The 261,067-nt window shown below is 40.7% G+C and overlaps 3 protein-coding genes across 7 annotated transcripts in view; 1 reads left to right on the forward strand and 2 right to left on the reverse strand.

Moving 5' to 3' along the window:
• Positions 1–5,912: 5,912 nt before the first annotated feature.
• pdia5 (protein disulfide isomerase family A, member 5) lies at positions 5,913–57,173 on the reverse strand. The gene is made up of 17 exons (XM_067516100.1): positions 57,048–57,173; positions 48,104–48,230; positions 44,009–44,096; positions 39,581–39,664; positions 39,409–39,454; positions 38,186–38,278; positions 36,835–36,895; positions 35,919–35,986; positions 33,186–33,277; positions 29,617–29,688; positions 28,300–28,436; positions 21,242–21,312; positions 20,425–20,588; positions 19,709–19,839; positions 16,059–16,129; positions 10,133–10,267; positions 5,913–9,200 (listed from the first exon to the last, which is right to left on the reverse strand). The coding sequence occupies exons 1-17, from the start codon at positions 57,111–57,113 to the stop codon at positions 9,120–9,122; spliced, it is 1,587 nt and encodes a 528-aa protein (XP_067372201.1). The 5' UTR covers positions 57,114–57,173; the 3' UTR covers positions 5,913–9,119.
• Positions 57,174–58,242: 1,069 nt separating this feature from the next.
• On the forward strand, positions 58,243–211,115 carry sema5ba (sema domain, seven thrombospondin repeats (type 1 and type 1-like), transmembrane domain (TM) and short cytoplasmic domain, (semaphorin) 5Ba). 5 transcript variants are annotated; one of them, XR_010915189.1, is made up of 24 exons: positions 58,243–58,578; positions 86,076–86,140; positions 118,372–118,599; positions 133,671–133,770; positions 134,291–134,336; positions 156,519–156,581; positions 157,370–157,468; positions 157,586–157,799; positions 162,880–163,165; positions 175,141–175,276; positions 175,909–176,116; positions 176,207–176,414; positions 186,722–186,839; positions 187,450–187,634; positions 189,336–189,479; positions 190,169–190,316; positions 191,261–191,486; positions 194,077–194,289; positions 197,415–197,585; positions 200,555–200,692; positions 202,343–202,387; positions 203,634–203,839; positions 205,614–205,691; positions 208,452–208,588. XR_010915189.1 is itself a non-coding variant. In XM_067515980.1 (23 exons), exons 3-23 carry the CDS (start codon positions 118,419–118,421, stop codon positions 208,626–208,628), a joined length of 3,312 nt encoding a protein of 1,103 aa, XP_067372081.1. In that variant the 5' UTR covers positions 58,254–58,578; positions 86,076–86,140; positions 118,372–118,418; the 3' UTR covers positions 208,629–211,115. The 5 variants fall into 5 exon arrangements, 4 of the variants coding, with proteins under 4 accessions (XP_067372084.1, XP_067372082.1, XP_067372081.1 ...); XM_067515980.1 differs by lacking the exon at positions 205,614–205,691 and having other exon boundaries at positions 58,254–58,578; positions 208,452–211,115; XM_067515983.1 differs by lacking the exons at positions 202,343–202,387; positions 205,614–205,691 and having other exon boundaries at positions 58,251–58,578; positions 208,452–211,115.
• Positions 211,116–232,811: 21,696 nt separating this feature from the next.
• Positions 232,812–261,067, reverse strand: part of slc49a4 (solute carrier family 49 member 4) — a 37,031-nt gene continuing 8,775 nt past the window's right edge. The window contains exons 3-9 of the mRNA XM_067515245.1: positions 259,985–260,256; positions 259,167–259,296; positions 254,647–254,755; positions 250,410–250,477; positions 245,750–245,877; positions 242,708–242,890; positions 232,812–234,578 (exon numbers count right to left, since the gene is read on the reverse strand). Coding sequence (XP_067371346.1) covers positions 234,463–234,578; positions 242,708–242,890; positions 245,750–245,877; positions 250,410–250,477; positions 254,647–254,755; positions 259,167–259,296; positions 259,985–260,256 — 1,006 coding nt within the window. The 3' untranslated portion in view covers positions 232,812–234,462. The remainder of the gene's footprint in view (positions 234,579–242,707; positions 242,891–245,749; positions 245,878–250,409; positions 250,478–254,646; positions 254,756–259,166; positions 259,297–259,984; positions 260,257–261,067) is intronic.

Raw genomic sequence — 261,067 nt, forward strand, 5'->3', positions numbered from 1 at the left:
TCATTGGTTCAGGAAAAATGGTCGATGTTTTAAATTCACTTTTCATTTTCATTTAGCATTTAACTTATGCACTCATATTATCTCATTTAGCTCAGAATGTAACGTTTTTGTTTAGGCGGGGTTCTTTTTTTAGAGCAGTGAGCAGTTGCACCAAGCACAGTAATTTCCCTCTGCGATAAAAAGTTTTATTGAATCTTGAATCTATTTTTATCCAAAATATTGGTTTTAATATTGATACTGACCACATAAAAATCTATCTTTTGATCAAAGCATTGTGTTGCAATCACAGGAAAATCTGTTTTCAGTTAGGGAATATTCCACCGTATACAAAAGCTTTAGTGTAGATAATCCTGTGTATGCATGCAATAATATTTTTTATGTACTTGTCTCTAAATCCATTGATAACAACAACAACAATAATAATAATTTTAAAGGTTCAGCAACAACAAAAGTGGAAAGCAGAAATGGACAACATAAACCAAAACACAGGATCACCAGTTTTGTCCTGTAGATCAGTGGTTCCCAAACCTGGTCCTCAGAGATCCCCTGCTCTGCTCTTTTTCCAACTATCCCTGCCCAACTATTCCCCCAACCAGTGCAGATTACCTGATCACTTGTGTTCAGTCAATCAGAAGTTGGAAGATACCAATTTGGTTCACTTCCCTCACCCCAACATTATCTAAGATGGTATCTTCTAGTTTCTGATTGTCTGCACATCCATGATCCAGGTAATCAGCAGTGGGTGGGACACTAGTTGGGTTAGGATAATACATTTTAACAAAATACTATTAAATACAGTACATTTTTTTATCCAGAAGACTCAGACAATACTTAGACAATAAGGTATATGTACATATTTATACAGTACATACCACTTATATAGTGTAATAAAATATAAATAAAAAAAAATAAATAATAAAAAAATATAATAAAATTACAATTTGTTCCTTAACAAAGATTGTTAACATTCATGAGGTTATTAACTTTTTTTAGTTATTGATTTTAGTTAATTTTGGTCCATTTTTTTCTAATCTGTATTTGTCCCAGTTGCAACTTTACCATTAAAAGCCAACAATAAATTAGACCTACTCCCATGAATCTGATGTTGAGATTTATTTTTTATATATTAGAATGAAAATAACATGAAAAATGAATCATGTGTACCCAAAGCCTGCCAAGCCTTGATGCTCCACTCAGACTTGAAATAGGCCATTCACTAGCATCAGCATTTTCTTCTATTTTCATACATTTCGTGTTAACTTTATGGAGAAAAACATACCCATGCCTAGAGGAAATGAAAACAATACAGAGGTGGTTAGTGGCCTCATCCTTCACACATACCCGTACAATCTCCCCAGATCCCAGGCAATGTGACAGCCTGAAGGGACCTCTTCAGTGCCCTCGTGGCCTCTCTCTGTGTGTATGTGTGAGTTTGTGTGCGTAAGAGAGAGGAGAAAGTGCATGATGGATGTCTGCTGCTGCTGACAAGTTGATGAATAACCATAGGTCTGGTCCGGGCAAATGTTTAGTGCAATGAATGTCAGGTATGGGGAAGGCAGTGTCGTCATTCACAGTGACACAGTCTAAACATAGATGCAAACACATCAGCATTCAAATGCATCAGTGCCAAATTTCTCTTTCTCAGAGTGTCATCATTATACATTTCAATTTTGAGCACAGGAACCCTGAGAACTGTGACGCATCTAAAAATATACCTCCAGAATGTTCTCTAGCTCAGCAGCAGGATCTTGACAGTTTTTCCAGGAAATTCATGAAATGTATTTTTAAAGCAGTGTCTTGGGGTAGGAACCAATCACATTCATCCATTACACATCTAATAAAGACTGAGATTATACCCAATATGTGGATACCACAGTACATATGGTACTTTTAGACAGGTGCCGATTTGTCATGTTTAAACTAAATCTCTTACAGTTGGAATAATGGGAAATACAGCACTCAATTATATTACAGCCAGTGTGCTTCTCATTTGTGGTGACACTTTCCTGTTTATTTAAGACTTTATAAAGCCAAATCCACAAATGAATTTTTTTGCAGTTTGGTTTAGAACAACTTGATTGTCCTGCACAAAGCCCAAATTCTACCTCATCCGAAACCTGGATGAGGATGTACTAGAACACCAGCAGTGACCAAGTGTCAGAGTTGGACCTCAGTAATGCTCATTACTCTAATGGGAGCAAGTTCCTGCAACCAGGCTGTAAAATCTGCTAGAAAGCCTGAAATTGTGTGACATATAGGTATTCACATATAGGTGAAATGTATGTTTCCATATAATTTTTGAACTAAAGCTGAAAATTTAAATCAGCCTGTGGTATGGCTGCATGTCAGTGTCCTTGGACACTTAACCCCAAGTTGCCCCTGGTGGGTCACTCAAGCATTTTCCATGGCAGCTGCTGTCATCGACATGTGTAAGTATCAGTGGGTGAATGGCAACATTGTAAAGCGCTTTGGATAAAAAATTATATATATAGTAAGCAGATCATTTACAATTACAAAGCTGGGATATGAACTTTATGATGCAGTTTTTAAGTAAAAAAATAAATAAAACATATACATTATTATCCATTGTGATATTTCAATTTTGATGGTGACCTTCAGCATCAGGTAAAATCATGATCTCCCAAGACATGGATTACCAAAGGGCCTACCTAAACATTTAAGGGTCTATGTGCCCAGTATGATGTAAATGTGTTAATATTTCTTGCGTGAAAGTTGCAACGATCAGTTAAAAGACACAAAACGCTCAAGCTAAGTTGACAAATGAAAAAATGATAAAAGAAAAAGAACGAAATAAGACACAAAACCAGTATTAAAAGGTGATATTTCCATTTTGTTTCAGTCTAGAACTGTACAGCAGGAGTAAGAGGACTTTTACTTTGCTGTGCCCAGGGTCCCATTTTCCCATGATCTGTACCTGTTTGTATAGAAAGCAAGAAAAGCTTTTTAGTAAAAATGAACCTCTGGTGTTGAGTGGTGTGTTGAGGGAAAGTTCTCAATGGGACCTCATCCAGTATTTTCAGTATGGGAGAAGCAGAAATTATCATTAAAAATGACAATAAATGTCTCTGTTCAAACACTGGTGCAGCTATGGCTTTAAAATTCAAGTTGTACAGAAGTCATAGCTGTGACTGGTGACCATTAAGATCATAATATGAAGACAAGATCTGAGCTTTATGTACCTTAATTTTTCCTATAGATATACCAGTGAACTTAGATAAGGGACAACTATTTACCATGAAGTATAGATTTCCATGAATCTAGCTTACAGACACATCTACGCTTTTGCTTAATAAACATTCCAAAGATTCTTCATTCCAAAAGCGGTTCCTTTTCCAATGGTTCCACGATCACATTAACAGCACGCACTGGACAGTTTAGTGATGGATTTTCTAAAACTTAATATACCAATTTATATCAAGCATATTACAAAGGGGATTCGATTCCTGTCTGTGTTTACTGACAGCCCCACTGAATTGCAGAGAGAATGAACATATGGATCTTTCAGCAAAAGGATGTAAATCATTTTGATTACTGCCAAGTGAGAAACGAGCTAAAGAAAATCTTTATCTCTCCCAAGCAGATACTCAAAGGTCTATTTCTTTTTATTCATGGACTTCTGGTGTCCGTCCCAATATGTCTCAGCGTCAGCACGATGAAAAGAATAATGGGCGCAATTTAAGTGTGTACATATTGCATGAGTTACGCTTATTACTTTTTTTTTTTATTAAAGAGGAAAAAGTGAAATGTAAAAATGCTCTAAGCCTCACCAACCTGCCCAACACTGCTGCTGCTGATTATTGAGACCACAGACAGCCCACGGACGCTTTCTTAACCTGCACTGCTTCTTTTACAAGACTGGATCAACTTGACATAAAAGTACAGCTTCCCTAGTAAAACCCGAGCGAAATAGCGAACTAAAGTTAGCCTGATGAAGCATGGAAAATACAGGGGCAGTGCCACAACACATCTGCCCCCTCTGATTTGTCCGATTCAACCGCTGTACGGCATTTATTTTTAGATTCACAGTACCTAGTTATGTTAAGTCGTAATAGCAAACTTCAGAAGCCAGACACGCATTTATATATGTTTAAATTTAATTCCGGTACACACAGACACCCCTCACTCTTTCGACTATATGGTTCCTTCCAACGCTTCACGCGGAGCTGTCAGTAGTACAACAGCAGTGCAGCAGCGGACTGGAGGTCGTAAAGGTGGAGCCAATCTCTGCGTCAGCTTACCTGACTCAGGTATGAGTAACCCCTCCCAGCTATCAGTTTAATAAATTAGTAAATTAGTTCGCTTCAGACCCTTCCTGTTTTAAGTGACGTAGCATCAATATGTAACTTAACCAGCTCTAGCATTAACAGTAGCGTTAACTAGCTTGTTGTTCTCTGCTGTTATTAGCATCAAGTCAAAACATAAATAGTAATGAAGAAAAAAAAAAAAAACTGGACTCAAGGATCTTCTGCACAGAGATAAACAGTTGAATTAAAAACAAGCTACAAGCTCAAGGAACAACAAGCTCAAAAAGTTGACCTTCTATGGTGTGTTACCTTGAATATCTCAGGGGTACAAATGTTAGGAAATGAAAAACATGCTCTGTCAGTGGTGCAATAGAAAAAGAAAAAGGTATAAGAGACATTTTGTCTGTGTGGAAGACATTTCGTGTAGACTTTTATATTAATAGCTTGAAGTTAACTATTGTGTATCAATTGAATTGTAGTTTTGCTTCCAAATTGTCACTGGTGAAGCTATTAACTGGTAAGATGGGTGGACAATTGGCAATCATTCGTAAGAGAGGCACTTTTATCCACACTACAGCCAACTTGGGGTTTTCCCAAGTGTCTTTTCCAGTGACACTTGACATGTGGCGAAGTGGTACCGGGAGTCGACCACTGACTCTGTGGTTCTTTCCATCTTCAACTATATGACCCATCACACCTTTGAAAGGCTCAAACTAAAATTGGACCTCTGATACAGACAAAACCCCACAACAAGAAGTTTCTTTTTAACCACGCATTTGAAAGAACAAGGGGTTATGTGTTGGCTTCATTAAAAGGGGAACATAAGTGTGACAAACAGAAGCAAAGGTGATGTAGAGGACAGGAAGGTAAATTGCATCCCAGTGCAGCCTGACGTCACAGAGATAAAATTCTGAACAGCCCAAAACACAATTATCCATAAAGGGAAAATGGCTTCTGTTAAGGGTACTTGAATTCGAGCAGACCTTGACTTTGTAATAACAACCCCATGCCCTCCATTTCTAATGCTCATTTTGCACAGGTTAAAATGCTTGTCCTTCCCCTCCAGGAAAATTCAAAGAACCAATGAAGCAAAGCTACCAGGCATGGAAATTGCCCCACCCCTTTGAAAATCCTCTAAAGTGAAATTGGGATTGAGAGGGTATTTCTGCTTGTGCTCACAGGCATTAATCAGCCGGCTACAGCTCAACCCTGCATGCATCCTAAAAACAGTGTTTTTATCTAAGCAGACCTTCATGACCTGTAGACTGCAAACACTGAACACAAGAAACTTCAGCCTCAAAGTCACTCCTTGGCTTAGCCTCGAGGTGGAAGAAGTTGTGAGGACTTGACTGCAAACAGGGTTCTCAGGACCTTGATTCTAAAAGTAATTGTGGGCTACTTTACTTGCTTGACTTTGTGGAAATGCAGAAGTTCAGACTGTCAGAGCTCTGACAACTATTTTCTTACGAGTGGGGTCACTTTTGTGTCCAGGGCCATTTTCCAGCCATTTCTCATTATAAAGCCATCAGTGTCACATCTGCTGAGTGCTGCTTGTGGTCCATTTGCTTTCCTTCTGAGACGCAGAACTGAGAAGAATGCCAAGATAAATGGAAGCAAAAACTGCTTTCACTCAGCAACATAACAAGGTCAACTTCTATTAATTTTATTGTGACAACACTATATTCTAGCACTTTTGGTGTATTTTAAAACAATTTTAAACACATTCTCATACTCTGGGCATCATCTGTCTCCCTATTTACATAAACTATATTTACTATACTATTTAATTTAATTTTAACAAAAACACTTAACTCAAGAAGAGACTCATTATTCAGAAAACTGGTTATAGTATGGTATATGAATACAAGACTCACCAGTAGTAGTGACTTTTCTTTTTTAATATTTGGTTTTACTAGCGGTGGTTGAAGAAATAGTTGATAATGTTCATTGCCACTGTGTATAAATACTGTATTATAAGTAAAGATCCTGCATTAAAAGTGTTACTTAAGTAAAACTACTACCTCAAACAATATCTAAAATACCAAAAGTAATAGTAATTTTGTAGGTTTGCAAAATTTGCATAACTTATCAGAATAAGTATTGGGATATAATTAATTATGCCCACGTGTTTATCACTTTGAGGCTGACCTGGTAAAATGGAGCTTATTGTAATTACCTTACAGCATACACTGTTTCAAGGATCCATTTTTAATTTAACAATTGAAAGTTGACATCAGCATGGTAACAGAGAATAACGGCAAAGTGTTTAGCTGGTTATTTATTTTTCTTACCTTGAGCACCATTTAAATTGTTGTTCTTTGGTCCCATTTTATTCTAAAGTATGCCATGTATGTGTGCAGCAATCAGCATCGTAATCCAACAAAATGGAGGACGAAATAAAAATTGCTGTCCCTCTAATGCCACACCCATAATGTGGCATAAAACTGATTAAATGAAACACTTTGTTATAATTATAGAAGCACGGCAGGTGTAAAAACAATTGTTGTTCTGTAAAGGTTTGACTTTATTTAGTTTTTCTATCTCGCAAGGTCCTTATTGTGAGGGGCAGAACTATACATTCGGCTGGGCACAGAAAAATCAACGAAGGCAACAATGACTTCTTGGCATAAGTGTGACAAATTCCCACACAACATGGATACCTTTGGGATAGGACAGAGGTGGTCATTCTATTATTTATCAAATGTGTGATGTCACTATGGAGCTATCTAAAGAAAACAAATGGACATACTAATCAATGGTACATTTTCCCCTCAGGAGGAGAATAAACACTTAATTACAGCAATATGACAACAGTAACTGTGTAAAGCAAAATGCTCTTGCATACCATGAAATGTTAATAGTCACATTTAACACTGAACACAAAAAGTGTTTGGTGCCAGCCAGAACATCTAAGACCATTTCACTAGTAATTAGTCCATTAGGAATCACAATGTATTTGATAAGAAATGGTTCAGTAAGATCTACTGATAATACAGGATTTCATAATGTAGCAGAGGAAAATAACAATTCAATCTTCTTTTTCATGGGATACAAATGTAAACAATTAATTTGGTGACCTGTAAGGGCTCAAAAGTATTCAGCTGGAATGCAAAATTACAAACAAACAAGTTCCCTTTAATTGTGTTTCGCTATCCCTGAGAACTGTATTCATAATGAAATAAAGTGTTGAATAATAAAACACAAGTTCAGCTACAGATAAGCCTTTAAATATTTATAGTGGATGAAGCGTGGGAATGGAAAACACATTGCATAAAAAAAGAAATTGCCACAGAGGTAATGATGATGGCCCCGAATGGATGATGCTGTTATGCTGCTAGATGTGGGACGAACTTCACCTATTTAATACTTTATTACCCCTTGAATGTATTGTGAAGTCATCACTTAGAGTTTGATGCAAAGCATGGGAGAGCACTGCCCAAGCCAAGTTAAGCTGAGCATGGCAGGCAGATACAGTTGAAGACAAAACTGGTCAGAGTGCTTTCATTTTGTTCCTGGCTCCCTGGTGTTCACTATAGCACAAAGTGGCAGAAGCACATAGGCATTAAACAGACTGGGTACCCTTGAACAAAACCCTGAATGCCCACGGTATAAACCAGATGTCTGAATTATTACAGCATCTCCCTGAACAATGTGTGCATGCAGAGCAGTTGGTGGGGTATTGAGTGGAATCCATGATTACTTCAGTGAATGAAGGGAATATTAATGGTTTATACATTTTATGATCAACATGCAATATTTAGTCACTGTACTGTACGTGAGCATCTCCCATGCGTATGTAAATGAGCACTACCTTTTTAAATTATTGATAAAAACCCGTTCTGAAAGAACGCAGGAGGTACAAGACGTAAAACATCAGTATAGCTGTGAATATTGATAATATTTGGAACTTATGGAGCATGAAAATGTCAAGGGCAATGCGCAATAATATTTGGCATTTCATGTTTTTTGTTTTTTTATTCTTCCTTGACCTGCACTGGTCCATGATTTACTTGAGGGAACTGCAAATTGAACTTTTTTTTTTGTTTTTTTCCTTTTTACATCGTTAAGGCCACAGTTTTGAGCAAACAAAAATGTACAAGTTATTTCCAAAAGCAAAACTAATCACAAAAGTCTGGAACCATACAGAATATTGCCCCTTTGGTCATAACTTCACCTAGTTCACATTGCTACAGTAATTGATTACGTACAGTAGCACATCACATTTTTTGCTGTACAAGCTTTGGGCATTTTTTAAAAAGATAAAATTATATATCAAATCAGTGAGGATAATCCAGCAATATTCCAGATGGTTCTGGACTTGTGACATGAGGATTCAGTACAAAAATACTGGAACCAACAGCTGTATGTCAATAATGGGTGTCTTCTTGAGACAGAGCAGGTGTTTGAGATTGAATTGGGAAGCCCATGGACTGACGGAGAGTGCAGCCTCCATCTTTATCTAATTATGCTCACCAACACCATGGGTGTCAGGTAGCCACACAGACCCCACAGGGCTAAGCAGGGTTAAGTATTGCATAGATAGAGTATAGGGTGTAGCTGTTCACATATGCAGTCACAGTGTTTGGGGGGGAAAAAAAAAAAAAAAAAAAGTGTCCATGTATTTCCTGCCCATCAGAACATCCGTGAAAAAAGAAGTCTCAAGTGGTTGGTCTGACTGTAGGTACTCTGTTGGTATTATTACAAACATTATCACCACGTTATAAAAAATAGCCTTTTACTGAGGTCATCAAGTCCCCCTACCATCAGTGTTGATAGGGCCCTTCTCAGGGTCAAGGGTCACAGTGCAATGACAAACTGTGCAGTGCAACGCCCCCTCCCTGCTGCATGCTGCCCTCAGAGCTCCTCCTTCCTTTTCACTACTTTTTCCTGGTCACGTCCCCTTAGACTGCGCATGAAACCTGTGAAACCCGCCTCCTGTGGACAGAGGGACAGAGTCACTAAAGCACCAGTTTTAGTTAGAATTTATCAACTTCAACTAATTTGTGAATCTTAAAATGCCCTTTTCAAGACTTTATTTAATAAACCATATCTCAACTTGGGCCAACAACACTGAATGCAAATAATTTTGTCTGCTTTGCCCTTTCCAAAATTAACACCCACCGTCTTTAACTTAATGACACAATGTACAGTTCAATAATATGAAAAGAAAATCCAATAGTTCTAGAAAAAACATGTGCCTTTATGCACAGATAGTAAAATCATTAGTGTTAATATTTATGTTCATATCAAACTGACTCATTTCTGTACCAAATGAGTTCTCTTATTAGTTTAGGATGAAATGGTTTAGGGATTTTCTTGTTCTACAATGTACAACTCAATTTGAGAAATGAGCACAATGGTGCTTACATGCAAAAGTAAATTGGAGTAACTTATATATAATACAGTACCTGCTCCCTAAAACTGCGAGTACTTTGGCAGGTTCGTAAAGTAGAATATTGGGGTTCTTAAAAAAAATACCAGTGTGTATTAAAGCACACAATGTCAAATCCACATGGCTCAGGTATCGGTATTTGTTTTTAGGAAGGTTAACCAGACACACGAAACTGGTCTGTCTTTAAGCAGAATGAAGTGGAGTAGCTCATGTGACTTTTTGATAGAGTACCTAGTATACAAAAGAATCCATTAAGTGTTTTTGTGTGACAAAAAAATCCCTTCCATTATCCCTCAAATATTCCATTTCCTGTCCGATTCCCTACTCCAGCAGTGTGCATAGGCACTTTCATAATTATTGGAAATTTAAATTGTTTTGGTTTAATTGTAATTTTGTCCATTTTTAGCAAAACTGTACACTCTCCATGACATAAGTAAATACTATGAGAACGGGAGAGATGTGTGGCACAACTTACCCCTCGATCGCCGTTGTATTTTTCCACAAACTTGCCGTAGTTGTAGTAGTTGAACGTTGGGTAGCCCTCCACTCCTTCCTGCTTACAAAGCTCGTGGTTTTGTTCTTTGGTACAATCAACAGCTGCATACACAATCTGAAGGAGAACATAGACCAGGAAACAAAGTATAATGCAACACTATCAATGAAACTTTAAAAAGGTTCATTTGTCAATAATACAGTATAGTTAGCATATTAACATACTTCCCTACATGCACTATATGTGCTCTATACACAGCCTGCTTCAATTCATGTTTGTGAAAAAAGTTACCAGATGAAAACTTTCATGTGTTTAAAAACAGAGGTCATAGTATGATACAATACACTGAACATTTAATAAATTCTTTGATTAACCATAATTCCACAGAAAACGTTGACATAATCAAAATTTCCACCGAACACATTCCACAGAACACAGTAAGAAACCATGTACTTCCACAGCTACACACTCAACTTTCCACTACCACCCTCTGTACTTCATGACTAAGTCTGTTCGCTCCAATAGAAGAACTTAATTGTTAACAACCATCTTTCCTTAACAACACTTCAAAAGGCAACCATGTGATGCATATGATATCATCATTACACTTCCTAATCCAACCGACCCGTCCAGACACAGAACACACACAGAATACGTTTCTCAAAACATCCCCGTTTAAATAGGATTTGGCTCATGTTATATTACTATATTTGCCTGGTTTACTGTTCTATAAAAACATTTTTTAATTTACAACCAACATCTTTATTGTTTGGGTATTTTTAAACACACAGTGCTTATTTGCTCTCATAGTGAGAGCAAATAAACTTATATTGGTAAATCAATAGTATAAAAAGTACACACAGAATGTTACAAGACAACATAGAAAACCCATAATATACAGGCTTAAAATGGGCATTTATGATAATGCTTCTCATATAGGTTTATAACACTATTCCATTTTTAGATTTACAACACTTTTCTTATAACCAAAACTGTTTGAAATGGGTGGTGGCAAAAAAAAAAAAAAAAAAAAAAAAAAAAATAATAATAATAATAATAAAAAAAACCCACCACAATCACTCCTACATATAAACAACAAGGGAGATTTATGTTGCGAGGCTGCTGCAGCGATTTGTGACAAGCCGCCCCAATGAGGCGTAAATGCCGCCTCATGGATACACGGCTCACTCAGCGTGTCCTTTTGGACAGCTGAAATGTCACCCTCTTTCAGGGTGCTGAATGCTGCACATTGAACTTGTCACCATCAAATAATCGCTTCTCGTCCAACACGTCTGCCCATGCTGAATGTGGAAACAACAGATATGCTGCAAAAGGAAAACATATTAGACACTTTGCCCATTCTGCCATGACGTGACACTCCAAACTTCGTGTCCTAATTACAAAGTACAAGTGGCAATTATTTATGCTTTCTTATGCAAATGCAAATACTCAAATACTGTTGAAAATCAGTATATCGGCCAACATATTCTTACATGAACACAAAAGCAGAACAGGGAAGGAAAAGTGTCCTTCGCCCATCAGTGAGCGAGAAATGGCTTATGAAGGTATATTTATGTCCCAATAGTCTGTTATTCGGGCATCCTAAATAATGGCAGGATCTTTTTACTATGTGTTATGAGGAACACAGAACGCCAGATCATAAAGAGATACCGTTTCTAATCGAAAATTCTTTTTTTATTTAAACTCTTAGTTAGGACAGTGTGAGACACAAGTCCACTAAGGAACACTGAAGTTAACTTTTATCTGGAGTGTTTCTGAATGTCACAGGATATAATCTTCCTATTCTGTTCTAGGTTGAACCTGGGGTCTCCTGTCCTTTTGACACAAAGGAGCAGCGGTTGGCTCTACCCAGAGACCTGTCTGGATGTCTGAGCACTGAACCCCATCTCTGAGCACAGCCACCTTACAGAGGAACCACATTTCAGTTGTATCTGAACTACAACTGAACTTGAGGTAGCTACTTGTTGATCACAGTAGTGCAATGCACCATATTTCAGTAGATAACCATGCCCTCAGACTTGAAGTTGCTCTCATCATGCCTGCTGCTTCACACTCAGCTGCAAATCATCTTAGTATGATCTGCTTTCTGTGTGCACTGTGTAGTGGCATTCTGTTAAAAAAAACAACAAACTACAGGTATAAAGACCATATTGCTACATGCACAATATTAAATGCCTGAAACTGTGTTCTCATTATACAGTTCCTGCCAATGTTCACCTTTAATGCTGCCATTGAGTGGAATTTGGGGAAAAGACAAACAGCTCAGAACAAACCCTGTGCACAGCTCCCCTGGTGTCATACAGCACAGAAAGTGGAGTTTTAATTGTTTGCATCTTCAAAGCCAGAGCTAAGCTTGTGTTTGTCTTTGGTAAATGAGGCAAGGGCAGCTAATAGACTGTGATCAACACTGGCCTCGTGCGATACTCTGGGGCTCCGCTTAATAAATAGAAAGGATTGCCAAGTAAACACATGCGCAATTCTCAGATTTGCTCTTGTTCAAACAACTACACACTTTAACTGGAGGGACAGCGAGATGGTAGAGATCATAAAGTTGTGCATTAATATGACCTTCATAGATAAGAAGCTCCCCTGGTTAAGCAGCCTGTGGAGATTTCAGCTTGGGTCCAAGCACCACAGCTGAGAGGTGAAGTCATGCCAAAAGGCCTTCAGCTGTTGCGGCCACTAGGTACTGGATTAAAAAACAACTCTCCTAACTCTTCTCTTAAAAGACAAAGTCAATATTGTTCTTCCATTATGTGGTTGAGTCATAGTAGTTTGTTTTTCATTACACATATATTTAGTATCAAAGATTACATTTGTTCAACCAATCGGTGTCCCAGTGTGTGAGAGTTTTTATAGCCTGTGTTCCAACTATGTGTTCTTCCTATGCTGCAAAAAGAACACACTTTTTATATTGTGGAGGACATGCTGCAACTTTTCTACTGATTGTGGGTTGTATGCATTTTAGTATTTGGTCTAAGAATGAAGAAATCAACAACAGCATGTACATGTTGCTTAAGGTGTAGCTGAGGGGCAATACTTGTACAAAAATGTTTCCAGCTCATCTGCTTTGGTTTAATGTTAAGAGAAGTGTTGCAAAAGATTGCCTCAGAAAAATGGAGAAGTTGAGGACACGTCACTATCTCATACCATCTGACAATGATTGTGAAAAATTCCAAACAAATGATCGAAGTAGGCTGCTTAACACTATCGGAACAACGTGCATTTAAACAAGCGTCTCAGAGAGATTTTATAATCAAAAGGCAATTTCATGTATTTTTAAAGGTGACCTGTCACTCTGAGATGATAAATTGTAGCTCTGGGTATTGCTAAACACACACCCACAGAGTCTGTTTGAGAGAGACAGATCGGGAGACAATGTGAGTCACTCAGTTATGGAGGTTTGGAAATATCGAGCCCTGCAGTCAGAGGCTATTAACACGGAAAAGCAGGCGTAGGAGAGTGACCGGATACAAGTCCTAAGGGAAAAGGAAGGAGAAGGAGTAGAGATGATTATGTGTGTGTGTGTGTGTGTGTGTGTGTGTCATGTTGTGCCTGCAAGAACCCAGAAGTCCCAAGTCTAGCAAAGAATTGATGAGACTGTGTGGGCTTTAGCCAAGTGCTCAAATTTCTAACTGACATTGAGACAAACACTGGGGATGATGTGGACAGAATTCTTTGCTGCAAATACGGCTAATATGTGATGGTCTTATCATAGAGTTACTACAATACTGTGCTAAAGTTTTAAGCGCTTTGGAGGTTTCGATTCTTTTCCATCGCACCATGTCGTCAGGGGAAGTGTTTGGCCTGCAGCATGACAATGACACCAACCACACAACCGGTCGTAAAAACACATCTTTAGTGATAAGAGGAACAACATGTCCTGCAATAGATGGTATAGCCCCTAGGAGCCCTGCTCTCAACACTGGGAGACCATGAAGAGATAAAAGAAACTGAAACAGCCACAATTGGCGCGTTCTTCTGGACGCTTAGATCGACCTACGGGCCTAGTGTCCTATAAGTGTACGTTGGAGAACTGGTGCTATGCTTCTTTGCACCTTACTTGTATTATGTACTTACTTTGAATTTTGAGTTACGAATATTTGAAAAACATTGATTTTGTTTACTGTAGGTATCTTCTAGCAAAAATGATACAACATTTAACATTAGATAAGCCTTGATTGTCCAGTGGAGAGTTGTTTTCACAGCCTGCACACACTCCACACACACCTAATCAAACAACAACAGACACTCACATTCCTGTTCATGTCTTAGCATCATCCAGTCCAGACCCATGTGTGTATGTATGGGCTGTCATTGATGTTGTTTGTTCTTCCATAGGACGCCTAAACAAACGTGCCAAAGCAAGCTCTACCCCATTTACAATTCCTGTATCTGCGACCAGATGGAAATAATGTGAAGTGTGGATTCTGAGGGTGCCAAGTATCATTCACTACTCTTAGTACAAAGTGTGCGATGGCTCAGTCATTCATGCTTGAGAAATGGCAGGAGTTGGGAGGCAGATGATTTTGAAAGTGGTTCATCCTGATAAGAAATAGTTTTTGTTGGAGATGATTAACATGGTGAGGAAACAGAGGGACCAGTACAAACAAGTGGTTTGTGAAGCAGGCGAGGCCAACAGAAACGGCTCTGAGTGTCTTTGTGACTTGGTCTTTGCTGGAAGGGTCTATTGAGGTCACGCTGATAAAAGCTTAATTTGTCGCAATGCATCTAAGATATCTAATATTATAACTGATCAAGGTGGGGAACACCTCAGTGTGGGACATATCTAATGTGCTAATAACTAGTTGCTGCTTCTTCTGTTCTGTACACAAGTTAGAAAAGGAGTGCTGATTACATAACAGTCAATTTCACACATAACCTTTCTATAGATCTTCTTATACATGCAGTAATTTCCCTCGACCTCTTGCTTATCTTGGACCACTACTTTGGGGGTCATCACGCCATTCAATGGCCATTATCTGTTTTTATCAGCACCATAGTTATGGACCTGCTCCATATGCTAGTAGGCTCAGTAGGTCATGATTATGTCATATTATGTGCCATAATGTCAACTGGTTTTGGTACAGAAAAACCGTGTTTTGTCACCCATCCATCCATCCATCTACCTACAAATTCTGCCAATTGTAAATTCAATCAGCAAATGCATTTGCGGTGACTGTAATATTTACTGCAGCCACTAGATGTAAATTTTCCACATCTCACCCAAGAGAACTGTAGATAACTGTAACTATAGGCTGATAGTAACAGATTACTTTTCATAACACAAACCCAAAAAAACAGGCAAGCTGTGATGGATTATTTATACTAAACAGGCCAGTATAAAATTTTAAAATGGCCACGTGCTCTTATTAAAATAAAGATTAGAAACCTTCATTTTGTTGCATTTTCTGAGAGAAACATACACAAGGAAATCAGGGTTCTCTAATTATGGAAACCAGGTTCTACATGATTGTTAAGAAATCAGCTTTTTAAGAAAGCTGACTGTAACTGGATTACTTTTTTTAATTTTACTTTTTTTAATGCAATTAACACATGAATTGAATAGTGTGAGTATGGCAGTGTCATTAAGTGCATGAAGCAAGAAAAAAAAAACTGTTGCAAAGTGTTTTCTCACTTTTAACAAAGACTACACGTTTCTCATTTCTTACCGGCTTTGTGCTCTTAAAGCTACAGAGTGCTAAACAAATTCCATCACCAACATTGCACATTACATTAATGCTTATTACTAACTCTAACAGTGGGTAATGCTAGAAAACTTGCATTGTGGCTTTAAGAGTCAGATTGAGTTTGCCAGATGCAACGTCCCTGTTGCATGGTGTAACTGAAGGTGTGGGGGAAAAAGGAAAATAAAAAACATACTAACCTTGCGGTCCTCTCTGAAGAGCTCTGCTGCTGTGGTGAAGTGGGGGACAGCGTTTTTACAATGTGGACACCCTTGGAGAGCAGAACACACAGATGGGACATTATTACAGTTCAAGTCACATTTATACAACCACATCAAGCTTTATATCCTCAACTAAGCAGAGGCTTATACAACTAGCACTCACACTTTCACACATAAACAAAATGAGTACAATACATTATATAACCAACCTCAAACATGTTGATAAAGCACTTGGCCCTGTCGCTATCGTCCGGCTTTTTACAGGCTTACACCAAACAGTCAAGGTGGTTCAATCGTTTGTCAGAAGAGACTGTAAATCTCTTCATTGCTGTCATAAATACGAGCTCCCTGGAGTTTTCTTTCCTCCAGCAGCCGTCCATTTATTGCATGTCAATACTTACAAACACAGTACCACTTTATATTGTAGGCAACTCATATCACAATTACAGACAACAGGCCCACTTGTCACTAGATGCTCTAACTAAACATCAGACCTGTATGGAATCTACTACTTGTGAGAGAAAGTTTTTTTAGATTCTAGCTACACATTATTAAGAGGAAAAGATGTGTTTTCACAATCAAACTTTCCTTTTTCTATGCTGACATATTTTTCTTTTGAAACTTATTTTGAAATTGGACTTTCTGTAGGTGGTGTTTTTTTCCCCCTTTTCTTTTATTGCCAATGTCAAGTGCCGACTACTTGTCATTACAGTTAAACTGTCTTTACCACCGTTGGAAATTGAGTTCTTCGGTTACAAAGGGTAAAAGAGGCTATAACCCATATTGCGGTCACAAATACATTTTTCAAGAAGAAAGATACAGATTGTCATTGGCTGACTGGATAAAAGCTTTCATGGGCTGTGCTGGTGTTAAATGACTGGTCAGTCAGCCCTTGACCCGCATGTCACAAAAGAATATTATTTTTAAGAAAGTATATGAATTATTGGAGTGTATTTTTCTAACAAGCCACATGTAGCAGTTTTCCTATTTGCTTAGCTGTGCTAATTCTGACGCAAGAAACGCTGTTGGAAAACAGTGAGTGGGAAAGATAAAGCAGTGAGTGGATGGAAACATTAAAAATTAAGCTCTAAGAGCATTAATAAGGACCAACACTGAAGCTGGGCGAGGAGACCTGGATCTCGGATAACATTCCAGTTTATCAGAACGATTTTAAAAAGATTTGATGTGCTTTACTGCACAAAATTGACTAGTTGCCTTCTGTGCACAAGGATTGTATTTTGTAACACGGTGTAATATATTATACTATGTTGCAGCATTAAGACTTCCATTAAATGGTTAGATATAGTTACTGCTTTTTGTTTTAGACAGCATGGATTGCTTTCATTATTGAAAATTGCATATTTATAAATATTAAATCAAAACTGAAGTCTGAACACTTTTGAGCCACTGCACAGCAGTGTCTGTGTACTTGTTCTTTGATTAAAGCCTTTAAGTTGGCACAACATAATTAAACCTACATCTCATCTTATAAACGTAAGCATTGTCAAAAGGGAACTAAATATATTCACTAGCGCGTTGTTGACACTGGACTTGCTATAATCAAGATCACAGAAATTGTTTCCACGAATCATTAACAGCATTAACACAATGATCCCTCTGTAAATGGATTTTACAGGCTACAAGTGCACTGACCGGTGGTGGGCACAGTTATAATCAAGTGTTTCTATGCCCACAAGCGTAAGCATACACCTTCAAGTCAATTACAACTCTACAAGAGTCCTGTTACATTAGCATCCTTTTCAAAGCTACCTGCCTAAGCCTGTATTCAGCACAGCTCAGAAAACCATTTCCTGCTGAAGTACCCTTTAAGCCGCAATATTAAATGGCCTTTAAACCTTTAAAAAGGTACTGTTGCAATTTATGGTTTTTCCTTTACATAGGACAACGGACTGAGCAGAGAGGCCTTTGTTACTGCTCAGCCTGACAAACAGTGGAATGTGATAATGTATAATAATATTTCAGCTTTTGCATCTCACATGACTTCTGTCATCGATGCTGCTCAAACGCAGCTAAAAGGCAGGTCTGCTGTTGAAAATGTCGCCTTCCACTCACTTAACCCTCTATAGTGTTTCACTCATCTTTCTCATAACCACAGAGGCAGTGAGTGTTATTACTGGCAAGACCAAGAAAAAATATAAAAAAATATATATATATAATTTTAGTTTGTTTTGTTTCAGTTAAGCAGATTTGAAGCTAGAAACTAATAACCTCTGTCTAAACCATCTCTAGCTTCAATGTCATAGCAGGCAGCAGCATCACATTAAATGCTATTAGATGCACACTCCCTCACTGATAACACACCAGCAGGGTGCAGATGGGTTGGGAGGGTTGCAGGTTGTTACTGCCTGATGTGCATATGGAGCATCTCTTTGTAGAAGGAAGCACCAAAGAACCTGACAGACGCAACAGCCTGACTGCTGTACCCCGTCTGGCTTTGAAGCCCCCCATCAGACACAAGGGCCAAGAAAACAAGGACAGAGGTGCATGTGTATGTCTATGTGCATAGGGATAATCCAGCAAGTTAGGACGTCTATATTTTTTTCATCCGTGGTTTTTCAGAAATCATTTTCATAGACAAGTTAAGGGACAGAACCCTTTCTCTTTATATTAAAAAAACAAAACAAAACAAAACAAAAAAAACAAAAACAGTCTGTCTATGCCAAATGTGAGACTAGGGGGTAATTTGAAAAAAACTGTCCCAAGACATTCTGAAATTAAAACTGAAGTCTGACTTCTGTTTGCCATATGTGCCAAACAGATGGATTCAATTTAAAAACTAGTCTTCTGAATCTGTGAACTGCCTGTTTGTCTTGACCTTTAAAGCAGCTTTAATTGGCTTTTTGGATACTTAGCTCAAGCTCACGCACTACACATGAAGCTAAAAACAAACATTTGATGTATAAGGATTTCTGTAGTTTGCTATGTTTAATATGTTAACAGATATCATCTGTTTACTGACTGAGGATTTATTTGGAGTAGGTTTATATCTACCTGGTGAATGTAGCTCTATTTAGCTTTGCCTTTTTCTCCCTGAACTCCTGAACTCAATTTGGCGCTAGATTTCCCACTTAATTCTTTGTGCTATGCAGGTAATGTACAAATAAATATTAAACAGAGCAGCTACAATTGTACAATTGTGGGGCATTTCTGCTTTTTCTCAGAGCTTAACTACATAGCTTCATTATACTTTTGCATGTTTTCCGAGGACTCTGAGATATAAAGTGGAAAAGTTATGCGTTCTCTTTTTTGTAACTCGCATGAATCTATTCTCAGTTATCTGAATCATTACTCCGTCTCCCCATGGCTTAGGTGGGGTTTAAATGCTGTGAGGAGCTTGGCAGGAAGCTCTGAGTTATGTATGTGCACTGGTTTAAATCCAGGATATGATCACACCAATCCAACAGAGCAGGGTTATGATCCAACTTGGTTGCAACAACTTTGTCAACTTAACATTTTCATGAAAATAGCTATGCATATTACTTCAACAGTTTTTGGAAATTGGATTGTATGTGCCAAGTACAGATGAGTCAATCCGCACCATTGTGTGCCAGGCTGCTTTGTTCGGAGGTGTTAAGTAGAGTTTACGGTTTACAGAATTAAACTCTTACAGGGGGCATAGAACATGACCAGAGCGTGTTTCTTCTTCTTCAGTGCTTCTCGGAAATCCTCTAATCCAAGATGGCTGACGCTTGATGGCTTGTCCTCCCAAGACTGCTCAGGTGGAGGAGGTGCCTGGGGACTGGAGACAATAGAAACGGCACAGCCAGTGTTTATTTTTTATTTAAAAAAAAAAAAAAAAAAATATATATATATATATATATATATATATATATATATATATATATGTGTGTGTGTGTGTGTGTGTGTGTGTGTGTGTGTGTGTGTATATATATATGTGTGTGTGTGTGTGTGTGTGTGTGTGTGTGTGTGTGTGTGATAACATGTGAATACATGCTTTATAATGGGAAAAGACTTTGACTAAGACTTTATATCATCCTTATATAAACTGATGTCTGCTGACCTCTGGTCACAGACATTGCTTTTATGGAGCCTGTAATTGCCACAACTGAGCACATGTCCTTGGATGTCCATTATTTCTCACACAGACCCTTTCCAAAGATGAATTTATAATACAGGAATAAGGTTTAAAAAAAAAAAAAAAAAAAAAAAAAAGAGCAGCTAAAATGTTTAAGGTCAGGACTAAATTACTGTAATGTACATGAGTTTGCTTTTGTGTCTAAATGCAGTGACATTGCATAGGCAGCAACTGTTGGACATAAGTAAAGAAGTGATTAGGCTGCTGCTTGTAGAGTGGGTGACTCACTTGTGCATGAACTCGATAATCTTGTCCTTGCTTCGGAGCTGTGGCAGCGTGTACTTCTCCTCACCTTGCTCGAAATACTTAACGGTTGGGAAGCCAGAAATCTTGAAGCGATCCCCCACAGCCTTGTGCACTGTGGCATCCACTGCTGCCAACATACCTGGACTCTGTACAAACAACAATAATAAACTGTAAATCTTGTGGAAAATTGGTAAAATGCAAAATTTTGTCAATTTTAGAAACAATCCAAGTCTGCAAACAACTTCACTAGGTACTTTTTTTGTAAACAAATGTGCTGCATTAAAAACACTAGCAGAGAAGCAAGGAGGAGAAAAATAAATGATATGCTGGGCCATAGGAGCACAGTGTGAGAGAGGCTCGAGTCCATCCATATTAGATAATGGCCAGGATTCTCTCATTGACCTCCAATACTGGGCAGAGAGCCACAAGAAGAAGGTCCAGGCGTCAGGCCGGGGGGGACGCTCATGGATGAGATAATTGCTACAGTCACCAGGCTGAAGTTTTATAGGCCCTGCCCCTGGCTGGGGAGTGTTGGATTACCACAGAGGACAGAATGGCGGGGAAAAGAGGTGAGGAACACACCCGACTAATCAGAAACACATCGAGAGCTGAGCTTTTGCACAGAATTACCAGCGTGTCAGCTGCATTGGCGAACGGCCTTTAGGCCAAAAGGAGGGATTATTGTGATCTGCGCTGAACTCATATTTAGAGTGTTGCATATGAAAATGTACCCAAACACACAGGCCTGTAGAAAAGCATGCTGTGCACATGAGCACAAACAAAAGGTCATGAAACTTACATCTTCGCCCTTGTTGAGAATTTCAGCAGCTTCATCATACTCTGGCTTCATCTTCTTGCAGTGGCCACACCCTAAAGGATTCCAATCACATGTTTAAGTTAGACTCATGTCAGATTTCTAAGGCTTATTACATTTTTACAGCACTGTGCAAAGTCTTAGAACATCAGATTGGCTGTTTTAGTAATGTTTATTTCACTCTTACAACTCTCTTTACAACTAGAAAATGTAGTTACACCTGTTCAACTGCTTGTTAATGTAATCAGCCAATCACATGGCAGCAACTCAGACAGTGTAAGTCCAAGTGTTATAGTCTTAAACTAACCCTGCACTCAAAGGCAACAGATAGGTGCTTTTGTGACAAGTACAGAGGAATTGTCTGGGAGATTGTATAGAATTTGCAGGCATTAGGGAGCTGCTACTGATATGCAGGAGACTCCCTGAACTTGGGAGATGGGATGTCTGCAACAAACAGGATGGGAAAACATTTGTGCTGTGAATTCAGTTTCAGTTCAAAACCATAACAGCTGTATGAGGAAGGATATATTACTATAAACATGAAAAATAGGATATGAACATATTGCAGGCTTGCTGCAGTCTACCCGAACTGTCGCTGGGCAAAAAGGGAGGGTACAACCTGGACAGGTCGCCAGTTTATCCCAGGGCAAACATACACTGACAGACAACTCTTAACTATCATTCACATCTACGGTCAAGGTAGCACTGAGGGAACATGCAACTCCACCACCATGCTGCCCTAAAAAAAATAAATAAGTAAAACACACACCACACAAAAAAAAACATGGAAACTATAAAATGTATTTATTTAGGTCCAATATGTACATTAATAAGGATCTACAAATATCAGCCATCAGTGTGATCCTACAGTCAATAATTGGGAGACAGAAGAAAGAATCACATTTCAATGAGAAACAACATACCAGTTCTAAATAGCTGAAGAGAGATCAGCCACAATATTAACACCTCCTTGTGTGAAGTGACTGAGTGTTGTATATTCCCAAGGAAATGATTTAACCATCACAGCATTAAAGATGAAAGAGCTTTAATGATGTTATCTTTGCACAACATTACATCCACAGAGCTGTCTTGTCGAATCAGCGCATTAACAGCTGTAATTCTTTGGTGTCTTGCTGTTTGTCAGTGGGCTTACTGCTGGCATGCTGAGGGTGAAACTGTAAATGAGACAACATGAGTGTCTCCTGTTTACCAGGGGAGTTAAGTCACGTCTAATTACTTACTACATGTTTCACTCTGAGGCATAGTGTGTGTGTTTGTGTCTGTGTAAGCATGCTGGAGACAAACTTGAGTGGAGCATAAGTGCTAGGTGTGAGTGATGAGTACAGTAGTGGAAGAGAGAGCAAGACAAGGACAAAGGGCGAGAGAAAACAAACTAGGGGAAGTGGGGGTAGAACTGGGTGATAAGGATGAGATCAGTCGTCACCAGTGTGATATATCAAACTGTTCATGATGACACCATTGAAATTTTAAAAATGATCAAATGAATTATATCCCAGCTATAGAAAAGGTTGTGTCTTTGTCAACTTAAGGGTATAAATTCCATTGCATTGCCAAAGATCCCCATCAGCCAAATTATGTACTTCTTTATCTACTAATTAAAAAAAAAAAAAAAAAGAATACCATTTGTGTGTAGTGTTTTTGCTTTTTATAGCTCTAACATCTCTCTTGAGGTAGTGGTGTCTGTATGCGTGTGTGTGAACATGTGTTGACAATAAATCTGTTTGTGGATCGTGAATAAATTCCACGTTGGGTATGGAGGAGTGATAAATATTGCATGAGCAGCAAGCAAACATTTTATTTGTGGATCTACAATTGATTTAAAAAAATAAAATAAAAAAAGAAACAACAACTATGGGCCCACACGGTGTATTGGATGTTTTGTCTTAAGGTGCAGTGAATATGCTGTTTGATCTGGGATGAGGACAGATGCACTGACCAAGCTTGGTAAATTTCCAAACTTAGTAAATTGCCCTTGTCATAACAGTTCAGGAATCCCTTTCTTCAAGATACATTGCCGTGCTGGTGCAGGCTATAAATCAAGTTTGATCTGCCACGTGGAAAAAAAGCTACTTCTCTTTCAACTGAGTCACTGTGGTATGTGATCTTGCAGATTGTGTTTTCTTACCAGAAAAACGGTGACTAAAAAAGGACTTTGTCTGACCCTTCAAACTGATGAGTAAGAGAGAAATGTCCGTTCTGTGCTCTGCATCATCCCTGCTGAACATTCAGTACAAGTGGTGCATGAGGGCCATGGCCAGAGAGAGAGAGTGTGTGTGTGTGTGTGTGTGTGTGTGTGTCTGTCTCTGTGGGGGGTGGGGTCAGAAACAACCAAAATATTGCTGATTCAGACAGAGTGTGGGGGGAAAAGAGCTGAGAGTTGAGGGAACGCACAAACTGGCATCACACTGCTGTAGCTGTAATAAAAATCGATGCATGCCGAAAAGAAAAAAGCTTGGTGAGTCCCCTCTGCTTGACAGAAAACGTTTGGGTGCTGTAAGGTCATACTCTCTGCTTTTTCTGCAGCAGTAAGCTGAGACTGTGGCCGTTTGCTAAGTTGCCATTCAGATCTAATAATGTCCTGATGTGCCAGCTGTACCTCAAACTCAAAGATTTAAGAGTCCCGTCAGGAATTTGCGATGTTGTGATTGCAACAGTTAATCTAATTGCCCACGACCTTGCAATTAAAAAAACACAACATAAAAACATTGCAGCATGCATCACAAATTCCCCCCCCCCAAAAAATGAAAATTTTTAATCCCAAAATTATGAAATTCTTTGACATTACCACCTGCTGAATCTGTAAGCATTAAACACGTTCTGACGAGGTATCCAGCCTTGTTAAGGCTGGCATGAAGACATCTTTCTTATTTTTTGAAAACAGTATCGCAATATATCAACTTGTAACCCTTGTATTGTGATGGATATTGTATCGCAAGATTCTTGCCAATGCAAAGTCCTTTCTGGTTTAACGTGTGCTGTGGTTCCGTAAAACAACACTGGCAGAGAGGACTTTTGTTTTGGTCTGGGACTTAATTAAGTTCATTCTGCGAACCAGAGTGTGCAGTTAGCTCCGTAAGGAGCTGCACGCACATAACCCCCATGGAGGGCTGTACAGAGGACGGTGAAAATGGCCGCGTGGTGAGGTGGAATTCAAGCTGATGGTGGTAGTTGGAAGACCATTAATCTCACTCTGACAGAAGAGCCATTAAGAAACTGCATTGAAGCAGCAAGGCCAGGCATCTATGTGTGTGTGTGTGTGTGTGTGTGTGAGTGTGTGTGAGTGTGTGTGAGAGATATACAGAAACTTGCTGTGTAACTGTGTGCTATAAATGTTTGCACCATTGTGCAAAATGTGTCTTTGAAATGTTTAATGGATGTGCAGATATTTGTGTGTTTAAATGTGATCTGAAATGATTTGATGCAGCTGACCACTGAAGATCCACCCTGAAGGTAATGTTTGACCACAGTATGTTGTATGTAATACTACAAATTCATTTATTTTGGAAAACCTTATATAGAAGTTTTTTCTATTGATGATTTTATATACCATATACCAATATCTATAATATAGTTATTCATCTGTGTTGGTAAATTTCTTCAAGGAATAGTGCCTAGCATAGCAGGAAATTCAGATTCAGAGGGCAACATGAAGGATTCATAAGTTTTTACATCTTCAAAGCTGCATGATTTACATGTTTTATATATTTAAGAAACATGCAAAAGACATAACTGAAACTTAGTATGCACTTTGGCTACTTCTTGCCTGCATGCAGCATCCCTTTCTATCCTTGTCAGGGCATCTTGCATAACCATTTTTATATTTCAAATAGTCTAAATAGATAGAGGCAGGAATATAGGGTGACTTGTGTAGACGTAATCTGAAAGATCAGTGACACCGAATTATTGGTAGGGGAGAGTGTAGCCAAACAACACAGGATGGTGGTGTGTAAAATGACTCTGGTGGTGAGAAATGAAGAGGACTAAGGTGAGCAGAGGACATGAGACAGGGTCTGGGTGGTGCTTTCAGATGACTGGACTACTCCCCAATCACAGCAGTCCAGGGAGTAGTCCAATCACAGTTGTGATCAGGAAGTCAGGTAGGAGACAGGTAGGATGATACTCTGGATGTCATCAGTAAAGGTGAAAGTGGACAAGGAGACTTAGTGGTGGAACGAGGAAGTTCAGGAGTGGTCAGCTAAGAAGCAGTAGGACACAGAGGACTGAAGAGAGAAGACAGATGTACAGGGAGATGCAGTGTAAGGTGAAGGTAGAGGTAGCAAAGGCCAAACAGAGGCTTGTTTGCTAGGTTGGACACTAAGGAGGGAGAGTTTGTACAGGGTGGTGAGGCAGAGAGATAGAGATGGGAAGGAGGTTATTAAAGAACAGCATGGAAATGTAAATGTAAGACTGTGGTGAGGTGGGCTGTAGGTGTGACAGAGGAGTTCAAGGTGGAGGTGGGTCTGCATCAAGGATTGGCTCTAAGCCCCTTCTTGTTTGCTCTGGTGATGGACAGGCTGACAGGTGAGATTAGACAGGAATCTCCATGGACTATGATGTTTGTAGATGACTTTGTGATTTGTAGTGAGAGCAGGGAGAAGGTGGAGGAAAAGAAGGTGCAGGACTTTAAGTACTTGGGGTCAACGGTTCAGAGCAACAGACAGTGTGGAAAAGAGGTGAAGAGGCGAGTGCAAGCAGGTTGGCACAAGTGGAGGAAAGTGTCAGGTGTGTTGTGTGATAAAAGAGTATCAGCGAGAATGAAAGGAAAGGTTTTCAAGACGGTGGTGAGACCAGCGATGCTGTACAACTTAAAGACAGTGGCACTGAAGAAAAGACAAAGGCAGAGCTGGAGGAAACAGAGCTCAAGATGTTGAGGTTCTCTTTGGGAGTGACTAGGATGGACAGGATCAGGAATGAGGACATCAGAGGGACAGATCCTGTTAGATGCTTTGGAGATAAAGTCAGAGAAGCCAGATTGAGGTGGTTTGGACATGTTCAGAGGAGAGATTGTGAATATATTGGTAGAAGGATGCTGAGGTTGGAGCTGCCAGGCAGGACATCTAGAGGAAGACCAATGAGGAGATTTATGGATGTAGTGAGAGAGGACATGAAGTTAGTTTGGGTGAGAGAAGAGGATGCAGAGGACAGAGTTAGATGGAGGCACATGATTTGCTGTGGCGACTCCTGAAACGGAACAGCCCAAAGGAAAAGAAGAAATCTATATGGTTTAATTAAGTGATGCTATTTAGCTTTTCCTTTTCAGTGGATCATATTTATGGCTATTAAATGTCGGTACATTCTTTATACTACCCATCTAATATAACTAACACCAAGTTGTGTATATACACAGCGACACAAACATTCTGAGCAGTCTGCAGTTAAAGAACACAGCCCCATACACACTTAATACTGAAAATTTTTCAAGCAATATTCATTATGGTAATTATGGCAAAATATGTACAGTAGATAAAAAACAAGTCAAAGGTGGCACTTAACCACTTTATGTGCTGACAGGCACTTAACCCATAACAATACAGTACTTCACCATTTAGTACTTTTTAATATTTTTATATTAAAACCACAAAAAGAAAGAACCTATCATTAGGGAGTGAATAATGAGAAAGTTGCATCTAGCAGATCCCACTGCAGTGAGAGTGTAAATGATGTTTTTAATCACTTCAACAGCTGGAGAGTGTGTTTACCCTCTGGGAGGAGTGCAGTGCTTCCAGCAACCTGGAGGTATGAAAACTTTGCAGCAAAGGATGAGATGACATTTTGAAAACCATGAATCATCATTATGATGAAAGCTAGGGGAAAGGGTCCTACTTTTATTTATTCATTTATTTATGTATACAATGTGGAGACTGAGACTCCAGCAAAGAAAAGAGAGGTAGGGGAGGCAGAGAGAGAAGGCAGTCAGAAGCGGAGTAGCTGAAAGACAAGACGATAGGTTCAACAACTGGTTGCAGTACTACATTTTGCATTTATCAACATACAAAATCTCCTTTGGACAGCTTCCTTACATGTGGGGGATTTGGACCAAAGCAATGTGAAACTGAACAAAAAAAAAAAAGAAATAAATAAAAAATACTAACCCAATGACAGCAGCAGCTTGGTGCGTGAATATAACTGACAAGCAGGCTTATGTGAACCATATGGCAACAGCGAAGCATTCTGATGTGATGAGCTTGTGTGTGAGCGTGACACACAAAATGCTAGAGTTCCCGTTTTTCAGCTTTATTCACTAACTTTAGCTAAATGTTAAGATTAAACCTGACACCGCGAGCGTGATGTTATTTGTGTGACTAAATTCTACCCCAGAGAATTAGCAAGAACTTGTTTTACACAGCACGAAGGAATGTGAAAATCCTCGGACACACTGCTGCACATATTTTACAATCGAAAACATTATTTTCCTTTCTGAAAGCAATTTTATTTATATTTATATTTCTAGGGTTGGAAAAGGGCAAGTCTGACAATAGTTTCCAGACTTTATTGTGAAGTCTACATAGAGTTCCTTTGACTTTACACACACACACACACACACACAGTGAATTATGGGACTTAAAAAAAATAAATATAATAATAATAAATAAAAAATAAAAAGGGACAAGCAGGTGTGTCCCTTTGTAAACTACAGTACATATGTTCAATCACTTATACTTGTCATAGGTGGAATCTATTCAAGTACTGCTGAAAAACTATTTCTTAGTAAACTAACATTGCCAACAGTCCTGAGAAAATGATTTAGTAGGCACCACAGACACTTATGTTTTTTGTTCAAAAAGCCTAAAAAGGATAAATAATTAATAACTAATAGTTAACAATTCAGACAATTCATTATTAAATCTTCAGCAAAAAACGTCAGACATTTGCTGATGACCGTTTCTAAAATGTGAGAGTTTATGTTTTACTTAGTAATAAAAATGTAAATTGCAATTTCAGATGGTTAAAAAATATAAGTACAGTCTACATCAAATAATTTATTATACCTCTGCAGTTTTTCAGCTTGCTTTTTTACTCACAAGGGGCGTAGAACATGACCAGAACCGAGGGATGTTCCTCCAGGAAGCTGTCAAAAGACTCATCAGTCAGGTGGAAGACGGCAGAATCTGTCTCCGACCACAGCACCTCAGGGGTTTTTGGCTGGGGAGGCTGAGGGCTAAAACAGGAAGAGGGGAAAAAGAGAGAGCGAAAGAGGAAAGGGGCATTTAACAGGCAGACAAATTCCAGCTGGTGTTTAAATCTGTATGGAGGAAAATAATAATAATAATATTAATATTAATAATAACAGCTGTAACCTACACTCCACCCAACATGTCACACTTCCTGTCTGTCTCACACTCACCAAGCAGCCAGGCTTCGATTACGGAGCACAGGGCCGCAATGCCAGGAGTACGTGGACACAGACATACAGTAAACCTGTGCACACTCGCTGCACTTACGCACGCATACGCCACTTAAAGAGACACACACATACACACATTTCCCTTCTGCAATCTTTTGTCATCACACATTCTGGCGTGAGCAGAAGCCACGAGTCAGGACATCTTTTAAAAGAAAAGACTAGAACTGTGCTACTGGTATTGGAAGATCCTTTTATCCAGAATGTCAACTGTCTAATATACATCTCACTGATACAGGAAAAGGGTCAGGATCAGAGTTTACCAGACACTTTATCAGATGACATCTTTGATTGCTCTTCTGCAACATGAGATGCAGTTCTCTTCTGTGCTGCCTCTATAGAGCACATACCACACCACTTGTGCTGTCCCACATTATTGGTGTGAGAGCACAGATACATATATATCACTAAGGATACGGACTCTGCCCACTTCTGTCTATTTATGGGCTCGAAACTAGACTCGACACACTCAGGGATGTAGGAGGAGTTGTAGAGGCTATATCTGGAATAGATACTATGCCTATCCCACTGTCTCCTTTGAAAGCTCTGCTTTGTTGCTCTGGCTGTGGCCCAGTGGACAGCGGTGACTTTGCTGCCAGCCCCTCAACACCAGTGGGAAAAGGAGATGGAGAGGAGAGAAAAGCAGCAGAGCCAAGAGGGGGTGTGAGACTGGGAGTTATGGGCAGAGCGTGTGAGCCAAGGTGAGAAAGATAAATGAGACAAGAACAAGAATCCACAAGAAGTGTGGATTGATGATACTGTGGCAAGGTGAGTCGAGCCGAGAAAAGCTGCGATGAAGACCACAGTGATGGTCAAACAAAAAGTGATGCCAGACATTTAAGGTGAGATGCAAGAAGGTGAGATGCACTGACGGAGCTCTGCTCTGTATTTTAAGCAACTTGAATTAGTTCATGAAAGTGACCAGGACCATACTCACTTCTTCATCCAGTCTGCAATATCTTTGCTTGTGGCTCCGTAGTTTTCATAGTGGTGAAGAAACTTCCCCTTCCTAAAAGACAAAAGTAATAATGATGACACAAATCATTTAACGCATCTCTACATGGATCTGAGAAGGTTAAAGCTTTTTCATGTGTTTTCATTTTTTCACAACAGAAAGTGCAGCCAGCCCAAAGCGCAGGTAAAGTGCCAAAGCACTGCTGTAGAGGGATATACACTCCTGCACCGACACCTGTATGTTCAGTGCAGGTACGTTAAAGCAGTGTATACAATGATTTATTGGTAAAAAGACAACTGGTTTGTAGATGTGTTTTGACCATTAAAAGGAGTCAGAGTTGGAAAACTGTCGCTGATGTGAATCAAAGCTGATAACAGCTTCCATCCTCCACAAAGATGTTTCCATCCAAGCAGGGGACAAATACATTTAACTTCCAAAAAATCTTAAAGATCTAATTGACAATTTTTAATGTTTTTACTGTTGTTTAACAAAATAATGGTTTAAGACCAGAAAAACCTGAACACAAATAAACAAGAGTAAAAACAGAAAATGATTTTGGGGTCAACTTTCAGTGTGATGGGACAATTTATTTTTCCACATATGTTCAGAATTTCAGCGCATAACTGGAAATGGCTTTAGTGTGAAGTCTGATTTTCCATCATATCCAACACAACAGATGTAAAGACAGGATGGAAACACAATTATAAAAAGACATAACATAACGTAAAACAAAGCCCTGGGTCAGACCGTTGAGTAACACAACAAGTCAAAGCCAAAAGTAATTGTTTTAGGACAACTGACAAAAGCTCAACATGGGTGGATACTTGCTCTGTCTTGCGTTTTTTAAGTCTGGCCTAAAAGTGCATATAAGAAATAGCCTGTTGTAAAATGTTTGAAATTAGCCTCAAGCACATCTTAAGGTCTTCAGTCTGAAAGGAATCAAAACTAAAGCGGATTGTTTTCATAGGAATCAGTTTATCTACTCTTTCGGCTGTAACTTAATGAAGGCAGGAAAGATGTGGTGGCTTTCATCCCAAAGGATCAATGTCAGCAATGACTGGCTCTGGGCAGCGTTATCTGCAAACAGCGCAAGGGTGGTGATGACCGCATATTCAGGGCAGGCAAAATTAAAGGTGATACGTGATATTACACACACACACACACACACACACACACGATCTGCAGCTTAAAAACTTGCATTTTAAGTGACCTGAGTTCTGTGGCCGAGTGTTACTGCTTGGAATTCAATCAGTGAGATTTATGACCAAGTCTACATTTGCTTGCTTTATCTCTACACCAAAACCCTGTAAAAATCAAGTAGAGGTAATGTGAAATAAATGTCATTTGCCCTGCAGTCTCGTGTGTTTCTCTGCGTTAAAGGACACAGCAAGGACAAAGAAGCTGAAATTTTTTCACTTCTTTTTAATTAATAGAAAGTTGAGGTAGTAGAATAGTATTTTTCTCAATGAAAAGGTACAAGGCCTTAGACACTTGGTCTTAACAGGTGCAGCAGCGAGATAACTCCAGCTGTGTTGATGCCGATTTACCCTGTAGTGATTAGTTGCTGTTTATCAGCGAGGGGCTCATTACTGCAGCCAATGGGCTTGAATGGTCGTTAGGCAGTCCTGCGCTGACACTAATGTGCTCTCGGCTAACAGACTGGCCCTGGCTCAGCTACACAAGTGCATGTGCATGTGCATGCGTGTGCCCGTACAGGAACAGGGCACGCGCGCGCACACCCACACACACCCACACAGACTAACCACAGTGGCACTTAATCAGTCCTGGTCTAATTAAAAGGCCAGACTGGAATGAGAGAGTATTTAATGTGGAAATGCAGATGATAAAAAAGGGTGCAGGAAGAATAAGAAGCAGACAAGATTGTGAGCTACAGAGCACCAGCAGACATTTAACAACACTGTAAATATGAGGATGATGCAGGGATGCTCTGGCTGCGAGGGGGGGGGGGGGGGGGTCTGCTTTAACAAACACGATCAGTCACACTCTTCAGCCCTTAATGAGAATGTGGATACAAGCTTTGAGCCTGTATGCATACATTTAGATACCCAGACTGAACACTAAAATAAACAGTATATATTTCCCCTAACTACTCTAAAGTACTACATCAATGTCACATGTGGCCTTTAGGTGTTCAAGATATTTTAAAAATGTACAGTATATTCAAAGCCCTAATTTAGTTTTACTAGCTAACAATTAAAAATGCTGACTAGCTTCGAGTCTTCAGGCAGATAATGCTGCACTGTCAACAGCCAACAATGCGGCAACCAATGGCAGCTAACGAGAAGTTTGAACAAAACACTCCAGGCGACAAAGCCCAATTTTCACAAAAATAAGGATGTTGTGTAAAATGGAAAAAAAGAGAAACGTTTGAATTACACTGATGATTATAAAACATCTCAAGAAATCATATTAGATGCTGAAACTGAGAAGTTTGTTACTGCCTCCTCGAATGCAAGTTAAAGCGTTTGCATTAATGCACCAGAATGAGTAACTTCCACATATGTGAAATGCATCTACATCCACCTTTTTCAGAAAAGGTCCTGCTTATTTTACCAACACTATTCCAAACCACAATCTGCACAAATTACAGCACGGTGCAGTCCAGGTGCCAATCTCACCTGCCTGTCCAGTCCAGACATGTCACCCTTTGAAAACATTTGTGACATCATGAAGTAAAAAAATTAAACAAATATATACATTCACTGGCCACTTTATTAGGTACACCTGTTCAATCTAAAGCAATCCAATACAGCAGCTCTGCCATGAAGCATTTTTTCAACCTCCCAGACAAACCTAAATGAATGAGGGCGCCAAAACATTAGAACCACCTCATTCTATAATGCATTCCTGTACAACTTTACTACCCACCTGACCTCAATAATAAACAGAGTAGAATTATCACCTTTCTGACAGTTTCAACTTAAAAATGGACAAACACTGTAAAATTAGAATTGGCGAAAGAGCTGCTGTATTTTTTCAATTAGATTGTACAGGTGTACCTAATAAAGCGGTCAGTGAGTGCATCTCCTTAGCTGTTAAATGAAAATGGGATCCAACACCGTAATGAAAAGAAGTCCTTGTCCCAGCTTTTTTGAGATGCGTTGCATCCAATTTAAAATGCACATTTATTTTTCAAAAACTATTTCTCCGTTTCAACATCTGACACATTGTCTGTGTGTCATTAAGAATGTAAACAGTGTCTGTTAACCAATACTTCAAGCTGTGTGTCCATGCTTCTCTGACAATGGTACCCAGCTGGAGACAACACTCCTGTGAGTTTACTTTTCCCAAAAAAGGAGTACTAGACAATTTCAAAGCTTGTCAGAAACTCTCTCCTTTACACCTGCTAAAAAGCAAGTTCTGGACCCTGAAGATCACCTTTGCAAGGTGCAAGTCTGCCGCCATGATGTCCGTTAGTGTTTAAGAGACCTGGACTGCACTCTCTGTTTGAAGTGTCCCTACTCAGATGTTCTGAGCCCTGGAAGTGAGGGCTGAGCCTAAAGTGAGACAGATGAGAGGACTCGACTCACTCAAAGTAGCAGAAGGTCGGGTAGCCTTTGACGTTATACTCCTGCTTGAGGCTGTCAAACTCAGCCGGGTGCACATTCATCCCCGCCAGTACCTTAACAAAACAAAATAAAAGAGAAAAGTAGGCATGGGTTGTCAGGGAGGTGAAGGAAATTGAAGGCAGAGAGACGAGACAGAGAAAGGACATCAAACATCAAAACAGGTTAGTTGTCATCAAAGAGCTCCAAAATAAAAAAGATGGATTACTCCAAGTATGAAAAGAGACTCTACTGTGAATGAGCATGGAGAAAATGAATGTTGATGAGCAGGCTGTAATCAAACACTCACTTTTTCCTGATCAAATCTTTATTGACATTTTCATTTAAATAACTGACACAACATGACTTGAGTTTTGAGTTTTTCTTCTGCAATATGGAAATGGACTAAAATCTGGTTTTTAGATGTGTGTCAACAGTAAACTTGTAAACCAACATTTAATGGATTCGAAGAATTTGAGTGCTTTTGTTTTGCATCCGGACTAAAAGTTTACAAGCAAAGTAGCAGCAGTGGTCTACTTCCATTCTCATTTTACTGCAAATTATCAATAAATGGAGGAAAAGACTCTGCAAACTTGTGGGACAAGAAACAGAAATGGGTGGCATCAGAGAAACGGCTATGTTGTTATCAAAACTGAAAATCACATTTCTGCACGGATCACTTAAGAAGGGCTAATGCTAAGCTCGACATACACTGTAAGCTCAAATTTTATGGTAAAACATGAACCTGCTCTTTAGATGTTAGTAATACATTCTCCTAAAATTAACATTCTATTAGCAGGTTGCACGCTGCCAACAAGAAGGTGTTACTATGCATGAATGTAGCATTTAACATGTCCAAGTGTAGCGTTTGCAGCCAATGTAAGGCCTGTTGAAACTCTTTTTTTTTTTTTCAACCATATTGGCATTAGGTTGGTGCACAGTATACAATGCCAAGCATGTTTGCTGCATGTGTGCTTTGTCACCTTTAAATACACTGATAGATAAATAAACAGCCATTCATAAACCCTGAGGTAACTGTTAAATTATACCTGGCTATATGTGAAAGTGTTTGGACAAGACACTGAAACCCTAAGTAATGGAGCCTAAATGTAGCAGATGTCCTCAACCATTTCCCTATGGGGATCGATAAAAGTACCAGGGATTTGGACACGGAGAACCTTTGAAAACATTTGAAAATTCAACAGATGAAACAGCTCATTCTGCACCAAAGTGACTTGCTGATACAAAAGAATTGGTTCTGTGGTTTCCTAGTTCTACAATATTCTAGTTTGCAAGTTCAAAAACATGGCAGCACTCATTCTCATGTCTATGGCAGCTAGTAAGTCCCCGCCTACTACTAGTTGTTGGGAAATAAAGATAAAAAAAACTGAAACTGTTCTGCAACTGTAACCTGACAGATTCCAGGATGGAGGATTCACTGCAAAACACACTTATGACAGCAATTTCTGCAATAGAAGCAGATCCAGGAGTCAGGACATACTGTACCTTCTACAATATTTAAAGTCAAGTGTTTTTCATAACTATCACTGATATACAGCACAGGTATTAAAAAAAATAAAAATAAATAACACAATTAAACCGCCCCCACATTAATCTGAGAGTTTTTCCAGCCTGATGAGACGCAACACTTTAGACATCACCTTTACAGCTTCCTGAGTCCATGACACCGACAAGAGAAATGTGTTTACAACTTGGCTGACCACCACTTCAGTATTCAAACCTTTCACTTTGCAGCAGCACAATTACCTCACACTCGAAAATCTATTTCAGCATCACACACAAACACACACACTCCTCTGTGTTGTGTACTCAAATACATGAGGTTCATTTTAAGTGGAGAGGCTGAAATCCTCACTGCTCATGAGCATAATCAAACAAACATGTAGTTTATTATAGTTTCATTCATTTCCGGCTTCATGTGAGGCAAACACGACACACTACTCCTTCGCTCTCTCCTCTCTGCGCACATTATACAGGATGTTCTCAGATTCTTCTACTAGTTCTATGAGGTGGAAGTGTTTATGAACACAACTAATTTGTTTCCCTAGTTGATCACAGAGTTGCTTTACTGTGCATCGCTCTCCAATGCTATTAAAAACTATTTCAACAACCATCCACCCCTGACGGGGGAAAGGAAAAGTTGAGGAGTAAACACAAAGGCTGGACAGGCTAAACTGACAATAAATCTATACAGAGGTTGTTAACTTCAGCCGTAAGGACACTGGCTCTTGATTTTAGCTGCAGGTGTCAGGAAAAAAAAACAAGGAACAAACATTTATTGCAACAACTGATTACTAAAGAGCACTGAAATCATTACCCACACACACACACACACACACACCTACACCTAGTTACAATTGGTATGGAATCAACTATCTCTGGTGTTCAGTTGCAAATCAAACATAGATCAACTACAAATTAAATCCAGCAAAGGGCGATTGGGGCTCCTAGATTTCCATCTGGGGTATTATCGTGCAGAGTCAAAGCCTGTGGTGCAGAAATTTCTGAGGTTATCAGCTTGTGAGAACCGCAACTAACCCTAAGCCATTATGCTAAGCTAACCACCGAAACACTCACTGCTGACACATCTTGTCTAATCGGCAAACATCACAGAAGGGAAAGCTGCAAATCAGCGCCAGTTCATGCAAAAGGACAGCTTACTAAATGCACAGGGGGGGAAGGATTCAGCAGACTTACATATTTGCCCTTTGTCTCTGTGGCCGCTTGCTGAAAGATGGGCTGCATTCTCTTACACACGCCACACCCTGCAACCGTAACACAAAACACAACAGCACAAGCTATTACAGAGAAGTCAATGGGAAATGATGCTCTGACAGCGTCGATACAAATGTCAAAAGATTTCCCATCATCTGCTAGGGGAATGGTTTCAGTCAGCTTGCAGTGTGTCATCGGATGTGAAAGAGATGATACAGTGAAAACCGCTGACCATAACAAGTGAGCACATTTACTATTAAGAGACAAAACCATTAAGTCTTCAATGGTGAAACACGTCAGTTAACTTCAATTATCGAAACAGTTGCTTGGTCATTTCGAAAATCAACTGAATTGGTCAAAAATGTTTTTAACAAATGTACTGCTTTAAAGAAAAGAATGGGTTTGGCCTGCTGGTCACAGAAAAACAAGCATGACATTCAGTATGAGCTTTGGAGACAGATGATGTGCAATTTAACAGTTTACTGACAAACTAAATATATTATTGAGACGTTTATCAGTAAAGAAAAAACTCATTAGCTGTGGTCCTATTCTCGGTTATATTAAATAAAACCTGTACAGTATATTAAAAGATAAAGTGCGTTGCCAGGTATGATGAATGTCATACAACTCATCGCAGTTTTTACTGGGACAGTGTATCATTGCCAAGTACTATATGCCCAAGTGCATTAATCTAGTCCCGATACTTGGACAGCATACTCTGTCTTCAAATACAGCATCTTATATGCTAAGTTAATTTCATATGTTCTGGACAGTAATAGCTGCTGTCAGTTCCTCTTGGTACACTGTGTTCTGTCAGAGTATGTTCAGCCTAGCAAAAGAGAACCACTTGTCTTTGTTAGTGTGAGTGACTGAACACTGTAATAATAAAACAACTCACAGGGAGCATAGAACATCATGAGGATCGGCCTCTCCTCTTTCTTCAGCAGCTTTCTGAAGTCCTTAAAAGGGAGGAAACACATTTAAAAGGCAGTATATCCAGGAACTTTCAAAAGTATTCACTGCACTTTTCACATTTGTGTTGAACAAATATTTTAAAGGCTTAAAAGCTTCCATTTCTTCATTAATATGCTTTCAACAACCCATAATGCAAAAGAAATATGTTTTTAGAAACGATTACAAATGTGCACTTCTGAAAGTTAGTAATTAGACCCTTTGGTGAGGCACTCCAAAATACGCATCCTGACTGCTTTAATTAATATTGAGATGCATCTTGAACTTGGTTGGAGTTTACATGGCAAAATAAATCGTCTTCGCATAGTACATCCTAAAAGATCCCACAAATCAAACTGCATGTGAGGACAAAACCTGAGCCATGAAGTCCTCTCTGTTGTAGTCACTGATAGAATTGAGTCAAAGCATAAATCCGGGCACAGGTACTGCATAGCAAAACACTTATTATGTCCATGTAAACAAGGACAACCACAAAGAGCTCAATGGTCAACCTAACAGGGCTTCAGAAGTCTTGCAGAAGACACCGTAGGAGAACCTGTCAGAAGAAGAGCAACTCAGCAGATGCAGGTCTTTAGACACTTTGACAAACTGCAAGCCTGCTGCCATATGTCTCTTACATAAACAAAATTTAAAGTCTGGAAGCATGAGAAAAATCTCTGGCTTGATGAGACAAAAATTTAACTGTCTCGGTACGAAGCCAAGGACTTTCTTCTTTGGACGACGGGTAGATCAGCCCACACGGTAGTTGCTCTTTCTCATCATTAACTTCATGAGCTCAGCTGCTCCCTAAAAAACTGTATTCAGCATAACCTTTTGTTGAAATATTCAACAAGGCTCCAGGCACCAGAGGACAGGCAGGCAAAAACTGACAGGACTGATGTCTATTAAATGAAAGCACTTTTAAAAATGCAGTATACATCTATAGGTGTCTTAGGTTTTGTTTTTGTTTTTTTAATGAGTGCCGCCTGACCTGTGTGGATGACAACTGATTGGAAATGTTTTCTAAGCTGCAAAGACAGGACTGTTTTATTTGACTTCATGCACTACGCTGAGCAGGTCTTTTAAGTATACAGTCCTGGTTTTGTGCTAGAGAGGTGGAAATACTATCAACTTCTGAAATTGATTGAGCCCCACCGCAGGACAGGAGGGGGTCGCGCATGACTAACTTTTTTCGTGCCATCTTATACGTATCTGTCCTGTTTTGTAACATTAACTTTCTGTCAACTGGATGTCGCCAAGTAGTCATGCAAAACAGGCTTGTTTAGGTTACTACTTACTTTTTCTGACTCTATGTGAACAATGTCTTTTGCCTCAGGATTCTCCTCCCACAGCGGGGGTCCTGATGGGTCTTTCAAGAATGCTACCATGGACTGAATGAAGGAAAAACAAAATGACAGAAGTCAGAATAACATCTTTGGGAATTTTAAGAAATGCAACAACTTGTCGCAGGCATGAAATTGTCAAACAATTTACATGAGCATTGCAGAAGTCACTCTATAATTTAGTACAGGCAACACTGTAGGCTGTGCCAGATGGAGGCTCATATAGATCAACATGTTTGAGCATCTAAAAGGTTTCAAAGCTATTTCAGTATCTTTAAGTATCTGTTAATGGGCTTGGTAAAATTTCCTGTAATTATAATGAACCATATGTTTGCAGAGGCAACAGCAGAAAATATTTCATTCAGCAGCATCATAACAATACGAGTGTGGACATGGGTAGAATATTTAATGATTATGTTGCTGTTTTTGCAATGGTTTAAACTGAGAATTTTGTTGTTTTATTGTTTCAAAAATCCTTCGATCTGTCAGGAAAGAAATATGGGGGATCACTAACAAACACAATAATTAAATCATGTCAGTCAAAAAGAAAAAAGCACCAGATGTCGAATTTCCTTTGGAGGAATTTGTCCAAAACTTAGTCTTTTTTATATAAATCACTGTTACAATTTACAACCCAGTTCTGACATTTACACATGTTGAGTATGTTGAGCTGAAGGAGGAGAAACTTTTTGACCATTGCTTTCTATGTAATGCTAATTAAATTTAGAACAATTTTGAAAGTAACTATAATGAAACATAGCTACTGTGTGATTTATCGCTGTACATAAAAAATAAAAAAAAACAGCAATCAGAGGGGACCTATTAATCAAACACCACACTGTATCTGACTTAACATAAAAGATATGGGAATGCTCTGTATAGACGTTTCAAGACACATAACTACTGCTCTAAAATCATTTTCAAACTGCAAATGCAATGTTAGAAAGAAAAGAACCATTTATTTATTTTCATGCATAATCTTATCAAAACATGCAAATTACTCTTATCCAATAAATATAATCAAAAATTACAGATACTAGAGTGGGGTGCACAGGAAAGTATAATATCGTTAACAAGTTTGAAAAAATGTATAAATGTGAAGAGCCATTGGTAATAACAGACACAAAAAGAACAAATATAGTGCAGACAAGGATTATGAATAGTAGCTGAGCACTCACCTTGAACGTAACGGGCCTGTTGTACTCTGTATGGAAGGTCCCATCTCTGCAAGACACAGCAGGAGTAAAGGGTGAATAGCCTGCTTCTTAAGCTGCAAACATGGGAGTAGTTTCCAAAAAGCACTGAGGTGAGAAAAGGTGTCTGAAAGGCAGCGGAGTTCTGGTTACTCACTTGTAATGTAGCAGCTCTGCTCCTCCATGTTTGGAGCTCGGGTCCACCTTCACTTTCTTACAGAGCTTCCGACCTTCTGAATCTCTGTCAATGAGATTTGAAACAAACAAACAAAAGAACAGTCAATTTAAGCTTTAAGTGGCCCAGTGTTCAGTCAAAAGAAAAGTTAAACCAAAAAAAATAAGTAACCGCCAACAGAGCAAGGCTACTGATGTGACAGAATAAATATAGTGTGTGTATATATTTTTTTCTTTTTTTTCTCTGTATTATGTACTTAATTCTGTCTAAGACGCTGCACCAACGTGTTTTCGGTCACAATGACTCCGCATAAAGCTTCACTGAATTTAATTTAGAAAGGAAGAGAGATGATGAAGACAACTGCATTAACATTTCATCAATCTAATCTCATGTAGGGTGTTATATAAACAGAGCTCTCTGCCCCATTTATTAGTTTCTCCAGTATGCATACACAAACACAACTGCAATGGGAAAGCAATACTGATTACAACCTATACTGTGCAGCATGTCAGCATACAGAAGGTCTCTGTCGTATAAGGGCTTCTTTCTGTAATTGAAGTTGGAAAGGAAATAAATATGGTATCTTAGCCACCTACACACTTCTTACAATGAGTCAATTGGAGCAGCATGAAGTACTCTTCCTCGTCTGTAATAAAGAGCAGGGCAAATATGCATTGATTTAGATAGCGTGACGGAGACAAATCCAAGTTGTAGAGAAGACCCAGACTGAAAGAATTCTATTACAGCTCCAACACCCACAGTAGTCAAATAGGTGCTCAGAGTAGCACTGCTTTAAATGAAGAGGAGTAAAACTTCAACGCATTTACAAACAGTATTTCAGCTGAAGCCTGTGTGCTTATTGCTCAATGCCACATTTTGCTGACTCATGAAAGCAGATGGCACCACTCAGGGCACACCAGGAGCAGATGTGACCTTGACACGTACCTGCAGATGACACGCGGCCGACCGATTCTGAACCAGTTGGCTCAGTCTGACTTCCTAAAAAACCTGCCGCAAGTGACAAACGCAGTGAGGGCAACAATGTATTCAAAACCCCTTAGGGGACCATCATTCAAGTTGACTCCGTTTTAAGATTGTTTTGTTATATCCTTTTTCACTCTTAACTAATTTCAATAATTGAAAATGTTAACTTTAACACTAAGTAATAATGATCTTGAGCATAGTTTTGAAAACTAAACTATTCTGTTTACTGATGGCATTAAATATCACCAGGTATTGCTGATTAGCAATTCTGAGTAAAGTAGAAAGTATGTGATTAGGCAACACATAACCTGATCATGGGCCAGTAGAACAATGCCTGTGGGTTTTCAGCCACTTACTAATTTGGTCATAAATTAACAGTAGAACTGACTCACAGAACAAAAGAAACGTTTTCAAACATCAGTGACTGTGAACCAACCAGTGCAACAGCAGTAATCTTCAATCACAAGACAAAGCCTGCAGAAGTTAGAATGACTCACTAGTTAATGTTCAGTACACAAAGATCAAAGGCCGTGAATGGCAGCTCATCAGAGACCCATCCACCGGATGAGCACCACTGTGGTGCATTGTTCTCTGCAGTAATGTCAGTCAATGCGTCGGTGCCAAAGCGCCAACACTGCAGTGAGCAAGATGTGACTGGTGAAGTAAAGAGATAAGAAAAAAACAACAGAAGAAAGAAAATATCGTCTAAGCATCTACTGTATGTTTAGGATCAATTCAGATCCAAAACATCTATTTAGCCAATCATGAGTGAAACAGCATATATGTCATTTTGAAATAACAGCTTTATCAGACACAGAAGCTGCCCGATCCACAAACTGGAGACCCTGGTTAAAGTTTTTTTTTTTTAACCTAAACTGATATGATATGAATAACTGCAAGTGATATGACGGGATCCTGCTCTGCAGGGGTTTTCCAGAGCTATAGAAACAGTCCTATTGAAGTTGTACTGTGGGGTTAGAGGTTACAATATTTGAATCAGGGATTTAATGTATGATAGTGACTTTGGTCAATATACTGTAATTAGGTCCAGTTTTTAGTACTGGCTAAATATGACAAGCTGCTAGCTGTCAACTTCTAATGATAAATGAAAATGAATATATCACTCTTTGATAAGTTTTCACATGTGCATGTTAACCTTTGCCCTAATACAGTACGCAGCAGTGAAATGTAGAGCCACAGGAGAAGGTGAGCAGCGATGCAAAAGTGAACGTACAGGTTTCTTGTTGATCCTTTACAAATTAAAAATTAAATTAAGAAATACAAAATTTAAAAAAAGTTAAGATCACTGTTGATATCAATTATCCAGATGGGATTGAAGTACCTCTCACAGTAGCATGCCAAAGAGTCTCCGTGTGCTCTCCATGTACTGACTGCAAAAGCAAATACCTTGGGCTTGGACAGACTATTTTCAGAGAGAAATCCCCTTCTACTAACAAGGTGAGTGAGATGCACCTGATGATTACATAAATATATAGGAAAAACAAAAAAAAAAAAAAAAAAAAGTGAAATAAAAAAATGGAAGCCAAAACTCTGCATTAGGCCAAAGTCAACAAAGTCCCTTTTGTACAGGATTAATAATGGATTCACCGTGCAAAGAGGATGAAGCTCTGCGTGCCATTTAATAATTACTCTTCCAAAACACAAATCCTAATCCGTGATGGGATTGTCTGTACTCTCATTGATTCACACAAGACCATCTTTCATACCATGTTCTATGTCTGTGTTAAATCTTCAGAGGAATGAGAGCAGACAAGCCCAGTCCTGATCTCCCATCCTGTATGAGATCATCTATTCCCTCTGGTGGATCCCAGTTGGCCAACACTCAGGTCCCTATCATCTGTTCAAAGTGTGTCATTCTGCCCTTGGTGGCCTCTTCCTTGGCAGAGCTGACCATCCTCACACGCTGTGACATGAGCTCTACTCTCATTCTCCCTCTGTCCACCATGAGCACTCAGCTGGAGCTTCGATTGGGAGCTGGTCCATCTGAAATGGTGGAGAAATATGCCAAAAAGCACAATGTTTCTCTACAAAGCTTGGCGCCAGATCCATGTGTCCTGGAGTGATGAACCCGGCTCGCTCTAGCTCCGCTGCCAGGAATCTTGCCCAGTATGTGTAAATCTCTGCTTAGCATTAGTGCACACTCTAGAATGCTGTAGTCGTTGGCGAAACAAGAGAAATGATACCATACTCTGGAGACAAAAACAGTAATGACTGTAACCTTAAGGTGGCATGTGACACAAATGACTCGTCCCTTGAAGAAAACCATGCACACCAACACTCCTGACAGCTGTGGGTTTAGTTCCTCCTCCTTTCTGTCCACCTGGTGTCAGATCCTGGATAAGCTTGAGTGAAACTGTGAACGCTGCCCTGAGCACTAGGTGTCAAAGGGGAGTTTCTGACTTCCTCACACTTTCTTGTTTTATGCTGCATTGCTTCCGCTCTGGTCAAAAAGATGGTTCATGTAGTTGATGGGTTGGCAGGTACAAAAAAAAAAAAAAAAAAAACATTAAATGAAGTGGAAGTGAAGGTCGGGAAGGGCAGAAAGAACAACAAGGCAAGGTGAGATCACTGGGGAGCAAAGTAAGCTGTGCTTAGAGACAACAATTCTTGCCAGTATCATGGATAATGTGTGTATTGCACGTGATTAATGTAAACGATACAATGGGGGGGGCTGGAGATAGCTGTGCTCTAGAATTGTTCTGTGAAAAAGTGTGCATTCTAAATGTATCTAGTAAATTACTACTAATTATTTGTTGGTTATTTTGGTTTGGTTGATTATAGACAGGATATTTTTGTAATTATATGTTTGGGTCAATAAAAAAAAAACAAAAGATCCCTTATTTTCCTTACATATCTACAAACATACCTCATAATGAAAACATGAAAGAGGTTTGTTTGAAATCTTTGCAAATATAATTTTAAAAAAATGACATTCAACTCATTGAAAAAGAAAAAGAGAGGAAAAGATACAAAAAAACTAAAAAATGAATGACATGACGCAGTGTTTCTTCAGAAAAACCACTCATCATTAAAGTGTGTGCCTTCATTGTACCTTATCATTTTAGCATAAAATGTACACAAAAAACCCAGGGAGGACTGAAATGGTATAAAGACATGTAACACATTAGATCCAAAGCTTCAATAGCTCCAACAAGAGAGAGGCCTCCTGTCAAATTGTGGCCATACAAAAGAACCCGTGGAACTAGGCCATTTACACCCCAGTGAAAACGCCATAAATTGTGCAGATGGGTGGCAGTAGAGACATTCATAGGAGGAATAAATTGCTCTGCCTTTATAACTGCTGTCAGAAAATGCCTTGAACAAAAGAGGCCATATTTTCGATGTCAATGGGTGTGATTGCGAAAAGAAGTCCTAGAACGTGTGTGTGTTTTTTTGCCAACTTACCCACAGTTGACCCAGGCAATAGTCCCTTGCCCCTTTACTGTTTGCGCCACATCTGACAACAACTTCAGGTGGGAGTCCCCTGATGTAGCTACAGACACAGAATAAACCATGGTCAGCCTTGTTTCCCAAACCACTGAATAGCTCAGGATAACCCAGAGCCTAGAGACACAGAGGACACTGTCATGTCAAACACAGCATAGAGGATTTAAGTTACAGTGGAGCTCAGTGCCTTACTAAAGCACAAAGTGATGAAGAAAGAGATCGCTGATTTTGGGTTAGAGGGGTGATGGAAGAGGGTTGTCTAATGCCTTTCACTGGATGGGTTCAGTAGGGGGGCTTAAATTACATCAGCTTTCAACCTCTTACAATAGTGGGACTAAGCATGAGATGGGAGGATTATGTGCGGAGACAAAGACTCTGACTGCTGAAGCCGACCAACTTTTCAGCAAATGGCTTAAGCACAGCATGTATGTTTTGGCGAACTATAGCTTGTACCTGCTGCATGCTGCTGCTTACCATATTCGGAGCCATGATGAACATCAGGAGTGACCTCAGTCAAGGGCAACAATCAGAGTTCATAACCAGTGGAGACGCGCAGAATTTACCATTTCAGAGAGAAATGACAGCTAAACTGTGCAGTTTGCTTTCAGTGTTAGGAAATAGGATAAACTGTAATAAACTGCACCAGGTACAACAAAGCACAAAATCATATTAGATTTTGAACAGATTTGGCAAGCAAAGTAGATTCCTTCAAGTTAAGTAAACAAAGTAAAATCTCAGTCCCTGTGTAATGCAACAAATCATTTTTACAGTCCTCCCAAAACCAGATGTGTTTTCTTCACTGCATAAAAAGAACAATTGCTCTCAGCACTCCAGGCCAAGGCTATATTTAATGTTAGGGTCACTGCCATGACTCCCTCGGGTCCTGCCTCGGGTCGGTAGCATAACATCTGGCACTTTAGTGTCAGTTCAGATATGAGGCAGGAGATGAGCAGATCTTCTAAAAGGCTCATCGTTAAAGTTTGATGGGAACCAACCAAAATCAAAATCACCAGGGATGGGACTGAATGCAGAGTGTGCTGGATAAAAAACAGGAAGGACCATCTTTACTCCAACAGGGAATAGTAGTTTTTTTCCCCCTAATTTCTCATGCCAAAACATCTAGACCTTCCCAAAAGGGATTACAAGACACGACCACTTTACAGCATAGGCGCTCTTCTGGTTACACACACGGCAAACTTCAATATTTAAACAACCGGACTAGTCTTTGTGCACCAGTCACATTCACAAAATGACTTTCTGTTTTTATGCTACTAAACTAAGTTCAATGTACTAAAAAGCGCAATGGAAGACAAAATGGAACTAATCAGTTATAGAAAACACTGAACAAATGTACTTTTCTTCCTCTAAATTAAAATGCTGCCCAGGTCGAAAAGCAAAAGGGGAAATACCAATGAATAATGGACATGACTAGAAGGGGTGAGGTAATTGGCTGGTGGGAACATAAAACCAGTGTGGCAGAAAACCTGCATGAGGATTGGAAACTGCCACCTTCTTTAAAGAAGAGCTGTCTGTGTGATTCTAAAACCAGAGATCAATTAGAGCGAGGACTCAATATGTGGAATTGTTATCCAGTGATCTAATGCAGACTGATACAGGCCACACAAAAAATTAAACAAATCTGTGGCTGTGCAGCTTTGAGACTCCTTTAGTGCAATTTAAGGAGGAGGAGGATGGAAATGGAATGGGAAAAAATTGAAAGTTCAAGCAGATCCTTCTACGAGCTTGCTAAATGTATTGCTACACTTCTCAGAAACATGCAAATGAAAGTGGAATTAAAATGTAGTGGGGTGCATTAAGGGTCCCCTAATGGTCAGAGGACCACAGCGTTTTATAACTTGGTTTGATGCATAAAGTGTTTTAGTTTCTGTTTATCGACTACTCTCTAATTCCATAAGATAAGCATTTCCAAATTCATTACTGGAACATCACTGAGATCGTCCCTCTAGAGCAGCCTGCACACTAAAACTGCACAAAACATTAATTCTTAATAAAGTGGAACATACTGTCATTAAATGTTTTTAATTTGCTACATCAGATTTGGGGAAAGCTATGAAGCTCTTTTAAACTAGCTATGTGAATACGTTCATTTTCTTTATGCAAGACTTGTTAATACAGTATTTAAAGAAGTATTCATGCATATACTGCATTTACTCTCCCCCAGTGGAAGGAAATGGCAATTAATTTTACTTTAGTGTTTCAGTTCTATAGGTTAAGGATGTTTAATCAACACATAACACTGAGAGAGACCGTTTTAAGATTTCAGTCCTAAGTATTTTGTGAACCATCTCAACTTCTTATTTATGAGGTATAAAATATCTTCAGCAGTTTAGGGCATGAAGAAGTTCACTCGCTCATCTGTGCATGCTACAGTGGTCACCTGCATACATTCTGTTTTATTTCACTAAATGATGTTCAAATCTTGTTCAATTTTGAAGAAGAAAGGAAGAGAGAAAGAAAGGGAGCCTTAGAGTGATACATTGAATTGACTTGTCAAGCAGCACTATTTAGACAAATTAACAATAAATCAGGGGGTCCCATATGACTTGGCATCTCAAGACTGGATTATCTACTCACATAACCACACTTTGCCATTAACTTGTTTTTGGACTGAGTGAATAGACTTAAGAGTTTAAAAGTTTTGAATCCTTTGATGCTCATTTAAAAGTTTTGTTGTGTCTAGTTGCAACATTTCCCGAAAAAGTGAAAGCACAGTTGTCTTTGCAAAAGTAACCCCGCAGTGTTACGGTTTGCCTTTACAGTGTTTCCAAAAAACTAATTAGAAAGCTCAGGAATATCTGTAACCACGTACCTAAGATACCAGTGTTAAAGTTCTATCAGTTTACTGTGAATCCCTCCAGGATTTTGCTGACTTTATGTAGCAGCCTAAATTGCCTGATACTGTGTCTTAGCTTTTCTTAAAATAAATCAAAATAGTTATTCCCTCTGGTGGATCCCAGTTGGCCAGGTTAGTTAGAAAATTTGGAATTTTCTATTCCACCACATTTCAAAGGTGCTCTGTTGAATTAAGGTGTAGCGACTGCAGAGGGCATTTGAAACCACTGTTGTCCACAAACTATTAAAACACATCAGCCAGACACACTACTGCAGTGGGTGACGTGTTTCTTCATTCTAAAAACCAAGACCCTCATAATATAGTATCCAGGCTGAGAGTCTAATTCGTCCTCAAATGTTGCGCAAGGAAGTGCCGAACTGGAGGTGTGCGATGGGATGTTTGTTAAAAACAGTGCAGGTCTATGGCTCTAATCAACGAGTGAATCCAGGCTGCAAAAAATGTATTTAGAAAATGACTAAAGTTATCCTTTAAACTAGGCTCAGTTGGTGCTAAAGGGCGCAAAGTGTGCCAAAACATTTAAAAACATTACGTCACCATCACCAGCCTGAACCATGATACAAGGCTGGATGGATCTATGATGCCATGTTGTTTACGCTAAATTCTGATCACATGTCCAAAATCTCTTAAATCACCCGTCTTCCCCATTCTGAGGCTTGTTTTGACCATGTTTAGGTGCCTAAATGCCTTAAGTTGCTGCCATGTGATTGGCTCAGTAGATAATTGCATTAATAAGCAGCCTGACCCAATAAAGTGTATATTGCAGTTGACACCACAGAGAATTGAAAAATAAATTCTGACAATACACACAAACAGATCAGGACCGTTACAAACATTTCATCAAGAAAAGATATCAACCTTACATTCACTATAGGTCTAACACCAAATGATTTTTGGTTTTCCAGTGTTCCATTGACAAGCTATTTGAGAGTCATTGAGATCATACAAGCACCATCCATGATCCATTACTATAATTACTCAGCTGTCCCCACCTCCTCTCTTGCTAGAAACAATGGAGGCTCAACTAGAAATGTATGCTGCTTCATGAGACCACATATAGTTGCACAACATCACTGAGAGCAAATTTCAAACTCCCTTAACTACAATAGTGTTATTTTCTTTTATATTCTTATGAAATACACAGTGATAGAAAAAGCATTTTTTTAACTTTTTTTATCTACCCGTCTTTGTGTAGAGCACCAGAACGTTGGTTCTTGTCCTGAGCAGCTTCTTGAAGTCTTTGTGGTCGTTGACCTTCTCGATGAGAGGAGACACCTTCACTGCCTCAAGCACCGGCAGCAGCCATAGCTGGTGAAAAACATACAAACACAAATGTTACAAAATCCTTCAGTGTGAAAATGCACACACAGTAACAGGACTTTAGAACAACTCAGATACTTGGCTGGTGGGAACATGGATTACACCCTAAAAATATTATTGTAACTCTGCGACTTTTTCACTTTTAAGGGTAAAGAGCATACCTGTCAGGAGAGTCTACAGGAACCAGCAACCCGTTATGCCTTCTAAAGATTAACATTTATGGTCATGAAAATAAAAAGAACTTTGCTCGTCTATTGAAGCCCTTTGTAGAGTGAATGAGTTGAAATTACGTACTGCTGTAGTTTTATCTCTTGTACATTTTAATTATGTAATTTACAAATGTTAAGTTGTATGTATTTATTCAATTCTTTCTCTTGTACTATATACATTTGTGCTATGAGTTAAAAATTAACATTTAATAAAAGCTAAAATAAAATCAGGTAATGAGAGTGCATTTTATGCACGATTTATAAAAATACTGCTCATCGCCTACCAGTCTTGTGGCAAATTAACATCATTTTCAGTTTATGTTCAGGAAATGGGTTTGATTTCATTTTGTAACATCGCACCAGTTCATAACACTTTGAATCAGAACATCAATGTGGCAGTACAGTCCGAGGGCTGTGACTCATCGTTTCCAGAAATAAAAACTGTTTTAACTCGATATTTGCACCAAAGTGGAAAGCAATAGGAGAGCAGTAAGGAGGCATTTCCTGATTTTTTTTGTCACCTCCTGTGGCATAAATAAGGCAGAATTCTGCTTCCAAGCATGAAAGGCTCCTTTATCTTTTCAAACACTAGTAGTTGAGCTAATAGTTTGAAACACCTAATATGGGAAACAAAGCCGATACTAAGAGGCTTGCTCTTTAATCAGAGACAGCTTAGGAAAAGACAAGATGGAATACATTCAATCCATATGAAGTTATTTCATGCATGCTAATGGTCTCTGTGCAATCACCATTCATTAAGGGGCTGCTCCTTTCTGCCTACAGAGAACTAAATTAGACACCAAAACTGTCTGCTAAGTCAGCGCATCCTGCCTGATGAGTGATATCAAAAACTGGATGCTCTTCTGAGGGGAGTCTGATGGGAATTTTAAAGAGAATGTTTGGTACTTCAGGAATTTTCAAAATTATGGATGAACAGACAAAAGAGTACAGAGAGAACTTAAGTGCTTAGTTATACATATGTCGCCATTTTCACTCTTTCTGAATAGTATCTGTGTTCATTTTGTCACTTTAAGTCAGTGCAAGATCCTACTTTGGATGATGTGGTGAAAAGATAAACACTGATTGTATTAGTACTCTGTTAGGGACCCTTGGGAACCGCATTGCCAGGGGTGGCCTAATTAGAGGCTGGGTAGATGACACCTGTCACCATAGGTGGGCTTTCAGTGGATTAGATGGCATACTTATTTAAGTGAGACAGGAAATGTGGTACTTGATGGCATCCTAGATGGATTAAAAGGATGCAAATTGAACAGGACTGATGAGAACTGTCTTATTTAATTGCTCACTTTCTCCCTGAAGAATGAAACATTTGCTGCAATGTGGTACTAGTACTGCTGCAGACAGGTAACTTGCTAGTTTGCCAAAGTGTGCGATTGTTTTTGGTTATGTGGATATGTTGGCTTTGTGGATTCTGCATTAGCAGCTGTAATTCTGCTAACTGTGGGAGCTTTCATTCTCATATGGTCACAGCTGGCTTCGTGCTTATGCACTTCAGTTTGATAACAGCATTTCATGGGATAATGTAGCTAAATCAGCTGGTGACCAGCGGATTTAATGACATCACTGGTCTTTACCTTGTTGCATGACAATGTGAGTTCATGAATTCTGGGGATTGTGGTTACACAACACCAACTGAAAGGAGTGGTCGACTGCCTTTAGCGAAGTGCAAACGTCATCAAATTCACATCAGAATCTAAACCTTTAACCATTTCCCCCACGTGATTATTTAGTTTAATATAAAGAAAAATCTTTTTTGTAGAAGAACTTGTATATTATTGTAAAAAGCTGCTTTGTAAAGGCTGATAAGCAACTTGTGGCATAAGTACTACAACAATTTGGGACTGGTTAACATTTTCAAAACACCCACCACAGGTAGCTGCTTATTTACATAGTAAACAGACGAATTTCAAAGAATGTCCTGTAGCATGGGAGATATCTACACCTATAAACAAGGCGGCTGAAAACAACACCTTCCTCAACCTAACGCTGACGTTGGAGCCTTCCACCAACTAAAGCATACGTCATCGTCCGGTGATGGCATACAATAAAAGAAATAAGTAGATGTACAGTTATCCCACAAAGCTATGCAAGTGACAGACTCATTCAAAAGCAGCATTACTGCACTGTTGATGATTTAGCCTGGAGGTTTATTATAATAAAGCACACACACAAGCAACTAAAAAAAGAAAATATGAATAGAGCCGAGCAGAGTGCTTTCAGATAACACGAAGGGTGGAAGTAACAAATATTTAAGTGATAACAAAAATAGATGTGAATCTCATTAATATTTATGGTGTCAGATTTATCTGTCAAGTGCTGGTGTGCTCTTCTTTTCTGGGGCTGCTCATCTTCTACAATAAATGTCAATATTTCTACTCGAACACCAAATGATAAATGCACATATTACAGAGCACGACTCCATTTTTTATCAGATCACAGCAGCCTTAATTAAAATAAAATGCAAGTTCTCTCCCAATAGTTCACAAGCAAGTTTATCTTTTTTTGCACTCTTCAACTCCTAAGGTAACAAAGAAATTAAAACCGATCCCAGCACATAAACAACTCTGGTCCATGATTGATAACAATTGATTCTTTGCACTACACTTATGATGGGGTAAGTGGTGGAGTGTGATTAAATTTAACAAAATGCAAAAATAACTATTCAGACATTCTTCAAAACATTTGTCACAGATTAATATTTGTTCTGAACTTCAAATTCATTTGTGATATTTGTCGTCACAGCTGTGTGGTCTCGCTCCATATTGTCTACCTAAAGCTAGTCATCAGTGAAATTTGCACAACGGATCAAATTGTGAGTGAAGGGTGCACGATTGATTCAGTAGGAAATGAACATATTCCTGAATCCCTTGGTGATGGCAATGAAGGCCTGTGAAGTGGTAAGTAACCATGATAATGAAAGAAAGTGGTCATTGTGTCTCTCCATGAAAAGACATAAATGATATGCTTTGATGGAAGTTTCTCACATGTCATACTCCTACTGACTTACACAGAACAATCTGGGAATTTGGGTTAAATGAATATATGCAGCTATATTTGCAGCAGCTAATTTTCCTTGAATTTCGCATAATTGACTGTCATTTCCATCACAGAGTGAGTTGCCAGTCCCATTTACAGCATGTGTGCTTACTTCTGACTCTGAAATCAGAAATTAACTATAATGAAATGGAAATTTTTTTTCCCCAATGATTATGTTTAGGCCCTTTGCTTGAACCATCACTCAAGTCTTTGTACCCTAGACTTTTTTTTTTTGTTCCACAAGTGGATAGATGAGAACAATCAGTGTTACAGTAAAATAAGAACCACATTGATGAGATATTGTAATGAAAAGTTGATATAAAAATTATCAAACCACTAAATTGTCGTGATTAGTAATATGTTTAACATTATTATTTTTAGGGAGAAAAATTCCAATTTAAAAGATAAATGTAATTTATTTGTGTGTTAAATGTACAGGCTCAATCTTGGGTAATCTCCAAATAAATACATTGTCAATTGTGATATAAGGTTCAAACTCGACTGACTATTGTTTAGTTGGATTTACTGTAGGTACTTTGTTATATACTTAATGTGCCTTAAACATAGCGGCTTTCCAACAACAATTTCCACATGACGATACTGTAAATGTAAATCAAAAAAGATACGTACAACAACTTTGCCTGACTGACTTCTGCTCCTATATCAGCTTTCAAGTCACTGTTACAGAGAAACCCTATCAATGGCCACCAATCACTGAACACTATACAACAGCTCTTCACTCTCTTCACTCTGTCATCCATGTGAGAGGCATTATAATGGTTCTGCCTCAGTACTGTACCTTCTCTACGCTGTCTTTTCCTATTATCACCAACTCCTCCACACACACTGCAGGGAGACAAAGCCGATCAATGGAGATGAGACACAAGGAGAGCAGTATGGTTTGGCATAACAAACAAACAGGTTTCTCACACAGTTACACAGGTATTGAGCTTCATCAGGAATGCTAAGTGAGAACCAGGAACACAAAGACCAAAGAGAACACAAGCAATTTCTCATCTCGGTTTACTGAAGTTCTGAATCACCGGCTTGAGTTTCACTTCAAGACCAAAATAACTTTTCTGTTTCAAGTTCATTTTAGCAAAAAGAATATTATCCAGCTAATCCTCAGTAGTAGATGTGATTTATCGGTGGTTTTGGTGCCCACATGTGCACTGGTGAAAATATGTCTAATTAAGAAATGGCTGGGTTATAAAGGCACTTTCAAAAGCCACTGTGAAAGGCCAATATCAACTGATATCCGCCTGCAAATATATTAATCAGTCTCAAATGAATGAGTCAGTGACAAATTAGCCTGACAATTCCACAATATTGCAGCTGTGCTTAAAACCTGGCCTCTGTTCAAATGCCACAAAAGCTGCCAGCTCTACTTGCTGGCGGTCACAAAAAGACAACTGTTTAAATGTTAACTGGCACGTTCCAAGTGCGACCTCTCAGCAAAATCCATTATCATAATCGCGATCTACCTGAAATTCTATCATCATCAATCATGCGACAACTCTTAAACCGCATGCTGCGATTACGTGACTCAGTACCAGACTCAGTTCTCTGAAGAAAACTGTAAGTACCTTATACAGTAACCTTGTTTAAGGCATGTTCCGTCACGTTGCTGTGAAAAATGTGGCGCTTACTAAGCAGCAGGTGCCCAGCCCCTGCCTGTGAGCCCACACCCTCCATCTGCTATTACAAATCTGCTTAATAAACGGCATCCAGTTTTAGGGGCCGTACTGAATCAGCACAAATCTCACCAGTGTTTGTCAAGCACTTGCCTTGAGTTTCCTCTGACTAATGAGCCAGTCAGGTGTGTGTTGGTGTGTGTGGACTGCCTGATTGTAAAGGAAGCAACACAGAATCCAATAACACACACACACTCACAGAGCTGTAATTTTGAGGCTTCTTACCTCTCAAATGAGGAGAGGAACAATTAATTAGCGGCTTTAGCCACTGGTACATTTCAGCTCTTAACCATGGAAGGCAGAGTAGAGGTTTGCAACTTTTTAATCATATATATTCTCGATTTGAGGTAGTTTTTATATCCACAGTCCTAAGATTTCCCTTGCTCCCATGTAGGAACAGATATCCCACGATAGCCAGCCATTGGCTTTATGTTCAAATGCCACTTGTCGGCTCAGGCGAAGACGACATAAGGCAATGCAGCAGTTGGTTTTCATCACCGCTATGTCGTTGATGTCAGCTCGGTGTGCGTGGCCTGTATGATCTCTCAAGATGTACCTTTTGACTCTGAGGAATCTTGATCTAAATGTTTTGCTATCAAAATGTGTAACTCGATTATTAAGAGAAATTATGAATACCGAATTAATACCACTAATTATAACAATGATGCAAACCTTCATAGTGCGAAGACAGTATGCCGATCAGTTCCTAAGCAAAAGTGCCTATAATAAAAGGCTGTTAAGGTAGAGATATAGAGTTAGTTATAGTATATATTGTTTACTCAAGTATACGTGTAGACAACGGCAGGGTCTTTGGCCTCATTGTTCACATATTTCCTTGCATACTTTGTGTTTGTCTGGAGGATTTAAAAGGTTAACTCGGACAGAAAGACAGATTTGATCTTAATTATGCCTGACAATCAACATTATTTCTTCCTAATGAACTTCCACTTATCGACGTCAAACAGTTGCCATGGTAACACTAAAAGGGGTTAATGTTGAGATTGGGGCAGAGAAAATGGCAACAACAACACAAATGGCAGATGTGTAGTTGTGAGTAGTTGTGGACAGATTAGGTAAGTTTTTCCTCCCAAAACTTTCCACTGTTGTGAAAGAAGCAAAGATTGTTTCATACTGCCCCACCGGAAATAACATTCATCTCTGATGAGCACAAACCACGATGTAAATCGAAGCAGGCTACATCAGGGTGTTGTTTTACAGAAACATGTCATGGTTTAGGATGCAGCTAATAATTATTTAGCTTCATCACCAATCTGATGATTTTTTTTCAATTATTCTGTTAAATATTGGTCTTTAAAACATGCCAAAGGTGACATCTTCAAACTGCCTGTTTTGTCTGAGCAATAGAATAAAATTTCAAGCTCAGGACTAGTTCTGAGACCTCGCACTGGCCCTGACTGTAAAGAGTTAAATGGTAACTACACCCTAAATGATTTATTTGTACTGTACCCATTTTTACTTTTGTTGGCACAGGATATTAGTACAGGTGATTTTACCAAAAACAAATTCATATTATTTGGCTTATAATTTAGCAATTTTTGTAAGTTTAGAATTGAACATTTGGTTCAGCCAAATCCTCTGGGATCTATAAATTGTGTGACAGCAAGTAAAACAAAAAGCCAATTTTTGGTAGTAAGTTGATTTGAAAATAGCTACATTGTAGGGTTGTCTCATTACCAAAGGTTTGGTACCACTAAAAAAATCTAATTCGGTACCACTGTGAAAAAGTTTGCAATAGTATTATTTCAGCATGAACTTTTTATTCTATTTCAGCAACAACAGTGGGATGGAGACATCAAATAATAAAAGTCATTACTGCCACTGAAAAAGTGATATTGTGCAAAATATGAAAAAAAAATAATAATAAAAAAAATCAATCAACTTTTGGCTGTGCTCCAGAAATGCTTGTTTGTCCCAGGTGTGTTTTGTCTACTTTATACCCGTCTCTCCTGCTCTACATCCTGTCCTTCATCCTGATGCAGCAAAAAGCAAAAATAGAAAACAATTACAGTTGCACTTTCTTGTGAGGTCTCTTAGAAAATAGCCACTGTGACAAATTTCACAGATTACTTAAGTTAAATTAAAGAGAACCAACAATAGCTTTCTGCTGCTCTCCAACACCTTCTGTGTGCGCCACACCTCACCTCCACATGTCCCCAACTCCAACTATCCACTTAAAGCTGAGGGTGTCCAAATGCAAACAGAGTGCACTGTACATACACACCCAAGCACCACCTTTGTTTGCAAAGGTAACGGTCAACAGGAACCAGAGCAGGAAAAGATCTTAAACACAGATTTTGACAGGGAAATTGATAAGTGTGCAGATTTGATATATTAAACTACTATTTATGCATTTGAAATGTACATGTTTTTGGTCGTTGGCCGGTTGGCAACAGTCTTCCATTTATTTCTGTTCATAATGAAAGTCTACGCTGACATTGCTCACGACCACTGAATTACTTTTACTTGACCGACATTATTTACCAGAAATGAGAATTCTGCATTGTGTTGCAAGACAAAAACAAACAAACACAGACTGGGTGCTAACAGACTAGCATCACACACCAAATACATATGCAAATTTCTCAGTTACAGCAACACATTGAGTGAAATATTCAGGTGTGATATATAGATGTGCTGAAAAAATGCAAACACCATTGGCTGGCTTTAATGTTGTGGTGGACAGGGGACAGACGGCATGGGAAAAAAAAAAAACTGGTCACGATTGACAAAGTGCATCTTAGCTTGGGGCTGCAGATGGATCAGAGTGCCCATGCTGACCCCCGTCCAACCCTGCATTAAAACCACCAGGTGGTGACTGATTGATGCATTTCATAGCTAAGAAACGTTTTTACTATTAGAGTGTAATGGACTTAGAACATGAACTTCCAATATGCTTCCTGGATAAAAGCTGACAACTTGACTGGACCTTCCATTCACACTGTCTACTGTTGACATAGGTAGATGATTCATCCAGAAGAATTAACCGTGTGGGCTGGAGCAAACTAAAAGACGTCCCTTTTTCTAAGGTTTTAGTAAACGGAACCACAGCCGCAAACGTGCACAGGAAATTACATTCGATTCTAGGTAGAAAAGGTGCTGCAGCTCTACTCGCCAACCTGCTGTGGACGATTGGAATTGTCTGAGTGGTTTTGTGTGGCTCGTGTGGTCTAGAACCAGATCAGCTGTGACAATCACAAAGCAACTTATGAAACTGATACTTTTACTTCTGTTTTACACACATACATGGCAGCGCAGCGAGTGCACAGCCGCAAAGTGCAAGTGACAAAGTTAACTTTCAATTCCCGTCACTGAACAAAACGGGTTTCTGCACCGTGCTGATAAGCAAACCTGCAGTGTGCGATTTAAAAATATATTAAAGTGTAACTTTACGTGCGCGCTGTTTGACCTGTGTGGACAGTCTCCACTGGTTGCTGGCTGAACTCAGTCCTCTACTGAGACGCAGGGGAGGAACCCGGTACCCACAGGCGGCCGTTGGCCAAAAAAACACGGTGGAGGCAGTAATATGACCAAATCCCGTGATTTCACCGGCACCACGGACGCCGCGGCCCGTCCACTTCACTACTAGCTGGTCAAATTCGAGCGCCAAGTTCAGTCAGGGGCTGTCAACTTTACCTCCTGCACCGACAAGGCTACAAGACGCTTCGAGGAGCGAGTTGAATTTTTCTCACCTTCCTGAATCCCATAGCGGACACGCGCGCGAGCTCCTCAGCGGGCGTATATGTCACAGAAAACCACTGCAGTTCGCGACACGCTGCAAAAAAACAACAACCCCAAAACAAAACAAAAAGGCTCATTCAACTCACCAGCAACACCAACGTGAACATTATTGCCTCTCTCGTCCGACTCCCGTAGCTGGTCCAAGAAGCCATGATGCCGTTGCCACGTCTGGATACGCAGGCGCAATCGGTTTTCCACGGATTCTTGGGCACCGCGCAGGGGTACTTGGGAAATGTAGTTTTTGATGAAAAGTCGGGAGGGACGGGGGAGGGGGGGGGGGGGGGTGAAGAGTTGCACCTGCTCCTTCAAGGAGCCACACGCCCATTTCTTCCATGTGGCAGTAGGTTTAAGTAGTAGTCCACGAGATGTCGTTTTTTATTTTTTTCTGGCATTATGCAGCCACGTTGCGAGACAATTAATTACACAAGAAGGGTGACGAGTAAATTGGCTCGTGATTGAATGGCTCTTAATTAGCTCTCTACCAATTCGACATTTTTGGTTGCATTATGGCTCTGAATCGCGCTCCGCAGCATCCGGTTTGTGCAGCACACGGACCGCGAAACCCACACAAAGCAAACGCGAGGAGACCCATTGGTTGGTTGAATTCCAATTAAAAAGAAAAAGCATTTTCTCTTTACCATATTTTTAATATAGCTTATCAGGTTTAGCTCTAATATATCAAACACACACGTAGCCTATAATAAAAAAAACTTAATTCATATGTGGCTAATCTGTTTGTTTCCTCATCACAGTCTTCAGGCCTCAGTGTCACATGTTCAGCCTACATAGCCAGCCTTATAATTATTTGAATGTTTATATATATTCTGCAAACCAGTTTGGGAATAAGAAAGGAAAGTAAACAACAAATAATAATAATGTACAAGGCCAAGGTTAACATCATTGTGTACCACAGTAGAGCAGAACAGAAGGACAAGGGCCCATTTTATTATTCAGTTTAGGTTCTCATATTATTTAAGAGTCTGGACTAAAGAAATAAAACGGCACAAGTCTGACTGGAGTTTGGTTTCTATTGTTTTTTCCCCCCAGTCTACATCCGACTGGTCTGATAGAAAACAATAAAATCTGTTTTGGTCCAGAGCATCACCTTCAGTTGAAGGCTCTAGGTTTACTGTTGGGAAAACATCAGCGAAAACACCTCCAACACCCAGTGGACTTGTATTGCCGGGTTACTCCCACCCCCCCACAGCCCAAGACAACAACATGAAGGAAGAACCTTTCCCAGAAGCCCTCCTGTCTCTCTGTGATTCACCACCAAATACTGCCTGCTTTGGCTCTGTTGCGACACTCTTCCTGCTCCCCGGGGTGTCCATGCGTACTTCCTCCTTATTGCGCTTGCACATCGGCCCCATCTTTGCTGCCCCCCCGCCTCTCTCAACTCTTCTCCTCCCACCATCTCCCCTCAAGCCGGTGGTATCGTCCGACACTCAAGGAGAGACAGAGCGCAGTTGTCGGCTGCAGGTCGCTCAGAGAGGGACGCAAACAGCGGCTGAGGACACAGTACTAGAGCCCATCTCTACTGCTGGAGAGTGCGAGTCTTATTCTCTCTTCAATCACTTGTTATTGTCAGCAACTTGGGAAATACAAACATCTCTGAAGGTAAGAGGAGAGACACTTTTTCCTTTCTTTTCCATTGGAAAATACCAGAATTAGCTATTTTTATTAGTACAAAGGCACTTTTAGGTGTGTGTGCACCAGTAACCAGTATAGCTCTGTCTTTATTAGAGAAATGGACGTGGTGCGACTTTGATTGAAGTCCTGGATTATTATTTTTTTTTAAATTGGAGATCAAATCTTAATAGTACTCGCTTTGGCTTGAGTAACCTGCCTAGATAAATCACAAAACACTCCATCTCCAATGCTTCACGCAAACATGCTGTGGGGTCCGATTTTCTCCGGGCCATGTTCTTTGGTTGGTTCTATCAGGAGTCGACTAAACGTGAAGCACTTTCGCTGCTTTTGCCGACTTTTGGCCGTGTTGGGTGAGGTAATTCGTGTCCGTTGGTATAACATGTGTTGCTCGGAGCTGTTAGCAGAGCCTTTATGCCACAGCAGTTTTACTTTCCGCTCACGTTTCATCCCAGGATCGGAGGAGCATTTGCGTGTTGCACAAACTTATTTTGTGCTGCACGCTGGCCTGTCGTCCCTTATCATACTCACGAGATGTGAACTTGGAAATGACTCTAAACTTATTGTCATTATCATCACTAATATGAATATTGTCGCTTAAATGTTGTTAGTTTCCAGCGTACTTTCTCGTATTGCTTGTATTGAAGCGTGGCATCTGAATTGCCCCAACAAACTAGTGATGTTAAGACCACTGTTGACCGACTTAAAGACCGAATCGCTTATTAATTCCAATAATTGATCGGCTTTTACGCGCACAATGTGCAGCTTTGCGCACAAGCTTTGGCGTGTGTGTTACCCTTGTGGCTTATTCTTCCCACTTCCCATCAAACATATGCGGCAGTAATTCTGATTGGAAACACTTAAAATCATCTCTTATAGTCCTGCTTCATGCACCAGAGTGATTTGCCTTTCCAGATCTCCCCCATGTGCAGGCTACAGACACAGGTCGGTTTCATTTTAAATTCTAAAGAGGTTAGAGTGTCCAGCCGAAACATACCAGGCTGCAGATGTCGAACAAACGCAAACAATATCAGAAAAAGGGAGATTTGAGTTGATTATTATGAAAGACATTGTTGGAACGGGAGGCGGGCTGTGTTGCTGCAGAGCAACAGAGGGCAGTGTTGAGCAGCACTGTGCAGCTGTGATAACACCTTGCCAGGTGAAGCCTGCTGCATCACCGTCTGCTGTGCTCTCCACAAGTGAACGCAGACTCAGTGCTGCAGCAGTAGGAGCAAAGGTGAAGCTCTCTAAGCTCAGACAAATCGGAACATCTAGGGACATTGCTTTATTGCTTTTTTTCCCTTTTTTTTTTTTTTTTTTAATGATTTACTTTTTTGCTTTAAGTGATTAAATGTCAAGAACCTTCGAACAGCAGAAGGCTTAACAAGCTTTGATCCGCAGGCCGTTTTTCCCGGAAACAGCTTTCAGAGACATTTAGTCCATAGCTGTCATCTTTCAAGGCTAAACATGTGAAGTTCACTCGACTAACTTCATCCAACAACATATTCGCATGAAAGCTATTTTGCAGCACCAGCAACCACCACCTCTAGGGCCTTTTAGAGACTTTAAAAAAAAAAAAAAATATTGCTGTGGTCTTTTACATCTGTAGCATTTTATTGAGCGCCTTCAACAGCATCGATGAAGGACACTGTATTATTCATTAGCACTCAAATTGCTCTTAAATGCAACTGAGCATGGCTGGTTTGAGTTTTGGGACATGTGTCTGATGACAAAACAATTTTGTGTTGCAGTTCAGGTCTTTGAAATGCTTTGCTTTCCGTACCGTAGACAGAACATGTGTATATTGACCTGAAATCATGTAATAATTCCTCAAATTTTAGCAGTTTTACTGAGTTCTGTCTCATATAGTGTATAAACAGTTTAACTCTGATTTGATTCATGAGCTCATGTGAAAGTCCCACATCGCCCCGTCTTTTGGTTGATATTCATATATTCTTACAGGTTTTGTCAGGCCCACATGCTTGTCTTATGGATGATTAATGCTTTTGTCATTTGAAGAGCTGTTTTAGTATCCTGGGTCAGTCCTTTCAAATGGAAAATAGGTTTTCATCTTTGATGAACTTATGAGGGCTCTTGACAGGCCTGGTGGGGGGAACCAGAACAGCAGAGTAAAAGAGATCTGAAACAAAACCCAAACTGGATGGACCCAGGCCCCCCAACTTCTCTTAGACCACCTCTATGTTAACTTTCTCCCTTCTTTCTCTCTCCTTCATGTCCTTGTAGTTACAGAGTGTGAAAGTCTTTTGTTTTTGATTATGTGTAGGGGTCCGTATCATTGTGGCATCTGATGTCGACATGAATTATTCATTTTCATTAACAAATATGGTGTGGGGTAGATGAGCCGGCAGCCTCTTCATCAAATTTTTAATGATGCATATTTAAACTGTACCATGTGGATTATGTCTGTTGTCGGGCATCATTTGAGAGGGGACAAATGGATATGAAAGTTTATGTCTGTAAAACTTGATCTGCCTTGTCTTACTCCCAACATAACGTCTGTGAGAAAGAAAAGGGTGTGTGTGTGTGTGTGTGTGTGTGTGTGTGTGTGTGTGTGTGTGTGTGTGTGTGTGTAGAGATAACAGACAGATGCAGAGACCAAGTAGGATTCAGTATAGTCACAGGTTACACAGTTACCCTTCATGCATCCTCAGAGCTATAAAACTAGAAGATAACTTTGAAGGACAGCTAACCTGAAGGACAACCAACTGTCTCCTCCCAGTGTTAACAGATGGGTTTGTCACTTCAAGGTTCGGCTTTTCACCAACAAAACCATTATAGAAATTAATCACTTTCACAGCAGCTGTGTGACTTTTCATGCAGGTCAAACAAACTCTCAGGACACGTGTCACCGCTCATATGGATCAGACCTCCGTATATTTACGCACTGCCATGCATCTAGGTCTCCAATACTAACTTCTTGCAACAAAGGTGCATTTCCACACTTTTAAGCCCAGGAAGGACTCTCGAAGAACTGCTGCGAGGCAGTGAGTGGCTAGCTGAGACGTGCTCTGCTGCCTGTTGATCTTGATTTTTGTTTCTTTTTGCAAAGCCGGAGCCTGGTATGTGAAAGCGAGGCAGAGAGATCTTAGACTTTAAAAGTGGCCTTCTTGAGCAAGATTCACATGGTAATTAGGTCAGGGCACACTGAGGAAAAACAAAAGCTGTCCGCATGCAGACAGAGCAGAAAACATACTGTGTTTATAAAGAAAAAAAAAAAAAAAAGATATTTCAAGGAGAGAGAAGAGACGCAGGGGCAGATGCTTTCGTAAAGTAGTTCTATATATTCTGAAAACACCACGGCCACATTGGAGCGTCTGTTGCTCTCTGTTATGTAAATATAATGCCAAGTTTAAAATCACAGCTTCAGGCGCCGTGACTTGTGGTGGCAGCCCTCTCCTCAATATTCACTGTGGTCTTTATTCCCAGAATACAAAGCTCTGCTGCCTTGTCACCTGAATGTGATTATGTTGTCCCACAGTGCTGACATAAATGTTGCCATTTCCATTCACGCGCTCTCCAACACCTGATTGAGGTCCTGTGCCCGAGTACACTTCCTTTTTATTAAAAGTGAAATAATTCCACGGCTATTTGATGACTTGTCCACATTTTAGGTAAAGCTGGATTTTTTTTTTCCGTGTAGGTTGATGCGAGTATCCTGCAGCCAGTGTTACTGCAGGTTGACAATTTCACGTCAGCAGCACCTTGATAAGACGAGCTGCTTTTCACTTTAATTGAGTCTTTTTTTTTTTTTTTTCATGACAGAGTAGGTCGGTTGGAAAATATGCACTTGTAATAACCAGACAGTTTGAGCCGTCAGCAGGAGGAGGCCAGCGGTCTGCGTGGTGCAGTCTGAGCCAGTGGGTGGAAATGAATAATTTCAATGTCTGTCTGAGTCCCCTCATCCTCCCAAAATTTCATTGTGAAATGCAGAGTGCACTTGGCGTGGCCTTCACTTGCAGTGTCTGTCTGTCTTTCTGTAACCTGGCCTCTCTCTGCTTTGACACATTAACCTTGCCGTCTGCGTAATCCGATGCGGCCACAGCGTCTCTTCGCTCTGTCTGCAAACCTGCTGAATTAATGCCTGATGCGACCCAACTGTCTCTGAAACATTATCATTGTTGTTTGCCCTGTCTTTCCCCTTGTTGTTATGACTGTACCTTTGCAAAAATGAACAATAAAGAGTCAAAGGGCGAGCAGTCTGTCAGGCAGAAAAACAAGCTGCAGTGAAAGTTATTTTTTTTTAAATTTTATTTATGTGGTGCAATTTTAATGTTGTTTTAAAGTGGTTACCTAATTAATCGGTTGGTTGAGTTTGTTATTTAGGGTGTTTTTATTTTCTTTAAATGTGAGTTTGTAATGTTTTCTTTTTGATTTATATGATTGTAAACTGAATTGCTTCGCATTTGGCCTGTTGCTGTTTTCAGAGACGTTACAAACTAAAGCGATTGATCATTATTAAGATAATGCTTTTTGCCGCCTTGGCAAACTTGCACCTACTGCTTGAAAACCCTCCTCTGAAGATTTCTCTGCATTTCTCTCCTGTTGGTCATTTGAATCAGTTTTTAAACTGAAGGCTTTTTCCCTTACAGTGTTAGACTTTTCAGTTTCCCCCCCTTTATTGTTATCCCTCTCTCGGTGTTAGATGAGGTGTGTGAGAGTGCGTGTGCGCATGCGTGCATGTCTGAGCAATTTGATTTTTTTTTCTCTTTGTATGCATGTGAAGCGGACGTGAAGGCATGTGCCTTTTCTCTCCCGTCCCTCCTCTGTTCAGCCCCGGCAAGGTCTGAGCACAGCGAGAATAAAAGGGGCGCAAGAGGAGGAGAAAGTGCTCCCACAGTTGATTTGGCTATTGTGGGGGGAGGAACACTATTCCCATTGATGCTCTAGACGCATGGCTGAAACCCCTAGAACCTTTAGGAAGGGAGCTTATTCAAGGCTTGATGTGACCCGGAGGACTGGGTTGGAAGATGGGTGTTGAGGCTATTGTGGGGATGCTGGGAACATTGTCCCCGCTTCGTTGCTTTAATACCACTCTGAAGCACTGGCTCTGTGGGCTGGATGGCCTCTCAGGTTGTCTGCTTTTACTTTACAAGACACCAGAGAGGTCCCATGTTAGAGCTCTCATGAATTTTCAGGGTCCTCAACGAGAAACATTCCTGCGGGCTCCCATTAGACGGTCTATCATGTTTCTGAATCTAATTCACTAAATTCTAGAGTTAACAGTCAGACTGAACTTGTATTGATATGCAATCATGTCAATATCCTGTTATTAATTCTTATATATTTGCTTCATTTGGTTTTAAAGGCGGCATCATAGTTGGTGACAGTAAAACGGCACTATTGGTTGTTTATTGAGATTATTTCATTCTTTCTTACAATTACACATGCGTTTCCACAATTTGGAAGGAGAAACATAGTAGTTTTATGAATTAAATTATAGAGCAGGCTCTGGAAGATTCTGACGGCTTATGGACACTTGTTTTGAATTTCTTAGTTTATCCTGTATAGTTAGTGACTTACAAGTGTTGATGTCAAACATGAGAATAACCAGTAGTCATATTATTGTATCAAATCAATATACAGGCACTGACAAAGAGCATAAATTGTGTTAGTGAGGTTATTCTCTTGCCATGAGCCTCCTCATTAGCGTTATGAAACATAATATGCAAAACCTCGTTTTGTGACCTGATGGTCGTGTTTAAGACTGATATGTTGCTCCAAAAAGGTTGAGCTGTGATCTAGTGACTGTGATTAATAATTTTGTTTTTTTTGTAATTTCTTTTGTCTAATTGCTAACTTGTTGTATACATATTCAGGTATTTGGACAAAACTGCCACCACAGCAAATGCAAATCAATAAATGGCATCTCTTTCCTCCTTACTGTTAACACTGAAATGCAGGTAATGTGCACAAGTGCTTTGATTAAACCCCTACTCTGACTTTGACTCTTCAGCATTCCTCTCAGAGATCTCCGGGTTTCAGGTATTTTACTTTGAAAAGCCCCATTGTGCACTACTTAAGACACCCTCTTGCTGTATATCCTCTAAAATGGTTGTGTCTGTTCTAAATAGAGTTAGAGGGTGAGAGCTAAACTCCCTTCTTGGGTCTGTGCTCAGCGAAGTAATAGGTTTGCCGTAAGGCTCCTGAAGAAGAGTTGGATTAAGATGTATCGACTACTCGTGTTGTATTTATCTATTTACCACTAACGACAGGAAGGAGTCATAAATGGTATTGTTGTCATCTTAACTATACCAGCTGGTTTGGTGGCTTTTGGGAAGATCAGAGCTTGCAATGTGTTTACTTTAGGTTTTTATTAATTTTGGGTTTTGTCTTCCCAGTATTAGACTCTAATTAAGTGCCTCTTTATACTGTAGGCCGTATAACTCATTAGAGAAGGCACAATATGCACCACTGCTGGTCAGCAGTCTGGTGTGTGTGTGTGTGTGTGTGTGTGTGTGTGTGTGTGTGTGGATGTGCCTTTTTATTTGTTTGCACATCCATGTTTCTGTGTCCGTGTGCGTATCAGTGTCTGCTTGTTAAATTTGCTCTAATGGCCAGAGAATGAGTAGTTAAATGAGTAGTTAGCGAAAGCGGGCAGCTGGTATGGGTTACCCACAACCCTCCATCCCCGTAGCACATGTAATTGGACGACCACATGTCAAGCTGTGTTTTGCAGTATGAGCCTAATGGTTTTTGTACCACTAAATATGATGAGAGCAGTTGTTCCTTTGTCAGATGTTGGCCCGAGTTTACTAAATTTACTGGAGAGCAGATTCTGAATGGTTGTTCCCATCAACCAAAAGTGTTTTATCACGGTTTACCTGAATCACGAACAAAAACCTCTAAGACAATGCACCGCTCCATGATATTGCCCCCCTCTGTTGACTGTTGTGATTGGTTTGTCCTGATTGTACAGTTTTATGATGTTGTGGCTAGTAAAAGATTATGAGCCTCTTTGCTCAATTGTTTGCTTAATGGTTGGTTAAACCTCTGGTTATGTACATTGGATATAGTAGCTCCTCTCAGTTTAATTATTATAGAGTTAAATCCTTTTTTTCTTGAACATAAACTGTAGTTAACACATTCACAACGATGCAATATTCATAAATGTAATTTGAGGTCCTGTATTATCCTGTGGTGATTAAAGATCTTGGCCACAACTTTTCTACCGATTTCACTGCAAATTTAAAACTAACCTTTATTCCCACCCCCCGACACATGACGGTTGTTCCATTAAGGTGTCACCCTGCATTAAACAGCAGAGCACATTTTTATTTTGTTGGGGACTGCAGCACGGACCAGTCCAGTGACAGGTGTAGCAGATGAATAATGTAATGTAATGCAGTGCACTGTACGCATCATTGTTGGTGCAGGCTTCTGTAATATTTGAGTTTTTATTTTATTTTTTCATGTTGATTTCTTTATTTTTTTTGTTTTCCTTTTCTGTGTCAAGGTCATTGTTTCCCTGTTAGAATGCAGAGCGTCTAAATGTTATACACTGCACGTGACCTGCTTCTTGGATAATTATAATCATACTGTAGGCCGAGAAAGCTTTTGTTACCTTGGGCTCTATACTATCACACTGACTTGATAATATCATGCCATTCATACTATGTTCTTCACTCTTTCCTCTCCAAATCACCAATCTGGTTTCAGGGTCCATGGTCAATTTCTCTGGAAAATCAGCAATCACAGTGTGTATGTCCAAGTTGCAGCAAACTTCTGCAGGGAAGAATGACTGACAAAGGGATGCAATAACAGAGTATATATGTTTGTGTGTGTGTGTGTGTGTGTGTGTGTGTGTGTGTGTAGTGGCTATGGGGCTATTTCCCATCTCAGATGCCAAAACATCTTAACAATTCACCTAGAATCAGACCAGGCTGTTATTAAGTGTCTGCCTTTGATATCTTTTCCTGTCTCGCCGGGGTTTCAATGAGCACCTATAGCTCTACTGCAGCTCAACCTGCCAAATGTTCAGGAGAAATCATTCTACTGGACCTTGTGACCTTTTTCGTTTAGCTTTTGCCAGAAATCTCTTGGTCCTAATCCAACAGACAGACAGACTGGAGTTTTTCTCCACTAATGTAGCTGATTTGTGATTCATGTTGTGTGTGTCTGTGAGCTCTGCGCTCATGTCTGGAGTTGAGGTGCTGCAAGAGGAACGTTAATCAGGAGCTTATTGGTTCTCTGAACTGAACATGGGGAACCACATGGCTCTGAAATAAGCAGAACAAACAGTTTTGAACGTAGACCTTCAAGACCTTCTTCATTTAACCCCAGTGCCCCATACAAAGGTTATTCTGTCTGTCACCTGTGACGAGTGACGACATTTTTAAATCAGCAAAGTGGAACAAAAACTGTGATTCATATGCTGTAAGTTTTAATTCCCAAGCTCACAAGAATTCAACTGTAAATGCATCTTTTGTGCCCCAGTACCTCAGGAGCACTGCTGAGGTTGGTCCGTGGTTGGCTTTGGTTACTATGACGATAGAAGTGGCTCTCGGCGGGGGCAGAGGGGTCTGTTTCAGGCCGAAGCAGACAGAGAAAAAGAGGAGTGTGACAGTGATTAATGCCCTGGCAGAAACCGAGACACTCAACTCCGAGCCCCGTCGTTACCGTCAGAGTATTAAGGACGCCGTCCCCCAACGATCACTGCGTCTCACTAGCACAGGAATGAGAAGTTTAATCACAATCACGTGAATTATTTATAATACAAAAAAAGCTATTACTTTCTGACTTGGGGGATGAAAGCCAGAGTAAATTGAAATGTTGGATTAAGCCAAGAAGGAAATGAGATTCACCTGTGTGTCTTCTAAAGTCAGTCCTCGCTATCTGGCTGATTTGTGGCAAAAAGTATGTATGTCCACATCCACTACTTGCCTTTTGTTCCCAGATGTGGAACAAGTGCAGGTGGCCTTTCCCAGGTGGCGTGGGGACGGGGGCTCGTTTGAGAGGCACATGGCACTGCGATTTCACTGCAGCCTGTTAACAAGGAAGTGATGTGATGGAAGACTGGAGGCGAAAATGTCTGCACGATAGAGATAAGCAACCGACTGTGCTTCCCCGTTCCACTGTCCCCCACCCCCTCCCCCAACAAGAAACACTTCAGAAACACTCTGTCTGAATAGCTGACCAGCAGCGTTCGGATGATGAGAAGCACACATCCTGTGCCTCATGGACATCACCTACTGCATTATTTGGATAGTCTGCCTCTGTGCTTGCACATGCAACCATCTCCTCATATAGGACACACTTTTCATATAAAGAAACAACCTCAAAGCGTTTCCACAGTGTGGCTGTTCCTCTTTCATGTCCCCCACCTGCATGTCAAGGTCCATTAGAGCTCCTTTTGAGGGTCTTGGTCCCTGCCTGGGTTTTTGCACTTCATGGCACTGTCCCTCCCCTGTTCCTTTAGTCCATCGCTCTTTCCTAACACTGCAGCTGAAAGGAGCCTCTGTTGGGTTTCTATAGTGCATAATATGCGTGTGAGCACAATGCACTGCAGTTAAAGCTGCTTTTCCTTCTTCGTCTTCAGTGACCACTACACCTGGTGCCCCACACTTCATTTTCAAACACTCTGTGCTGTCCGTGGCTTGACCCCCCCCGGGCCTCACATCCTATGAGGACGAGCTTAGACGCACAGTCTGGGATGGCAGTGTAAAATTTGGAAAGGACATGATGAATGATCTCTAGATGTACACACATTCTATAGTGCATTCAATCAACTACAGCAGGTAACATTACCTTGTCATTTTCCACACCCAACCTCCACGGAGTAAATGTGTGGGACAGTTTTTATGGTTCTGTTTAGAGACTGTATGTTTGTCCAGTTCAGAAATGAAAGCTCACCAATTTTCCTGAACTCAGACTTAATAGTTGTTACAAAGTGAGTTCAAAAACGGAAAACTTAGTTGTCTGAATTCGAGAAAGTTAACTGAACTCATAAAATATTGATATTATGCTGACTCATCTACTGAGTCACGTTGTGAGTCAATGGATATAAATATCTTTCTTCTTGTACTGTATAATTTAAAGTCAGTTGCTTCCAGCTGCTGAAGTAATTTTGTATGAAAATCAATATAAAGACAACATATCATGCATCTGAGGTTTGTTAAATCATGAATGTCTGCAGGTAGGTGACTGAATTCAACACGAACACTGGTTATCACAGGTGCATAGTTTTTATAATGATTGCTTTTTCTTTTTAAAACCCATGTAGAGTTTTAAAACTCTCAGCAGTTCCTTCATTCCCCTAATTATTACAAGTTGAAAAACCTCAAGTCAGAACAAGTCATTTTGAGTAGAATAAATGTGAAATTAACAAAACGTGCTGCAGCGTAGTTCAAACAAGCAGGAAGTGGAGCTCTTTGAGGGGAGGTTTAAATCGGGTGCCGGATGTTTGATGGCAGAGTAAATCTCTGCCCCTGCTCACAGCAGATTGCACCTGCTAGTGTTGGCCAGCAGCCCCATTCATCACACTCTTTAGTCAAGCCCTTTTTTTTTTAAACCGTGTCCGAGGTCCAATAGCAATCTTGAATCAACAGCGTCCCTCTAAGTGACAAATTTATTGTTCAAAACATCTGGACAGAGCACAGGGTGTGTGGAGGACAACCCACTGTAATTACATTTCCAAGTGGGCATAATTCTTGATTTGTTAATTTAACAAGACAGTTACCAAACCCTGTTCACGACCGGTTGTGTTGTTCTCACCTTTTGCCATGTAGGGAGGGCGTATTGCGGTTGTAAACGAGGATGGATGTTTTATACATCATGCTGGCTCAAAACTCCACTTGGTGGCATTGAGAGTTGTCAGTTGGACCATACACAGTCTACAAACCAGAATGAACATCAGGATTGTCGTTCAAGATAAAACTTTATTTCACCGGTAAAAGCTAAGCGTAAGCACGAGGCTCGAAACCCTATACACGCTGCAATGGCCTTCAACTAATTGCTACGCGCCACCACGCTCTGCACAGCCCTTCAGGTTTTAGTCACCGCCAAATTAGAACGAATAGAAATGCTGCAAAATGTACCTAACAAGCAGCAGTCATTCACATTGCGTGATTGGCAAGAATCCCAAACCTGCCTTAAAGCAACTTTACGAGTGATGCTTTTCTGTGACTCTGACTTCATGGGAGGTGTTGACAGCAGCTTTCCACGAAAAGATATGTTTGTAGCATATTTCTCTAAAAAACGTATCATTTTGCTGCTCACTTCAGCTGCAGCTAACCACTTTCTATTGTAACCTAAGGCCTGTATCTTAATAACTTTAATATTTGTTTATGAATTAATTAATTTTGGTCCAAAAGCAGAATATTAAGGCGCAGTTAACCAATTGGCCTGTTGTCTAGTATTTAGAAGAATATGGCCATAAATTCACCGATAAAAACATAACAAAGCACATACCCTGTGAGGTCTTGTGTGCACATACTGTTTGTACATAAATTACATTTGTGTTGTCCACCGTTCACTATAGCACTGCCAGTTTTCTCCTTTCTTACTACAATGTGTCCTTGCAGTTGCTTAAACTGTAACGGATCGAGGGTCCACAGATCTGAGTTTATTTCTTTGCATTCTCTTTACACTAAATCCAATTTACATTGAACATTCAAGGCTTTATTTACTTTATTTTCCATCGCTGCAGCGGTTCAGCCTGTTCATAAACACCTGGCTGTATAGTGGTATGATGAAAGTAGATAGATGAATACTTACATCATGTCATTGCAGGTATGTGCGTTATTTGGACACATGCGGCTTTTCTGCAGCACTCTCATATGAGCTCCAGTGAGTTAGGTTGCCCTCGGGGAGCAGCGAGGAGACAACAGGAGAGAAACTCTCCTCACACAGCGTTTTTTCCCACACACACTGCTCAACAACTTATTGGTTGCAGATATGAGCACTAAAGGTTGTGGTGGCTGCAGACTGACTGAAGGGCAGGGGGTTGGACAGCGGGCTGTTATTGCATGCAGATGTGTCTGACCCTGCGTATGCAGATGATGAAGATGTCAATCTTAAACTCAACTTGAAAGAATACACTGATCAAACCCTCTGGGTTTGCAGTGAGAGTGTGTGTATCCTGTGCAGCAGGATTGAATTTAGCTTGCTTGCAAATTCAACTGTAATGTGACTGTATCTTTGGAGGCGACTTTGCTTTTGGGAAATAAAATGTCAGGGCTTAAAAAAAAAAAACCTGTGCATTTGCCTGGAATGAAAAATGTCTGTCTGTCGCCTGCTTGCCACATGGCTGCCCTTTGCTTTGCTCTGTTGTATATTAATCAGAAAGAGGTGCACCTGAGATTGTGTTGTATAAAAATAACCAAAGCTTTCTGTTGTTGGTTTTTGACTATGACACTCACATGTGACTGTTAAACATGTAATTCCAAAATTCTACAGCCTCTATTACATCTGGCTCTATATTACATTTTTTTTTTTTAAACCCTGGCTGTGGTGGACTTGTTCCCCTTTAAATACAAGAGCATTAGTGAGGTCCAGCATTGTTGTTGGGTGCTAAAGCCTGACTCGCAGGTGGCCGGTCAGGATTTTCCGCGCTGAACTGGGAAGGCTTTTATGAAAGCGCTGTCATGTTGAAACAGGTTTGGACCATCCTCTGTATTTGAATTTGAAAGGACTTGTCTAAAATAATTGGATGCTGTAGGATTAAGATTCCGTCGAAATCAAACAAAGGCTTTGACAAAACCGTAAAAAAAGGAAACCAAAATTGTCCAGTGGTTCCCAATGTCGACGGGGTTGTTCACATATTTTTCACGGTATAACCAGTGTGTATGTGCAGTCATCACTTACACACACACACACACACACACAGTTGAAACTTCTGTTATAGCTGCTTCTCTTCGCTTTAGTTCTGTGTTCATTAACCCCTCGGACTGTGCCACGCCACTCTCAGTGCCCCCCCGCTGCCTCGACAGTGTGCCCCTGCTGGCCTGACGCCCAGACACCCTTGCCTAGTTACAAACCAGCGGCGACGGTGATGGTCGTGTCCACGCGTCTTTGACTTTGCTGAAGACGTGCTCCTATTCATTATGGCCACTTGTGCTCTGCAGGCAGAGGGATAAACAAGACATAAAACACAGGGCTGTTGGAGACGGCCAATTTGTGTCGGTTAGACAGTGTTTAACTTCAGGTCTCTTCACTGTCTCTTCTTTTTTTGGTGTCCTTTATTGTGAATGTTTTCCGTGCTGTGATTTGTTTTTGCATCAAAAGGGGAACCTGTAGGTGATCTGAAGGAGTGTTTTCAAGTGGCTTATAGCAGCAGGGAGGAGGGAGTAATTTCATCAAAGATCTAAAAATGACTTTTATCATCTTCAGCATGTAATGCAGCTGGAATCAAGGCTCCTCTGTCAGATCAGAAAGAGAAAGTTCTAACTTTTTTTGTTTTGCCTTGTAATTTCCAAGAGTTTATTGTCCTCTGCTGGTGTTGCCAGAACAAAATAACAGCTTTTATGCTGTGTGTGTGAGTATTTAGTTTACACAGTGACTCACTTGTTCTGTGAGCTCATGTGTGTTGTTGGTGGTGTCATGAGATTCGTTGTTTCCAATTCTTAATTACAATTAGATTTTTCTGCTGGTTTCCTCCCACAATCCGAAGACTTGTAATTAGCTTCACCTGTGACTCTAAATTGCCTGAAGGTTTGAAAGTACAACTGTGTGTGGCCGCATGTGATGGACTGTCGTCCTGTCCAGGGTGGACCTCGTCCTTGCTCGATGACAGCTGGGATCTGCCCCACACACACCCCCATCACCTTTACAAAGATGAGCGTTTTGGCTAATGGATGAATAATACAGTACAAAGAGCTCACTCAGTCAGTAGATATGATTTGTAAGCATTGTAATTTTAGATCGGCATTAAAAACATAATGGTGACTTCGTGATGACTGAGGCTGTGATGCTTTCTGATGCTGCAGAGTGAACTCACTGCTATGAAATATTTTGGAGTAAAATGACCTGGCCTGGATCCAGCTTAGTGGCCCTGCCCGCTGCTGACAACAGTCATTTGATACTGAGGACAGAGGATAGGACAAGTCCTCAGTGCTACTGTTTGTGTGTGTATTTGTGTGTGTGTGCAGTACTGTATGTGTGTCGCTGACACCCCCTGTGATCTAGTGTGGCGCCTCTGGCCTCCAGGGACACCCGGACAGCTGGCTGGCACAGGAATGTGATGAAGACTAAAAGACTTAAGCCACCCCAAGCTATCCTCCTCTTCCCCGGGTGCCAACTCTCTGTTCTGTCTCTTCTCTCGTTCTGTGCCAGACTCAGACGCAACACAGGTAGGCAATTTCAAAGCATATGGTAAAGCTATGAGAAAAGAATCTAAGATAAGCAAAACTGACACTCAGAACTGACGAACACTGAATTGTTTGGCTCACGATAAAAGCATTACTTCCCATTCATTCAGAGGTAACTGTCAGCACCAGTGAGTGGATTGATGTGAAATGTGCACTCAGGAGCTCATCTTTGTTGATGGGTCCTTTGGCTGTGAAGCTTTACTCAACCATGTTTTAGTTTCGTGTTATTTTTTTATGTTTGAATAATAAATTGCCACCTTGTTTGGGCTTTATGGGCTTTATGGGCTTGCAGGTTCAACCTTGTTTCAGTCTTACAGTTTTCTCTCTAAATGATTCATAACCAGTCAATAATAATGGTACATCTATCAGAGCACACATCATTCTGCCTCCACACTTTGTGGCTTATCGCACTGGCACTTTTTTCATTGGCTTTTTCTTTATCAGCTTATTACTTAAAGCTTATCAAGTTAACTCAAGTCAGTTTTATTGACGCTACCTGTAAAGACAAAACCGATTGAGAAGGCGTCTAGAGTTCTTGTAAGCCTGCTCACCCATTTAGACAACATGTAACAGTTGTGATATCGGCTTCTCCATCACTTTGCTATTGGTAACAAAATACAGATACTGCACTGGGATGTGCACTGAACACATTTTGATGATATTCCTATTGCTTTATTCCTAAACTGTCTCACCTCAAGGTCCAGGGTTTTTCAGAGCCTATAACAGAATTGAATCATCTTCCCAGGGGACGCAGGTTGAGTAATGAAGTATGCATGAACACTTAATTATTATCTGCTAAAGTTAGTCATTCTCGGTTTATGAGACAGATTTCTGCTTGTCTGCATTTTCTATGTCGGGGCTCCATTACAAATAAATTTACAGGGGAGGTTAAATCTCATGATGGTGATCCTGAGTTTTTGGTTGTTTTTATTAGTGAACAACTCGTGATCTTTATTTTTATATTTAATTAAAACTTTTCCTGTGCCATAAAGTTGCCACCTAAGTTTACGCCTCCATTTCCTCAAGATCTTGGATTTGTTTTTCAATGGGCTCCTTGATCCTGTGGAATGAAATGAAGCAGAAATAGAATAAAGGTGTGTTTAGGTTGGAAGCAACATTTGTGAGGTCTCATTCATGCTAGACTGAATCACAGTAAACTTTGATCTGCCTCTTGGAGCAGCTGACAGAAGAGGGGCGCTTAAATCGGTGTCGTTTGGCCCGTTGAGATACGTGAGGAAACTTTCTGTCTTTGCTTGGCTGATGAAACCTAAATTAATTATGTATCACTTGCAAACTGCCTCTTGTTGACTTATGCAGAGGACACCTCAAGTTTACTTAAGTTGTTGTCAAAGTAAGCTAATTACATTGCGTGGGCTCCAACATTTCCTCTGACTGAGCTGGAAAGACGCCTTTCACATTCAGAATGCACAGTGATACCCGTGCACACACGCGTTCAGGCAGTGTAACACGCTTTAGTGCCTCCTTTTATCCCACACCCCCCCCGAACCCCCAGGCCATGCTCTCTTTCAACCCAAATTAATAGCTTCCTTTACTGTGTCACATATAATTTGAACCTGTCTCTCTGTTCTTCAATTCATTCCTAATTGCTAACTACTTTGATTGCGAGAGTTGTTCAGCATACAGTGCATATGATGGATGACTCTGTGGCAGTAAACACTATATTACTCAATCAAATGCTCTCTATCTTCCTGCTACCTTCCAGAAAGCCAAGAACTTGTTGCTGTCATCCCAAGAAAAGAGTTTTATAAAAGACAGGTGCATTGGTCACCTGCCACTTTCCTTTCTGTAGTTGTATCCTCACAGCACAGTGATGAATGGGGTTTTCATTCTTACACTTTAAAAGATGGATTGGGAGCTTCATTCACTGTTAAATGGCTTAATTCTTGCTGTCTCCTGACCCCCTTTTCTTGTCATATTTTTAACATTAATCTGTCTTTTGTTCTGCTTCCTGTGTATCTTACTTATCATCAGACATTTTTTTTAAAAATTCCTGACATTTCTCATTTATGAGGCTCTTTCACTTGTGGTTCTCGATTTAGTCCTCGCTTGATGTCTCTCTTCTCGTTTTCTTTTTTTTTAATTTCTCTGTCTTTTTTTTGACTGTTTTAGCTCCGGGGGGAATCCCCACTGATTAAAGCCAGATGTAACCTGCACCTCTGTATCCACCAGACCACGCCTGTCTCAAGAAGATGAATAACCTTTTAGCCCTTTTCTATCAGTCCACTGTCTTCCCACATCCATTCCTCACTGTACCGGCTGTTGACTCCAAAATGAAATGAGCCTCAGACTGGTTGTGTGGAGGATTAGGAGACAATAAGGTGGTGATACTTGCGTTGTGGTGACCACTAGTGCTTGAAGTTGTCTCAGTTTAGGTCAGTGTTTGTTTTCTTCTTAACTCCCAGAGAGGTAAAGGAATGCCGAAAATCAATCTCTTGAGTATCAAATATTCACAGCCTGTAGACTTGAAAGGTGAATCTTTAAGGTTTTTAGCTTGGTCCTTTGCAGAGAACTGCAGCTGTAGTCAGCTTGGACTCACAGCAGTTAAAAGGAATCTCTGCGGTGACCCAAGGTTTTGGCCAAAAAAATAAAAATAAAACTCTCAAAGCATCCACAGAACCCTTCAGCATCATCCGGTCACTGCTCTTTCAGCTATTCCAGTTTTGTCAGTGAAATCGCTAATATGTGCACTTCGAGAGCACAGCTGAGATTCTCACACAGAATAAGTAATTACAGAAGTTCAAGGTTGCACTATTGGGTCTTTGTACTATTAGTGCTTCTGTGGAGCGTATTTAATCATTTATTAGGGAATTGAGAAATGTTGGGGTCATTGTGAACACATGAATCAACAGATATAGACACAAGTGGAAGCTGAGAAGTTTCCATTGACTATCATTTATTAACAAAAAAAATGTAACTACTGATTTGCTGCACTTTTATCTGAGTCTTTGCTGCCCCACTAAGGAGCAAGCTACAAACACATCAGAGTCACCTTTAACCCCTACAGCAAATGAATATTTGATTTTCAAAAGGTAAGGACGCTAATACAAAAGCATACTTTAAAGCGCACTTTTTTATTGACTTGTTAGTCAATAAATGGAAATCTTAATGCTGCAAAACAGAGAAGTGTTACAATCAGACACGTCCCTTTCCTGCCTCATAACAAATTATGTTCTTTTATAAACCTGCCTATAACCTTATACATTTTGGATGAACTGAAAAACAGACGGGGTTCTGCTTTATTACCCAGCGTCAGTGGATTTTAACTGTGACATACTAGTATATTGTTTGCATGTCCTTCTAGTTTGTGAGCTTGTAGTGTGGCTTTATTAAAGTCCCAAAGGGTTAGAACTTCCGACCACCTCCATGTTTGGATCCTTCCCTCCTGGGTTAATTCTACTTTCCCACTTGTTTCCGTGTGGGAAGACTTTCTTTCTCATAAGAAAAGCAGAGACTGCGTTTCAGCGCCGCAGGCTGAGAACCGTCTTAGCTTAATGCACATAATACATTAGGCTAATGGGAACATTTCACTCAATTTTTCTGCTAATTTACATAGCGGAGGGTAAAAAGGCATGTGAGCTGCACAGCTTCAGCACCTGAAAAGGCTACTGATTGCTTGTGTGTCTGAATATGCTTTGATGCAGCTTCACAGAGACAAGAAAACAGGAGTTACATGTACTTGTGTGTAAGACTTCTGCAGGCAAGTTCTCCCAGAAGGTGCGTTTTTCTGGATTTGCGTGGTGCTGCAATGCGCCCTTCCCCTCTTCTTTCCTCCTCCTCATCGCCCACTCGCTTTCTTTCTTCCGCAGTCTGGGTGATACTCACCGCTTCTCTGTGTGGCTCCGCGCACTTCTTCCCTTGATGGGATCTGACCAACAGGGAAAAGATGGGGAGTTATCCTTGTCTTTCTTCACTCTCGAAGCCGGTGTCCTTGGGTTTAATAAATAATTCCTAGCCCCAGTCCTTCTGTTCCTTTTCCTCGGGGCCCTGTACGCCTCAGAGCCCATTGGAGTAAAAATGCATGTGAACGGCAGGTGCAAATGGTTTTCTCCTCCTTTCAATGCCACATACGGCTCACCCACCGAAGAGAGAAATAACCACTTCACGACTGCATGAAAGAATCAGTTCTGTCTTTCTGTGTTTTTGAGCGCAGCTGTTCTCCACCCACAAAGTCGGGGGATTTAGCTGAATGGCATCACTGTGCATGTTTTAATGATGCAGCTACTGTCGGAGTTGTTCTCTGTTGAGATGTGAGGTATAAGAAAAGGGAGAGCAAAACACAGATCAAACATTTTGAATAATGAGCCACGGTCGGTTGGAGTGCATGCTACTGGGGATATTCTCACAAAATTTAATGTAGAAGATTTGAGTTTCAAGATGAGAGATAGGGAGCAAGAGCTGGACACTGTGGGGCAGCCAACTCACCACATTGTTCTGGACGGTGTGCTTCGATTTTAGAAAAGAACGAGAATAAAAATCCCAATTTCAGTTGTTTCACCTACAGGGAACTGGATCTGAAATGTTCCAATACATGTTGCTAATGCTTTCTACGTTGCAATGTGCTGCTCATAGCTGACTTGGATTAATAAGAAACTTGGATATTTTGCACACCTGGAAATTAATCAAGAACGAAAGTGGTTATCTGCACCCAGCCTTAGGGATCCACTTTCTTGGTGTGTGTGTGTGTGTGGGGTTCATGTTCAAACATGAAATTAATTGCAAAGGAAGAGTTGATTTTTTTTATTATTTTTTTTATTTATTTTTTTAGGATTAGACACTTTGAAACACTGTGAAGGCTCCTGCTTCATTCGACTACAGTTCACGGCCCAAACCGTCTGTAGCATTAACGTAAACCACGTGTAGTTTGAATGTAGATGTACTTGCAGTCATTCAGAGCCCTCGAGCTTCACATCAGGTTTGCTGTTTTAGCTCAGTAGGGCTATTGCACACTGAGGCAGAAGAAAACGAAATCACATTATTGCATCACAACAAATAAGAATGTGTTTGAACCAAACGTGATGCCTTTCTTGTGCAGCACACTTTATCGGCCTCACAACAGGATCTACACAACAGTGTATCACATGTTCTTCATGGTTGTGTCAAGTGCTGTAAAATGGATCCAGGTCTCATTCTGCCTGCTTGGCAAGACTTGCACGGCCATTTGGCTGCTGCACAGTTTGGATGTGTGGATCAATATTCAGCTCGATAAGTATAATGTTGGTCTGAAACTGAGGGCTCTGCTGCTGGCTGCCTGCAGACAATTCAATCCCCCCCCCGCCCCCCTCCACGCTGTGCACTTCACTCTGCAGCAACACAACAAACTGTAATTGGAAGGACCAAGTTCATACAGACCCATGCATGTTAGCAGCCTTTTACCAAACTTGTTCTCCAAGACGCACAAAAAGAAAATTTGAGAAGAAGTACACACCTCAAGCTCACCTGGATGCACATATACTGTAAAACATTACCTAGTGAGGAACGCCCAGTTGTGTAACCACATTTGCCCCAGGACCACATGAGCTCTTAGATGCTCTTAGCCACAGCATGTTCCTCTTCCATGGGAGGACACACAGACACTCATTGCAGAAGTACAAGACTGAGCTTGGGCTGCAAAAGCACAGTGTGGTGCAGAACAGGCTTAGAAGAAAAGTCCAATATGCTGCAGGTCTGTTGCATCTGAAGTCTTTCTTACTGCTTTCATGGTCATTATCCTATTGAAAGCCAAACAGGTCATGATTCATCTCCAGTTCCCTGCTGTTTAGTGGTTTATACCAGTTCTAATTAAGTTTTATGTCAACAGCTGGTGCTTATAGGCACTGCTGCAAACAGTGTTCATTTACACCCCCCCTACACACACACACACACACACACACACACACACACACACACACACACACACACACACACACACACACACACACACACACACACACACACACACACACAGACACAAAAAGGACAGTGCTCTCTGTGCCTGGTGATGGATGATTCATAAATGCCAAGTGCCACAAAACTTAGATAAATATACTGTAGCAAAATGGCCCCGTTTAGCTTCAGTTCAATGTTCAACATTTATAATGCAAATACATGAAGTAAATCCTAATACTGATACTGCATGACTTATGCATTTTACAAATATTTCTATTTCATTTTAGCAAAATGTGGTCAAAATTTTAAATGTATAAATAGAAACATGGGCAAAATGGTCTCTTGCTACATATTTACATAATCACAGTATGTAAACCTTATGTGTTTTTGTAAATGCAATAAATCCAGTAAACTAATAAATCAAAACATTTAGCCAGTTTTCACGGTTTTAAACTGAGTTTTTAAAGAACTAAGCTGCAGAACGCTTTAGTTTTTCAGGCGTCGGCTTGTTCTTGTTACTCTTTCTTCTGAACACCAGCTTTGTTAGACTCCTCCACACTGATAAGGAGACTGCAGCTACGCTTGAAATAAGAACAAAGTCAAATGACCTTTTCCCTGACAGACATTTTTACTACTTGTCAAGATGCAGGTGAAATTTAAAGCTATTTAATTAATGTATTAATTACACGAGTGCTTTTCCTGCTATTTGAAATGTCAATCGGACCGTGCGCAGCTATTGTTAGCTACAAGCCAGACATGTACCGAACATAATTATAGTTTGAAGTAAAAGGTAATGGAAAATGGAGGAAGTCCAGCTAGTTCAGCCCATGTCTGTTTGGCCCCTCTAGCAAAGAGCTAAATTTTAGCAAAGCCTAAAACATAATGTTCATGCAACTTAAAAAAAAAAAACACATGCAAATAGAGAAAACACAACGAAATGAAATGAACTCTATCCTCTGACATATTTGACAACACACATTATACAAAAGTATAATATAAAATGCTGCAGATGGATAAAATACTAAATGGCTGTATTTAGCTACTTTAACGTTGCCAATTTGGAGGTTGGTGAACTATAAGCTAAAAATAAAAAGAGTTATTTTGAAAATACTTTTTTGTCTAACATTAAAGAATAATAGAGGAACAGATACTTCATTTCAAATAATTAAGATTATAGCAACAATAAAGATATATTTGCATATATTTCACCCAGCTCTGGGAGAGTACAGCTCGTACGAGGTGACGTTACATTTTGAAAGCTGATGCATTTAAATTGCATTGTTAGTGCTCCGTCATTCTTTAAGCCAGTTGGTCAGCCGTGCCGCTTGTGGTGTTAAAGCTAACAGCCCTGAGCGTCTTTAATAGAGGTGCCACTTAATTACCACAGAGACCACTTGAGCTTAGTGAGCAATCAGATAGAAACACTCTCTACATACACACGAGGACTGAAATTAGTTTTCATGAAAATGGGAGCACACATTTCTGTAAGACTTGCAGTATAACCATGGAGGTGTGTGGACACAAACAGCTGCCCCGTTCACATTAACATTAGTGATGATTTTATTCCCTCTGCGGCTTTTAAGCTCAGGCCTTGTTTCCATGTTGGCCGTAACCTTTAGAAATTTGTCGCCGCTCTCACCATAACACTAGTGACCTTTTTTGTCTCAGAATAAGAAGACGTTGTCTCAGGGAGTGGGCTGTGTGAGGTCAGAGGTCACGGAGCGTATATAAACAGGTGTCAAGTGCTATGATGGAAAGCCAAGGACATATGAAACTTAGCTGGAATCCAGGGAGGTAGGAGGACTGAGCAGAATAACAAGGGTAATGGATGACTTTGCCGGGCCAACGTGATGCCATGGTTTCAGGTTGTGAAAGTTAAACTGACTTGGTGAGTGTCGACCTTTTTTTTTCAAGGTGTGTGAGTGTGTGTCTGTGTGTGTGTGTGTGGTCCCATGTGACCCCAGCCACTTGTCTTCTACAGCAGCCACCAGCCTCTTGACTGTGTTAGATTATTTAACCAGTATAATTGCCATTTTCTCACTTCCTGTCTCGCTCCATCTTTCAAGCTCAATTGGTTTGATTTATTGTGTATTACTAGCTTAATAAAATTCACACTTTTTTTTTTTAAGGTTCTTTGTTTTCTTTGTACCTCTGGCTCTTTCTCTCTATTGCTGTTTTGTCCTCACCTAATGAAACATAGGTGCCATATGTTCAGATTTTAAAGCCCTCTGAGACAAAACTGTGAACAGTGAACTGTGCTTCATAGTAGAAATTGCCCCTCGTGCAGTAGCACACAATCAGGGTCAGAGCAGTAACCAGTGTTTTGTCTGAAACCTAATTAATCAGTGGGGTTCGAAAAATCAACAAGGTCATCAAAAAATGTTCTGAAGATATCACAAGACTCTGTGAACCCCCTGGATGAAGACCTGGATACTATGATCTGAATATGATCACAGCCTCAGCTCTTTGAATAGCAATGTTTTCTGTCTGAGACCAATACTGCTCTTCTCGGTTTGTTTTCGATCTTTAGCTTATTCTGGATTCATCCTTGGGCTGTGGCTCGTGAAGATTGAGTTTAGTGAATTGACTCACATTTAGTGTCCATCAGTCCTGCAGTCTGGATTAACGTATTCATCTGTGCTGCAGACCTCTGTGGTTGCCCCCAAAACTATTTCAAACAAATCAGCCAGACACACTGCTCCACTGGTTTAGGCTGCTTCATTGTAAAACACAGTACTCTGCAGACAAGCATTCAAAATAGATGTTGTCTGGTTTACTAAATTCTTGATTTGTAGGTGAACTGATGAGATGCATTAAGAGGTTTTGCATTTGAAGGCACAGAAATTGCAACTGGATCCATACAGTATATTTTAGGGACAGTGTTTATGGGTTGTCGAGGATCCCTCGGCCTATACTGTAGGTGTTGGTCACTATGCCAAAACATTGACAGCACGTACTGCACAGATAGTGCTGGAGGTAATTTAGAAACAGAGGATGATTGCATGATTTATCTGGCAGACTCCTTGTTTACTCTGTTGAATGTGAGTGGGCACAGAAGTAGCACAGCTGAGCAGAAAGAAACCCAGTGTGGTTTTCCTCTGTTGCTCATGCATGGGAAAAATGTGCTGTGTCGCTATTTTTAATACTTAAATAATTATAAGTTTGAAATGCTCATTGTGATTTATTCAGTGTGAGACTGTTAACCTTAACCTGTTAGGTTTTTTTTTTCTTTTTTTAACATGGAAATGGAGACATTTCATCCCGCTGTAAAAAAATGAATAACTATCTTGTTTTAGTTGTCTGTTCTTTGTCTTCCAGGGGGTTGTCATTTCCCAAACTTGTCTTTTAGTGCTACAAGTTTGTGTGTGTTTTATTGCACATTGTGCTTTTTAAAAACCTTTTTATTTATTGGTTTCCATGTTAGATTTTCTCTTTGCATGTCACCTCCAGCTTTTATCCCATTTGGTGCTGTCAAAAACACTGTGCACCCTCTTTGATAGTGAGCAGCTCTGACATGCCTTGACTCACCAAAGTCAGTCGTGCTCGGTTAATTATACAATTTGGTTGTGTTCTCTTAAGTATATTTGCATAACGGTAGCTGACAGAAACACACATTGATTTAGTTTTCTCGTTTTTCTTTTTTTTTTTTTTTTTCTGGGACAGTTTCTTGAAATTTGCATCACTTCCCGGAAACAAACTAATGTGAGTGGCACTAACGGACAAAACTGTAAAAAAAACCATAAACTCCATGATATTCATTTTAATAGACTAGAACTTTTCAAACCATTATGAATTTTTTTTTTTTTTTATGTTTTGAAAAAATTTGTATTTAAATGATGGGGAGAGTCGTTAAAAATCCAGTGTTAGGAGTGTCACCCGCTCAGTTTATATCACGTATTGTTCTCCTTGGTGCAGTTACAAAAAAAAGTTTGTTTAGCAACAGCACCCTGCTACAGTGTGATGTAAACTGAAAGCTGCAGGCAGTAATTCGCTCCTAATTGGATGTATTTCCTTACTGCCCTGAAGGAAGAACGCTAAACTACACAAGTTAACTCTGTGTGTGTGTGTGTGTGTGTGTGTGTGTGTGTGTGTGAGAGAGAGAAACGCCATGAGTTGTTCAATTGTGAACCTCTGCTGTTTTGTAACTCGCCTCTTCACCTACTTCCCGCTAAGTCTTCATTAAACTGTCTGATTCACTTACCAGTAACTGGAGCTTAATTAGGAGGATTTGATTTTCACTGCTGGATGTGATGACGACCGTTGATAACCAATTCTTATGGACATAAAGCAGAGAGATGCACTGTGGTGAGTTGCAAAAGTTTTCGGCCTCATACTGTCTTTAGATGGATGGCTAGTAATGGGGCAACTCAAGTTCATCACACACTAAGTTGCTGGCAAACAGATTGAGACTATGAAGTATTTAAAAACTTTGGGTTTTTCACTGACATTTTCACAGCAGGTGTTTTGATTTGCCATAGCAGGAACAGGTGAACCAGATTTTGTCAATGATGGCTCGATTCCATCATATGTCTTTGGAATCCATGGAAGTAATCCAGCTGGCACAATACCAGGATTGCTAGAAGTAGCTCACCTGAGTGGAAAGCAATTGTAATATGAACGGAACACATCCTGCTACGCCATGCCAGGCATATCAACCGTGAGAAAAGTCAGCTACACTAGTAGATGGCTATTGATGGGAAAGTCGGTCTTGTCTTGTTAGCTGGGATGTTAGACGGATTGGCACAGAATGTGGCACAGATCATTTACCCACAGGTTGAACTGGAGTAACTTTCCATCCACTGCAACTACCACTATTGTGATTGATGACTGAGCACTGGCAAAAATATTGGGCCTTCTCAGCTTTTTTTTGTGTTCAGAGCTAATTGCCAAAAGGCTGACACGCTGACACATCAAACTAAGATAATGACGGTGGTAAACAAGCCCAAACCTCAGCGTGCTTGCCGTGGCATGTGTGAACATGCTGGTGTTCTCATTGATTTCACAGGAGCAGAGGGCTTATGTATTATTTCATAGATCCACTAGCTTACAGACTCTTAGGGGGTTTTCAAGCCTAACGTGTTTGGTGCAGTTAATTCAAACTCTGGTTGTTTTTTGGGTTTTTTTTCTTTCTCGTGGTGCAGTTTGTTTGGGCAGATTCAGGTGCAGACCAAAGTAACCGCACTGAGACCACATCCAGTAAAGGGCCTTGGTCTGCTGGTTTTCCTAAACAGCTCGCTGACAGCACGTCTTCTTTCACTAAGAAGCACTAAAATCTGCGAAGAAAGCTTTAACAATGATGATGGACCAGTGCTTATTGAACAGTTGTTTCTTGTAAAAGAATGAAAGAACGATATTTGACTAATAGGACTATTCACTGATTTACAGAATGTGATCTTGTACCTGTGTCGCCCACACCTGAGATCAGTTCAACAAACGAGCAATCGGGTTTGCTCACATTTTTCCATGTGTGAAAAGGAAACTAAACTAAGGGCAAAACAGGTCCAAGCGTACAAACCGATAAACTGATTCGCAACAGAGCAAAAACAAACTCCAGGATTGTAAATTTGATAGATTAGATTTAGTGTTCACTGGATAACTCAGTCTGACAGTCTGTGATTATATTAGCTGCTTTCAGTTTAAAAGACGCTGTTATTTTTTGGCCCAAGCAAAACACGTCGTGCAAATTCACACTTGAATGTCACAAATTTTAGTTGTTTATTTATTTTTTGGGGCAATCTTGCAAAGAGCCACCATTAAAGGCATTGATTTTTGCCAGAAACAATCTGAAATGTGGGCCGTTCCTCTGAGGTTTTGGACCAGGCATCAGTCCTGATTGGAACTGCTGTTATCCACTTGTTGTCTGCATTTTGTTTATCAAGTCCCAACTCTACACTGTTGTCATGCTGAATGTCAGACTCCGTATCCGTGATATAGTCCATATAATTTTAGTGATTTGAGCAGACTGTCTGACTCTGTGTGTGTGTGTGTTGTGTGTGAGACTGTAGGTCACAGACTAAGTAGTTTATGAGGATTCTTCTTCCTCACTGGTTGCAGTGAATAAAGCTTGATCCCACACTGACGCTGAAGATTATGGGGAGTTTATTGTTTGAGCGGACACTTCCCACTGCTCAGCCCTAAATACTCAGCTTAGCTCCATAGAAAATCCCCTTAACTGAATTTGACTACCTGTCTTTGTGGCTTGACGGAGTCTTAGCACTGGGCTGGAGAATTTGTGAGAAGAACAAATTTGTGTTGGTGGTTTAATTAAGGACAACAATTTCGTACGTAATCTTGTGCGTCTTCTCCAACATGACAATCAGCTGCTACATTTGTGATGGATTTCAATTCTTTTTTTTTTTGGACTCGCAAAGGTGAGGTCGTTGCCTTAGCGCCTTGGATAGAAATTTCATAGCGTGAAAAACTGTGCATTAATTGATCACCTGCCGACTACAAGCTCTGCACTCTCACATGCTAATGAGCAGCAGCATCCGAATAAGTGCACAGGTGATTATATTGTGGATATAAGCAGATGTGATCTTACAGAACAATAACAAAATAATCATATGAAAATGTAATATTACATTATGGCACTAATCCATCTTTTATTCATTTTTGCCGCTCTGGGAGGAATCGAGGGACACGACCGCCATATCGTGGCAATTGATGCCACAAGAGGGACGGCAAGTCTGAGCTGCTCTTTCAGGTTGCCGTAGAAACCAACCAGGGCTATTTGTTCCAATTTGCTCTGTGGCATTGAGATCAAAAAGCTTGGTGCCCAAAGTGCTCTCTGCATATTAGCATCTGTGTTTGATTCAACACAGTCAGGCATCCGCTCACTGCTTTTACCTCCATACTGTTAATTTACACTGGGACATATTTAGGCTCTGTCCTCTATGGAATACAAGGCTTCGTATGTTATATGGGCTTTAATGTGTTTGAACTGCATTGAACTTTGTGGTTTGTTATTGTCCAGTTAGACCCACAGTTGATGTAAAGGCATCTCGCAGGTCCCTGTTTTACTGCCAGCCCCATGAAGTCTCCGTTTAAATACCATTCCTGCTCCGCCTCCTCTGCTCCATTGAAAAGTTGGCGGTTTGTTTACGAGAGCGCCAGCACTTCTTTGTGGCTCTGCACACTGCTTATGAGAAGGAGGCGAGCAGCTTGTGAAAGACTCACCCCTCCCCCTCCCCTCTCTCTCTCGCTCTCTTTCTCTCTGTCTGTCTCTCTCACTCTCTGTCTCTCTCTCCCGTCTTCCAGAATCAGATTGAAAAGGACAGACGGCACTCTCAGCTCCGTCCCTACACCCCAGTGATGCTTATCTGGTGAGTACACTTTCATAGTTTTCCCTTCAACTGTTTCATGTGACTTTCATGCACTTCCTTGATTAGTTCGTGCATTTTTTTATTTTTTACCTAAATTTGTTTTTTATTTCCCCACAATTCATTTTTTTCTTTGTAACGTGCTCAGTTTGGCTTGCAAGCACCTAACTTCTGTCTGGTCTTGTGTGGATACCACTACAGTGAGGAATTGCTTTTACTCTCATTCTTCAGCTCTCTAAATGCCCCCCCCCCCCCACAGCCTCTGTAGTAGAAGTGAGGCAGTTTTCTTTTTCTTTTTTTTTGGTGAATCCCCTTTATTCACACTGAGGGAATTTTATTTTAAAAGCAGCGGTGAGTGTGTGGCAGTGGAGGTGGAAGAGAAGAGGATAAGCAGGAGAGTTGAGGGCCAGTTGCAGGGCTTCACACATGCTGCTAATGGACCAGTTTTACTACTTTCTGTCTTTCCTCTCCGTTTCTCTCCGTGTCTATGAATCAGTGAAGCTCTACGGTGCAGACAGCCTTGAGCCTAATTGACGCTGTTCATTGAAATGATTCACACGAGATGACGTCAGCCTCACCACAACAGACTGGGGTCACTGTTGTTGCATTTACATGCTGGCTGTTAATTTGATCAAAACCTGAGCAAGACAATTCTTTCATGTACCTCAACAGGCTCTTTGTTGTTGTTTTGTTGTGGTTTCAGACGCTTTCGACTTTAGGTACCAGGGATGACACACATGCAACATTTATCTCAGTTCAAAGATTCATTGAAAAAAAATAAAAATAAAAAATCAAACCTCCAGGAAGCCAGGATGCCACATTTTCATTTTGTCTTAAAAGTATCCAACTATTTTCAACAGCCAGACTAGTTCCTCCATACAGACATGATTAAATTCCCTGCTAGAAGAGGACAAAATAGTCATCTTGTGACAAGGACAGCTCCGAAAGGACTTGCATTAACATTAGCTAAAGTGGAAATCATTGGTAGCAAACGTTGAGTAGACACTCAAATTGCTGATCTTATTAGATTTTGTATTTAAAACGTCTCCCTGACACCTAACAATTACTTATTTGACATGAGCATTTGGTATTATCAAAATCCATGTCCAAATACAGGGTAAAGATTATACAGTGGCAAAAACAAAAGTAGTATCTAGATGATTTTAGGTCATGTAAAGGTATGTAGCTCATTGTCTTTTTTTTTTTGTTTTGTTTTAAACCATAACTTCAAATATTTCTTTTTGTGGAGCAGGGCTGTCGAAGCCTCCTGTGATCCAGACTCATGCAACAGCTCTGCCATCACTATGGAGATATTCACTTCAGAAAAGTAAATCTGAGAATCTTATTTAATCTGCTTGATTAGTACATTTTGGAGCAATCTCATTTATTGTAATTTGAGATGAATGAATACCTGAAGCACCAGGCAGAGGTGTTAGCAGAGCAGGGAGTGGAAGGGCTGAACCCAGCAGAGTGCAGTCATTTTGTGTCTTGGGTTAGTGCTATTTAAATTGCATAACGTACTTGACATCTTTCCTTTCTACACACGACAGTGTGCAACATTTTTCAAAGATGTTTTATTAGAAATATGCACATAACTTAATGTGGAGAGGTGCTCCCATAACCCAGATTCACTGAACGGCAGTGGCAGCCATGCAGAGGTATTAGCTTCTAGAAGTTTTGAAGAGTGAAATGTGGCTTTACTAATTTGAGATGAGGGATGATTTTTGCTTCACTATTACGTTTTCTAGTTTCTTATTTGTTTTAATGTCATCATGATGACTACCTGAAGGACTGTGCAGTGTGTAATGCCAAGCTGAGTCAGCCGGAGGAAGAGGACTGTGTTATGTTAGTGTTTCCTTAGCTTTAGCTGTATGTGCTATTATAATTTCGACTATTTTGAAAGACGATGTTAGACGTAAAAGAAGGAAAATAGCTGTTTGTGTAAAATTTTATATAAAACCAAAGGAAAAAGTCCAACAACTATGCAAGTTAAGAATGTTACAGTAATTATAAGTGGATTCGACAAACACACCAGTTAATATGAAACAAAACAACAGAACATGAACAATGTGGTTATTAGTTGTTATTTGGTTAATGCGAAGCATCCTAATGTTGTCGACGGCATCATTCTGTGACTTGAGTCTGGCATTCACAGTAATCATGCGCTTTGTTTGCATTGAAATGGCAAGATTAAGCCTTTATGTAGATTCTTCAATCATGCATATTCATTTATCTTCCTCCAGGCATAATTGGAGATTATGTGAATAAACATAGATATGAGAACATTCAGCAAAGAAGTTGCCTGAAGCTGTGTTGTTATCTGTTGTTGTTCATAACAGGGTTTTTTTTTTTAAACTTTGAAAACATAAAATTGCCCCAAACTCCACAGACGAGATAATTAAATGTCATCGTTCCTTCAAATAACATTTTGATGCGGTTTTGCTGTCAGTTGTTAGGTTTATTGGCAACAACATGAAGGCCAAATATTTCAAAAACCTAAAAGGTATCTATCTCAGATCATGGCCACTCCTCTCCAGTCTCAGCCACTTCTCACTATCTGTATTCAATATCCCTGAAGGCCAGTCCTGGCATTTGTCTGTGTTCTGTTGTTTTACTCCCTTCGCTCTGCGCTTCTCTCCTTCTTGTTTACTATGCTCAATTCAATTTGTGGCCTAAATATCTTTCCCTAATATGTGTCATTAGAGCGGAGCGGTGGGGCTCCCTCTCCGGCTCCTTGTTAAGGAAGCTCCTCGACGTTTGTCCTGGTTCTCTCGGCTCTCTCTCTGGAGCGCCAGTCATGGTTGGCATATCGGGTCCTCCACCCCCCACTGCTGTTTGCCGATATTTAATTCACGATGACAATAAGCCGGAAGAAAACAAGCTCCTTTCAGGCCAATAAGAGAGAGAAGGGGTGGACGGAGAAGGAGAAAGGGGGCTACTAAAACGAGGGGACAGGGGACTCATCCCTGGATGGGGATTCTCTTTAAAGCTTTCTGTTTGTGGCCCCTAGGGCCGAATTAAGGGAGCGTCATTATCCCTGGCAAATTACCACGCTGCCTTTGTGGTCCGGCCACGGTACATTAGGGTGCCTTAAAACGTGGCCGAGCCGTGCCCATTCAGCTCACAAAGAGAGGGGCCGCTGGCAGATCCTTGGCCTGGCTCACAGAGGCCGCATTCACACCACACCGGGGGGATGGTGACGGTGATGGAGAGGGTCTCCTGAGATGAGTAAAAAGTCGCTCGGGCCAAGGCCAACGTAACATAGTCTTGCTGTTGATGTCATCGCTTGGCTTCATCTCGGGTTTAATGAGCCGTGGAAATCCTAGATGTGATAAGGAGACTTGTGAATGTTTCCATGCCACTTCTGTCAGACCCTGCGTGCATTTATTTATTACCCGCAGCAGAATTCGAATTCAGTCTGTCAGTGGACTAATTGCTAATTAGCTATGTAGCAACTAATCTTCAGCCTACTGGAAATTGGAGCATTTTTCCTTCAACTTTTAGAATCATCAGTCAGCCCTTTCAGCCGCTGTCAGATCTTTGTCTCATCTTACCCGATGAACAGACTTGGATGAATAGCCTGTGCAGGTGTGCACAGTTGATCTGTGCGTCACCTGAGGACTTTGCATCAGCAGACACACAGTCATTTGTGCTGCAATTTGTAAAAGTGAGCTGGTGTAAAGTTGTCTTGCTTTAGAGGTAAAATTTATGACAAACCAACAGAAGCTGAATGTAAAACTTATTCCTGTACATGCTGGGAACAGTCTGAATTATTGTAGTCAGAGAAGAGACAACCTTTTTCCAATAAATGCCACAAAGGATTTGATGTCAGGCAGAAATATATGTTTTTGCAATACAATGCAAAGAAAACTTTAGCGTCATGTCTTGTATGGGATAAAACTGGAAAGCACCAGAGTGAATGTCAGAAAACCTTCCCAAAGGATCCCCCGGATCCCTCTTGTTGCTAAATTTTCTTACTGTTCAGTTAATTAGCTGGCTGTTTCATAACACGCTCTTGCTCTAAGCTGTAAAGTAATGAGCAGGTCCACAGTCATGGAAAGAAGAGAGGACCTGGGATGCTGCTTGATCTGTTAAATTCTTTAATGTTTCAGGGGTTATATGAGATGGCTGGATGAACACTGCTGTCTTTTATCCCTCGCTGCTGAGAGGAGCAATCCTCAAAAGCAGTAGGAGCTGATCTGAGAAGGGAGGACGGACACTTTGAGTCAGTGGGAATGAAGTCAGCCTTTGCAGTCTGCAGTGAGTGTGTGAGTTACAGAGGGTATTTGTTACGAGCTTCAGTGGAAGTTTAGTCTTCATTTCCAACATCAGCTGGGCGCACAGTCTCGATACAGTGATCTGAGTTGATCCTCTGGGCCTGAAATAGTTGAATTGAGTTTTCATCAGACGGCTGTAAATTCGGAGTGCACCGCGCTGTAATGTCACACTCTTCAAAGGAAACTAAATAAGAGGGCTGCTGAAGGCACTGTAAAACCCCCAGCGTGTGAAATGTTTGTTTGCGACACCTTTCCTTTATTTATCATCTAATCAACTAGAAACTTTGAGGCAGTTGATGTCTCCTTCATTTTATTTGTTCTTTCCACGATAGGTGGCAGATTTCATTACTTTCCAACATTGTTTCCTGGTTTTATGAACTCAATCCCTCGGTTAGAGTAGATGAAGCAAGGGAGGAGGCTTTTGTCCAGGGTCTGTGCTTGAAACCCTGAGCCCGTAAATCCTGCACTGATCTTTGGATCATTAAGCTGTGAGCGCGGAGTTCTTTGGTTCTTTATCACCAGGCTTGGATCCCAGGCCGTAATGGAGGCTAACTGGCTAATGATTAGCTGTCTTCTGCAGCTACTCCAGAGCTGGCTGCTGCTGCCTGTCTGACTGAGAACAGCCTGTAAGATATCTGCCCTCAAATATTCTCCGTCTTTATCTGTCGGACTGATTGTCTTACGTCTCGAACGATTCGGTTCTGCACAAGGCTCAGTGTGCAACGTAAACGGGTTGTGATTGTATGAAGCGGTGTTGATTTAAACCATTGTTGATGTGAATATTTTGAGCTGCTTGTGGCCCTGAAAAGTTGTAAAGCTGCTGATGTAATGAGCTCACAATAGACTGTGGAGTGGTTTGCGTACGTGTGCTTGTGAATCTGACAAACAGCATTTACCTCTCCTTGACGCTGCCGTTGAACAGATTGTCTTGTCTCCAAACAGGCTTTAGGTCTGTGGAGCTGGGGGGGGAAGATGATTGGCTTCTGTGAAAATCACGACTGAGAGGCAGCGTTTGGGATAATGATCACTTTTTCTTACTCCTATCAAAAATCCTTGATTACTTTTGGGTATTTTAGAGCTATGCAGGCATGGGAATGTGATGCACATTGAACTTTAAAGCAAAGACAGAAAATTACTATGATCTTAGACTTTCCGCACTTGCAAAGTTGACTTTGAATGACCTACTTCCAAAGAGAGAACATGTTTGGTAAGTTTTCTGAGAACCCAAAAATTAAGCTAGGCTGAAATTATGCTTATGTGTCAGTTGTTAATCCGTTCCCAGCATTTTGCTCATCCAGAATATGAATTCAGCCCAACATATCACCACATCACTCAGTGTTGTGGTAAAGGAGATTGTTGTACAAATGAATTAGTGTGATTGTCTGAGGACACAGTTTGCAGAAAGTGGCTTTGTTCACAAAGAAACCTTTAGGTTTAATATTGACTGCTCTGCAAAATACAGTCTTTGCAGCACATTTCTGCATTTGCAGCTGCATCTTTGTTATTGGTGAACATGTTTTTATTTTTAATTACTTGTGTTACTTGTTCTGCTTTACCTGTGCATGGTTTAAGCCGATGAATACATTTAATTAAGTTGGGGAAGGGAACAAAGATATTACATCTGTTGCATGTGTCTCCATCCCGGAAGAGGCATCCTATTCTCTTCCTTTCACGTCCTCCAATTCTGCCTATTGAAGGAGTTTTGACTTTTAACATAGTGTAAATACGGAATGTAAAACTTTCTTTTGGATGGAAATCCTGTGTTTGCCATCAGAGTCTGATGTAAAGCACTAGGGCGACCTGCTGGATCAGTGGTAGAGCATTGGGTTGGGATGCAGAGAACCGCAGGTTTGAATCCCACCCCACGCAGTCACTAAGGGCCACCCCTGTGTGTACATCTGAATAATCCTTTTAGAAACCCTTGACATATTTTGCAGCCTCACGTATATCCGACCACAGACTAGAACTCAAGCATCTCCTCTGTCAGACTTTTCACTTCGACTCTCCACAGCCGGTCAGTTGTGGGCTCCTGGCTGTAAACTGGCTGTTTTCTGTTTAATCATTCAGTAAGGATTAGTGGCACTGTGGATTTTCTAATTATAGGCCTGGACTGTGCACTCTCCTCCTCTGTGGGGTCAAATCTAGCCCACCAGGCCCTCAGCCAGCAGCTTACTCACTGCTGCTTGCACACGTTTGTTTCATTGTGGTTAACTTGCCATCTTTTTATTGTTTTTCTTTACTTTTCCCTTTTAATCCTTAACGCCCTCTTTGTGTGTTTGTGTTTTACTCCCTCCCTCTCTCATTCTCCTTCACGTTGAACTAACATCAATTCATTTGGATAAAATAAAACTCAATAAAGTAGCCGTCAAAATAAATCACTTCCTGTATCACGGAGGAAGCGGGGAACTGCCTGGGAAAAAAAACCGAGACACTAGACAATCAATCAGTTCCCTTTTCACGTCTTTTCATATCTTTTCATTCTTGGAGAGAATAGGTTTGATTAACCCCTCTGGGAAAGCTCATTATCCATTTCCATTACAAAGGTGTTTGTAAAACACTTGGATTTGAAATGCCTGAGCAAAAAAAAAAAACATAGATCAAAGGAATATATTGATGCCCATGAGTTTAGAAAGACAATAATAGAAAAATTATGGCTGCCACTCTCAGCTCGAGCATCCACTTTACGACAGGCCAGATGTGTATTCTGCACCTGCATTGTTGTTGTCAGCGTTTTTGATCATTGTGATCATTTTGTGTCCAGTCTGTGAACTGGGAAGCTTGAAACAGAAGTGTGCAAGTTAACAAATGCAGACGTTTTCAAACAGTGTTTTAATAAATGTATCTTATCTTGTTGAGGGTTTTCTTTCCTCTGATGGCCAGTGACATTAATTCCGGCTTGTTTCACATCATTGATGAACTGATTATGAATATATTCATATCACACTGTGGGGGTTCTATTGCAAAGCAAATTTATTTCTTCAGAGGACACTCTTAGTCGCTTTCTAATCAGAGCGCTTTATTAGACATGGCTCTAAATTAGCCATTTGGCTCATTTGATAAGCTGATGGTTGGGGGGGTAACTGTATGTTCTCTGAAGTCAGCACAAAGTATTCTTTAAACCCCATTTCCACAAAAGGTGTGACATTGTGTAAAAGAGAGAAAATGTAATCATGTGCAAATCAGAAGCTATTCTGGATTCTGAAAAGTACAAATACTAATTGTTAAATGTTGTAGACAGATTCTTGCAGACATGAGAGATGAAAGTATATACGTTACATAAACCTTCACGCTCGTGCAGACATAATCAAAGGTCAGACGACATACTGTATTCATTTGATCTCAGCATGTGCTGTGCAGAAACATATCCAGGTTGCCTTTATCTTGGTTACCAGTATGAGCCAAAACCCCAGAGAGGAATCGGTCTGAATGTGAAATCCTGAATTGTGAAAAACAAAAAACAAATGTACTTGCATTGATCAGATTCCTAGATTATTAGACACTACTACAAGCAGTCGAGAGTTCTTTTCATTGTAGAATTTAAGCAAACCTGCGCGTGTGTGTGTGTGTGTGTGTGTGTGTGTGTGTGTGTGTGTGTGTGTTGACTGTGGGAGGGAACCCGATGAAGATACAAACTCCAGAAAGGCCTCAGCCAACCAATCAGGTTCTGTAGTGTTGCGCCGGGTCAACGCTACATGATATTTTTACGACGCAGTGGTGACTGCTGTATATCAAATATACCGAGTCATTTATTCTTGCCATGACTTGGCCGACCGTTATGACAGACTGCAAGCTCTCCGTCTGTGCCAGACACCAGCTCGATACCTTCTTTGTTTATACAAGTGTTCTCTCATTTCTTTAGAGGATGTTATAAAGGGTGAATTTATAACTTAATGCAAGTGCCAGTTCTCAGTACATTTCTGTGTTTTGTTTCCCCTTCTTCTCTTCTCGAGGCATCCTACATCCAGGACCCCTCGTAAACAGGCTGCTTGTTGATAACCAGCATTTCTGGAGCTAGTGTAGGAGATTTGTGCCATGTTAGGAAAATCTGATAATGTAGGACAAATTTAGAGAACACCAGCTTTTTTTCTTTTCTTGTTTTTACCACGAACAAGCAATTTATAGCCGTTTGCTCCACAAGTAACGGTTTCTCATTTTGTCATGGTAAACTTTCAACTTTCATCCTCTAATATGTTTCACTTTACTTTGTCTCTTCTACAACCTTCTACTCACCTACTAAGGCTTAGAGAATGTACGTTCACTTCATCATATCAAAATGGGATTACATGTCATTCTCTTCTCAAAACTAGGTTTCTTTACAAAATGAATTATTCTGATGTTTGGGGGATTAGATTTTAGTGTATTTTCAATTTCTGGGTCCTTTGTACACTACCCCCCCTCCCCCCATCCAACATTAGTGAGCAGGGTTGACTGAGATGGTGTTATTAGTTCTGTTCTGTGTAAAAATTGAAGTGTAGAACAAGAAAAAGACACACACACACACACACACACACACACACACACACACACTTGCAAACAAGATATTTTAAACTAACCAGGATGCATCAATTACTTAATGATTACACTGCTCTAATGAGATCTTTACAAATCATTGTTTAGCTGAAGCTGATTGGTTCATGTGGTTCCTATTTCTAGGATGCTTAGGTTCCGACACATTCTAAGAAACATTCACACACTGGGTGATGAAGATATCCACTCTGCAGCCTTCAATTTACAGCTCAGCTTGATCAAATTGCTCATTTACCGAACTAATGAGAAAATGAACAAAAATTAAGGAATCATTTGGTTGGTATATTTCATCAAGAAAGATTTTTTATTTATTTATTTATTTTTGCTGCTGCGGGGGATTACGGCACAACACGGCCCCTTCAGGCTCCAGGCGAGGGTGGCGGCTACCGTTTGGGATTCTGAACGTAGTGCTGGAGGCGTGTTGTGTGTCGAGACGGTAAACAATGCCACCCGTGATCAGACTTGTTTTCATTTCCATCACCAAATTTCCTGGCATAACGCCTGGGTCACGCATCAAGAAGACCGTAACGAGAAATTGTGTTGTGAGACCACATAGCAATTAAAACAGAATACAAGATGTTTTTTTTTTTCTAATTGCATCACAATGGATTTAATTATGGCTGGATGTGTTGGAAAGCAACAGTATTACAAATAACGTCAGGCTTGACTTTTATTTGTGACAGGATGTTCCCCCTGCTCCCTGGACTGTAATCAGTGTTCAAAAAGACACTGATATGGGAACCAAGCACTGGCACCATTTGGGGAGATGTGGAGGAGTTTATGAAAGGGAACAAATGATCCACTGCAGCTTTATTGTCTGTCCGTGTTTGACACTAACATGAAACTGTCTCAAAAGAATAAAAATAATTTACATCTAATGATCCTTTAAATGATAACTTAATGATGAGTAAATTCCGATGAACTTTCTGTAGAGATCTCGCCGAGGTTTGAATGCTCAAACTCATCCGCAAAAGTTTGGGATGCTTCAAATAAACACAGGCACAAAAGGAAGCTTCTTCTTTAAAGTTGAACCCCTGACAGTTCAAAAGCATTGTAGTCTTTTGACAGCCTATAGTGCTGTTGCAATCTGAAATCTCTCCCTCCTTTGCGTTCAGTCTTTGTGTGAACAGTATGGGCTGACAGCCCCAAGCTGAACAGTATGAAGTCTGTGAAATGGAAATGGCTTTGTGGTTCCTCCTAAACGTCTGACCACTTTATCTTTTCTGCTGTGTGTGTGTGTGTGTGTGTGTGTGTGTGTGTGTGTGTGTGTGTGTGTGTGTGAGACATTGTTTAGATGTAGCTACATGTGTCCAGATTGTGAGATGGGCTGCGTTTGTCTGAGAGTCCATTTCCACTGACAACTGGTGATCATATTCAGCTTTTCTTCTCGCTATGCAAAGACATCACTTCCCCGGTGTTTCTACAGGGTACGAGCCACTGTGCCAGTGTTTTTCTACAGCGGTGTCCCATATAGCCTCTATGTTTCAGAAACATCCTGAAAAAGTAAAGCTAATATATACAGAGAGCTGGTGCATTAATTAAAAAAAAAACTGTATAAATGATTGTAAACACATAACAAATGTAAATGTTTCGATAAAGAGCTCAAGGACTCACTGACTACTTTCACTGAGTAATGAAATCAAAAGATGCGAATCACAAGCTGTGGCTGCCACAATCACCAGATCAATATAGCTTGTCACCAACTCATTGTGATAGACAGGAAATTAGGTCAGTGTCCTTCCTGCAGAAACAAACAATAGCCACCTTTCAAACAATCAAAAGGCAAGAACAGGACAAATGTGGAGCAGTTTGGTCAGGAATCCTGTACGTGTTGACTACGTATGAAATCCAGGTCATTCACCAGTGCAGTCTGGCTGATTAGATTCTTAGAGTGTTGACAAGCGGACATGACATGAATGTTAATGCCATGCGAACAAGATGTGTGTCTGTGTCACATGTCTTATCAAATCCAGCAGGAAGTGGCAAACTGACAGGACCAGGATCCAAAGTCATGTTTGTGTGATTGTGTCTTACCTGTTGTTCTGATGCGAGCACGTGAAGATTTGGTGAAATGTCAGTAAATCCAATTCGGTTATAACGTTTGAGCTACTTAGGTAAGATTTTCTTTTAGCGGGACTTTGATGGTTCAGACACATGCAGAGGAGGGATGCAAGGTGTATTGGCACCCTGAATCTCTTCCCTGAAGATAATTTTTTTTGTGTTGCAGTAGCTGTTACATAACAATACAGCAGATATACAAAGTAATAAAACATCAAAGAAATGAACAAATTAATACATTAATAATGCTATTAATACACTGTACTTTGTGGAGTTTAGTGAGGTAAACTGTCCTAAAAAGCCAGAGATATGTTCCTGTATTGTCCATTAAAAGTGGTTTAATGCATAATTTGTGCTGTTTATACTGATCTGCATATGCAGAAACAGCAGATATATGTTAGTTATTGTAGTTATGCTTTGTTGAAATGGTGAAGGTCTGTCCCCTGGCACAGAAGTTGTTGTACAGACGTGTGGCTGTTGGCAGAAATGACCTCCTGCTAGTTGGAAATTCAAGGACACTGTGAAAGAGGACATGCAAGAAAAAATTCCTGTGAGAGAGGAAGATGCAGAGAAGAGAAGGAGATGGAAACAGATGATCCACTGAGGCCAGCTCTAAGGGAGGCCTCGAGGGGAGGGGGGGGAAAGCTCTTCAGATTTTCATTTCATTTTTGCAAATAAGAGTTAATAATAGTTGTAAAATTCGACTTGAGTTCTACTCGACAAAAGAAGAGTGGCTCGATGAAAACCTACGACCAGTGGTAGGAAAAGTACTTCTACACTGAGCTGTTGATACTTAACGTAGGTAAATCCTTTATAAGTAAAAATATTGCATGCAAAAAGTTAATTAGGTAAAAGGAAAAAATACAGAAAAAGTACTTTTTATGCATATTTATTCACTTTATAATTCTATTTTAATGATGATTGTGTGATGATGAAGCTTATTTAACAACCTCATTTGCTGTTTTCATTATCGCATGGGTTTTCAGTCTTATTATAATTTGAAATACTTCACACACTGCTGCCTAGAAAGCTTGTGAATTTCTTATGACAATACTGTATACATGTATTTCTGATTTGTAATAAGTGTATTCAATAAATGAAGTGGAGTAAAAGTCCAATATTTACCTCTTAAATGTAGTGAATGAAGTAGCAGACAGTGGTATTATTCAAGTCCAGTAAAAATGGCTCCATCAGTGTACTTCTACAATAATTTACTTGAAGTGTACTCAACGATCTTTGAAGATGAACACACAATCTTCTGGGCTGGTTCAAATTTCTCGACTTCGTAGTTGAACATGTTAACTGCAGTTCACTGCATGCAAGAGAGAAACTGAAGTTCTTCTGAAAAGAGAAAATGAGGAGAAAATACAAATGAGCTGCCAAATATGCACTAGACTAAGCCGAAAGGCCAAAAAAATAAATAAAATAAATAAATCTCTGAATGGTATTTTTAGGATGTTTTACTTGTGTTTTAATTAAAAATTGTCCTCAAAAAATTGAAAATAATGAGCTGTGTTAGTTTGTGCAGCGTGTGTGGGTCAGTGCTGTGGTTAAGCTGTGGGTGTACATGACTTGCTGAAGATGGGACCGATGCTTTTTATATCTCAGATCAGACCAATTAACGCGAAGGTGACACTGTTTGGATTTTCCCGAGGCGGCGGCGCCAGCACTGCCGACCTGTTGCGTTCCTTGCGCTCGCGGAGCAGAGACCACCGTGAGTCTGAGGAGACTTGTTAAAAAGCTAAGAGTTGCTTTGCTGCATCATCTGCCATTGATTTTTCTCTGCACAGCACAGAGACCTGAACACACACACGTGTGTACATGACAAAATAAAACTGCCTTACTGAAGAGTCTCTCCGACATCCATGGACTCAGCTTTTAAAGACCTGCTTTCTGTCACATATTACTTTGATCTTTTCCTGAATTGTGTGTGTGTGTGTGTGTGTAATTTGAGACTTTTCAAAGTGATTGTTTGCAAGATTGTTATATAACTGTCAACAACAAAGTGAATAAAATGAATGCTCCTACTGAAGTGCCTCCGTTTGGAATCGCTGAGCTGCTCTCGACAGGCTGCATGTTTGGGGGTAGTTGACGGGTGAGCTTTTATTAAAGTTTTGCAGCCAATAGCCAATCCCCAAGTAGCACAATGGTGGAGAGTGATGAATGCCTGCAGCTAAAATCCAATAAGATGGATTTGGTGGGTACAGCAGCACTTGCACACCATCTCTCTCTCTCTCTCTCTCTCTCTCTCTGTCTCTGTCTCTGTCTCTGTCTCTCTCTGTCCCCTGCTCTCTCATGGCCTCACTACATCACACACACACACAGTCGCTCACCCATCAGCACGGTTCCAAATCAGTTGTTTGTTCGTGGCAGATCAATGCTTTGTAATCAGCAGGGGAGACACATCGCCGGTCTTTAATGGAATGCCTCCTACCTGGGCGGCCTGTCTGTCCCAGTCTGTGCTCCAGGTCTGAATTGGATTCACTGGAGCTGTTGGTGATGTGACATCTCAGCCGTCTACTGTTGTCTCCATTGTGCACGACCATTTGTCACTGAAAGATTGCAGCCTGTCGCTCAGACCACTGTAAAGACTTTGAGGAACAGTGGCATGACTACACTAAGCTTGCACTTAATTACATTCACGCAAGAGTGATGCTGGATTCCAGTGCTGCTGCCTGGCAGTGACTGTGACCTGTGCTGACTTAATGTACAGTTAAACATGTGCTTTGTTGTGTTTAAAGTTCAACTGGGAGAATTATGCAGCCGCAGTGTCAGCGGAGGTCGGCTCCAGCCACTTTTGATCCTCTGAACAAACAAGCATGAATAGCTGAAGTATGCGTAGCATAAGTGAATGAATGAAAGATTTGTATTTAATTTTGCACAGTGGGCCCTTAGAACAGACATATGAAGCCATTAGATTTGAAGGTCTGCATACAGAAGCAAAGACAGTTCTGGTGTCAAGTCAGGTCATAGTCTTAGCAGGTGGGTGCTGGAGGTGACACAGGATGTAATACCTTTTTTCATTTTTTATTTTTTTTCCTTCCCCTCTTGACATGATGCAGCTCCGCCTCGCGGGTAGAACTGTATCTTCAGACAACAAAGGGTCTGATGAATTTTCTTTTGATGTCATGAGCAGGCTCATAAATAAAGCTTGGCATTTCACTGTTGCTGCACACCCAACGCTGACAACGCTGTTCGGTTCAAACGCAAACTCTTGTGTTGCGTTTTTTGGATAAGCGACCCCATGTGGATGTGCAAAAGTCTGTCCTTGCTTGACACAGTTTGTATTTATCCATAACCGCGGTGAAGAGCAGTTCACACACTTATAAAGATCCAAACTTGATCAGCTACCTGGACCTGCCTGACGAACTATAGGAGAGTGGTTCATACAACAGTTACATGCATTATCACTCTAACGCAGATTATTTATCTATCAATAAAATTTAATGCAGAAATATATTATACTATAAACACAACTTCATTTAAAATAATAAACACATTGATTTGTAATAATTAGTGCTTTAAAGTAGGGCCATGCTGTGACTGCAGTTTTAACATTTGTGTTGGCATTTACATCCTGCTCCTCATTAATAATAATACCCAAGTATTTATACTTTTGTGCATGGGGAGTGGTTTTAGCATTTTAAAATTCACTGGAACATCTTTGGAAATCAATTTATAATTTCTTTTGTTTTCTGTGTGTTTGGATATCAGGGGGCTGGTTATGAAAGCTCGTTATATTTTACAGGCTCTCAGCATGGGAAGTGTGTGTTATTGGCCTCTAACAACAGGCCTCATGCAAGAACCACTCGTATGAACAGATTTGTTGAGCAGTTTAAGAGAATTTGTGACATTCACCAGTTTTCTTATCATTCAGATTTTATTGTGGGTATGTATGAATGTCACAAGTGGTCCAGATCAACCTACGGCAACAACCTACTGACAACCTTTCTCCATCATCTGAATGAATTTGGGATTTAAAATGTGATTTAATGTGACAGAAATGGGTTTAATTAAACATACAATAATAGCTAAATAGAAGTAGAAGTAGAATTCTCTTCACTGTATCATCTTCATCCAGAATTTTTATTTTAATTATTTGATTTCATCACAGCAACTTCCGTATTAAAATTCCCTCCCTTCTCTCACTGCCTCTGGGTTTATGAAGGTCACTGTCCACTATCATCTTCTGCCATAACGTCACCTACTGTAGCTGGTCTGTTCTCTGCTTTAAGAGCTCAGTGATAGTGACAACAGACTGGAATCTCTGCTGTGCGAAATTCCTGTTTTTCCCCTCATAACTTTCACACAAACAAAGCAGAACACGGAGCTTTAGATGACAAGCTAAGAAGCAAAATCGCAAATCTCAGGAATCCGTCTTAAACGAGCGATTTACGAGAAGTTTGCTCAGTTAAGAGAGTTTTGTGTATCTGACGTAGGTTAATCTTATGAGCAAGAGTGACAGAAAGAAAAACCTCTTTCATAAGGCCGACTGTCTGCAACAGGGAACATGTAATCATATTATTTCCACACTATTAAACATTCAACATATACAAACACTTTCAGGTGTCGCCACAGCAAATCGTCTGCCTCCATCTAACTCTGTCCTCTGCATCCTCTTCTCTCACACCAACTAACTTCACATCCTCTCTCACTACATCCATAAATCTCCTCTTTGGTCTTCCTGTAGACCTCCTGCCTGGCAGCTCCAACCTCAGCATCCTTCTACCGATATATTCACAGTCTCTCCTCTGAACATGTCCAAACCACCTCAATCTGGCCTCTCTGACTTTATCTCCAAAGCATCTAACAGGATCTGTCCCTCTGATGTCCTCATTCCTGATCCTGTCCATCCTCGTCACTCTCCCAAAGAGAACCTCAACATCTTAAGCTCTGCTACCTCCAGCTCTGTCTTCTGTCTTTTCTTCAGTGCCACTCTCTCTAAGCCGAACAACATTGCTGGTCTCACCACCGTCTTGAACACCTTTCCTTTCATTCTCACTGATACTCTTTTTATCACACAACACACCTGACACTTTTCTCCATCTGTTCCAACCTGCTTGCACTCGCCTCTTCACCTCACCTTTCTCTGTAGTCACCTTCACCTTTTCCACACTCTCCGTTGCTCTGAACCGTTGACCCAAAGTACTTAAAGTCCTGCACCTTCTTCACCTCTGCTCCCTGTAACCTCACCGTTCCATTTGGGTCCCTCTCATTCAAAACATGTTCTAAAATGTTGTCATGATAGTTGCTGTTAAATGTCTTTAATTATTGTAGTTGTGTTTATTTATTCTTTGATCAGCTGCTTTTGTCTATTTTAGTAATTTGACATCGTTATCTTTTGCATGCTTATTTCTTCCATGTTTGTTTGTGATAAAACCGTATATATTTATGTATTCGTATGCTATATGAGGGGGCATTTATTAATGTTGTAGTGTAAGGGGTCTTTCATCAATACAGTCAGAGTCGAGGACATTGTCTGTCGGTTGTTTAGCTTCTACTCATGTGACTCATACTACCTGCTTGCATGTAGACACCCTGAGTGAGTGGGTTTGGGTTTGGGTCTCAAAGGCTGTCAAAGCATTTGCTGTACCAGCTGCTTCTCCTCCCTTTGATTGGTGCATTTGAGTGTCTGCTGTTTTGTTTGTTTGACTGCTGTTAACTGTTATTTTCATCAAGCGCTGCCACCAGAGATTCGATCAGGCACAGTGTCCAAGCATACTTGCACAATGCCCATATAAATTGCTTTTCTGCAGGAAAAAAAAAAACAATCCACCTCTATCACGGTATGTGACAATTTATCCACCGATTATTATGATTTATTTATTTATTTTTTTGGTTGTTTGTTTTCCCTTTGGCTCCCTTTGCCACGATGCTCTCTCAAACAGGAAAACAACTCTGCATAAACGCCACGTAAAAGAGTCAGAAAAGTGGTCTGTGTTGTGTCTGGATGACCGAAGCTTGAGCTCGCTCCACTCGCATAGACGCAGCCCAGACACAAAGAGCCTTTTTAGACACAAGCTTGTCATCAGGCTGCCTGTGACTGATCCCTGAATTGTGTGTCATTATTGTGAGAGGCCTTGAAAATGTGGCTCTGTCATACCTAATAAAGTATTACTGTTAACTTCTATAGCTCCACTGAGGCCTAAGATTGATGGTTACAAATGGACATAACATTTATATCAGTGGCTTTCAGGCTCGGAGGTGTTTAAAGCTACAAAGTTTCCTCATTTTCCACCTTTAACTTTGGGTTTTTTTTTCTGATGGAATACTAATTCAGACATTCGCTCCGTTCTTCCCTGAAATTTAGACTCCTATGAGAGAAGGCTGGCATTTGCGTTGATCAGTCATGCACTCGGATCATGCCTACTTCTGCATTCCCGTGTGTGCCATGTTGTCAATTAAACCTGAGGTCTGCTATGCACTAGCGGGCTGACTGTGTCTAATGGGGCTCCATGCGAAGAGACTATCCATAATAGAATTAATAACGTGACACACTTGCGAAAAGGGCTCAGTTATCATCACCATCTCATTTGCAGAGAATTCTTACCCAGCTCTCTCACTTCAGAAATGAAAGCTAAGAAGCGAAAACTGGACAAAACCTCCAGCCTGGCCATAAAACCAAAAGTTCATGGTGCATTAATTTCCAATGAGTTCCAATTCTGCCCGGCTTCCTGGTGATTAAAGCTGCTTGGGTGTGTTTCGGTAGGGAAGAGGGGAAGTGTGGTGTTGCAGAGTTACAATTCAGACCTATCAGTGGAGAGAGAGGAAGGGAGCTGACAGGGAGCTGAAGGGTTTATTAGTGCTCCTCTTTCTGCTCGGTGCCACAAAAATAGAACAGAGGAGAGGAGCGATGCTGCTGGAAGAGACCTGTACTCCTCAATGCAACCGGAGATTAAATGCAAAAATAAGAGTCCTTTTCATGAAATAAATGGAAATTGTAAATAAATGAAAGCTTCGTTCTAAACATCTAGAGTCGGGCAGGATTGAGTGTTTCTGTTTTCTAGCAGGTGAATGGTATAAAATAAATGATTCATAAACAACCGTGGTCATGCAGACTCACATTCCGGGTGGGTTACTTTGTCATGTGAAGGCTGCTGATTTCCACAACATTAAAACCAATGACTTGGGAAGTGAACAGTGTTGCTAAACGGTGGCACCAGTCATTGTAGTGGGATATATTGGTGAAGGCTGTAATGTTGGCCGTAATCAACAGGTGTCAAACACGCAGTGCATGTAGGGATCAGACTGATCGTTGCAGCTTTGCTGGTTTTAATGTTGGGATCATTTTCTAGAGTGGTGAAAATCATGTGTCCGGGTATTATAAGTTTCGCAGGTTTTTGGGGTACGGGTTCACCACAGCAGACCACATGATCCGTCCTTCCTGACGCAACCCTCCACAGCCCGCTGTGCGTGGGACCAGCACTCAGAGTGCACTGACTAGTGCATCGTCAGTAACTGCAGGGCTCTGGCATCTGACAAGCCTTCACATTCCCGGATCTCAGGCTTGACATCCTGGATTTAATAACACACCCCCACCAACAGCCCCCTTACATTGTCTTAGCACCGAGTGGATTTGGGTCTGAATCTTGAATTTGCTTCTGTCAAAGACACGAAATGGGCCCTGCAATTCTGTAACTCGAAAGCTCTAGCCAGTACCTCCTAGTGTCACCTAGGTTTGAGGTATGACTGAGTGCAGCAGTGGTAATTTCAAGAAATAGCCATAGTAATGTTGTTATAGTATAGTTGATTCTGGTCTCATGCTTTTTGTTGCAACAGCATTTCTTTGACTCCTTCCACGGTTTTCTGTCCTGGACACCAAAAGCATCTGATGAAAAGGCTGTGATGCTGCCTTTTACTCTGAGCCCCCAAAGTGCAATGTCTCATTCTCCTGGAGCTATAAAACTGTTGGATCACGGGATAGTAGCTGAAATGGGCAGATGGAGACACATAGTACGGTACATGTCTCCATCCCCTGTACTGAATGGTGCACTTCAGAGATTAGTGATGTTTTCACAAATAACATGAGGTTTTTTTGAGATGTTGGTGACATGAAATGCCTGTGTGAGTGAGCAGGCTGTGGGTGCTGTAATTCCTGCCTGGTGTGCGATTGTGTGTGTGTATTTCTGTAGGTGTTTGTGAAACCATCCAGGGTGAATTATCAAGGCCGCCTGTGGGATTGGATCCAGCTTGGTCTGGCAAAACACCAGTCTCTGCAGCAGTCAGAGGCCTCTTTTCATTCCCCCCCCGTCTGTCTTCGAGCACGGCCGCTGTTGATGGGATCACGGTTGTGGATCACTACTGCTAATAACACTCCACACCCCTCCTCTCTCTAATTGCCAAGGGATATTGCTTTTGGGCTTCGAACCGTTGCTCGGATGAAACAAACAAACAATGAGACCCATTTGTAATGAAAAAAATCATCAGTAGCCGCATTGGTGGAAGTTTGAGTTTGAAACACGGAGTGATAAGAAATGTGAAAGTTGATTATAAAATATAGTGCTCTGCTGTGCTGAAACTTACTGACTGGAACAACGGATGATTGTCGAATATAAAATCCCACTTACATGCACACAAAAACTGTCTTTAGAGGCACATATGTGTTCAAACATCTGCACATAAAGCTAGATGACTGGGAATTAGAAGATTGGTGCGATATCTAGCGCTAAAGCAGCTCTGCAGAGCCTTTAATCTCCTTCAAACTCATATTTCTGGTTTTATGCGCACATTCAGGTCTCAGACCTCTCATTAACCTTGTTTCCAACAGCTGTTTTCACAAAACAAGCTGCAATAAACTCACTACACGCTTGCCAGCACCAAACGGCACACAGACAAAGTTAGAGGCTGGCTGGTGAAGAAAGTGGAAGAAACGGAGACAGACGCTAAGATAAACAAGTGGAATCTTAATTAAATCTGTAATAGAGTAAATATTGTAATCACTGTTAATCATTATATTTTTAATCAGTTCAAATACTAATAAGTCTCATTACACTGTATGTATGGAAAGATGTCAGCCATGCAAACTGTATAAGTGCAAACACAAATACACATTAGCTCCACCTTCATCATTTGCTACATAACTATTTTGTGTGCTTCTGCACTTGTGTCACTCTACATGCTGCAGCCATTGAACATTCAAGTCTACAGTTTTTTCCTGATCATATCAAATGATATGTTTTGATCCAGGGTCTCTTTGAAGCCGGATGTAATAAATTTGCTCATCAATTACACTGTCTGGCTTGGTCTTCTGTGTGTTTTGTTTGGTGTCCGCTCCAGTTAATTAGAACAGAACGTGCAGCGTCGTCCTTGCGATAGCGGCTAATAAGTGCGAGCTGTCTGAATTGCTGCTTCATAATGCCTGCTCTGCTCTCCTAGCAGCAAGCATCGCCGTGCAGAATGGAGGGGGTAATTCAGAGCGTGTTGCAAATAATGCACTGGCATCACTCCTGCACTGAGAGTGTCGTCTGTGCACTCAGAGGCCCTATCACATGAATCAGCCCAGTGTTTCTTTAGGCCTCATGTGTGTTGATGTGTTTACAATTCCTGAGATGGTTTGTGACGTTACAGCATCTTGATCTTTTAAAAGAAGGGTTTACCGTATGCCTCTATCTTACATTATCAGCTGTTATCAGGGCAGTCGCCATTGCTTTGCTGCGTCTGCATCTCGTCACAGAGACATGTTTAAAGCATTTAGCGGCCTAAACGCCACACAGTGAAAGATCTGAAAGCCTACAAAGATGCTTGGCTCAGGCCTCAAGACCACCATGGGTCTGGAAACTAAGGCTAGTTGCTAGAAACGTTCTGCAGCAGCAGCATTAAACCTGCAACTGCAAGGGAGAAAAACGGGATCAGGAGGGCAACATTTCTTGTCTTTAGCTCTATCGGGCAGCAATGCATTTAATTTGAATCGTGAGCTATTGACAACATTAGGCTTGCAGTGTTCATTCACAGTCACAGAATAACTGTGCTCCACAGCTATTACATCTACAATGTTTTGATTATTAGGTTCAGGTATGTTGCACATAAATAGAGCTGGATATTTGCCTACTGCAGAATGTGTCTACAGGTATAATACACAGGTTACATTTAGGTCAATACAAATTTAAAACTATGCTTGCAATGGAAATACTCACTAAAAGTGAACATCCTCTATTTCTAAATAAACACAATGACGTGATTTCGAAGTGAACGGTAACGTAAAATGACGTTAATTAGGTGCTTTTGTGATTTCCCCCCAGCTTGATCCTCACTGTCCCATGTTTGGAGATCTTCCACATACAGCACAGTTTGTTGGATGTATGTTTGCAGATTTCCAGGCGACGGCTTTGACCGTGACATTTATTCCTTATTTTCAAACTGCTTTTCATTAAACTTGCATTTTCTTACTTTCAAAAACGGACTAGCCACCAAGCTGGCTTGGAACTTCTCCTACATTCCTGACATTCCCATGCAGCTACTGTAAACTGCAAGGACTGTAATTTTATTTTCTGGAAAACATAACTGCAATCAAATATTCCTATTAACATAGGTCGACGTCCCTTCAGGGGTCGCCACAGCGGAACGTGTTACGGATGCCCTCCCCATTTTATCCGGACTTGGGACCGGCACCAAGGTTGCCCTTGGCTAAACATGATAATAATGTTTTCAGGACACGTGTTTTCACCCAAATCTCAGAGCTTGCATCACATTATAAAACTTTTTATTGCTGCGTTTAGACATTTATTCTAGACAATTATTCAAAGTAACAGTCACTTCAGTATGGAGTCAAACTGGTCTGTTGGATTAGAGTCCTGCACTTTGTACACCCATAACCTGACCCCCCCCCCCCAGCCAGCTCCTAGCAATTCGTTTCTTTCAATAAATCAGTCCCTCCAGGAATTTGCAATGCTTCTATCCCGGCAAATAATTCAACTGATCCTGTGTGAACTCTGTCTGCCCTTGCAATTCAAAAAAATGATAAAAACCTCGCAACACAAAGAAGCAACGTTAAAAAAGATATCCACAAAGTCTTGGATGGACTATTGCAATTTTGGATTGGAAAGTAATCCTTCACTCCTTACATTTGCCACAAAAACTTAATTGAGTTTGCAGTTTAGTTGCATGTTATCATATTTTTGGATACTGGGTTGCAAAGCATCACATATCAGAAATATTGATTCTTCTTGAAGACTCATTGAATCTGAATTTAGGATAGTTCAGTACTTTTTAACAGGTATATTTAGGACATTTTAAGACTTTAAGCCATCCTGTATTCAAAATGATAAACTGGTGGTTGAAATAGTGGACTAATGGTTTTTCCTCATATGTTCTTTCAGGGTCTCTGTCTCAAAAACTTCATAAAGTCTTTGACATTTTCTCCTTGGTTCAACACTAAAATGTTGCTAACCTCTGCCAGTGTACCATACCCCCATCTAATCACTTCTTATTTTTGAGCAGCGGACAAAAGCCTACAAGTCTGTATAAAAGCTCAGACTGGCCCCCTCCCATCCACCCCCCCCCCAAACCCGCCTTCTCTTTGTGACCTTTGGCTCTCCAATTAACAACCTCCACTCAGAGCGTTGACCGTCCCGCTTTTGTGTCTGCGTCGAGCCACAAATGTGTCGGACGAAGCTTTTGTTTGAGTGGTTAATCATGTCTCAAGCTTTTTGTTCCCTAATAGCCCGTCATCTGGGTACTGTCCTTCTGACCTCTGACACATTACTCTGCTAAACGAAAGGGAAAAGGCCACAGCTTTGAAAAGTGCAAACGTACCAGCAGTCACATCAGTATGATCTGACTGAATACTAAATGCAACAAATGCATAAATGCATCATGAATTTATGTAGCAACTGTGAAAGCAGTGATTAAACTGTTATGTTTTTAGTCAATTAACTAATTGTACTGATGATGGCACTGTTTTTAACCTTGTAACCCCTTCAAACGAAGCACTACTTCTGACCCCTCACCAAGTATATTTCAACAATTTTTGGAGATTGGACGAAGGAAAAGTTACTGTTTGTTTTGAAGAAACCAAAGATTCAAAAGGTCATTAAAAATGTCCTTCTTGTGACCCCCCCCATTATTAAAATTAGTCAAAAACAATTTCAATAATGGATACATTTTCTTTCTTTCTTACAAGGAAAAAGAATAAATCAGTAGTCAGACCATTTATATCATAGCTAAAGTGTATAGAAAGTACATTTAAATGTCAAAATTGTGCCGTTTCCATTATAAATAGGATAAAAAACTCATTGCTACCTATTATCTCTGTCTTATATTATCAGTAGTAATTGGACTCATGTTTAACCAGCAAATAGTTTGCCGTTTGATGTTTCACCTTTGGCATTTACATGCTGTTTTTGAAACTACCATGGGATTGAATCGCCTGTGAGGCTCGCTGCCGCCCGTTCTCGGTAATGTACCTGAGCTCAGTCCATATAGTAACTCTCTAATGTGAAACTGGTGGCCAAAATTGAACAGTCTCTTACTCCCCGAGAGTCGCTGAACTAGCTGGATGAGTTCAAATCAATACAGGCCTGGGAGGGGGGGGAGGGGGAGGGGGAGGGGGGGGGGGGGGGGGGCACCCGGTTCACACAATGAAACAGTATCAGGTAGACACAGAGAGAAATGCAGTCGATAAGATTGCATTATGGTTTGTTTGTGTGTATGTGAATTGAAGGTATGAGGCTGTGGTTGACAGTGCCAAGTGAAATCATAATAGAGTTTCTGAGGGCCAGACAGTGTTATTACAGACCGAGGATGTAGAAAGCTATAAAATGGCTGGAACTTACAGGTGTGTTTGAAGTGGGAGGTGTGTGTGTGTGTGTGTGTGTGTGTGTGTGTGTGTGGAAAACAAGAAAGAAAGCGGTAGAAGACCATGTCTACCCTCAGTTAGTCAGCCAATCAAAGCATATAATAATGCTGCCGACTGAGAGGCCATTTGCTGACCATTAATAGCCGTGTCTCTGGCCTCAGCCCATTATTCTTCAATCAAACTCTTCCCCAATCTCTCCTGGTCCAATCATACTCTTCTCCTGATTGTTGTTGTTAGTACAAGTGGAACATAATTGACATCTTCTTTTACAAGAGGCCAACATTTCTTTGGTCATCTATTCAGTGTGGTTCATCTGCAATTACACAAAAATCTGGAGATTTAATCGGAAAAAAGTGTGTAGTCAGGAGCATTTCCAGATTGCTGCTGTTTCCCCTGTGAGTAAACCATTTTTCATCAGAACTAGTTCTGCTGGGTGGATTTCGAACAGGCCGACACCTTTTTAATGCAGGCTTTGGAAATGGGTCACAGTGCTGAAACCACTCACAGTGTTGAATTCTCGAGTAGACGATTAGCTTTACATTTTATATGGCGAAAGCGGAATTTTGTCATTGAATATGCTTTTAGCATGTCCCACTGTAATTCAGAAACACACCCACGTTGGTGCTAATGCATAACAGAAGGAAAAAAACCTACGAAAACGGGGATTTTCTGGCTAATTCCAGTGCTGCCGCTGACTTATCGGATCAGCAACCTGCCACCTTACGTCTGACTGCTAGGGCAACATATGATGTTAATTTGATATGAGACAATCAATTAGGTAATTTCGGGACATGATCTAGTAAACGAAGGTTATTAGGGGTTCATTTTATGGAACAAATTGCTAAGTAGCGTGCAAAGATTGTTATTAACTGGATGACACTATGTTTGACTGATGCGTTTGCACGAATGTTAACCGAGAACCTGCCCCCAAGGTCAACTCGTCTTACTGTCTTACAGAAATCATGCTATATTTACTATAAGTGCACTATAGACATGTAGTGAACTATTATCACGAGAGAATGAAGGAAAATATTGTGCACATCATGAACAAAGTGCACACTGCACTTCTACAGTGCAGTAAGTAACAATTTGAAGTGGAATTTGTGGCCTAGCATATAGAATATTACAATTATAAAACCGTACTTGTCAGTCAGGATACAAAATGTGACTTTACAGCTCATGACTAAACCAGTATCTGTTGTACAGCACACGACAATGGAGCAATCTTGATCTGCTATGTCAAAAACTACAGAACAAGCAAGGAAGTCAATCTTAAATGGAGACTGTTTTGTCAGCTGCCTTTTGCAAAGTCAAAAATCAACTGTCAAGCTGAAAACAGTTTTTTTTTTCATTTTTTTATGAGAGACAGCTGACATTTTGCTTCTTGCTATGCAATTCAGCTGCAGATAGCTACACATAAATAACTGGAAAATAATTTGGTAAAAACATTCCTACAGAAGAAAACAAAAATAATTGAACAGAAAAGTGTGTGAGCCTCCTTATCCCTCACACAGTCCTATAGATTACGCACACACACGAACGGAAATGTGCTCAAAGATCCAATGGTTTTTTTTTTATTATTTTTTTATTTTTATTATTATTATCTTTGCCCCTATTTTGCCATCTCCTCTCTCATCACATCTCAGTCGACAGCCCCACAGTTATATGGGCATATCAGATGCCACCTTCCTTCAGGCACTATAATGCCTTGATTCCACCACGGCTTCTGATTTCATATCGGACATAATCCAGACAGCGCCTGACAACCTCGCTAGCTCATCAGCCCCGTCAATCAGTGTTGCCCCTAAATGCACACACATGCGTACACACACATAGTTTTCTCCAGACCAAGGTCAGCCCTCCTTCCCTCCTACAGAAGATCTATTCTCTGCTTGTTCCTGCTTTCTCAAGCGCGAGTGAAGTGACTCAATAACTGGAGACGCTTGCTGTGACCCCACCATCACCCTGTCTTTCCTAGAAGAGAAAGGAAGTTTCGTCTTCAATCTCACCAACTACCCATCTTTATCTCACATTCCTCTGTCCTGCCCCCAAATGGGTTGTCTACATGCTTTTCCCTTGACTCTCATGAAGACCCCCTCCCAATCACAGAGCAGGCATTAAAGAGATTGGTGGGGTCGAGCCATTGAGTTGAATTAGACATGGTCAATGTAGCCTTGGCTGGACCAAACCCCCTGAGGGCAAGAGTGCGAGACGTTGAATGGGATGGGAATATGGTGGCAATATGCACCCGTGGAGTGGTTGTCTGTGTTCGTCGCTATGTTGCGAGCTCCGTTTGATTTGTTAGTTTGATTAAAAGGAGCCGCACGTACACACAAACACACACTGTACATGTTTTTTCATGATCTTCAAGTGAGCACAAAACGATGTTGAGCTAAAATGACAAGTGTGAAATGAGCTCTGCAGCATTCTGGTCTGTTAAAAACCTGCTCACAGTTGGAGGCGATCGATCTTGCGTTTAGTTCCTTAAGGAAACGGCTGTAATTTCCTTCTGTTGCAATTCATTTTCCTGTATGAGAGGGAATTCATGGGAGCTTTTGGATGAGGAGGCAGTGGTGTTCCTGTGCCATAAACGCTAATGGTGAGCGTTGGGAGGATCGCAGCAGGCTCAGCAGGCGCTGCACATTTTCCACACACTGCTCTGGTGAGGCTTAACTTAAAAATCCTGCTAAAAGATGCTCAGCACTGATGTGTGATCACTTCTAATGAATCTGAGAAAAAGGAAAAGGAGTCCCCCTCTGGAAACTTCACTTCAAAAATGAACAATTGCATTTATCTGCTCTCAGTGATGATAAATCCCTCTAATAGCAACAAACATTGATTTCCCTTACCTCTCTGATCTTGCACACTTCCCTCTCCTGCTCCGAAATGTCATAAAATAGGCTGCTCTTTTATGTAAGTGGCACCTGCTTCCCACTGGGCCAAAAGCAGTATAATCAGTGTCATAATAGATTCTGAGATTGCGTTCGGGGAGCTACACTGACTTGTAATTAAAGGTGCTTCCTTTGCAGGCCAGGTTGAAATGAGAAGGCAAAGGTGCAGAGGACTCCAGAAACTCCTGGAACTGTTTCTAGAGTGACGGGAGAATAAAATGACGAGCATCCTCCTGAGAGGCTGAGCTGCCTGGAAGAATGTGATGTGCTCTGACTATTGCAGGGATGCATTTTTAAAAGCACTCTTTACAGCACCCTGCCCGACCCTGCTTCCGGAGCCTTTTCTTGAAGGTGAAGGTGAGCAGTAACAGTTGCAGCCCAGGCTGTCAGGATGGCACGGGTTCAGCTGAATGAACCCGGGACGTGGGGGAGGAAAACTTTGATAAAAACAGGCACGAAAACCCCATTTAGCATTTTATTCATGACTCCCAGGAAATGATCTAAACATAGATGCATACCGCATGTGCATTTGCTTGTATGTAATATCTATGTTATTATCACCTTACTTTCAAACATATTGCCCACTTTAAGCTTTTCGTCGTCCTAAGCGTTTCACTTCCTGTGTTACATCAGTGAGCAGCCCGCCATCCAGCTCACCCCAGGAGGTCTTTGGCGAAATACACTCAACCTGGTTCCGGCTGTTTGACTACCAACTTGCCGCTCTGTTGCCATAGATACATGCCGGCATTGGCAGGGACTTATGAGAATCTGTGCTAAGGAAAGGTTGAGATTTACTGACTGCCATCTGGATAAAGAGTGGAGATGATTTTTTTAATTTATTTTTTTTATAAAGAGCAGAGCCTACCTTGTTTATCTGGGTTGAGCTTTCCAAAATTATCTTAGCACCAAGACGCTCAAATCTTTGTTTATTATGAGCCGCAGGGAGAAAAGAACGAGTTCTTGTAGTGCTTTGGGTTGTTTACTACTAGCTGCAACTGTGCCGAAGCTTCCTGGTGAGATATGAATGCTGTACACCTTAACAGGAAATACAACGCCTTTAGCTGTGAAGCATTTAGGTCACATTTTGTGCCTAGTTTAAACAGCCACAAGTGAGAGTGTACATTTACAAATATTGTATTTCATCACAATTTGTAAGTAGCAGTACAATTGCATTTCCAGCCTTGATACGTGTTGATATGTACAATAATGACTTGAGTTAGTGGTTACATTGCACATTCAGATGGTGCTTTAGATTTAACGTTTGGCTCAAAAATTCCTCCAAGCATCTCAATTTGCTTTTGCGCGTATAAAAATGTTTTGGCAGACTGACAGCAGATTGAGATGTTTAAAACAAAATGCCTGTCATCTGCCTAAGCGAGAATGGTAACGTTATTGCTTTATGATAATATGGTTTACAACGAAACAATTTTATTGACTTTATGGATCTAACATGATGGAGAACTGATATCCTGGCAATTTATTGAGAGACATTAGGATTAGGGGCTGGGGCTGTGCAGTAGGTGGGAACATCATCACACACCTCCACGCATGCAATATTCACATCGTTTGAGTACATACTACAGCTAATACTCTTAGCTGCATGACTTTTACTTGAAGTATTGACAAAGCGATATACTATTATTCCTGTTTACACAAGTACCCTTTACTTTCAGGTGACTCATTGTGTGTGACGGACTGTCTGATGGACAAACCGTTGATCAGCAGGTCTTTTTTAAAAAGGCTGTATGTTGGTTTGCAGGGACAGCTTCCTCAATAGTATAGATCGTCCAGCCTTCTTGCTGACAAACTGTTGCTAATCCTGAGCACAGCAGGACAGGAAATTGGATGGACTTGTGTTTGGAGTAGCTTTGAGGAGCTGTGCTTGGTATAAACATAGACACTCAGACAATGTCAGCTCTGAAAACTGGCATAATCCAGCCATGGACAGCTGGTCACACTCCATACTGGGTCATGGCAAGTGGGCAGAACTGAGGCATGCTGTGTGCCAACATCCACTCCTCCGTGTGTGTGTGTTTGTGCAGCTAGGTTTGCTTGAGTATATGACATGACTTTCTACAGAAAATGTTGACATCTGCACACAAACTTCTTTCCGCTGCTGACAGTACAGGTCCCTGTGTGTGTGTGTGTGTGTGTGTGTGCCCGTGCCGAGATAACTCGCCCACCAAGGTATGATCGTAAAGCAAAGTCCTGGTCATCCGTCATGATCTGCTGTCTTTCCTGTTCTCAGTCCAGCTTTTAGACTAATGAGAGGATCAGTAGAGTCAGCCTTTGATATTCAGGAGTCAGGAATTTAATGTGAATTAAGCACGTGCCAACTCCACTCCTTCAGATAATAGAAATAAAGAAATAATTGAGTAAAACTCCTGCCCTGTAAGCATGGTGGCCTTGGTTGGATTTGCACCAAGTGTGGTAATAATTCTACTTATGTGTGTGTGTCAATCCCTGCTGTCAGGTCAGTTTCAGAGAAAATTAAAATGAATGTAGATTCTGCTGAAGGAATTTTCTTTTTTTTTTTACACCATGAGAACTGAAGTAGCTCTTTCCTTATTCTGGCTGAATTACCACTTTATGGCAACACTAGACTTAAATGCGATGTGATATATGTGTACCAGCAGTTTTCTTACATTTGAATACACCATTTCATCCAAAATCTGAAATGAGACCAATAGTTTAAAAAGCTAACCAGACGCCCACAAAGCAATCAACTGTTCGGAGATGCTAAAGTTAGGAGCTACTTGGTAGTTTTAATTAAACATTCCTACTGAGGGAAATAGCTTTGTTTCACTTTGTGTAAAGTAGTTAAGAATCATATTTTAATAAGAAATAAAAATGTGATTTAAGACTAGTCATAAGTCAGTCACAACGCCAAACGCAAGGTCAAAAACACATACAGAAAAACTTTTGGGGGAAAAAAATAAATACATTTAGTAAAATGCCAAATAGTTGTGCATATTCAATCTCATTCACGTGACTAAAAATGAATTTCCCCTTTTCAAAAGAATTTCAATCACAATTGAAAACAGGGACAAAAAGTGTTTTTTTTTTTATCTGTGTTGTTGATGGTATTAATTCATCGTGGGAGGAGTGTTTGAACGTTTCACATGTGCGTCTAGTCGTGCATGTGATCATGTGATTTATTTATCTAAAATACTGAGAATCAATCAATCAAATCAATCGGCACCAAGAAAACATAAAAAATGTTAAAACAGTGGTAATAATGCACACGGAAGAAAAAAATATGACATGAGGAGAAGAAACCATTTCCCACTGTCGAGAGCTCTAATGTGGGCTGCAGAGGTTCCTATTAGCTGTTTTACTATATTGATAAAGATACATACATTTAGATCTACAGCGTAAATTACTGCAGCATTATTACACATCACTTACAGTCTTTGGTTTTCATGTGCAGTGGGGAAGCAGAGGGAGACCATTAGTTAGTGATTTCCAGCTTCCAGACAAAATAAAAAGGAAGCCTACTTCTCTCTCATGTGTTGTGTAGAACACAGAGAAAACCGAGCGCGACGTTTGAGTGTCACGCGATCGCCGCGGATCTCACTGTTACGCGATCATGCCAGGGTTTCGGTTACAGGTAACCAAACCCAAATGCACACATGACAAATGGAAGTTGGGGCTAAAAGGTGGTTTACTGGCTTGTTGGGCAGGATTACAGTCTTCAAATAGGAGACAAGATCAGTCACACCTGGATCAGTTACTCCCAGGTAAACTACTGTAACTAGAGCATTTAAAGGCTATGATTTGAAGGCAGGTGATGCACAGAGACAGGACACTTCGAGGACCCACTGTACAGGTACTTTCTGTCTATGTAAACCTAAAACACGTAATCATTTGGCCAATCAAATGTGTGGAACACGAAAAGACTGAGAAGCTGCAGTGGTGGAGGTCAGTAGTCGCTTTGAAATAAAATGCTCCGTTCTGAGAGTCTCGACGGGAAGGCACATTGCAACATTCTTGTTTCCTCTGTAAACAACCAACAACTCTGTGAAAATCAGACATCTGCCTGCAGGGGGGGCATAAAGCTGTCAGCTTGTGAGGCCTGCATGTGCCCCGTAGAGGATATTCACGTAACTTTTCCTCCCTACTGCGTAAATGTAAAAGTATGTGTGTTTGCATGGCTGCGGCTTTGTTGACACCGAAACGATTTTGTTGACCTACAGAATTTTCAATTATAATAAATCTGCATTAACTTGCAGATGGCTTGACACAGTAGGAATTTGAAACGGACAGACACCAGAATGACTGATACTGGAGCAGGCGTTTTAGAAAAGGGTCCAATGCAACAATATTGAAGGATGCAGAAACTCATCGATAAGTGAAACCGAACTTTCTGGATCATATTTAATCTTCTCATTTGTACCCGTGGCAACATACGGACACCTTTTGGCATTTATTGATTTTTTTTTATTTCAAACGCCTAAACGTGGCCTGACAGCGAGCCCTTAGGCTTGGGAGGCATCCAGCCTGGCTGAATCAAATCTAACATAGAGCTCTCTGAATACTTCCACCTGTTTCATCAGCAGTATGTTTGTTGGCAGTAGCTGGGGACCTGTTGACTCCACCGTCCTATAATGATAAACACGGCCACTGTGTGCATTTACTTAATTAGTAGCAGCTTTAGTGAGAGGGATAATTGATTGCAGGGCAATATGGTTGATTTGCAACTTAACCGAGCTAATAATTTGTTATTGATTAAGGCATTAGATAGAAAAACACCACAGAGAGATGTAACCCAGTCAAGGTGCTGCAGAAAGTTGGTGCTCTCAGTTTTTAATCTACTGCACCGATATTACACCTCGCTAAGCTAACGTCGTAAGCAGCGCGGGACGGGAGATGATGAACTGCCGGTTTCAGCTCAGCAATGTAGACTCATATGTTATGACTGGGAGACATTACATTTACTCTAAGAGCATGAGAGTGTCTGTATGTGTGTTTTGTGTGTGCATCTTTCTGTCTGGTGCCCGCATCTGCTCGCGTACACTAATATGGAAATGTGGAGGTCAGAGAGCGACTGACTGGATATTGTGCATGTGCATACAAGTATCACGTGTGCAGTAACACAGTTGTCAGGCTTTACAGGAATTAATTTTTTCAGGATATTTCTGAGAACCACAGATTTTAAGTGAACTCATTTTTCCCTCATCGGCTTGTGGCAACTTCTGCCTCATTGAACAGTCTGCTATTGCATTCAATTTTCTAATTTTAATCAGCCATTAAATTAACTTCCAAGGTTTAATTACACTTTTTAAATGATTATCTCGAGGTCAGAGGTTAGGTACTTCTTTGAGATGGCTCATTGCTGAAGTCTAAGAGTTCTCTGGGCAGTTTTTTTCACTCCGTGTCCTTCACACACCCTTTTTCTCTATTTTCGCTTACTCAGCTTTATATCTCCTCTTTCCAGTCCCCCTGTTACCTAACATCCTTGCTTTCATCCTGCGGTTATTTCTTTTTTACCGAAATTTTATACCATTGCATGACCTTTTCAACAACATTTCTGTTCGTCTAAGCTAGTTTCCGAGCGGGAAGCCCTCAGGAATTAAAAGTTTGAGGAATGAGATGATTGTGAAGCGACTCAGAAAGAGCTTCTTTCCTTTGAAGCCAGGTGTGAAAATTTTGCATTGAGGCGCTGAAAATGTCTCCTCTTTTCTCCAGCTGTATCCTGGAGGCCCACCTTGGCAGTTAGAGGAGAGGTCATCACCATGACAGCATCCTCGCAGGACTCCACGCCCTCGTCTATGGCCGGCCTCTTCCTGCTACTCCTCCTGCCGACTGTTCTCCCGCAGAACCCTGCCGTCCCAACCACCCCGGCTCCGTTGTTGTTTGACCCGCTGACCCAACCTGAGTGCATTAAGAAAGAACATCCAAAGGTTTCCATTCAAGGTCAGACATAACTTTTTATCTTTGTAGCACTTGTTTCAAACATCTAATAATGCAGCTTTTAGCACATATACGGTAGGATGCAGCGTATTGTTACTTTAAATCCTGCATTTTCACAAGAAACTCCATGTTTACATGGGTTTCTTTGGGTACTCAAGGTTCCTCTGATAAACCAGAGACCCTCAGTTTAATTGGTTTGTGAATGATTATCTGTGTCTCTGTGTGTTTCCATATGTGTGTCAGCTCTGTAATAGAATGTCCACCGTGTACAGCATCCTGCTTTTTGCTAGCAGTAATATTAAAAGCAGTATAGTTGATTGATGGAAGAGGATGACTTTTGTTCCATCACACTGTTTTTTCGGCAGCAGATCATCTGGAGTGTACTGTATATGCATATCCTGGTTATGTATACAAATACTGGAGCAGAGGAATCCGGTTTTCTCCAAAGTAAATCTAATTACTCAGTTAAACCCGTCACAGATGCACAATTTCTAATCTGTGTTTTAACCCAGGTTACTTCTGTGCAGGGAACCACACTGACTGAAACCAGGATTTTTAATAGATAATTCTTTATTTTTCTCTTATTACTCGTTTATTTTTGGACTGTCTGCATCTAAAGCTGGAGCTTCTTTCAAAACCCCCGAAAATCAAAATTAAACTACTGTAGCATAGAAGGGGGACACCATCTATGCCCACACCTATATCACTAAGCAGTAAAGTTTCATAATTGGCAACGGGCATAAAAATACAATTAATGGGATTAATTGCAAAATGCTTTCACCATTACATAACATTGTGAGATTAAGATCTCATGTAAACCCTAAATTTCTCTCGTTTTATCAGCACTTAACAGGCTGACAGTGAAATGGTTTGTACAGGTTTTGTATGATTAGACTGCGGTTCAGTGCTGCATATTATTGCTTTCCTGCATCTTAGGCAGAACAGTCCTCTGTTTATTCACTCAGAGTGCTGTGCAGCGAACACGTGTCTTCTATGTATGAAAACATATACATGCCAATTCTCACAGCATCAAATTAAACAGTTTTCATAAGCATATCCCCATGCCGGCTGCAATAAAAGCTCACAGCTTGGCATTCAGGCAGGTCGGCATGCAGCTAGAAAAGAACAACCGAAAGCAAGAGGAGACAAGATTGAAATGATTGTGTAGAATAACGGCGCTCGCTATCTAGCCCGTTCATCTGTACAATGGGCCAAGAAACAAGGTCTTCCTCGCGGCGTGAAATGGAATAGAACAGTTTGGGGCACCGAATCGCAGATTGATATGGCAGAATGAAAAGTAAACACACACAAAATTGCTGTGTTTATTTTTGAATGGCTGTTTGTTTTCCTTCTGCTGAAACTGGTGCCTAAGATGGGAGGAACAAAAGCTCCAAAAAAAAAAATCACTAGAGGGAATCCGGGACAGAAACCCAAAAACTGAAGAGGTGGGCTGTGGGGTTTTGTGATTAGAAATGTCCTCTACCCCCTTCCAGACCATACAGCTGACATTTCCTTTATGTCAGTTTTTGGTTTTTCTTCTTTGACCTACGGTATTGTTCCCTTCCTGGTCTCCCTCAGTGCTTCGGGGCCAGGTCACCCATGTTGTAGGTCTGAACTCTGACTAATGGAACTGAAGATGGACATAAAGAGGTCTGTGCCACTCACACTGTCCTTTCTTGCTGGACTTTCAGCTTAATAGTCGTTTTAAGTCTGAAAACTACGGCCTCTTTTTATTGGAAATTGAATGTATAGAACCAGTGAAATGGCTTTTTTCATTCCCCACAAAGCCAGTCTGAGGTCACCTATATAGATGCTGAGCCTTTGGCTCTGTCCTGTTTCACCCACCAGGCCTCCAGATGTCCAGATTATCCCAGGCCTCGCCAGTGCTTTACTTCAAAGGCGTGCCACTTGAAAACGGCTCTCATGGCAGAGAGCTGCAGGGCCTCTGGTCTGTCAAAGCAGGCAGAGCGGGGCTTTATGTGAAGGCAGCCGCACAGAAAAGGCCTGCACAATGAAAGTGTCAGCAAGAACCTGAGATTAGCCTCTGTGATTGATGAGCATTTTATAGCAGCTTGTTGAAGCGCTACCTCGTTCACCTGGAGGAGACCGGGGAGCCAGCAAAGGAGAGTTCACTACGGACATGCAGGAACGTGAATTGGTTCGTGTTTCTATGTTCGGCTGCTTACTTTATATAAATAAAGCAGTATTTGCGTGGCAATTAGTGTCCTTATGTGTGATGGAGCGAGGTGTAATCCTTGTAGCGTGTCTCTGTGTGCGGAGAATGAAGGGATCAGATGTCTTCTGGCGCCTGAGTCTGTCCAATGGAGCGTGCTACGTGTATTAAATCCCAGCTCTGTTCTCTGGCTTTGAGCATTTCCGCTTTGGCTCTGAGGACACTTTGAGCAATTTAAGCCGACCTGGATTTATTATACGTAGGGAGAAATGTACCGATACATCTATCACGAGTACACAAACTGTTTCAGGTTTGTGGACAGGTGATTAATCTGGAATCTATTTCTAGGGCTAAACTCAGCCGTGTCTCCTTGGTGGGTGTTTATGTTCAGAACTGATAGTTTACTTATTAATGTTACTCTTCACCTCAATTTCATTTTTTGGAGTTATGGACACAATTTGCCTAAGGTTTGCCTAAGTTGGGTTCGGTGTCTGTCTGATGTTTGGTGTTGAAAAGGTTGTGTGCAGTGACTTCTTTCACTGAAAGTAGCTGCTCTCTGTGGCTGAAAATGACATAATCATAGCAGCGAGAGTAAATCCCAGCTAAACAAATAACCAAAAACTCTCTCAAGCGCTGTAAAGTCAAGGCCAGCTGCAGACTCAGAGATGCAAAGATGGTAATTCTCTCAAAAAATCATTGCTATGAGTGACCTCTTTCACTTTAAGACACTGTTTTCCCAAAGTAACAGTAAAGATATTGATTTTGTTTGTGTAGCATTTTGCTTAACAAATTACAAAGCAAACGGCTAAGATTAAAGCTTGAGCACAAATATGTACAGTAAGCACATTTATTAAGTTCAAAGATGTACATTTCCCTTACCAACTCAATGCTAAGACATAGTTTTATTTTGGAAAATCATCTTCCGCACACACAATTTATCACCGGCACGGACATGATAGAATGTAGTTGACAGCAGTGATAGGTCATCAGAAGAAGGATGCTGAGCATCACACCTTTCTATCAGCCACGACAACATAGTGCTTTTCCAATCTTCCAGCACACACCGTAAACACTGAGAACTGTTTACGTCTTCTGCTGCTCCAGAAGACGTAAACCACAGCACGGATCCATGCAGAAATACACCACTGAATCATGTAACCTTCACCCACAGGCACGCACTGTGCGAGCCGCCAGCTCCTGATTTAAAAAGAAGACACTGGCTCGCAGCTTTAGTTTGTTGGTCTGATAAGGACATGGCATGAGGGCATCAACTGGAAGTCTGTTTTGGGAATTTGTGCATTATATTAATGAGGAGCAGAGAACCATTTTTGGAGTGTGTGTAAAGGGTTCAGCCTGTTTTCTAAGAGAAATGGATAAGCTCTGCACGTTCTACACTTCATAATAGCCTGTGCAGAAATATCCTTTAAGGCATCAAGCGCTTTCAAATGGGAGTGTGTGTAGGAGAGTAATGGTTGGAAATAAGACCTTTAGCTCAGGTTTGAGTTCTTCCTTCACAGAGAAAAAGAGGAGCCTGGGTCATCTGCTCTGCTCAAATCACTGTAATGCTTCTCTCTGAGGAGAGACAAAGGAGAACAGAACCAGCATCTTTGTTCATTTCCTGTTTCAGTTCCTTGCAAATCTCGTCTTTTCATTTGGATTTTATGTCCACTTATGTTCCCTGCCTGTCTGTACTAGTGTCTACCATCATATCTTCCCTCCTCTCTAATCATCCTCCTTCTCCTCTCCATGTTCCTTCATTTTCTCCTTTTTTTTTTGCCTCCCTCTTTTACTTTCTCTTCATCTCTGGGTTTCCATCACTTTCTGCTCGTCAGACTGCTCTTCTTCTGCTCTACGACTGGCAGAGAAAGGTATTGCGTACTTTGTGCGAATCCTTCTATTTCCTTCTTTCATCTGGGTAATAGTGCTGTCGTTAGGCCATCATGTTGCCATCTGAAAGGCTCTTGAGCAACACAAGACCAATGGCCTTTAAAATGGAACCGTTGACTTAAATAAAAAGTATTTGCAGTAGATTTCTGCTTAAATCTTTTTTTTTTTTTTATGGGGGGGGGGCATTCTGTTCCTACAGTGCTTTACCACCGATCTCTGTTTCCCATCTCATTTATGATTATAGTGGTGGGCCTAATTGGAGATGTGCTGTCAGAGCGGTGGTGTGTTTGTATCCATCAATCAGGCACTCGAAAGGAGCTGAGTTTAGCATGCAGCTGGAGCTGCTCTCACCCACTGATAGCATGTCAGAGTTTCTGATGCAAGCCCAAGAGATAGCAAAGAGGGCTAGAGATTAGACAACACTTAATGGTTTTATTGCCCCTTTAACTGAAAAGTAGTGTTCATGCTCTTCCCTCTCCCTTTGGATACTACAGCTTCTCTCACTGGTTAAATGTATTGGTCACAATACTTTTGATCAGTCTTGTGTTTCAATAAGCCCGTGAGTTACTTTTCAATAAAGTCAAGGCTGAAAGTTCACTAGATCAGATCTTTTTAAGACTTACAGTGTGGCTCCAGTCCAAATTTAAATCCGTCACGTTGGCCTAATTAAACAGAGAAGAATATTAATGTAAGTAATTCTGCTTAGAAATCATGTGAGACTTCACTTTTTTGATTTAGACAATGTTAAGTTGCTTTAATCATTTTATTATGACCTCTCAACAATTTGTGATCTTTATGAGGGATGAAGAACTTCTATATTTATGTGAACCCAAAACTTTCAGTCTTTTTATTCGTAGAACCTTCTTACAGTGTGAAGTTTAGACGTTAGTCACAACCTTTTTTAACAGTCTTTGAGCATTAAATAGAGAGTAGAAATATGTATTTTACCTGATTAATTATGATGGTAAACATTGTAGGATGTACAAGGTGTTACACATGGCAAAAAGAAGACATATTTACAAAGGAGGAGTTGGCCTTTAGAATCATCATTATGAGCTGACATTTCAACAACAGTGGGCCTGATGAGCTGCAAAGCTTCATCTACAGGGTTACTCAGAGTGGTAAAAATCACAGGAGAATGTCCCTTGGTCTTAATTAATGACCATCATGAGGCTCATGATGGTCATTAATTAGCCACGGATGGAAAGTCTGCCGCAAAAATAAGGGAACCCATTGCTTATGCAGCTTGTGACAGACCTGAGAACAGTGTTCCTCACTGAAATAATGACTTTCCAACTTCAGCATCACCGCTCTCTTCTGGTGTCAGAGCCCAGTCCTGTCATGTTTTAATAAGATCATTACTGGATTTTCACCTATACCAGATACGTTTGAATACCTGAAAGTTGTTACTTAAACACAAAGATTTCTAATAGAGACCATGTCAGACCTTTTTTCTAACAATGTTACTCATATTTCTGTCATTTTAAAAAGAATCATCTTTGTCAGTGGTGTTGGATGTTGCTTCGCCATTGGTTCTGTGAGAGACATTTTTACTGGCTGCTGACTGAGAGGCTATTAGCCTCCTGGCCCCAGCTCCATTCTTCCTGTGGCTGCTCAGTCCCCGGTCTTTCCAGGCTCTTTCTCAGCACTGCCCATAACCCCAGGACCCCACTATCTGAATTCAGTCAAGTGGGAGGAGGTGGAGGGGGGGGAACCGAGTGATAGAGGGAAAGTTGTTCTTTGCTCAGGCACAGCAGCCTCTCTCAAACTACCATCCTCCTCAAGTCAGATACAGTGGAAATCAAAAGTTACGTCGGGAGTGACATTGAAAAATGGGACAGGCAAGACAGGGTGGAGGTTGGAGTGCAAAGAAGGGCAAAGAGTGATATGAAGAAGACCCAGCGAAAGGGATTTGGCTGGATAAGCTAGAAGGGTGAAAAATATACAGGGGGTATTTTGCTCCTTGAGTACTGAGCAGCATTAGGACATGTTCAGAGATATGTGGCATTTATGGCTTTAGCTTTATTTGCACAGAAATGTGCTCACAGTAAATGGATATTGTATGCAAATGTGTATATTGCAGGATGGATTCCTTCCTGTGTTTTTGTTTGGCCCCCATTGTTATTTTTCCCTTTCCTGCAGTCAGCTGAGCTAAATGTATACACAACGCAATAATATGTGTGTAATTGACACCAGAGGGGATCCTTTCTTTTCTTTTCTTTTTTTTTTTTCAGAGAATCGTTTGCCAGATGTCAGGTAGCAGTGCAATCTCCATGTGACCGGTTTAGTTAACAATATTGGATCGACTACGTTGCCCTCAACAAACCCATTCTCATTAGCAAGATATTGTGTTACAGTGCACCCCCCGAAGGAAGACGATGACAGACAGTTACCTTTAGTACAATATGTGTCATTCAGAGCTCATTAGACAGTGCAGTGCTTGAGGGGAGAAATCAACTAGATGCCTGATTATGATGCTAATGATACAAAAATGATGTCATGCAGGATTTCATTAGGTGATCATTTGCAACAGCGTGAGCCAAAATGAAGAAAAGCATCTTTTGTCCTTTACCGGTGGGCTTGTGTTGTGCACTTAAAAGATTTCGCCTGGTCAACAGCCATATTATTGTACCAGGACTTATAAATGGATTTTCCATCTTTGCTCTCTCAGTCAAACTCATTTGTATCCCACCTGGCCACTCAGCACTTTCAGTGGTACATGTTCTCTCATTTTATATAACTACATCTTACTCTTTATTTTTTGTAGCTGCTTGGCTTTGATGTTCTGAAAGCTTGCTTGCATCATGCAGACCTGAATAGCTGTGTTGGTGGATGGACACAGTGTCCTGCCCGACTATTTTCATTCTATATTACTGCAAAAAGAAAAGTGTGAAGACTTTTTTTAATCGTCCTTACTCCACCTTTGTGTCTTTCAAAATCATGTAGCCCAAGAAACAACAGTTGTTTAACATAATTAACTGTGTCCTTTTTTTGTGTGTGTGTCTTTTTCCAACTTTTCATTGCTACATTTGGGTTTTAGTGGTGTGAGCCAATATTTGTCATAGTGGTCACAGTTGGACTTGCAAATCACATGACACCGCGATGGCCCAAAATTAAAAGTCCAAGAGTAGCTGTCACTTCACATCCTCCCTTGCCATGGTCCAAACTATTACCCATCAAAACTTCTTTCTTTGCTTTCAATAAAAAGGCCCGTGTAACTCAGTGTTCTTGATAAAAACAGATAACAGCAAAAGTAAGATGACTGAAAGTTCCAGTTTAAAGTAATTACTAAGGATAGTTTTTTCTTTCAAACACTGAATTTTAAAAGATGTCAGCACACTGTCTTGCTTGAGCTGTGATATTTTATAAATTAGATTGACCCTGATTATTAATCAAAAAATAATTAGTATGACTATTGCAGTCTAGTGAGACAGTGAGCAGGAACTTTTAGTTTTTCTGCTGGTTGGTCTGCTTTATCTTTTCAGAACAACTGGTTGGATTGACTTTCAGAGTTTGACTGAATTCTGAGAAAGTCCCTGTTTCTCTCACGTGCTGCATCACTGTTCATATTAACATTTATAATTTGGCAGAGACTTTTATCCAAAGTGACTTCTGAGCAAGAAACACATACACACACACAAACTACTTGGGGTTTGGTGTCTTGCTCAAGGACACTTCGACATGTGATCGAACCAACAACTGCAGGATTGGCGGACGACCGCTCTAACTTCCTGCAACACAGTCTGTGTTTGACTTTTCCCTTCGTCCTTCCAGCTGAGATACTGACAAACTACGATGGGTTAGACTGCAGATGACCCCGGTGACTCAAATTTGGAGGGATCAGATTGAGGTAGGGTTGGATCTTTGTCAAATAGCCCTTCCTCAAAGCTCCAACTTGAGAAGACCTCTCATTCCATGAGGTTTCAAGCAATAAACAGATCAAAGTGGGCTTGAGCTGTGTGGTTTTCTGTGTTTGTGCAGAGACAATTTGTTGTGCTTTCATTCCCTGGACTCCGTAATATGTTGGCATTTTCCAGCTTTGACTACTCCTGATCCAGATTCGGTCTAATGCTGACTCAGATCAGTCCGGGTGCCACCTCACACTGCCCACATACTGGTTGTGTGGGAAGAAGCCAAATGTTTAAAAACTGCTTGATGGAAGGAGATAGAAAGGTTATGATCTATGCCTTTGTGAGGCAAATGTCTCCGTCGCTGTCCTCATCCTTCTCCTCATCTCGGTGGCAGCCATAGGCTAATGCATGGACCTGTCTGCCTGCCGATTGCAGAGGGGAATAAAGAACGGAATAACCATTCATCAAGCCCAGCTTGGGGCCCACGGGTCGACCGCGGGGGAAGGGACTTTCATATTCATCCAGCTTTATTGTCCCTTCTTTGCCCCACCACCCTGCAAGACAGTTATAAGGGAGTGAAGTGAGCAGTGCGCATAAACCCACTAGTAAGCAGGAGGATAAATGTCACCAAATGAAAGACCCCTCACTGTCAGAGAGGCCTTTCCGCAAGAGTAAACAAGCTCATCGTTCATGAGCTCTCCTGCATGCTGCTGAATCAAATTCAGCCATGCTTTTCTTTTATAAGCATTTGAAGAGATATTCATGATGTGGGGAAAATGTTTATATGAGCGTTATGTTTCGAAGTTCAAATTTCAAGTGATTTATGCTCCACATTAAACTCGCTGAACTGAACATTAACAGCTCCTGTTTTACCGTTAGGTGCATAATGCTTATGTGGGAATAATTCTTCTGTTATCTATTTCCTCACTGCACATTCTTATTTTATGGTTCATGTCATATGTTCTGTTTTATTGGTCTTATTTTATAGGGAGAGTAACTCACTTTTTAACAGTCTAAGTGACATCAGTTTCTATTTCTGGATGTTTTCCAGAATATATTCAGGGTTTGAGCTTGGCTTAATGAGGCTATATTCTAACCATACAGATTGCACTAAGATTAGCCTCGGGTTTTGCTCTGCAATAACTTTTTCAGATTTTGATTTAGATGAGTGGTTCTGTTTATAATGTGCTGTTTAGCAAGTTTTCCCTGTTTGCAAAAAATCCTTTCAGACAGGGAGAGACACCATTAGAAAGAGGAGCGAGACCTTTCAATGCTGAAGGTAGATGTACCAGGCGTTAAGTGTGAGGAAGGAGTTCAGATCCTGCATATGTTCTTGGCTCCACGCTAGAAACAGTCACTGTATGAAGTGGGCATAGAAAATTGCAAATGTTGTCAGATGCAGGCCACTTTAATGTTGATACTGATGGCTTAGCTTCACGGCCAAATCGCACATTGTTTGGGTCTGCATTGCAAATGTGGAACTTTTTTGAGAAATAGTATTAAAAACAACTAAAACTGAAGAAGCACACTGTATGAAAGTGGAGTCATTGGATGCCTTCTCAGGCCTTCTGAGATAAATTGAGTTTTCCACAAGCAGCGGCTGAGCCCCCACATTAAGATGATCAGTTAGTAGTTGAAACAGTTGCATTGAGTTGTTGATATCAGTGTTTAAAGCGGCGATTTAGAGGATTTTAATATAGTGGTTGTACTGCTATACGTTGCACACACAAACACTCCATTCACACATGCTGCAGCTTTTCAGCTCTTCAAGTTGGTTTCAAGTCTGTTTACATAAGACTGTGATGCTGGACATGGCCTACACTCCCTGCTGCTCCCCTCTGCTGCTCCATCTCTGGCCTCTCCGGCCATTACTCAGAGGAGGATGTAGCTCCTCACACCAGACTTGTAGGGTTTCTACACCCACCTTGCGTATCAAAGATGGCCCACTCATGGATGCCCGGCTGAATTTAAGAAATGCAAACAAATCTACAGTATGTGCATACGTTATATAAATGTTCATAGAGGGGCTAAGACATGGCCCCTTGCAGAATCTGTGCGGTATTAGAATTGCACTTGGCCATCCAGGGATATAACGTGTGCTAAGGTTATCAGTAATTTAGTCCTGTGTGTGTGTTATTAATTTTTAAGGGTTACATTAGTTCTCTGCACTAGCTGGCTGATTAATAGTAAGAGAAACATGGACAGAACGCTTGTTCTTTTATTATGTTCCTAGTGAGCTGTTATTGCTATAATGAGCCGTGCATCATTTTGTTGCTTCAGGCAGCGCGTGTGGTGGTACGAGTTTTTCTTTGCTGAGCTGCCGGTTGCTACATGCAGTACATACTGTGTGTTATACATTTCAGAGGTGAACCGTTTGGTGAGACTAATTGATACTCATTTCATATAAAAACTGCCATTATTCATTTTAAATTAAAGCCAAACTTTTATTTTTAGTTCACATATTACCCCATTATGCTCGGTACTGTCACATTGTTTAAGGTTTTGTTGCCGCCTAATCCTAATGCTAATTTTATCTCACAATATGTAGGAAATATATTATAGATATAAATGATATCATTCAATGATTAACCAGTCCACTGTGATTATGGTCTTCAAATGTGATATATATATATATATATATATATATATATATATATATATATATATATATATATATATATATATAGCTGTATTGTCTGCGGGCAAACAGTTTGTTTGCTTCCCATAATGACATCATGAGCTACTGCTTCAAACAATGAGTTGTTTTATCCACCACCTGTTACACTATATAGATACTAAATTATCCTATCAGATAAGATTTGCAATGCAATCATCCAAATCCTTTCTCTACAGAAAACTCGGAGCTTGTTATTTTTATTTTTATATATCGCTGTTTCTCTGACATTACTGATGGCAGAGCATCAGTAATGTCTATAGTACAGCAGTTGTAGTCGCTTGTAGTTTGCCTGTAAAATAGTTTTCAAGGTTAAGGCATGCGCTGATCTTTCATTCCCCTCATTATCAGCAAACTCTATTTAATAATTCAAAAAGGCAAACCGATGTCATACGTTTATTGGACAGGATTGTATCCAGTACACACAAAACAGTGAGTCACATTGTTTTACTGGGTGAAATGTTTCTTTGTGACTTTAAACACACACACACACACACACACACACACACACACACACACACACACACACACACACACACACACACTGTATTTTGATTGCTGCTGAACTTTTCTGTACAACACCAAATGTTTGTTAATGTGTAGAGGAACCCAAATAAATGCAGTATCTGCACCTTTTTATTTCATCCTATTTAAAATGAAGGAGAGTAGATTTATCACCTTTCTGACAGTTTCAAATGACAAAACTGAGAGATTATACCATTGTAAAAGTAGAATTCAGCTGTTGTATTGGATTGTATGCGATTGTACAGGTGTACCTAATAAAGTGGCCGACACATGCCATGCATACACACATTTAACATCAAAGTCTTTCTTTGCATCTTTATTCATACTGCTCTCTGATTGGCCTTCTGCTCAGTCCATTTACTCCACTCTTCTTTCCTTTCCTTTCCATTCTGTCCTCCCTGCAGGCCAGTTTCTGATGTGCCTTTATTTGTGGGTCTTCACGCCCAATGCCTGGTCTTAAACCGGTGTCTGCCACAGGTTGAGTGCCCCCTCAAAATCTCCCTTCCTGGATGGCTCTGACATTGCTTTCGTTAACTGTTATAAGTATCTGAACATTTGACAGTGACAGTGCTCCTTATTTTAGACTCTGGCCATGTTGTTTATAGGTCATCCTGAAAAACCGCCCTACATAAACTCATGTCAGGGGCTCCATTTGATACCCACCACTGTTTTCTATCTGTCCTTCATTAATGTAAATGAGAATTGTTTCTGTAACTCACCTGGTTAAAAAAATAAAATAAAAAAATTAAAGATTTAATTATTCTTTCCATATTCAGTATTGCTCTTATATTTTCCTTCCAATTTCTAAGTAAAGGTGAAGTTCATGAGCTCAGATGGAGAATAAAATAAAAGATATTGGTTGGAGCCAGAAGGTTCTTCCAACACTCCAGTCTAATTGATTTGATGAATTTTGATTGGATTTTTTTGTTTGTTTGTTTTTTTGATTGTATATATTTTCCATGAAAATTCCCTCTGATATTTAGGATTTATTGTGTCGTGTATTGTTTTAAATATCTTTTTGTTTTTTACAATCTTCTTCTTCCGTCTATGAAGTCCAAACTTGCTCTTGATGTTGATTGTGCGTTATAGTTTCAGATTGTTTTGAAAAGTTTGACATAACTACATTCAGTTACTATTACTACTCCTGTTTCACAGTCAGCACTGTCACTGTGTCACATGCTGGACCCCATCTGATTCGCGCTAATTTATTTTGCTTTCGTCGGAGCAAATGAATGTGCTGCCAATATTCCGCAGGCTTCTTTTCATCTTCTTTGGCAGAGTTTGAATCTTGCAATTTTGTGCCAATTTCCAAGCAGTGAATTTCTTCTCAGACACCTCTGTAGAGGCTGGTGTAGTCGCCCAAACACCCGTTTCTACAGATGCCACGTAAGAAACATTTACCCGTCTGTTTTTCAGTGAAAAGTTGATTGTAGAGTGAAGTGTTTGTGGCATCATTTTTCAATGACCAGTGGTGGCAAAAAAAAATATCAGGGGCACTTGATTAATTCTAGAGGGCATTGTCTTCACTAGCTCAGGTGGGGGGTCTTTAAAGGGCACTTCATGGGGTTTATTTATAGTCTCAGAATAAATTGTTGCATTTTAAGTCAGAAGTGAGAGGGCGGTGGTGTTCACAGGTTTATCTTATAACCATATTCAGACAATTGGGCTTAAAGGGCAACTGCACCAATTTTCATCTTTCTCACTACGGCTTTAGTTTAGTGTAACGAATCCTTTTAAATATCCATCTGACTTCCCAATATTGAAAGACTTCCTTGCTCCTAGCTGAAAACCTCCTCCAGACGACATCAGCCGGATGAGTTTTACATCATTAGGAGTTCAGATGACATCATCTGGAGGAGCTCTCGAAAAGCAGGTTAATCATGATTACAAACTCCATAGAATGAGCATGAGATGACATAATCTGAACTGTGATGTCATCCGGAGGGACTTTTCATCTTGAAGAGATATATTTTAAAATGGGGAACTCGGAGGGAGGTTTACTGACGTTCATTTACATGTACGATCCAAAAGAAGCAAATTCAATATCAATGAAGCCGTCACTGAATCTCAGGCGCAGTGTTCGGATGCAACTTAAGGTTTGCTGCATTGAGGTCATACTTTGGATACCCTGTTTTGAGTTATACAAAGGAATAAATTCTTCACCTTAAAAATAATACGGTTTTTGTAAGAGGGTACCATTTTACAGTGCCTTGCAAAAGTATTCACACCCCATGAACCTTTTTAGGTTTTGTCATTTTATAAGCAAAAATGTAAATATATTTTATTGGGATTTTGGGAAGTGGCACATAATGGTAAAGTGAAAGGAAAATGATAAATGGTTTTCTAAATTTCTTACAAATAAATATCTAAAAAGTGTGTGTATAAATATTTTGCAAGGCACTGTATATTAATGCACTTTATATTAAGGCATTTTAGTGATATTGCACAGAGGTGTACAGATGTTTTTTGATGATTGACAGCCTTATCCTTGAAGTCAATTTAAATTTTATTGCAGCTGGAAACTTTTTTTGCTCTTTTAAATATTATTTTAAATATAAAAATGTCACTTCTTAAGTCATGCTGGTAGCATAACTACAGAATCCTAATTCACATCTGGCAAAAACAGACTGTGGCAGATACTGTAATTGTCATTTCACTGATGTCCCCTTGTCAGTACTGGCAGGACATCGCAGTGTGTGTGTGTCTCTTTTCAAATAATGTGTGTGTTTACTAAATGAAAACCACCATACTGTAGTGTACATGCCGCCTTCTGCCTTTTTATTGCTCATAATATTAGTGATTCTGTGTTTTCAGAGGACCTAAAACGACTTTTTGTACACTTTGTCTCACATTTGGAGCCTCAAGCTCATATGGTTATTTTAAGATTTAAAGGGTTAAGGTTTTAAATGTTTGATTACTACTTCCCTAATGAATAGTTATCAGCCTGAATGTTTGGCTCATGATCACCTCACATTTTTGTCTCCTTTCCTTTGTTCATTTTGTGATAACCTTGTTTTAGTACGTAATGGCTACAGAAATTACACTAAACCACGAAGGGAAGAATGTCACTACATTGTTAAACATTACCTCCCAGATGTGCAGCCATTTCTTTTTTGTCAAAAGTTGGGTGGAAATCACCCAAAGCTATTTAACACAGCTTTTCAAATTGGTTAAGGGAATCTGAGTTCCCACCAGCCGCTGTGATACTGTGTACGACTTGGGAAATATGGTAAATCCTTCCACGGTGCACAAACCTCCCATGTGGTGGAATCTTTTTGAAGTTCGGGTCACGCAATGATTGAAGAGAAAATGCTCTTCTCCTGCAGTTTTTAATGCAACGTTAACAACCCCAGCAGGCCGCACCTCAGCTCCACTGCTTTGAAATTGTGATTTGTGAAAGCATGTCTCAAACAGCGCTGAGGTTTCAGCCTTGTACCCCGCACAATGCTGGGTTTGTCCAAATGTCAGATTCTATCAGGATTGTTGTCTAATGTGGATTGCAGAGCTTTATCCCACTCTACAGGAGACATCATCTCAGGAAAGGAGACGTTCCTGGTTTTGTCACTACAACTGCAACAAATAATATTTCTAAATATTAGTTGTTAGCATCTTTGGTTTTTACTTTTTTCTGACCAATAACACAAAACCCAAAGAGCTTTAATTTACTGTAATATTAAGACCATTAATCACATTTGAGAAGTTGGAACCAATAAATTTGGTTTGGCATTTTGCTTAATTAATAACCTAAATAGTTGATAAATCATAATTGGTAATTCAATTTCTCTTGATTACCTAATAACTTCAGCTCTGTTTACCACCTACGCTTGTGCATAAAATGCCAAATGAGACAGGCTTTTGTGGGGAAATGACTGTTATTTGAGTATTGTTTGGAAATGTATCTGCTCTTATCTCATGGATTATGACACATTTGAGCTTTTCCTGACCTTCTTCTTTCTCTCTTCAGCACTCAGTCCGTGGATTTCTACTTTCTCCTACCCCGGCGTGAGAGACTACTCCCAGCTCACCCTTGACCTGACTAGGAATGAGCTTATTGTGGGTGCCAGGTAAAGAACTGTAAATCTACTCAGCTTCTCACCCCTCAGAGCACATTACTGAGAATGTGATACCCTTTCTGACTCACTCATACTGTGCGGTTTACGGATAATGATGCTTCTCAAGTGCTCAGCTGAGGCCTCGTTGGACCAAGTCGAGCTTTTGGATTCGGCAGAAGGGATGAATTTGGAAGAAATAACGTCATTTCACAATAGTGTTCCTGTGTGTGTGTGTGTGTGTGTGTGTATGTGACCTCACAGGCTGACAACAGTTCAACTGGTTTAATCCTCCTAAAAACACAAGCAGACATACTGTCGGTGCAATACACGATTAATAGTTCACGTATTAGTTAAGACAGATGGACAGGTACAGTGTGACCTTAATCAGCTTTGCTTTAAGTTGGCAGCAGCTAAAATGGCCTGTCACTTCTCTGATACTCAATTTGCATTATTAAACACATTTCTTGATAAAGGTCAGTCAAATTGTGCAAATACTTACCTGCTATCTCTTTTTCCTCTCTCCTCCATCCAGAAACTACCTTTTCAGACTGGACCTCAGTAACATGTCGCTGATACAGGTAAGAAGATCAATGAATTGATGCTTTTCTGTGTTTTTAGAGCAGTGACACACTGTGGCCTCAGTGAGCCTCCGCGGGCCTTGTTTTCGGTGTTGTGCTCTTCACTGTCTACTGTCACTGGCATCTTTACATCTAATTCCCCATGTTGAATCGGTGTTTGTCTCGTTGGTGAGAGAAACCACTTTACCACAGATTATTGTTGCTTCAATTGTCGCTTTACACAGCAGTAGTCCTTTAAATAAAGCACTAAAATCGACAGTCGGTTACGTTTTGGGACTTTTTCTAACTAGTTTTAACTGCAGCAGCTGCAGCAGTTTTCATGAATTGCAGGGCTAATCTTTGTGGATCACACCGAAAGAGAATCCATCACATAGGGAAGGTTCAGTTTGATTGTTCCATCGTCGGATTACGGCTTTGCTCTGTGATTTTAGATGATGGAGGCACGTAGGCCTGATCGAGCCACTGTTCTCTCTTTGTATTTTATCTGTTGTTTATCAGATATTACAGTCAGCTTTATTTACTTTTTTCTATCTGAGCTTTGTATCAAAGACAGCTGCTCTTCTATCCTGACATGTAATAATGGGTTATTTGAGTTTTGTCTGTAAATGTCACTGCTTTTAGCTCGTGACCTGTAATACAATTTAGCTTTTTCTAATTTTCTTTCTTTTTGTGTTTTATCTTTTGTTATCAGATATTACACCCTGCTTCATTTACATTTCTCCCACCTACATTTTGTACCACAGACAGCCTCCTTTTAGTGTGATCTGTAATTAGAAGAAACATTTGCAGGGTGGAAAGCTGATTCAGCTTTTTTATTCTACTAAAGGCTTTTGAAAATTATCAATGAAATGTGGGGGAGAAAGGCAGATTTCTTTGGGTAAATACTGCTGTAAATGAGCAGGAAATGTTCTTAGCAGAGTTTTCGTATGTGTGTTTGCATAGGCAGGTCAGAAGTTTTGCCTGGGGTCTGAATGTAGTCAGGAGATCCATAAAAGATTGATCAGTGGCAGCTTGTGTGTGAAAAGAAACCACAGATCTCGTTCATTTATTAGCAGTTTGTAAAATCCCGATGACTTCTGGTGGGCATAAACATCATCTGATTAGATGCTCAGGGAGCACAGAAATCTAACAGAAATCATTACAAGAGTCTCGATCAAAACCCTCCAAAGACAGTGGCATATCACCGCTTTGATGAACTTTTTAACTCGGCGTGTTTTCTGATGCTAGGAAGATGCTTTTTCTGTTAAAGTTGGGAGCAAACAGAACAGCAGGCAAGCAGGCCTTTTCTCAAGTCTGCTTTTATCTAATTCGCAATATTGGCAAAGAGCTACACACAGCTGTCCCGTTCGTCGAACCCTGTCTGTCAAATTGATTTAACGTAGAGATAAATCTGTTATGAGTTTTTTTTTTTTCCCTTACAAAGGGCACGACGAATGACGTGTTTACATACGAGCAAGTCAAGTCGAATGTGGTTATTGTAAAGTTGCAAAATGGACGAATGGGTAAAGATCTACATAGACAGGTCGACATAACATTTGACTTAATGTTGTAAACTCCTCTAACTTTGTGTCTCCAGTGACAGCCATGAGGCATTATGTTTTCGAGTTGTCAGTTCGTCCATCTCTTTCTTGTAAACGCAGTATCTTGGGAGTGCCGTGAGTACTTAACATATCCATGGGGGACGTGTCGTCTAGCATTACAAGGATTGTACTTGCAGAATTCTATGTAACAGCTTGAGAAAATGTTTAATTAAAATGAAAATGGTTCTTGAAAATGAAACGGACTGCTTTGAAATCCTCAATTGCCATGGTAACCACAAACATATGGCAGTTGCATCAGTTGAAAACATTGTTGACTGCTTTTATTGACATTTTTTTTTGCAGCAAGTGCTTGCTGCTGCCGCTCTCACACTAAGAGGACATTGCATGTCAATAAAACATAGTTGGCAGTGATTTGACATCTCTTTCCTTAGATTATCTGTCAGTAAAGCTGAAATCTCTGTAAGTGATGCTTTATCTGCAGCAAGCCGCGATATTACCAACTGCAGGAAACATAAAAATGTAAAACTACTGTTGTATAATGTAAAGCTGTGATGATGGAACGGGAAGAGATGTGTATTTACAGTTCCAGTATAATTACAAGCAGGAGAGTGGTGCATATGCTAATGGAGGAATCAATACAAATATTATTTTACTATCCTCCATTATGCAGAGAGTAGAATTAAATCGAGTGTGTGTGCAGAGTATGGATGCATATAGGCACATCCATTTCTGCATCCTGTGTGTGTGTGTGTGTGTGGAAAGGCCTCTAGCAGTGTGAGGGGTTGTGCAGTAAAGTAGCGCTGCAGCCAGGAGTGTTGGCTCTGGGGCACAGGGTTGCTGTTGAGTTACGTCAGGCATCGCACATGACAAGCCACTGACTCTCTATGGGACTGTGTAATCTAAACTGGTGTATCACTGTCACTGAGCAAAGACAATCAGTCTTTATATAAACCTAAGTTGACTGCACACTTTCCGAGCTTCAAATGACTGTGGGAAATCTTCTTTTTAGTTTTCCGCTGCTGCAAGGCAAATCTAATTACAGTCTAAAATCTGATTCTGTTATGTCATTTCTTTTAAGTCGAGCTCTCAGTGTAGAGAGAACACACTAAAAAGGCTCATTTAATGAAGAAAAAAAGAAATACATTTATGATGTCTCAGAAAATCCACTGTTGCTGTTGGCACATAATGGTGGTTTTGCTGGTACACGCTCTGTCACAGCTCGCCTCATGTTGATTTTCCGTCTTCCTTGCAAACATATGAAAACCATCAGAATGTGTAAACGTGCTGTGATGTTTGAGTCATTGTGAGCATTTCATGTTCCTTACTGAATTTTTTCTCAAAACTTTTTGTCGCGCATCAAAAGAAGCTCTGATTCGGGAAGTTGGAGGCTGGATGCCAGCTGCATTGTTGGGTAGTAAAAACCGCACGATAAATCAAGTGGATTGTGTGGATTTGGTGGATTCTTCTATAAAAAAAAACAAGAACCACAAATGCACCAAGTAGCTTTATAGTGTGTCACTAGCCGATGAAAACAGTGAACATAAACATTAAGGTAGGGCGACGTGTAGGGAACGTAACTCAACTGCCTATTTAAGACACACAAACTGTGGATGGAGGCTCAAGAAAGCACAGGACGTTTCCACAGAAGCTGAAGTTGAGCTCACGTGTGAAGCAACTGCGGTGCTGTTGCAATAGGTCATGTGATGTGCTCCACATTTTGTGACAAATCAGTAAAAAACACTTGACCCTGATGTCTTTGTGCCGAACCCTAACCAAACTGCCGTGTTTGCACAGTTGTAGTCCAGTGGTTTTGAGTGTTTACGGTGAAAGAATGGCGTGAAACTTTTATTATTTTAATGCCATTGTAAGCGACGATATCCATTATTTTAATGCCTGGGTGCAACTTCAAAAGACGGCTGCCTCCCATGGTGGTTCTGGTTTATTTTTAAGTAACCAGGAAAAATGTTAAGAACTATATTTGCTGCATTGTTGCAAGAACAATATGCTGCATTATTTTACACCACATTTCCCCAGAAAGTGAAAGCACATCACCAGACTCAACGTTGTCTGACAAAGTCCCCTTTCACAGCAGCCACAACTGAATGACATGATGTGTACAGCTGCCACCCGTGTGTCACTGCCGATATCAATGCCCCCCTTTGTCTGCGTGTCCTCGTTGTCTAGTTTTGGAGAGGCGAGGTTGACTTATGAAGGTTTTCATTTGTTTTCACCCTGACTGTGTTGTTCTCCACGGCTCTGTGGTGCTTTTCCCTTTGTCCTGCTATCTTCACATCCGTGTGACATGTCGAAAGTTTACCCACATAAAAAACAGTGAATGTACAAACAAATACCCACACGCATGCACTCAAACTTACTATCTGAATTTGTATCTCTCGGGCACACACACACACAGATCCTCAACTAATTGCAAGCGATAGGAATAAACGAGGGAGCTCCTGCTTCCTTGTAACAAACGCAGAGGTGTCATCCCTGATGCCAAGGCTGAAATCAATGAGAACATTATACAAACTGCCCAGTGAAGCAAAGAGGAAGGTCTCTACTCCCTCATGTTCATTTGCCAGTAAACGAAAGCTGTCCAAAGAAACGGAGGAGGGCGGCATCTTAAAATACTCCTTTTGCTTTTGTTGTATAAGCAAACGGAAAACAAACCTAAATCTCCCACTTGCCGGTCCAGCCTCTGCTTCGACATCAAAGCCTTATTTCTCCAAGGCTTTTGCTTGAGATTCCTCAACCAGTGATATGTTGCTTAAATACCCAAACCACCTGTCGAAGACGAAGGCTGTTTTCACACTGGGTTTGTTTGTTTGAGTCCAAACTTGAGTTCAGCTGTCTGCACTCCCCCAGGACGCTCGGTTTGCCTCATCAAAGTGTAGTTCCTCAGTAACATTGCCAGGAAATGAAGCCAGCGCCCATTTTGATGGGAAAAATGTGAACTGTACACAGTGAGAATGGGCAGCCTGAGGCAGTGTGAGCGGTGGAAATTAGGAATAGTTTGCCACATTCATGTTCAAAGATACATATTTATTGATTGGTTTTTATTTATACTCATTTTTTTAAATATTCAAATGTCAATATGATATTAAAAATCCAATGTAAGGGTCACGATGCCACGATATGAAGACAATATAGCTCTGATTGTTGTCAGTTTAGCCTTGGATTATTTATACATTTTCTATTAAGTTATTCTATCATGATCATTGATTTTTATATGGACGTTTTGTTCCTTCCGAGCTCAGTTTATTATTTTTGAGTCGCTGGTGGATTTAAAGGGCAACTTCACCAATTTTCAACTTGCTCCCCATGGCTTTAGTTTAGGGTGTAAATATACAATAATGCTTTTAAACTTTTCTCTGACTTCCCTATATTTAAGTATCTCTCTGCTTCTAGTTGAAAAATGCTTGAAGATGACTTGGAGGAACCTTCATCTCATTGCTCACACTATAGAGGTTGTGGAGTCAGATAGAAGTTTGAAAGCATTATTGTAAATTTACACCCTAAACTAAAGCCATAAGGAGCAATTTGCAAATTGCTGAAGTTGCCCTTTAAAATGTGTAAAGCTGCTTTAAATCTTGTTCTCACCAATGCCCAATCTCTCTGTGGTGGTCCCACGGGGGTTGTAGGCAGAGTGTGATGAGGTCAGAGCCAAAATGCCCAACATTAACTGTGCTGCTGTGATGTGTAAATGAACTCGGGTTGTAACTCAGAGTGCACAAACATTTTGACCAGAACCATTCACAGACCATCTCATTCATTTAATATTGGTTCAGAAACAACATTTACACAACCAGATTTGTAGCTAGAACACAGTCAGCTGATGTGATGTGACAAATGCTTTGAGATGCAGGTTGGTCGGTGACCTGCTGACATGTGCGAAGCTTTTGATGCATTGTGGTGTTTTTAATCTATTTTCCAGTGACGCTGCATCTACGGTGTTTTATTTGTTTTCCTTGTTACCTAAGTGTAGAAGACAAACTCCTTACTCACTTATGAAAATGGATAAAGTTCATTTTTTCACCTTACAGTAGTTGGCTCACAGACTTAAAAAGCACTTAAAAGCTAAGTGCACCGTGTACTCGACTTCCAAAGTCAAACGTATTACCTTATTTGATGGGCAGCTGCCAGTGTGAAAGTTAACTGCATGAGTTCCACTCAGGAACCAAGTCGACCTGTGGGACGAAAAGCACGACTGGCTTTGCCTTGAAATACAGGTCGGCCATTGAGAGCAGGTGAAAGTCACACTGACGCTCTTTACAAACGACTTTGTGATTGATTGAAAAGCAAACCAGAGATGGTGGCCTGCTCTTGGTGTAGCCGCAGCGCCGCAGTCTCTCCTCTCCCATTCATTTGTTTGGACTGCTTGCTCTGGGCATTATCAGGATCTGTAACCACACACTGCTGTCACTATCACCCCACATTTAGAGTCTGCTATTCTCTCCTGTGACTAGTTATTAGATATAGCATGTGTTGGTGTGTGTGTGGCGTGTCATCCATCAGGTTGTCTGTCTCAGACGAAGCATCGATCTGCCAAAACAGTCACTACAGGAGATATGAAAAGATGTATCTTGCTTGCTTTGTAGATATGTAATATGTCTGTGGAGCCAGACACAACCAGAGCCCTTCTGTTTTTGAAGGTGGGCCATGAACAGGTGGGGGAGGGGGGGAAAGGCAATCAGATGAGGTGCTGATGCTAGGGCTTTTTAAGGCTCAGCACAGGTTGTTGTGTTCAAGCACCTGGGAGAGCACCTGCCACGGTCATTAGTGAGCAGGCGAGTGTGGAGCAATGAATGTGAAGAGAGAGGGGAGTGAAACAAGCAGAGCCAGGGAAACGGAGGTACCAGAGAAGAAAAGGAATAAAAAACAGTGGCAAGCAGAGAGTCAGAGCACAATGAAATTCATACATACGTTACAGAGTTGTGACAATTGAGAACGAGACTTAAGGTGGCGAGAGTTCAGTCTGCTCCAGCTCAGCAGTTTCTCTGTGGACATTTCGTCTTGTGAACTTCTGTGTCTCTGGGGAGTCGTACAAAATAGTTTCTGTGCTGTGCAGCACCTGTACAGAACACGTCCGGGGAGAGAATTCAAAGCCTTCAGAGACCTCACTTTGCCAGAGTCTGCTTCTCCTTTTTGTGGATGACAAAGTAACTGGAAGTTTTCAGTGTCCAAATGTGAATGTTTCTCTCTACTTCTTAACAAAAAAGAACATTTGAGAATTAAATTTAAACCACCTTAACCACGTCTCCTTCTTGTGGAGCTGCAGCATCTACTAAACTCCTGAGATTCATGTACTTCTTCTTCTTTTCCTTTGGGCTGTTCCCTTTCAGGGGTCTGCTTCCAGTTAACCCTGTCCTCTGCATCCTCTTCTCTCACACCAACTAACTTCATCATGAGATAATGTACGAGTTCAGCAAATCCCAAATGGTTCATTAGGCACAAAACGTATATTTGGGGACAGAAGATTTGTAAAAAAAAAAAAAAAAAAAAAACGAGCATTTTCAATTATTTAAAGGATAATTGTGGTTTTCTTTGATCTTTGTTACTTTGTCATTTGATGATTTATGGAGTTTTGCCTTAGCTTAACCAGAGTACTGATATCATGCTAGTATTAGCTGACTGGCATCAGCTGTTCATTCATAAGTTACAATCCGTGGTTTATTCACCACCTTCTTGGCTACTATTTTACATCCAGTTGTAACTATTTGGAAATACTTTCAGATGTTTCAGCTTATGCAGAAATGCTTACAAATTTATAAAAACAAATATTTCTGCATCTTTCCCTGTGCGGTTAAGTAATTCTAGCTTTTGAGGTTACTATTCATATTTCTTGTTTGAAAGAACTCAGAAGACAGAAATGACCAAAAATACAAACAGACTCAGAGAGGATCTGTGTCTATCACATCCAAAAGCAGGTACACAAGGATTGAAACTAATAAAAACATAAAGTTACAAAACAACTGACGGAAAGAACTCCCAAAATTAGAGTTTAAATGACTGAAAAGACCTCAAATGAAAAAAAACAAAAGCACAAAAAGGGATAGAAAACAAACCTTCAAAAACAGCAAAAAAATAAAAGGCCAATGCCTGTCTCCTGTCTGTGCCCAGGGGCTTATTTTCCTCATAATCCATCAGTGACAATAGGATTTGGAACATAACATTATGGGACATATTTTACTGAAAAAACATTTTAAAAAAAAAACGTACATATCCTGGCTTTCCATCGGCTCTACTGTTAAATTTGTGTTTGTTGAATGCGCGTGATTTGGGAGATAACTCTTTTATTATCACTTTGAAATGCATTCAGTCACCCTGCGCTTTACCTAGACAAGAACACACACACACACACACACACACGCACACGCACACACACACACACACACACACACACACACACACACACACACACACACACACACGATCACCCACCCAGCTACCTAACACTGGGACTGGTCAGGCATCCTACTCACCAGTGTTGAGACTCTCTGAACATCAGATTCTGGTGGAAGAGTTCTGCATCTCTGTCCCTCACCCTGCTTCAGTTTTCATTTTTAAACTCTTCTACCTGTCTCTCTGACTCTTTCTTTTTTCTGTTGTTTTTTTTTTTGAGGGGGGTGGGGGGCATAGCCAGTATTAGTGCAGGTGGTGAGTCTGATTGCAATCCACCCACATGCTCTGTCCTAGAAGCACCCACTGACAGAGCTCTCTATGTCTCTGATGTGCCGGTCGGGCCGATCTCCACAATCGCCACAATCAGAGCGGCGAAAGGAAGGTTGTGGGAGGTGTGTGTCTGTGTGCATGTGTGTGGCGGGGGATAAAACAGAGGAGTGGGAGAGTGGTTAAAAACAGCAGAGGTACAGTAGAGGCTCACGCATTCTATGGGTGGGGAGGGAGAGGAGAGCTAGCAAGCTGTTTCTGTCATTTGTTACTGTCAGTTTTCCTTTTTTTTGTTTGGTTTTTCTTTACGTTGGGATGAGAGATCTGCCAGATGTTCTACGAGCGATTCAAGAAAAAAAATTACGAAACAACAGCAACTTTAGATGGATGAACTTTTTATGCTTAAAAAGGAAATAAATGCCTGTTGGTCTCTTCTTTCTTTCGTTTTTCTCTCACCTTCTTTTGCAGTTTCGAAGTAATAGAAAATGACACAAGCAGAGCCCTGTTTAGATGACTCTTTCTTTCTTCTGCATGTTGCACACTAGTAACAGGAGATAGAATATTGATTTGTCGGCTGCATATTTGTACAAGGCCACAGAGCTACAGAATTGTACTGATTGTCTTTGGCTGGATTGCTTTTTTTTTTTTTCATTGCTTTTTGTTATTCAGTGTCCTTTTCAGTTTGTGTCAGAAATGTCTACACACATTGCAGCTTGAGCACTTTTGTCACATGTACTGTACACACATGCATTCACATCATTACTGCTACTCTGCTGGGGATGCACTTGAGTTCGCTCTCATGCATCTATCCTCACACACACACGCACTTACAGATGTACAGTTATCTGACAGGGTCAAGGCTTCGTGCGAGAAGACGGTGGAGAATGTAACCCCCGGTATCAGCTACTCAGTCGGTACGGGGTCCTGACCCGACTTTTCACTGAGCTTAAGTACCAGTATTGACAGAGATGGAGCATGCAGGAATTGAAATGGGAAGAGGAATAAGAATGGGAAGGAGGAGAACTGCAGGGAGAAACATCCAGGAGATGAAGAATTATTCAAATAACCGTCTCTTTGCAGAAACAGATACATTTCTTTCCCTGCTTACTTACAGAACATTAGTTAAAAAGGTTCAAAAAAGCGCCCTGCCAAAATGTAGCTACAGTAAAGTTGCCGGGTTGGTTTGTCGTAAGTGTGAAAGGTGATTTGCAGTATGTTTGTCGCTTGTGTGGTTACTTACAAACTGTTACGCAGCGAACACTGCGTATTTTACAAGCTAAACGTGGGGCTTTTCTGTGTAGAGTTTGCATCTTCTCCATGTTCTTGTGTTTAAATTCCTCCCACAATCCAAAGACAGACAGTTACAGTAGGTTCATTGCTGACTCTAAATTAAATGTGAATGCCGGTGTGAGTGGTGGTCTCTGTATGTCAGCCCTAACCTGTCTTTTGTCCAGTGAAACCCCGGCCAGCTACAGCTACAGCTCCCCCGTGTCCCTTGAAAGGATATAGGCAGTTAAGATGATGGATAGATGTAAAATAATGCATATAATAACGCAATATCATCATCCAGAAGGTTTTGTTCTATGCAGTAATGCCTATGAACATGCTTCAGGTTTTAAATAAAATGCAAACTGCAAACTCCAGAGTAAATAAAATCTTTTTTGTTTTCACGGATGGAAAGACCAAACTGATAGGTGAGGACGTATTGTAGACCCCCACACTGATACAAAGCAAATGGAAAATGAAAATATAAATGAAAAACTCTTTCTAGAAACAAATCAAACCTACAGTATGTGTTAAGATAAAGACAAGCCCAAAGGAATAAAAAAAAAAAAAAAACGGGTAGAGGAGTAAAAGCAGGAGATGGGAGGGGGAGGAGATGGGTCTTTGTCAGTCCATCAGATAATCCCTGCAGCGATAAGACGGCAGCAACATGGAGGTGGAATGTAAACACCATATTACTGTCTGGATCTCTACATATCTGTCTCCATCCCTCCACCTGCCATAACCCACCGCTCCACTTTTTTTTTTTTTTTTTTTCCCTCTTTTGCCTCTTCTGCCAGTGCACGTGCTCCATTCTCGAAATCCCATCTACAGCAAAAATCACAGGGGCTCCGCCTTTGACATTTTTTCCTCAGGAGAACATTATATTTGCTTCTGATGTGGAACCGCTCTTGCATTTCTATCAGGCTTATTCGCCCATTGAGTCTTTTTCTGTGTGTCCATTCATGATGTCGCTCCAGTAGTTTTCCAGGACCAGCCAGGTTGTTCGTCAATATGCAGACCTGCAGATCTTCCTGAGCTTCCTTCCTTTTTGTTTCCAGTCAGAGGAATTTTTAGGGCGTTTTTTTCCCCTTATTAGATTTGTGGGTTTAATGAGTTTATCATTGTGGGGCAGAGTGTAAAACCCCTTGGGGCAAATTAGTAATTTGTGAAATTGGGCTGTGTAAAAAAAAAATAAAAATAAAAAATTATTTGACTTCACTTCACATTTTATTTTACATTTTAAATACATAGTTTCTTGCTACGGATCTCTCATGGGAACCTTCCAACAACGATGTGCCTATATGTAACTAATCTGCAAATGATTACATTAATATAGGAAACGGAAGCACTGGATGGATGTGTTTCAATTCGTTAAGCGAAAGCAAGTTTAAAGCTGCTGGTTCAAGTGAATAATGGGAATATACTGTAAAGAAACAAGAATGAATGAACTGAAAGATTGGATAGTTTGGGTGACAAATTAAAGTATGTTAACAGAAAATTATTGGCTGGTTGCAGTTTTGTTCTCTTACCAAACATTTGCAGATTAGAATGTGATTTTTAGAGTCAGGGTTGCTCATTAGCTCACAGTTTAACCAAGATGATGTGAAAAACATGCAAGAGGCAAAGCGACCCACAGTTTCCAGAGTTGGAAGCTTACATGGGCTTACTTGAGGTGAACTCTATTTTGTGGTCTCCTTATTGTCCAAGTGGGAGGCTTTTTCTCTTTTTTTAGATTTCTTGCTGAAAACATTTTAGAAGTTCTGAGACAGCGCGGGTTCCCTGTGCGTTTGGAGGCCTGGGATTTGTCCTTGACGCAGTGTTTGTATTTAGGGTATTTCGAGTTGAGTGGTGGTCTGCAGCTCCCACAGTGAGCCGATGATGAGCAGCCCCCAGGTGGCCGTCCTGCTGTGCAGCATCATGGCCTGTCTCTTTAGGACTAAAGACCTCTTTACCAGATGTGAGGCTGAGATACAGACGGACAGTGGCACTCAAGCAAAACTGCACTGTGGTCTTATGCAGTAATGTGCTTTTAATCTTCAGAACAGAAGCATTGAAACTGAGAAATTGCAGTATTTACAGCTTTTAATGGACAATAGAGTTGTTGTCTATGTTAGGATTAAATCAAGTTGCTGACTCTTTTATGTTACATATGCTAAAGCAGGTGAACCCACCCCCGGGGGGGTGGCTTCATGTATTTATACATGGTTGTCTACAGTATGGCAGCTAACAATATGCCACAGCTTGATTTAATTATACTGCTGCGTGATTATTCTCATCCTCAATTTATCTGCAAATAATATTTCTAATTTGTTGTTCACTCTTTCAAATATCAAAGCATCAAAAAAGAAATTGTGACATATGTAAAAAAGAAATGATTTATTGATTAGTTTTGGTTTTGTGTGTTAAAGGAATTCATCTTTTGTTTTTTGATTGGCCCTTTTGCTTTAACTGCCCAGTCCATCATGATGGATTCTAATGTTTGGATAAAGATTCTGGTTGTTTGCAGACCATTATTCTGAAGGTCACTAATATCATTCATCCAATTAACAATTTAAACTCTCACTTCCTGTTTTCAAGAATTGATATTTACACTGACTAAAATATTTAAACCTGGTCTCTATAAAGACTAGCTTTGTGCACCACGTTTTTAAAGGAGTAGAAACGGGAGAGTTGGGTAGGAAACTAAAATAAATGTGAAATTTAGCGTAATGTGTTTTGAAATGCTGTGGATGTACTTCACACTGAAACCTGTCGGTACCTACAGAACCAAATGCAGAACCATGCAAATCTGAAATGAAAATTGGGGGAACAGCTGTGTCTTTGTTGTTGCTTGGTCCCATGTGGATCAAGTTCAGGAGAGCAGAGGGGCCGAGAAGGTCAATAGGTCAACTGTCGCAGTTTGTTCCTTTAAACAGGAAATGGCTTGTGTAAACTCCCTCATCAACAGGCACTACTGGGAACGTCCCACAGCACCGCAGACAAATAAATGCTTCTGTTTATGCAGGTGTTTTTGTTGGATGCTTAATATTCCTATGGGACAGAAGAAACTGACATTCGGTTAAGCTGAAGACACGTTGACATTTTCACACAAGGTAGTAGCAACGTGAACAGTACAGTATATCAGCTACAGTCCTCACAGCGCTCAAGGGCAAAGCAGGGGATTCGTGGAGAAAGCCGGGGATCAAGAGGAATGTCCGCCACGCAGCGGACATTAAACTGACCCTCTTGGATATTCATACCCTTGATTCGCCCACAGTATCAGGCTCCTCTCTTGCCCTGAGTTTGATGAGTCATGGCTGATTTCATTCACACTCTTCATTAATTTCTGTGCTGCAGTTTGGCCAGAGATTTAATTATTGATGCAGCCTTTGTCAGAGCAGAGGCATAATCTGTGAGCTAAGAGCAAGAGGGAGCTACTTGTCACCCCGTAATGTGCTGCAGCTTTGCCAGCCAGGCTGGGAAGAACAACTATCTCTGTGCAGCGGTACCTGCATTTATACATGTACTGCTCACTTCTGTCATACAGCATATACAACACTCATTAGCCACATCGTTAACCTGGTGGTTTAATTGTTGTGGTGTCAGCACGGGCAGTGTGACAGGTCTGGAGCCTCATACATAAGAAGTGATACGTGTTTGTCCTTTTTTAATGGTGGGAAATCGGAGGGAAGTTATTTGGCATTTCGGTACATGTAAAACCAAAAGAACAAAGTTCAAAATCAGTGAAGGCATCATTTAATGGGAAGCATTTATTCTATGTGTTTGTGTTGTTCTTTTTTTAATTTTATCTACTGTGTCTGTTCACACCACAAATTAGAAATCTTAGTCGGTTCGCTTTGCCCTGTCAGCCGGTGGTCTGTAGGTTGTGGAACATTTTTTTTTAAAAAGGCAGAGAAAACAATGTTCACTAACAAATCACTGATTATCTAGGCTGCATCTGCCTTTGATACTGGCTCATTGTGTTGAATTGGCAAAATGGTTGGTTTGTTTGGTTTGTGAGGGGAGAAGCTGCAGATTATGTCCTTCATTAGATTATTACAATGAATCATATAAGGGGTTAAACTGCAGTCAGTGGCATTTTTTTAAACACAGTTTGTATTTATTTTAACATTTACAGTAATAAATGTGAAGTGTGATTAATGTGATAGGTATTTGGTTTTAAAGAAAACCGGTAATTATTAGCTCTGTGCTCCATGTGCTTTAGCACCATGTGAGGCTGCACATACAGTACATCTGTATTACCTGGAATTTTTTCTGTACCTGTGTGGGCGCATCCAGTGCGGTACGCTGAGTCTGTGCTGGTTGGTTGGTCATGGAGAGACTGTCTGCTTTCACCTGCCAGCCTCCCTAATGTGAAATTACAGTGAGTAGGAGGCAGCAGCAGCGTGAGTGGGCAACCACATAGAGGCTGTTAGCACATACTGAGCCATACAGTGTATTCAACACATCAGAGGAGTGGGAAACAGCTTCCTGTCCCCAGGTATGACCCCTGGAATTGCTTTTTGTTGTAAATACCAAATATTGTGACTGTGAAACAGCTTCTTTACATATTAATGCTCTCTAAAAAAACCATCACATAGGATTTATATATGTCTTATGCACAAACTACGTTTAGATGGTCAATAACTGTAGGATTAAAAGCAGCTATTGTAAGGCATCTTAGTCTTGTATTTCAGTTAACCCTTTATCACATGCGATCCAGGTCTTTGTCGTGTTAATCTGGAAGCAAAGAGGGAAATAAAGGATCAACATGTCATTTTTTGACACTGCAATGATCAGCTGCCTTATTTCGGGTTTGTTCCCCTGGAATCCTGCATTTTCTTCACAACACCTGGACCTAGTCATTCTCCACCTGTCCACCAGGTGCCCCCAGAGTCCCCCACCCTTTGCCAGTCACGTGACGCTGCTCCTCTCACACCTGCCTTTTAATGAAGCCCTACTGACAATTTACTGAACAAATTCTCCTTCGCATTTGTCTGATTTTCCATGGTGCTCCTGTGCCTGGGTGTAGTTACCCTGCCTGCCTGCCTGCACGTATGTACGTCTTAACCTACAGTCCCTGGCTGTCTACCCACATTCAGACTAGCTGCTTGTCTGTAAGCCTGTTCATATACATCAAGTCTCTCTGATTCACTTTGTCTGTGCGTGGGTCCTCTTCTGTTGCCCACCGTTGAACTTTGACAGATTGCTGTTCTGTATATTATTAGAATATAATATCACGTAGATACCTTCCAGTGCAATACCTTTTAAAAAAGGTTGGATTGAAGTACTGTAGAAATGTTATATTCATCAAACCAGTTCTTGGTCCAATCAAACTTCTTGGTGTGTGTCTATGTTTTTGCAGCAAAAGCACTAATTTAAGAGATTTACCTAAAATTGGCCATGTTTATATTCCTGCTGCACCAAGAAAATGTACTGTAAGCAGCCAAAGAATCTGCCCAAGCACTTCATTTACACTTGATGTTTTCAATAGGTGCAATAGACATACTCTATTTTGGTGCCTGAAACATCATATATTGCCTTAGTGTGAAATTGAATCACTTTCAAGACTGCACTCAGGCATCTTTGTTGAACTGAACTATGTAATTTAAATTTCACTGGAAATGCTTTAGGATGAAATGTTTGTCTAAATGCTGCTTTTCACACAGACTGAAACAGTGCAAGCTGTCAGGAGTGTCTGACGGCTCGTATTCACGGCCCAATGGCTTTTTTTCCGTTCGTCTTCTCTCCTGCTGCTGTCTGTTTGCTGGAGTCTGCACCCGGCTGCATTTCGCAACAATGGGAACGTGTAGTCAGAACTCTTAAAATGGTCCGGTGTGTTCTGAAAGGTAGACACGCGTAGTCTGAACACTCCGTCGAACTGCTCCCCTCCATGTCTGCAGCTGTGTGTGAACGGAGGTGTAGGTCAGTGACCTCATGCCACGCTGATTCAGACTGTCAGTGTGGTGTTTAACACAGAGAGGAGTGTGCAAAAGGGATGCTGGTTCGTGTGTGTGTGTGTGTTAGAGGGAGAGAAACACAAAGGAGAGGGTGTGGGTGTGTCCTTTTAGAGACACTGAGCTGCGAGACAAAGGGCTGCTGAAAGTCGGTGGTTTGTGAACCATATATCTGTGTATAATGGAAATGTGAACCTGTGTGTTTTTTATATTTAGTTAATTAGGCATCTCATCAGTCATTTATTAATTTGAAAATTTCCCATGTATCCCCAGTTCTTGGTGGTAAAAAAGTGTTGCCCATTGTTCCACGGGATTGGGATCAGAGCCGATATAAGCTTTTTTTAAAAAAAAATTATTATTAATTAATTAATTTAGCAAAATATTCAGAGGTTTGATAAATTGGTTTGCATTTACTTCAGCGTTGTTTGCGTGTCACCCCTGTGCTACTTTGCTGCTCAAAAAAAGCATTTTGGCATTATGTGTGTTGGCGTTGTCCAAAAGCTTTCCCGTGATTTTGCTGCAGACATAACTGATGATGCAGCATATTCAGTTCCCACAAATTCCACCCCCAAAGCTATGCAGACAGGTTTCTGTGATAACAGATTTTTCAAGCCTTTGCCAAAAGGCCATTCTGTCCACTCTTTCTCTTCTGGAAGGGCACAGCACCCCCTCATCCTCCTCACTACGGTTCTGGACACTGCTCACTTCCTACGTTGGCCTGGAGCGGCCATCATCTGCGTTTTCCCCTTTCAGCCAATGGATTCCCCCTGCAGGGCAGAACACATGTGCAGCCTCAAGCTCACCTGTAATGAACTGTGGAAAGCATTTGAAGTTATCGAAGATTAATTAAAAATGGCAATTTTATAGCAGAATTCCAGATGCCAGGATATTAAAGATGGATGACGACCGTAGAAAGAACAGAGTGCTGTGATTCATTTTGTTATGGCAGCTCGAGGATGTTTGACTGACACAATTCACTAAGACCCAGAAATGAGAATACAACAGGTACAATTAAGCTTAAAGTAAAGACGTCCCAAGTGTGTTTGTGCTGAACACAGATTTCAAAGTTCAAAAATAACAAAGCTAATAACTTCTGCATTGCACTCTGTATATGTGCACTAGTACCCTGGGGAACCAGATACTAATGCGGACGAGTATTATTTTTACGTGCACCCCAACTGCTTTAGCAATTAAATGTGTAGGTAGCAAATATATATTGGCATTGTGTCACAATTAATTAAACTCAAACTTTTAGCTAAGTTCCACAAAATTCTTCCACAAAACACTTCATGGAAGCTCCACAAAGAATCAAACAAATGACTGAAGAGGTGCACAGCTGAGCACTCTCCCTGTGTGGAAGTGTTTTTCTGTGCAGCGAAACAAGATATAACGTTAGACTAAAGACGCACAGGATGTTTTTGCAAATTCTTCTACGCACTTCAAATCAGCCTTGATGCAGGTATGTGAGTCATTTGGGTAATGGTGGGAAACACATGATCAAAACTGAGCAGATTCTGGGGCTTTACAGCCTGTTTGACACGCTCATGATGTGGCACTGGTTTCCCACCTGTGAGCACCATCAGTGGCGTTCGGTCTCGTGCCGCTGCTTCGGTGGCTGCGCGTTTCTTCTCTGCACCACCTGTGCACCAATTTGTGCCAGAAGAGGCCATATTGTCAGGTGGTACTCACCCCTCCTTGCAAGTTTTCATCTTTTTATTTTGACAACATTAAATAATTATCTCTTTTTTTTTTTATCTACATACTATATGATCTCTCTCTGTTTTTTGTTTTTTTTGTCTGAATGGTTAAATATCATTCAAGGAGAAAAGGTTGAGTGAGTGATAAACATGCAGGAGTCCAAGAAGTGTTAGTATGAGACATTGCCACGTGTGGAACATCCCCGTTTGAATGAACATCTTCCAAACTTTCCACTTGCAAATGAACCATTTAGATGAATGATAAATAACCCAGATTGTTGAAGTCAGAATGAATATTTCCAGGAACTGTGACTGTAAAATGTCACAACTTTTCATTATCAGTGCTTGCAGACTGGAGTTTGGCATTTTTAGCAGAATGTGCCGCTACAGCTACATTATGAGGGGCCTAAACGTATTGTGCAGGCTAAACACACAAAGGAACAGCTGTTGGTTTTGTTAAAATATTTGGTGACATTGAAAACTATTTTAATACTATTCTATGCTAAATTCACACCAGTTGGGTCCACTCACACTAAACTGCAATATGAATCTATCCTGATGGTAACAAGTGCCAGACAGCTCCTATTCAAACAGACATTAGTCCCACGACACACTTATTTACAATATTCATGAGATATAATTAGTTGTCACACATGATGTTAGCAGTGTGTCACTGAGAACCGGCCTTATCAGCACAGCACCACATGTCAGGAACGGCCACATTCGCAGCCACTGCCGCTCACAAACTCTCTGTACTTCATTAGTGTTTCTCGCTCTCTTTTTTTTTTCTCTGTCTCTCTGCTTCTCGTAAAAATAGAATTAATTTTCGAGCCCAGCCACCATCTTTCTGCAGTAAAAGTGATGAATCCCCTTCCCTGCTACTAATTGTATTTTCTGCCTATTTTATTTGCCTATAAAGAATTCATGTTTTTCGCCCCTCTTCCCTCCTTTAAGGAAGATGCCGCGGGGCAAGATATTCTTATTGTGTCTAAGCAGTGGCGAAATTGGGAGAAATGAGGTGTCAGGCCTAGGTTGGGAAGAGGAATTGATGGCAGAGAGAGCACATGGTTGTTGGCCTTGCTAATAGATGGAATGAACTCTAACATGTATCTGAGGCCAGAGGCACAAATAATAAACAGCTCCATGGCCTCGGGCTGCATTTGAGCATGAAAAACGGCTGCACGTGGGCGTCTCAGAGAGGAGGATGACTCTTTAATTCACCCATATTTTCTCAACAAAAGACGGCCATATAAATGATATTTCAAGCACCTCTTAAATCTGGTTCCTTCCATTATTTATGCTGGATTTATGTCTATAAAATGTGGAAATTTGATATCAGTGTTTTCACATACCGTCCTCACCAGGATAACATGATTGTTAATTAGTTTTCAGATGTTATATTTATTTTTACCTGACGTGTTACTCCTCATCGTGTCTGTCGCTGCTCAGTGTCGCCAAGGAATGATTACTCTTATCCTGGAGCATTTCCAAAATGTTTTGCTGACATTTTGTTGCGTTTCACAAGCATTTGGATTTCACTTTCAGCTCATTGCTGATGAGTGGAGCGAGGACCTGAAGAGCAGGTGGTTTGGTCCTGGTCCGAGCTGCATCTGGAAGTATCCTTCGTGTGTGCTTATGATCTGTGTTGTCATCATCCTTTCCGTATTGGAAATCTACTTTGTTCCTCAGTTTTGAGGTTATTTTGCCTCGTCTGATTTGGAGGTTTTAAGGACACAGGGTGTTGTTGTGCAGATTGCAAAGCGCACTGAGGCAAATTTGTGATTGTGCTTAGCTGCACACAACATGCTGTCTTATCTTTAACTTGTCTCAGTATTTCCCTAATACCACACATTTGAAGAAAAACTATAGCTTTCTTTCTTCTGCCTCATGGACTTTGACAGAGAAGTGACTTAAATTAACGAGATGTCACTCCCAACAGATGCAAGCCGCTTTGGCACCCGGCCTGAAAGCTGGCTGATCTGAACGAGATTCTGTGCTGCTCCTGACTGGCTAAACTGTCTTTTCCAGGGGTGTTTTCGGACTCGATTGGGACAGAGCCTGGTCCGTTAACAGGAGGTTCGGTGGTTATTTGAAGAGGCCGAGCTCCATGAAGTGACTTTGATGAAAGCAAATGAATTCACCACCAGCTTGTTTGACAGTGTCTTTTCTCTCAATCCCTTCTCTTTCCTTTTGTTAGATTTGTTAATTTTTTTTTTTCGTGAAAAAATAAACACTGCATTCTGCCCACGCATTGCACAGCTTTTATTCATCCTGTTGATGGCAGGCCATTCAGGGTCTGGTACAGTGGGAAGGTATTTGAGGGAGAGGACGTTGTGGCAGAATTGGTATTCTCACAGGCTGTGTGTGACTGTGGCTTTGTTCCAAAATGGTGTGAAGAAGAGCTGGACGGAGAGAGGGACGAGGGGGAGGGAAGGAGGGAGGGAGGGAGGGAGAGAAGCACTTTCTGGTGAAGGTCAGCGGGTTAAGCCGATGGGGATCCTTGGAGATGGGGCCCTGCTGAAAAGATGGTAAATGCCCCAAGCCATTATTCATCGCAAAGGTATCCATCACCCTGTGTGTGTGCATGCACGTACGTGTGTGTGTGTGTGTTTACAATGACGTCATCCCATCAGTCCCTGGGCTGCCACGGGCTGACAGGCAGGGGCTGTGGAGGAGCAGTGTTTTCATTTCGGCGGGCAGAGTGATGGGCTTGCCGTGCAGGGGGGGCGGGGCCACTCTCTGAATGGCAGGTGCCACGCTGGTCGCGGTGCTCATGGGAAGTGGAAGTGAGGCTCGTCGCCGCCTGCGTGCCGTTCGGCGGTGGCAGCACGAGCAGTAGAGGTCCTGCAGAGCACTTCCTGCATATAATTCCGGTTCAGTGTCTGGAGCTCAGGTTTCATTTTAATCACGGTTTACTTTATATAGCTGTCCCCCTGCTGCTGCCTCTCTCACTATTGCTGTCTGAAGCGGGTTAATTGAAGGGAGCTGCTGTGGGAGACAGGGAGATGAGCTGTAACTATCAATATGGGCCAGAGCCCACTTCTGGTGCTCTAGCAGCTGCAGGAGCTAAACATAGCTTTATAACTGTTATGAATCTGCCTCAGTCTCCACTCGGAACCTGCACTTAACCATGCTAGTGGGGGTGCACAGGGTTTATCTTTCTTTTTTTATGTTTGGTTTAGCACAGCTGGAGCTGATCTAATCAAGATTTTTACATTACTTTGCCGCCCGCCTCCGCTCTTTGGAGCATGTGCTTTTCGTGGCACAGAGTCGAATCCATCTCCTCAGCCTTGCTTCTTGCCGCAACTTACTGTAGCAACTAGCTGACGAGTGGAGCGTCTTGCAAGCCAAATCATCCGCTTTCTTTCCCAGCTCGTCACTAACTTTGTCTGCAATGTACACGGGGTGAGTTTGCCGATTTCACGGAGCTTTAAGTCGTGTCTCAAACAATCAAAGGTGGAGCTGAAAAGCGGCGGAATCACTTCCTCTGCAGTCCTTTGGCAGCACAAACTGTTCTTGCTCCATCAAAATGCAATCAGAGTTGGGACTTTTCTGTGAATATAAGCTTAGAATAAAAGCCCTGGATAATGTGCATATGTTGACTAGCTCATTAGGCTGTGGCTAATACTGTTCGGTCTGGTGTTTTCACTCATTATAAAGAATTTATGCAGAGGCTAATCATTCCAAATCATGAACTTCCACTCCTGCGAGCACAGTTGATAAACTCCATGATCTGTGAAATAAAAGGTCTATTTATACACTTTAAAGAGAAAGGAACGCTCAGTGAATTTAAACGCCACAGTCTGTCTCCAGAAAGATGTTGGCAGTTCCCTTAAGTTCTTCTCATTAAATGTGCTTATCCTGTTTTTATTTCCATTTCAATTCCTAAAAAGCTTCATTCTCTGCACTGAGGATCCAAAAAAAAAAAAAAAAAAAAAAAAAGTGATTAACTCAAAACTATATTTTCCCAGCAGAATCCTCTCTGTGTCCTGAGGCTACACACTTTTTAGTCCCTTCCACTGAGCTTTAATTAAAGCAAAATGAAGATCCAAAAAAGAACAATACTGCCCGAGGACAAAGTTCACGTAAAAAATGAAATTGTCCTAAACTGCAGGTGTTAAAGTTGGACTGTGTAGTGGATCCCGGTTAGATTTTTACTCCAGATCTTGCTGTTTGTTTGAGTCCTCCACTTGGCTCTTGGAATACTGACCCAGTTTTGTGTTGACTTTTAGTTGGCCTCAACTGGCAGGCTCCGCCGAATGTTGGGTCACAACTTTGTCTCACTGGCCGGTTGTCCTGGAAAGGCGGATCATAGGATCTGCAGCGGGTGCTATTGTGCATGACAACCCCGCTGGGAGAGCAGAGGAAGAAACAAACACAGACCAAAAGGTTTTTATACAATATAGGACTTTAAAGACAGTTAGGCAGCCTACCTACGAGGGGGGGGCACGGGCACGGCACGGCATCCCCTGGCACCTGCACATATACAGTTCATGCCAAGACAGACAGGGACATCTCTCAACCCTTTTAACAAGGGCCAGTGTGACTCCGGTGGCCAAGCAGCATGTGTGTATGCACAGGCAAGTGTGTTTTGCACTGCAGTCGTGCAGTGCTGCTGCCTGCATCCATAATTGAGCCCAAGACACAACCATCAACACAAGTATAATTGGCCAGTGAGGGGAGGGGAGGTAGAGGGGGAGGGGGGGGGGGGTTGACCGAGCACAGGCAAGTGCTGCAAACATTCTGAGGGAGGAACAGAGAGAAAAAAGAAAGGAGGAGAGATGGAGAGAAAGTTATTTACATGCTAATTCCGTCCTCAGCCCTTCAGCTGCCTCTTTGGGTACGTTGCCCGCTACCCTCGAATAAGCTCTTAGCTGGCGAGCCGGTCGCCATGTTTACACAATAAACAAACAGCAATGAGGTTAAAGTCTTTTCATGCATCTTTTTGTGCGTGCCTACATTATTAGCAACAGTGAGTTGTTGCGTAACTGTTTTGTAGCGTCTGAAGGACTCGGCTGACTGCTTTTTGGCCTCTTTGTCATCCTGCGACTTTTTCTTGTTTTCGTTTCCTAGGCAACGGAATGGGCGCCGGATGAGGAAACCAAGAAGTCCTGTCAGAGCAAAGGCAAAACAGAGGTAACCTTGATCCCACGCCCAATTATAACACTTGATGTCAGCACTGCCTGGTTGTCAGAGAGGCCATCTTAATATCTTCTGGCTGTTGTGGTGAGGTCCTCATAGGCCTCACGGGAGGTACAGCACAGCTATTTCAGACTCTTCAATCAAGAGTTGTTTTTCTTGCAGCGAGGAGTAGAGGTTAAAGGGGAGGAAAATGCGCACAGCCGAACCCAGAGCAAGACAGTGAGACACACACAAAGACTTAGTTTCCTGTTCCCGGAGTCAGCTTTCTTATTTCCATTATTTAGTGATTGCAACGTCATTTTCTCTCCCACAGTCTACTCTGCTGTAGAGTGACGGGTGATGCCAAATACAAAAAAACAATCAATTCTTTTTGCAGCCTGCATCACTGCAATTACCTCAGTTCTTCGCAACCACACAAAGCAGCACCATTTACAAAAATACAACGTTTTATAACCAATAAATCTATTTCATGCCTCTGTTTAAAAAAAAAAAAAAAAAAAAAAGAGAAACATTTTCATGTCATCATTTTCTGAAACACATACTTGACTTATTTTAGAGCGTCTGTCGATGTCACAAATAGGCTTCCATTCAGCTGCGAACGAGCACTCGTATTTTTGAACAATGGAACGACTGAATGCTCGCTGAATTGCTTTGCTGTTGGTTGCGTCCCAGTCTGCTACCTGAAGACTTACTCCTTTGTTCTTCCCAGCAACATGCCGAGGAATATTTTGCCAAGCACCTCAACTTTTTAAAGGCTTTCTGCTTCACCTACTTTCATGCAGATTGAATGTCAGAACTACATCAGGGTCCTGCTGGTGAACAAGACAGAGGTCATGACCTGTGGAACCAATGCTTTCCAGCCACTATGTATTACCCGAGAGGTATGTGTGTGTGTAGTTTTGTAGAAATACAGTTGAAACATTGCTGGTTTGACTTGTAATTCTCCCAATGTCTGAACCTTTTTCCTGCCATTACTGTTTGTTTTTATCCCCCCACAGGTGGGCAACATGAGCAGTACGCTTGAGCGGGTGAATGGCGTGGCACGCTGCCCGTATGACCCCCGTCACAACTCCACGGCCGTGGTGACTGAGAGTGGAGAGCTGTACGCTGCCACAGTCATCGACTTCTCAGGGCGTGACCCTGTCATATACCGCAGCCTGGGTGGGATGCCACCTCTCCGGACCGCCCAGTACAACTCAAAGTGGCTCAATGGTACAGTAACAAAAAAAACACACAAGACAATCAATCATTTTTTTCCCTGTGCTGTAGCCAATAAGTATTTTTAATTACCTTTGGATCTACCCGTATATATGATGTCACAAATTCATGAAAAGCAATTGGAAGTTCGAGTCTGTATGTTTAAAATGCAGAGATTGATCATAAGGAGATTATTCAGTCTGATGGTGTGAGGTTTCCTTCAGACACATGAGACAAAAATCTAATAGAATTGCATTCATAATCCACATGAGGTTAAATTGTGTACAGATATGAGAGAAACACTGTTTGAAAATTCCTCCTGTTACTTTAAATATTTTCCCAGTCTTGCCTGGGGCGGCAGATGGGCATTTCTCCACTTTTGCTTCCAACGCACTCGTCTCTTTTGTTACAGCCGAGATGGATCAATCCAACAAGGGGTTTTTATAACAGACGCCAAAGACTGTTTTGGATTTGAGGTTGTACACTGAGCACACAGGACAGGTCAGGCATAGGAATTGTTAGAATGTATGAAATAGTAGAGAACATAAAGGGATGCGAGTCCTGCTGGTGTCAGTGTGACACCGGATGCAGCTTCAAGGGTGCAAGACTGTGGGCATATTGCAAAAATGAGAGGGAAGTTTGCTGTGACTCTCTAGTTGAATTTGGAATAATAACATACATTTACAAAGCTTTATTTTCAGGTGTGTGTGTGTGTGTGTGTGTGTGTGTGTGTGTGTTTGTGCCCCTAGCACAAAGCTGAAACTAGAGCTCCGTAGACACACAACCCAATGAATCTTTTATCGGTTTATCCACTTTCAAGTTTTGGGTTTAGTGCTAGTCAGTGGGAATTTCGTGTGTGTGTGTGGATGAAACTCATTGACCTTCAGAGACTGAGATCTGTTTGTACCTTGAACCCGAACTGGGACATTTGAGCCCCAAAGTTGACACAAGCTTATAATGTAATTTAACTTTTTTTTTCCCATCCATCCCCTGCTGAATTGCCTTTTGTTCTTAGCAATTTCACATCGGTATCTACTGCCCACATACGACATAACCAGGATATTCAGAGAAAGAACAGAGAGAAAGTAATGTCAAACTCCTTTACAAAACGAAATGACCAAGAGCAGAACTCGATTCTGCAGCTGGACAGATTCTGTCCGAACACTCTATCTCGTGTCCAAGCCAGATGCAATAATTAAAAGCAAAGCCTGGATTCAATTTAAAAATTGTTCTTCTTGTATTGCTTTTGTCGGTTTATTTATTCATTTATTTATTTTTGTAAGGTACCAACAGTTTTGTCTATATGCAACCATGACAGCAACTATTAATTTGATTGATCTGTCAATTGTTTTCTCAGTTGACGTTCTACATGATCAGTGTGTAATATGTCCTCAGGCTCCCAAAGTGATGCTTTTACCTGTCTTGTTGGGTGTGAGCAGCAGTTCAAAAGCCAAATATATTCTTTCAACAAAGATTTAGAAAGCCAGAGCATTTTCTGCTTGATCAAATCCATTAATCATCAGAGTTGTTGACGTAGCTAAACAAAAAATATTCAGCGCGTGAGGCCGGCTGTGTGTTACAATGAGAGGTAGGCTGTGAAAAGTAGATCGAATGCAAGCAAAGATAAAAGGTGGGAGAGTGTGAAGGTGCATGTTTGCTGGTGAGAGGGAGGAGGGATGAGAGAGTTGTGGGGCAGAGATGAGCGTGAGGACGAGAGAGAAGCAGAGAAGACAGAGCGAGGAGTCAGTGAGTGATGTAATTATTCCTCACGGCAGGGAGAGGGTGAAATTACAACACACAGCATGCTTCACACAGGGACCCTGTGTGTGTGTATATGCAGTACAGTATGTATTTAGACTGTATGTGCTTCCATGTGTGGCTGAGCTCGGTGTGCATTTCAGAGCAACACACACAGAGCATGTGGGAGGGGAAAAATATAAGTAACAAAGTAGAGAGTGTCGTCATCAGCATAACTACACAGCTGGCTGCACACACAGTGTCGCACACACATGCTGCACTGTAACCCCCCCCCACACACACACACACACACACACGCACAAACACACATCCATGCCATCACAGACAAAGCCTGCTTTGCTTCATGGCTGATTCTGTGAGGGTTATGGAGTTGAGTTCTCAAAGGATTTGGGGTGTGAATGAAAATCTCATTTCCAGCTCTAAGCCTCTCCAGTTCAGGAGGAACCAAAGGCAGGGAGGGAGTTCTGGATCTAATCAATCTGTTCCCTTATTGGATTGGTAGCCCGCCAGGTGCTGACCAGCTGTTTCCCATCAGACATCTGAATGACATGAGGACTTATAAATTTGCTGGTAAAATAATACCTAAAGAATATCTGTGTGCTTCTCAATCCCCCGTAGACATTTATATGTACTGTCACACTGCTTTCTGCTGAAAGAAAAAGTCTGTATGTAGTAAAAAATAAAAATAAAAACAAGTTATTATGCATTTTAACTAATACCTCTCTTCACTATGGCTGGATGTATAACTAACCCTAATAGAATACAGATATCCATCAACCATGAAAACTAATTTCAAATGGGAAACCGGGAGCAGGCTGTAGACAACTATTCAGATCAAACCTAAAAGAGTCTCTGTTTTTTTTTTTTACAACGTCTGATATAAATATTAGATAACGACACGTTTTACTGTAACTGTGGTCTAAGGCTTCATGTGACGTTGGCGATGGCAGCCTTCCTTTCCTGCAGCACCCAACCAACCTGCCACACTGAACAATCTGTTTACCGCTCAGCTGGGTGCTGGGAAAACTCTGCTCGTCCCTTTTGCACCCACGCAGCTTCAGCAATAATATGCAGAATGTGTCAACTCCTGCTGCCCTTTGGCTGACACGCACACAGTATGCATCAACAGAGGGGCCGCGGCGTGCAGACACATTGCAGCCCAAACGTGCCGTATGCACGCACAGACACCCATATGTTACATTACATAGCTGAGGCGGACCTGAGCACAGTTGGCACCTTCACATGGCGACTTGCTGCAGGGAAAGTGGCACCGACACGTTACAATGGGTGTCTCTTTAGCCTCAGTTGGAGGGATTGTATGTGACCCGACAGGCGTGACACCGCTCACGTGTCCGTCTACATGCTTGTTAGTAGCACCAGTTACCTGAGTGTGGATGTGCTGTACTTTACTTATTTTCTTGTTAAGCCTGCGATTTTAAATGGAGATTGAAGATGAACCGATAAGGACCTTTTCTATATTGAAAAGTTGATTAGATCAACCTGCTAAATGAATATCCCACATTGGTGCAGAGGATCTACCATTAGGAGTAATGAAGATTTTTTTCTGCACTCGCCGCCACTTTTTATAGCTTCATTACAATTTCAAAAAGTTTGAATCAGTTTACACCACACACTTCCTGTGGACAGTGTGATAAGAGCTGCAGTAGCCGTGTAGACAGAGATTTAGTCTCTTCCAGCTCTGCTTCTGAATCCTATTGTCTTATAAAAAGCCTCACTGGCCCCTGAAGGCACATCCCACCGTGGCTATTAACAGGTCCTCTCCACTCGGTGTGTGTGTGTGTGTGTGTTTCTAACCTCACATTCCCTCTTTTTTTGTTTATGAGCGTGCACGCCGCCGTGCAAATCAAGGTTTACTCCTCCATTTGCGTTTGTGCTTATGTGGGTGTGCAAGCATGTGTCTGAACGTGTGGTATCGCTCACAATAAATGGATCCCAGGGGAAAACTGGAGCGACAGCAGCAGAGGAGGATTCTCTCTGTTTCCTCCTGCCTGTGCACAAGCACCTGCACGATGAAAACAGAACTGTATGAGTCACAACACCACCATGGATGTGTCTGGTTCGACTAGAAACTACAATGTAAATATCAGGAAAGAAGATTTTAGAATTAATCAGCAGCTTTGTCTTCATTTACTTTTTGTTATATTATTGGATTTAAAGCCAGAATCTTAAATGTCACCTTGATAAGCACAAAGATGCTAAATGTGACCAAAAAGGATTTAAATTTTGTTGAGAAAAGCACCTGTTTGTACAGGTCAACAAAAATAATCAGGCTTTAAAGGGTTACGTCACCCAAATTACCCAAATCCTGTTTAGGCTCTCAAACTAATGATTGACTGGGAACTGTAGACGGGAAATGAATAAATTGGTGGAGAAACTTCACATCAGATGCGTACAAACAGAACAAAAAGTCATTCTGTGAGTGGGCTTTACAGTCACCGGATCTAAATTAAAGTGAGCATCGGTGGGAGAATCTGGGCTGCTCTTCATCACCCACAAAACAGCTCTGGAGACATGTGGAATCAGTGCTGAAGATATTCAAAGCTGTTCCGGTGGCACATAGCAGCCAGACACCTCGCTAAGATGATTTATGTTGGTTTACACTTTAATTCACTTGTCTTTCTTTGATAAACAGCAGTTCACAAACTGTTCACAAAGATGATTTTTACACCACAAAGTAAATTGGCACATAAAGCCAAAACTATCAGCATGATTAGATGCTCTTAAAGCTAACAGGGAGAATGTGATTTGACATGTGTGGATGCATTATTCAAACGCATTTATGCGAAGCCTCCTAAATGCAGATGTTACATCAGCCTGGAAGTGATTTCTCTAAAAACGGATGTACAAGCTCTTTTCCTCTGCACGCTCACAGCAACAAATTAGTATTCTGTGATGAGTCATGTGTTTACAAAGGATGACAGTAACAACCCATTCAAACTGTTATCCGGGCTGCTTTACCTGATAACCCGCCCGGCAAGGAGAGCCATTAATCATTCGCCGAGTACCCCGGGGCAATAAAAGCAGCACGGGCATCCACTTAAACAGACATGGCTCCATGGATTTACCATCAAAACATCAGACAAATTTATTAGTCACCGTTTTTATTTATCTCCTCTCCTCCTCCCTCTGCCCGCTCTCCTCTCATTTACACCTTTGACATTGAGGTTCTCTCCAAACCACCTTATTGCAATCAATAATATACAGTACAGGGGTCAAAGCGACAACGTCTACAAGATAAATGTTGCACAAATGTCTGCTTCCAAGGAGTTGTTGGGTAATGATCCACTTACTTCCTTTTTCTTCTCGCTCCCGGCAGAGCCTCACTTCATCTCGGCCTACGACATCGGCCTCTTCACCTTCTTCTTCCTGAGGGAGAACGCAGTGGAACACGACTGTGGCAAGACGGTCTATTCCCGTGTGGCACGGGTCTGCAAAAACGACATAGGCGGGCGTTTTCTCCTGGAGGACACTTGGACAACGTTCATGAAGGCCAGGCTCAACTGCTCCCGCTCTGGAGAGATCCCCTTCTACTACAACGAGCTGCAGAGCACCTTCTACCTGCCAGAGCAAGACCTCATCTACGGCATCTTCACGACCAATGTGTGAGTGTTGAGTAATTGTGGCTTGTTTGATATAAAAATAACCATCTAAAGCACTTATGTAAAATCACATTACTTATATTAACTTATTGCTTTGATAATGTTATTAAATTCTCATGGGATTCCCAGACTTAAAGGATGCCTTCACTGATTTTCAACTTGATTCTTTTGCTACTAGTTGGAATAGCACATGTACATAAATGCCATTAAACTTCCCACTGACTCCTCAAATCAAAATATCTCTTTACTGTTCATCTAGCTGAAAAATGCCTTCAGATGACATCATTTGGAGGAACCTTCGTTCTAGATTATGTCATCTTGTCTCTCACACTATGGAGCTTGTAATCATGGTCAACCTGCTTTTCCAGAGCTCCTCCAGATGACTTCATCTGAACTCCTAATGATGGAAAACTCCTCCGGGTGATGTCATTTGGAGTAGTACATAGACACATTTGCAAGATAGCAAGTTGAAAATTGGTGAAGTCACCCTTTAACTCCTAAATATTATTTTATAGCTGCTTTGTCACCTAGCACTGGCACAGGAATGAAACATTTTACAGGTAGTTTACCCACAGAAACATTGTGTCGCTCATCTCTCAGAACAATTGGATTATTCACCACACTGTGAAGTGTGACTCCAAACATGGAGCTGTGGGTGACTAATCACCGTAGTGTTTAATACAATTTTCTGGCTATTATTATTTCATACATGTTAGATTGACAAATTGCGTGCTTTAATGAGTTTGAGGAGAGCCATGACAGTTTGTGTACTTTCTGAATGCAGTAGCAGAGAAACATCTGTTGCATAAAGAATTTCCACATGTTTTCACGTTGGCACAGCAGCATTGGCGTTAAATTCCCTTCATCCTCCTAATGTTCCGCCTGTTGAATGAAGCTTTGCTCTCTGGTTTAGCGATGGAGGCCTCTGTGTCTCATTCAGCCACTTGTTGAACCACCTGTGTTGTTGTTGTTTTGGACAAATGCAGATTTGATTTGTTGTGGTGTAAATGGTGACACATTGTGCTTCTATCAAATCAAAAAGATCAACGGCTTGTCCTTTCAGGGGTCGACACAGCGGAACGTGTTCCGCATGTTTTAGCGCCGGATGCCCTCACTGCCCCAACCCTCTCATTTTTATTTTATTTTAATTTATATTTTTTGTCCGGGCTTGGGACTGGCACTTTGTTGGCTGGGTGGGGCCACACCTTGTGCGGTGGGATTTCTACCACTGAGCCACCAGGCCACCTTCAAAGGAGTTTTGTTTCATGAGGAAGACAGTCTCGAACCTCGAACCCACAACCTTTTAATGCCTTCGTCCGTGCTCAGTGAGAAGTCCAACGCACTATTTTCTTTTTTAGCAGATTCAAGCAAGGAAACATACTCAAATATGTCTTTGGTGTCAGTTTCATGTCATCTATTCTCGACAACCAGAGTAACAGTTCCTGTCCATGCCGCACACAAAGTGGCACCTCTGACCACACAGCACAGCACTCGTGTCTCATTTTGCCCCAGTAAAAAAAGCCGCTGCAAAAAACACACATGGGAAAATGAAAATAAATGAATGTACAAAAAGATGAATGAGTACAAACCTAAAGTCTGTAAAGTAAAATTTAATTAGACTTAATCGGTAAAGATGAGAAACTTACTTAAATAATCTGCTTTTTAATATGTTAAATAGTCCAAAATCTACTGCATTTCAAAGACGACTTAGTAAACACATTCAGTTTTATTGGGTCAAAATACCAGATTTGTATTTTATAATTTACTTTATTGTTAGTTCTAATGAGGTTTTTAAATGTTTCTTTTGCTTCTCTTTTGTGTTCACACGTTAAATGTTTTTCCAAGGAAAAAGTGAGATTTTAATGAGAGTTCATAGTAACAGGATCTCACTCCCTGCTATTTGACCTCAGTACAGATCCCTCCACGGTTTCTATCATCTCTTAAGGCACATGTGCACACGCAAATGAGTCAGACCATTGTTACTGATGCATCGTTTGCTTCATCACTCATCTTAAACACATTACTATAACCTTGGTTATTACTCTTTAGGGAGCAGTAATGTATTATCAACTTACAGTTATTTCTCTCCAATTATAAACATTCCGTTGCACAATTTCTTATCTCGGATCATTAATCTCAATGAGCATGAGTAAAAGTACAAAATCGTTGGGGAATACTCTAGCAAGAAAGACTTACTAAAGTATTCTGGCAAGAAAGATTTCTTTTTATTTATTTCTTTTTTAACTTATCATCTAAATTACCTCAAGGTGTGTGCATGGACGATGAAAACAGAAGCAGGGCTCACAGTTTTCTTTTGGATCATGTCATTTTGACGGAGTCCTGTATGTGAGATTACCTTAACGGGGTGACGTTGTGTGAGAGGTGGGGTACACGTTGGACAGGATTGCCACTTACCTCAGCCTTGAAACACAGGTTCAGACCAAAGTAGAGACAGGAGTTGGTGTGTTTCTGGAAGGAAATTGCAGCACCCAGGGGGGGAACTCATGCAGGGACGTGAAGAACATGCAGAGTCCACAGTCCACAGAACCTTCTTACTATGATGCGACAGCGCCAACAACTGTTACTTTCCCCTTATGTCACATGACACAAACAGCAGCACTTACCATCTAGAGGAAGTAGAATTACTGTAACATAGTACTTATCCATGCATTGCTCCTCAACGGGGCCCTTTCTGTTGAACAGAAAAAGATGAACAACCCTAGTAAAACACGCTGCAGCTGTGCTGAAGAGCCTTTTCAACACAAACAAGAATATTAATGGGGAAACAGTGACACACACACACACACAGCACTTCATCTCAAGCTTCGTTTTATTTGGCCCTCCGAATTCTTCACTTCATGTGGTTTGTTACTCCCATATTTTCCCACCTATACAGAGAGAGACAATTTCCCAGAGTTTAGAGCCTCCCCGCTGCTGCTAATGATCAGTGTGGATGCGCGCAGCTCTTAGCCGGGCTGGATATACAGACTGACTCACCCCGTCTCTGGTGTTTGATTGCTCCAGGTGGGGATGTCACACACTTCATTACAGAGAGGAAACAGTAAAAGTGTATAGATTAGACCTCCGGCTACGCTTTTTATTTTTAGTTAAATGCGTCCCATAATTGCCTAACTAGTGGATGGTGGCAACTGCGACTCGGGTTACTCAGTATGTCCAATGCTGTAGTACGGAACCAGTATAAAGTCAATAAGTCAATATTACTACAATAGCTACCAGGTAGACTGCCATCAAAATATGTACATTTTCATTCTCTCTGAAGGATGAAAAGACAAGTGTCCATACAAAACACTGCAACAGGTTTTACAGGCTGTAACTATTCCTGCTTTTCTTACAGGCCTTTTGATAACTACCTCCAAAAGATGCTTCCATTGTAGTTGATGAAGCCACAGTCCTTCATCTGTGCAGGAATGTGTACAACTTTGTCTTAAGACAATAAAAGACTTAATCTTTCCAAATTAGTCACAATGACAGGAATCTTGCAAAGTTGCAGCGGTCTTAGTTCATTGTTTTTTTTTTCAACAGCGATTCTAAAGGGAAACACCAAGAGGAAATGTTATATTAAAAACACTTGATTTTATAACCTCAGACCCTTTTAATCCTCATTTTATCTTCAGATACACGTTAATACATGTTTGCACAGAACAAGAGCTGTAGATTTTAGCCTCCATTTCATCAGTCCACTGTTGTTTGAGGAATCATTTTTAAAAATTGTGACCCGTGGGTCACAGTAAAGGTAGAAACCATCAGTCAGGTGGCAGTTGTGCTGCTAGATGGAGGAAACAGTTTCTGCTCCACTCCACCATATCATGTTATGCTGTGTCTATGAATACATCGATGGTAGAGTGCTGACTGCTGTTAAGGATTCTTGCAGTGAAAAAAGTGGAAACTTGGTGTATGGTGAGCAATAAATACTTGACCCGAGGCAAAAGGTCAAAGTTTGGAAAGATTTTAAAAGTGAGTGAGAGTTACTTTTAACTACCTAGCTCAGTGGCTTTAGGTTTAAAGCTTACCTGCGACAGCCACCAACAAAATCAAAATCAAGAAGAAAAATAAAATCGGCAAAGATTTTCTGCGAGATTCACTTAGAGAATGCAACAGTTTCATTTTGGACACCGAATTTTCCTTTCGTCTCTTCCCTCACAACAAAATAACTACACCGCATGAAAAATATTGGCCATCTGAACACTAAACTCACTCATCCCCAGTAAGACAGTGCATTTGCTGTATATTTGAAGTCCTGCCCTTCTAATAATCCCTGCAGTAGAGTAAGAAGACTCACAGGACTGGTTTATTTTTATTTGGTTAGAAGAGGGAAGGTAAACCCAGAGGAAAATAAACTGGGATATGACATGATCAAAACATGTCATATCCCATGGAAAGGCAGCTAGGATGCTGGGCTGCACATACAGGAACAAAATACAACCTTGCCTGAATGGGACAATCTCTTTTTCTTTTTTCTTTTTTTATCCCCACGAGACACAAAGAAAACTCCCCATCAGGTTAGACAGTGGGAGAAAGAGAAAGGAAAGAGGGAACCAGAATTCCAAAAGTTCACTCAGTCTATCGCTCATCGTGACCGCCCACAAAATAAAAACACACTGATAGAACTTTAAGCGACACCCAGGTAGTTGGCATGAAGAAGATTTCAAGAACACAGTTACCGGAGCTGAGATATGTGACATATATCAAGGTTTTCAGGGGATTTTCTCCAGAGGCAACCTGCAATGACATGTTCACAATACAAACATATGTTTTGGAATTAGCATGTAGAATGTGGTGTCGCCGGATCTGCCACTCAAATATGCACTGTACTGTGTATTTGTGTGTGTGTGTGTGTGTGTGTGTGTGTGTGTGTGTGTGTGTGTGTGTGTGTGTGTGCATGGTTGTTGGTATTTAGATGTATTCTGTGTTCTGTCAGGGGAGAAGTGGAATCTTGCCGCTCACTTTCTGCTCTCTCACCTGTTAAGCTGCCAGTATTTGCCACCACATGACTGCTTCCCATCAGCCCGCCGCCGTCTTTAGCGATAGATGGAAAGCGAGAGAGAGAGAGAGAGAGAGAGCAGTAAATGGTCGGCAGACAAAAGACAACAAAAGCCAGGGGGATAAAGAGAGAGCGAGAGAGAGCAAGGAAATGAGAAGAGGTAATGAGAAAAATCAGTGAGCTTCATGCTTTTGTTCATTATCCTTTGTCTCCTCCTTCCTCGCCCTTCCTTTCTAAAGTTGGTCCTCCCTCCAAAACTGCCTCCCTCATCGGGGCTGGATATGTTAATGCAATCACCACAAACACTATCTCCATCTGTCTGGCCTAAATTGAACAGGCTCACAGCTGCTCCCAGGAGTTTAGGGTCTTAAAAGGGAACAGGAAGAGTTGGAGGAAAGTATTTATCCTCAGTGTGTGCTCACGACCTGGGCCGGGTACCAGTGGTGTAGGGTGACCTTCACCTCTCATTATGTGACCTCTGATGTTTCATATACATTATGACTGAGATTGCATTTGTATATTGTTAACTATCGACTGTCTTCAAGAAGGGTTTCAAGAATAATTTTGCAGGAAAAGCAGAGGGATTTTTCCAGCAGGTCCAGTTAAAGCAAAATCAGCTTTCCAGGCTTTAAACATGTTAGATAATTGCTGAAAATGAGGTAGAACTGATCTGTGAAGATTGTTAAGCAGTGGTTTTGTTTTCAGGAGTTTTTTTGCGTGAAACTCAGAGACGTACTAGAGCCAAATTTAACATGACCCGCGTCCTGACGCTGAGGTGAAGTCAGCTCAGGCTCCTTTAAATAAAAAAAACCAAAAGACACTTGGGTTTCTAACATCACTAATATCTGGAAATCCAGCCTTGAACAAACAGCATGTTGTATGTACTCATGAGTTAATTAGGATAAGTATGGAAAACAGTCCATCATTGTTTATTCCGTATTTAGTTTAGTAGTGGCCTTTAAAGAATACCATTTCCCCCGAGCCCCAAGCTTTCATTTCTGTTTGTTTGATTTAAATCGATTAAAAATGCTGGCTGGTTAACACGTTTTTCTCCACTGTGACACACTCAGAGAAATTTTAAAGCGGCTAGGAGACTTGAAAGAAATTGAATTTATTTATCTTTTTCACATTTAAAATGATCAAACGTGCCAAAGAAGCTGATAAATCCTGACTTTCAGTCTCTAGCCTGGGTTGTACCGTTCTTTAAGTCCACTTTGGTGGCACTCGCAGCTCAATACAAAATCACTGTGGTCACGTAACAAACAGACTTGTGAGCCAAACAGAAGTCCTTATACATCCTGTGTGGACAGCTTTATTGATTTAAAATAGGGGTGTATTTCTTCTGTCAAGTCCACGTCCCGGTTTGTAACGCAGCCTTCCTGTCTGGCTGCACGGCTTCACCAGGGCCACAGAAGATATTACACAAATGTTCTCCCTTGCTGAGTAGCGCTTCTTATAAATGGCGAACTAATTTAGCAGTTTAAAAATGGTAGAGTGCCCCTTTAATCAGTCACTTGAAAATATGAGCTGCCACCAATCAATCACCAGTACAAATAAAGCCCCTCCAGCCTACTTCAGATGAGGAGAGTGGAAGAAAACGGGAAGGGGAAAGGATTGTGCTGTAATTTTATAGAGATGTGCACAAGCCAGTGAAGCATGTCAGGCTGTTATGTAGGGAAGGGTTTTAGCATTCCATCAGAATGAGGACACTTAAGACCTCGGAGCACGAGCAGGTCCTTTAATTAACTCCAGGTCTTTATTGGCAGGGTCCCTCCGTCGTGTGTTCAGAACAGCAGCGAGATTCTCCTGCTGAGGTGTCTAACCGGCCATTACTAACTCATTATGAGCCTCCTATCTATTTCTGGGTGACTTCACTAGTTCTCTCATGTCTGAGAGCGAGGGGGAAGGATGAGGAAGTGCTGCAACAAATGGTCCATTAATTGATTTGTAGATGGACACACGGTTATTTGTACAGTGATTTGGTCATTTGTGTGTGAAGTTATTCACGACGCCGTTTCAATCTTCTCAAATGAGCAGATTTTCTGCTTCTCTCTCTCTTTTTTTTAATATATATATAAAGACATTGTTAAATTGAATATCTTTGATTTTTTGAATAGTTTGATTTTTTTAGGTCTGTTGTTGCACTTACTTAAAGTTTTTGTTAGAGAAACATTGAAGCTAAAGATAAATGTGCTCCACGTATATTTTAATGACCACAGAATAAATTTTGCCACTAAAAGTTTTGGAGCACGGCGTTCTAACCCTAAAGACAGTTTCTGTTTTTTTTCTGCTTGATTAGTTTTGTACAATTATGATTTAATGTAATTTTAAAATAGCATTGGGCAGAAAACGTGTAACAGGTTTTAGCAGAGCAGGGAGAGGGGGGTCTGGGGGGGGAGCAGAGTGGGTTGATTTTGGCCAAAGACAGATGGGCTCCAGCTCCCAGTGATCAGAATAAGTGGATGGAGATGATAGATGGATGAATGCATTTTCCCCTTAATGTTAAACATGTTTTCACTTGGCTTTATATATTGGTGCAAACAAAAAAACTCCCCAAATACTGGACTGTGGCACCTAAAGATCCTAAATACCCTACAGTAAATGACATGATGGGCAGCCAGGTGAAGCCAGCCACATATTTCTGATTTTACACAACATAGTCTACCTGTCTTATCAATTCACTCACATCAAATCTACATTGAAATGAGTTGTGGGCGACTCGGCCTCAGTGGAGGATTGAGTCAGATCTGAACACAGTTTGACTGACTCTGCTCCAGCACCTTTATTATTACTTTTCACAGATACCTTAAGTTGAACCCGCCATTTGCATTTAGCTTCATTTCACTCACTTACGACCTATTTGATTGCTAGCACTGTTAAAAGAGGCCAAATCAAGCTCAGCCTGTCGGTACTACATACATTAAAATGTGTCTCTCAGATCTTAGCTGTTCCATTACGATCAGCGAACTGTGCACTTCCTCACAATACAGTAGCTCAAATCTAACACCTGGATTTTTGTGCAACTCAATGAACCTGTGGTGTTGCTTTGTTGTTTCGTGTAGGTGTTGCTGACTCAGGCTGCCTCTGAATGTGACTGTTTGGGGCCAAAGCTGTTGCCTTTGCTGGCGTATTGTTGTGCAGTGTAAAAATATGTATGGATAATCTTAGCAGCCTCGGTTCAATTTCTGGTCCCTGCAGCCATGTAGCTCTGCTGAGTGGGCTTTTCTTCGTTTTCTGCTGTGATGCAGGTATTCACTGAGGTTGAAACATTGGCCTTAATGTAGTTTTAGCTGTTCCATTCCACCCCCCAACATAAAATGAGGTTAGCTAAAAGCTGGTGTGTGTGTGTGTGTGTGTGTGTGTGTGTGTGTGTGTGTGCAAAGCTGGGGCCGATGTCTCTCTTCTTGTTAAATGGGTTGATTTAAACAGCACATTAAAAACAGATGTTGAACAAAGTACATCATAAAGACGTGACAGGATCAAGTGTGCAGTCATTATAACAATGAAGTAAAAGAAACGTGTGATTTATGAAGAAGATCCTAAAGGTGAGATCTTCTGGGCTCTGGTGCATGAAATGTGCAGCAGCAACCGCAGCATCAAGCCTAAAGAGATAAGGTTATCGAGTGAGATGTGTATCAGCCCCTTCTTCACCAGACAGACTTAGTGTTGTAATTATCTGTGGCGATTGTGGCTTGCAAACAGCCATAAATGGGCTAAGTGAGGTGTCCGCCGCCTTTTTCTAACACCTGAACAGAGGTAGAAATTCATCTTTTTATGTGGTATATGTAGGATTGACTCAAGCTACTATACTACTGGGCGTTTATGGTAATTTTGGATCTGTGTCTTTGGAAGACAATGGACTGCTTTAGCACACACACACAGAGTAAATTAATTGCAGCTGATTTGTTGACAATAAGAAAATACCTTTTGAAGAACTTAATTTTACTGCATGAGTATCAGCAACTTCATGTTGTACCTGGAGGTAGAGTCTAGTTTATGGTACAGTAGTACACTTTTTAATACGTAAAATCCCACCTACATTTTTACGGTATTGAGGTGTCTGACAATTGCTGTGCACCCAAATGTTGTGAAGTCGAACCATTGTAGTGAAGCAGGAGGGGCTTCAAATTCCTAGATTAAATAAAAATAGCTTAAGTGACAGTAAATACAGTGCTGTGTTGATGTACACTCCAGGCTGTTTGGAGAGTGTGAAGTCCACCAGTGCACAGTACACGCTGGTCTCTGGTGAGGAGAAACAAACAGGGAGGGAAAGAGCAAGTGTATCTATCAGAGAGAATAAGAGGCAGAATATCAGAGGTCCTGCTGATTTTTCTTTCTCTGTCGTTCCCTTTCTGTCTCTCTCCAGCCATCACTTATTCTGAGCATTAAAGACGCAGCAACATTCAAAGCAGCCACTGAGAAATCCAAAGCAACGTGGGATGTGAAAGGTTCGATAAAAGGGTTTGAAGTTCACAGCACAAAAAAAAAAAAAAAAACGAAAAGGAGAGAGCGACAGAAGCGGAGCGCGAGGAATTCTGTAAAACAAGAAATCAAGTATCAGAGGGAACAACCAGTGGCAGGAAGAGGCTGTTGGGACAAGATGAATCACTCGAAGAAGTAATGAAAGTGATCATCGCGGTGCCCGTCCTCCGAGAGCGCCGGAGCGGTGGCAGCAAACAGCATAGCAGATGTCAAACAGCTTTTCCATCACTTTCCTGGGCTTTTAAGCAGATTCAAAACATATGGGTTACATCCATTAGCGCGATAGACAGTGTTCTCTTCAGGGCTCCCTTATGCTCTCTTCTCTTGGCATTATGAGCAGCAATTCCCCATCGAAGCAGAGGTCTCAAACAATCTGGACGCTGTCAGGTTTGGAGTTTGGTTCCAGGGCAAGTTATGGCTACAGCGTGACCACAAACCCACACTTTAACTTCACGCTCGGTGGCCACCGTTCAGCTATTGCTGCACATTTGCCTGTGGTTTCTTCCAGTTGAGGTACGGTTACCGCTGGCTCACTGCAGCGCTCACATTGCTTTGCACTTTGCCTCTGCCTCCTTGTCACTTGTCTCCATCAGAGCAATTGATTTAAAAGGCATAAAAAGTCCTTTTGCTGAAGTCTGGAGGCTGCTCTCGGCAGCAGCCTTGGAGTCAATCAATGAGCCACATGTTCGGCTTCCTCCATTGCTTTGTCCGAGCTCATTCGGAGCGGCACAGCACTTCCCCACCTCGAAGTAATGGGAGCGTTTTCTCCCAACCGTAGTCAAATATTTGAGAAAGCAGTATTTAACAAAATGAACAAAAGCAAGCGCAGATTTTCCAAGTGCTTTGATCCGACTCAAGGAGGCTTAGATTGCAAGCGATTCGGGTGCAACAGTCACTTTGATTTGTCTTCTCCGTTGTTCCCATGTTTCCCACAGAACTGTGTTTATGTTCCACTGCAATGTTGTGTACAGTGCAAAGCACTTTCTCCGCGCTTTCATGCAGAACATCAACGTATTGCTTTGTACCGTCTTTAGCAGTAATTTCATGGTTTCACATTAAGAAAGTAACACCACATAACATTAGCAAGCGCTCACTAGCAGCTCTCGTGTGCTGTGAGACTTTAAGGGATCGTAGTGTGGATCAAATCTGCAGAAATGCAGTAATTGGTCAAAATTGCAAGATCATGCAGAATTTACAGATATTTGCTAAATTAATTGATTGTTGTAATAAGAAGATTGCAAATTCCTAGGGGGGCTGAAACTGCTAGTTGCTAATTCAGCGTGGCTGTTATTCATGTAGCTTTGCCAGAACTATTTGGAAAAAGCAACGGGGCTCAGTTGCAGTTATAGCAAAATTACACTTGCTTTCATTGGATCAATAATGCCAGAAATAGGAGTGACAAGAATCCAAGAAAATAAATAGCGCTCAGCTTTTTTGGCATCGCCAAGATCCACTTTTCTGCATCCATTCATAAAACAGACAAAACATTTGCTGTGGGGTTTGCAGGTAAAAGCATGAAAACATTTCAAATTGCTTAAGGCTTCTTCCTTTCATAAAAAATACTGTCCTATAGCATATTTAGTGTCGGGGCCCTGTCAACTGAGAGCATTTCTGAGTAGCCTGTAATTGCAGTCAGTGAAAATAAAAAATCCAGCCAAGCTAACAGATGAATGACTGTGTCATGAGAAAATTAAAATAAATGGAATAAAAACCAGCCAAAAGCAGCTTTGATAACCGGTTGACAGCTGCATATTTAGCTCTCACTAAACATTTACCAAATACTGGGACACATTTTACTGTGTTTTTTTTTTTTTTTCCAGCCAGCAGCCTTCACTGATTTATACATTACCCAGGGTACCAACACGGCTCACAAAGCACCATTAAGTCTTAACAATAGTCTTTCATTCTCTGCCTCGCTGTCTGAGTCGTTCTGAGGTTCTTGCCGTTTCCATCTTGCTCTCTCCCCAGAATGTTATCTCTCGCCATCTAATAACTGATGGTTTATCAGCATTTCACAAGCCCTGCCCAGGCAGCAGGCAGGTCACAGCCACTGTTAAAAGGTCTGAGTGTTTGCTTTGCTGTATGGGAAGGGAAAAGACCAAGTCAGCAGGAGCAGACAGTTAAGAAACTCATTACATTGCCGCACATTATGGCCAAAGAGCATTACGATAATAACCTTACTCACATAGCCAGTTTAGCAGGGGTTCACTCTCATGTGTTGCACCTGTGAGGCGGCCGTGAGAGTGTTTGCACATAATCTGTGCAACTGCCTCCCATATTCTCCGATTAATACTGTCCTCATTCACTGTGCAGCACTGATAGCTTAGCTTTTCCCTGCAGCCATGGAACACATAGCTGAACACTGCTGATTTCTGATACAGCCTCCCATTTACTGCCAACGAGAAACCTAATATGAATATTATTGTTGAAATAATGTGTTTTCTGTTCCTCCTCTTTCCTGCTACCCTGCCCTCCTTGCAATCTCTCACTAAAGCAACAGTATAGCAGCATCTGCAGTGTGCGCCTTCAACCTGAGCGCCATCACGCAGGCCTTCAACGGACCCTTTCGCTCCCAGGAAAACCCCCGCTCTACCTGGCTGCCCACTCCCAACCCTATCCACAACTTCCAGGTTAGTTTAAATGCAGATTCTTGTCTAACACCGGTAAATTGTACTCAACCCAGGTTAATATTAACAAAGTTAGTTTCAGTGTCATTTCTTGTTTAATTCAGTTTAGCACTAATATACTGCAGCTAAAACGTCCGTGGATTTAATTAATTTTCAAAATCCCCATTTCTTAGATTGGCTGATGCACTAATCTAATAACAAAGGTATCAGGGACTTTCTACATAAATCCTCGTTATTCTTTTAAAACCATCTACAGCTCCAAACACCACCAAAAGATACAGTCTAGCAACAAATCAATCTCTCATGTCACGTCACAATGAATGAGCAGACTCAGATTTTCAGAAAGCTGTCATTTTCATATTTGCTCTTCTTCTGTTCTGTTCCATTAAAATCTTGTGTTGTTGCTGTCATTACACACATTGACACTGTGGTTTTGTTCCCCTGAAAAAGCTGCAATTACTGAGAACAGCATTTAGAAATAAAATCATTTAACCAGATGGCATATTTTTATTTAGTAAGTACAATGACAGGTGTGTGAGATACTTTAACATTTTGTGTTTTTTTCCTAGGTGTTTAATGTTCACACCCTCCTCTGACAGCTCACTCTTCACTTACGCTTTTCCCTTTGTCTCTAGTGTGGAACTATAAATGATGAAGGCCCAAATGAGGGTTTGACAGAGCGTAGCCTGCAGGATGCCCAGCGCCTCTATCTGATGAACGACGTGGTCCAGCCGGAGTCCGTTGATCCACTGGTCATGCAGGATGACGTCCGTTTTTCCAATCTGGTCGTGGACATTGTTCAGGGCATGGAAACCCTCTACCACGTTATGTACATCAGCACAGGTTGGTGGGGAGCTGAATGGAACAAAAGTATGGTCTGTTCTCTGCACCTCACAGAAGAAACTTGACTTTGCATGTTTCTTGTCTAATCAGAATATGGCACCATCTTAAAGGCACTGGCTACACCCAACAAGAACCTACAAGGTTGTTACCTGGAGGAGATGGAGCTTCTCCCACCAGGGGTCCGTGAGCCGATCCTAAGCCTGCAGATTCGGCACAGTGACAGGTCACTCTTTGTTGGCCTCAACAACAGAGTCCTCAAGATCCCACTGGAGAGGTGCTCCACCTACAAAACGGAGATGTAAGTACATAAGTACACGCTGTAAAACATCAGGTTACGGGCTGCAGCCCTGCTTGTTTTCCAGCTATCCCCGTACACTTCTGCTCTTCCTGCTTCTGATTGACTGATGACACCTGATCCAGGTAATCAGCAGTGGGTAGTTTAACACCCCTGCCTTAAGGTATAAACTAAATCTATCGCACAGATATAAAGACACATATTTTGATTTCAACCGATGGTTAGAGGTTATGGTTTTCATAATACATACAAATACAGCAGATGGCAGCTTATCATAATTGGCCATATCCATGGCAACGACTAAGGTCTGTATAACAAAGATACATGCAAATGCTTATAGGAACATACATAGTGAAGAATTCTAGTCAGAGGCTCACAGAAGAGCTGACACACACACACACACCCCTCCAAACTATCCACAGCATGTCAGGTAAACTTGTATGTCAAACAAGCTGACTGGTTGATTCAAATCCCGACGGGAAGCAGTTCTGACAGGAAAAAGACACAAACGTTGAAATACAAGTATGTGAAAACATGTTCACCTCAGAGAAGCATGTTTTAGCATCACCTACTTTACAAAGCTCAAACGGGTCAGAGTACATGAGAAGTTTGTGAGGATGAGCTTTTGGGTTTGGCTCGTGTGTTTCGCACAGTTTTTAGTGTCGTGATTCCTATTGATATTGATTGTGTTTATCCTCAAGGCCCCTCCCCCTGAATGAATTTCCCTCCATCATAAAACATTTGTAAAGCACTTTTGTTTTTCATTTTAAAACCTTTACATGCATGCTTTCTTTTTTGCAGCGCTTTCAATCACAATTAGTCATTCAGCAGAAACTTTTATCCAAAGCCAGAAGCACACATTGGTGCAACTTGGGGTTCAGTCAAATCACTGGCCTTGAGGGGCTGGTTGCTACACCGACTGAGTTACTGTAAGGCCCCTGTTCCTTGCCTGGTGATGGTGCATGGCTGCATTTTCTGTGTGGAGGCACCTACAGACTGTGCAATATCACCAATCGTATGTAATCGGATGTAATGAACTTGGATAAGATGTCAAATATATATACACACACACACACACACACAAGAATAAAACCTCACCTGTGTTAAGGATCCATGTGCCCCACTATAGTTATAAACAATGAAGTTGTTGACCTGATTTGGCAGACGCAGATGAAAGATGACCAAAGTCTCACAGTACAAACCCGCCTTAGGTCACCGGCAGGAATGTAGGTTGCATTAGTCATTTTATACTATTCTTTAATGAGTTAAGTGAAAATGTTGGCTTTTTTTTTTAATGGTCAGGGAATTTTTGAAAAGGAAGTTTTAGTAAAATGATGAAAATTATCAGTGGAAAAGTTTGCATCCCCCTTGAGAAACCCTCTACTTAAATATTTAGTCTCAAGTGTCTGATCTTTAAAAGAGACTGTCAACGCCTCATGCTTGATGAGTGGCACCGGGTGTGGACTTGCACTTTCCATTTGCAAGTGGGCAGATCTTCAAGAGTGGTCTCGAGTCGTTCGCTGAGAGCAACAAAAACAACTGAATCCAAATGAAGTAAATCTTCATTTAAACCCTCATAGAGCTGGAGGGGGATATAAAACAAAAAACAAGTTTGGGGTACTAGTACCAAGTGCAAAGACCAAAATCCAGAAAAGGATTGTGGACACGGTTGCAATACGTAAGAATTCTTAACAAGCAGTGAGTGAGTGAATTCTGAAACACGATTATGCGGGCTGATGAGATCACAGTTGAATTGTTTGGCCATAATTCGCACAGGAATGTGTAAGGAGAGGAACATCATCCCCACAGTCTCACTGATGTTCTGGGGTGTATGTGTGCATCAGGCACAGGAGCTCTGCATAAAGTGGAAGGAAGAATCAGTGCAGCCCAATATGAGAAGAGCCTAAGCGAAGCATCCTACCATAAGTCACAAAGCTCAAAGTTAGGAGGCACTTGATCAAACAAAAAAAAGGATCCAAAGCAAATCAGGAATTACATAAAAAGCGTTAGGTGAATGTTTCCACCCTTGGCCTTCACAGTCTCCAGACTTAAACATCATTAAAAACATGTGGAACTTTTGCAAAATCATTTTTATTATTTTATCGCAACATTTCTTGATTTTTTTTTTTTTATTATTTTTTTTTTAACTTTTGATGATGAAGTAGTATTTGTACTAGTTGAATGTGCATTAAATATGATGCTGAATAGAAATTCTTTATTCTTTTTGCCATTTTGAAGTAAGGGGATGCGAAGTTTTGCACTCAATTGCACATCATTCCATCCTGCAGCCATCAGTGGCCCCTATCGAAACAAAGCTGAATCTTTGAAGCACAGCGCTGTGGCCCTGGATCGGGACTAATGAATCGGGGCAGTGCCCAAAATTCTCCAACTACAATAACAAAGTAGAGCCAGTCCTCGCTTTCTGAAAGGAGTCGTGTGGTACACACAGAATATATTATTGTTCATTTTATGTGTTTTGGCAGTAGATTCATTCTAACCTGGTTGGTCCTCTATTGAAAGTAATTATCTGTCCTCAACTAGGATTAATGTCTGGAAGACCTCGCCTATAATCATTAAAGACCTTATGGAACCAGACAAATGACTGGGGCGGTATCTGCTTGCTAGAGGAAATTAATTTGTTTTGCTGGGTTTTTTTCAGTAATGAAGTTCTGGATAATACAGAAAAAAAGCACTGTTCTAGTTTTTGTTTATATCTGAATCATAGTATGAAAAAAAAAATGTTTGTGAAGGTGCATCATATATTGCCGGAGAAATTTCTCTGAAGCCACATTTGTGTGTGTGTGTGTGTGTGAGAGAGAGAGGCAGGCCTTTTGCTCTGTCATATACAGCTCCAGGGTTAATCATGTGAAAATCTCCGTCTCGAGGGTGAGCGAGGGGAGAGAGACTCAGGGGCTGTTTGTCCAACCTCCTGTATCTCATCAGTGCTCTCAAGCAGGATCCTCAGCCAGCCACCACACTCCTTCAAAGTCAACTTTTTTTTTAGCATATAAATGGCTTGATGCCCCCCCCCCCCCTCCCCCCCTCAGCTGTTTGTGCTGGTTGTGTGTGCGTGTCTGCATATGGAGGACAGTCTATTCAGTGTGATTTGTGTGTGGGTTGGTACTTGGAAGAGTTCTCATATGCATGCTGCCTGATGAGTCAGCTCACTATTTCTACTAAATCCAAACTCCTAGACACATGGGAACATGTGTGCGTGCACACACACACACACACACACAAAATAAGATATGGATGAAATATGCGAGATGAGAGCCACAGAAAGGAATAGGAAGAGAGAGAAAAGCAGAGCAAGCAGCCAGAGTCCTATTTAAGACACAGTGAGGTGAAACGATAAGAAGTGTGTGTTGAGCTGAGGAATGGGGGGCGAGGTAGGACAGGCCGTCCTTAATCCAGTTTGTGATATTCTGCTCACTTCTGTGGCTCACTCATTCTTACAACGTTCCACATGCAGTGCAGCCGAAGGCAATCTGAGCTGCAGAATACAGCAGATGTCGGCCCGTCAATCAGTGTGACACCCGAGCTCCTATGGAGGGACAATGGCAAATTGGCGATTTTTGACTAGAGACTAAGTTTTAAAAAAAATGGGGCCAGTAGTGAATATGACTGAAATTAATATGTTATTTACAGTTCATTTCTGGAGACAGAAATGAAACCTTGTGTCCAGGCAGCCACGTGCACACGTTCCTACAACATAGGACAGATTAGCCATTTGAAACCGACTCTAAATACTGACACGGTGTAGATGTTAACTTCAATGAGTCTTGTGTTCCAGGTGAATATTAACCAAATCTAGCACCGATTTACACTTTTTTCATTGTTTATCATATTGTCAACATTGAAAATGGACAGTAGGGCAGAGAAATGTTAAAAGGTCAAACATTGGACACTTAACTGTACAACTATCATTAAGTATTTGAACTTGTGGCTGAATTCATGACTTGGTTTCAGACTTTTGAAGCTACACTAGATTCAAATACAGCATCTGACCATAAATTATCATTACCACAAACTTCTGCCCTTACTCCAGCTACTTTTTCCACTTTTACATCCTCTGTGCATCTCTCTCTAGGGGTTGATGGTCCAGTCTATGGGAAAGAATCCCACCTGCCGTTCTACTCCTTGTCTGAACACACTCGTCATCATTGTAAAGCTGCCTGAATGAGTCTTTTCTGTTGATGGCACCGGGTTGTGTGTGGCCATTTCAATATAGCCACACACACACACGCGCACACACCGATAACAGCTGAATATACTCCGATGGTTTATTGCTGGCAATGGCTTGTCTGTGGCTGCACATGCTACTTTTCACTGGCACACACATGAAGAGTGAGGGATAGTGGTATTTACAGTTCTGTGTTGGGCATCAGAGCAACATGCTGTAGAGAAAGTTAGAACTTTTCTACTTTGGAATAAAGTATCCAGCTGACAATGAATACTGTATGACACCGGGCAGTAGTTCTAATATGCCCATCAAGGCCTGTAGGCAGCATAAAATGAGAAATGTAATTGAAACGTGGAAAATTGGAAATCAAAGCTCAGCATGGCAACAAATCATTTACTTGTAATTAAACTTAAAATTCTGAACCCAACCTGTCCTGACATATTAAAACAGGAGTAGCAACCTGACCAGCAGGCTAATTAAATATGATCCTTGCTGCTGGTGGGCAGTACATGCATAAAGTGAAGTGGTGCATGACAAGGTTAAAATTTTTAACTAAATTACAAATCGACACAACAGGGATATTTTCACAAATTAAATTTTTAAACCTACACCAGGTTGTAACTGACCTTGTTTGCTGTGGAGCTTTTCTCAGGGATTGTGTTTATGCAGTGCGTTGTAAGAATACAGACCAGTGTTTATAAATGAATTAACCGTTAAGATGTTTCTTATATACCATAACCTGTGTTAAGTGTATAATTTGCAGAAATAAAGCCTATATTGCTGCAGCAACACTAACTGTTGCACCCCCCCCCCCCCCCCCCCCCCCCCCCCCATTTCTACATTGGTGACGTTTGTGAGCCCTGAGAGCAGAGTAATATTTTCTCTCTTTAACAAAGGTGGATTTTTTTTTTTTTCCCCCTCATGGTGCTAAATCTTTTCAACAGCCGGTGATTTGCAGCCCTTTAGTGATAGCTTGCAGACAAATGCTGCAGCCTGTGGGCCAGTGTGTGTGTGTTTGTCCTCTATTTGTGGTAATTATATTTGACCTGGGCAATTGGCACCCCTGGCTAACAGCACAACTCTGTCCTCCACCCAGCCCCTATCTCTCCATCTTGCTCAGTTAGTAAAGTGATTTATTTTGGCTGGAGCTGCATGCTAGCATAGCCACAATGTTGCATCCATCAGGGATTTTTCTTTTTTTCTACTGAGATTAGAAAGGCAGTGCCACTGCCAAATGATGGTGGAGGAAACTGCTGGTCTCACTTAGCACATATTGCTACAAACCCCAACTTGAAAACAAGTGCACTAGTTTTCTTTAAGGGCCTGGTTTACTCGACAGAACTGAAGTTGTCAGACAGGGAAATGGTGTCACATAGGTGTTTCAAGTGAATGTTAGAAGTCTTTTTTTTTTCGCTGCTTCTGCAGCTGGTGATAAGAAGGAAAGGCAAAGAGCATGAGGTGGTAGCAGTCGGAGAAGGAGGAAAATGAAACTAAAATAACCACAAGAAGGAGGCAAAGAGAAAACATTCAGTAAATGATGAGGATGAAAGGGAACAAACCAGCCTTTTTTGCAGTGAAGCCACCACTAACACACCTGCTCACATAAACATTACACTGTGTTACATGAGGTACAATTGTCCTGCTGGCGACAGTGACATTTCTCTCTGAAGGGCTTTGGCTCACTGTGCTGCTTGTGCACGTGTGCAATTAACAGCGACTGGGCGGCCGTCGCGAGGCCGAGGGCGCTCAGTCTGCCTGCAGCAGGGGTTTAAAGCAACATCAGGAAACTACTAAGTGGCCACCAAGAAAAACCACTGACCCTAAGCATCTCTGCTTCCACCTGAGTGAGTGTGTGTGTGTGTGTGTGTGGCCGCTTGTTAAAACCAGTGTATATGACATGTTGCACTGTAGCATCCACTATACTTTAGCATTAGTCCCTATAATATTTACAAGCTTACCGGTTAGGCAGAGCTCCAGACCTCACTGCTGCTAAGCTTGTATGACCAATCAGAGGAACACTTCACCAGCCAGGCACTGAGAGACTGAGGGATGGTTCACGCAGTAGATGTATTTGTTACCGCTCCAGAATGCTGTCACTTTCATTACAGCCTTTGTTCTGGCTGCAGCTCGGTGTAATCATTTTGCCCTCTGTCTCAGTCTCTTTCTCTTCGCTTCTGTCCACACTGCTTACTCACCCCTCCTCTGTCTTTCAGCTTTGGTTTGGCCCCACAATGTGTCTTAACCTCTAGCGCGCCACCTTTCAATTCCCCTGATGCTAACAAAGTCACACTACTGCTAGATAGATAGTAAAATGACAAATACATAAAAACAGTGGCTCTGATAGCCAGTTACACTTTGGGTCCAGCAAAATACCCACAATTGCTAAGCTCTTTGGATAATGAAGCTAGTATGGGGCCAAGGACACAAAAACCAAAAGAAGCAAAACGCCAATAAAATGTTCATGGCCATCATATCATATCAAGAATTTATGCAGGTTAAATTCACCGTTGTTCATCAGAAGGTACCTGGTATTTGAAGCATGTACATGTAAGTGATGGACAACTAGTAGGCTCCACGTGTTTTTCAGTGTCGGATATACATTTTATATGAATCTCATTCTCAGTCAGGAATAATGCAACTCCAGGTTGTGAACATTGATTTTGGTGCTTGTCTAAGCTGCAGTGCTTCTCTGCCAACATGAGGGTTCCCAGCTCCACTGTCATTTTAAGTTTCCATACCTAAACCTTAGCTGGTTCCAAAAGTGGAAAGATTAGCCAACGACATTCACCTATGTGATCTAAGCTGTTAGTCTTTCTGTGGTCTGTTTAGAGTTTCCCTGCTCTCCGTCTATCAGTGTTTGTTTCCTCCTGGTTCAAAGACATGCAGGTTAATTAGCGGCTCGGAATTGGCTGTCAGCTTCGTGACAGGCTTCCGACCTGTCCAGCTTGTGTTCTGCCTGTGGCAGACGTGGGCTAAGGGATAAGCCAGTGTAGATAATGGATGGACAGGATTGTAAACCATTCAGAGTGGATAAGCGGGTTCAAGTCTGGATTCAGATAAATTGGCTGGACTGATAAAACAATTCATCATGAGCAGACCCATGCTGATAGTCCTGAAGTGACGACAGTTCAGCTCTACTGTTTTTCCTTTTTGTTTTCTCATCTTATCTCCTGTATCTCGGTTTCTTTTATCACTTCCTCTCTCTAGTTTAATAATTGTCCTACCATCTATCAGCTTGCCTTTTAATATATTTATAATTTCTTGTCCTTTCTCTCTCTCTCTGTCTTCCCAGTGCTCCCCTGTGATGATGCAGCTCCTTTTATTCACCAGGGCCTAAAATTGTCTATGGGGACAGCAGGCTGTTTTTGGCAGTCAGCCATCTCACTTTTGTTTTACTTATGTGTGTGTGTGTTTTTTTTTTCTTTCTTTCTGAAACCTGGCACCATCAGTCTTTAGCCTGGCTCCAACTGGACCTAATTGGATGTATTAGTGCTGAGTGCTAGCAGGAGTTCTGTGTTTTCGATTCATCATGAGCAGCCTTCCTAAAAGCCAGCCGGGCCCAGCACAGCAGGGAAAAAAGCCTTAGGGACAGGCTCTCCCCTGGAGGGAGGATGAGGAGTGCGAGCATGTCAGCGGTGGTCTCCTGAGAGTCACTGCAAAGAAGGACTTAGATGGGGAGAGCTGGGTGTATACAGACTCACAGACATATGCTTAACTGTGTCAGACCCTCCGAATGGCTTCAGTTAACATATTCACAGTGCTAAAGTTAATACTGCTTTGTTCTGATCCATAATTTGCCAGTTCTGCGGATCATTATTAGCAATTATACACTGATGGCCTGCCATTAAAAACAAGGGTGAACTATGTTTTTATGCTCTGTTGTTAAGGGGCCAGTAATAAAAGGAGACACTGGTTTTTACAGCAATCACAAACGATTTAAACCCCCAATTACAGTCACAGACAGAATCTGGCTGATTTATCTTCTGATGCCAGTCGGCCAGACACATTGTCACATGGACTGGTGGGTTTTGCCACTCAGTTTAAAATTTAACAGGCAGTGTTCCATGGCTTTTTTGATTTGATAGTGTGCCAATGAGCACACATACAACTGAATTAAATATGAGTCCGCGTCCCACAGACTTGTCAAGGCAAAGGTCACACATAAGGTGGCACTTCTACTGTAAAGAGACCCACCCTCACAGTGCACACAGCCTGAAAACACTCTCTCACACACACACTAACACAAACAAAACACCCCTAAAAGACAATATACAGGAGTGTGAGTGTGGGGTTCAGCACACCCCTGTTTGAATATCATATTTCTTCAGCATTAACACCTATCCCCATGTGCACTGTTATCAAGTCTGTCAGTATTTCTTTCCAGCTGATATATTTTTCTGAGCATGAACGGCTCGGTCGGCTTTTTTTCACATTTCAACCAGCATTTTTCTCTAAATTAATGCAAACACACTGAATCCAGGACTAAGCATGTCTTTCCCCGAGTTCTGTGGTTTTCCAGTCTGTCTTTTGGCACATTTTACCTCGAGGTAATTAGGCTTCAACTCTCCCCCACACCTCGTTTTCATATAACATTATAACATCCTTGAAATATGCACCTATTAATTGTTACGCTCAGCTGATCTCTGTAATGGTGAGTGTGTGCGCGTGTCTATGTTGGTAATCTGATGATGCAAAGCCACACATAAGAGCCATCACAGACACAATATGGCTGACCTTGAGCCCAAATTACATCATGCTCCCTCCTCGTGCCCTTTCAAATGGACTGTTAGGTTCACTGAACTGTGAATTTGCTGCCGGCCTCATTATGATTATTGTTTCATCTGTATTGGAGAGTACATCCAGCATTGCTGTAATAGTGTCTCTTAATTAAACTGACAGACAAGAAGGTTAGCAGTGAATGAGTCTGGCTCATGAAGGAAGTTTTCCCTTATCTGGCCATGACACAGATCACCAGAGAACATGCCCTGTCTCCTCCCCTCTCCTCCCCCCCCCCCCCCCGTGCTCACTGATCTTTGTCTGTGGGGTCACCTCTGATGTGCTGGCTAAGCAGTAATGTCTTTATTGAATCTCCGCTGACCTTCGGTTCACCACAGAGCCTCGGACCTGGCACAGAGAGCTGTATCAACACTTGGGAGATTCCTCGGCCTCTGAGCTAAAACATTGCAGGAATCTTTAAATAAACCACAAAGGTCCATGCCAAGAAACAAAAGAAAACAGGGGGAAAGAAAACCCACACACATAATCTGTCTCTCCTTTCGGTTGAACGCAAAGAGACGAAGAATCTACAACAGTGTGGAGGTTAATGAAAAGGGAGAGACAAAAGGGGGATGTGAAGGAGAGGACGAGAGGGAGGCAGAAAGTGAGGGGAATCTTTAAGAGGGAGAAGTAATCAGTTGTTCAGTTTGGATGACTTTATCCTGCATTCCTGAGGCATTCAGATCAGCTCTGGCAGCTAAGCTTTGTCATTAACAGCTTTAGATTTAATTAGCCGTCATTAAGCTTCAGTTTTACTGGAGGAGCTAACAAATATTTAATCACTGTTTGGGAGATGTACCATGTGCAGCGATGTTTGTGTGAGAGTTGAAAGAGGTACAATGCACTTAAGTCTGTTATTTCGAATGTATAATAGGTCCAGTGTGTTTGGATATGACTTAAATCAAAGAGGTCCCCTGATGTCTAAACATTGTCTTTATTTGATTAACTTTTTTGACCTCTCTGCATTCTCGTATCCCACTCACTGCTTCATTTGTATTTATTTAGGAACAACTTAATTCTAAATCCACTTTTGCGACTCAGTACAGTAATCTGATCCTGTTCCCAGTCCTACCGTGCAACATCACTTGTTTGACTTTTTCTGGCTTTTACTCTCCTCGCCTGCAGTACAAGACATCGTGCTCATGTTAAAACAAGAATCAGCTGCTTGGTGGAAAACAACATGCATTTTGTGCATGTTTAAAACTGTAAACAAAACTGCTTGTTCATTTCATTTACTTTTTTATTTAGTGACGTTGATTCAGATGTAAAATACAATGTATACTGTCTTTGTATAACCATTAAACTACTCCCCCTCTTCCTTCTCCCTCCTCCTCTCTCCTGTCCCCCGCAGGCTATGCTTGGAGGCGAGGGACCCCTACTGTGGTTGGGACTTCAGGCAGCGCAGATGCACCACTCTGGAGGACAGCTCTAACATGAGCCAGTGGAGGCAGAACATCACTGTTTGTCCGGTAAGAGCGACATCACTGCAGCATTTCCTGTAAGAGAGAGGGACTAATTCACGCACCTCACTGATGTCATCTTTCACATCATACTGGTTTAAATCATCTCTGATGAGTGTGTAATACAAAGCAGGGCAGGATGTAGAGTGTAGTAAAGGGAGAAGTAGTTGGAACGGCCTGAATTGAAATCAATTAGACTTAAATTAACTGGATAGAATTTGGCTGAAGGGAGGCAAATTGCAGTAAATTTATTCCCTAACATTTCCCCTGAAAACTCCGTCTTCTACTGGCAGCCTAGCAGCCGGGTGGCTCATCTAGGGGTCTGGTAGCTTAACGGGTAGAGCATCAGGCTGGGCTGCAGAGGTCTCCTGGACCAAATCCCAGCCCATGCACCAGTTGTGTCCTTAATCAAGACTTTCAGCGCTAGCTCCCTGGCCACCACCTGTGGCTGCCCGCTGCTTCCCTAGAAATATGTGTTAAAGCCAAGAATGAACTTTATTACATATACAGTATGTGCAACATGTGCTCACTGATGACAATAAATCTTCTAATCTAATTTAATCTGACTTACCCACGTGTTTATTGGAAATAACCTACACATTTGTTTGCTGTTGTCCAGCTGCGGAACCAGACCACAAACGGCGGCTTTGGACCATGGGCACCATGGCAACCCTGCAACAATGATGATGGTGTGGATGGTGTAAGCTCCTGTTTGTGTCGCTCACGGTCTTGTGACAGTCCCGCCCCTCGATGTGGAGGCAAGAGCTGTGAGGGCCCCACCATCGAAGTGGCCAACTGCTCGAGGTAGGGATGATAATTAAAATATTACCCCCTATAGTATAAGCATCACATTACAATAATAACATTCTTGATGTTTTATTTGTAGGCATATTAAGTACAGCTATGGTTTAAATTATGGAGAATCACAGGTTCAATCATTTATTATTTTATTATCATTTATTTATAATTTATTTTAATTAAGGCAGTGTCTTAACCTGCTTTTGGTAATGAAATGAAAATAAGATCTACAAGAACTGTCCAGATAATAATTAGAGAGACTCATTCATTCTTTTACCCCACGGTGAATTACTGCAACAGTCTTTTTCGATCCTCCCACAGCACGGCCCAATCTGAAAAGCCAGTTCTACCAGGAAGCAGAACCATGGACATTAAATCTGTTTCTTGACTAATTACATTGGAAGAAATTCTGAAGGGCTTTTTTCTAGTTTTCAAATTACTTAGTAGCCTCTAGGCAAAAACACATTTCTGATACATAGGTACAGTATCTCGAATAGCTCGAGTCTCTCTACTGCATATTTACTTTATTCAATTTTGGGCTACTGATTTCTGTAACTATTCATTTTATTCATTGATTATTGTTCCTCTTGTGTTTTAACAGTTTCTAATGCATTTATTTGCCTCCTGTAAAACACTTTGTTGGAAAGGTAGTTTATAGGTAAACCTTTCTAAAAACAGAGTTTAAACTACAGATCTACAGTATTATTTCAAATATGTAGAAATGCGTTATAACATAAGTACTGATAACACGATAATACAAGCAGCTATTGAATGTCCGTCAGTTTAATAAGAGGGATCCTTCCTTTTTTTATCTTCCTGGGGTTTTTTACATTTTTTGTATTGCTCCCCAATAATTATTTTCTCCCCTTTTCCAAGGGTCTGAAGACAGTAGATATGATCATTGCACACACAAAAAAGCCCACTGAGGAGAATATGTAATCAGGCTACATAATAAAATTTACATTTTGATATGATCTAGATCATATTTTAAATAGAAACATGGTACAAATTGAAGTTGGCTAAGCTTATGCTGTATTATGGTGCAGCTCACTGGACACTTTCAAGCTGTAATTATTATAAAGTTGTGATTCAGCACATAAAGCTTCTCAACAAATGATTCAGATCCACAATGAGATAAACTCTTGACATCATTGTGCCACTGTAACAGTCACGTGATGATTGAGGATGAAGCAGCCACCTTAGGGCAGTATTTACGCCCTGGCAGAACATAAGATAAATCATGAACGTGGGGAATCTTATTAGAAAATGTAAGTGACATCCAGGTTCTCCTTGTGACACCTGGTACAAGCACTGTCTTCAGCAGAATTGGCCAATCAGTGTTACAGAGAACAGAGACGAGACAAATAGTTTCGGCACCTTCGTCCCACCGGATATCTGCCAGATTCAATCCTTGGTGTCGAAATTGAATTGTGTTTTTGCAGAAAGTGGCAATTAAATCATGAGGAGAGCTACCCAGGCACAAAGCACTTAAGCAAATTGAATGAATGTTTCCTAGTCAGATTGTGTGCTGTGTGTTCCCTGTGTGCAGGGGTTCAGAATCAGACCCATGATTAGACCGAGCTAAATGCATTAGGCAGAACCTTGTGAAAGAGAGAGAATAATACTAAAAGCATTGGTGAATAATTATGCAGGATTTTTGAAACATTAAAAATAAGTTAATGCCTTTTCATGTCTCTGTTGCAATAGAAATGGGGGATGGACACCCTGGTCATCATGGGGACAGTGCAGCACAACCTGTGGTACGGGCTTCGAGCTGCGCCAGCGTTCTTGTAATAACCCTTCGCCCAGACATGGTGGCCGTGTGTGTGTGGGTCCGAGCAGGGATGAGAGGTGAGGATAAAGTTGCAAAGGTAACTTGGATAAATCCGAACTCTAAAACCCTGAAGACTGCTACAATCAAATAATGAACTCATGCTTATAATACCGTGTCCCACTGAGAGCAAGTGAGCTAATAAAGTATGCAAACATGGTGCAAATGATAAGTGGGATATTTGGGATGTCATATCTGTATCGTAATGCATCAGTGCAAAGGTATGATCCAGTAGAGATTAGATCTTTTCCTTTTACTCTGCTGAGTTATGGCTCAGTTGATATCGGAGCTGTTTTGGGCAAGAAAAGGGAATTTCACATCCAACTGGATCAGTAAAAACAACAAAATAGCCTTCAGTTACACATTATACAGTATGGGCTATTTAACGGTTTTCTCACAGGACATCTGGGCCTGCCGAACGCTTACAAAGGTCTTTTTGTTTTTCTTGCACTGCTTGCAGTGATTAAGCTTTTATTTGGTTTATAGTAGGTGTCTGTTAATTAGAGGTGGGATACAAACAGCGGCCTGTCAAAGTATGATGTTTATATGTCCAACCATCCTCTCATAAAGAGGTTTTCACATTTTGTACTGTATCATATCACATGAGTTTGCTTCTCAGTCATTATGTTCATTCAGTGTAATCTGTCACTGAAAATAAAGTCCAAAATTATCATTTAGCATTCCCCTCTCCTCACTACCATCTCCACAGGTTCTGCAATGAAGGGGTGCCCTGTCCTCAGCCTATTTTCTGGTCGCCCTGGGGCTCCTGGACAAAGTGCAGCACAGAGTGTGGGGGAGGTGTCCACTCCAGGGTGCGCGCCTGTGAGAATGGCAACAGCTGCCCAGGATGTGCACTGGTAAGAAACACACTCAAAGGCCTGGAGGAGCAAAGACCCAGAGGAAAATCTATGCCACTGTACAGTGTTTATGGCGGGGCAAATTAAAAAAAAACATAAAAAATTAACAATTGTCAGAAAATGTCTTTTTTGTTGCACAACCGCCAGTTTAAAAAAGTGAGCATAACGGGTGATGATGACATCAGACAAACATATTTTTCATTTTCCCTTGTGGTGTTGAATGGCTCAGCTGCAGTAAATACACTGACAGCATGTCTCCATTTAGCTTTTTGTTTAAAAAAAATATCCGTTAAATGTCAAAACACAAAATGTCACATTTCCTTTTATTAATGTGAAAAATGCAGGGTGTTGTTGGCCCCTGTGTGTTGATTGACAGTCTCTGGGGACCACCTGGAATTCAGTTTTCAACAGATGAAGAGGAAACATTTAAATTTAATCAATATTTAAGTATCTCCAAACACAGAACATGGTTGTACTCTTTTATAGAAACAGTACAGATAAGACACTTGTTTGTCTTCTTACCAAGAGCAAAACATTAGGATAAACTCCAGCTCATTTAAAGACTGATAAACGTCCCCTTCAATTAGCACTTGGACCGATCTCTCAAAAATGAATTAAGACATTTCCAGGACATTCTTTGACATTAATGTTTACTCAAGAATGAGTTGACGACTGATCCTAATGACTGCTGGATCTTCCATCTGTACACAACGAAAATCAATTTGCCAGAGGGTGAAGCCTTGAAATGTTAATAAAACATGGGGATAGGACAAGTACACTCCTAGGATAAACAGTGCTAGTTAACAAAATAATCAGTAAACTAGTGTTTCACTAAAAACTGGCGTTGTGTGGTGTTATGGATATTGTAGTGTAAAGAAATCTTTTAGCAGGCCTTTACATAAACCAAACTCAAAAGCCCACTTTGCCCCCATCTTTTTATTCAGGAGTACAAGGCCTGTAACCTGGAGGCATGTCCCGAGGTGAAGAGGAACACACCTTGGACCCCATGGATGCCTGTCAATGTAACTCAGGGCGGAGCTCGTCAGGAGCAGAGGATGCGCTACATGTGCCGAGCCCACTTATCGGACCCCCACGAGCTGCAGATTGGACGCAGGAAGGTGGAGACACGCTTCTGTCCTAATGATGGTACAGCAGTGTGCGAGACAGACAGTAAGTTCTACATTCAAGGGAAACCCTGGCCTAAAATAGCATTGACAAACTGATCTGTTTTATTTAACCAGAATCAACTCACATGAGCCTTGGTTACAAACTGTTACAGCTGATTTACACAGACCATATCATAGTCTGTGGCATCAGTAGCCTATTGAACCCAAATTGAGCAAGATCCAAAAATCTTCCTGAGAGGCTGAATGCCTCTTTTGAAGGTTGCCGTGACCGTCTCCAAGTAAATGGTTAAACATGTTTCACCTTAATAAACCACAACAACCTCTTTGGACTCTGTTGGTACCAGTATCAGTTGGAGCCTTTGCTCACCATGTGCCTTTTCTTTTAAATCAATAACCACGCATCCAGAAAGTATGAACTTTTTCCACATTTTGTTACGTTAGTCTTATTCCAAAATGGATTAAATTCATTATTTTCCTCAAAATCCTACAAATAATACCCCACAATGACAACGTGAAAGAAGTGTGCCAATCTTTGCAAAAATATTAAAAATAAAAACTAAACAAAGAAAATAATAATTACATGTACATAAGTATTCACGGCCTTTGCCATGACACTCAAAATTGAACTCTGGTGCATCCTGTTTCCACTGATCATCTTTGAGATGTTTCTGCAACTTGACTGGAGTCCACCTGTGGGAAATTCACTTCTTTGGACATGATTTGGTAAAGCATACACATGTCTATATAAGGTCCCACAGTTAACCGTGCATGTCAGGGCACAAACCAAGCCATGAAGTCCAAGGAATTGTCAGTAGACCTCAAAGACAGGATTGTATTGAGGCACAGATCTGGGGAAGGGTACCGAAACTTTTCTGCAGCATTGATAGTCCCAATGAGCACAGTGGCCTCCATTTTCTGTAAATGGAAAATTTTGGAACCACCGGGACTCTTCCTAGAGTGGGGTGGCCGGCCAAACTAAGCGATCGAGAGAGAAGGGCCTCAGTCAGGGAGGTGACCAAGAACCCGATGGAGAGTCTGAAAGAGCCCCAGTGTGTCTGTGGCGAGAGGAGAACCTTCCAGAAGAACAAGAATCTTTGCAGCACTTCAGCAATCAGGCCTGTATGGTAGAGTGGCCAGACAGAAACCACTCCTCAGTAAAAGGCACATGGCAGCCTGCCTGAAGGACTCTCAGACTATGAAAAATTAAATTCTCTGGTTTGATGAAACAAAGATTAAACTCTTTGGCCTGAATGCCAAGTGCCATGTCTGGAGGAAACCAGGCACCGCTCACCACCTGGCCAATACCTTCCCTACAGTAAAGACTAGAACTTGATTGAACATCTCTGTAGAGATCTGAAAATGGCTGTGCACCGACGCTCCCCATCCAACCTGATGGAGCTTGAGAGCTACTGCAAAGAAGAATGGGAGAAACTGCCCAAAAATAAGTGTGTCAAGCTTGTAACATCATACTCAAAAAGACTTGAGGCTGTAATTGGGGCTAAAGGTGCTTCAACAAAGTATTAAGCAAAGATTTCAAACAAACTTTTTTCACGTTGTCATTATGGGGTATTGTTTGTAGAATTTTGAGGAGAATAATGAATTTGATTCATTTTGGAATAAGGCTGTAACATAAACAAATGTGGAAAAAGTTAAGCGCTGGGAAAACTGTAAAACTCAAAACCTCTCATCTTTTCTATACTCCTCCCTACTTTCATTGGCTCCATAGCCATTGTAGCCTCAACTACAACTTCTTACCCTCAACTGTTTATCTTTTGGGAACGTTACGGTTTTTATTTGTAATGATTTAAGCGGTGTGTGTCTGATGTTTCATTTATTCTCGGCTCTCTGCAGAGTCTCCTTGGGGTGATACTCCACTATAAATACACTTAATGTTAAAGAGAGAGAGTCGCTTGATTTCATTGTCAGTTCAAGTTTAATGCTCCAATTTCCACCTTAGGGACACAGCTGCCTTAATTAATGTCAACTTTGTGGATTTTTCTTCAACCTATAATTATCTGAGTTTTAAGTGGGATTTGATAGAAAATTGGCAGAGAAGCAAAAGGGGCAGTCTGTGCATGTGTAAATGAAGAGAAACGGACTGTACGACAGTTATCATGTATGAATCCAGTGGGAAGGCAGCAGTGTGATTTCTCCCATTAGGAGCGTGACATGTTGAAAAGGCCCTTCCTGTTAGCTTCCCTACATGCTGTTAGTGATGGGGTCGCAGTCCGGCACTCTCACATACACAGCTACATAGGGTTACGGTCCAGTGTTCTCCACTAGTGGCTTTTTCATGCCCCTCTCTCCTGAATCGATTACCTGTCTCCTCCCTGTCAGACTCCTGGGGGGTGGGCCGCATCGCCTCTTGACAAACTGATGAAACACAGACTGTGAGGGGACTGTGAGATGCATGAGATACACAGATCGAGTTTGGGAGAGGGACAGACGGGAAAAATCTGCCTGCTGGCAAAGTCGTACACTGTGTGACTTGCACTCAAAGGATCTGCATGCCTCATATCCCTCGTTTAAATTCTTTAAACTCTCAATCTGATAGCACTGCACATATTTCTGTGCCTTTAATCCAAGCTGGAACATTTTTTTTTTCTTTTCTACTGCCTTCTTTCTGTCTGTAGCCCTTGTTGAGGAACTCCTGAAGACACCAGTGGTTAGAGTGGCGGGTGCCAGCTGGTCCTCGTGGGAGACCTGGTCTAGCTGCTCACAAAGTTGCGCTAAAGGCTACCGCACTCGCCGGAGAACCTGCTCTGGTCCAGAGGGGAAGAGTGCTCCAGTTGCATGCCGTGGTTCACCTGTTGAGTACCAAGACTGTAACGTCCAGCCTTGTCCTGGTGAGTGAAAACGCACCGAAAACCCCGTCACAAAATAACAAAAAGTAAAAAGTATTTGTCTCTTTACTTGCTATCACATGAACTATATTCTGAGCTATATTCTAAAGTTATTACAAGATTTCTTTGTTAACAGCAAACTGAAAAAACATTTTTGATATAGGGACATCACATATTTTTACATTTTAAAGAGAAGAACAATAAAAACACTACTGTTCACATGTACATGTCATTCAGCTGTTGGTGTTTTCATACCTGGATGGACAACAGACCCTTCACATAAAGTACATAAAGTCTGATGTTCTCCTAACTCTTACCTTTTTTTGTATATTAGAGGTTCATAAAGAAAAGACATGCACTCAAGAGACTGAGATGGAGACAGAGTGACAGGGAGTTCAATAGTAGTGGTAAAATACTGCTGAGTGGATCATTAGCTTCATTAGCTAATGGTTACCAGCAGCTGCAGGCCGTGCAGGGAAAGACCTGGCACAAATAAAGTTACTTATTTAAAGCTCCTCATCAAACCATAATCATAAAGATAAGCGGATTTCTGCGGGCGCCTCAGCGGAACGTGTTCCACACGCTGATTTGGCAGCAACCCTCCCAAATTTTTGTATTTTTTATTTTTTTTTTAAATAATCCGGGCTTGGAAGCGGCACCAGGGTGGCACTTGATGGCTGGGTGGGGCCACACCTGGTGGGGTGGGATTCGAGGCCATATGATATGATATGAATTCCTTAATAATAAAAAAGATATTTTTTCTTATTTAAAAAAATATTTATGAAAGGCACCATATTTATAATTGTCGTTTGTCACACCTGACATCTGACACCAAGGCAAATTCCTGGTACTGATGGGTGTTAACTGTGCCTAACAATAAATTGGTTTGGATTGGTTTGTATAAAGCTGATCAAATTCCTTTAGTGTATTTAAATGTCAGTCATCTGTATTTACAAGAATTCCTTAGTGGTTAGCTTAGCATCTGACTAATGTAACCTAAGCAAGCCCCATGTGAGGCAGCCTGGTTAGCTCCCGCTAGGAGTAATGTTTATGCCATGAGAGTCATGTGCACAGCTAATCTCACTGCACCTGTCCTGGGTACACATGCAGGTGAGAAGGACAAGGCCAGCAGCAAAAAAGTAGCGTGAGTGCAAAATAGTAATTGATGAGATTAGATAGAAGGACGGAGACAAAATAGGTTGCTTGGGAGACCGAAATGAAGAAAGTGCTGGTTTGTGTAGGAGGAAGCAGGTGAGTGACTGAGAGAGACAGAGAAAAAAGCAGGCAGTTTCTGAGTCAGATGGTACAGGTAAGTAGCCTGAGTTCAGATATAAGAACCCACGATCTAAGATAACAGCCCTAATATGGAGCTGTTAGTCAGTCTTTAGGGGTAAGTTCAAATCCAAGTCCAAATCTATTCTCAAGAGTTATCAAAGCCACACTAAGCTCCTGGGTCTTCTCTACCAAACTGCAGGTCAAATGTGGGTTTTAAAGCGGACTAGTCCAGTCTCAAGTCAATGGAGAAAAGGTCAAGTCTTAGGTCATTAGTTCATGTAATTCTCTCACCAGTCAAAACAAGTGCAAATCAAATCTCAAGTGAACAGAGAAAGTCAAGCCAGTAATAGCAGGTCCAGGTGAAGTCTAGCACCAGTCCAGGTCAAATTTCATGTCTTTCAAAGAACTGTAACATTTCAAGTAAATTGATAAACTCTAGGAAACTAAAGTGCCAGTCAATTTGAGGTTATGGCTGGTCATTTGAGGGTTCAGGTCATATTTAAAGCCAGTATGGCATTTTATAGCCTTTTGTCAAAGCCAGTCCTGAAGCTTGTCCAAAGTCTTCCAAGTAAATATGAGGTGCATGGTTATACAGGATTGCTGCTTCTTGTCTTAAACTTGCGTAATTCTAGGACTTGTACCAGGTCAAAATTTGAGATTTTAAGGTCAAGTCTCCTGGGATTCAAAATGTTGTGATTCAAAATTGAAAGTCAAAGTCAGCAGCTCGTAATAAGTTTGGCAGTCAGTCACAGAGTGAGTCAGACACTCACCCAGGTACAGTAAACAGCCAGTTAGTCAAAGAGTCAGCAAGGCAGAGCATTTGCTGTGAGAGCTGGTCAGAGGTAAGTGGTCACAGCCTGCTTCACACTAATCCACTCAGCTAATGGAGTTTTCTGCACCACTGTGACATTACCAGGCAACATCGCCTCTGTCAGTCAGCCATCAACCAGTCAGTCTGCCACACTCGCCTGATTCCATCAAATGAAACATTAACAGTCCCTATGGGACCAGGACTACATCAGTGAGACAGTAAACAGCAAAGATAAAGAAGAATATAATTAGAGAAAAATGTTGAATAGGCAGTTGTATGTAAAATTTAGATGTATGTAGTATATACAACAACAGGAAATGAAGTTAGAAATAAACGGAAACCTGTATGATAAAAAAAATTATGAAATCAAAAATCACTTACATAATAATAACAACAATATAGCAAAGGAAAATATCGGAATGAATGCAGAATGCTTTGTTTGTAGGATATGATAAATGTTTGAATAAAGTCTTAAAAATTCATAAGTTACCAAGGTGGTGCAACATGTATAAATTCTGCATCTGGGTTAAGACACACTTTCACGCAGCCTGGGGCGACATCCAGCACCTGGAGTCCACAAATACACACAAGAAAAGAAAATGGTCCAACTGCAACTGGAACAACCACATCTTCAGCGTTAAGACGTGCCACAAATCATCTGTAGCTATATGAATGTTGTGCTGCATGTCTCCAACTACTGACTATTACATTACATCACTGTAATAGTATTTTTGTTTTCTTTTTTACATAGAGCTAGTCATTTCAATAGTTATTAAACTAATATAAAATAAATGAGCACCTATGACAGACCCACCAGCTCTTTATAGTAAGAGTCTAAAGGGGTGAAATCTCTAGTCACTGACATTCAGAATGAGCCAAGGTGACTCCAGACTTACAGGTGACAATAATTTAGATGGAGGAATGCGCAACTAAGACCATCATCTCTCATAGATAGTTTTTTTTTGTGAGTGTGTCTTGTCATACTGTATCTACAGATCTATGTGGTTATGTTGTGTAATCTCAAATCATTTGTATATTACAGTGAAAGGTGCCTGGTCTTGCTGGTCATCCTGGTCTCAGTGCTCAGTGGGTTGTGGTGGAGGCCACTACCAACGAACGCGCTCCTGTAACAGCCCTGCACCTGCCAACGGAGGGGACATATGCATAGGACTACACACTGAAGAGGCCCTGTGCAATACACATACATGCGATGGTAAGGTCACACAGAAATTGAAAATCTAACTGTCATTCCAGCACTACTTTCTGACCTTTCATTACGCCTCCAGGCAAGCAATCATCTCCCACACAGTGTCATTTCTGTGTTGTCCCTTTCACTAAATTGCTTCTTTCATCTTTTCCTAATGAAGAAAGCAGGTCTTAGATATATGAAAAGATAAACAGAGTCATGCTGAGAGAACAACCTGTCCTCCCACCATGCCGCTTCCTGCTGTGCTGCTGCTGAAGCGCTGAGCGCCATGGCAACCTCTGTGGAAAGGTTTAAAAAGAGGTCCACTTCTGTTGTACTAAACAGATGCAAATGTTACATAATGTGTTAGAGGATGTGAATGTTTGATACACTAAAAAGAAAATAATGTATTTTTAAGCAAATCTAGTTGTCTGGATCCTCCTTGGTAAAAACGGATTTATTAACAGAAACTAAAAAAATTGATATTAATTTCAGTTACTTCTGCTTCCACGTTATTAGGGATACAAGACAAAATCCTTATGCTTCTCCTCTGCGTCAGGATCACCCCCCCCCATGATTTAATTGACACATTTTTACTAGAGTTCTCCAACAAGCTTGCTTTGGAGGAAAATGGAATTTTGTTTGTGCTGCTCAAAGCCCTGAAACAATTTTGTCTAGTTGGTGTTTTTCCAGAACAAACTGCAAATCAGTGTTTCTGTGACCATTTACTACATTCCATTCACAAGCATTGCAGTGTCATTACCGAGATGTGCACAGGTTAATGCTGTTCCATCAAGATGCTATTCTCAAATACTGCCAGAAGAAAGATAAGAAAATCCTCAGCTTGTGTCAATTTTGGCAATCAACTGTGATGGTGGTTTTCCAAACCTACGGCCTCATGCAAATTCCATGTGCTCAGTTAGCTGCCGTCACCAGGTCTGGGTAATGTGCACAACACACAGTAAATAGTTTTTCATCTTCTCAACTGTTTCTTCAGCAGAAAGCAAACTCAGAGGAATCATTTGACTTCAGTGTGTTCTGTTAAATATTGAATAATATATATTTTTAAAGAAAGACACTTAGCTATTGAACTTTTTTAAAGTAACTTTTCAAGCTCCTGTGAGCTCCATGAATTAATTACTTTTACGTTACACTGGGAAGCACAGAAAAATCCCCGAGGCAGATCTCTCAAAGCCAATAACAGGCTACCATTAGAGGTATTATTTTTTTGTCACTTGCACTGATCTTTAAATAATATATAACAAGATTTGAGAGTAAAATAACTAAAGTTTGAAATTGCAAAACACAAAACAAAATAAGACACAAAAACTGCTTATAGTAAAAGGTAGCCTGAAATTAAATTAGGTCTTTTAATAGTGTGTTTTTGATTTGGAGATTAGCTTCCCTTTCCCCAGGCTTACACCACTTGATGATGAGATTGAGATGTATAGCAATGTCTGGTGTCCCCCTTTACTCCCATTCTGCTCCCACGAGGACAATTAAATATTCATAAGATCTGCTAATCCACAAAAAACAAACCAAACCAAAAGAACAGTCCAGCATCAGACTCTAGTTTAATATGAAAAAGCCATCAACGTTATGTTGCCACAATGCGATTTTAATCTACTCTTTATTGATTTTGCTGGAAAACACAAATGCGCTGGAAGAAGTTGCACGGGTGTATTAATGCACGAGTGTCTATGCGTGTGTGTGCAGTGACGCCTTGTAGTGCTAGATAATTTCTGCCTGAATTAAATGGTTGTTTCCTCCTAACTGTTTCCTCAGCTGCTTTTCACTTTGAATCAGCCCAACTGTCATTCACACAGAGAGTAATGCTTACAGTCAGTCTCCCTGGTAATTACCAGCTAAGGTAAATGGCTTTTTGTCCCCCCCAAGCCCACTTTGCAGAGATGTTAATCAGCCACCTTTTATCAGGTTAATGTTTTCCTGTTTGATGTGGACCAACACATCCCTTTAGGCTTGCATCAGTGGACTTTCTGCTAACAATCTCTCCAGCCCTTATCTGCCTCCTCGTCCATTCATTTATTGACAGGAAGGAACATTGGTCATCTATTGGGGTCTTACTGTTGAAGATGCTTTCTCTGCATTAATAATTAGAGGCAGACTGGTTGTCAGTCAGAGGGATATTTGATGCCCCTGTTGCAGGTCATTTGATTAAAGTCTTCACTAGTAATGGAGGACAGCAGGAAGAAGTACTGGAATAGAATACTAACTAGGAGGCTCAGTCCTGATGGCATTCCCTCTGACTCAACAGTGCAATCACGCAGGTCGCCCGGGTGACAAAAATAAATGGGAATAAATGAAGCAATTAAAGCAGGCTGTAGTGATGCATGGTTATTAAACTCGTTTGAGGTGGTCTGTGTGTTTTTGTGTCTAGATGGTTGTGCTGCAAGAAAGGAGCAGATCATGGAGTCTGAGAAGCCCATCAGTGAACACCAGACTGATAGGAAAGCTAAAAATGGCCTGTCCTGTGCCTCTACCAAGGCCATCCCTGCCAAAACTGCACACTTGAAAGCACCCTGAATAACAAAGCAGCTTTTTTTTTTTTATCATGCCTTTCATTACAGTAGCCTGTGCTCCCTCCACTCTCGTGCTTCTGAATACAGGGTGAAAGGGTGTAGGAACTGTATTGTTCAAAGGCAGGAGCTGGGAGCTGAGAATTTTCCTTTTTCTCTTGGGTAGGAGTCTTTGTTTACTGCTTGGTAGCCTGCTGCGGGGAAACGGCACTAAAGCTCAGCTCAGGAGACAAACATCTCTGCTATGCACTAAACAAACTCTCCATGGGTTTACTCTTCCAATCCTGTTTACATCACAAACACTTTTTGGTGTATTTGGGTTGCTTGGCTGGCCGAGAAGGTTAGTGGCCGCGGGTGGTGACAGCTTGGGTGGGCGCTCTGGCTTCCAGGCCATCTGACTTTGACGTGGCCTTGTGGCTGTCTGGGTTTGTATTGATTGTTTTATTTTTCTGTGTTTAGGTGGCTGGATGGCCTGGTCACTGTGGTCAGCATGTGATGATTCAGGCTTGCAGATGAGGAGTCGAGTATGTGGTGCCCAGGGCAGCATCCCCTGTGTGGGGAACAACACTCAGCGCAGAGACTGCAATGAAATACCTGGTGAGTCAGTCAGCTGTCAATTGCAAACTTTACCTCTGCCGGCATCATAACAAATGAAGGTTGGCCATATAAAAAGGCTTCTTAAGGTCAAAAATCGTCTTGCCTGAATTTTTTAAACCGAGTTTCCCAGAATGCACTGCATGTTACCCACTTGTTTTATCACGCTTTAGGGTTGGCCCTAAATGTAATATCTTCAAAGAGAGACTTGTAAGCTGGTATTGTTGACGTGAAAAGCAGAGTGCACACTTTTTTTTTCTTTTTTTTTTTTAATATAGGCGTACGGATTTTGTTTACCACATCACCATCACACTATACAAAGAAAGGATCAATAAAATAAAATAGTTACCAAACATTTAAACTAAACAACTGCAAAATTACTTCTTTTTGAGTTGCTTGTTTTGTGTGAAGAGTCTAATACCTATACACCAAGAGAATTTATTCACAAAACCCTTCTAAACAAATACAAATAGGAATTCATTATGTTAAGATTTTGAATAATTACATTTGACAGCTGAAATTCATACAATAATAATACAATGCTAAATAATTACCACCCCCTATCATCACTTAATTTGTTATAATATTATTGTTATAATTTGTTAAAGCTACAGTGAACAACTTAGACTAGCGTTAACATGAGCATGAAATTGAGGTTTGGACCACAATCCTTGCGCTCAAATCTTTGTTGGCAGCATCATTCTAAACCCAGCAGCCTGTGATTGTGGAACAAAGCTTTGTGCCCAGTATCAGTCATTCATTCCCATTGTAGTGATTACCCTCACTATCCTCATTCGAACATGCCTTACTTGTATGTATGTATGTACCATTAGCTCCCATGCTCCGTGCACTAAGCTCATCGGCTTCTGTCAATTAACCATTATTAAGTCCACGTGAATTCAACAAGTTAACGATTAACCATGTTGACCTAAGTGCACCTGGTTATACTGATGACGATTTCACAAAGTTTCTTCTGAAATGATCTTTCATGGCCTGCCAGTGTTAATCTCGACACTCGGAATCCATACTGAGTTCGGACCAAGTTGATTAATATTAATGGGTTGTCGCAACACCAAATCACATCTAATTTTATTGCAAATTTCAAGGAGGCGATGCAATGGTTTGTTAAGGTCAGTGGCAGAGGCGAGGTGGCTGTGAGGAAGCTTAAAAATTGAAATGACTTAATCAAGAGATTGGCACTGCAATTAAAACAGCACACACACACACACACACACACACACACACACACACACAGCAGCTTTGCTCTGCTTCCTTCTAGGATTGGCAGGGGCAGCACATGTTTTAACTGTAAAATAGAGCCCTGCTGTCAAATGGCTCTAACAGCAACTACACGTATTGGATAAAGCAGAGCAGGGTTTTTTTTGGTTTTTTTTGCTCAATAGTCCTATTTTTCTCTACAAGGTTTTTGAATTTGCTGATGCAAAAAAAAAAAAAAAAAACCCTCTAGGGACCATTTGCACAACATTTTAAAAAACATTTCATTCACTTTTTGTTTCTGCATGTGTCAACTTCCCTGATGTTGCAGTCGGTGGTTGTATTCTGAAGGTTGTTTCTCAAAGGAGTTTGTTTGCGCGCATGTGTGTGTGCATGCCTGTGTGTGTGTCTGACCCTGTGTTCCTCTCCTCTCTGCAGTCATTCTCCCTGCATCTGGTTTTGATAAGGACCAACACTGTGGAGGTAAGTGGATTAACAGCTGCTTTCGCTCTGTCTCTGTGTGCATGATAGGGTTGTTTTTCCCCATATGTTTCCACAGATGCCTGTCCATGATGTGTGGTTTCATGCATTATATGTGCATTTTCATGTTCCTGTTTATTTCAGTCTACAAAATTCTTACAACCATTACGGAAGAAATATCTACACCGTGATGCACCAAAAAGTGCATTTAAAAAACAAAACACACACAAAAAAAAACACCTCATAAACATAAATCACAGATATTTCAATCTTACTTAAAATAAAAGACCAGAGCTAAGTACTGTGCTAGGATTAAAGGAGGAAACCAGAGGATGCTCAGCCAAATATATTAAGATTTTTCTCTAAAACTCCTTTATTTTTTGTCCTTTCGGCTTATCCGGTGAGTTCAGGGTCGCCACAGCGGATCAATGGCCGCATGTTGATTTGGCACCGTTTACACTGGATGCCCTTCCTGACGCAACCCTCCCCAATTTCTACCGGGCTTGGACCGGCACTGCACAGCTGGGGATGGGAATGGGCTGTTGGGGGGTTCAGTGTCTTGCCCAGAGACACTTCGACATATAGCCAGGGCCAGGGATCGAACCACTGACCCTGTGGTCTGTGGATGATTGCCTTACCGACTAAGCTACAGCCGCCCCTTTTTCTCTAAAACTCCCTAAATATCTAAATTTACTAAATAAAGACAAATCTTCACTTTCTGTAAGTGAAAACAGGCCTTGGGAACTGGATGCAAGCAGAGCACATCAGAGCCTGTGTGAGAATATCAATATGATGCCTCTTTGCCTAATGGGCCTCTTTTAAGAGAATTTTCACACAATGATGCCGCAGTCAAAAAAAAAAAAAAAAAAGAAGTGCAGTAATAAGTGATACACATTGTGTTCATGATAAGAAAATTAGTAGTTTGTACCAATCTGAGAGTGTTAGTTTTGACACATTTTATTCTGTGAATTTTATCTTTTTATTTACTTTTTTAAAATTGTTTTTCTAACTTCTTCTATTGTAAAGTAATTGGTTTCGCTTGACCTTTAAATGCAAATTACCAACCAAAGAACACTGCATACACTGCCTATAAAACATTCGTTCCCTTTGTAATTTGTCCTTTGATACTTGCAAATCATGTTGAAAGTTAATGGCTTTTTTGACAAAAAAGATTTTTATTTTTTTTCAAACAGGTTGTGATACTCTCTGCTGAGCCGTTAATAACGCTCCTTGTGTCTTTGTTTACCAGCGTTTACCTCCATCCACCTAATCGCCACTGGTGTTTCCTGTTTCCTTGGAGCGGGGCTGCTGTCCTTCCTGATCTACGTGTACTGTCAACGTTTCCATAAGCCTTCCCAGGAATCTGCCGTCATTCACCCCACCACCCCGAACCACCTTAACTACAAGGGCAACACCACACCAAAGAATGAAAAGTACACGCCCATGGAGTTTAAGGTATTTAATCACTGACGTGCTTGTGTACTTAGTGTTTTTATATATACAAAAGTTAGTGCAAAAGTTAGTACTACCTAATTTCCATAATGGCAAAAACAGTAAAAACTATTTTTAATAAGATAATATTAAATTCCCATTTACAAATATTTTGTTCTCAAAACTAAAAGTTATTTAATTAAATAATAAGTAAAAAAGATTTCCTCCAGGTGTCCGCAGACATGCCCGTTAGATTTAATGGTCATTTTAAAATGGTGTCACAGGTGTGAATGTGAGTGTGGTTGTCTGTCTGTGTATGTGGCTTTGTGTTGGCCCTGAGCGACTGTTGACCTGTCCAGGGTTTACTCTGCCGTTCGCTCAGTGACAGCAGGGACAGAGTCCAGGCCTAAACAGGATAAGAACTTACAGATAGGGGATACAAACTTTTCCATATGCAGCTGTTCTTGCATCATCAGAACTAACAAAAATGGTCAAGGGCTGTATAAATAATGAAATAAATGCACAAGTATGTCCCTCTTAATAAATTATTTCCACAATTGATTAAAAGACTTTAATTTCCTATTTAATGTTTTTAATAGTTGTGCATTAAATATGTTGATAAAAAAATCTATCATATTTACTAAATTCTTACTAACTTTTGCACAATACTGTATATGGAGAAAAGTATTACAGATGGAATAATGTACCATTTATTTGGTTACTCACATGCACAAACCATGTAAATGCTGAAGATTCAAGGGAAATGGATGTGATTCATGTTTTATTTAGAGCCTTAATTCATGCATTTATCTCAATAGTGCACCTACCACCAAAGATGAATTACTGCTCACTTTTATTCCTCCTGGCTCTTATACAGAACCTATAGACTTAAAGCCTTTCTACCTGCCTACCAACCAATTCCTTATTAATAGGCCCATTAGCTTTCTAAAGTGGTAGTGAGCCCTCGACCTCCCACTGCTATCAGTCTACTGTGCATTCAAATTCACAGGAAACTATTCCCAACTATATACACCAGAGATTCATAGACCTTCATTGCACTTTTATGAGCCATCCCCTTATATTTTTGTTTGCTGATTAGTTTAATGCCTACTGATTTTTCTGTCTCTGAAGTGTTTTAAAGGCTGCTTGTGAAAGTCAAAAGGAATAGTTTGGGATCTTTCAAGCTGGTCTCAATAAAAACTTGAGTGCTATTTATGCATGTGGACAAGACTCTTGGTTGTTGAAACTTTTCCTACTTTCCACAGTGTCAGTGAATGTTTCAACATTGAACGTGACTACACCATAAGAAGTAAGCGCCACGCTGTACGGCACTCGTTTCAAAGAAAAATGCACTTCAAAGTTTACCTATGACTCATATGAAATTTTTGAGTCCATAAACCATATCAAACTGGAATTTTCAATGTTATGTTGTTCCAAAAAAAAAACCAAGACTTTCATTTCCCCCCCTTTTTCCAAGTTGTAAATTACGTAATTTGTAGTTTGCAGCTAAAATAGATGAAGCATTATTTGCAGTTTGAGGTTTTGGGACACAAATCATTTGATAAAAATAAACACCAAAAAAAAAAACAAAAAAAATACGGACAGGTTCTAATTCCTGTTGGCTTATGGACCGCTAAGTCTCAGGTGGACTTTGAATTGCCCTCATTTCACACAGTGTAGTCACATTCTGGGTTTAGGATTTGTGAATACTGAGGAAAGCAGCAAAAGTTTTAAAGAAGTGGCTTTTCCATATGCATAGACTTAAAGCTTAGCTTAAAAGATTCCATGGTCTTTTTAGGCAGGGTAACCAGAAAACGAGAGCAGACAAAAGGCAAAGTTCAAAAACAAGACAACAAAAAGGGGCAGGCAAAAGCAGGTGAGTATGAAACCCTGAAAAAGGTAAGGCCAGGACGTACAGACAAATACTTTAGCAGAGTCAACAGGGAGGACATGGTAAAATGAGTTACAAGTGACCAGGTGGGTGTGAAGACATAAAAGGCAGAAAAGCGATTTACTTTATTATTTTATCCCCATACATATGTGCATGGGAGCTGCCAATTGCTAGTGCATGCGTGCTATGGGCAGAACAATACAAAAGTGTGAGGATCATCTGGGTAATTTTAAAGTCTAAAATCGCCCCTGGCATCCTGCATACCTGCCTAATAATACATCCATGGTCTGAAATGACTAAAGTGTTTGTGACAAGACACGCAGAGAATAAATGTATATTCTAATGGACAGTGAGTGCAAATTAGAATAGGCTGATATGACAACCAATTTTGTCTTGCAAATGTTACCCAAGTTAATATTTGAAATTTCAGAAGCAGCACATTGAGCCCTTGAAGCCCTTTTTGGGCTGAGAAACTAATTGTAAAGCACTTTGTCTGTTAACATCCATTTATCATTTATACGGAGATACCACAACAGTTGTGATAATCTGATATTCACCCAAGTCACAAATTCCAACAAACACTATATTTCTTAGCTGAATAAACACAAACACTCACGATTAAGTCTTTTTTTTGAGCCCCCCCCCCCATTAAAAACACGAAAAAAGAAATTGTCAAAATGGTTCACAAAATTAATGGTTCGGTCTGTACCACAGTTCTGGTGAGTTGGGTCCACATAGCTGAAACTAATGTACTGCAATAAATCCCTACTTCATGACAGTTTGCCTGAAAGCTTTTGTTTTATATGTGCTGATTTAACTGTATGATCATTTTGCAGCTGTAGTGTTATGTAGTGTTCTACTTACGGTTAAGCTGGGTTAAGTACAGAAATACACTTCTGTATAACACAGCACAGTTTATTACCCTTTTACACAGATTGTGCGTCAGCATGGAAGTTGCAATTTTTCCTTTTCCGAAATTGCATTTGGGGAATTGTACAGTAGAATTCTGCTTTGGAATTCGACTCATTTTAGTCAACGTTCTGATTTTAGTTTAGATTCTGAATTCATTGTTCTATGTTTGCTTCTTGTTGAACAACTGACTTGTGGCTCTTGCTGGAAAGACTTTATCAGTTCCATTTACATTCACTACTGCCGTTTGCAGCAGCACCTAGTTGGACATTTAAATACATGTGCATTAAATACAAGTGCACATTGATGTCACAATACTTTTTACCTCTCATTGTCAAGACATATGAAATAGAAGTTTTGGCACTGCGCTTGTCAGCCTTTTGTAAAATGTAATTTTCTAATTTTATTAGCTTTCAGTTTAGGGATCTAAAGCACTGTATTATTAGGATCCAGAAACATTACGGATGCATTAGTCAAACTACAATTTGTGTATGGCATTCAGTCGTGTCAGCGACACCCCCGCATTTTCTTTTAAGAGATCTATATTTATTTTTTCTGACATCAGTCAAAGTGTGCAAGCAGGGCAAGCATTTTAACCTTTCGAACTTGACAGTATTCAAGAGCCTGGCAAAGGAACATGGTGCCTAACCACAGTGTGTTTTGATTGTGTCAGCCTTCTGACACTTGTCCTTGCTGTTTTTATTGTTGAGTTTTGCTGACAGCCAAAGTGGTGTTAAGAGCCTGAACTCATTAGCTTTAATGACCAGAGGGAGTGGCCAGACTGCTAAATGTGCAGCCGATGTCATTGTGTACCAATACATAACACTGTTTATCCAGCAGGTTCCCTCTCCTCCAGGCCAACTTACGATGCTCTGCAATGTGTAGTTTGCCAGGTTCAACATGATTATTTTTCTGCCTTGGTCCCCAGAGTTCTTCAGATGGATTACATTATTCTAATGCTTCCCCTGGAAAGTGTTTCACCTTATGGTCAGCTTTTACTGAGCCTCAGCAATTCTGTAAAATATGATATTCAACAGTACTTGTCGTTTATTAGAGAAAGCTAGTCAATTCCTAACATTTAATATATTAGTATATTGACTACTGTACCATTACTGAATAATTATTGACGTGAACTAAATTCAAACTGTTTACTTTTTCTTTCTTAATATACTCACAGCACAGACGCTAATGCCTTGAGGCTAATGGTGTTATTTTATTCATTTATTTAATGATTCTTTACACCTCTCAAAGTACTTTATCTTGCACAGAATATTAACAATGAAAATCAACCCCAAAGATATTTGGGAGTTTCTGGATCCTGATTACCTTACTAGGTTCAGAGAAAATGTACTTGACTACCTAATTTTAGAGAATAAGGAAATTCAAAAAAAGTTGATTTGCAATTGTCCGTTTTAATGCTTTGCAAATTTTTCCATTTTACAACATATGTTCGTATCCACCAATCCCTGCTTCCTTTAAGTGCTGAGAATCTGTCAGCATTATATTTGTGCGCTCTAATTTTCAGTCGCATATATGCATATATAACATTTGCACTGTCCAGCCCGGATTAACCATCAAAGTTCGGTATTGAATTGAGCAAATTATCAGCATTTGATAGAGTAGAGCGGATCTGTCTGTCCCAATAAAGTTAAAAAGTTCAATACCAAGCCCACTTGCATGAAGCAAGGAGGACACTGACTGCTCTAAAGACTTCTATGCTCGTTTTTACATTTTCTTAACATTCAGTACATGGATAAATACCAACACAATTGCATGAGGTGTAAGAGTAGAAAGTAATTTTTCCCCCCACCCCTTTCTTCTCTGCTGCCTTTCCAGACTCTAAACAAGAACAACCTGCTGCCAGATGAAAGGTCCAACTTTTACCCGACACCACTCCAGCAGACCAATGTCTACACCACCACCTACTACCCCACACCACTTGGGAAATATGACTATCAGCCCAACTCCTCTCCTTCACCATGCAGGACCTACAACCACAGCAATAACAGCTGAGACACACCTCACAGCCGGCTCTTAAACTCCCCTGCTGTCGCTCCAAATGAACACCAATCTGATGCTATGGTGACAAAACTAAACTGACATGAACTGAAATGTTTCTCAGCACTCAGCCAGGTTCCTTTGTTCACCATCACCCCTTTCCTCTCTCCTGTAGTCTCTTCCACATGTTTGGTTTGTGTTATCAAGGACATCTCTGGAAGTTTCCATCAGGAGATGCGGGTTTGGACAACAATGCCCATGCACTGGTGCAGTCAGGGACTTGCGTAACTTGGCAAGGGTCTGTTATTGTAAGCGCCTGACTAGACATAGCAGTGTCAACTCAGAGCTTCATCTTCATGTGGGGATCCAGTGGAAAACTCTAGCAGGATAAGTTATGGCTTTAGAAAGACAATTATGTCTAGAACTCCTCAGCGCAGCTGCTGAATCAAGCACCCTCAATTGAAGAGATTTACATGAACAAAACATTTTAAAAAATACATTTCTTTGGATCTGGGCCACTGTTTTACAGCGCTTCACTACAAACCTCATTCTCAGTCTGTAATGAACTTTGTGTCCCTCAGCAACAAAAGCAAAGGAAACGGCGTATCTTTATGTCCTTGCCACACAGCAGAGAGAACAACAACAAAAGAGAAATCTCAGCGAAGTCAATGATGAAATAAATTAGAGATCGAGATCAATATCAATTTGATTGTTCGGTCCAATTGCATGCCATCCATTGTTGGTATTTCACGTGACAGAAAAGATAAGAACTTCAGAGTCAATAATGTTTTTGGAGAGCTGTTTGGAAGAACAACACTAATGGGCTTGAGATGGAGAAATATTCTCTAAATCTGCCTATAATCAGAGTCACATCCCATGCCTTTCTTGGACAAGGACATTCACTTGTAAAAATCAGAGCAAGGGAAGTGGTCTGAACTGTACATAAAGCTTTGGGAATGCCTCGGGTGCCTGTATGCAATAGAGGGCAAAGGTGACATGTTTTCTTTTAACTTTTTTTCCCCCACTAAGAACAATGAAGACTTCTGAAAGGGAACTGATTGATTCTCCAATCAATTCCCCATTGGATGCATAGATTCTACTGAGTGCTAAATAGCCCGGTGGTCATATCAAATATGGCCAGTGTGCTGAACATCTGGACTGGGTTTTCTATGATGGTAGGATAAGCTAGTAGAGTGGCACTTGTTTTTTGTTTTTAAATGTTTTTAAGATAATTGTTTTATGCTCAGATGAGCTGTAGCATAGGAGGAAATATTTTGGTAAATAAGATATAGCTGATTAATTCTTGGTTCTCTAATTTTATTTCAGTGAATGAACACATTCCTTTGTTTTCTTTTCTTTTCTTTAGCAGTTTTGTAACCATTACATCTTCAATACATGAAATGTTAACGCAAAACAATAAACATTATTGATGTTTTGTTTTTTTTACAAAGATTGATTGTAACAAAGCATCATTTGACCCTGCTTGAAAACAAACAAACAAAAAAAAACTAAATTATGCTTGCTTTGGAGTCTGTCTGTCTTTCTGTTTAAAGATGTGTGTGAATGTGTGTACATGCAAACAAATGTACTTTCTGTGTGTCTGTATGCTTGAATGAGCAAGGGGTGTTACTGTATTTTGTACAATGTATAATGCTTTCATACAAAAGATTATGAGGTCTGTGGCAGAGATTCTTTTGTGCATTATTTTTCACATTTTGTTGCTAACACTCCAGACATTCTACTGGTTTTTCTATATTTCATGTATGGGGTGTTGTGAGTTAAAGCATTGCGCCTCTAGTTCCTGCAGAGGTGGAACGGACACTATTTATAGTCAAAGCTTGGTTTATAAAGGGCATTTTCACAGCTATATTTTATTATTATTGCCTGATTGATGAATGCTAACCCAGCAATGCTTTTTGGTTCAGCTACTGTACATGCATGATAAGAGCTCTATCTGTATATAGGAGTGACAACATTCTGAAGCCCATTTAATGACCCTAAAAAGGATTGTGTAAATGTATCTGTATATTGTATAGCTAACACTGTTTGTTTAAAAAAAAAAAAAAAAAACAGCCTTATAGTTGTTTTAAAAAAGTGCAGCAGCTATGTACACACCAACTTCGAGGTTTGTTTGGGGACAGAGCTCCACAATGTGACCTAGTGTCTGTGGCTTATGACCTTTCCCAGCTGTTCAAACATGGAATTTCCAGTGAAACATAAACCAGACTAAAAATCTCTCAAACATCACCTGTAATAAGAGAATCAAAAGATTCTAAGAGGAGGCTATTTTGACCTGGTCAAAGTCGGTCACCGATTGGTCAATTTTGAGTTCTGTCCCCTGCGATGTGAGACTCTGTGCCCTTCTATGCAACTTACCAGGTGTAATGTTAGACCTGTCATGTAGACTGTAATCACTGCCTTTTAGACACTGTGAATTTTTTGGTACCCTATATTTTTGTATATTGTACATTATAAAGGATAATAAACCTTGATGCCAACAGAGCAGCATGGAGTGTGGGCTCTGTCCTAATTACAGTTTAGGGGAAGACTGTTTTTCAATGTGTGATTATTATTATTATTTTTTTTAAATGCAACCTAATGTGGTGGCACAGTGGCAGATGCTCCCGGTTCACACATTTTGTGGGGAAACTGTTTGACACTGACAGCACACACCGATCAGGCATAACATTATGACCACCTGTGCAATTTAATGCCATCCAATACTGTGGCTGTGCCATGAATGTTAGATTACAAGGTCAGAATTCCTCAATTTTTACGTTGACCTGTCAGAAAGGTGTTTGATAGGTGGTTCTAATGTTTTGTCCACCACATTTGTTTTCAATATGGCCAAAACGTTAGAACCACATCTCAACAAACACCTTTCTGCATTGAATTGCACAGGTGGTCATAATGTTATACCTGATCGGTGTACGTTTACCAGTCACACAAATACTGCACAGATTTAAAAAACCTCGACCAGCAACAGGTACCTATAGAGCTTGACAGAAATCGCAAAATGTAACCTCAACTTTACGCGAACGCCTTGCATGTGCTTAAAACGCAGGGAGACTTTGCGCAACATGTTGACTAACCCGCCCCCGTTTCCCCTCATAGTTTGTGTGTAGAAGCACAATAACAGCAGGTCAACCTGCCTGTTGTTAGTGAAGTGTTTCATAGCATTAAGGATGTCAGATACTGCATACACCTTAAATTATGTAACGTTGAAAACAGACTGTCATAGTTTAATTACCATCTTACGTACCATGTTCAGGAAAAGAATTGTTCCAAGTTAATCAGTGTACATCTGAGTCGAAGCGTTGAAAGTTCCTTAATACCGTAAAGTCTTACCTAAAAATGATTAAAGTGGTTTATTTTGTGTTTTAATAGATATTTTTATGTTGTAAAATACACGTAATTATGCATTTCATACTGGTTTGCCCTCACTGGATCTTTGAATACTTCGCACATTAATTTTTATGTACAGAATAATCGAATGTAATTTATGACCACTTACAAGAGCCGTGTCTGGGACAGGGTCCTGCACAGTAAGACCCAGGCCTGGAGCGATCCCACTGAAACGATTTTCTGAGCAAATGTCAGCTTGACTTTAATTGAAAGCGGACAAACAAAGCAAAAAACGTTTGCGAGCAAGTGATACATTCCATGACATATTTGTCCTGCTATAAATTGATATTTGATATAATTTTGCTCCCCATTAGCCACAATTTGAAAAAGGGAGGTGAACAGTTTTCTGGACTGTTTATTACAGCTAGCTATTCCTTTCATATAAATAGATAAGTTATAGGCATCCAGTGTGTGGTGAGACTTTTAAAGGCCAGGAGGCTATGGAAGAAATCCTTCAACTGTGGAGGGGTGAAAAAAGTTACTCTGCACTTTTCACTCAGTAAGAGAATTTCTTTCTATTGTCTTACTTGCTCTCAGCTGTATTCTTGTCACCAATAAAAATTCCACACCTTCAACAAATCAGTAAACATAAAACTGTCCTGTATTGCATGCAATGGAGCAAAATCAGCGCTAAAATAGCGCCACATTCACAAACTATAAATTTGGCTGGCAGCTGCGGCTCATGTCAAGCTTTTGAAGGACACAGGAATGTTCAGAAGGCTGATTTAAGGTTTGCGTTAATTTGTGTGAACACTTGTAGAGCGGATTAACTTTAGAAATGCTGAAGTTATGGTTAGGTTTGTAAACGGGTACAACAGCATAACAAGAAAAATTAACCGGAAATGAGAGATTGTTAACACTAAGCAACTCTATAAAGAAATACTATTTTATCAGGTCAAATAATTAAAAAGAAAAACAAAGAAAATTAATATGGGGAAATCAATATTGAGGCTGGGCAACCCAAAAAAAACATGCTTGAGAAATACTGCAAACCATCACATTTATTTTTCACTTGCTTAAATCGGCCAATGGCAAAAAGTTTTCTTGCCCCATGTAAGCAAGCGTCAAGGTCGAGCGCTGCTCTGAAACAACTCTGCATCTGTTTTTGTAAACTGTGACGAGTGTCTCGGCGTTGACCACACAGTTTAAACACACTGAAAACTGAGCATGTTCAGTGATGCTTTTCTAGATTCATCAGCTGAAAGAATTAAACTGTGTCATCCAAGAAGTGAAATGTCACAGCTCTGTGCGTTTTACTTTTTGGATGAGTTTTACAAAGTAGTAATACGTTCTGTAGCTTCTGACATGGAATGGGGTGGAGTGAACCATGACAGATGAACAGACTTAAGTGGAGATTGCATGTCCATCTACAGTGACATGGACTGCAGTCCACAGGGAAGTGCACATTCTTAAATCTTATTAAGATTTAAGAATTTATCTTATCTTATTCTCCTCCCCCCCCAAAAAAGAGCTACCCTACCAATAACTGAGTATATACACTATATTACACACCAGGCCAGTACCTCAGGCATGTGTCAAAGAAATGCATCCGTTCCCTTCATCCCCAGGACAAAATGAAGGCACTGCTTGAATCCTTTGCTGTATAAGAGGACAGGAGATGGATGGGACAAATGAGCCAAGTAGTCAGGGTGTGTCCAGCAGAGTGCCTGTGGATCACTGCTGGTGCCAGTGGCCTAGACACCTGTACTTTATCATGACACCACAATGATTGTACTGCCGTGCAGAAAATCAGGATCACAGCCTGAGTACAGCTGGTGTCACACAAGATAGGAAAAAACGAAATAAAAACTGATCAAATATTCTGTTTAGTCTACACAGTCTTTAGCGCTCACATAAATACCTGAACACGCTGCATTTTTACACTATATAACTGGTTGATGGAAGGGAGAAAAGCCCACTTTTCATTTCCTAAAACATACACCTGCCCCTGAATTCATCTTATTTGGTTCAGTGCAGCCCTAGCTGTACTTCTCAATTAGAGAAAGCAGCTTCTCTACAGTTTTATTAATGGTCGCAGTGAAAGCATTAATCAGTTGGTATTCTGCTGACAGACAGATGCAGTGATCGGCACTCTGGCAGGCAGCCAGGAGCAGGTCGTGGGTTGATGGGGGCCGCTCAGATAAGACAGAAGACAATCCAAAAGGAGACGCTGGCAAAGGAGTTGGAAGGCCACATATAGTTTTTTTTAATTAACCCTCAATAATAACAACAGTATGACACACGTTAAGAGGAATTAACAATTCAGCTTAAATATCACTAATCACTAATATTGATGAGGAATTTTGTTAAAACAGAGATACTGTAGCAACTATGTGAAAATAAAATAGTAATTATCCTCTAAAAGTGGAGCACTGTGCTCAGATCCCCCATGAATTATCTTGGAAAAAAATATCATAACCTGAAAACAATTGTTTACAAATACATTAATATTTGATGAAAAAATAACTCCTCATCAAATCAAACTTGAAACAAAGGTGCTTCTGTTTCCATGACTCAAAGACATGCAGATAAGTTGACTGGTAACTGAACTGACCGTAGGAGTGAATGGTTATCTGAGAGACTGGCAGCTTATCCAATGCTACATTTTCTGCATAGAAACTGCAATTTAGAAAAGCATGACATAGACAACATTTTCCAAGAAAGTATTTTTTGCAAAGGTGGGGTCTGAATAAAGATAATAAACAATGCATTGATCAAAGCATCACATATTCTTGTTAAATTGACTTTTTGATAGTCTCACTGTTGGTAGGCCAGTTCATGCCTTAAAGTCAGATGTTTCTAACTCTAGGCCTTTAGGGCCACAGCTCTGCTTGTTTTTCAGTTATACTCGCACTTCCTACCACCGATTACCTGGATTAGATTGGATTAGATATGTTGGAAGCTGAAAGATCAGGGTTGTGCAGGGATAGCTGGATAACAAGCAGGGGTGCGGCTCTCGAGGGTCAGAACTCAACACCCGATTCAAGTAATATTGGAGTGTGTCTTGTACAGTGAGTTATCTGTGTCTGTGCATACTGAGCCTGGTTCAATCTACAGGATGGAGAACATCTCATGTGATGTTTTATTGGATTAAATAAATTCACATGGCATCTTCACTGAAGGAAAGCAAGTTAATTGTCAAACAGTGTTGCTAGTGTCACAGATGAGACACTGTGATGTGTATGTTAAGTCTGTCTAATCGTAACGTCCTGATACCACTTTTCACGGACTGAGTACAAGTTGAATAACTTACATTTGTGTACTGATACAAGTACTAAACTGCTGTGCTTGTACAATGATTCACTGGACAGTATAATCCTCATGAATCTGCTGCACAGTTAAGCTGGTAAGAGACACCGGGCAGACACTATTGGTCCAATTAGCTGGGTCAAAGCTGAAAGCTGGAGACACCTGCAGACTAGCTAAACCTTTCAGAACTTGACAGCTCACACTTAAACACCGTTTACACTAAGATTTCTAGTCTATGAGAGTCTGGAAGGAGTAAACAACTGACAACTGAGTAGAACGTGGGCCGATCTGGCAGACAAACGTGCAAATCTCACATGTTCTTGTGCCAAAATAAACATGGTGGCAACCCAACAACTTAAGCTTTAGATGAGCAAAATGCATTAAAAAAATACAAATAAAAGAAGGCAAACAAAGTAGAGATTTGGAGTAAGAGCCAGTGTAGAAAGGCAAGGACAACACAGACTGTAGAGCCTACAAAGAAATAAACTTTAGCATAAAGCTAGAGTTACTGTAGATCTGCCACAGTTTTAGTCAAGGTGAATTTTAAACATTTCATTTTTAAAATGATGTTTGAGAAAATTGGAAGAGACTAAATCTTCACACTTTAGTAGAGCAGAGCTTGCAGTGGGTTTTACTTTTTTCATCATTACTTAAAATATCTCCAAACCAGTGACAATTTTCCCGCCTACTCACTCAACTAACGTAAGGTAAAAGAAAGTTGTAAAGTAAGAAGGTAAGTGAGTTCAAGTAAGTAGATAGGACCATATGCATAATACGAAAAAAATCTGTTGTGCTTCACATATCTGTAGAACTGCTACAAAATTTCAAACAGCAAAGCAAGGTCAAATTTAGAGTAATAATTCTAGGCTACGTATAACCATGACATAGTATTTAAATGTAGAAAAGATCAATAAAAATCAAATAGGATCAGGGAAGGTTTTCTAATATCACATAATAAGTATGTTATAAGAGGAGATTTAAAAGAAGTTACTGACTCTGCTGACCTGATTTTCGCAGGTATTTTATTCCAGAGTGCTGGGGCTCTAAATGCAAATGTTTAACTACTTGGGTTTTCAGCTTTACCTCCAGGACCGATAACAAGCCTTTGTCAGAGGACCTCAAGTTACATGCGGGTATTAAGAGTTCAGATATGTAGCTTTGGGAGAAGCCATAATGGGCCTTATATGTCAACTTTAAGATATAGGAATCAATTCTAAAACATACTGGGAGCCAGTGAAAAGGAAGCTAAAACAGATGTCACGAAGGTCGCTTCTCTTTGTTCTAGTTAAAAGTCTTGCAGCTAAATTCTGGGAAAAAACTGGAGGTACGTAAAATGATTTCACCATCTTGAAATGATAATGTGTCAAAACAGTCAAAGTATGTTCAAAGAGAAGAAAACTGGTACCAAGATGGACCATTGACCATATTTAACAGTGGAAAATAATGATTGTATAATCGTCGTCATCATTAGGCCATTAAGAGACAACATAGCTGCAGAATTGGTGATCATTCTCTATTTGTTCAGTTTATGCAACACCACACATATTAGTGGTAGTTGTAGCTATTTTGTTTGGTTTTCCCTAGTTTTCAGTATATGAGTCTAATTACTCAAGTGGTGATTGTTCTTTATTAGACTGATTTGTTAATAAATGATACTACTATACATACAGAATACAAAAGGTTATATTTTTTAAAATTAAAAAAATAGATACAAATAGTACACATATACACTATATACTTGTAGCATGTTCTTATATGACAGGGACAAGGACACTTTTTAAACATAGAAATGTATCATATCCTAGGAGTAAGACATTCTTGTAATAAACATTTGATGGCCGCCACTGCGGCAGTCCAATGCTGATCTGAGAAATCTCAAATACTACACCCAGCACAGATCACAGTTGCATAATATGACCATCTGATGTTTATTCTGTGTTTATTCTATGTTTACATAGCAAGCAGCCGGTTGTTTTTGATGTGTGTTTTGCAGCGTCCCAGGAGGCGGCCAGCAGACAGACGTGTCTGTGTTTTTGCACAAAGAGACAGGATGTGCAGATCACACGCCATCTGAAGTTGAAGCCAGAAAATGCTCCCATCGTCTACAGGGACTGAGATTTGGTCATGTTCGCCATCACAGCTCTCCATCCTTCTCCATGGGAAAACAGGGTAATTGTTTGATATGATTCATCAACTTAACATTAATCCACTGGCCATTTATTCTGTGAGTACAAGCGTGGTCTGGGCAAAGCCTGCCTGTAACTCAGAGGGATTGAGTTGTATTTGAAATGGATTCAAATGGACACTAGAAGCCACCAAAGTTCAATCTGTTGCAGAGAAGATAAATCATGCTTTCTTTGCAGGTCTAGTCCTCTAATCTGATAACTTTAATATTTAATTCAATAGCCAATGAAAAAAGTAGAAACTAGACTATATAGTTACTTCTCAAAGTTCTCACTCCTGCCTGGCCATGGTTTAACAACAGTAACAGTCAGAGTATATTAGATAAAATAAACTGAAAAGGATTAAGCACAAGAGTTTAGAGTAAAGACTAGGGCACCCATGAAGTACAGAGTCTCCATTTTCCATATGGTCTTCCCTCCAAAGCACTGGTTTCTATAACAATTATAGAGTAAGGTAAAAAACTTTGTAAGTAATTCAAAGCAATCTTGAATCAAACCTTAGATCTACCAAAGTAGCTGAGGAAGAAGTTGGGATACTCTCCCTGATTTTCCTTGTAAGAAGACAAGATGGGTTAATGGTGCCACGAGTTAACCCTGCATGACAGAGAGAGATGAGTGGGAGAGACGGAGCCGGCATTGATGGAGAGTCCTCCCCACCTCCTAATAAAGCAGTGAGGGAAGACCAAACGATGTTAAATCACCGCCAATGCCTCCATCTCACACCGAGCAAAGTCTCCACATTTAGTCATTAAAGTAGCCCCTGCAGAGTGGGGCGGCTGTTTCCAAGAAGCTAATTCGACAAACGTTGGGGTTTATGGTAGCTGGGGATCACATAGCTTGAGTGAGCCATTTGGTTTTATTCAATCTACTTAACCAGCTAACGAAGGTTGTGAAGTCCAGCAGCCAGAGTGGAAGCGATATCAATGACATAAATATGACTGCTGATGGCATTTAGAGTGTACAGCCAGGTAACACAACCTTGCTGCTCCTCCTGCAGCTTTAGAAGATTGGCAGATGTAAAGAAGCAGATAACCGCCTTCTAATTTTCACACTAATTGTTAAAGCTTAAACATTTTTCCCCCCTCATATATTGTACTGTATGCCAATATGGTTAATGCATACTTTATGCCTTTTTGTGCAAAAATTAATAATTAATTTCTTTAGTACACTGTCTTTGATTTATGTTTGACTCATTGCCATGGCAGATTGTTGTTATAATATGGACCCCCCCTCCCCCCCACATCCTCCTTGTGGCAGGGTTAATGCATTCAAAACACACACTGGGAGAAGCCATTTACACTCACATTTGCTTTGCAGATCTTAGGTCGTAACAAGTTGTACAACATGAATCATTTATACTGCCCGGGGCTTTGGTTTTTACATTACAGTTTGAGTTTATGCTTCCATATAGGGCTGCATCTGATGCATGAGAATTTAAAAGTGCTTAAACAACAAAAACAGAAATGGGTATTAAAGTTTCAAAAAAATAAGAAAGTGACACAATAATAGCCAATCTGTTTCAGGCCAGGCATTCACTGCACACTCAGACAGGCTTTTAAGCCATTTCCCTGTCCTTGTGCTTGTTTGATGCCTTTTCCTGCAATGTCATTGAATCACAAGCGCACATACACTATATCAAAGCCAGTGTGTTCAATTAACTGACAATTTCCTTCAAAGAAAAGCTGCTTTGAGAAGGTTGGAAAAGTTTTCTCTCCTTTGTGCCCTCTAAACTCGAGACATTACTACAGCAGGCAACAGATTCAAAGCACCATCTTAATCATAATGTGCCATGGACAAAAGAAATTTTTTGTTTACATAAAAAGCCACCTTTGGCCCCTGGTGGCTAATTTTAGTGCTACACACCCCTGCTGAGGTAGACAGGTTCATGTATGGACAACGTGGACATTTTTTAAAATCCCCTTCCTGTCAGCAGCAGGGCATCATTACTTACATCACTAATATGGCTTCACTCCTCCATAGCCTCTCCAAAGCAATAACTCACGTGTTCTGTTCAGTAATAAGTACCTGGTGCAGAACAAACATGGCCTGTTTTGTAGAGAAGAGTACATAACCCTTCTGTGAGAGCAGCACTGCATACGGCCACTGAAACCACAAATGCATAGATTTAGAGTCTGGCTATACAGTTTTGCACTGCATCCCAGTTGTGAAATCAGTCAATCCGGAAAATAGCTACAAGCTCTTTGGAGTTTAAATATCACACGAATATTCGGCAGCAACTTTCAACTCTGCTTCACCACTTCCATCCGAGGTAAAGCCCTCTGAGTCTGTGCTGCTTGCAGTAGAGACAAACCAGAGCTCCACCATGTTTACCCCAAACACACAGGTCCACTGTTGCGAGGTCTCTCTCCATGTTTATCCTCTGCTCTTGTCGTCTATGGGTGAGGGGATCAGGAGGCAACAGGTTTACAGTTACTTCACAGGAACAGACTGAACACAGCGCTGAAATCATTGCACAGGGTGTGAAAACAAAGAGCTACAAAACTCCAACAAAGATACTGTAAGTGTATACTGTCTGCAGTGTAGTTTTTTTTTCCCTTAATATAATTCAAACTTTAAATAGGCCATAAGGACATTTGAGAATTAAGATTTGGATTCAGGGTTACACTAAAAAGCTTGAAATATAACTTTGGTCTTCAAATAATCATTTTACTCATTGTTAATGTATAAGCTTACAGTGAGGGCTTTTTCCAACAGTTCTAAACCTTAAAACTTTTACATGATATATATGGAAACTAATAAGAGAAAGTACTGTAATATTTAATCCAGAATAAATGCACAAATAAAGGTGAGAGTTCTATGCACTGAAAAAATACAAATGCAAATCTTGGTGGTCAAAAAGAATGACCTGCCAATCAGTAGTTGGACAAACGTGCAAATGCGCTCATTGCCATATGAGTAACCAGCATCATAAACAGGCATCGCTTCATATGATGGTTCAGAGACAAGGACATTTAATTTACAGAATAGCATATTTTCTGATATTTTCTCTACTTGTTTCTTTTCCTTGTCTCTTTAGTGGGACAGACATACAAGTAAGGAAAACTTGGATGCAATGATAAGTCAAACTCTGATTGCTGAATATGAAAGTCACAAAAGCTTATCAAAGCAAATATTTAGACACTAGCACCAACTTTGTAATAAAATGGCAATCTGAGCTAACAACAGCAGGTAAGCTTCAAAATAACAGGAAACATCTGCACAGTGTAGTACAGAAGCCATGTCTATAATACATTTTCCCACCTAATAATGTTCTTTTTGAAGAGTTACCTTGCAGATTAACATTTCTCTGACACAAAGTTAAGAAAACAATCTGAAATATATTCACAAAACGTAAGCACGGTAAAATTCACTGACACACGTGTTTTCATTATTTTATCAACCTTGTGCCTTGACTGCTTGACATTTCTAAAAGCATAGTGCTTGAAACAATATACAATATGCACTGAAATCTGCTTCATTCAGTGCTAGCACCAAAGGAAACAACCTGGGGAAAAAGGCAATTTCAAGCAGCCATTTTCTTCTCTCCAGCAGAGGATTTAAGACCCAGTGGAGTGTTTTCTTGGTGGGTTTCATGGCTCTAAATTGAAGCTCATTTTCCTTTTATTCCCTTCAGTATTCATCACCCACACACATGTTCACACTTTTATTTCTCACAAATCACCACACATCTCTCTGCAATCTCTCAGGTGGCTGTTTGGCATCTTACTGCATCTCTCTAACGTCACTATCAGTCACACCATGAACATCAGTCGCACAATCGACATCCGCTGTCACAATCACATTGCCTGTTTTGCTGCTCCGCAGAACAGGAGAGGGTTAATAAAACAGCCAACACTCAGAGTTGTACCTTTAATTTTCTGCCCAGTTGGGTCATACCGGCAAAAGGCACAAGACACAAGACACCAGACACCCACAGATAACACAACATACCTGAGTTTTTGTTTTATTCTCTTTGGCATAAATAATCCTAATTCCTGTGGCCAACTTGCGTCCATTACTGTTTCACATCTAGGCTTTGTACCTCGTCCTTCTCAGAAAACCACACTAAACTCACCACAGCAGAGATCAGGGATTGACTCAAACCTTTATGATAAGAAGTCATTCCATCAAATCCACTATGTGGGCCAGCAACTGCCAAATTGTGATATACCCCTATAAGTCTGCACAACAGGAAAACCAAGTCTCACTTTCCAACATTTGGAAAAAAAAAAAAATTCATTCTTCATAAACCCTAGGGATTTCCAGATACCACTTTTTCAAATACTGAGTACAAGTACAAAAAAACAGTGGAGACAGAGGTTTAATAGCATCGACTTTACAGCCCAGACAGGAATAAGAAGGAAAGATAACTTTGTAAAACAAAGCAAACTTTAGGTTAAGTTTTAGTTACTATATGTGGCGCAGGAGGTAGAGCAGTCATCCAGGAATCCCAGTTGTTGGTTCGAGCAAGACACTGAACCCCAACTTAATTGGTCCATCAGTGCGTCAGTGTGAGTGCGAGTGCATTGAGTGACAATATGTAGAAAATATACAATGTATATGTGCAGACTATTTACCATTATATAACCCTTGTTGTGCCCATGTAACATCAGTATGATTGTTAAGTAACTAGATCTTAAGACTTTGGCACAGCAGAGCATGCAATTAGCTTTACTTTTGTCATCAACAAATATCTTCAAACATTTTTAAACCCCAGACATTTTTCCAACTCTGCCTACCTCCAGAGGCCAACGAGGAATTGGGTACAGTGCCTGAAGTTTTACGAGTATAAGTACACAAAGGCAGGATCGCCCCTAATGCTGATACTGATATCGGCATCGGGACATCCCTAATAAACTCTACAGCTTAGTAAAGAAAGAAAATAATTCAGACCATTTCTTTTTTTCAGCCTTACTAAAATTCATTGTTGGTGCTGCTAAAATTGACAAGTGTGATTGAAACATACATTACAGATGTTTATAGATGCGCAGCTACAGTATAAGCTAATATTTCATAAACTATTACAGTCAAATTGAAAGAGGTAGACAATATGGCAAGTGTTATTTCAAATGCTTAATTTGAACTTAAAGTAAATTCAGTTTAGAGTTGAACTCTAAATAGATCAAAAAGGGTTTGTTATGGTTCTAAAGAATCATTAAATTTAGAATCAGCAACTTGACCTAAATATTTAACACTAAGGTTCAAAAAAAAAAAAAAAAAAAAGTCAACATGTTTACTAGACGTTTACTCTGGTACCGTTAGTTTAACACCGACAGAGACAGACAGTATTTCAATCCTCATCAGTTTCTTTGTTTGAACTAACACTAATCGCATAATTAAGTTATTGTTATTTCAATAGTAGTATGAAGTTAACGCTATGAATTTATGATTTGATTACATGGGACACTGCATCCCAGCCACGTCTGTACTTACATTTCCGTGGACGCAACAGGTGGCGGGGTCTTCGGGACTTGTGGTGCTGCCCTGTCTGAAGCATTAGCACAGTTACACAGGGCCAAAAATAAAAAAACTAAAACTAATAAGTCTTATACAACTTTCTTCGGCATTCATAAGGAAACACTCGAAAATAGTGACCGTAATCACCGAGGAACGAGTTACTCTACAGAACAGCTAAGCTAGCTTAACGTTACATTTACGTTATTTGTCAATTAAACAAAATTACTCTCCAAACAATTGTGTCATTAAACGATCTCTTAAAAAAAATTTACAAGACCGTAAAACAATACAAAATGCAACGTTTAGTCTAACCAACATTTCAACTCTAAACTTATTAAATATCCAAACTTTACCTTAGTTTTCTCGTCCCTACATTTTCTCAGGCCACCACGTTCTCTATGATCCCACCTACCAAGGAACGCGATTGGACATAATTGTCATTACATATTAGCCGACACTCATGATTGACAGCTGACTAACCAATGAATAGAGAGTTGATATCAGCTGTTCCCAGACCTTTCAAACTTTTAAAATACGTTCACTCAGAAACGAAGATGTAAATACCTTAGAATAGAATAAAAAAAGAGTAATAAAATAAAACCCCTATTCAAAATAAGCTGGGACGGTGTGTAAACCGTGAATAAAAACCTAATGCAATGATTTTCAAATCTCATCAACCCATATTTTATTCACAATAGAACATAAGCAACATATCAAATGTTGAAACTGATACATTTTACCATTTCGTAGAAAATCAAAAGAGTTGGAACACAGCAATGTTTAACATTGTCCATCATCCCCTCCTTTTTTTTTGTCTGTAATCTTCTGGGAAGTGAGGAGACCAGTTGCAGAAGTTTCAGCAGAGGAATGTTGTCCCATTCTTGTCCGAAGCAGGATTCTAGCTGCTCAAGAGTCCTTGGCCTCTGTTGCCCGATTATTCGTTTTTTGATGCGCCAAATAGCCAGGCTGACTAAGAGCCATAGTTCTGTTGAGCCTACTATTCCCTTAACTTTGAGCAGCAATGACTTCATGACCTTCTTTATGAATAAAATTGTAGCTATTAGAGAAAGTATTCACCAGATCCTCCCCCCAAAAATTACAGATAGATCTTCATGTACAGCAGTGCTAGAATCATGGATAAGGCCCCAATCCCTGTTAGACTGCTTTTTACCCATAGATCTCTCTGAGCTAACTTCAATTATTACCTCATCTAAACCAACAACCTGTCTGCTTGACCCTATTCCAACTAAGCTGCTCATGGAAGCTTTACCCTTAATAGATACGTTCATATTAGATATCATCAATCTATCTTTAGAAACAGGCTATGTACCACAGGCCTATAAGGTAGCTGTAATTAAACCATTACTTAAAAAACCCTGTCTTGACCCAGGTGTTTTAGCCAATTACAGACCAATATCTAATCTCCCCTTTATTTCTAAAATAATTGAAAAAGTAGTCGCAAAACAATTATGTGATCACCTTCATAGGAATAATTTGTATGAAGAGTTTCAGTCAGGATTTAGAGTTCATCATAGTACAGAAACAGCACTGGTAAAAGTCACCAACGATCTTCTCATGGCCTCAGATAATGGACTCATCTCTATACTTGTTCTGTTAGATCTTAGTGCCGCATTTGATACCATTGATCATAACATTTTATTACAGAGACTGGAACATGAAATTGGAATTACAGGAACTGCACTAGGTTGGTTTAAATCCTATCTGTCCGATAGATTTCAATTTGTTCATGTTAATGATGAATCCTCCATGCACACAAAGGTTAGCTATGGAGTTCCACAAGGCTCTGTGTTAGGACCAATACTTTTTACTTTATATATGTCTCCTTTAGGCAACATTATTAGAAAACACTCCATAAATTTCCACTGTTATGCTGATGATACCCAGCTATATTTATCTATGGAACCAGATGAAAATAATCAGTTAATAAAGCTTCAAGCATGCCTACAAGACATAAAGGCCTGGATGTCCCACAATTTGTTACTTTTAAACTCAGACAAAACTGAAGTCATAGTATTTGGGCCCAAAAATATCAGAGATATGATGTCCAACCATATTGTTACCCTAGATGGCATAAGTCTGGCCTCCAGTACTACTGCAAGGAACCTTGGAGTTATTTTTGATCAGGATCTGTCCTTTAAGTCACATATAAAACAAATCTCTAGAACAGCCTTCTTCCACCTACGGAACATTGCCAAAATTAGGAGCATACTGTCTCAAAGTGATGCCGAAAAACTGGTCCATGCATTTGTTACTTCTAGGTTGGACTACTGTAATTCCCTACTTTCAGGATGCCCCAGTAACTCCCTAAAGAGCCTGCAATTAATCCAAAATGCTGCAGCAAGAGTGCTGACTGGAACTAGCAAGAGAGATCATATTTCACCTTGACTAGCTTCTCTCCATTGGCTTCCCATTAAATTTAGAATAGAATTTAAAACCCTGCTTCTTACATATAAAGCTCTGAATGGTCAGGCTCCATCATATATAGAAGACCTCATAGCACCATATCATCCCAGTAGACCACTTCGCTCTCAGAATGCAGGCCTACTTGTGGTTCCCAGAATTTCCAAAAGTAGAATGGGAGGTAGAGCCTTTAGCTATCAAGCTCCTCTCTTGTGGAACCAGCTCCCAGTTCAGATTCGGGAAGCAGACACCCTCTCTACTTTTAAGTCTAAGCTTAAAACCTTCCTCTTTAATAAAGCATATAGTTAGTTATAGTTATGCTGCCATAGGCTTAGACTGCTGGGGGACCCACCCCCCAATGCACTGAGCTCCTTTCCTCCTCTTGACCATCTCTCCTCTCCTCTCACCCCGCAATTCTCACCACTGTATGTCATTAACTCTGTGTGTTCTCTCCCGTAGTTGTCTTTGTCCTCCTCTGTCCCCCTCTCTCTGTCCCTTTCTGCAGGTGTCCCCCGGCTTTGAAGCTGTGTGTCTTCCAGCGTGCAGCTACTGGTCCTACCAATCTGCCCGATGTTTTGTTATTGCTTTTTGTTGCTCTGTTCTTTTCTCTCTCCCCTTTCCACTCACCCCAACCGGTCGAGGCAGATGGCCGTCCACCCTGAGCCTGGTTCTGCTGGAGGTTTCTTCCGTTAAAGGGAGTTTTTCCTCTCCACTGTTGCCTATGGCTTGCTCCAGGGGGAATTGTTGGGTTCTCTTTATATATCTTTATAATCTTGACTTTATTCTGTAAAGTGCCCTGAGATGACTTTGTTGTGAATTGGCGCTATATAAATAAAGTTGAATTGAATTGAATTGAATTCAAATATTTTCTACCGGTGAAAGGTCGGGACTGCATCCAGGCCAGTTCAGCACCAGGACTCTTTTGGAAAGCCGTGCTGGTGTGGTGGATGCAGTATGTGGTTTAGCATTGCGTTGATGAAAAATGCAAGACCTTCAGTGAAAAGAGTCATTGCATGGATGGGAGCGTGTGCTGCTCCAAAACCTTCAGCATTGATGGTGTCTTTCCAGATGTGGAAGCTGCCCACACCATCGGCACTAATGCACCTCCATACTATCAGAGATGCAGGCTTTTGAGCTGTCCGCTGATAACAAGCTGGATGGTCCCTCTGCTTTTAAGTCTGCAAGACACAGCATTGGTGATTTCCAAAAAGAATTTCAAATTTTAATTGATCTAACCACAGAACACTTTTCCATTTTGCCTCAGACCATTTTAAATAAGCTTTGGCCCAGAGAACACTGTGGTGTTTCTGGATCGTGTTCACATATGGCTTCTTCTTTGCAGGATACAGCTTTAACTTACGTTTGTGGATTGCACAGTGAGCTGTGTTCACGGAGAGAGATTTCTGCAGGCCCATGCAGTGATGTCCAAAAAAAACTAAATTAGTCATGTACCTCTGCATGTAATCCTTTAAGTAAGTGAGTATTTATACTTTTATTAGGGTACTTCTTTGTTTATGAATTTGCACTTTTACCAGAGTACAGTTTTTGAGTACTTCACTGTTAACAATCCAAATTGTATTTCTTGTATCTACTACAAAGGTCTAAGAGCATCTGCAGAACTCTCTGCAGCAACTACATATTTAACAGAAGTTCTGAATTTGATTCTCACGTTTTTCCATGTTGTAGATCAGCGATTTAGTAACAACTGCATGTGTGAAACAACTACTAGAAACAACATGAGTGAATGGTATCTGCGCTCTTTATAAACTCATCAAACTGATAGAGGTCATTCATGTCCGTCTTCATTGTGAAACTTTGATGTCAGGTCAAACTGAGAGAAGTCCTTCCTTTTTTCCAAGGCCTTTGCTGCTGAAAGTGGGTTTGTTTGCTTGTCTGATGCTCAAAGGGTTGTACAAAGACTTGGGTTGGGTTCTTCTGATCAAATTTACCTCACAGCCTTCATGGTGCCTCAGTGTGCCTCCGCAGGCTCTATTGTCTAAATGGCCATTAAAGAAACACCCCTCCACCCTAAACGAAAGCACATTTTCTTACTGTGCCTTTGTTAAGAAGGAAGGCCAGAGGGAATAAGTGATGTTTAAATGGGCTAAACAGCTAAGTGTCATGGCAGAGAAGTGCATAGGTGCCTTCAGGGGGCTCACGCTCCTTTTTAAAAGCCTGTCTACATTAGCTGAGGATGGCGTCTGTGGTAGAGGTGAGCTGTGATTTAAATAGGCAGCGTGCCAGATCAAAGCATGTCTAGCTGTTCTTCTGGCTACAGCCTTTCCGCTTGCATGGTTATCATAATTGCTCTTGCTCAGAGGACATGCTGCTTCCGTCAGGGCCACGTCCTCCTGCATTATAACTGAGGAGCCTCAGCCAAGCAGAACCTGGGTTTTTCAGGTAGACACATTTTTTTTTTCTCTCCTTAGAACATCGCAGGACGTTTCACACAGCTAGTTTTAGGAATAATAAGAAGGTACTTCATCAGTGACAACATCATGGCTTATCAGCTTTTGCCAGCCAACACTGACTTTAACTTCTCACACTGACCTCTGAAACTACATTATGTTTTTTTTTTTTTTTTTAAATAAACTTCTCTTTTCGAAATTTATCTAAGAAAATCTAACATGTCCTCTGTAGGCTTAAAAGTTGTAAAACTGTACTTTTCGGAAAGAGATTGTGGTCATCTTGACTCAACCTTTCTGCATCAGTAATGAGTAAAGGGTTCAGGAGTATTCCAGCATGAATGTTAAATCATATTTTGATGTGTCCTTAGGCCCTGCAGTGGGCGTCAGATCTGTCACAGAGGGTAATTTAGCCGCTCAAATCGCTCTCTTCCACTGCTCTGAGACGAAATTGTGATTTACATTTTAGTCTCTATTTTGTCTGATATGTTTCCCCCAAAACTCACTAGGAAAAAAAGGTGAGGCGGGATACATCTAATGGGTTCTTTTTTTCTCCTTTGGAGGAGAAAATTGCTAATTTGCTCTTCCAAAAGAAAAGAAAAATTGCAAAACAACACTGAACATTATGCTCATCACTAATGGTGGAGTTATTGCAGGGCTGCCATATCATACAGCATTAGCTCCATCCTGATGTGCCTAATAGATTGGGGAAATAAGATACTGTGTATGTAGACTCACTTTCAACACCACATCTACTGTACAGGTGAAACATTTGTACACAACGCTGTGTCCTTTTTATATATTTGCATTTAATATTTAATATTTGCAGCTACTATTCAAGATTTTACATTTCGTCATTTGGTAGATACTTTTATCTGAAGCAACTTAGAAGTGAGGGACACACACACACACACACACACACACACAAGCAGCATTTTGCAGTTTAATGTCTTTCCCAAGCACCAGGGATCGAACCACCGACATTGTAATTAGTAGATGTCTCACCTATAGCTAAAAAAGAGTTTGTGGTAATGAAAGGGAAGTTTTTTCTAAAAAGGCTGTAATTTTATAAGATATCCACTTGTTTTGTCTCACATTTACCGGAAACCCCATATTTGCTGAATCTACTTCATTCATGTACTGCAATCATTCACAGAAAAACGCAGTCAACTTCTGTAAATGTGTGTGTTTGGCATGTTGCTCTGGGCCACACTGATTATCACAGCCCACAGACTTGTGACCGAATGGTCTCTTAGCACTAAGTCAAACTGCTAGGTGGCTCTTCCTTACATCTCTCACAAGTCTTTCTCTCTCTTTTTTTTTTTTTTTTACTGATACTGATGGGTCATTTATATCATAATATAAGTGTTTTCCCACAGGAAAAGCAAAATACCTCAAAATCATCAATGATGAATTGGCAAATTAGTGGCCAGCTGTCAAATGCTGGTAGCCTGGGCTTTTGCAGCCCATCGCTCCTAATCAAGAGCACCTAGCCCTTTTTAATATGTTGAAGATAAAGTAACAGGCACTGTGATAGCAGGTCTGCTAAATGAGCCATTTGAAAGGACGGCTCATTTTTCATAATCGGGAGAAGTCAATTAAGGGACTTGTGGAGCTCAGGGAGCCCCAAGGAGACATTGAGGTGCAATGCTAGAAAAGACACACACGTGAGATGTAGTCACAAGGGGAAGGAAGACAAGCAGAGTCTCAGTGGAAACACAACAGGGAAGTGTAAGAAGCTGTGTCTAATAGAGGAAAACAAAAGATGAGTATAAACACGTTAGATGCAGTGACAGTGACACCAATTTTTGTCAGCCAGCCAGCTGCTTTCAAAGGCGATGACAAGCCCATGCAACAAAAGCCAAAATATCCAAATTGCTTGTGTGTAAAAGAAAACTATTGTTTCTCTTTGTGTGCCTCCATTTGTTCCCATGAGAACGCAAACCGCTACAATAGCACGTCCCACAATGACAACAAGCCAAAGGAAGAAATTGGAATTGAACTCCTGCTGCAAGGCTGTTAATAAACAGTTAGTGTTGTGTCTGTGAACAGTGGGAAATGTATGCATCATTACCTTATCTCTCTCTGACAAGAAAACACAGCCACCTCTTTTGTCCCGCGCTTGTTGGAGAAGTTGAGCGTATTTGCTTACACACAGGCCTCATTGTACAAAGAAAGCTGTTTTTTTTTTCTCTCCGTAATAACATGCTTCTGTGTGAATAAAATGCATCCTTTTGTTGTAGTCATTTCCACATTAGATAAAAAGGGATTTAATCAGATTTTCCACCGTGAGTCGAAGCTGCTTCGTGCAGATTCTCTGTGTCTGACATGAATTTTAAACTTCAGCAAGTGAAGATTTCCCGTGGTCTGTTTGAAGGTGTGATTGGCACGACTCCACCACCCACTAGAACCCCCAATACTAAACGCATGGTAGAATTATCTCCTTTCTGACAGTTTTAACCTAAAAACTGAAAAATTATAAACTTGTAAAGCAGAATTTAAGTTGAATTGCATTAGATTGTACAGATGTACCTGATGTGGTCAGTGAGTGTGTGTACATTTTATGTATAGAGTATCTTGTTGCAGAATAACCTTACGCCAGAGTTCTTGTTGACATATTAAAATCTCCAGGACATATTTTACAATAATACCAAAACAATGGCTGTTTGTTAGTTTGATTGAAAAACAATAGTTCTTATATAAACAGCACAGAGTATTTGGCAGAAGCCCATTTGAAGCAACTCAACAACTATTCTCTGGGAACATTTATGGCCAATAAAGAGACACACCCACAATAAAAGGAATCCTTAGTAACCTCTCTTTTTTGTCCTCTAACATGTTTACATTGTTCATTTATTTGCACAACTGGACATTTTCTGTTTTGATTTTGACTTGGCCAGAAGAGAGAAGGAAAAAGCTAAAAATGTGACAACAGAATAAACACATCTATTTTCTACTGCAGGGTTTGAGATGAGTGCATGGGACTGCTCCTCTAAAACCAAACAGATCACCATAAGTAACAGTGGATTCATTGCCAATGGCCTAGTTCATAAATGCCGTGCATTCGAAAGACACCCCATAATAAACCATCCAATCTGATCAAACGCAAGGCCAAAATTTCATGCAGCTATTTTTCTTGTCCTTTTGGATTTGGATTCCTGACAAAAGTGTTGGCTCAGGTCAGGAGTTGCTGACAGCTTGAATGGCACTAGTTCAAAGGATCATGATCAGAAGAACGAAATAATTTTATAGATGAGGTAAAATTAATCTCAGTGTCCTTTCATTCACACACAGAGCCACTGGTAATAATTAAAACCAGACTGAAGCCTTCGACAGTCTGTTGCATGCAGATTTGCCCCAGAGAAGTTGGTTCTCATCAGTAACAGAGCATGAGCTCATTCCCAGCTGGGCCACCAGGGGGAGGGGACTATACATGCAGGCATTTACTGGAGGGTTTAAAACAGTGAGGTCACACATGTTCATCTAGTTTTTATCCTTAGAAAGAAAAGTAGGGAAAACAACAGATTTCTGCATGTCCCTTGAGAGATTTTCCGACTCCTGCCTTGGGATGATGTGCGAGAATGTTACTGTGCTGCCAAAATAAAACAGCAAATGAGTTGAGGCCTCATTGCAGCACAACGTAATCTGCTCTCTACAGGCAGAGCCTGTGATCCAAAAACTTCCATCAGTCCTTAATAGACAGATACATTTTTAATAACTTAGATCAACGCAAAATCGTTACAATAATTTTAAAGATTAATTATATTGTTCTGATGGGGTTAAAAGTTATTAAAGGAGTTAGAAAGAGTTGAACAGGTGAATGTCTAATGACCAAAATGGTGACCCTGTAACGTCCAGGTAATTTTCTGGAAACATTTCACATAAAAACTGTCTGTTTTTAAATTACTGTGATTTGTCTTCTGTAACAAAGTAGTTTTCTTAAAAATGTAAATACAATGAGCAGTTTCTCATTTTTATCCTATTTCTAGCTTTTCCATGTCCATTACCAATAATATCTTTTACAGATAATTTCCTTGAAATTGACAAACCAGACACTAGCTCACACAAATCTTTTCATGAATTTGTAAATAATGATAATATAAATAAATCTTTCCAAATGTTCATGCTGAGATAGAGCAATGTTCATAGTGTCAAATCAATGAGCAGTTGCAGCTTTAAAGAGGAAATGGACCTCTTGCCAAAGTTATGCAGCTGCCATCTGGCCAACTCTGACACATTTATGGAAATGTTGATTAATGTGCATTGTGCGCACTGATAAATTAAATGAAATTCGCCAATTTTACACATCAAAATTAGTTAACCTGTCATGATCCACTCAGTCTGTTCTAGGACATCATCGGTGTCTCAGGGGGAACTTCGAGAACATTGCACAATAGCGAAGCTTCCCTTTTCCCACAGGAAGCCTGTGTTTCAAACGAGAGGTGCAGAGTTTCAAAGATGTGGCCACCTCCTAAACCCTCAAAGCAACACAATGTGAACTGGAGAATCTAGCATTTTTGGAGCGTCACCTTCAGGAACTAAAACTCCAGATCTCAGCCTCTGTTGCCTTGGTTTCAATCACATTCAAAATCTGCCACAAAACTAATGGAAGAGCTACAGCATATTAAAAAAAAAAAAGAAATTAAAGAAATCATGCTCATAGAAGGAGCTAATGTCCACATTCTCATGTCAAGAAGTTGATTTGATAACCCCCCCCCCCCCAAAAAAAAAAAGTTATACAAGTTGTACACAACATAATAATGAAGAATAAGCCTCTTCCTAGACTCTCAAATTTGCTCAGCAGTCATTCTGTGAGGAATCAATTTGAAGCGAAGCACAGATAAAATTTTCACTGACTGGAGAGCAAATAATGGCACTGCAGTCACACAAAAGATTGAATGAGGAGCTCAGCTGTGATAATGGAAGCAAAACAGTTAACTACATGTGTTGGGTCTACGCTCACTGGATGTGATATCAAACAGTATGAGGTAAAAGTACAGAAGAAAAGCTTTCAGTATTTGAGAGGTGCATGTCCAATACTTGGTGAACTTTCATTAGTCAATCAACAACAGCGGCAGTGTTATTTTTAAAACGCTCATTTTAATAAGGTGCTGGAAATAATTCAACAGTCACATTTGTCCATTTTCCTTTCCACAGGACGAGAATATTAATAAGAGTGTGAGCTGCAGAATAGAAGAAAATGACCTGTAACAGTATATAAAGACAAAGAGTCACAGTGTGAAAGAGAGGGAGGCTGAATTCACTGCACTGGGCAATTAAGGCAACATGTCAACAGGTAAAGACAACATTTTCTGTACAAGATAAAAAACAAAACAAAACAAAAAGCACCAGGAAACTAACTACAGAGCTTCCTTTAACCCCAGAGGAAATCACATGAATATGCTCCTTATAGCCCCTGTGCTCAACAAAGACACAAAAAGAAGTCTTGCTCAAGGTAGAGAAAAGGTTTGTCTATGAGTGGCATGTTTTTCTTTGCTTTTGTGGTTATATTCTCCAGATCTTTTCTGTCACAGCTCCAGTTTCACCAGTGAGAGAATCCAGGAAGATAGCAACTTCCCTTTCTTTCCCCACCAACGTTTTATCAGTGGACTTAGTTTTGGAGCAGAGACACCTGCTGGTGCTTTGGAGAAACAGCTTGGATATTACAACTTGACGTAATTCTCAGTCTGTATCAAAAAAAAACAATCTCCCTCAGTGAACCTCAGCTGTGGTTAGCAAACATCCTGTTTCTGATTAACTGGATGTTAATAGTGTGTAGTGTTGAGATTCCAATAAATACTGGCACAAATGATTAAAAACTGAAAAAAAAGACAAATAACATTATATAGTTAGCTTGAAAAGCAAATCTCCTAGCATTGCACACAATTAATTACAAAAAAGGCTGAAATGTGAACGTGTTCAGAGAACTCATTTTCTTCCACATTGACAGTTCATTGATAGGGGAACAAAGTGCATATTTGTGAAATCTTAGCCTCAGTTTCTAGCCGGGATTTATCTGGTAATAAAGTTTGCATAATATTCGTCTTGAGAGGGTGATGAAATGGGATTTAAGTACCTCTTTCTCAATGACAGGTAGTATCACAGGTCACTTAATAGTGTCGGGTCAGTTAAGTCTCTCCAATGAATCACAGCCTGCAGTTTGGAGCAGCATTAAAATGCCAGGAGGTCAGTTGAGTGTACGCACGGACTCAGCTCAGCCACGCCTGCTGATTGGCTAAATAAGCTGTCCCCTTCCTTGTTGGGGGGAGCGACACTTATTACTGAGCTGGAGTCCAGTTTTCTATAGAAATGTTCAAGGAAGGTTAACAGAACAGGGCTGAGAGGTGGAGAAACTGAGAACTGTTTTAAATATTACAGTCAGTAAACATCTTAAAAAAACAAAAACAATCTGTTCACATACAAACAGAGATCACATTTAAAAACAGGTGATGATGCGTTCGACAGTCACGTGGCATCGAGTCGATCACGTAATAGTGTAAACGCTGATGCAGAACCACTCGTGGTTCTTCTTGGCAGCCATACAACAGCAATACATCATCACTGTTCCCAACAAACAGGTATATTTACATCTTAAAATTGTACATTACACACTTAACAGTGCGAGTGTCCTACTTTCCCCTGAACTCCCTTTTTTCCTCTTCTCTGTGCAATAATAAAATGTATTCAGTCCATCGTTGTTACGTTGTGTTGCATTTGTCCTCAGCACTGTCACACGGAGACGAAGACATCCAGGTAGAGGCGATCGTAAGACTCCCTGAAGAAAAGGATGAGGACGAGGCTGAAGAGACAGGAGCCGGTTACACACCAGTTGAGCCACGACAGCTCTGGATGAAACAGAAAGAGAGAGAGAAAGAAATGTTTCAAGTTACATTTTTAGCTTCAGATCGTGCTGTGATGGCAAGTCTGCCACCACAATCCACTGTGGAAAACTTTATCGACTTCACATTTTTTCAACCTTTTCTCCCCTCATCCTTCCCTCTTTGTCTCTTCTATAGTACACTATACAGCCAAGTATCTGGACACCAACACTCAGCCAATTGTCCTTTGTTGCGTAGAAACACATACTGTAATGAAACACATTATTCTGCAGTAGAAGCCCGTGTGGATACAGGCCCATTTTGCCTGTTAGATACTATTAATTAGAGGGAAAATATTACAACAACACGCCACAACAAATGGTACGGCCACATGGTGCTTAATAATGAAATATGAGTTATCTACATACACTCACAAACCTAATGAGACTTTGAAGTTGAGTGAGGGTATGAAGTGACATTGAATAATTTATGAGTATCCTATAGGACTAATGGCTAATCAATAAGAATTCCTGACATATAATACTGGAAATAAGAACAGCCTCCCAAGCTGTCTTTTATAATGACTCTGAATAATTCACTGATATTGGGAGTGTACCCCATTATCACTGACCTACACTTGAACCTAAACATGGTGCAGAATGAGGTGTTCTATTTTCTCAGCTCTGTTCAAGCTCCATTACCCACTGGAGAGGTGCTTCAGCTGTCTGCAATAATGCTGAATCTGGAGGTCAGGTGGGAAGCTCGCAGCCACACCGAACTATGGGCAACTTAACTCATAAGCACAAGACAAATAACCTGTTCTAGTTCAGACTCTGATGCACGCACTCTTTCTGTATGAACGCCTGCACAAACACTCAATCACACCAGACACACGCAAGGCCCACATCAATAAACTCCCTCGCTCAAATGTAGAAGGTGGCCCTCACTGTGAAGTTGGACGTCTGAGCTGTTTTATCCTGACAGACCTTTGGTGAGAGACGAGTTCTTAACCAGGGCAGAGGATGTGGTGGTGGCAGGCAGCTCCTTGTGTTCTGATAACAAGCCAAGACTAAATATAGAGAAATTGGGTCGTAACACACAGCAAAGCCCTGGAACCAAGAGAGCAGAATGTGGCTCAACTCACACCAGCTTGACTTCGATTCCAGTCAGCCAGCTTTCCATAATGTTGTCTATGAGCTGTGTTGGCTTGAGGAAAGTACCTGATCAATGCATGAAGAGACTGGGGCCTTTTACGGCCCAGTGCAGCCTCTTTTTGTGGTAAATTATGAATTTTGGCTGTAAGGCACAAACCTTTGTATGCTCGATGCTTCATGTCTTCCATGTGAAGATAGAATGTGGACTTTGAGGCGTGAAAATTAAAGCAAATGATAAACGGAGGCAAAAGAGAGGTGAGCGATTGGGTGAGGGTGTTGGCAGCGAGGTGCCGAGACTCCTGAAGCAGCCTCATTAATCAAGAGTGTGTGAGCTGGACAGGGGGAGACCTGGTGTGGAGGCGGGTTAATGGAGTTGTGTTTATCTGACCTGCCGTCTTCTCTGTCTAACTCCGTCTTGTTTTCTCAAATGTACACCAAAGACTGCTCTATTTAAAGGTGGAGATGCACTGTGTGTGTGTGTGTTTGTGTGTGTGTGTGTTTGTGTGTGTGTGTGTGTGTGTGTGTTAGGGTCTACAGCCTTCAAAGAATGTTAATGTAGAGTTGGGCTATTCAATCAGGTGATGTGGTAAAAATGAACAAGCATCTCAATCGCTAGCCTCTGATCTCTGAGGACACACCTGAGGCAAAGTTAGAAGGATATACGCTCAAAGTTTTGCTGAGCGATAAGCTGACAGGAGGGAAACGACCGAGGGGGGTGGGGGATGAAGAGAGAAGATTACAGCAAATAAAAGGAAGAGATAAAAAGGAAGGAGAAAAGTTAAAACTTTTTTCCGATTCTAAAGGCTCCTCACATCACCGGTTTGCTTTAAAGTTGAATATTAGATTGCATCGATCACTAAAGACGAGTGATGTCTGACCCAATCTGAATGGCAGGTCTAGTAACTATTCTATAATACAGTGTGCATCCAGTTTCCTAGGAACTAAAGGTGAATCTAACAAATTTATAGAAATTTTACTTTTGATCATTTTTGTCATATCCTCATGCCACTTGTTTTAAATCATTTGAATATTTGGCTTTCATGTTGATTGCTGAAGCACTTTGGAAAGTTATTTAAACGTTGATAATTAGGCTCGTGGAGAGGAAGGGCTGATTGTGGTGAATAGGTTTTTTTTTTTTGTCCTTCTTCTTTTACCTCCATCATAAGAGACCTTGTTCCACCGTACGTGGTACTTACAACTGCGGTGCTCACCCCTCATTATGTCAGTGTAACATAGCAAATCTACCAATATTCTCCAAATACTCTTCGCTTTAGCTTAATATTCTGTGCCATCGGCCTCCATTGTTGCAGGAAAACACACCAGTTAGCCAGACTGCTGCAGTGAGTGACATCTTTCTTTTATCAAAAAATAAAATAATACAGTGGCTATAGTCTATTTTCAAAACAGGCTAAGAATAACCATTACCTTTAACTGTGGCTGAGCAAATATTTAAATAAGAAAGTCAACAGTACATGTGCAATATATTTTCATGAGGCACAAACTTTACATCCAGCAAAGCAGATTGGCCCACTGTTTGTGTAATATTGTGGTTTTTGACAGGAAGGGGCTTTGACCCTGACGAATAAGCTAAGTTTTATAACATGCATATATATGTATTCTGCAAAACAGAACCATACAAATCAAGTTGAAAGTCAACTTGCTGGGTTTATGCTTTATGCTATTATTTTGTGGAAAATATTAGGTCATTATGAATTTGAACATCTCAAAAAAGTTGGAACAGGGGCAACAAAAAGCTGGAAAACTAATTGCTGCAAATCAAAAACAGATGGAGGAGCATTTGACAAACAATTAGGTTAATTGGCAACAGGTCAGTAACATGACTGGGTATAAAAGGAGCATTTCAGAGAGGCAGAGCCTCTCAAATGGAAAGATGGGCAGAGGTTCACCCATCTATGACAAACTGCACCAGAAAATTGCGCAACAATTTAAGAAAAATGTTCCTCAAAGTTAAATTGCGAAGACCTTATCAAAAGATCCAGAGAATCAGGAGGAATCTCTATGCAAAGACAAGGCCGAAGGTCAAGACTGTATGCATGTGATCTTCAGGCCCTCAGGCAGCACTGTATTAAAAATGGGCACGATTCTCTACTGGACATTACTATATGGGCTCAGGAACACATCCAGAAATCACTGTCTATGAACACAGTCTTGTGGACTGATAAGGAAAAGGACCATCCAGCTTGTTATCAGCAAACAGTTCAAAATGCTGCATCTCTGATGGTATGGAGGTGCATTAGTGCCTATGGTGTGGGCAGCTTCCACATCTGGAAAGCCAACATCAATGCTGAAAAGTACATAGAGGTTTGAGAGCGACATATGCTCCCATCCAGAGAAGGTCTTGCATATTTCAGCAAGACAACGCTAAACCACATACTGCGTCCAGAACAACACCATGGCTTTGCAGGAGAAGAGTCTGAGAGCTGATCTGGCCTGCCCACTAATAGAAAACCCTTTTCAAAAGCCCAGAACTGTTGAGCAGCTAGAATCCTGCATCACACAAAAATGGGACATTTGTCTCCTAAAACTCCAGCCATTAGTCTCTTCACTTCCCAGACATTTACAGACAGTTGTTAAAAGAAAATGGGATGCTACACAATGGTAAACATCAACCCTGTTGCAACTTTTCGGAGATGTGTAGCTACCATTAAATTCAAAATGAGCTAAAATGAGCCATTTCTTACATGAAATGATAAAATGTCTCAGTTTCAACATCTGGTATGTGGTTTATGTTCTATTGTGAATAAAATGGGTTGATGAGATTTGCAAATCATTCATCTTCCCAACGTTTTTGAAATTGTGGTTGTATTAACACCTCCTATTTTTCTTTTATTTAAATTATACGTACCGTTATTCTAGTAACAAGAGCATAGGAAAGGCGTACACAGTGTTGGTGGGGGACGTCGAGCAGTTCAACCCACTGTGATAAGTTTATGATGAACCATAAGGGTTGGACACCAGCCACAAATGAAAATTCAACTGATCACTGGTGTCACGATCTGACGTGGGGTGTCAGTGACGGCATGACCACATTCAGAGGACATCAGTGTGAACATCAGACAGTTCATCATATTAACAGCCTATTACTGTGGGTGCCACCATCAGCAGGACAGTGCTGCAGATGAAATGGGAGACAAAGGCCAGCAAGACTCTTATGGCCTTAATCAATCTTAATTGAGGTCAATGCAGCGTTATAATTAACGAGGCGAAGTTCTCCTTTATGACCATGGCCTTTGTTTAAGAAAACTGAGGTCACTCATGAAGATACACAGATGGGCTTTGTGTAAAGATCAAGATCATCCATCACAAATTGACCACGTTCGCACGATGATGGATACAAAAAATATTTAGTGTAGATTGACAGGTTGGCAGATTTGTATAAAGTAGAGAGGTTATTGATGATGACAGTTTTTGTATTTCGAATTGTATAAACTAATGTGCAGCTGTTCATTTACTTTACTGTCAATGTTTCTTCTGAGTCCGGATTCAAAACTTTACCCGAAACAAAAACAGAAGATTATGATAAAGGCTTTTACTCTCTCAGGAATGACTGTGCACTACAAAGAAGACTTGCTTGTTGTTTGTGGTTTTAAAACCACCTACCCAGTCTTTACAGAGGGTTGAAAAGTTAGTTTGCAATAGAATTTTCGCTTAAGATGCGAATGCAAAGTTTTGCAAGAGGAGGGGAAAAAACGTTTTGTGGACTATAAAATGACAATTATTTCTCCATGCTGAATATGTCCTGCTTTCCTTCATGCAGGAAACAAACCAACCACAGCCAAACCAAAAGTCATCAACACCCATACCCCCCCTCCTCCTCAACATCCTTATCCTCTTCGTCCTCCCCAAAACCTTTGAGGCTCTTTTGCGCCACAATAGTTCTCTGCTGCTTTGTATTCCACACGATGCTCACTGCTAAATGATATATAAACACACAGCAGATGAAATCGAAAAAGAGCAACAAGTGCAGAAATATAGCCTGGAGGCTCCATTTATGTTTTGGAGTCGCATGGTTCCGAGACTTTGGGGATTTTAAAAACATGACTTCAGAGTCAAGAGGCCAGTTAGGGCTCACTGAACCCAGACAGGCTCCTCCTGGATAGTAAAATGGACAAGGAGGTAAATTAATAAAGGGCTCTCTGCTTGCAGGAAAAAGGATGCCATAACTCAGAATGCATAATGAGGCAGTGGGCAGCCAAAAGAGGAAAAAAAAAAACCAAACAAACTGTAAACTGGAAATAGATGGAAATCTTTAAAGTTGCCAATTTTCTATATTAGGAGGGTAAAGGGTTTTGAAAAGATGAGAGTCATGCAGGATTTAGCATTTCTGAAGTCTGCATATAATTTTCCACATCCATTATGGGACTACGGAGAGGAAATTAGAGTAATGAGACAGCCCACTAGAATACCTCCAAAGGGAATTTACATAATAATCAAATTAATCTTTGCAGGAATGATCTCTTCAGGAGAACAGAATGCAGCTGATTTCTAAAGAGGGCAGGAAACATGCCTTTTTGAAGACCTAAGCTACAGTGACTGGACAATTTCAGTGTTTCAAATGCCAGGTTGATTTTACACGGCCTAAACGTGGGTAAAAAGATTAAAATAAAATGTGGAAACACTGAAAACCAATGCAAGAAGATATAAACTCCACATAGAAAAGCTCCTGCTGGTGGGTAGAAAAAAAAAAAAAAAAACATTTTCCTATAAGACAACAGTGCTAAAAACCCCTGCACCACGGGGCCACTTTATACTAACCAATACTTCAAAATATACTGGAAAGATCGAAAAAAATTGGAATTCAACATTGATCAAGTTACATACGTAAACATCGATACTGTTTTGAGCTAAAATTTTATTTATCTGATAAAAAAAGCTATTTCTGTTTTCTGTTCCATTTTGAGCAGCGTTGGTGTAAATATCATAAAAGATAAAAGATACTTTACTTTTGTTCCTAAAATGATTGACACACACCTAGTAGGCAGGAACAGCAGACTTCAACAATTTTGTACCTACACACAGTTTGTGTTTGTATAAGGTTTTCAAACTATGTGCAATCTGCTACTTAAGACTGCAGCTGCGTGAACTTTCTGACATGAGAACTTTGATGCATCAGACTCTGTTAGACAATTTCAGAGTGGGAAGTTAAGAAAGAGCCAAAAGCCTCCATCATCTCAGCTTGATCATCCCCGACTGTCACAGGTATGTTGTCAGGATCCACGGTAGTGTATAAGATGCCCTTAGGCTCACCCACACACATGTGCTGGCATCTGCACAAAAGCAAATGCACCCACCCACAAAGACGCTGGAACAATGTTCACAGCTACACGCAGAAAACGCAACACATTGAGATGCATGCACACATAACTTCAAACACACCAAGCAGTCCATCATTCACTGCAGAGAGGGCCGAGCAGAGCATCCATCATATATTCTTTGACTTCTACCGTGATTGTGTGCGTGCGTGTATATGTGTGCGTGTTGGCCTGCAGCTGCTCTATCTATCCACCCCTGGTTTACTGCTGTCTAATCTATGTTTTATCACCACACTGACATGCTGCCGTTTCAGAAACTTCTAAATACGATGCTTATCATCTTGATCACAAAATTTCAAGCAGTATCATTTCTGTTTGAGTTTCACTTTAACCACTGTTCTTTTTACAGTGAAATAGCTAAACCAAAATCAAATAAACCACTCGACATCCCTCCAACTTCATTTGGCAACACTTGAAACTCCACCTGTATTTCATATTAAACATTCTACATTGTATTTGAATTGCCACCCTGCCACTCATGAATTAAGATGAAAGACAACTAGGACAATAGTATTCAAAATATGAATTTGCATATGTACAGTATAAGCAATAAAATACACAAATCAACTGTCCATTAAGTATTCATCATTTAAGCATGATCAACAGATGAAGCCGTAGTGGAAACAACTGCCAGCTGTAGCCTTGAAATGTTCTCATGTTGGGTTACGTGTCATGTAAATTCTTAAAACCTACTGACAACACAAGCGGCTTTCATGCCCTGGCTGTCGTACTTATGTTGTTCGCCCCCGGGCTGTGTAGGTCAAACAAGAATCACATCCACCTGCACTGGCAAGACAACCCAGAAGGCAGGATCAAGATACAGTTGTCAGGTAGCAGCTGTCAGTTGCCTCTTAGCAATAAGAAGTGCTCGGCAGAGGAGGATCAAAGTCATGAATATTTATGAGGTTCTGAAAAGATATTTCTTATTTACTCAAACAAACAGAGTAGAAGGACTGTGTATCAGAGATAGAGGTTTTTCCAGCTGATTAGAGCTTGGATGTAGCCAACCCTACATTGAGGAATAATAAAATTGTTGACAGGTGGGCAAAGACCAGAGTGAAGCTGGACGTACTTTACAAATTATAGACACATGAATGAAAAGTCAAAATATTCTCACTTACATCAAGTGCAGTCATTTACATGAACGAGTGAGCACAGTTTACTTATGAATTTGCTTGAAAATCATAGAGGCAGAAGAAAAGTAGAAGACATGCAGTCCTCTCTGCTGTGGCCCTAAATTATTATATCAAAATCTGCCAGACAGCTGAATTCAAAGATAAATCTATGGCTACGTTACAATGGGAAGTTTTTCATTCTTTATGCTCAATGTGTCAGTTGCATTGGAACCTAATTTTCCCTTTTGCCCGCCTTTTATTGGCAGCATCTGCAGGGCTAGAAATGGATTTTTGAAAACAATGTGGCTTTTGGAGGGAGAGAGGAACCTGCAGAGGGACAGAATGCTTCAGAGTGAAGAAGATTTAGACTTTTTTCAACAGACAACAATAAGAAATACTGGAGAAATGTTTAAGTGTTGTCATCTTATCCCCATGAGGCCAACAGGCAGTGGGTGCACAAAATGAATGAATTAATGCATCTAAACAGTAAAAACAATAATAGCAAAAACAGATTTTATTATCACTTTTGTACACATGATTTACTCCTCTCTTACCTGTGCAGTACAAAGTGAGGAAAGAGAGCAGCAGTCCAGTGACCAGGTTCCCCAGGAAAGTGACCACTCCACAGGTGATGCCCTCAGGGACCGGATAAACCGTCTCGATGAGGAGCTCGAAGAATATTGGCACACTGCTGTTGACAAAAATGCCCACCAGGATGCAGGAAGTGTATAGGATGGCTGGGAAAAACCAAAAGGAAAAAAAAGCAGAACAATAAGGTACAGTTTACCAAATTTAAGCAACTATGTAAAAAGATGGCACAATGGTCAAAATGAAAGAGCAGTGGTGATTTATGGAACCTTCTAATGCTGCCGACTGTAGCATTTGCTCTCAGCAACACTGAGATTTATGACAAACTCTCATACTGAAACAACATTTCATTAAGAATGCCACCCCTTAAGGTGGCAATTAATTTGAAACAGGAAATAAAATGGTCAGTTAGCAATAGCACAACAAATGCTGGATGCAACCAATATTTCACTGTAGGAATGGCCAGGTGATGAGCACTACCTGGCATTTGCCAGATACAGTGCTTGGAATTCTGCCCGAAGAATTCACTTTTGTTTCATCAGACCAGACAGACAATCTTTTCCTTTAAATGGTATTTGACAAACTCCAAGGAGGCTGTCATATGCCTTATACACAAGAGTGGCTTGGGTCTACCATAAAAGCCTGGTTGGGGGGAATGCTGCTAAGATGATCCTGACACGCAGTGTGAACTGGGGAACCTTATAAACATGTGTTTGTGCACATGTTATGTGCCTATATCCAGTCAGTCAATTAAATTAGATATAGGTGGACCTCAATCATACATTTACAGTTAGTCATCTGGCAGATGCTTTTATCCAGTGCGACTTAACTTAAGTGAGGTATAAAGGCAGCAAAAAAATGTAATTTAAAGTGAGAAAACATAAAGGCACAGCATTTCATTGTCAGCTCTGTGTGTTGGCTCGCTTTCTCAGCTGCAGTCCCTGGCCAGGACCGAAAATAAAATGTTTGAATGTTTATTAGTTTGGATATGCCGATAAATTAAGCCATTACTTGTAGAGCATCACGGCAACCTCCATCTTCCTTATCGCAGCAGATTGGTCCAAATGAGCTCCCCATTAGCCTGCACGTCCCCTTTAATCACAGTGCCTCAGAGGGCCATCACGTGTCTGCTTGCCTGGCTGTGATGAGGAACCCAGGCGGCACTCATGCAGCCATCAAATGCAGGCTTCTCCTTTGTTCAACTGATATCACTTAAGAGTGCTTCAACCACTGCGCTTTCCCCGCATTATGTTATTTAACTGCTGTTAAGTGATGGTTTTTAAAGGAAGGGGACGTGGGGTGCCTAGCATCAGCAGAACGCAGCAAGTACTTTTATACATTTGCAGCTGAAAGAAACAATCATTTATAGAATGGAATTTACATCATAGCGCATTTTGCACCACGAATATGCAATAACTGACTGACTAAAAAAATAAACTTTACAGCATTCAGTGGAGCTTGAAAGAAGTATGCGCAAATACTTGACTGAAAAACCAATAAAAATATCCTGACCATGAACTGCACATTCCCCCATCTGTGGACCTGGTTATCTGTTATTCTCCATCTTTCTCTGCCCTCGTATTATCACTCAGCTGTCAGCTTTGTAATAAATGCATAAAAACCTCCATAAAAATACTGTAAAGGAGAGTTTCCATAACAGAAGTGCTTGCTGCTTGACTTGACTTTAGTACGAGCCACACACAAAAACAAAACAAAACATACTTGGACAAGATACATGAAGGGAATTAAGCTTTATGTGTAGTAACAGCTGAATCCATGTTATTGATTAATGTGACATCCATAAGACCAATTAAGTTCTGTATACAGTTCACAGCATGTTCACCTAACTATAAATGTAATTAATTGGAGAATATCTGAGTTTAAATTTAAACCCAGAAAAAAGATACAGCATTCTTTCCCAAAACTGCAGATTACCTTGATCTGTGTGTGTGCTATTGACCATCCACACAGATAATGTGTGGAGAACAAGGTTGGAGCCTGGCTCCTGCAGGCTGCCAATGTCTGGGATAAGAGGACATGGGATAAAGAGAGAGCAGTGCCAGAGCAGAGTGTGGAGAATGATGATGGATGATGATGGCTAGAATCAGTGGCTTTGAACAACATGCTGGTATGCTTATTGGTTTGGCTTCAGAGCAGGCAACTAAATCCACCGCTGTCCTTAATGGGTTTATCACCAGTGGCTACTAATGGATTGATTCTGCTGTATATGTATCAAATTTACAGTGCAGCCTCAAAGTACTGTTTTATTGTTTTGGTTGTTCTGCAACATTTGAACCGAAACAGAAGCTACATCGTTTATTACATGGTGGTGACATCCCAGTGTGTGAGGGGTTTCAATTCATAATGGATGAGCGCTTTGGACCAAAAAGTGAAATTTTCACCAGGGTCCGAATTAGACACATGATGAAGATCCAAATGATCCTGTTTTTTTGTTTACAAAAGACTGAACTGAAGGCAAAGAAGTTCAGTATCAGTAAAAACTGAAAATTTCAACCAAATTAAACTGTATTCTGTGGAAGTTTAAACCACATTTGTTTCTCTATCTTGAAATGAAACAACGCACCTGGAAATGTCTTATGAGAAAGAAACTTCATTGGACCCATTAAATCTTAATGTAAGCTGTAACTGTGCCATTAGCGCACAGATTACTTTATTTAGTTTTACTTTTGCCCTGTTAAAATTGGGTGACTTTGTACTAACACTTTGCCTCTGGATTGTGACTTCCAGAGTGCATTGCCTTTAATCCGTATTATGACTTAGCGTTCTATATGATTCATTACCGTGAGCGACTATTGACTAATGACTTAATATTCGTTACCTTTCAAAACTTACAACTTCACCTTGAACTTCCACAATTTTGAAATCTGACCAAAATCCAAATGGTAAGCATGGTCAGCCAAGCTTACAGATCAGGCTGATCAACTTCTTGGTATGTCCCAGTTCTTACACAATGTCACCTTGTCATTAGTACACTGTTGCGGACCCACCTGCAGTGGAGGGCAGATGAGTGAGTCTGCTCAGACAAGTGAGTGTGAACCACGTAGAGGCCAGTGAGGCTCCTGCCAGCATCAGCACCAGAATCAGCTTTAGCATTCCCCGAATAGAGTCTGCAAACCTGGGAGTAGGTGGAAAAAAGGTTGAAACATTCATATATAAAAAAACACAAAGTAAAATATATTGACCATACAGATGGAGTTTGGAGTAGAAAAAAATATAAACTGTAAAAACAACATAAAATCAGCATCAGGAAAATAAGGGACTCCTTGATAAACACAATGAGGAACTACGCAGTTGTTTCTTCTGTGACTAGCATCATATTGGAGAAAGTCAAGATCATTTCCTTCTTCCACATTCTGAATATGTCAGTAGCACTTGTCATTACACAAGAAGAAGTTATTCCGAGAATTGATTCAATTTGTCTCACCAGCTAAGCAGGCGGACTTGAGATACGCATATTGCGGAAGACAAGTCATCAGGCCATTTCCAAAGTCTCTTGAGCACTGTGGTTTCTTATTGTTGCCTTTTCTAAACCATTATAGTTCATTAACTTCACTGATCCTCTGGGTATTTGTGAAAGTGAACCCAATGAAGCCTGCAGCAAAGACAGACACTAATTACTTTTGTTTTGTTGCTCATAGATAACATGTGGGAAACAAAAGAGAGCAAACAATGAACGTAATGCAAGAATAGAAATAAATGTTGGAAATGGCTGATTAGTTCAGCTAGGTTGTGAAGTTCTGTCAGTTCTGCTAATAGCCAGGGGATAAATGAAATCATCCTTTGGACAAATAATCACCACCCAAACCCTCCCAGGTTGGAGCTTAACATTAAATGTTCCTGGGTTTTCATGAAATGTCATTTACAGCGCCGACATGTTTCCTCAATCTTCAAAAGGATATTCACTACTTTCTGTCTTTCTACCTTTGTACTTCGAGTTGCTGTAAGAGAATTCACGGCATGGGCATGAGGACTTATGTCATTCTTTTCGAATAAATACTGTAGATTTACAGCTGACATATTTCTGTTTTCAAGAATGAGCGGGTTGCAGCCTAGTCAGACAGCTGATCATTTGCCACCACACAGAGATATCTGGGTTCTGTGCCCACAGCTTTGCCCCTCAAATCGGCATTACCCATCTGCCACTAACTGGCTTGGATCCACAACCCTTTACCCACCCCCTGTGCCAGTGAGAGACAAAATCCTTAGCCTGCACCCAGCCAAGCCCTCAGTTCTTTGCAGACAGGATCACAGGCTACTTCCCTGTATCAGTTCCAATCGATCCTCTGAGCAGCACCATACAACACCATAAGCAGCTTATTTCCCATACTCTACCAAGTGGACTCAGGAACCACCAGAGGTAAAGAGCTTGGTCATGGATTGGGAAGATAAGTTCTGAAGACTATTTGGCTTAGAGTTGACTAATAGTTCCATGCATTTCTACTCCCACAGATATACAGTATCCTGTACCATCTTGCTGTCACAAGTAGCCATTCAAGCACCCTGTGTGTATTTATTCACGGATGAAAATTATCCCCAGCATATACGTTCGTTTCTTGTTTATTAACATTTGTGTAAAAATGATGCCCTGCTGAAAATACTGCAACTTATGTACTGTACGTCATGGATTCTTGACTCTATGTGAATGTATGTCCTTAGCAGAAACACAAATTTGCTGGCTTCCGTTTATTCATAAGATTTGTAGACGATAAGAAAAATGCTGAGTGATATTGAACAAGAAAAGACTTTGCTCTTAAGGTCTGTAACTCTCCAGTAATGTCATTCAGAGCTCGGTTATTCTACTCAATGACTAAAGAGGGTCAAGTCATCTCATGAGGTAATGTCGAAATTAAAAGCCGATCTTCTACACTCATCTAACAGGATTTATTGGCCATAAAGATAACATCGTTTAAGTCATGTAGAATCAGATTCCATTTTCCACTCTCCTAGTGCCTGCAGGGTATGACAAAATGTCATCACCAGAATGATGTTATCATTTGGACATGTCAATGTTTTGAGTGCGGGATATACAGTAAATAACTAAATAGGCGTAGCTGGTATAAAATGAAGACCAGCATGCAATCACAGACTGCCCCTGTTTGCAGGGCAAAACAAATTATGTAGAAGCTGATACTCATGTGTGTTTGTTCTCTCTCTTCTCAATAACCTCAAGTATTGCTCAGGCCTTTGTGATGTGAAGGAGAATAACCTGCTTCTGTTTTCTGCCACCCCTTCAGCCCACCCCCCATCCCATTCCCAGGGCTTGTAATGGGAAGATAATAAGGGACTGTATTATTTATTTATTTTTTGCCCCACCTTGCTCAACCTGTGAAACAAAGCTTGCAGCATGCCACTGTCAGCCAATTATTCTGGGCCACACAATTAAATAGCTGCCAAACTGTTTGTCAAAGGTTTTCATGACGGTTGCCACACCTTGCAGCATCTAATTGAGTCTGCTGCATTAAGCTCCCTGCCATTCAACTATCCACTAGCAAGACACGGGCAATAAAATGTTTGCAAGCTGCCAGTGCTTTTGGCAAAGGGCAAACTCTGATCCCCCAAGACATTTTGCTTTGCAGGAGTATAAACCACTTAAAATGGGAAACAGCAACACCTGCAGCACAAAATGCATTTATTGGGGGCCATTTTCTGCCCCCCTGTGGCAAACTGTGCTGAGCACTGGTGCGGTACTGTGCTAGCTGGAGGGAGAGGCCGGTTAGTGGCATATAATAAGTCAAATCTCGACATTAACATCTAATGGGCTGCTAGTGGATGAAACAAGGGGCAAACATTGCTCTCTATTCATGTCATTACCACAAAACTTTCCTGTGAATGTAATGATGTCATGTTGATAAAGGAAAAGGAAAAGGGAAGAGAGAGAGGATGCATTTAGTTTTAAGGGACTAAGGAAAAAGTAGAGAGTACATATACACTTCCTCTATTTTTCCTGATTTATACCATTTCTGTTTTCAGTGCGTCAGTAGAGTTACATTTTAGTAGGGGGGAAGATGAGAGGAAAACATCACAAGTTACTGATTATATGAAGCATACAAAGCTCCTGTTGCATATAACCCAGGAGCAGAAGCAACCAGGTTCACACTTCAGTCATGTTCTAGCGTAGCGTACCTAAACCAACTAAATCTAGTGCTTTCCGTTTTGGACTTTAAGCATGCATTTTCAGTAAATCTTAAAATCTTGCATGACAGCAATGATTTCGCTAACACAGATGTAGGCTATGTGAAACTGAAGAAATTATATATCACTTATGACCTTTGTTTTCAGTCAGTCAATTTTAGTGTCAAAATAGCAGATAAAGTATCAATATTTTCATGAATTTATAGGCCTTTCTAAAAATCAGCCAAGTAAAATATAACAAAAGAATCTCACCCTATCAAACAGACAATTTAGCAAATTGAAATTAAAGGAAAAATTAAATATGAAATGGACCATTTCAACTGACTCAGCACAACTCTATGGTAAATCTAGACACCTAAGACAAACTCAAAGCTGACACCGACTAACCACATTTTACACAGTTACACATACAGCAAATGGCATGCGGCTAATTGGTAAAGCTGAATTTCATTTAACTATCACTGTTGCACCAAGGAGAGATTAATCAATCCTTCCAAAGACTCTGACTCTATGTAATCAACACCAATAATTCAACTGCTCTGTTGACATACACTTTCATCTTGTGCTGCAAACAACTTCATTGATTAACAGTGGGAGTTATGGACTCATTTCCCTGATTACAACTTAAAGAAAACAGTGGGCCTGCCTCGGAAGTGCTGATTGGCCTCAGCCTGAGTAAACATATCAGTCAGAGCAAGAATGAATCCCTTGCTTTTGCAAACTCCACACATTGTATTTGCAATGTGGCTCCATATCCATCAGTGGAGGTGATGTGGCAGTTGCATTAGCATCTATTCCCCACAGTCTACCACAGCATTACTAGAGTCACATCAAATATTAAAACAAGAGAGGATGAGATGTAAGGTTTAACTTATAACCTTTTTGCAGGTCGTGAACTTCAGGTTGGGATCAATTTACCTTCAGATATTTGCAACATCAAATACTTCCATATAGCTGCTTTGATAAATTGTGTTCCTTACCCCCAAAATATATTTTCAGTTTAAGAAGAAGAATTAAGTATCTTCCAGAATTGTACTAATGCTTTAAAGCAGATGAGAGTTTTTAAACTTTTCCACATTGTGTTCACAGTGTGTTAATTGTTAAACTGACCATCTTAGAGACTGCTGCAAAGAAGGTCTGAAGATGTAACAGGTCACAGTCATAATGCTTATTTTCTAATTTAATGTCTCACCAGGTCCATCACATTTTTAGCCTGATATCAGACTGAATGGCTCTTTAGTTTCGACTTAAACAATCAGAGACGTGAGGGGCAGTTCTGGAACCAGGTAAGGGTGGCATTACATTTATGCCATCTTTTGAAGTCACTTACACCATATACCACCATGACCATATTCAATCATCACAAAAGAAAAGAAAAAAAAAACAAATCAGCAAAACAATATAGATAGGATCATGGAAACAGGATAGACTCTCTTGCGCAATGTTTCCTTTTAACTTAAATTAAAACCAAATTCAATGACTAAAAGCCAAATCGTCAAAGACAGTAAAGCTCACCTGGCCATTGCTATTCCAAATACACATCCTCCAACAGTTGACCAGAAACCAATCCAGCCTGCATCTACCTGTAGAAGAGAAAAGAGAAGTGAGCAGTGCAAACTGTAATAGTGAGGAAAGGGCTACTATAGAGAGGAAGCACCAAGAATCTAAAGTCTGTCGCGGCCTGTCAATCACTGTGTCTGTGTGTAAGACCATTGTCCTCTCTTATTCACACGGATGAAGGCCAACATTTACACTTGGCATTAAATTCAGGATAAATGGACATTATGGCCTAGGGACTGCAGCAGAATCAATATGTGGTAAAGTGTAGCACATGTGCACGCACACACACACACACACACACACACACACACACACAAAAAACCAATCAGTGTGTGGAACCCAGGCGAGAATGTCTCAGAGTGCCAATGAAGGTGTTTGGTTCCCATCAATCTCCCCAAGGCAGTAACTCACATCCAACCAAATCCAACCAGATGGAAGATGAGACAGCAAAGGAGCAGAATCTAAAGTAGGACCTCGTGCTTTTTGCTTAATCATACTCTGCAATGATCTGTCAGGAAAGTCCATAATGAAGAAAAGTGGACTATCAAAGTTATTAAATGTAAAATGCGTTCTGCCTTAGTAAGTGATGAACGCCAAAATGTCCTTAAATTTGATCTAAATTACACTCCTCTGAGTGTTTTGTGTGGGCCAGTCAGCTCATCTAAAAGGCAACAGCACCTTGTCTGCATGGCCTGAGGCAGCAGAGTAAATGACGAGGACAGATACATTTGAATTACAGACATTTAAACACTAACAACCCCATGGCACCTGTAACTGCTGCTTATTATCTCTGTAGGCAGCGCAGAACCAATGCAAAGGTTTCTAGGGTTCTAATGTCACATCAGTTTGTGAAACAATTTAAGAATTAAACACAAATTGCTTAACAAGCCATTTCAATTCTGAGATGCAAATTACTATGTTTCATGTATGGGTGGAGAGTTAATTAACTGCAGTATTCTTAGTGCCTTGGAATCCTAAAAAGGACATATTTAAGGCTTAATCATGGCTGTCAATAAGCTGTAGATGACTGGGCTGCTTGTTTTGCTGCAATTTCTCTCTCAGGCTCTTATTATATGCCATTTTAAGCCAAACATCAAAGGACCTTATTCTTAGCTTTAGTTTGACATTGTAGTCCTGCTACAAGTCGCTTCATGTAATCCCAGAAAATCCACAAAACAGCATTTAATAGCAAGGAAGTATCTATCTGAAGGGAGAGCATGCATTTAGATAAAATGAAACCAGTCTCCAGAATTACACAAGTGGTTTTGTAAGGGAATTAAAAAAAAAACAAACAGTAATCCAACTAAAAGAAGCACACTGGCTCAGTCTCCCAGTCTGTGCTTTTTTAATGGCTCGTCTCCATTAAGGAAACGATGTCCTATGACTGATGAGCACAATACAGTACCCGTTTCCTGAGTCAAATTCATTATGGTGATACTAAGGTTCGGGTTCAATCCTTCTGTCGGCAGGTCTAGCGCATTGCCCCCCTGCAGAGCTAAAACTGCAGGTATTTAAACCCAGGAGTTCACTGCATTTACAGAATCTTACAGTATGCTATACAAATCCACACCAGCTCTAAACTACTTAGGATTTTCTGACCAACTCATCATCCTTTTACAGTTCAGTGGTTCCTGTCCTCACACCAACTACTAATTCTGACCTAATAAATTCAGAGGATAGTACGCTGTATGAATATTATAACTGCAGGGAGAATGAACTGACTGTACTTGAGAATAAAGCAGTTGCAGGTACAAACCTAATAACATTAGGAGAATAAATTTGTTCCAATGGAAACTGCCAAATTCTCATTTTGTTTTTTTAGGGCCAAGTGGCATCTTCTGTGGAAATGCCTTGGGAGGTACTATTCTTATTGGCTGCTACATCTTCAGTAGGAAACAATGTCAAAGGCTGTGAGAGCTCTTTCACTCTGAAGTAAGTCAACCAATAAGTGACTCCATATTCAGGGTGCTGTTACCCAGCAATACAACAAAAGATTAACACAACAGAGATATCAAGCAGAACTTCCTGTACTTCCTCTCTCTACTCATAATACGCTGTTCTACTATACAGTACAGTGAAAAGACAAAGTATGGGAACACTTTGGAATTGCCTTGTTTTCTGGAATAATTGGTTATGAAATGGAATTTGAAGACAGAGACAATGTGTTCAAGCTGAAAAAAAAAAACCAAAAACCCACACAAACAAGTATATTCATTGAACACACATACAAAAAAAAAGCACATGGCACTAGATGTGCTGCCCAAAGTTGGAGAGAGATTGACAGAAAAGGAAATCTCCTAAAAACAGAAATCTCCAACTAGGACAGATAGTGGAAATAATCCAAGATAGCTGGAACTTGCCGTGCAAGTGGGAATCATTCCATCAGATCCTGATGTGCATAGATACTGCTAACTGGAGGTACACTTTGCACTACAACCAGACAGGAACAGGCTACACAAACAGAATGGTACTAGTTCAAGGACAAAATTATACACCCCTGTAGTATACCAGCATGTAACCGCTCATCTGCACCTAACATAAATTTAAGGAAAGTATTAGGAAATTAATAAACAGTATACAATTTCCCTCAATGCTTTGTGCCTGAGGCCCTTAGTCACTTTCAGAGATGTGAGAAAAATAGTAAAAGAGCAGGGGAATAAGACAAAGCAAATATGTTTGTTCCAATGCAAATGCATGGGAGCTTAGGTACAGACAGAGGAAAAAGGTTCTATATAAATCACATCTTATGCTTGTAGGAAATGCTCATTCCCTCCGAGAACAGCATGCCTCGGCACCGTTTTTAGATCTGACAGAATCAACAAACTTCACAGCGAGAAGGAAAACAATTAGTTAAAAGTTACGGTTTTTGATCTGTGGGTAGTAGTGAGCTTAAACGAGAGGAAGATGGAGTATTTGGCTTTTTCAGTTCAACCTTACTTTGAGACCAAACAGCTTCACACCTGAAAAATAACCTGAAAAGTTTAAAAACTCTATTGTAGCATCAGTACACCTCCATCTCACAATGTTTAGATGTTTCTTTTATTTCCCCATCTCTGTGTTTTGCACTCAAGGGATATCCTGTAACAGATCACCTTACTGCGGCACACTTTTATTAACACTTTTTATCTTTTTAACTAGCGTGGATAAAAGAAGTGTGGAAGACAGGAAGAAATCTTTTTAGAACAAATGCTACCTCTTGATAGAGGTATAGAGATAGATGTGTGATGAGAAGTGTCTCATTCTCCTCTCTCCTCTGTGTGATCTCTTCTCCAACAGCACCTGTGTGATGATAACCTTGAAAAGATCCTCCTTTTGTCTTTCGACATGCTGCTGTGTCGAGACCTGGATACTGAGCTTTTTCTACATCCTCCACCACACTACCAGCCCCACTCAATCTGTCTTCACCATATTCCATATAGCTCAACTTGTCTGGCTCAGACTGTAGTTGGATGGCAGGTGCAAATTGTGAATTGCAAGTGATTGAGCCATCAACAGAAGATGGACAGAGGCTCGAAGTAGATTTGGTGAGTGGCAAAGGAAAATAAGGGAGAAAATCGTTACACCAAGATGAAGGATTCTTTTCATCTGATTTTTAGGCTCCTTCAAATACGAGTAAATGTGTTTTTTGCATAGTGAGTGTCTGTGTATTTGAACTTTCAATTGTATTCACAAGAGGAAGTTTATAAATCGCTGCAGAAAAGTTCAGGAGGCCTTCTACACTTAAATACACTTTCAATTTCAGCAAAGCAGCCTCAGGGTTAATTTTCCCTCAAAGTCTCCACTACTTCAGATCTGCTTTACAATACTTGAGCCTCAACTCAACAACAAATAACATGCCTTACACTCTGAAGGCACGATGAGCTTCTAAAATGTTTTTCAAGATGCAACCATGAGATAAGACTGAAGGAAAACCTTACCACCTATTCATCTCATTGTTCATTTGAGTGGGCTTCATTTGTGAAAAGTGAAAGTGCTGACCTATTCTCCACATTTTCAAAGGCTGTCAAAACAGCAGCACTAAGGCTTGGAAAGGCTTCCAACACAAACTCTCTTTGGCAAAACGTGCACTGAGAAAAAAAGTTCCCACTCATAGTCACTACATTTAGTGCTGTTAATTACAGAGTTTCACTGACGCTCTTTTTATTCAAGTGAATTTTAAATAAATGAAACGTGGCTTTGTGTTTCTGCCTACCTGGCTGACTTTGGCCGGAGTAAGGACCATGTCGAGGACCCCCGTCCACCCGGCAATCACTCCTGTGGGGACTGCATAGGCCAGTGCTATCATCAGGAAGCGCAGGTTACTAAAGGGAAAAAAAACAAACACTGGACTGAAGATTGCAGTCAGAGACAATTTAGAGCTAAATTGTTTATGTTTTGATTCCACCCCAGTTTATGAATATGAATGAGTTCTTTGAAAAGGCCTGTCTTGGAGTGATTGGATTATCACATTGCATCATTTAGTTTTCCATAACATGCTGTACTACATAGGGCTCTGTCACAAGACTACACTGAGCTCATACTCTATGTTTCTCTTTCATTCATAAACTGAACCCATTTACTTGTGTTGCATAAAAAGTAGAATTTAGATTTTAATGTAGTTAAAATAAATTGCCACAGTGCCTATCCATGTCTTTTGGGTAAACATTTGATTTACTTCAGATTTAATGAGGACCAATATATAGTTTCCAGCGCATCTATCACTGCTTAACATACTGTAGTTTATTCCATTTAACATAATTTGCTGAAAACAAAAGTCAGATCAAAATGTATTAAGTAAAGCATCCACATCGTCCTGTCTTCCATTCTTTAATACAAGGTTTAATATTTTATATTTGCCGTTTAAATCTTTCTGCGTAACAAAAAAGAAGCCTGATGCTCTGATATTTAGTGATATGTGTCTAGACATCCCTGCTTTACAAACACTAGGCGAGGCAGTTTTTTTAATCAGGACATCCTTCACGGAGTCTTCAAAAGTGTCATGACTATGATCCAGCCACAAAATTTCAGTAATTGCATGAATGTATAAGGCCTCCTCCAACCACAACCTACATCCCTGCAGCACTGGCCTGAGATGAAAGAATGGACAGCGCATAATGGAAATACTCTTTTCCCACTTGTGCTAGTGTACGGAGACCTACCATCAGTACCAAGTCTCCCCCCCTCCCCCCCTTAATAGAATAATTATATTCTACTAATAACGTTTTGGTGTTAAAGGATACATTCCAGACAACACTGTTCAATAAATGTTCCAGAGTTATGGGCATTATTTCATACTATGCAATGCAATGTTTTTGATTTTGCTTAGGCATTTTATAAACATTACCAAAAAACTAATCATGGCTGTCAATAAAACCCAAACAATGATATTACTAAGAAAGTGCTCACGTTTAGTAATTCCAAACCCAAAGAGCATGATTAATGACTCAACCACTTTTCTGTCAACTGACCCCATTACTCAATTGGCTTAAGTGTTCAGCAACAGTTATGCACCAACAGATTACTGCTCATCAAGTTATACACTGAAATCAAACTGCACAATAAAGATAATAACAAGTACAATCACTGCAGTAAATAATGTCTTTAAGCTATAAATACTGTGCTACAGCATCTGACACAAGTTGTCCACTATATCTCATCAGCTCACAGTGAACTGTATAAAACAGGAAAGAAGAAGGAAAAAAGCACAACTCAATAGGCTTAGCTATGTATAAGTTCCCCATGTACACACAGAGAATACACCTCTGGAGGGTATATGGCAATCCTCCAATCCCATGCAACATAATTACAATTACTTGGAAGACCCACACTAATCACTTTTGCCCAATGAGGTGGAGTGCTGATTTACACCGGTGCCACCACCTCAACCTTAACAATGTGATTAGAATCGCTGGGCATCTGACAAATGAGGTAGGGCTGGCAGAAGAGGCCGCAGATTCATAGATAGTTTTGTTTTCCCGCTCTCTTCTGTTTTGTTTATGAGCACTGTTTAACTGTGGCATTTATTCTCCACCAGCTTTGTTCATTATGATGAAGGCAGCATCCTGAGCAGTATCATGCAGGGACATCTGGAGAACACTTTGGGCCTCCCGCGTTCCTGCTATGGCTTCAAAACTCTCAACATAAAGACAAAGATGAAGTTCACACACACATTATGTATTTGAGTTGCACACTATAAGAGGAACCTGTCCCAAAATACATTACCTGTACAGCAAGAGAACTATTGCTGTAAATAAATGCACTCTCTTTCCCTGCCCTGGCACTGGGTCACTTCAGACAATAAATCACTATTTGCAGAATGCTTTGAGTCCATAGAAAAACAAACACAGCCTGTTTCCCTGCTGCAGGCCTTTTTCCTAAGGAGTATGAACCTACTTGGCCTTGAAGAGAGCATGGAGAAACAGCCATAAAAGCACCATGATAGAGCACCCTCTCTCCTTTTCTTGCAGTACCCTTTTCATTAACCTTGCTACAACAGCAGGAAATCAATATCCATGCATCTATTTTTTCACCCGTCTGGAAGCTTATTTGTATAACCAAATGTAGGCAAGCGCTCTGTAGCTACTGGGTTCCCTTCCTTTTCTGTTGGTGATGAAATATATCCGAAGAAGTCTCAAAGCTGGCGGCGTCATCAGCTAAGTGCCATTTGTCCTTGGCAGACCCGGCTGGACATCAATGCATCAAGATGGCAACTTTCAAAGCTAAAAGAGAGTATGGCTAGTGAGGCGGCAGTCAGCAATACTCAGGCTTTGGGCTGATTCACATTCCCTAACAATGTGATCAGAATACAATGGTAATTTTACACCACATGTAGAGATGTTCCGGCTTCTAATTAGACTAATGCTGTGGAAGCAGATGTGAACAGCTGGAAGCACTCATCTAGCTGAAGATCATTAACCGAAGCTCAGACCCTGACAGGGTAAATGGATGAACAGATACACCAATGGATAGATATTAGGCTGACTGACAAGCTGGGTGCCAACTTCTGTCATTGTGGAGGCTACAGAATGTTACCATCATCCTACCAATGAAATATTTCTCAATGGTGGACTGATCTGATTCCCACCTTGGTATCAGGGGTGACCTCTGACACTAATAAACATATATCAGGTGGAGTCCAGGTGTGCGCAATGCACTTGAATCCACTTTTAGTATAGAACAATTCATTTTACTTTAGGTAACAATAAGCCATTTTTAACCTAGGGGAATTTTCCCCCGGACCTGGAATTTTTTCTGGAAGTTCCTCCACCTGGATGCCCCGGGTCTAAATTTAGTTCTCTACGTGATTCTCGCTTTTCATGAGAAGCAACTCACTATTACAGTAAAATTTAATCAACTTGATGTGAAATATTTTGGTTGAGCTTTAAGTTATTTTATTTTTCTCAAAATGTTTCCGTCACTTTTCTCACTTCACGTCCAGTCTCTGCAGGAGAATTTGACACTGCTGTACAGAGATACAGCTACAGCTACAGCTACCCAAACAGGTCACTGGAAGGCTGCCTATCACAAGTGGGACAGAAACCCGTTCAGCTGGATAGCTGGATGGCCTAGTTTCACTGGCCAGTATGTGTGTGTGTGTTTGTCTGTCTGTCTGTCCAAAACTATGCATTAGGATTATATCTGCTTGCTCCCTGTCATCTATTAAAGGGAGCTCTTACAGGAAGTTAAGGCTCTGTGCTGATCAGAGGCCCATGGAAGGTCTGGCACTATAGTTAAACTATTTCTTGCTGCAGGGGGAATAAATGTAGCCAAAAAAACATAGGCCAACTCCCTGCCTGCCATCAACCAGATTTTCCTCTCACTTCTCTAGGCCTTTAATCCCTGGCCACTGCCACAGGCCTCATTCTTCCACAAGCCAGGCAAAAGGCCTAACACTTGTTCCCCGGGCAGTGCCATATCCACATGGCCCGGAGGATAAATATTGCCTTGGTAGAAAGTGTGAGGAGGGTTGTGCATTGTGGGGTTATAGCAAAGTGTGATTCAATCATCATCTCTAGATTTCCTTTCTGCTTTTCCATTATGCTTCTCCCAGGAAGGAAAAAAAACAAAGATGATGAAACATCAATAAATGCATTCCACTAATACTGAGATTTATGAACCTGTCATATCAGATCATCGCTCTCTAACCACAGTGTCTGTGGTGTCTAGAGAATATATGGATAACTTACCCAGATGGCATAGATACAGAGAACGATGTAGAGTACAGAAGCGACTAGTATATTGTAGCTGAGTAATTAATCTAGAGGGAAGGCCGGGGTTTCTTTGATACTAACCCTAGCAGATGGTGAGTGGCAGACCCTTTCATTAAGATTCCATAACCTTCTCCAGCACAAGATTCTGTCACTTCAACTTTCTAAGACAAGAAGCCACATTGCATCAGCAAATAAGAAACAGAAGTTGACCTAATGGACTTGTAGACACAGTCAAGAGTATTGAAGGTAGTGCAAAAAGTCTACTCCTGTGTGCTCTCTCCTGTCTGATGTCATAAAACATGACAGCACTCGAAACCCATTTCAAATGCAGAGCTGAAGTTTCACTTGCTTTACACGTCTACATCCAAGTTGAATCAAGGACACATTAAGTTAGGCATACTGAATAATGGACTGAGAAAAAAGTCTCACAAAAAAAAAAAGTATCCAGTGGTACTGAACCAAAGACATTGTGTGTGTATATACACATTACTACATGTGTGTCAACGTGTGGGTCCAGTTTTACCTAAGAAGTCTGCAGATGCTGGTTCTGTAGCTGAGTCTCTGGCTTGCAGCGGCCACACTGGGAGGGATCGGTGGGCGAGATGGGAAATAGAGCAGGATAGCCGCAAAAAGCACAACAACGGCAGTCAACTCTACCAAAGCACAGTGACACAGACAAAAAAAAGACGTGTTATTTTCACAGAGAACATTCAGACCAATTTGACATTTAAATAAACGTCACTATGACATCGAAAAAGTCCTCCAGGACCATCCCTGAAATCAAAGTAATGCCTAAATCACATTTCAAAGAATTTCAGTTTGGTTTTAACTGCATTGCACCCATATCCACATGTCCTTTAATGTCTCTTAAGATATGGATTGATCAACCAGCAGCTGTAATATATTACTATTATCACATGGACAGATAGCTGGTTTCTACAGTGCAAATTTCAAATTGCTTCATATGTCTGTCCTTTGTTATTTTTAAAAACTTTTAAAATGTTTGCTTTACCAGTGGTGTCTGCTTTCTCTTTAAAAATGAACAATTCTTCCTTAGCTTAAACAAAAGCTGCAGCTTCAATCCATTTCAGCCTGCTTGTTTCTCTTTTCAGCATGTTTTTAATTTTCTGAATCAGTTAAGCATAACAGCCCCAGCAATCTAATTTTGAAGGGGGTGGTTATGAAGATTAGCCTATAATTGGAACTTTTTTGGTGTTTGTGAAAAAGTCTTGGATACCTTTGCCTGATTGTATTTTTGTTCCTTTGTGTCCCTGACATGATGTCAAAATTATGTGTCATCGATCCACCACGCCCTCAGAGGGTCATGCTTGCTGTCACTACCTGCATACATAACCAGCTGGATCCTGTCTCTGATGGAGCTGTCGGAAACTGCTGCCGTCATCGCGGTTACTGCCTGGCTGTCATTGGGGGCTGGCACTACCAGAGGTCCTACCACAAATGAAACTGCGCCTCCCAGGTAGCAGAAGAGTGACGCCACTGCTGTTGCGGTAGCTCTCTGGTCAGGAGCGAACCACGTGGTGGAGAGGTAGGGGCCGGCACTCATTATGGTTGGGCCAGCTAAACCATTCAGAAAGTGACCTCCGTGAATAAACCTGTAACAAAGACGGAAGGAAGACATGGCTTCAAATCTTCTTAAACACAAGAAGAAGAAAAAAAAAAACATGACTTTCTAAAAAGAAAGTCGTATTTGTTGTTTCATGTCACTGTAATGAAGTTTATTCAAAAATCTACATAATGACCTTGAACAGCTACTATAAAAAAAAAAATCTAAAAATGTGATTCTGTGATGCTTGAACAGACATTTTGGTCATTTTATTTATTGCCTAGGACCCTTATTTGACTGGGACATTGCATTATGTAGACGAAATTTTATTTACTATAAACCAATCTGCTAATTTTAAACAGTAGCTGCAGTAGGGAACCACACATCAATGTACTTAAGCTAAAAATAAACACACAGACATGAAGCATGAATGAAGCTTTTGTTATAAATATTTCATTAACAATGATGGGCGAAAGAATGAAATAAAGAGTAATTATCTCAGAGAATGTTAGTAACAACCTGCCCCTGGGAGAGTCCAAGTTACTCTCTCACTTGTGCACTTTCCGACTGAGTTGTGCGAGACAGATGTACTCTGAGATGTTCCCTGATGGCACCACCCTCCCAATCCCCGGCACCATCCAGAACTGTCTGACTGAGACAGCAAGCCACCAGAGACAGTACACGGCTGATTGATTGTCTGCGAGTTCGGTAAAGACACCGTTCATTCAGAGCCGTCTGTGACGGCTCAGCAGGGAGAAAAGAAGAACAGGGGCAGGAGGAGAGAGGGAAGAGGAAACGGGAGAAAGCTACAAAGAAGAGAGAGGACAAGGCAAGATTTTAGGCTAATTCAAATGTTTTGG

The sequence above is a fragment of the Channa argus genome, chromosome 9 (genome assembly GCF_033026475.1).
Source record: "Channa argus isolate prfri chromosome 9, Channa argus male v1.0, whole genome shotgun sequence".
NCBI classification, from domain to species: Eukaryota; Metazoa; Chordata; class Actinopteri; order Anabantiformes; family Channidae; genus Channa; species Channa argus.

Bases quoted from the DNA above. Each gene is read 5' to 3' on its own strand.
- pdia5 (XM_067516100.1), bottom strand. From the start codon at position 57,113: ATGGCTTCTTGGACCAGCTACGGGAGTCGGACGAGAGAGGCAATAATG. The intron at 28,437-29,616 runs GTGAGTATGGTC...TTCCTGTTTTAG, and splicing joins ATTGCAGACTGGATGAAGAA to CCCTCAGCCTCCCCAGCCAA. The intron at 10,268-16,058 runs GTTAGTATGTTT...GTTCTCCTTCAG, and splicing joins TCTTCAGAGAGGACCGCAAG to ATTGTGTATGCAGCTGTTGA.
- sema5ba (XM_067515981.1), top strand. From the start codon at position 118,419: ATGACAGCATCCTCGCAGGACTCCACGCCCTCGTCTATGGCCGGCCTC. The intron at 118,600-133,670 runs GTCAGACATAAC...TTCTCTCTTCAG, and splicing joins TCCAAAGGTTTCCATTCAAG to CACTCAGTCCGTGGATTTCT. The intron at 194,290-197,414 runs GTGAGTGAAAAC...TGTATATTACAG, and splicing joins TAACGTCCAGCCTTGTCCTG to TGAAAGGTGCCTGGTCTTGC.